The 282666-nt window shown below is 53.6% G+C and overlaps 10 protein-coding genes and 11 pseudogenes across 15 annotated transcripts; all 21 read right to left on the reverse strand.

Moving 5' to 3' along the window:
- Positions 1-882: 882 nt before the first annotated feature.
- On the reverse strand, positions 883-230918 carry LOC106488064 (protocadherin gamma-C5). 5 transcript variants are annotated; one of them, XM_067304642.1, is made up of 4 exons: positions 228385-230918; positions 26128-26186; positions 10220-10308; positions 883-3719 (listed from the first exon to the last, which is right to left on the reverse strand). In XM_067304642.1, exons 1-4 carry the CDS (start codon positions 230812-230814, stop codon positions 3493-3495), a joined length of 2805 nt encoding a protein of 934 aa, XP_067160743.1. In that variant the 5' UTR covers positions 230815-230918; the 3' UTR covers positions 883-3492. The 5 variants fall into 5 exon arrangements, with proteins under 5 accessions (XP_067160743.1, XP_067160741.1, XP_067160744.1 ...); XM_067304640.1 differs by lacking the exon at positions 228385-230918 and adding an exon at positions 59998-62670; XM_067304643.1 differs by lacking the exon at positions 228385-230918 and adding an exon at positions 55299-57834.
- LOC136993363 (protocadherin gamma-A3 pseudogene) lies at positions 66076-68684 on the reverse strand (annotated as a pseudogene).
- On the reverse strand, positions 71671-75047 carry LOC136993364 (protocadherin gamma-B5 pseudogene; annotated as a pseudogene).
- On the reverse strand, positions 80820-83433 carry LOC106487720 (protocadherin gamma-A3 pseudogene; annotated as a pseudogene).
- LOC136993365 (protocadherin gamma-B5 pseudogene) lies at positions 86431-89926 on the reverse strand (annotated as a pseudogene).
- On the reverse strand, positions 99734-102354 carry LOC136993366 (protocadherin gamma-A12 pseudogene; annotated as a pseudogene).
- Positions 103583-107480, reverse strand: LOC106499865 (protocadherin beta-15-like). The gene has a single exon (XM_013961521.2). The coding sequence runs from the start codon at positions 107377-107379 to the stop codon at positions 104854-104856; it is 2526 nt and encodes an 841-aa protein (XP_013816975.2). The 5' UTR covers positions 107380-107480; the 3' UTR covers positions 103583-104853.
- Positions 116753-119281, reverse strand: LOC136993367 (protocadherin gamma-A12 pseudogene; annotated as a pseudogene).
- Positions 127570-130203, reverse strand: LOC136993368 (protocadherin gamma-B5 pseudogene; annotated as a pseudogene).
- On the reverse strand, positions 139425-147184 carry LOC136993369 (uncharacterized). Its single transcript, XM_067305040.1, has 4 exons — positions 144554-147184; positions 144089-144139; positions 143001-143196; positions 139425-142115 (listed from the first exon to the last, which is right to left on the reverse strand). The coding sequence occupies exons 1-4, from the start codon at positions 147076-147078 to the stop codon at positions 139425-139427; spliced, it is 5463 nt and encodes a 1820-aa protein (XP_067161141.1). The 5' UTR covers positions 147079-147184.
- Positions 153393-155936, reverse strand: LOC136993370 (protocadherin gamma-A12 pseudogene; annotated as a pseudogene).
- LOC136993332 (protocadherin beta-4-like) lies at positions 158034-161153 on the reverse strand. Its single transcript, XM_067304636.1, has one exon. It carries the CDS (start codon positions 161045-161047, stop codon positions 158522-158524), a length of 2526 nt encoding a protein of 841 aa, XP_067160737.1. The 5' UTR covers positions 161048-161153; the 3' UTR covers positions 158034-158521.
- On the reverse strand, positions 168168-170711 carry LOC136993371 (protocadherin gamma-A12 pseudogene; annotated as a pseudogene).
- On the reverse strand, positions 172496-175926 carry LOC136993328 (protocadherin beta-4-like). The gene has a single exon (XM_067304605.1). It carries the CDS (start codon positions 175818-175820, stop codon positions 173295-173297), a length of 2526 nt encoding a protein of 841 aa, XP_067160706.1. The 5' UTR covers positions 175821-175926; the 3' UTR covers positions 172496-173294.
- LOC136993372 (protocadherin gamma-A12 pseudogene) lies at positions 185426-187978 on the reverse strand (annotated as a pseudogene).
- Positions 190084-193201, reverse strand: LOC136993356 (protocadherin beta-4-like). Its single transcript, XM_067304941.1, has one exon. The coding sequence runs from the start codon at positions 193096-193098 to the stop codon at positions 190573-190575; it is 2526 nt and encodes an 841-aa protein (XP_067161042.1). The 5' UTR covers positions 193099-193201; the 3' UTR covers positions 190084-190572.
- LOC136993373 (protocadherin gamma-A3-like) lies at positions 193455-204850 on the reverse strand. The gene is made up of 3 exons (XM_067305041.1): positions 202421-204850; positions 193677-194187; positions 193455-193540 (listed from the first exon to the last, which is right to left on the reverse strand). Exons 1-3 carry the CDS (start codon positions 204848-204850, stop codon positions 193455-193457), a joined length of 3027 nt encoding a protein of 1008 aa, XP_067161142.1.
- Positions 206187-210087, reverse strand: LOC136993330 (protocadherin beta-4-like). Its single transcript, XM_067304622.1, has one exon. It carries the CDS (start codon positions 209982-209984, stop codon positions 207459-207461), a length of 2526 nt encoding a protein of 841 aa, XP_067160723.1. The 5' UTR covers positions 209985-210087; the 3' UTR covers positions 206187-207458.
- On the reverse strand, positions 210341-221736 carry LOC136993374 (protocadherin gamma-A3-like). Its single transcript, XM_067305045.1, has 3 exons — positions 219307-221736; positions 210563-211073; positions 210341-210426 (listed from the first exon to the last, which is right to left on the reverse strand). Exons 1-3 carry the CDS (start codon positions 221734-221736, stop codon positions 210341-210343), a joined length of 3027 nt encoding a protein of 1008 aa, XP_067161146.1.
- Positions 223862-226966, reverse strand: LOC136993333 (protocadherin beta-4-like; annotated as a pseudogene).
- A 974-nt stretch (positions 230919-231892) lies between the features above and the next one.
- Positions 231893-239623, reverse strand: LOC106487093 (protocadherin beta-15-like). Of its 2 annotated transcripts, none has more exons than XM_013945781.2 (2): positions 237088-239623; positions 231893-233166 (listed from the first exon to the last, which is right to left on the reverse strand). In XM_013945781.2, the coding sequence occupies exons 1-2, from the start codon at positions 239518-239520 to the stop codon at positions 233047-233049; spliced, it is 2553 nt and encodes an 850-aa protein (XP_013801235.2). In that variant the 5' UTR covers positions 239521-239623; the 3' UTR covers positions 231893-233046. The 2 variants fall into 2 exon arrangements, with proteins under 2 accessions (XP_013801235.2, XP_067160769.1); XM_067304668.1 differs by lacking the exon at positions 231893-233166 and adding an exon at positions 236149-236240.
- Between the last annotated feature and the right edge of the window lie 43043 nt (positions 239624-282666).

Below are 282666 nucleotides of genomic sequence, written 5' to 3' on the forward strand. Positions count from 1 at the left end.
TGCTCGGCATCGGCCATGAATTATTGACGGGGTCGTACCCGCCTGTCAGAGCCTCACACCGTGGCCCCCCACCCGGTCACTGCCTCGGCCCCCGCGGCCCGGGCCTCACGGGGGCTTGGCTGAGCGAGGAGACCCCACACTCGCCCCGGCCTCGGCCCCCATTTGCCTCACACGGCCCTTTGGGCGTCTTGGGGTAACTGCTCACCCCCAAAGACGCCACCTTTCCCCTGTGGCGGCTGCCCCTCTGGAAGTGGGGCACCGGGCCAGGCTGGGCACCGGGAGAAGCGTGGTGAGACCCACGGCTGGTCCACGTGCTCCCGAAAGCAGGCTGAGACAGCCTCTTTCGGGATGACTCAGACGAGGGAAAACAAACCAGTGCGACATTTCCAACCCAGCACGGTCAGGGCAGAGCCTGGGCAGGGGGTACCAGATCCCCGTGGGTGCTGGGGGGAGACCAGATCCCCGCGGGTGCTGGGAAAGGGGGCCGTAGCATCCTGCACCAGTCTCACGGATGCCGTGGCCTCCTCTGTGGGCTGTGATGGGGTCTCCAGGAGGGCTGCCCTGCCCTGCCCCAAACCTGCCAGACAGGAGCACGGTGCAGCCCGTGGCCATGCCACCCTCACCCCAAAGCCCTGGGGGACCCGAGGACAAGGGGGCCCCGAGAGCATCCGTGCTGGTGGAGTGTGGCTGGTGCAGAGACAGCGATCCCGGCTCCACCGTGTGTGGCATGCTCGCGTCCTGGAGCACCGGGCCGGGATCGCTGTCTGGGGGCTGAAGTGCACACAGCTCCCTTCTGCCGGCAGCCTCTCCGCGTGCAGAATCAGAGAAAGCGGGACAGGTCATTTCTCACTCCCTCTCCCTTTCTCACAGGAACAAATACCATTTATTCAGAAGAAACCATTTTATTATTTTTTTTTCCCAAAGAAAAAAGCAATATAAATATTAGAGTATAAAACTTGCGTGTAACACATTGACATTGGTCTATATGGGTATAAGAAGGATATAAGCATATATATAATATATAAGTATAATTCAATATTAGACACATTGAAAGGGCAAACGTGTTTCATTTCACGTACACTCGGAGCACAGACCACATGGAAAGAAGGTACAGAGAAATTGAAAATACTGGTGTCCACAAGTTAGTTACCGGGATAAAAATAACACGCCACTAAATACACAACACTCACTACTCTACCTCAGATTGCAGAATAAAAAGAAATATAAACACTACGATTCATCTACAGTATTTCTAGAAGGGCCACGTAATAACTACATGAGATTGTGTAAGCCTTACTAATCATGTAAACTGTTTCTAGTGCAGCCACCACAGGAGGTGACTGGGATCAGTACAAAAATCATACGCAGACAAGTTCCTCCCATCGGCCGGTCCTGCTTCTCTGGGCATAGGGAGAGAGCAATCGGGGCCCGGCACCCCGCGGAGCGCTGCGGGCGGCTGGGCTGCGTCGCCGGCTGCGCCGACAGCTTACCCCAAGCCGAGCAGAGGAGGCTGGATCTGCTCAGGTGAGCTATGTGTTAGCGATTAAAAGAAAAAAAAAATAAAAAACAACAAAAAAAACCCCTCCAAACCAACCTCCCCCAGAAAATCAAGCCGACCCTGGCATGGCTACCTCGTCCCCACTCCATACCCCCTCTCCTTTGCCCGCTCACTGCAAAAATGCCCCATGTCTGCCTTCCCAGGTCCCAGTCCACTACTCTGATTTGGGAGGTTGGCCTGGTGCAAGGGCTGTATGCTTGGGGCAGCAGCCCTGGCAGCCGGCGAGGCACGCGGGAGGATTTGAGGCCGGGCTGACTTGGTGCTGAGGGCACAAGGCACCTTCTCTTTGCTGCATTTATACCAGCGGGAGAAGGGGCAGAGATGTGAAGGGCTCATAGTGCAGAAATCCTATTCCTGATCCTTCTGCTCCATCTGTGTGGTGGAAACCCCAAAGCCAGCGGTAACAGCAACAACAAACTGTCCAGGCTGCAGGTCCAACCTGGGTTGAGTCCCAGCTACTTACCTGGGTGCAGTGTGGTCACACACAACACCCCAGTGTGCCAGAATCCTCCCTCTGAGTCTCCGACTGACCTGGGCCATCTCCAGGCTCGCTGGCTTTGCAGTCAACACCACACACTCATTTCCAGTTCTCGGGTCCCTTACCCAGGTCTGGTCATCAGGTGCCACCAAACCAACCGTCACTTACTCAGCAGCCAATTCTGAAGGCCCAGGAACCAAGGCTGTTCACTGGCAACTCTGCAGATCTCGTCAACGCCCCATTTGGGAGCAGCGGCTCTCCCGACTCTCCCCATCTCGTATTACTGAACCCTATTCCTAGATAGACACTGCTCGGCCTGCACTTAGACTTGTTTATCTGCCGGTGTATTTATACCATGCTGCATAGGCATGCGATGACTTCTCTAGGTCCGTGGAGTTAACTGCTCTACTGTAGATGTGAAGTGAGTAATTTGCATGCAGACTGATGTGCAGAAATGTGAAGCATTGTCTCCATTCCCTACAAGCAGATTGGAGCTTATTCCAATAGCACAAGTCCTTGGTAAGGGCTTGGCTATGTCATTGCTTGAAGGAGCTGCAGCTCCTATCTCGCAGCAGGGCACTAAGACTTTCTTAACTTTAATTCCAGAAAAACATTTACTGTACATATAAATATTTACTGCAAAGAACGGATGAGATGTGTCTGTTCTTTAGAGACCTCTAGAATCATTAGGACAACTTTTGTACACCTCAGCGGAGAGTGGCACACTCTTCCACTGCAGTTAGATTGAATTTCCTGTCTCTCAGACATCGTGACTTTCTGTCTCATATTTCAGGCCATCACTGGTTGCACTTAAAAAAAATAAATGTTTAGGATGCAGCTTTACCATATTCCCTTTGACTCATGCAATATAAACACTTACTTTTTTTAGGATAACAGGTAAACAGGAACTGAAGCACTCCCTACCAACTTCTTAGCAAGAAATCCATAAGTAACTCAGGGTGAATTTTACTAATGGAAAGATAAACAGCAAAATCTTGAACATGGGCTCTAACCTAGGAACTTTCTTTCTCCTTCCAAAAATGATCAAAGGTCTATAAATTTAAAAAAAAATCCATGTTAAAATTATTTACACTGGACGAAGCCAAGCACAAGCCTTGTGCCTTTCTTGGACTACCTGGGAGCAAATTGAATCCAAAGACATGGTTAAAAGACCTTCCACCCTTGCATATTCTATTACCCGAGGGATTGTATAAAATATTTGCTAGTATTAACAGGGCACTTGTTTTTGTTAGGTTTTGTTTCCAGATTGATTTTCATCATGAGATCTAACAGTAGCGAGACCCTACTCCTAGCTCTGATGATGATACACATTCGTGGTTTTTCTTACTTTAGCATCACAAGATTCACATTCATCCTCCATCCTAGGCTGTGATTTGGGGGGGTGCTGGAGCGGTCTGCCCTGTCGATCTAAGCTGCAGATGGTCTCCTGTCAACTCTACTTCTTCTCCTTCTTCCCCGACTTCTTCTTGTTCCCGCCGGAAGAGCCTGCGTTCTTGGCGTCCCGTTTACCTGAGGAGTTGGAGAGCGTGGCGGTGCTGCCCGGGATGTACACGTTCTGCCGGTAGTCGGGGACGTGCTGCAGGGTGAACTGGGGGCCGTACCGGGCGCTCAGGCCCATGGTGCCCGTTCCTCCGCCCAGAGTCGAGTTCCCATCAGCAGCTTCTGCGGGTGCCACGGGAGAGAAGCAGACAAAACGGGGGGGGGGGGGGGGGGGGTCGTTAATGTTGCCGAGAGTTGGGGAACATCGCAAAGCCCATCCCAAGCCCGAACCTGCTGCGCGGAGGGTCCCAGCGAGCCAGGGACGCTCCGAAAGGCTCTCTCAGGCAGAGGGCATTTAATCCAGACCTCCTCAGTGCCATCAACCTCCATCACAAACTCCCTTTAGCCTTCATCACTAACACTCCCCCCCCCCCCATACTGTAGGAGGATGAGGGCCAGATAAGAAGATAGGGACAGGCCCACGAGTCTAATGGAAAGGGAGACGCTCAATGTGGGAGCTGCCAGGAAGCACAACGTGGGGGTCTTTTGCAGGAGAAAGCCGTGCTGCAGGAGGGGTAGCGTCCTGCCCCCCCCATCGGACAGCCTGCGAGAGGTGGGATGGCCGGCACAGGGTTGAGAAGCAGCAGGGGGGCTGCCGGGCACCGCCACCTCCCCAGCAGCACGTTGCGCAGGAGAATGGGAGAAGCCCATGAGTGGTTTCGGTCCTGCTTCCTCTTCTCCTCCCTCCCAAAACCTCCCACAGGAAAGGCCGGGCAGGTCGGCTGTCACGACTGAATCTATCGGCAGGGCACATCGCCCGTGCGTGCCAAGTCTAAGAAAGGGTCTCTTCAGGACACACCGGTTTTGTAAGGTGGCTGTCACGTTTGTGCTCAGGAGCACAGCCCAATCTGCAGCAGAAATCCCTTCCTTTCTTCTGCAGCAGAAGTCCCCCTCTCCCCCTCCGGCCAGCAGCTTGTTACAAACATACTGTACAGTTATAACGATTAGTTATGCATTAAGGGAAATCCATAATTGGGCCCTGCAGGTTTTTTTCCCTGCATTTAAAGCCCTGGCCATAGCATTTCTAAAGACAGGTTTATTTAAGGAGCAGAACACATGGCACGACAAAGAAAAATCGCTGTCATGCAGTACCACAAAATGGCTCTAGGAAGCTGAGCATAAAGCAACCAGTGCTGAAGTGTGTATGATAGTCCAGATCTGGGAGCAGGCCACAGAGGGGGAGGGGGAGGCAAATGCATTCCTGTCATGCTGCAAAAACCCAGCACAGAGAGAGCAACCGTGGAGGCAGGGAGGGATGCAGAACCCGCCTGTGATGCTGTCACACTGATGTAAGGTAGGAACCAGGCTGCAAAATGGAAATAGGGGAGATGCACAGAGGCAGGGGAGAAATAAGGACGGGGAGAAGTCAGGGAATGAGCAGCATTGCTTCTAAGAGCAGCTGCACAATCCACTCCAACACGACTAGCTGTGCACAGCCCGCGATTTGATTCCTACACAGTCCTGCCTAGAAATGACTTGCTAAAATCCTGCCTTTGCATTCGATACTATGGATCTGAGCTGGAGAGATCCTGCAGCTTTTCTCATGACGGGACTTTTAACTGCTCCGCGTAAATGGCTGGGGACATGAGCTCCTAGGAGGCTGGGAGAAACCCCACAAGTTCTCCCCAGACCTCCAGGCATGGTACCTCCAACGAGGTGCCCACACCGAACCAAGAGGGCTTTAGGTTATATCACCCTAACAATAGGTTTGGCTGAGTTTTCACAGTGAAAGGAGGATGAAGTGCCTGAAGGGCCCAAAGCAGAGTCCAGAACTGCTGCTCCCTCCTTTCGCAGTCAGAAAGACTGCAGGAATAAAGAAAAACAATAAGCATAAATTGTGGTCCGGTCACGTCCTGTTTCTCCTCTCACTAGCTCAGATCTGTACATGCCTCCTTTTCGCCTTTGCTTTCGCCTGAGCCAGAAGGCTGGGACAAACAGAAAGGAATCCAAACAGAAACCTGGGACACACTTATTTACTAGTTCCCTGAAATATTTCAGTGTATATATACACCCTTAAAGGCATTGGAAATATTAAGCAACTGCAATTTGAAAAGTTACAGCTGCTGTATTACAGTAGACAGGAAAACACACAGCGAGTCTTAAAACAGGCATAATATTATGCATTAAGGACTAAGGAAGCTCATGAAGATACACAAATGCAGCAAAATATACTGTGGGGAAATGTCATTTTGCTTTCTGGTATGAAAGCACCAGATTTCACAGGCAGGAGACTTTTCTGTCGTCCCTTTTGACAGATTCACAGAATTGGCACGGCTTTTAGGAGCTTCTTCGGGAGCAGGCATGGGAGATCAGGTGGAGAGGATGTGCATATACATTTAATTATATTTGTCACTAATCCTCTGTGCTAACTCTTTATTCCAGGGTTTTACTATTCACCCCCTGGGTTGTGTTTAGTTATCTTCTTCTTTCTTCTTGTTTTAAAAGGTACTTGGAGATTTGTAATTGTTCACCTCATCAACAGCTAATTTCGTTAACGACCAACTCAATTACGCACCCCTCAGGGTGTTATGGACCGGGATGTGATCACTGGAGATGTGTTATCAGGCCAGACTGCAGTCAGGGACCAACTTGCAGGCGGATTATTGCCTCTGGCAGTGGGGGAGAATTTTGTCTGGGCTCAGCCGCTGCTGGATTTTAGCTGGAAACAGCCTAGTTGGGGGTTTCACGTGTTTGGGCACATTTTAGTGTGCTCTCACTCCTGCGTGCCATTGCCCCACCATCCCATTTCTCTCCAGGTCATCTTGGCTGTTCAGGGGCTTCATGGAGCGAGGGCCTGGGGGCTCAGCAGCATCCACGACAGCTTTCCCCTATGAAATAACTTGCGGAGGCAGCACAGTTTCCAAAGGGGGAAAAAAAACTGTCAAGTTCCCAGCCTGTCAGTTGGTCCAGCCCAAGAGTTAACAGTGAGCAGAAGGCTGTTTCTAGGTAACATTGACATTAAGGCTGAAAAGAAGAGAGAACAGGGACAATGGAGATTTATAAATCGGCACTGAGCTGCTTTTGCCAAGCAGGGCACTACAGCTCTTCTTGCTGTAAAGGTTGTGCTCAGCCTTTATCAACAGCCAACTGTTATCCTAAATAGTCCTGAAGCTCCTGCAGTCAAATGGTGAAGGGGAAAACAAGAATTTGCACTTAGGCAAAAATAACCGAGTGTCTCCATTTCCCTCATAAACTGAGCTCGCCTCTGGAAGGGACAATGAGATTTAGGGAGTCAGGCCCGGAGCACTTGCTGGTGCAGCTGCTGGTGGGGCTTTCACAGGAACCAAATATAGAGTGTCTGCCTGAGCCTGCAGGCTGAAATGCTGGGAAGGCCCTGCTCAGGCTGCCTTTCTGTCTGCAGGAGAAGCAGTGTGCTGTCTTGCTGGCTGCCTCATGGCGCCCATATAAATAAATTTGTGCTAAGAGACAAACTATTTTAAAGGAGATTTCCCAGGACAGGATGCCTCATAAGCCTAGCCTTTAGTGTCTGGTTTCCTAAAGCATCTGTACTCCTTGGTTTGTCTTAGCTGTCTCTGCCTTTTCAGACTGCTAAAATCACTAGCTTTTCAAACTGTTGGCAGTTCCCAGGCCTTTGAAAGTGGGAGTGTAAATGGCAGCCTCCCAGATGGACCTCAAGGCTCAATCCATAGGGATGTGGCACAGGTCCTCGTGGCAACCCCCTCTCCTCTCTTAACACCCCCCACCCCAAAGCCCTGGATGCTCAGCACAGGAATGCATTTCTGAAAAGACTCTGTCAAAACAGCACTTTCTCTATCCCTGCTGTTAGATCAGCTGGTTTACAGCTTTCCCCCGTGTAAGAGTGCATGCAAGTAGAAGGCAGAAGGCCATTTGCCCAAAATGTCGGACTGCAGATGCTCGCAGGGAGAAAGCATGGGCCAAGCAGGGAACGAGGCCTCCCAGGCCTTCGAGGGCAGAGGATCCAGAAGGATTGTGGGAATGAAGGCAGAAGCCCTACAACAGGGCTGCAGCCCTGTGAGGTCAACTAACTCCTAACCCAGCTTGCCCTGGCAGTCCGACCTGGGGGAGCCCACAGGTCTTGGTCCAGTCCCTGCAGCTGCTCTCTGGCTTAGACCCAACTTAGCTGCTCTCTGTCTTGGAAGGGGATGAAGGAGTACTGGCAACTGCTTTAATCCTCAGAAAGACTGGATTGACCGGGCCTGCCATAGCCAAACAAGCTCATTGCTCTGTCTCTTGTTCCAGTAAAGGATAAAACAGTGGCACAGGGCCAAGGATGCAGATGGGACAGCACCATCCCCGATGCAAACAGGACAGCGCTATCCCCTTCTGAAGCTCACAGAGCAAAGCAGCGTCAGGGGAGCTTCTACCTCCCAGACAGTCTCTGTTCAGCACAGACCTGAGCCCACACTTTACCTGAGCCCAGAGCTTTACACTGAGCACTAACTGGGTGGCTGAAGTGGGTGATATGCCTGCTCTGTGCAGAGAGGAGCCTATGCTGAGAAGACGTGGCGTAAGCGAATGACATACGGTGCTTTCACCTGTGTAATGGGAAGGTTTTGCATCTCCAAAGCTCAAACAGAGCTCAGTAGACAACAACAGGAGGCAATGGTCATTGAAATAGCCAGCAAACATTACGCAAGGATGGATAAGTACAAAGCTTAACAGCCAATTAGAGCTGCAACATTTGCCCCTGATCAAAGCCTGCCCCCATCAGCACTATTAGCCTAATGAATGAGGGCGGCATGCGAGGAACTGAGTGTGGGGGGGGAAGACTGATGAAAACACAGTTACTGTGGAAAAAGTATTTGGGGGCTCCTTGCTGCACTGGAGATGGACTCCTGTGCTGTGTCCACACTCTGGCCCCATCCATCTCCCCTCAGCCAAGTACCAAAGTGGGCAGGAAAATAAATAACTGCACTGAGCCAGCCTCTCTCTGGGGCTACACCAGAGAAAGCAAGTTGCTTTGATCTAGTAGATGGAGCTGATTTAACTTAGCCCCCCGGGCAGACAGAACCGTGGGAGAGGTTAGGATTGTTTGAGACTTGTGGATTGGGGGAGACTTGCCAGAATAGGGCCCAGGGCAAAGCGGAAGTCAGTGCCTAACCTAGAAGGAACCCGCTCAGCTTTCAGATCCTGGGGAACTGCTCAAATGGCAGTCAGCAAAACAGTTTTATTTGTGAGCAAGGAAACTGGATCTGGAGGCCCTGAGTGATGATAACCATATGGGCCCCTTGAGGCTATTTTTCCACGGTCATTTTTCAGAACAGAGACACATTTTCACGTTGTTTCTTTTCCTTGAGTGTAAACAACTCTCATACCCAAGACCTTCATCCCTTCACCCTGCCGCAGCAACTGCGTCCCTGGGCTGCCTGGTGTCTGCAGAGAGCCTTGCAGAGAGGCAAAGTTCAGCTGAAGCAGCTTTCCAAGAAAGCAACACCATATGAATCCCTCCTCCCCCAGATTCCTTCTCTCCCAAGAGCTCAGAGGAAACATCCTAAGCATTTTACACAGGGTTTTATGGCTGCACTGTTGTTTCTATTTTTAAATCAAGGGGGAAAGACTTGGTGGTAATTATAAATAAAGGCTTTATGAAAACCAGCTTTATCCTGAGCACTGCGTAGAGTGATAATTGCACTTCTTTTATATAAAGCCATGGAGATTGCAGGCTCACAGAAACACCCCTCTAAGTCCACCACTTTCACACAACACAGCCATTAATCAGAAAAACCAACCAAGCATCAAAACAGTACCAGATCAAATCCCAACAACTGCAAATACAAAGAACCAGCAACAGGATGTAGGGCAGAGTCTTGCTCAGTCCTTAGCCCACCAGAGCCCAATGCTAGCAGTGAGCAGCCAGAACAACCCCCAGACGCAGGGACACATGCTGGTGGGGACCATCTTCCTACCTATGTCTCCAGACACAAGGCCCGATGGTGGTGGTCTTTTTCTTAAGACCTGCAGGTCTTTTCTAAAAACATCTCTTCTGCTCCCGACACAGGATATTCTCTTCTCATCGTGAGAAGAAAAACCTGTTACTCTACAACAGCCTCAAGCTTTTGTCTGAGTATATGGTTCTGGCCACCTGTAAATATAGGACCCCAGAGTAAGCGGGCCTGGACTGACTCAGGCCACCATTTACTGCATTTCTGATACCACTTACCCAGGCCCTATCTCTAGCCAGAAGCAAATCTTTTAAGCTTTTGACCTCCTTGCCTTATGCTAAGTTCCACCATAGCAGATGTTTCATTTACTGTGACCTTCTGGAACCAAATAACTTACAACACATCTCAAGACCAGCTTTTTCATTCAACACAATCCTGTCATGAGCCAGATAACATTCTCTCTAGTACATAGATAACACAGTTTGGGTGGAAGAGATACCCCTGTCTACAGCATGCCTGATGCTGATGACTATCTTGCATCTCCTCTGCCTGAGTCCTTTCTGAATCCTCTCTTCTGCAGGATGACAGAGAGAGCAGTGTTTTTCAGGCAGCGTCTCTTTAAGTACTTCAGAAGCTATCTCAGCCCCTCCAGTTAACCCAAACACATCAATAACACAAGCATCATATCTAATGGCATGCGCCTGAGTTGTCTGTATAAAAGCAAATGATGCAGTTTTCCCATACGTAATGGAGACTGACCGTTTGCTGAAGCCAGGATCATGGCTTGAAGCATTTCCGTGTCAAACTGGTTGTTCGGCCAAGCTCCACCTTCCTCTCCATTCTGAGAGCTAAGGGAAAAGAAAAGAAACAGCAAGTTACTACAGCTCAGTAAAAAGAGGGGGGTTGTTAGAAAGCATGAAAAGGACTTGCCAGTGCAGTTGTTACACAACCTGAGAGCAGCCCCGTCACACAACTTTGGGCGCGTCTGCTGAGCTGGGCAGTGCTGATGGAGAGGCTATGTATGGACTTCAAAGCACTCTGCTAAGGAACACCCTAGAAACAAAATACTTTCTGAGGTCTCCATCCTTTTCCAGGCTTTTGAAGAATAATCACCAATAAAAAAAAGTAGCTGGGAACTCAGTGACACTTCCAGAAATGCCTACCTAACTCCTGCTGATTTCAGAGAGTCAGGCACCTAAGCAGTTCAAAATCCCAGCAGGTGCCTTCCCCCCATCACTTAAATACCACAAAAATGCTAGTCCTAAAGTCCCAGAGACACACATCCCTGTACAATCAGGCCCTCTTCCTTTTGAAGACCACGTGAGGTGGAGGCCCTTTCAGATTATTTCAGGCTAAAACTCCATTCAACAGCTTCATTTGTGAGAATGAAAGTGAGAAAATCTTACGGACTCATGAGATTTGGCATCAGCAGGGAGCCAGCTGTCTAGCACTGAAGGGAGTCCAAGAGCAGCCACCAGCTCTGCAGAACATGGAGCAAGCAGTTCTGGGGAGGCTGGAGCAGTGGGGAGGAGAGGGAAAGGAGGAGAGAGACCAGCTTGGTTCCTTGGGGAAGGCTGATGGGTGGATTGTTAGCACAACAGTCCAGCAGATCAGCTTGGAAAATCTCTGGGGATGCTACCAGGCTTCAGTTATGGAGGAGTTTTTGTTGACCAAGGTTAAGCCTGTGCACAGTCTAACAAGCTCTGCATTCATGTTTATCAGATCCCTGGCAACTGTGTTCATCCACCAGTCACTTGTGGTCAGTCTTTCCCTTTGCAGAGGGTCAGGGATGTGTTCTCAGAAACCCATGTACCCTCTCTACTTCCAGTCCTCTCCCTGCTCCTGCTGTTGTCACAGTGGGACAGCAGCACAAGCCCTGCCCACTATGAAGGCTTCATTAACCTGGGCTCTGCCCAGATGTGTACAAGTCAAGGTTTGTGCGGAGGCAATGGCTGATCAGCAGACAACTCAAAAACTCACCAGCTTTCAGGGCCCCATGGGCCTCCTCTGCTCTGACCCTGCAGCAGCATGTGAGTGACACACAAACTGTCTTGGGAGCTGGATTGGGACCACAGGTCTTCCCTCTCCCAGCCAAGTGCTCTGACCACTATGCAACTCTTGCCAGGTTTTGAGAAGCAAGGCTCTGCATCCTCGGCTGTGCATTAGCTCACTTCAACAGGTGTGGTGAGGGCTGCTGCCACTTTTGTGGCCAGGAACTCTCAAGACGTGAGAAGTCATTCAAGTTGGAGAATGCTGAGCCTGTTTCCTAGGCAAGCATTCAAACCACCAGGCTGCAGGCCAAGGAGGTGGCCTCCTCCGCCAGTGCTGCGCCTTGGAGGGGAAGCTGCGGTCAAAGCACTCACATCCAAGAGGAGGTGTCCAGACCTAAAGCCCTGTTCATATATGTTCAAGCAGTGGAGATCTCCCCAGCTCTGGGACCTCCTGTTAGCTGCTCTGTGTCCAGGTGCTCAGCAAGTGCCCCAGCCACCTCATACAGTGCTGCCAGTGCTGATGCCTACTCAGCATCACGCACTGTGCAGCAGATGGGCACCTCACCACCAGTGTGAGCATCACACTGCCTGAGTCCTCCTCCCAGATGCGGCCACTCCGGCTTTAAGACACAACACAGGTCAAGTATGCCCATTTTGAAAACAGGACATTGAGATACAGACAGACCCGCATGCAGATCCTTGAAGGCTGTGTCTACCCAGGTGACCTTGTAGCACATCCAGCTCCTGTGTCTAGGTCACTGACCCAGTTGTGTCAAAGCTTTGTAATGAGGGAAGTCCTGAATGCACAACAGCTTTCCCCTTCTTCCCTGTACAAATATCCTGTACACACAGGAAGAAAAAGCCCAGATGCACAGGACAGATAAGAGTCCCAGTGACCTCTGATCAGGATCAAAAATGGTCCTGCTTGGTCATATGGCTCAGGATAGACCCACTGAAAGGTATGTATGCACACAACTCCCTTTAAAACACAAGGGGACTTGGGCTTAAGGGAAACATGGACTTGGATATTTCTGGGTACTTCAGTGAGCGATGGAAATGCTTTTGAAAATCTGGTCTTGAGCAACTCGCCTAAAGATATGCAGGACCATGTGCCAGGACCACATGACCATCCTTCCCTTCCCCCTTCTGTATTGCCTTTCTGATATACCCCTGGCCAGGGCCATATTACTGTTCTCACTCTACTGTTTTATCTGTTGAGGTCACAAACAATTACTTATTTAGCAAAGGTTGCCCTGGCAGGACACTGCCAACAATACTGCTTCTGAAGTATCTGCCATCTGCTGCAACCTGGGGCATCCCAAAAATTATTTATATCTATCATCTACATGGTATGCTGGCACAGTTTCAAGAAGGCCAGAAGTGAGTTTTGCCCGCCTCTCAAATTGATTTCAGTGTTTGCTTGCATTCTGGTTTCAGTGAGACGCCTCAAACAAGATTAAAACTCCATTGTACTCGGTGTTATGCCAACAAGCAGTATGTAGCAATCTTTGTCTCAGAGAACAGACAGTCCAAGCAGTCAGAACAAGGGGGGAGAGCTTCAGGGATGGAGTGACCTATTCAATGTCACAGGCAGGGCTGGGAATAGAGCCCCAGGCTAGATCCAATAAAGGGCTTTACGCACCTAAACGCCAGTCCAAACCACAACCCATTCAGCCACCACTTAACCCCAGCAGTTCCTCCCTCACCAACTGTCTCCCTGGCTGACAACTGCATTTCCCAGCTCTTTCGGTGCTGCAAGAAGCTGCCCAGAAATGCCCAGTTTGGGCAACTCCACATCTGCTTCTCACTGAGGAACCCAGTCTGGTCTGGTTCTCAGGGACCCCAGCATAGTGATGACATCCAGGGAGGGGATGGGGGAGAGAAGGCACAAGAAAGGCCAAAGTTAATTTGGCCGGGGGGGAGGGGGTTAGTTGTAATAGTCCAGTGTTTGAATCTATGTTCGACTCCTTCTTTGGTAAGAAAGTACAGGCTCTGTTTGAGGCATCTCATTTTCCACTTCCCAGAAGATTGTTTCATTGCCTTTCACTCCTCCTTCATGCAACAGGCTACACTGGACAGAAGCCCCTTCTACCTCCTGTTAAAGCTGTGCCTCTGCGCAGTAGGACAGAGGGAATGCATGGAAGAAAAGCATCACCCTGTGACCAGGGCATTCATCCCAGAGGCAGGATCAGGGCGCCCAAATTCACAGAGATCCCTGACCACTTCTTTCCAAAGTAAACACCTCCATCTCCTTCCCAATGAACCTTGTCTTCTCGGCTGCACACGGGCATGGATGGAGAGAGTTGTCATCCTACAGCAACCACCAAGCATCAGACTTGCCCAGGATTTGGTTGGAAGGATATTCTGATGAGGAGGGAGGAGGGTGAAGAAAGGACATGGCTGTCAGTCCCTGCAGGCTGGGATGGGTGTTGAGGCTCTGTGTCTTCAGCAAGACATAGCTCAACCACTCTAGTGCAAGACACAAGACAAGCAGTAGTACCATTCTACTAAAAAGGGAATGTGTGGGTCTTGTTCAGGTTTTAACCTGTTGTTTTAAAAGTGCATGCCCCCAGGGAAGGACAACTGTGCCTCATGGGAGTGCAGAGGGAGGTTCATCCCTGAGCCAGGTAGCAGGCTGGGGAGAGAGGCAGGATTTCAGACCCTTTTCCTAGCTTCTGTTCTTAGATGAAGAGTGAACACATGGCCCTGGGTTCTCCTCCGGGTATCAGGTGCATGAATGCGGTGTGCTTAACCTGGCCCTGCCTTATGGCTATATCCCCAGTGACTGTGAGACAGCCAAAGCCCTACAACTCCTTAATGCCCTATAGGATAACAGAATCACAGACTAATTCAGATGGAAAGGGACCTGAAGCACTCTACCTGATGCAAGTAGGAAGGTATCTGCTCCAGCCTGCCTCCTCCCGCCCTCAAACACACTCAAAGCAGGGCTAACCTTTCAGTTAGATCCAACTTCATGTTAGATGCTCAGGGCCTTGAGCGGTTGGATTTTTGCTGTTTCCAAGCCAGAGATTTCTCTGATCTCTCTGGACCCCTGTCCCAGTGTTTGGCCGCCCTCAAGGTGAAAAATGTATCCTAATATCTACTCAGAATTTGTCACATTGCATCTCATGCCCACTGCCCCTCATCCTTTCACTGTGCACCTCTGCACAGGGTCTGTGTCTGCCTTGTCTGTAATCTTCCCTTAGGCGGCAGAAGACAGCAATTGCACTCTTCTCTTAGCTCTCACTTCTCTAAGCTGAAGAAACCCAGCTGTCTCAGCCTCTCCTCATCAGTCACATGCTCCAGACCTTTGATCATTTTGGTGGCTCCCGTATATCCATGTCCTTGTTGCACTGGGGAGCCCAAGACTGGACACAGTGCTCCAAATATGATCCCACAAGTGCTGAATAGAGGGGAACTGTCACTTCTCTTGACTTGCTGGCTACTCTCTTGCCAATAAAACCCAGTATACAGTTGGTCTCCATCACAGCAAGGGTGCACTGCTAGCTTATACTCAACTTGCTGTCCATCAGGACCCCAGGCCATTCTCTGCAAGCCTACTGCACCCAGTATTCCCAAGCAGTCTCCCATCCAAGTACTAATTGGGCCTGACTGTATTGAGCTTCAGAGATCAGACAACAGCTGTGTGCCCAGGGTGGTGTGGCCTGATGGCAGTCACCCCGTGCAGGAGAGGTCCAAGCGCCTCTCTGATGACAGATGACGCTATGGCCCACCAAGGAAGAAGCCCAGCCCAGTCAGTCTCCCTGCTGATGACATGACATTGCTGCATGGTCTATCTGGGGGAACTGGTCTGCACAGCAGATGGACACACAGCCAAGCTCAGCTCTCTTTCCTCACTCCAACAGTTGCCCCAAAGTTCAGCTCAGCCCTGCCGGGGTGTGGCTTGTGCCCATGCACCATGGAAGGTCAGTGGGCTTGGCCTCTGGTGCAGGTTTGTGCTCATGCTCAGTATACAACACAGGTATGCTCTGCATCTCTTGACTCCTGGCTCTAGCTCTTTGTAATACTCTCTCTTCAAAGGAGTGTAGATAAACTGGCACTTCAGGCCTGAAACAGTGTCCCTGCCGCACATGATGTCACACAGAAAAGCTATTTTAGAAATGCCTTAGAGTTGCAAAAAATGGCATTGAGCTCATTTCTATATGCAGGAAATTCAAGTGCCTCAATTACTTGCAGTGTAATCATACAGAATTCAGAGGCACAGAAAACATAAGTGTGGTAATCTAAAAATGCCCTAAAATAAGTACTTACACCTAAAAAAGGCACACATCTGATGACCAGATCTGGCTGTCTTCCATGGCTATAGGACAGAGTTGTGAATTGCTGATTTACAATTCTACAACTAAAATCCCGCCTTTCCACACTGATTAAAACCACTTCTCCTACCTGCCTACAACAGAGAGACCTTAAAGCACTTCCCCTTACAGGATTGCTCACTGCTCATCCTGAGCCTTAAGTAATTCTGTGGGGAAGATGCCCAAAACTTAGAAAGGCTGGTTCCTATGGAAATGACTCCAGGAACTCACAGTTTTTAACACAAATGACATTTACTCAATAGGCTTTTTTAAAAAACCCATCCTCCACAGGACAGATTTTTTTCTGTTAAATTCTATTCCTCAGTTCAGAAGCACAGAAAATAGCTGCTTTTTTATTCAGGGACATTTGCAATGCAGTTAGGACTGGAGAAAAAGAAACAATTCCAAAATCTACATTTGAGACAAAGAGGCAAGTCTTTCTGTGCCAGATCCCCCAGGAATACAGTGTCTGAGGTGGATCAGGGCGTGATGGACACAGGCCTGCGGGCAGGGCATAGGGAGTGCACCGCGGCAGCGTGGGCAGCAGGCAGGTGCACAAAATCACATGCTCTTCATCCCGAGGGGAGCCATACGGACAGAGGCAGGTATATCCAGGGCAAATGCCACAAAGGCCTTCATTAAACTTAACCAAATTGGAGGCATGGAAGTTCGGAAATACCAAAATGAAAGGTTTTCTGGGCAGCCTTGATATAGCTCCACTATGCATCACATTACAATACTGCCTAATTACACAGAAGCCTATAGGTTTTCCACAAGCATCTGCCAAGCAGTGCCCAGGGTGGCCACGTGTCCTTTGCTGACCAGCTATTTTGTGTTACCCCACCTGGCCAATGCATTGTCCCTATTTAAACTCCACTTTGAGTACAGAATTATTCATTTCCTTATGGGGTTTCTATGGAGCTTGTTACTATGGCATCCAAATGCCTCACAAACATTTATTTGCACAGCTGCCCAGTGAATTTCTGAAAAATTGTTTTCCTCGTTCTGCAGATGGAAACCTGGCTTTGGGAGCAGCGCCACAAGAAACTGAAGAAGCTGAATGCCACAGATAAGCGATTTCAGAGCCCCCAGGGTTAGCGAGGCCGCTGCCCAGCGGGAGCACAGCCCCCAGTGCCCAGCGCTGCCTTCCACCCCACCTTGCTGGCTGCTCCCAGGCTTCCCCACGCCGCAGAGACATGTCTGGGGTTCATCCCAGCCCTTCCGCCTTTCACTCCTGCTTGCTCCTCAGCTTCGGCACCTTCTCCCACTCCCCCTTCTGCTCCCTCAGCATCCCCCCCGGGGGAAGGACCCTGCTCTTCCATCGCTGCCTGGCGCCCAGGGCCAGGCTGCATCCTCAAGCCCCTTCCTCCAGCCTCATTCCCCGACGGTCCCTGATGCTCCCAGGCTGTTTCCCTCAGCCCAGCCCCCCCTTGCAATGCTCTTTCCAGTCTCCTTTCCGAGCTTCCTCCAGTCCCTTCCCCCACTACTCCATCCAAGCAATCTCCCACACGCCAACCCAGCCAGAGGCAGCAACAGAAGTAAAAATCTCAGCCCGAGTGTTTTCAGCTTGGCAAAGTGACAAGCAACAGGAAAAGGATCTGTCAGGGACAGCGCAGAGCCTCAGCCGCTCTTAAGGTGTGCTGGAGACACCACTGCGGCTGCTCTCCGAGCCCCAAGGCGAGGGAAGAGCATCCCCTGGCCCCACAGCCCACCCCAGCCCTCACCGTTCCCCTCAGCAGCCCACATGCCCCAGGCCTGCTGCCCACCAGCCCCTGCCCTTCCTCTCCCACCTCCCAGAGTCTCCGAAAAAACAGAACCAACACAGAAACTGCCAGAATTTCCTTTCTTCTCCCTTAACAGAGGATGCTGCCTGCCCTTCCCCCCCTGCTCCCTTCCCCCTCCCCGGCTCTGCACATTCCCTGCTTCTTCTGTAATGCAATTACATCGGTTGGAGACAGCCTGGATAAGGCACGGCTTTAAGATCATGACTTTGCAAAGATGGGCCCGAGCATTTTAGTAGGTGGAGGGGAAGATTTGCAGCCTCACAAAGCAACTGCTAGGAATCAGCCCCGAGAGCTGCTGAGATGCTGCTCTGCGAGCTGGAGGCAGAACGGAGGGCCACGATGGCGCTGCACTTAGCAGCAGCCGGCTGGTAAGGGGAACTCGGGGTAACCACCCCAAAGGAGAAGTTCCAGCACTTATGAATGAGCTGTGTCGAGCAGCATAAACAAGAACTGAGAACAGCCTTTTTGCATGACCCATCCTGTCGCCACACATGCCACAAACATGACAGGAAAGCTATTTTGAGAAATTCTTTGGAACTATTATTGTGTCTGTTTGTTGGATCCCTGTGCCTCTACAGCCAACCATGGCAAGTGCTCAGCTGCGCAGGAAACAGATGGAAGGAGAAAAATTAAACTAATACATGTAGCACCTGCTAAATTACCTAAAATAGTGTTTATATACATAAACCCATGATGATGAAACTCCTGATATCTTGGGGACCTTCCAGAATGAGAAACACATCCCTTTGCTAGAATATTTCCCATTTTCCTTAACTGTCTCTCCATCATTCTTTGTCCAGCCTGGCAGGATCCGGATGTCTCAGACTTCAAGGACCATGACAAATATAGATAAAAGTGTAGCAAAATACTGGCCCAGAATGGTCCCTCATTCTGGGGAGAGGAAGGAAACATCTAGTTGGAGAGGGCTGCATAGTCTAAAAAGAAACCCAAACACAGCTTCTTCTGAGATTTGGGTTGTTAATAAACCAATGGGAAAGCCCTGGGGGGCAGGAGAGTTCGCAGGAGTCACTCACAGCGCTGGTGGAAAGTTGTGCTGTCTCACAGCTGTGGAAGGGAGGGTAGAACTAGGACAGACCATTACAAAAGTTTCAATTTCAAGACCCAGGAACTGGCTTTTATTCCAGCAGGCCAGGGCTCAGGCGCTGAGGGAGAGGAGAAAGGAGAGCAGTTACCTAGGGACAGCTCCCGCTCCCAGCATCAGAGCAGCTCCCACGGGATCTCTCCCTGCCTGTACTAGTCCCAGCCCCCCACCAGCACGCTCAGAAATTGCAACACCAGACTACAGCACACACCAGGGCAAGGCCAGGCTCTGAGCCGCCTGGTAATGCTTTAAGGCAGCTTTTAAGCTGTGGCATTCAATAGGAAACCAGCTGCAGCTGAAGCTCGGAGCCTCTAAGTGCTCAGTCTTGTTTCAAGACCCACCAAGCTCCCGCCAGAGCAATGCTGCAGGTTGCAAATGCAAATGTCCAGCCCTTGCTGGGTTTGTGTGGTTCCCTCAGAGGTGTGTGCCGAGCAAAAGACTCACATGGGCTGGGGGCCGGGGTGTGCTGCCTCATCTGGCATGTCCCTCACAAAGACAACCTCAAATTTTCCCCCAAATGCACTCCTCTCTCAGGCGCCTGAGGACCTGGAACAAGCCGGTGCTGTGTGCTCTGCAGCCCCAGGAGTTTTAACAGGAAATGAAAGCCCTCTCTTAGAAGTCTAGCACACTTCCTAGCACAACTCCTCCTTCACCGAGGTGTCCCTGTGTGCCACAGTCTGCATTTCAACCTTAGGAGAGCACTGCTGTTTCTGAAAAGCAATGACACCAAAGGTATTTCCACAGTGTGCCGCGATTTTTCAGGCAGCCCACATCTCTCCTCAACCCCTGACCTTGCTGGGCTCCTGCTCACACCTTTGCTGGGCCCCGGGATGGCTCTGTGGCTGCATTCAAAGGCACTGCTCTCCTCACTGTCCAGGGCAAGTGGGTGCACAGCAGGTGCCTGCAGGTAGCTCTGGAGAGAGGCGCTCACATCATGCAAACAGCAGACCACAGGGAAAGACCAAAGGCACTTTACTTCCCTGGCCTGTCACTTGAGCCTGCATGTTCCCCGAGACAAGTTAAGCAGCTGAAAGCAGCACTATGCTCTACGTGTTCCAGGAGTCACCAGAGAATCACTTAATATACAAGTGTCTGCACAGACAGATGCAAAACAGCCAGAAGAACCTGTGAATTTGGACCTAAGACCATTGCAGCTCTTTTCATTCACCTACAAAACACGTGAAGCCTCATGTTCAGAAGCAAATTTCACTGTTGTAACATAGCTGTTGGCTTCAACCTCTGTGCATTTGAGATGAAAAGCTAGGAATTAGAATCTATTTCCTAAATTACCAAGGGTGGCAGTTATTTCTGCCACTCCTGCTGCCCCTCTGAATGAAGGGCTGAGGATGGGAAGTTTGCACCTCCAATCAGGTAGTGCAGAAGTGCCAGGAGTTTTTCCCAGGGCCTCCCAACCTTCAGCAGAAACCGCGACATCACCAACTGCGCTGCATTCCTAGGCCTGATTATTTACATGCTCTCCAGGTGATACCGTTCTGTTTTGAAGACCGTTGCACAACAAGGCCCTTATTTGTGTATCTTAAAAATGCAATCTCTGCATACAATCACAAAGAAACATAAACTACCTTCTTCATTCTTCTTCAGCCTGGTTCCCCCATGCTGTCTGTCTGACCATTCATTTACTCCTGCCTAGTTTAAATCAGATCTGATGGCCACATAGAAGTTTCTGATATACTGTGCCTCTACCACTTCCATGAAAATCAGCAAAGACAGGCCCTAATTGCTGTCTTCTGCTAGGGAAAGGCTTAGTTATCCATTGTGCTTGCCCTGCTAGCTAGCCTGTCAATGTCCATCATCAGGTGGCCACTCAGCACGTGGGTGGCTGGAAATTGTGATAACCACTTGTTCTGCTGCTATGGGGGACAGCTGGGGATGTTGTGGAGGAAGATGGTGGTTCTTTGGAAGGGTTTAGGGAAAGCAGGAGGCTGGAGACATGATGGGGAACAAAGATAATGTCAGAAGAGGAGCATGGGGAGAACCTCACCGTACTGTGGGGAGGGGAAGACGCTGGAGGGAGGCAACAACGGGTATTGTGGAGGGAGACTTGGGAGGCATGAAAAGGTGCTGGAGGAGCCGTGGTGGGGTGTGAGAGGGATGGAGGAATAGCATCCACAATGATCCAGCTCAACCACTGCAGCGTGCTGCCTACAGCTGGGGGAGGGAGGGGAAGGCAGCGTTCACACTTTGCTAACTTCTACAGGCTCCGGGGCTTGACCTGCAGCTCCATCCCACCCCGAGCAAACCGCAAGCACTTCCCCTTCTGCAGTACAGGCGGCTCCCTGCAGCGGAGAGCCCGCGGGTCCCACAACCATGCGTGAAGGGAGTTTTCACGTTTTCGATGAATGAGTGAATGAAAGTTAAAAACTAAGAGTATTTATGCTGACATCCACCCCCATCCACATGCTCATGTACTTTAGTACTTGCCACTGTATTGACCATAACTATGTAAACTTGCAACATAAATTCCTTTAGGGTTACAATACTTGCAGACCGCTCCCCACCCATGACTGTTCAGTCAGCAAATATTTTTCTGCTTTAGGAAGGACTTACGAATGTTGGAGCCTGTGTGCATATCTGTTTGTTTCTGGGCTGTGTATCTGCCTCCGCTGTGTAAATGCATGAACGTGTGCGTGTCACTGTGTGTGCGTCTGTCCTCCAGCTTCAGCTTGTGCGTGCTTTGGGAAGTCCCACCCAAATACATAGGACGTTCACAGGGCAGCCTACGTGCTGCATATAAAAGTTTCCTTAGCGGGAGCGTGTCCCTGGCACACTGGGGTGATGGAGTCACATGGGAGCTCCTGATCCTCCCAAATACATGCCAGAAGCCCCTAAAGTTACACCAGGTCTTTGGGCATACCTGAATCCTGTACATCCTGCAGACACCGGGAAACCCAAGAATGCTTCAGGGAGCTTTAAGGAATATTCCTGGAAAGTCTTTTTTCATCAGTCCCTGAGCAAAGTCTGATTCATTTAGTAATGACTGTCCAATTCTTGGCACCCAGGAGTGAAAAAAGGAACTAAGAAAGGAAAAACCCTCCTTTCCTTTACAGCTTTCCTATCACCACAGTTGCAGTATGTCCCCAGTCCAATCCCTTCTGTCCTCTGCACAGGCCAGGGGGACGGTCACCCAGTGTCCGAAAGGGCAGCTGTGATGCCGTTTAACGGGTGAATGAAGCGAACATCGCTGTTGACTATGTTTAGCCTGGGAGGGCTCAGAGCAGCATTTAAAGCCATTAGCGCAGGGACGAGATTGAGGATTAGAGCAAAAACTGAGGGGGGTGAAGGGAACGACAACCTACTCGATATCTTGTCTGCATACTTCACTCCTCCCTCCCCCGTGTGACCTGGGACCCCCATACAGTCTCCCGCTTCCTTTTGAGTCCCCTCACCCCAGTGTCCCCAGTTCCTCCTGTCTGGGATCTCCTCCTCCAGCCTACCCATATGGCCTGAGATTGTCCCCACCCCCCCACTTGAGGTACCCAGGACATACTGTCCCTTCCCAACCTAGATGCCTCATCCTCCCACGCTCACCTGTAAGCCACCTGGACCCTTCCCTGCTCCTTCAAGTAGAAAATCCTGACTTGAGCCCAGTGCTTTGCTGAATAAACTAGCAAGCAAAGATCAAAACAAAGAACTGGTTGTCGAGCAAATAACATGAATGTGCAGGGCACAAGCCAGTTCTCTGTTCCTTTGGTGAAAGATAAGCAAGATGGGTCCCTTGCCTCAGTACCAGTCCCTGAGTTCTCCTCCCCTCGAGCCACCCACCCCAGGAAATCCCACACTGGCAATCCCACAGGGACACATCCTGCAATGCCGCTAGACTGTAGGTCTGTGCCACTTTGGACAATTCATCACTGTAGTCTCCACTACAGCCAGCAATGTGATACGTTTGTGAATTGAATTTGCTGCTAATTAGCATTCTGTATTCATTTACATCTGCCCAGAAACTGCAAGGGTGCATTAAAAAATAAAAAAAAAGCAAAATACAAACATTATTAAACTAATCAATTTGTCCTCCTGTTTCTCCCAAACAAGATTAATTGAGAATCACTCTACTAATTTACAGGTCTAACTCTCTACCATGCTTTCTAGGGATATTGTCTAAAGTTTCCTGACAGCTCTCCTGTGTTTCAGATCATGAAAGAACAAATTATCTTCATTGTCTGATAAAAGTGATAACAGTGCTCTGAATGCAGTGATGTATAAGATCAAGAGATAGTCCCCGCCTTTTTGAACTTACACTGAGCTTTGGCTGGTTCCAGGTACTCAGAGATGTGTGGGATTTTTCTCTACGAGCAGGTCTACGCTATGAAAAGACAGGATTGTTCTCTCTTCCACTTCACATTAAAATATTAAAAGACAAATGACAACATTGGTTTTAGCCTGCTTCCTGGTTTAGGGTCAGTGCCAGACTCCCTGCAGGATCCATTCAATCTGCTAGCCTAAGCTGCCTTGTCTTTATTGCTATTTAATTTGCACTAGGCAAATTCAGTTAAGAGCACATCCCTTTTTTCAGTTTAGAGCTGGCTCTCCAAGCCCCAAGCAGAGCCCTGGAGTTCACAGTGCTGCAAAGGCTTATTTTCAGTAGAAGACACAGTCCATACATGAACTAACATTAGAGAGAGTAACAGTAAGAGGGCTCAGGCAGTTTCCCTTGCGCCCTCCTTAATATCTGTATTAGCAGCTGGGGTCTGAGAGATTCACACACCAGACGTCAAAAATGCCAGTAAGAGCATGGGAACAGCACAACAGGGAGCAAACTGCTCTCCAAGATTTGCCTGACTTGCTTGATCACCAGAGAGGTGTCAGGGCTAGTCATTGACCATATGATAATACTTTCTATTGACATCTTTTTAAATTTTAATACCAGTTTAGAATAAAAGTATCTTCCTTGATTTAATGTAAAACAGGATAAAAGGAAATTACATGAAATTCAGTGAGAGTTGTTTCATTGCAAACATGAAATCTGCACATAGGCAGGTGGTGAAAACCAGCATGAGTTAAAAATCCTCTGAGTTATTTCAGCACAAATCTGTATTCGGACAAAGCCTCTCTCCAAGCCCTGGAGGCCAATCTGGGCAGGCTGTGCTATGGAAACCTCTGCCAGAACTGGCACTGATATGAGCCTGGGGTGGCTGTTTCAAGGACTACACTGGACACCTGATCACCCAGTTCACAGATCATCTAGCACACTGAGGACAAACCTACAACACGTGCACCAGAATCAGCATGAGGTGCTATTTCGGCTGCCCTGAACTGAGTCTGAGGCTGCCTTCCTGCTTTTCCCCTCTCTTCCCATACCAAGTGCTGCTACTCCCACTTAGGAACTGGAAAGGGACTGGAGGCTGTGAAGAGCTACAGCCAGTAGCTGGGGGACTGGCGTGAGGGCCACTGGCCCATGGCCTGAGGAAAGGTCCCTGTCACTGAGCTATGTAGGTCAGGACTGCATTAACGCTGTGCCTTGAAGCGCTCCAGCGTGATGCTAGAACAGAGAGCAATAGAGCTGCTCTGATGGGGCTCGTTTACTCACTTCTCGTAGCAAAACTATTGCAGTGGCTCTTGCGCACTTCCGTATAATAGGGCTTTCCAGCTAATTGTCATTTGAACTAGAGCGTAAATGTTTAGAAATATTTTTCTTGATTAAAAAGTTGTCTCCAAGCCCCAAGCCCCAATTCAACAGAGGTCAGGGAAAACTGTTCCAGTGATATCCTTGTTGTTAAAGTCTATGCCCAGCTGCTACTTGGAATACTCTTAGCTGTATATCAAACCCTTGCTCCTATTTTAGCTTTGTCAAGTAGGAGAGCCTAGTAACAAGGTTCGATTGCTGTGACAGTATTTACAACTTGGCTACAGCAGTCTCTTGACTTTCTTTCTGTTAAGCTAAATTATTGAGCCAGATCAAGGGAAGGATTCAGACAGCAAACAGTTAGCTGTTGTGAACAGTTAACTGCAGGCTCCGACACTGGAATCCAGAACCCTGGGATCCCCATACGGTGTAGTCAAAACCTACGAGGGAGCTGGCCAACAGGAACTGTGAAGCACAGAGATGTGAGCTCCTCTCTTATCTGCAGAGATAAGATGCCTGACCCAGCCAGCCAAGGAAGCACAGCATCAGAACTTACTCCTATTTCTTCCAGCCAGGTGTTACAATCTTTTCACATATAAATTATCCTGAAGCCCTTTCTCCAGTCACCTCATACACAACAGCCTAGTGGTTAGGGTATTTACACAGGAAGGTGTACTCCTTATGTAACTCCTTTCTTATCCTTATGGTGCTCAACAAAGTTCATTCTCAGAAGAGGATCTCCTCCCTCTGCCTATGAACTAGGAAGGGAGATGGGAGAGGTGAAGGGCACCTGCTCAACATTTTCTGTCATGCTTTTGCGCTGTGCAGCAAGGAAAGCAAACTTTGTTGAACCAGAGGCAAGAGAGAGAGCAGTCGAGAGATGGGTACTCAGTCAGGAGGCAGGCCCCCTGCTCTACTTCCAGGGCTTCTTATCGTTTTGACAATTACATGCACATCAGCAAAAACTCAGACATAGTTTTGAGAGCAAGACCAGACCTTGGGAGACCTCTGCCCTGTGAGTTTCCTCACCCACTAGATCTAATTTCTTCTTCCTTAGTGACCCTCTGCTCAGCTGCCCCGCTCCAGTGTGAAGGGTGTGGAGGGGTCCTCATCTGAATGAACCACCCTGTGTTGGTTATGGCATTTCCCAAGGAATGTGAGAATGGGTCCAAAATCCCAAACAAATGGAACTGGATCCCAGTCTCCCAACAGTAATTCTATCAGCCAGACTAGCTCATAGGAGAAAACATGTACGCTTGCATTTTGAAGGAACATGGTCCTGCTGAGATGAGCTAGATGTGGCTAAGACACATTTTTCTAGCCGGAGCTTTGAGGACCTGGGGCCCATCTGCACAACTTCTGGCTGTCTGAGGCATTTACACAGGAGTTTGGCATTAGCTGCTCAAGCCAGAGCAGGCAACACAATTAACAACACAGAGCTTAAGGATCTGTGGCTGGTAAAGGGACTCACATAGTGATTTCAGTAGCCCCTGAGCAGGGGGAGGAATCATGATTTTGGACTCAGAATCTGCCCAAATCTTGTCTAGATGCTCAATATCTGCTTTAGATAACAAGTCATTCTCTATGAAGCATGTTTTCCAGTCCTTTATATATCTCACAACTTCATCTGGAGCTTGCTCCAGTTCCTGAGCATCCCCTTGAACTGTAGACACCAAAACCAGACACACTATTCCAAACAGCTGTCACACCAGTGTCAAACAGAGCTAACACAGAAACACCACAATTTCTGATTCTTCAACTGGACAGTTCTACCAAAAAAAGGGAAAATCCATCCTCAGAGCAGCCAGCTGAGGACCTGCCAGCACTACAACCAGCACGGAAAGGAGTGAAACCTGCACTGGACACATGCATGGAAAGAAATGCACTCACCCACTAGTTCCAGGTCTCTGGGTCTGAGAGAAGCGCCAATCTGTGTTAGGTTGAACTTGCTGCAAAGAAAATAGAAAAGTTTTAATGTTTCTATTCTTTTGTTTGAAATCAAAGCAAACTGATCCTGGATTATTTCAGTCTGCAATATCAGAGTATTCTTTCCAAGCAAAGCAAATCAATTAGAACAAAAAAAAACCCAAACACTAAACCCACCCCTCTTTTCTGAGTATTTTTGAACCAGTGAGAATACTAAAAAGCATGACAAAAACTATTCAGAGAATAATCTTCCAAAGCAGCTCAGGAAAGCAGGCTGTGAAAGAAATGAAGCATGAAACAAACTGATAAGGGCATCAGTTTAGCAGGAGAAATGGTACCAAAGTAATGAGCTTGGAGAAGCGTAAGGGTGATGGTGGTGGCAGAGCTAATTGATACTGGGAAAGATGCTTTTAATGCCAGAAGGTGAAATGATAACAGACCTTCCTAATCTGTCCTTCTTCTGTCCTTAAAAAGGCCTGCCTGAGATCTTGATTTCACACATTGTGTTTGAATGACTTTTCCTAGATGCTGTGGCCTTGGAGCACTGCAATATTTTTCTGTCCACAGAGAAAAGAATGAACTTCCGACAACAAAAAAAAGCATTATTTGTTCAGGGGACACAATAAACGTCAGACACAGCAGCATACTTTGTAACTTCATTAGTAGGCCTTGTATTGCTTTCTGTCCATGTTATTTTACCATCAGACAATGGACATTTTGTAAGTAAGGAAGGACACGAAACAGGGCTGTGTGTTACTTGTTTAAATCATGCCTTTGTGAAGAGCACTAAATAGCAGAACCGTTTTCTGTCTGAAAGACGCGTACTTCCTAAAATCATAATCTTCTTAATTAACTCCAGAGTGATAACATGCTACCTGGAAAGGATAACATTTCTCTCAGTTACCTTAGGAATGAGCAGTTCACAATCTATACAGTGTAACAGAAATTTTATAGGATTATTCTGCATGTACATGCAATTACCAGGGAAAATTGAATACGGATACAGTTGACCTAGATTTTTATTTAATAGATGTGATTTTACTAATGTCACCACAGCTTTGATGATTCTGGTAAAGGAATACATTAGAATAAATTACTGACTTCCCTAAAATAGAGGCCCCACTGTTACCCATGTTGCATGCAAATTAAGTTGTTTAAATACTTGTCCTCTAGATTTCAGATACGCACATTTTCTGCACACACACTGACACACAATCCCCCACTAAATAAGCCCTTCCCAATATATTTTTTGAATTCCTATTGTAATTACCACTTTCAAATTTAGGGCAGGCATTTACTGACACAAAATGTCTTTACAGCTATATCCCAAAGTTATAAAAGGTACAGCTAAATGCAGTCACCTACATCCATATTTAAACATACAAATAAAAGTGGCTGAAGTTTCTGAAGCACGCTGCTGCCTAGGTCTCTTCAAGTTCGAGGTCACATAAGGTCATTGGGACCTCTGAGAAAAACGTCACTAGTTCTGGTGATGAACTATGAATTCAAGCCCCTTGCTTTAAACTACCAAGTTTGAAAATGATCCCTTGCCAGGGCACAATCAGCAGTTAACATTTCAGAGTCAAGAAATGAGAAATTTCTACAACACACCTCTAAAACAGAGCAAGATAAGCACGAATAAACTTTGCTTTACGGATAACTTCCTCCTATGTCTAGTTTCATATGACATGCAGAATAAAAGGGTTAAACAGAATCAAGAAGTTAAATACCCAAAAAAATCATCATACTGACCATGCTAAGAATCCCTTTAAAAAGAAAAGAGCACCGAGAAGGCCAAAAGAAAATTCTGCAGTTTTAGCCCAGCTGCTACAAGTACACAGTCTTTCATTTTACAGTGACTTTCACCCCCTTGCCATCACTCCATCATGCAGAGCCAAAACTTTCACCGGCCACCTCCTGGGCAGGTGAAGGTAACATACATTCCCTGAGGCCACCTTATTTAGCTGAAGGACAGACAGAGAACAGCAAAGTAACCTGGATAGTACGGATCATTGCCCTTAGCAAACAAGACAGTAAAAACCACCCATCTCTTACCCCATCACACGGACTCGCTAAGGTGCTGGTCGCCTGCTCATAGGCAGCCATGCTTTCCGCGGTACTAGAATGGCTGAAAGGTTTTACAAAGAGGAAATCACTTTGATCAGACATGGGAGAGAAACAAGATGTGTACTGCTGTGCCTGGGACGTCAGGCCCGCTCCTCCCACATCCAGGTACTTGATGAAGCCATCTGGCTTCAGCTGCCCACGGAAATGGGAGGTGGGCTTGCGGCCTGTCCCTCGGCAGCAGCCCATGAGGGTCCAGCTGGAGCCAGAGCCAGCTTTGAGACACCTGGCACCCACGACAGCAAACATCACACAAGACACTAAGGAAATGGACACAAGGGAGATGATGAGGTAAAGAGTTAGGTTGGTATCCTTGGGAGAAGATTTGGGGAGGTCCATAGACTTGGCAAAATCCTGCACGCTGTTCTCCTCCAGAGAGATGACTATGGCCACAGAGGCTGAAAGGGATGGCGTCCCATTGTCCCTCACTTCAACCACCAGCCTATAGGGAGCTTCTGACTCCCGAAGGGTCTGTGTGACCCTTATCTCTCCAGAGCGGTGCTCTACATGGAAAGGCAAAGTTTCAGCAGTTCCCTCCAGCTGGTAGGAAAGCCAGGCATTATGGCCACTATCAGCATCCACAGCTACAATTTTGGTGACCAAATAGCCAGGTTCTGCCATGGCTGGGACAGTTTGGTGGAAGGCAGAGCCCTTGGGAACAGATGGGTAGACAATGGTTGGGGCATTGTCATTCTGGTCCAGGACAAACACATGGACCACAGCAGTGCTGCTCAGAGTGGGAGACCCAGCATCTTTCACCTCCACAGGCACCTGGAACACCTTGTCCTGCTCGTAATCCAAAGCCTGGATAGTGTAGATGGTGCCATTATCCTGGTCTATTTGGAAATAAGTTGAGATAGGTAAATCTTGCATCCCGTTCTCCAGGATGGAGTAAGACAGCTTGGCATTGCTTCCCTCATCAGGGTCAGATGCTGACACTGAAAAGACAAAGGCCCCAGGGAGGGAGTTTTCTTGAATGTGAGCTGTGTAGGAAGGGCTGGAGAAGCTTGGTGCATTATCATTCACATCAGCAATTTGGAGGAAAATTGTTTTTTGCGTGGCCCTCTGTGGGGACCCTGAATCTGTAGCCCTTACAGTGATGTTGTATCCACTGGACTTCTCCCGATCAAGGGGACCGTCTGTGACCAGTGAGAAGTGTTCTTTGAAAGATGACACAAGTTTAAATGGGAGATTTTTTGCTATCTGCAAGTGGACCTGACCATTGTCACCAGAATCGCTGTCCTTCACACCAATGAGGGCAATCACAGTTCCCGGGGTTGCGTCCTCCTGCACTGGGCTGGAGAGAGAGGTCAGCACAATCTCTGGGCTGTTATCGTTGATATCGATTAATTCCACTCGCAGGTGACAGTGTCCCTCCATGGCTGGCGATCCCTTGTCTCTGGCTCGAACTGCAATCTCGTAAGCGCTGGATTCCTCATAGTCCAGTGGGGCTTTGGTTCTGATCTCCCCTGTCTGAGGATCTAAGGTGAACAGCCTGGTGAATTTCCCAGGTGCGTTATTGCTTGTTTTGAAAGAATACTCCACTTCCCCATTGGGGCCTTCATCCAAATCAGTGACATTCAGCTTGGTGACCAGAGTGCCCACTGGCACATTCTCCTCCAGATGCACTTTGGATATGGGTGGGTCGCAGACAGGGGGGTTGTCATTTGCATCCAGGACATGGATGGTGACCTTGGCAGTGCCAGATTTCACTGGATTCCCTCCATCCAGGGCTGTCAGGGTTAAATGATGGACAGCCGCTTTCTCTCTATCCAGTGCTTTCTCGAGTACAATCTCAGGCATTTTAACACCATCTCCTCTCACGTTGATACTCAGGGCAAAATGCTCACTGGGGCTGAGCTCATAGGTGGCGATGGAGTTGGAGCCCATATCTGGGTCTTCTGCTACCTCCAGGGGTAGCCGAGTCCCGGGGTTGGCTACTTCGGTGATCTCCAAAGCCACTTCCTGCTTGGGGAACTGCGGCGCGTTGTCATTCACGTCGAGGATGTCCACCTCGACCCGGTGGAGCTGGAGGGGATTCTCCATGACGAGCTGGAGGTGCAGGGAGCACGTGGGGCTCTGGCCGCACAGCTCCTCCCGGTCCAGCCTGCTGTCGAGGAGCAGCACCCCCGCCGCCAGGTCCACCTGGAAGTGCCGCTGCTCATCCTCGCTCACCAGCCGCAGGTTGCGGGCGGCCAGGCTCCGCACCTCCACCCCCAGGTCCTTGGCCACGTCGCCCACGAAGGAGCCCGGCTCGCGGTCCTCGGGCACGGAGTAGCGGAGCTGGGCGCTGCTGGGGGGCGGCAGGGAGGAGAGGGCTCCGAGCAGCAGCAGGAGCTGCCATTGCAAACTCCGTTTCCCGTGCATGCCGCGCCGGGTGTGCGATCGGAGCGGCGGGCGGAAGCGGCTACGAGCAGCCTCCCCCTCCTCCCCGCCCTCCTCCCCCCCGCTCCCGGTCCCGGCCCCGGGAGCCTCCGCCGCGCAGCACCGCGCAGCACCGCGCAGCACCGCGCCGCGCCGGAGCCCCCGCGCCCCGCGCCGGTCCGAGCGGGCTGCGCCGGGAGGAAGCCGCCCGGAGCCGGGCGGGCAGGGAGGCAGAGGGGGGTGCGGACACGATCGCAGCCCCGCCGGCGGAGCGGTTCCCCGGCAGACAGAGGCGCACAAAGTCGGCGAGCGGAGGGGACGAACCGAGTGACAGTTTTACGTCTCCCAACAGCGGGGGAGCCCCCTCCCCCTCCTCCTCCTCCTCCTCCTTCTCCTCCTCCTCCTCCTGCTCTCCCTCCTCCACCGCCTTCCCCAAAATACGCACGGCGTAGCCCCCCCGCCGCAGCCGCCGCCTCTCCGCCCCCGCAGCGCCGGGAGGGCGTCGGGGACTCCCCGGCAACGGGAACCCCCTCCCGCCCCCTGCGCTCCCGCTCCGCCACCGGGCAGGTGCCGGAGAGCGGGGACGGGCGGGGACTCCCTCCCCAAACCCGTCTGCGGGGACCGGATCCCGGATCCCGGGGGCGCCAAGCCCCTTCGGCGATCGGGCTGGAATCAGGCTGGGAGAGAGCGGCTGCACGCTCCCGAGCTCACCTCGCTGCACAAGCTGGGATCCAGCAGGTTTGCACCGGCCGGACCCACGGAAGGTTTCACGAACATGAATTCGCTGATGTCAGAGACTGGCGAAAAGCAGGAGCGGTAGCGCGGGGCGGGGGGCGCCGTGGCCATCACCTGGACGCCCATCACCGTGTCCCCTTGCTTGGGCTGGTAACGTGAGTGCCCGAACATGTGGCTGGAGGGGGAGCGAAGCGTGTCCACGCTCTCCACACAGCAGCCCCGGGCAGGGGGTGCAGAGCCCCGCCGGAGATACCGCACAACCAGCGCTGCCAGTCCCACCAGGGAGACAGTGGAGATGAGGACTAGGGAAACGATCAGATAAAGTGTAATTGTGGGTAAGCCTCCGCTGTCTGTGGCCTGAGCCTCAGAGCCCTGCAAGGCCTCTGGGCCCTTCTCCTCCACCAGCACCACGAGTGTGACGGCTGTGGAGAGTGGGGGTTCTCCGCTGTCCCGGACCACCACCAGCAGTTCATGCGCAGAGGCATCATTCTCCTGCAGGGCCCGCACGATCCGGATCTCCCCAGAGCGCAGGGCCACACTGAAGAGCCCTGGGTCTGTGGCTTCCACGAGGTGGTAGGAGAGCCAGGCATTGCGCCCTGAGTCAGCATCCATTGCCACCACTTTGGTGATGAGAGCAGGGGGGTAAGTGGAGGGTGGAATTCGGAACTGGGCAGCAGAGTCCTCCCCGGCCCTGGGGAAATGCACCTGCGGAGCATTGTCATTCTGGTCCGCTATGAAGACGTGAACCAGCGTCCTGTTCCTCAGGGCCGGAGAGCCACCATCAGAAACCTCCACATGGAACTGGAAATAAGTGGTTTGCTCATAGTCAAAGGGGAGTTTGGCTGAGACCTGTCCACTTGTGGGATGGATGGAGAGATAGCGGGCTGGATCCAGACCTGGATCTGTCCCACCAACTCGCAGGATGGAGTAGGAGAGGCGTGAGTTCTGCTCCGAGTCAGGGTCAACGGCAGAGACAGTAACCAGCACACTGCCCACTGGATTGTTTTCTGCCACCAGCACTTCATAGGATGCTTGCTCAAACTGCGGCGGGTTGTCATTGACATCTGCCAGGGCAACTGGCAAGATGGTGTGGTGGGAGAGTGGGGGACTCCCCAGATCCGAGGCAGAGATGGTGACATTGTAGAAAGCAATGTGCTCCCGGTCCAGATAGGTGCTGGTTAGCAGCGAGTATTGATGCTCAAAGTCCTTACGCAGCTGGAAGGGAAGATCTGGGGACACATGACACTGAACCTTGCCCTGCTCCCCAGAGTCCTTGTCTCTGACGTGTATCACAGCCACCACTGTGCCCGGGGGAGCGTCTTCACTCAGGGAGCTGGAGAAGGAGGTGACAATGACCTCGGGGGCATTGTCGTTCACATCAATGATTTCCACAACCACACTGCAGTGTTCCTCCATTGTGGGTGATCCCATGTCCTTGGCCTCCACTTCTATTTCATACACCGTTGCCTCCTCAAAGTCCAGCTTGCCCTGGACGCGGATCTCCCCAGTTTGCTCATCGATAGCAAAGATCTGGCACAAGGCAGCCGAGTTGTGGCTGCTGAGGGAGTAGCGGATGTCTCCGTTGGGTCCTTCATCCACATCGGTGGCATTTAACTTCACTACGAGGGTGCCCAGTGGGGAGTTCTCCACCAAGCGGGCTCCATACGACGGTCTGTCAAAGACCGGGTGATTGTCGTTAGCATCCAGGACCTGAATAGTGATGAGCATCTTGCTGGAGCGGGGGGGAGACCCCCCATCCTCAGCAGTCAGGACCAGCTGGTGGACAGCTCTAAGCTCCCGGTCCAGGGCCCTCTCCAGCACCAGCTCAGGGAACTTCCCGCCACCTGTCCGTGCCTTCACGTTGAGGTTGAAGTTCTCGTTGGCACTCAGGTGGTAGGTCTGCAAGGTGTTGGTGCCCACATCGGGGTCCTGGGCGGGCTGGATGGGGAAGCGGGCACCCAGCGATGCCAGCTCATAGATGCGCAAGGAGACCTCGGCACTGGGGAACTCGGGAGGGTTGTCATTGATATCCAGGATCTCCACCTCGATGCGGTAAAACTCCACTGGGTTCTCGATGGCAAGTTTCAAGTGGAGAAAGCAGCGGGGGTTCTGCCCGCAGAGCTGCTCCCGGTCTATGCGCTCGCTGACCATTATAACCCCAGTGTTCACATTGACAGAGAAGTACTGGGAATCCGAATCGGACAGTACCTGCAGATTAGCTGCCGCCAGTTTCGCCACATCCGTGCCCAGGTCCTTAGCAATATTGCCCACGAAGGCGCCCCGGGTGAGCTCCTCCGGGATGGTGTACCGGATCTGGGCAGAGGAGCTGTGCAAGAACAAACAGAAAGAAAAGACACGCGGCAGTCCCAGGGACCAGCCCGCCTTTCCTGCCCTCAGCATCCTTGCCAGGTCGGCAGCCGCGGCTCCGGAGCGATGCCCTCCGCCGAGGCCCCGCGGGGGCGAGCTGTGGGCCGGCGGCCGCCCGCGCTCCGGGGCCGCTGGTCAGCGCTTCCCTCTCCCATTCATTGTTTGGGGTGGATGCGGCTCCGGCGGGGGGGCCCGCCAGCCTCCTCGCCATTGGCTCCGAGTGCCGCCGCGCTCCTCCAATCGCCGGCCTCCTTCCCAGGACAGCAACACGGGCACCAATCGTGGCGCGCGAGGCGCCGCCGCGGCGCGAACCTGCGGCGCTTCACCTAGCGACGGCGGGGGCGGCCGGCGCCCCGCGCCCCGCCGGCCCCGCGCGCGCCGGGCCGCCCGCCCGGGCGCTGCCGCTGCCGAACAGAGACGCCGCGTGCCGCCGGCGCTGCCCCCGCACCCCCGCCCGTGTCCCCCTGTGTGTCCCCGTGCCGGAGCGGTCCTCGGGGAAGTCCCGGTGCGGCGCCCCGCCGAGCCCCCGGGGCGCGGCACCACCGTCCCCTTCCCCTAGCGACAAGCCCTCGCAGGCTCTCACCTGGCTGGGGTCTTGCAGGGTACCGGTAGCGGAGAGGAAAGCATCGGTTTCCCTCGCTAGGGTCCCGGGGGCCGGGCAAGGCCGCATGAAGGTGAAATCGCTCCGGTCGGAGCCGGGAGAGAAGCAGGTGCGGTAGCACTGGGTCTGGGAGTCGGTGGGCCGCAGGGTGACCTCCATGTATTTGAGGGTGCCGTCGGAGCTCAGCTGGAGCTTCGGGCTGGAGTGCTTGAAGAAATCCCGGGACGGCGACTCGCTGAGCCAGCAGCAGCACGGCGAGCCGGCGGCGCGGCCTCTGCGCCGGAGGCAGCGGGCGGCGAGGACGGTGAAGGTGGCGAGCGCCACGGTGCTCACGGCCGCCAGCGCGATGATGAGGTAGAGGGTCAGATCCGGCTTCTCCTTGGCTCCAGCCAGGAAATCCCGAGGCTTGTAGCTCTCCTCCGCAGCTGCCTCCTCCAGGACCACAGCAATGGTGACGGTGGTGGAGAGCGGCGGGTCCCCGTTGTCCTGCACCAGGACGAGGACCTGCTGCGCCGCCACGTCGGTGTCGCGGAGGGCGCGCGTCGTCCGCACCTCCCCGGTGTACGGCGCCACGCGGAACAAGGAGGGGTCGGTGGACTGCGGCAGCAGGCGGTACGAGAGCCAGGCGTTGTGCCCGGCGTCCGCGTCCACCGCCGTCACCTTGGTGACCAGGTAGCCCGGCGGGGCGGACAGCGGGACCCTCTGGGGCGCCGGGACGTCGCTGCCGCCGGCGGGGTGCAGCACGGCGGGGGGGTGGTCGTTCTGGTCCAGCACGAAGACGTAGACGGTAACGTTGGCGCGGAGCGGGGGGGACCCCGAGTCCCGCACGGCCACGGTGACCGGCAGGACCTGCACCAGCTCGAAGTCGAAGGTGCGCTGGGCGTAGAGGTCGCCGTTGTCGGGGTCGATGTGGACGAAGGAAGAGGTGGGGGCGCCCTGCGTGTGGCCGCCCTCTATGGAGTAAACGAGCCGGGAATTGTCCCCGTCGTCGGGATCCGAGGCGGAGACGGTGCACAGCAAGGAGCCTGGCGGGCTGTTCTCCGGAAGGAAGGCGTCGTAGGAGGGCTGGGAGAAGCGCGGCGGGTTGTCGTTCACATCGGAGATGTTGAGGAGCAGCGCGAGCCTCGTGGTGAGGGCGGGGGAGCCGCCGTCCCGGGCGATCAGCTCCACCGCGTACTGCGGGGTGGTTTCTCGGTCCAAGCTCTCCCGGGTGACCAGCGAGTAGTGGTTCTGAAGGGATCGGATGGCGAAAGGCACGTTGGGCGAAATCTCCAAGCTCACGTCCCCGTTGGCCCCCGAGTCTCGGTCCCGCACGTTAAAGAGCCCCACGACGGTCTCCGGTGGGGTGTCTTCCGGCACCGGGTTGAGCAGGGAGGTGAGAAGCACCTCTGGGGGATTGTCGTTGGCGTCCTCCACTTCCACCTGGAGCACGCAGTGGCCCTCCATCTCTGGCACGCCGCCGTCGCGGGCTCGCGCGTGGATCTCATAGAAAGGCGATTCCTCGAAGTCCAGGGTCCCGCTCACCCGCACCTCACCGCTGCGGGGATCCAGGGCGAAGAGCCTCCGGACCGCGTCGGGGGTGTGCACCCCGAAGGAGTACTGCGTCTCCCCGTTGGGACCCTCGTCGGGGTCTGACGCGTTGAGCCGGAGGAGCAGAGCCCCTGCGGGCGTGTTTTCCGGCACTCTCACCTTGTACACGGCGCGGTCGAAGGCGGGCGCGTTGTCGTTGCTGTCCAGGACCAGGACCGTTATTTGCGCCGTGCCCGAGCGGGCCGGGCTGCCCCCGTCCACGGCCGTCAGCACCAGCTGCAGTTCCGGCTGCTCCTCCCGGTCCAGGGCGCGCTCCAGCACCAGCTCCGGGAAGAGTTTGCCGTCCTTCAGCTGCTTGACATCCAGGGAGAAGTGGGAGTTGGGACTCAGCCGGTAGGAGCCCACGGCGTTGGTGCCCACGTCGGGGTCCTGCGCGCTCTCCAGGGGGAAGCGCGCAGCCATGGTGGCGGACTCGGAGATGCGCAGGGTGCGGTGGGCGGTGGGGAAGCTCGGGGAGTTGTCGTTCAGGTCCAGGATCTCCACTTCGAGGCGGAAGAGCTCCAGAGGGTTCTCTGTCACCACCTGCACCGACAGCACGCAGCTGGCAGCAGCTCCGCACAGGCGCTCCCGGTCCAGCTGCTCGCTCACCACCAGCGCGCCGCTGTCCAGGCGCACGGCGAAGTAGCGCAGGCTCTCCTCCGAGCCCAGGCGCAGCCTGCGACCCGACAGCTCCTCCACCTTCAAGCCTAGGTCCTGGGCCACGTTCCCCACCACGGTCCCCACCTCCGACTCCTCAACCACCGAGTAGCGGATCTGCCCGGAGACCCAGCCCCAGCCGCACAGCGAAAACAAACTCAGTACTTGCCATTTCCAAGCGGGTCGCTGGAGGCTGACACACTCCATGTCCGCACGCGTTTGGCCTGGGTCCCGGCCCAGGGCGCAGCAGGCAGCGCGGAGCTGCTAAAAATCCCCGGGTCTCTCTTCCACGGCTCGGGAAACAGCTCCGGGGCTTTGGCAGGCTGCGGCTCCGGTTGTCAGCCTCCGAGCGGAGGGGGTGGGCTGGGGGAGGGGAGCTGAATCACAGCCCGGCGCCGGGGGAGCAGATCCCCCCGCCTCAGATCAGCTCCCGATTGGCGGAGCGCTCCGGCCCCGCTCGGCCAATGGCGGGCTCCCGCGAGCTGCGGGGAGCGGGGGCTCGAACCCGCGTCAGCGGGGCCGCCACCCCCGGACTTGCGCTCCGCCACTCTGAGTCACTTGCTCCGGCAGCTCGGTTTAGCAGCTCGTTCCCCCGTTCTCAGGGAAACTGCACGTCCTGGAAGCCGTCTAGGTACAAGCCCTCCCTGTGCGCTCCCGCTCCCACGGTGGTGGCTTCAGATCGCACCCGCAGACAAAGGGCAGCTGTAATGAATGCGGGCCAAAGGACTTCTCATGCCCCAAGAAAAGGTGCTTGTTAAAGCCCCGAGGCGCCAGGGACGCTTCTCCCCCCCCCCGCAGCTAATGCTTTGCCCGTTCCGCCGATGCCCGCACTCTAGGATCATCCTATAACGAGGCATCTCTGCCACCTGCTACCTGCGGCCAAGAGCAGCCCCCATCGAGAGACAGGGCTGTCCCCACCGGCCCCGCGTGGTGTGGGAGGTGGCACGAGGTGGGACGGCAGGGATCGGCGAGTTCTTCAGAGCAGCAGGGCAACTATTCACTGTACACATCTGGCTGGTTGCCCCCTCCTTATCCCGGAACAAGGAATGGGTAAACCTTCACAGTGCCCAGGTTGCTGCAAATACATGGAATCAGCCAACAACCCCTCTAGATCATCACTAGATCACAACGTTAGATCAGGACATCAGACTGAGACAGAGGCCCAAGCCTCTCACCTGGCAGAAGCATGTATCGAAATCCTGCCACAGAGACGGCTTTTCAGCCTAGAGAGCTTCCCACAGGCAAAAGTTGGGGCCTTGGCCTCTCTACTGGGTAGCAGAGCAGTAAATCACTCATGCCCTCTCCCCCCCCCCCCCCGGCCTAGAAGATAGCGGCAAGCCCCAGCTCAGTTCAGATCCCTGCAGAGGCCTTGCAGGGTCATGCCCTGAACAGTCCTGCCCTCAGAGCGCTCAGGGCAACATGACCTCCCCTGAGCGCCTGAAGACCCTGAGGGGTCAGGAGTCCGCGGCGGTGCAGCACGTGGGGAAGCTAGCTCCTCCCGGGGTCCATGCCTGTCCTCACCACCCTGGCACCCGAGGTGTCTCGGGGGAACAGCTGAGAGAGGCTGGGGGCTCACGCGCCTGCCAGCGTGGGATCCTGCCAGGGACACAGTCATTCTGGTCGAGGATGGAGACGGCATCTGGGGTCGGGGACCATCTGCCCACCGTGAAGAGCAAGATATGCTGCCCTCGAGGGACCTTCGGCCTCAGGTCAGCCTCCCTCCTCTCCGCCGCCCCTCCTCGCCCGTATGGGGCGGGGCCTCTCTGCTGCCAATCAGAGAGAGACTGAGCTTCACTCACCAAGAAAGCTTTTGATTGGCGAAAAGGGGGCCCAACTCCCGCCTACTGCCCGCTCCGGAGGAGGGGAGAAGGAACTCTTAAAGGGACAGCGCAGGAAAACGCTGGAAGAGTGGCTTCCCCTGCGTCCAGAGACTGACACACGATCTTGGACGTACTCATGCCCGAAGGTGCCACTAGCAGGAAGCTATCGCCGTAACTGCGATTCTGGGATGCGGAAGAGCCCAGGTAGAGGTGGGACTTTCCCCCACCGCCCTGAGGGCTCCAGTGCCCATCCCAGACCGGGTCCCCAGACGGCGGAGCTGGATAACCGGAGGGGGGAGGGCAGACATCGCCACCAGCGACACGGGGCGCTACTCCCGTGGGAACAGTTTTGAACCAGGTGCGCCTCAGCAGAAGCCTCCTGTGAAGACTACAAGGTCCAGAGGATCCAGTCACAGTGTCCCAAGGTGGCTCGGTCACTGAGGGGCTGGGGCGGGCACCGGACTCTTGCTCGGGTCCGCCAAGGCCCGGGACGGGGATGATGGCAAGCCGGGGCGGGGGTGCGGCGGCCTGGTGTCCGGGAGGGAGAAGGAGATATTCCCGTTCTGGAGAGCGAGAGCTCGCCCTGCAAAGAGGCTCCGACGCAGCCTGCTGAAGGGAACCGAGGGATCACGGGAGATCCTGCAGGGTACCAGCGATCAAGCAGTCGCTCTCTGAAGGGGGGATTTTGGTACAAGGCAGTGCCGGGGACCGAATCGCGGCCTGGACACGCCGCCTGCCCTGCACAGGGCCAGCACGGAGGCTGGGGACCGACAGGCAGTGTCATCCCCGTCGCACTGGTGTCGGGAGCTGGTTGTGGAGGTGCCCCTTAAGGCGAAGAGAGCCATTTGCGGGCTTGGCGCGATCCACGAATCATCTTTCATCACGAAGACCGAAAATCTGTGCCCCAGAGCCGGCACAGCCGGCTTCTCCCGGCCGGTGCCTTTCTGGCGTGGTGCTGGGGGGGGGGGGGGGAAGGATGGGTTGTCGCCTGCCCGTTATCAGCAGCTTTCAGACCCACCTGGGACCCACCCATCTCCATTCTCAAAGCATTTACTGTCCCCTCCAAGAGGCTCCCTGCCGGTACCCCTGGGAGGGACGGGACGGGACATCCCTGTCCCCATATGTAACGCCACCGGCACAGGAGAAGGACATTTGCTCTAGCAACCGCTGCAGCCCGTTCCCTGCCACAGATCTGAAGTGCTGAGTCGCAAGAGCGACGGAGGCGGGGAACGCGGGGGGGGGGGGCATAAAATATTCCGGGAGGTTTCTGCCTCCGCCCACGATTCGGCCGCTCCAGGCAGGCGGCACATGCAGCCCCACGCCGCCCACGGCTCCCGCTGCGCCTCGCTTCCTTCCGCTCCGAGGAATCGGTCATTTCTACACGGGGCCTCCCCCGAGGGCAAGCATTACCGGCACGGTCCGCCTTGGAAACCTTCCGGATCTTCCCCTTCCGCCGGATCTACCGCCCGATCTCACCCCTGAGGATCGAAGCGTTCCCATAATTGAACGCTCTCAAATTAAGCTGCAAAATTCGCACCGGGGAAGAAGCACAGAAGCAGCCTGCCATGCTCAAATGTTTTCCGACTGCGGTTTATTCAGTCGGGCTATTCAGCATTACTCAGCATACTACAGACCGTTTAGGGTGTTAAAGCAACGACCGGGGGAGCGCTCACCGCCCTGCCCGCAGCCACAGCCCACCTCCGCCGGGTGCTTGCGGGCGGACGCGGCAGCCTGCGGTGACACCGGGCACCCTCAGAGACAAGAGCCTCCTCGCACAGCTCACACGGAAATAAAACCGGAGCAACCAGGAGTCCGACGCGAAGGGAGACACAGGCGGGAGGAACTGCTCTGCTCTGCCTGTCAAACGGAGGGACCGGCGTCGTCCTTCGGCCTCGCGTGTTAACCACACCGTGGGACGGGACGCCCCGGTCCTCTGCCGGCAACCGGCAGCTCCCACGGCCCGGCGGCGCGGGGAGGGCCGGGACCCGGCCCGGCTCCCCCCACCACCTCCCCCGGCCCGCACCCGAGCGCGGTGCCGAAGAAGGGCTGTGCGCCCGCCCCCTCGATACCGGCTCTCGCGTCTCGTTTCCCGAAGGGAAGGAAACACCGTTAGCACCGTTAGCGAAGATTTACAAGCGTTTGTAAGCTAATCTCAGCCGCCTCCGCCGGTTACTCACTCCAGCCAAACCCAAAACTTCCTGCGAAAGACACGTGTTCCCTAAACCGAGTAAATACACCCGTTTGATCCCGCTTCCCATGTGCAAATTCCATCGGCTCTCGAGACGGCTCATTTGACGTTGAAGAGTTGTTCAGCTACCGCTAACCACTCTTCAGAGACCCTGCGCGACTCCGTATTCCCCCCTGAGCCCGATCCGCCACCATGCGCGTACGGCACAAACGAGCCATGGCTCGGCCCGGCCCGGCACCGGTGAGTGCCGAGGAAGGCGGCTACGTTACCTCGGCGGGCGTGGGGAGCCGGCTGGCGGTGCCCACGATCGGGTGGTACAGTCCCGGCTCGCCATTCCTCATGGTATTCTGGCGGCTCCCCAGGGGGCTGGAAGTGAAGGGCTTTTTGCACAGGAGATCGCTCTGGCGAGAGTCTGTGGTGAGATAAACCTGGTGGTAGAAGCTGGGTGGTGTGAAGCCACCCCGCACAGCATCGATGTGGTGGAAAGGCCCCGGCGTCCTGTACAGGGTGCTCCTGGAGCTGTTGAACAGCTCCTTCGACTGCCTCCACTTGTAGCACTTGAAAATGCCCACCGACACGATGGTGATGAAGAAAGCCGCCGAGACCAAAATCACGGCCAGGATGAGATAGAAAGTCACGTGCCTCCTGGGGTCGTGGGCAGGCGCCACATCGGTGAGGTCAATAAGCGCCTCTTTGACCGTCTCGGCCACGGAGATGGAGACGGTGACGCTGGCGGACAGTGCGGGGTCCCCATGGTCCTTCAGCAGGATGACCAGCGTGTGTCGGGGTGCCTCGTCCTCGTGGAGCTGGCGGGCTGTGAAGACCTCCCCGCTGTGCAGCCCGACCGAGAAGAGGCTGGGGTCGGTGGCCTGCAGCAGGGTGTAGGAGATCCAGGCATTGTACCCCGCGTCTGCGTCCACCGACACCACTTTGGTGACCATGTGCCCGGCGGGAGTGCCTGGCGCCACCACGTCGCCATAGGAGGAGGTGGCGTTGGGGCGCGGATAAAGCACGGCTGGGGCGTTGTCGTTGAGGTCGGTGACAAACACACCGATCGATAGGTTGGTGGACAAGGGCGGAGAGCCACCGTCCTGGACCTGCACCGTCATGCTGAACTCCACCTGGTCCTCGTGGTCCAGGGAGGCGAGCAGGTAGAGGGTGCCATTCTCTCGGTTGATGGAGAAGAGGCGGCCCACGGCGGGGTCGCCCTGCAGGAGGACATAGGAGAGACGGGAGTTGGGCCCCAGGTCCGGGTCCGTGGCGCTTATGTTTAGGATAGGGATGCCAGCCGCGTTGTTCTCCGGCACATACACGTCGTAGGAGTCCTGGAGAGACTTGGGTGCATTGTCGTTGATGTCCGACACCTGCACCAGGAGGTGTTTTACCGCAGACAAGATCGGCGAGCCCGAGTCCCTGGCCGTGATGGTGATGTTATACTCCGACGCTTCTTCACGGTCCAGAGCGTCTTTGGTTTTCAACGTGTAGTAGTTTTTGAGGGAGGAGCTGAGCGTGAATGGGATCCCGGGGGAAATAAAGCAGTTCACCAGACCGTTGTCTCCGGAGTCCCGGTCCGTTACACTCAGCAGAGCTACGACTGTTCCCGGGGTGGCATCCTCGGGCACGGGGCTGTACACAGAGGTCACTGTCACCTCCGGAGCATTGTCGTTCACATCCACGACTTCCACCAGCACTTTGCAATGAGCCACGCCGGGAACGACGCCCTTGTCTTTAGCCTGTAAGTAAATCTCGTACAGCTTCTTTTCCTCGTAGTTCAGCTGCCCCTTGACCCTCAGCTCTCCCGTGGCCGAGTCCAATGCGAAGAGCTCTCGCACCTTTGCCGCCGTGTGGCTGCTGAAGGAGTAGACGATGTCTCCGTTGGGCCCATCATCCAGATCGTAAGCGCTGATCCTGGCCACCAGGGCGCCGCTGGGCGTGTTCTCCCTCACGCTCGCCTTGTAGGTGGAGTGGTTGAAGACCGGGGCGTTATCGTTGGCGTCCACAACGTCAATGTGGATCTGCACGCTGGCCGACCGCGGCGGGCTGCCTCCATCCAGAGCGGTCAGGACCAAGTGCAGTTCCCGCTGCTCCTCCCTATCCAGCTCCTTCTCTAGCACCAGCTCCGCATACTTGCTGCCATCCCCCCTCGTCTGCACATCCAGCACAAAATGCCGGTTGGCGCTCAGCTGGTAAGTCTGCAAAGAGTTAATTCCCACATCGGGGTCTTGCGCGCTCTCTAGCGGGAAGCGCACCCCGGGAGCCACTGACTCGCTGATTTCCAGCCTCACTTGGTTGCTCGGAAAAACTGGGTCGTTGTCATTGATGTCCTGGATCTCTACGGAGCCGCTATACAGTTCCAGTGGGTTCTCCACCACGATCTCAAAGCTCAAGGAGCAGGGAGACACAGCGCCGCAGAGCTCCTCCCGGTCTATCCGCTCGCTCACCAGCAGCGCGCCGCTCTTCAGATCCACCCTGAAGTACTTCTTGCTGCCGCCGGACACCACCCGGAGCCGGCGATCCGGCAGCCGCCCGAGATCCAGCGCCAGGTCAGCTACCACGTTTCCCACCGCGGAGCCTCTCCGCGCCTCCTCGGGAATCGCATAGCGGATCGCGGCGGAAACCCAGTCGGAAACGCCGAACAAAACCAAGAAACTCAGTACCTGCCCCGTCGTCACTCCGCGGCTCCTTGCAGCAACGCCTTTCATCGCACAGGACGGCAGCTCTTCCCGCCCGCGCCTCTGCGGTTTGCCCCCCCACACTAGAAATCCTCAGCTCGCCCCTTCATGCCGCTCCCCAGAGCGCCCCGGGAACCGGCCGTGCGGCGGGGAGACGGGCATTGCTTTGCAGCACAGCAGTGACTCACTCCCGGGCTCTCTCTGAGGCTGTCTCTGCCTCATCCCGGCTCCGAGCGGGGACGGGCCGCCAGATCCCCGGCTCCATCACTGGCCGACAGCGGCACATAGAGTCCCGGCCAATAACTGCACGGAGCGCGCTCGGAGAGCCCCGCCGTGGGAACCAGCCGGTCGCGGAGCACGGCAGGGAGCGGCGCACCGATCGACCCGAAGGTACCGGCGCTCAAGCCCACGGCCCGTGCCTCTAGACGGCAGGTCGGCTGAAACCCCAGCCCTGAGAGCAAAGCTCCCAGGTGATCTGCTGACCCGGCGCGGACAGAATGGAGAGCACCTCCCTGCGAGGAACCAAGCTAATAAGCCAGTATAGATCTGCCACGCGGACTGCGTGGGAGGGCAGAAATGTTGTAGGGGTTAGCGGAGAAGATGGTGCAAAAAGAAAACCGAGCGACCAGAAAAGAGAGGGGTCCCCCGGAAAAAAGAAAACCTCGTTGGAGAAAGGCAGCAGGAGCAAGAAAAGGAGGTGGAGCGGGCGGGACGTGGCCGATGGGGGCAGTGCACGGCGGGGCTTCGGAACACAGCCTTGGCACAACGCGCTATGCCGTCTCCGGGTGTCAGGATCCTGAAGGGACCCAGGTCCTCCCGGGTGCTATTTCAGCCTTTCCTAACATCTCACAGGGTCGCGATGGCGTATGTCTGTGTGCAGCCAGGCAATGTCGCCAACTGAGCGACACCGATTTCGCGCTGCTGAGTGACAATCAGCTATTTTGCCCACAGCAGACAATTATCCCGGAGGGCAGCTCCTGCTGTAGTGTCCCTAGGGAGCATCTCACCTCCTACTCCCAGTCATCACCACTTTCCCAGAGAAGATCTTCCTACGACAAATCGTTGAAAGAGTGATACAAAAGCCACGTGTGTGGGACACGCGGCCGGGCGGGGCAGAAGCAGGTAGGGGTACTCTCTCCCTCTCCGGGCTCCTGGGGTCTAATTCTTGGTCTCTCTCTCCTGCTCTCGCCGTCTCCCAGTTTGGTTCCCGATGCCTATTTCCCTGACCCAGACACAACGAAATCATAGCCTGGGACCTGCTGGCATCACTGGGTGTGGGAGCTGGGGCACACCGGCACATGGAAAAGCTCATCCCGCTCCTGCGCCCCGGGATCACGGCACCGGGCGCGCCTGGGCGAGAAACAGCCAACTCCAGAGCTGCCTGTCGTACGTTTCGGGTTGTTGCTGTCAAAAACAAGTTGTGATACAGCGCTTTTCCAACGTTACAAACGCACAAAGGAATGAAACTACTGCAATTTCGGAGTTTAGTGTCTGTCATCCACGAAACGATGCAAAATTGTAATCGTGGAAAGGGAAGGGGACAAGGAAACCTGACACGGGAACGCCAAGAGCTCTGCCATAATCATAAGTTTAATAACGAACGAAAGGGGTTGGCTAGGAAAGAAAACTGACTCGAAATCAGCACCTAGGTGTTCGCTCGTTTATCTAAGACAGAGGAGCGTGTTCTGCAGAATTTCGCTGGAAATATTGCAGCTGATTATCTGTTATCCCGCATCTTGTCACAACTGACAGCATCGTAGAACGGCTGCAAATCACCCTTATCAATGTGAGATACACAGCACAGGCAAAGCAATAGGGAACTCGATCCTGGACACACGGCGTGTTCTCCTACACAGTCCTGCTAACTGCCGTGAACACATGGGATAGACTCAGAAGCAGAATATTTCAGCGCTTATATAAAGTCAACAATATAACACAGATCGGTGCAGTCTTTCATCTCTACTTGTTCAAAGATTTCCTTTCATACCTAATAATCAATGGTGAAAATTAAATCATATCAACGGTACTTACTACTAGTACATTCTTATCACCAGTCCATAGAATTTGAAAAAGTGTATGCTTCAAAGCGTTAAAATGCAACATTAGTAATCTTAAAAAAAAAAAAAAAAAGTTCTGGAGGAATTTAAAAACTCACAAGAAAAGTGCGTGAAAAAATATGTTAATATCCACCACAGCTCTACTGTGCCCGTAAGGACTAACACTTATGTCAATCTATCCATTCTGGACCTTCTTTATAACAAACCGTATCTGCAGACTCACCATCATGAAATGAAGTTTCTTTCTCATAAACCTCTACGCAACAAAATTCCAGTTAGTTTTCTCTCTTACATATGATCTCAGAAGACAATCCACAGTTCCCTTCGAGCTACAGTTCAAAAAACTTCAAGCCTCTTCACTTATTTACTCTGAAACGAGATCTGAAATTTTTGACTTTTTTTTCCAGCCCCTGGTACTTTCTTAATACGCTTGTCTCTTTCCTGAATTCTATTTACAGAACCATTTATCTTCCTAACATGTATATCGAAATTCTTAAGTATCTCTTAATATGAGTACACATACGACAATTACTCGTCTACATAATACTCGCAGGAGCAGTAAGATAGCCAAAAGTGGAGTACTGAGTACAACGCAAGGATTTCTCCACTCAGTAAAGGCACAGAAGATTAAACATTCCCATCTCTTATATTTCGAATGACCTGGGGACATCATCCCCCATTCGCTTATATGGGAAGCCAGAAAATTCAAGGCGATACCTCTCAGAGGTCCTGAAAACACCATTTGGACGGACAAGAGGAAAAGAAGAGGAAATATGTGGTAGCTAAGAGTAAGGGCGCCATCAGTTTATACACTGGGATTCCTTCAAACACGAGTTCAAGAGAAGTCACAGGCAGAGTCACTCACTCTTACAGTATTCGTAGACCCACCATGGCTCCAGAGGAGTCAGTCTCAGCAGCAACCGGTGGACCCAAGCCACCTTCCCGCTCAGCTCCAAGCTCTAAGCGACAGTCAGGCACCAGCTCCGGCTCCCCGGTGAAAGGAAGACGGAAGGAGAATGTTAAATCACTGGTGTGCACGACGGGGACAGGACATGAAGAAAATCAAGCCGGAAGGGAAAACGGACGAAAGGACCACAGAGTCGCAGCCCTCACTAAGTGAACAGACCGGGGTAAATCTTAAATCTACTTCACTAAGCTGTCTGAGACACGAAATGAAGGAATCACTGGAACAAGATGAAAGGTCTGTCTCAGTTTCGGACCCTCGAGAGCCTTTTCCCATCGCTCCCCTCAATGCTCACACGATCACCCGCCGGTAAAACTCACCCCCGTAGTAACTCGTTCACTGGCGACAGAAACGTTACCAACACAACCGCGAGCGTCACATGTCGGTTCTAAAGGGCAGTTCGCGGAAGTTTATCCGCGAAAGTTCGCGGATAAGATAGGCAGTCTAAAGGAAAAGATTCAAGACAATCTCTCCGAGCTATTCAGCCGTGAGCTGGGAGGCGATGTCGAATGACCGCCATTCCCAGGTGGAGTAAGAGTGGAAAAGAGAAGGGCTGCACAAGCTCACTGGCGAGGCCGAGGACGGTATATCTCACCTGTGCTGAGCTGTCTGGGCTCAGACCTTCCTTTCCGGACTGACTCCTTGAGACGGGGTCCTCCAGTAGGAGACGGTCCGTCAGTGCTGCCGCCCCTGGTCTAAGAAACGTAAAGTCTTTCTGGACCGACTCAGAGGCCGAAGAAACTTCGTAGGAATAGGGCAAAGGCAGCGTGCTGCTACAGTAGGTGTAAGGTGCTTTGGAGCCCAGGCTGGAATACAGTTCCTTGTCGGAGGTTATGAAGACGGGAGGGCTCCTCGGCCTTCGGCATTTAAAAAACAAAATCATAATGACTGTAAAAACGAATAACAAGGAAACCACAGCGAGCGCCACTACGAGAATGATATTTAAATCAGACGTCAACTCGGATTCAGCGTGTCTGTCGCTCAGCGCCGGCAGCGCCTCCTGCAAGCTCTCGGCCAGCACCACGTGCAGCGTGGCCGTGGCCGACAGCGCCGGCTGCCCGTGGTCCTTCACCGCCACCACCAGGCGCTGCCTCGCCGCGTCGCGCTCCGACACGGCCCGCGCCGTGCGCACCTCGCCGCTGTGCAGCCCCAGCCCGAACAGCGCCGGCTCCGTCGCCTGCACCAGCTCGTACGACAGCCACGCGTTGCGCCCCGAGTCCGCGTCCACCGCCACCACCTTGGCCACCAGGTAGCCGGCCTCGGCCGACCGCGGCACCACCTCGAACGGGCCCGCGACCGGGCTCCCCGCCGCCGCCGACGACGACGAGGACGCCGGCGCCGGCCACAGCACCTGCGGCGCGTTGTCGTTGAGGTCCACCACGAAGACGCGCACCGTCGCCGTCGAGCTCCGCGCCGGCGACCCGCCGTCCTGCGCCCTCACCTCCACGGCGAACTCGCGGCACTGCTCGTAGTCGAAGGAGCGCTGCGCGTACAGCGCGCCGCTCCGCGCCTCCACCGACACGTAGGGCGCCGCCGCCGCCGCCTCGCCCGCGCTGCCGCCCACCAGCCAGTAGCTCACGCGCCCGTTGGCGCCCGCGTCCGCGTCCCGCGCGCGCACGCGCAGCACCGCCGCGCCCGCCGCGTTGTTCTCCGCCACGTAGGCGCTGTAGGCGGCTTCCTCGAACACCGGCGCGTTGTCGTTCACGTCCGACACGGCCAGCGCCAGCGCCGCGCGGCTGCAGAGCGCCGGGCTGCCCCGGTCGCTGGCGAGCACCGTCACGTTGTGCTCGGCCGCCCGCTCCCTGTCCAGCGCGCTCGCCGTCACCACCTTGTAGGAGCTGCCCGACGACGCCACGATCGCGAACGGCGACTCGCCCTCCAGCTCGCACCGCACCTTCCCGTTGTCGCCAGAGTCCCGGTCTCGCACCTTGAGGAGCGCCACGACGGTGCCGGGCGGCGAGTCCTCGGGCACCGGGCTCGACACCGACAACGTCGTGATCTCGGGCGCGTTGTCGTTCACGTCCAGCACCTCCACCTCCACTTTGCAGTGCGCCACCAGCCCACCGCCGTCCCTCGCCTCCACCAGCAGCGTGTAGCCCCGCGTGTCTTCGAAGTCCAGCGCCTCCTTCAGCGTGATCATCCCGGTCTCTGCGTTCAGACCGAATTGCCGAAGGACCTTGGCTGGCACTTTGTCGAAGCTGTAGGTGATGTGGGCGTTGGTGCCGTCGTCGCCGTCGGAGGCGGAGACATGCAGCACGGAGGAGCCCGGCGGCGCGTCCTCGCGCAGTCTCGCCCGGTACCGGTCCTGCGCGAACACGGGCGCGTTGTCGTTGGCGTCGGTGACGTTAACCCAGAGCTGGGCGGTGCCGGTGCGAGGCGGCTCGCCGCCATCCACCGCCGTCAGGACCAGGTGCAGGCTCTGCTCGCTCTCGCGGTCCAGCGCGCGGCGCAGCACCAGCTCCGCGAACTTGCTGCCGTCCTGGCTCTCCTTCACTTCCACCGCGAAGTAGGCGTTGGCCTCCAGCTCGTAGCCCTGCAGGGAATTCCGGCCCACGTCCGCATCCACGGCATTTCCCAAGTGAAACCGGGCGCCGGGAGAAGTTAACTCATTGATCTCGAAGTGGATGTTCTCTTGCAGGAAGACCGGCGAGTTGTCGTTGATGTCCTGGATGGCCACGTCGACGTGGAAAACGTTGAGCGGGTTCTGCACCACCGCCTCGAAGCTGACCGAGCAGGACGCAGAGTCGCCGCACATCTCCTCCCGGTCCAGCCTCTCGCTCACGTACAGGTGCCCGTTCTCCGCGCTCACGGCGAAGTAGTGCTTCTCCGAGCTGATCCGCAGCTGCCGTGCCGGCAGCTCTGCCGGGCTGAGCCCCAGGTCCCGCGCCAGCGGCCCCACCACGGAGCCGCTGCCCGTTTCCTCGGCAATCGCGTAGCGCAGCCGCTCCGGCGCCGCCCGGCAGCCCGACGACAGCAGCCAAGCGCACAGCAGCACTGCCCCGGCTCCCATCGAGCTTTGCCTTTCGCTGTGCCGGCTTTCCATTTTCAGCAGTCCGCGCTGCGCTCCGTCCTCCCGCCCCTTCCCTTCCTTCCGTGCCCGTCCGGCACTCGCGGGCACCGCAGCGCGGGGCGGCGATCCCGGGGCCGCCTCGGCCGCTGCTGATCTCCGCCAATCTGCTTCGTGCTCTCCTTTCTCTCCGCGGAGAGTCCTGCACCCCGCCTGCGCTGTCTACTCGCAAAATGTCCTCTAGCAAGGTAAGAATTGCAGGGGAGACGAGAATCGTCTTGTCCACCGCTCGCTGCCTCTCCCGCCGGCCGCTCGGTCGTTCTCGCCCTCCCAGCGGGTGTTTCTGCCTGTGCCGGTCCCCGCCCGCCCGGCGCTGTGCGAGCGAGCAGCCGCCGCGCGGGAGGCTGCGGCGGCTCCGGCTCCGGCTCCGGCTCCGGCTGCGGCTCTGGCTGCGGCTCTGGCTGCGGCTGCGGCGCAGCATCGGGCAACAGCGGCACCCGGAGTCCCCACGCCGCCACTGCAGCGGCGACGGGTGTGCGGCGCCCCCGTCACTGCCCCATCCAGCCGCATCCAGCAGTGGGGCCTGAAACGGCGCCGTCAGCTACCCGGGAGCGCAACGGAGAGGCGCTGCTTTGTGGATATGAGATTCACCTTTGGCTTTCCCGAGTTTTCTCATCCACTGGGAAAGGGAGGTCAAACGACTTTGGTAAAGAAAAGGAGTCTGGGTGGGGAATGTGCAAGGGAGCAGTGAAGGAGCGCACAGGGTGTGTACACCGGGGCACAAACGAGTACAATAAGTTCAGGAAGGTACATGGTACAGCGTATATTGATTACCTCTGATATCTTTTGAGAGCATCCGCTAGTGCTGGGGGCTAACTTCCCCAGCTCTTTTATTTTTAGGAGATCTGACGAGCCACAGTAGCAAAGTATTTCAGAAGATGAGCTACTGTGGAAAGGAAGCAGCGAATCCACCATGTACAACAGTTTATCTGAGGCGAGTCTTGGTTATACTCTATTATTTTATACACCTTTGGGAGTGACAGAGGCTCAGTGCTTTGGGAGAACACGGCAAGCTATTACTGTCTAGAACAGCAGTATCAGTATATGCTGCCAGTTTCATGAACTATGGAGATCACAAGTTCTAGTTTTAGAACAGTGAACACATCCCTTTTAAATCCTCCTTTTAGAAATGTTTCTCTTGGTGAACGGGATAAGCAAATAAACATAAGAGCATAGATGAGAAGCAAAAATAGACCCGTGTATTTCCTACTCCCAGGGTGCTCCAATTGCCAATGTGTTATTCCATGAATTGTAAAGAGGAACAATTATCTACTGCTCTGTGGTAGCGGCTGACTTAGGTGCTTGCAGCCCACTAAAACCAACATTCCAGGTACAAATTCAAGTAAGGTAAAGGACTAGTAGAAACAAAAATAAGGAAACTCCCACAAAAGAAAGCTCAGTAAAGCTTTGAAGAAAGGCAAAAACTTGAGAAAGGACTAGTTTAAAGATGACAGAACAACAGCAACATACATTTTGCAGCAAGAAAGCACAGAACATTCCAGGAGTGGGGTGGACTGAAGAATGGAAAATAAAACATTATTGAATACAACACCAACAGAAAAGAGCTTAATCATCCATAGTACACATTATTATGACAGCACTACCTGTATGGTAAGCTAACGATCATGAGAGGAAAAACAAGATGTCTTGCACTGCAGACACGGCCTAAGGGCTCCTGGTCCCAATATCTATACTGAACGTGATGGGGAAAGTAATTGCCTTCTTGACAAGATCATTACAGCATTCAGTGAGTTCTCACTACTTCCACTTTTGCCCCTGATGTCATCCCAAAAAAGTTGCCTACCAGTGCTATTAGGTTCCAGAGTACACACGGCATTCAAACATTATTGGTCACATGAACACTGTAAAGCTGGAGGCATGCAGAGGATGCCAGCGTGACAGCATTCCCACAGAGAGGCAAGTGTTCAGAAGACTTCAGACCGTCAATCACAACCCCTCACCACCCTTCGCCAAAAAAAAAAAAAAGAAAAAAAAGAAAAAGAAAAAGAAAAGGTCTCAGAAACGGTATCTCTTGAAGGCCTGAAGAAAATGGGAGAGATGCACTGCAATTCTCCTGCTCTTTCTCAGTGTTGGCCACTTCCGGGAACGGGGACAGCCATCGCTCGATTCCCACCCTACAAAACCGAGAAGAGATGAAAAACTGGAACATGCATCTTCCATAAACAACAGGTGTATATATATATATATATATATGGGGTTTTTTTTAGAGCACAGTTCTAAGCTGGGGCAGTGTTCACTGAACTGCATGGCCTCCGACCTGAGAGGTCCAATGAGATTCAGCCCCAAAGGTTTCAGTTCCCCTGAGAAATAACAAGGCATTCTGTCCTCTCGGAATGACATCAAGGACTCCACATGCCACTGGGAACCATGCTCCAGCTTGCTCGCTCACACTTCGCCCAGACTTCCAAGGCCTAAGGATAGGCTGCCGCCTATAAACATACAGTTGTTTATCTCCACTCACAAGCCGGTAGAGTACCTTGGGAAGAGCACAACGGTGATCCCCTACTCAGGTCAAGTGGTGCCTCTCTCGTATGCACATACATTTCACACCTCGAAACTTAGCAAGCAGTCATGCCGCTCTTCCAGCCTCTTACTCCATCCACAGCTTGGAGCTCAGTGTTCTCCCAAAGCAGGGAAGTCCAGCAGGCAACCAGCAATATGCAGGCACACCTAGGAACGGTCTCCCGAAGGAGGTAGCAGCACCTCTGATTTGGAAAACGCACACTGCATTCTGATACATCACCTTCACCCTTCTGTCACTACCCACCCATTAACATCTAACCTGACGAACATGCTGACACAACAACAAGTGGAAGACACACCCAACACAGCGAAAGGCCCAGGTGGCTCTGCTTCCCTCCACGCCACGCCTGAACCTCTCACTTCTCTTCCACGCAGTGATGCGATGGGGATTTATCACAGTGCTTTAGAGCCACCACAAGACTGTGCTATCTCCGTGCTCAGCTCCCTCCCTCCTGCAGCTGATGGCTCTTCTCTGTGGATCCCAGACACAGCCAGGAAATTCATTGTCCCCACAAAGGATCCTCCTGCCTCATTTCCCCACCACCGAGGCAAGAGCGATGGGCAGGCTCAGAACACGCCACAAGTGTCACTGCTTTTCCTAGCTCCTTCCCCGCATGATGGTGGTCCTCAGCACCTAGAAGCAAAGTCAAATCAATACAGCCCCTTGTTTCCCTCCTTAGCCAAGGCCACATCTGGCTGCAACAGGGACACATGCACCCTGGCGTGCATGTCCTTAGTTACAAGGAAAAATGATTTCACACTGTTGTGCTTGAGACCCTGTTGCCTTGGGGAGCTTCTAGGCAAAAGTCCTGTTACCCAGCCTTATCCAGCCTTAGGATATCATGTTCAGCTGAAATTATTTCTGCCTGCAACTGTGACCTTCCTTCTGCTATTGGAGAAGGCCTGGTTCCAGTCCTGGGCTATGCAGGATGGCACACCGAGAGGCAGGCCATGTGTCTGCAGGCCTCTAAGAGAGCAGAACAGCCCAGAAGTAGCTGGTATTTGCCAGAAGCACTCTGCACCAGACTATACCACGTTAGTGTGTGGCCAGCTTGAAAGAGGGGCATCAGAGGTGACACGCGTGTGCAGTAACGACAGACTCTTTATCACAAAGCAGTAGCTCAGACCTCTCTGTCATTTTGGATTATTAATGTTACTGAAACCTCCAACCGACTCCTTTGAGGCAATCATTTCACGGGTGTAATTTACAGCTGTTTTGCCACAACTCTGCCTAAAAAGGCACCCGCAGAGCATCTGGAAAGTCAGTGAGCCCTCAAGTTGCAAGCTAGGCCCTAAATCCTTACTTTGGGCTATATAAAGAGGGGTCTGTTTTCACAAGTTGTCATCAGTGTGCATGGATCTTTGTACCATACGGCCCTCCTGTGCCTAGGAAGCCAGAAGTGTGAATGTCTTCTTGTAGATCTCCTCCAGAATCTAAGTCTCATGGGGGCTAGAACAGCGTATATGAGAGATTCTGGTTTAGCTTCTCTGCTTCATCTGCCTCACATGTAAGAATTCAGTCTTCAGATGGTTGCGAGCTTGTCTGGGGAGTTCAGCGTTTGCTGCAAAACAATGCTGACAGGTTCAAAAGCAAAAGCCCACTCTGTAAATGTGAACTAGGAAGACATGTAGCAAACCAAGCTTGCAGGTGGCCCAGGCCTGGGGAACCTACATGCAGCTGTGATGACACTCTCCATCATGGTGTTAAAAGGCCATACAGGTGGGAAAATGAGTTTCACACAGGAATTAGGAGGCATTGGAGTCAAGCAGCACCTTTGTATATACGAAGTTATTGCCTGAAGACACATTCATCAGAGCATTGTCACCACCTTCAAGGACAGGCATAACAGAGTCTTAGCATACCTGCCGCAGGCGTTGGCACAAGGCAACGAAATCAAAATATTGCCTAGCCAGCTGCACTGCTGACCCACATTTCCCGCACTTTCTCACTCAGCCTCCCACCCTCAGTGCACTGCCTGACAACCCTTTACTTGCAACACGGATAATATCTGACCTTAGGCCGTATATAGGCCATAGGTGAGAGCATGGCGTTCAGTGACATACTAAGCAAACATGTGTTCATCACAGCCTGTTTTCAGCTGAAAACATTAAAGGTATCTATGGAAACTGCTCCTCCACTCGTACATTTACAGCAGATATCATCTTTAAACCATTATCACACACTTTGAGGCCTAGCGGCTAGAATTTGAAGCCTACTGAAATGAAGGAATCATAGCATGATTTTTAGTTTATGTCACTTGCAAGAGGTATATAATAAAGGTATCTAGTAAGTAACAGCTACTGAGGAGGCTCCTCACAAAGCTCACAGCATAGACCACAGCCACATTTCCTCAGTCACACAACAATAAATAAGACTGGATGAAACTGCAGCTGTGGATGGAATATAACAACTAAGACCAACGTTTCCACCCATCTTCTATTCACTTAGAATTAGAATTCAGACAACTTTTCAGCCAGCCCTATGGCTACACAAACAGAATTCTTCAGCCTGAATAAACATAGTACAACAAAGGTCCAAGTGATGACCCAGCAACGCGGCCTCATATAGGCTCTTTTTGAACTTATATCTCTCTGAAGACAAGGCGACATTTGGCTGCAACAGGGACACATGCGCCCTGGCGTGCACCTCGTCGGAAGCCTGCGTGCTCATCAGCAAAGAAACCTCCTACTCTCTGGGAACAAAGGCTCACCTCGTTCTGCCACGAAGGGACAGAAAGTCTCTCTGTGAACACGCTCTTCCTCCTCACCAAGGTCTTCCTCACCAGCAAATGCTCACACTCTACTTCAGACCGACTAAGACACCCAGCAGGGTCACCTACCCGTAGGCAGCACATCTTTACACAGAATCTCGCGCTGCCTAAATGCTTGTGATTCCATTACGCGCCTACTGATTACATCCGTTTGAAAGAGTTAGTAGCAGATGAAAAGGGCGTGTTGTAAGAGGAGGGTGATAACATCAGCGACCGACTGACAGGCTTTCTACAAATTGCAAAGAACAAGCCGATCACGAAGAAAATACATCAAAAAAAAAAAAGAAAAGAGTTTACGTTTCTGACAGTTGCGCACCACCTGTAGAGCTGCAAAAGCAAATTATAGCGGCAAGAAGATTCAAATACCCAGCCCGAGGAGCAGGCAATTCAAAACAAAAGCACGCACACACATCCCACACTCCATGCCAACCCTAACGCTGCCACAGTAATGCAGCGGTCAGCTCGCAGGAACAAGAGAGAAACACCGATATATTGGGTGCGTGCATCTTTGCCTGATTGGCCTCTACTCAGAGCTAGGGCTGTGTAGGGGTAACACAGAGCACGGCCGGAGAAGCGCGCAGCAGCAGCACAGCGAAGCTTAAAAGGAGCGTAAGGGTCTCGCTGGATGGACTCACCAGCAGGGCGTCTCCGCTGTCGCCGCGGGCGCTCGAGGGCTCTTCGGGCAGCAGCGGCGCGCCTTTGTCGGGCGGCGGCGCGGCCGGCAGCGTGTCGGAGCAGCTGCCGGCCGGACAGCGGAGCTGGCTCTTGCGCGAGTCGGCCGTGAGCGAGACGTCGTGCGAGTAGGAGTGCAGGAAGGCGCGGACGCCGTCGATGCCCACGAAGTGCGAGGCCGGGACGGCGCGCAAGGCGCCGCTGCCCGCGGCCAGCAGCCGGGAGCGGCGCCAGCGGCGCAGGCGCAGCGCCAGCAGCGCCAGCAGGAAGGCGAGGAAGAGGCAGCACACGGCCGCCACGGCCACCACGAGCCAGCGCGTGAGGCTGCCGCCGGGCTCGCCCGGCGCCGCCGCGCCGCCCAGGTCCGCCAGCAGCTCGGCCACGCTCTCGGCCAGCACCACGGTCAGCGTGGCCGTGGCCGACAGCGCCGGCTGCCCGTGGTCCTTCACCACCACCAGCAGGCTCTGCCGCAGCGCGTCGCGCGCCAGCGGCAACCGCGCCGTGCGCACCTCGCCGCTGTGCAGCCCCACGCGGAAGAGCCCCGGCTCCGTGGCCTTGGCCAGCTCGTAGGACAGCCAGGCGTTCTGCCCCGAGTCCGCGTCCACCGCCACCACCTTGGCCACCAGCGCGCCGGGCTCCGCCGAGCGCGGCGCCAGCTCCACGCCCGTCCAGCCCGCGCCCGGCGCCGCCGGCGGGTACAGCACCTGCGGCGCGTTGTCGTTCTCGTCCACGATGAAGAGCCGCACCGACACGTTGCTGCTCAGCGCCGGCGCGCCGCCGTCCTCCGCCCGCACCCACAGCCCCACCTCGCGCACCTCCTCGTAGTCGAAGGAGCGCAGCGCGTACAGCGCGCCCGTCTCCGCGTGCACCGACACGTACGACGAGAGCGGCGCGCCCCGCACCTGCGCCTCGCACAGCCGGTACCGCACGCGCGCGTTCTGCCCCCAGTCCGCGTCCGCCGCGCGCACCGTCAGCACCAGCGCGCCCTTGGCGTTGTTCTCGGGCAGCCAGGCGCTGTAGCGCGCCTCCGCGAACACCGGCGCGTTGTCGTTCACGTCCAGCACCCGCAGCGGCAGCACCGCGCTGCTCCACAGCGCCGGCGACCCGCCGTCCGTCGCCCGCACCGTCACGTTGTACTCCGGCACCTCCTCGCGGTCCAGCTGCCTCGCCGTCACCACGCTGTAGTAGCTGCCCAGCGAGCTCCGCAGCCGGAACGGCAGACCCGCGCCCAGCGAGCACCTCACCTCCCCGTTCGCTCCCGAGTCCCTGTCCTGCACGTGCAGCAGGGCCACCACCGTCCCGGCGGGAGAGTCCTCCGACACCGCGCTCAGCAGCGACCGCACGGAGATCTCGGGCGCGTTGTCGTTCACGTCGGTCACAGCGATCACGACTTTCGCCGTGTCGAAAAGGCCCCCGCCATCCTTTGCCTGCACCCCCAGCTCGTACGAGTCGCCTTCCTCGAAGTCCAGGCTCCTCACCAGGGTGATCGCTCCCGTTTCCGTGTCCAGCTGGAATATTTCCGATGCAATGTCCGTGCTTTTCTTCAGTGAGTACTTCACCTCTCCGTTGAGCCCGGCGTCGGCATCGGTGGCTCTGACGGTGAGCAGGGTGGAGCCCACGGGCACGTCCTCCCGCACGCGCACCGTGTACAGCGCCTGGCTGAACACCGGCGCGTTGTCGTTCGCGTCCAGCACGACCACGCGGATCCGCGCCGTGCCCGTCCGCGCCGGCTCCCCGCCGTCCAGCGCCCTCAGCACCAGCTCGTGAAACGCGCCTTCCTCCCGGTCCAGCGCCTTCGCCAGCACCAGCTCGGGGTGTTTCTCCCCATCGGGTCCCGTTTGCACATCCAGACCGAAGTGCTCGTCGCCGCTCAGCTCGTAGCGCTGCAGGGAATTGCTCCCGCTGTCCGGGTCATGAGCCTCAGCCAGGGGAAACCGCGACCCCGGCGCTGTTGTCTCGCTCATTTTCTCCTCCAGCTGCACTTCCTTGAAAACGGGCGCGTTGTCGTTAATGTCTCTGACTTCCACTTCGATTGCATAAACCTTCATTTCGCCCTCCACTATCACCTCACAGCGCAGCACGCATTTCTCCACCAGCCGGCAGACCTGCTCTCTGTCTATCCGTTCCGCCGTCACTAAATGCCCGGTCTTCTCATGCAGAGCAAAATATTGCCTCCTACCTTCGGAAACGACATGGGCGCCGCGGTGGCGGAGCGCCGCCAGCTCCAGCCCCAGGTCCTTGGCCACGTCGCCCACGAAGGAGCCCTTCTGCAGCTCCTCGGGCACCGAGTAGCGCAGCTGCCCCCACGCCAGCTCCCACGCCGCCACCAAGGCGCACCACAGCAGCGCTCGCCCTCTCCGGCCCCAGCGTCTTGGCGCCCCGCTCATTGCCCTGCCGACCGGGACGCGCCGCCGCCGCCGCTCCGCTCCCCCGCCTGCACCGTGCGGCGCGGGTCCGGCACGGCCGGCGCCGAGGCGAGAGCTCAGCGGCGCCGACTCCTGCCGGGAGGGTCCTGCCTCCTGCCTTGCGGCTCAGGCCGGATCTCTCCCCGAGCCGTGTTACGGCGGGCGGGGCGGCTGCATCTCACCGCGCTCCGCTCCCGCCTGGTGAACAGCGGCGCCCGCAGCCTCGGCCGGCAATTGCAGGACTGCAAAGAGAAGTTTTTGACTCACATATCAGACTGACCAAGAAAACACAACAGTTTGGCTTTTTTCTTCTTCTTCTTCTTCATAAGCGATTCTCTTTTTGCTTGTACACCGCGTCAAAAAAAACAACGGTGTTTTTTTCCATCATGTGATAAGCCTTTACCTAAGTACACACTACACAGCCTTAGCCTGGGGTTTCTTTGTCTCCGTGTGTCCGTATTTCCAGCTGACCGTTGTTCTGACCGTCAGTCCTACTGCCCAGCTGGGCGTCCAGACACGCTTGGCTTGTGTGGGGCATTTCAAAAAGCTGCTTTCATTGACGCTTCAGGTTTTCCTGAATGCTCACCTAGTGACACAGGACTAGCGCCCGTCTCCCCAAGGAGAAACAGGGCTACGTTGAGTGCTTGCTGCCCGCTACGGCAAGAAGCGCTTCTGCCCAGTGGTCGGCACCTTGCGACGCACTACGTTTCACCTCCAACATCAGGGAGACGTGGAGGGAGGAAGGAAGGAGCTTTCTCCCTTTGCCTTCAGCGACGCCGTGATGCATTCTAGTATTCTCCGGCCCAGCACTCGGGCTCTTCAGAAAGACAATACAGGGTCTGCAGGAGTTCCACTGGAAGCCCACATGTTTGCTACCCAGCGACTCTGACAAGCCACTGCCCTCTGTCAGAAGGGGGAGTGGGTTAGCCTCCCTGGAATGGCCACAAAAGAGGACAGCTTCACACAGTGAAGAAAACCAGTGACAGTGTCAAAAAAGCATCTTCGAGGAAGAAAAAAAGGAAATAAAGACCCCCCATCCGAACAGCAGAATGAGCCACGCGACTGATTCGGGGAATGCATTCAACCATCCGATTATACTGCCTTTTTTTTTTCTCTTATCTGACCCACGGTTTTCGCGCAGAGCACAGCCCTCCCCCCCACTCCATTTTTCCTGTTCCGTATGCTCTGGTACCCCCATCACACTTCCATCCCCACCCAGACCCGCATTTCCAGCTCTTTCAGCAGTCTGCAGAAATGAGGAATACGAGGCCCAAAGCGCAATTCAGCCTAGAACAAAATAACGGGTAATCCCTCGTCCCAAACAACGGTGGCACCTACAGGAGGAAATCCCGCTCATTCTTCCACCCGATTCTACTATAGCCTTACAAACCCAAGGTGGGAGGGAAAAGACCAACGACCTCACTCCCAGGCACACGGTTCTGCCCCTCACGCAGCCACTCTGCTCTAAAGCGGCCGCTTCGACAAGAACACCCCAAAACCACAACACATGACAGCGCTCATCCTGCCGAGGCGAGGCCGCTGAAGAAAGCAGGAGACGAAAACGAGCAGGAGATGAGGGCTCAAAGGGACGTATCAGAGCACTCATCCCGAATCACGCAGGGCAATCAGGCCCGGCCAAAGCGACGGTCCCACGAGTGCTATCGTTTGCGGAGCAGCCTTCCTCCAGAACCTGGCAGGGCAGGCAGCGACTTGGGGATCAGGCGTCGCACACCCACACGCCGCACACACAGGCCGCCCCTCCCGCCCACCCTCTCCACACCCCACGCATTCAGCGGCGTGAGCACACCCGGCCTCGATGCGCTCACCACGCGGGGAAAATGAGGAAACAAAACAACCCGCCTCGTCCTCAGATGTCACTCACATTCGCCCACTCCCCACAAGCAGAATCAGGAGACCTCAGAATACATACAGTGGGGGTCCGCATTCACCGTTACTGACGCATACCGCTTCAAACAGCACTACTCTCCCGGCCACGACCTCCCAAGTGAGCCCACGCGCGTGTACGCTGATGACCCCACGGGCGCCGTGTTTCAGTTCCTGCTCTTAGTCACGAAACAAGGGCTCATCCCTTCTCATTACAGCACACAAGTGCAAACGACAGAAGCCCCCGCCGCCACCCGGTGCCGCGCGCACACACACGCGCGCACACACACGCACACGCACACGCACACGCACAAAGAGATTTGGTGAGAAGAGAAGGAAGGGTGCGAGAAGACGGCTGGGTCGGCTTACAGACCTGCACTGCGTCGGGGTCCGGCGGCGGCTCCGCCGGGGCACGGCTGCTGCTCGGCGTCAGCATCCCGGGCGGGTCCCCGCTGAGAAGATCCTCGACGGCCCGGCTGGCGAGCGGGGCCGGCAGCAAAGCGCACTCCGCCACGGCGCGGCCCGGGGCCACGCACAGGTTGTAGGAGTAGGGCAAGGTGCCCTCGCAGAAGTCGGCCGGGAAGGCGGCGCCGGCCACGGAGAGCCGCTCGGCGCCCAGGCAGCGCAGCACGGCGGGCGGCCCGGCGCGGCGCACCCGCGCCGCCACGGCCAGCGCCACGCTCAGCACGAACAAGGCGGAGAGCAGCGCCAGCGCCAGCACCAGGTAGAACTGCAAATCCGCCGGCGACTCGCCGCCCGCCGCCCGCTCGCTCAGCGCCGGCAGCGCCTCCTGCAAGCTCTCGGCCAGCACCACGTGCAGCGTGGCCGTGGCCGACAGCGCCGGCTGCCCGTGGTCCTTCACCGCCACCACCAGGCGCTGCCTCGCCGCGTCGCGCTCCGACACGGCCCGCGCCGTGCGCACCTCGCCGCTGTGCAGCCCCAGCCCGAACAGCGCCGGCTCCGTCGCCTGCACCAGCTCGTACGACAGCCACGCGTTGCGCCCCGAGTCCGCGTCCACCGCCACCACCTTGGCCACCAGGTAGCCGGCCTCGGCCGACCGCGGCACCACCTCGAACGGGCCCGCGACCGGGCTCCCCGCCGCCGCCGACGACGACGAGGACGCCGGCGCCGGCCACAGCACCTGCGGCGCGTTGTCGTTGAGGTCCACCACGAAGACGCGCACCGTCGCCGTCGAGCTCCGCGCCGGCGACCCGCCGTCCTGCGCCCTCACCTCCACGGCGAACTCGCGGCACTGCTCGTAGTCGAAGGAGCGCTGCGCGTACAGCGCGCCGCTCCGCGCCTCCACCGACACGTAGGGCGCCGCCGCCGCCGCCTCGCCCGCGCTGCCGCCCACCAGCCAGTAGCTCACGCGCCCGTTGGCGCCCGCGTCCGCGTCCCGCGCGCGCACGCGCAGCACCGCCGCGCCCGCCGCGTTGTTCTCCGCCACGTAGGCGCTGTAGGCGGCTTCCTCGAACACCGGCGCGTTGTCGTTCACGTCCGACACGGCCAGCGCCAGCGCCGCGCGGCTGCAGAGCGCCGGGCTGCCCCGGTCGCTGGCGAGCACCGTCACGTTGTGCTCGGCCGCCCGCTCCCTGTCCAGCGCGCTCGCCGTCACCACCTTGTAGGAGCTGCCCGACGACGCCACGATCGCGAACGGCGACTCGCCCTCCAGCTCGCACCGCACCTTCCCGTTGTCGCCAGAGTCCCGGTCTCGCACCTTGAGGAGCGCCACGACGGTGCCGGGCGGCGAGTCCTCGGGCACCGGGCTCGACACCGACAACGTCGTGATCTCGGGCGCGTTGTCGTTCTCGTCTGTGATCTCTACGTGCACCTTGCAGTGACCGCGGAGCCCGCCGCCGTCCCTCGCTTCCACTCCGAACGTGTACTCATGCCTCTCCTCGAAATCCAGAGTCCCTTCATTTCGGATGGCGCCGCTGTCGCTGTCTATGCTGAAGACAGCGCGGACAGCCTCCGGCACGTTGCTGAAGCCGTACGACACTCGGCCGTTGGAGCCCGCGTCCGCATCCGTGGCTCGCACCTGCAGCACCAGCGACCCCGCCGGCAGGTTCTCCCGCACTCGCGCCTCGTAGGCGCTTTTGCTGAACACGGGCGCGTTGTCATTGAGGTCTGTCACGCTGATGCGAAGCTGCACAGTCCCCGACCTCGCTGGAGCCCCGCCGTCCACCGCCGTCAGCACCATCTGAAAGGAGCTCTGCTTCTCGCGATCCAAAGCTGCTTCTAGCACCAGCTCGGGCTGCCGGCTTCCATCCGGGCTCTCCGTCACTGCCAGGGAGAAGGACGGGTTTTGAGTGAGCTGGTAGCTGAGCAGCGAGTTGCTTCCTACATCCGGATCTTGCGCCATCTCCAGCGGAAATCGCGCACCCGGAACAGTCCATTCACCGATCTCCAGATCGAGAGCAGCCTTGCTGAAGACCGGCGAGTTGTCGTTGATGTCCTGGATGGCCACGTCGACGTGGAAAACGTTGAGCGGGTTCTGCACCACCGCCTCGAAGCTGACCGAGCAGGACGCAGAGTCGCCGCACATCTCCTCCCGGTCCAGCCTCTCGCTCACGTACAGGTGCCCGTTCTCCGCGCTCACGGCGAAGTAGTGCTTCTCCGAGCTGATCCGCAGCTGCCGTGCCGGCAGCTCTGCCGGGCTGAGCCCCAGGTCCCGCGCCAGCGGCCCCACCACGGAGCCGCTGCCCGTTTCCTCGGCAATCGCGTAGCGCAGCCGCTCCGGCGCCGCCCGGCAGCCCGACGACAGCAGCCAAGCGCACAGCAGCACTGCCCCGGCTCCCATCGAGCTTTGCCTTTCGCTGTGCCGGCTTTCCATTTTCAGCAGTCCGCGCTGCGCTCCGTCCTCCCGCCCCTTCCGTTCCTTCCGTGCCCGTCCGGCACTCGCGGGCACCGCAGCGCGGGGCGGCGATCCCGGGGCCGCCTCGGCCGCTGCTGATCTCCGCCAATCTGCTTCGTGCTCTCCTTTCTCTCCGCGGAGAGTCCTGCACCCCGCCTGCGCTGTCTACTCGCAAAATGTCCTCTAGCAAGGTAAGAATTGCAGGGGAGACGAGAATCGTCTTGTCCACCGCTCGCCGCCTCTCCCGCCGGCCGCTCGGTCGTTCTCGCCCTCCCAGCGGGTGTTTCTGCCTGTGCCGGTCCCCGCCCGCCCGGCGCTGTGCGAGCGAGCAGCCGCCGCGCGGGAGGCTGCGGCGGCTCCGGCTCCGGCTGCGGCTCTGGCTGCGGCTCTGGCTGCGGCTGCGGCGCAGCATCGGGCAACAGCGGCACCCGGAGTCCCCGCGCCGCCACTGCAGCTCGCCCGCAGCAGCCCAGGGCCCCGCGAAAGCTCCATGCTGCGGCCGCGCTCTCCCCAAGGGAGCTCATCATCCAAGAGCTGCTCCGTAGCAGCCTCCAGGCGTTACCGTGTGCCAGCCCGTGCTGTCACAGACCGTGGCCTCGGGGAAGCCATCAGTCGTCTTCTCTGGGATCGGCTTCGGTAAGTCAGAGCTGCGGTTTCTGTCGTTTGCACCGAAGGTGGTATCGTGGGAAGGTGATGCAAGAATGCTCAAGGGCTTTCTCAATGTTTGCACCCTCCCTAAAGTGGTAGAACCGTCACTCCATTCCCACAGCCTGCACAGACTGTAACTGATGCAAAGCTAGAGCACATCTCCTCCGTAAAGTAACTCGCTTTCAAGGCTGAGACCTAATCTACAGTCTGTCAGCCTGCAGGGAGTGTCTGATGCCCTGAAGGGATTCACCATCAAAGCATTTAACTTCCCCTAGTAGATGTCCTGCCATAATGATGACAACGGCTCTCTAACCTGCCGTGCTCTAGTGAGGCTTCTAGCCCTTCGCCCATACTTGTCTGGCCTACGAATAGGCTGTAATCTGCAAACAAATGATACTGAGTCTCCATTTAAGAGAGAGCAGAACATATTTTGTATGAGCACCAGGGTGGTTCCCCACATTTGACAAAGAGGCAAAGAGGGAAACAGTTCTTATTCCATCCACAACCGGAACTCCCTTGTCACGGATCAAGGGTATTCCAGCAAGCAGAGAACAGCTCTCAGGAAGGCCTAGGAAAGGCCTCTGGCTTCAGCAAGTCCTACTTCCAATTTCGCAAACGCACACCGCTTTCTGATACACCAAATTCACTCTTCTGTCACTCCTGGCTGAGGAACATGTCTTATGCAGACCATGCAGTCATAAGGACTCGCAGGTGGCTTTCTCGGCACAGCCATAGACACACGTGACTCCATTCTCATCTCTTCCACACCTCAGCCTCTCCATTCTCCTCAGTGCAGTGACCCCAAATGGCATTTCTCACAATGCTTTGCAGCCGTTGAGTTTAGGCACAGGCCCCACTGTACTTGTTCCTGTTTCCCACCCCATCGCTACATTATTGTGGTCATGAGCACGTGGACCTACTGATAAAGCACACTGGTGATCTCAGTTTCTGGCAACGCCAGCCCTGACCATTCCCCAAGGACGTACGAAGACTCACACTTTGCAGCCTCAGAGCCCTGCACCCACCTGAGAAACTCAACCTTCTGCCATATTTACCCATCAAGAAACCTCACATTCCCTGGAATCCATTTGTCGCCTTCTTTTTTCATGACACACCATAATGTGCATACCACAGTCCCTGTCATCTGATAGGATCACCTCTTGAAGTGTGCAAGCTATGTATCTAAGGAGTATAACACTCCTCTGAGGACCTACAGTATTTGGGATACAGGGTATTCCATTAGGGAAGTACCTCTTCTAAATAATTACCAGTTATGGGAAAAGCTGGACTGGAAGCTAAAGATCATCTGAAGAATAGCAAGATGTCACGCACTACTAACATGGCCTTTGCACTCCTGCTCCCAATATCTGTATTAAACATGCCAGTAAAAGTAATTGCCCTAATGATTCATACACTTTTTGTCACATCAGCACTGTAAAGCTGGAGGCATGCAAAGGATGCCAGCAGACTTCACTCACATGGGACCTTCAACCAAAAAGAATAACCAAAAAACAAACAGAAAAAAAAAAGCAAAAGCACCACAAGCCACATCTGCTGGAGTCCTGAGGAAAATGGAGTCCTGAGGAAAATGGGAGAGACATGAATGGCAGTTCTTCAGGGCTTTCTCAGAGTTGGCAACCTCTGGGAAGGGGGAGAGCCATCACTTGAGTCCTACCTACAAAGGCTTGTAGAGATGCAAAAGAAGAATAAACATCTTCCATAAACAAGAGTTTGGGTTTTTTAGAGCACAGTTCTAGGCTGGGGCAGTGTTCACTGAACTGCATGGCCTCCGACCTCACACTACAAGGCCTAGCTTTAGATCATGACAACAGACAACGCTAGAATTTGAAGCATACTGAAATGAAGGAATCACAGCATGATTTTTAGTTTATGTCACTTGCAGGAGGTATATAATAAAGGTATCTAGTAAGTAACAGCTACTGAGGAGGCTCCTCACAAAGCTCACAGCATAGACCACAGCCACATTTCCTCAGTCACACAACAATAAATAAGACTGGATGAAACTGCAGCTGTGGATGGAATATAACAACTAAGACCAACGTTTCCACCCATCTTCTATTCACTTAGAATTAGAATTCAGACAACTTTTCAGCCAGCCCTATGCCTACACAGACAGAATTCTTCAGCCTGACTAAACACAGTGCAAGAAAGGTGCAAGTGATGACCCAGCAACGCAGCCTCATATAGGCTCTTTTTGAACTTATACCTCTCCGAAGACAAGGCGACATTTGGCTGCAACAGGGACACATGCGCCCTGGCATGCACCTCGTCGGAAGCCTGCGTGCTCATCAGCAAAGAAACCTCCTACTCTCTGGGAACAAAGGCTCGCCTCGTTCTGCCACGAAGGGACAGAAAGTCTCTCTGTGAACACGCTCTTCCTCCTCACCAAGGTCTTCCTCACCAGCAAATGCTCACACTCTACTTCAGACCGACTAAGACACCCAGCAGGGTCACCTGCCCGTAGGCAGCACATCTTTACACAGAATCTCGCGCTGCCTGAATGCTTGTGATGCCATTACGCGGCTACTGATTACATCCGTTTGAAAGAGTTAGTAGCAGATGAAAAGGGCGTGTTGTAAGAGGAGGGTGATAACATCAGTGACCGACTGACAGGCTTTCTACAAATTGCAAAGAACAAGCCGATCATGCAGAAAATACATTAAAAAATAAAAATAAAAGAGTTTACGTTTCTGACAGTTCCGCACCATCTGTAGCGCTGCAAAAGCAAATTATAGCGGCAATCGGCTTCGAATACCCTGCCCGAGGAGCAGGCAATCCAAAACAAAAGCACGCACACACATCCCACGCTCCATGCCAGCCCTAACGCTGCCACAGTAATGCAGCGGTCAGCTCGCAGGAACAAGAGAGAAACACCGATATATTGGGTGCGTGCATCTTTGCCTGATTGGCCTCTACTCAGAGCTAGGGCTATGTAGGGGTAACACAGAGCACGGCCGGAGAAGCGCGCAGCAGCAGCACAGCGAAGCTTAAAAGGAGCGTAAGGGTCTCGCTGGAGGGACTCACCAGCAGGGCGTCTCCGCTGTCGCCGCGGGCGCTCGAGGGCTCTTCGGGCAGCAGCGGCGCGCCTTTGTCGGGCGGCGGCGCGGCCGGCAGCGTGTCGGAGCAGCTGCCGGCCGGACAGCGGAGCTGGCTCTTGCGCGAGTCGGCCGTGAGCGAGACGTCGTGCGAGTAGGAGTGCAGGAAGGCGCGGACGCCGTCGATGCCCACGAAGTGCGAGGCCGGGACGGCGCGCAAGGCGCCGCTGCCCGCGGCCAGCAGCCGGGAGCGGCGCCAGCGGCGCAGGCGCAGCGCCAGCAGCGCCAGCAGGAAGGCGAGGAAGAGGCAGCACACGGCCGCCACGGCCACCACGAGCCAGCGCGTGAGGCTGCCGCCGGGCTCGCCCGGCGCCGCCGCGCCGCCCAGGTCCGCCAGCAGCTCGGCCACGCTCTCGGCCAGCACCACGGTCAGCGTGGCCGTGGCCGACAGCGCCGGCTGCCCGTGGTCCTTCACCACCACCAGCAGGCTCTGCCGCAGCGCGTCGCGCGCCAGCGGCAACCGCGCCGTGCGCACCTCGCCGCTGTGCAGCCCCACGCGGAAGAGCCCCGGCTCCGTGGCCTTGGCCAGCTCGTAGGACAGCCAGGCGTTCTGCCCCGAGTCCGCGTCCACCGCCACCACCTTGGCCACCAGCGCGCCGGGCTCCGCCGAGCGCGGCGCCAGCTCCACGCCCGTCCAGCCCGCGCCCGGCGCCGCCGGCGGGTACAGCACCTGCGGCGCGTTGTCGTTCTCGTCCACGATGAAGAGCCGCACCGACACGTTGCTGCTCAGCGCCGGCGCGCCGCCGTCCTCCGCCCGCACCCACAGCCCCACCTCGCGCACCTCCTCGTAGTCGAAGGAGCGCAGCGCGTACAGCGCGCCCGTCTCCGCGTGCACCGACACGTACGACGAGAGCGGCGCGCCCCGCACCTGCCCCTCGCACAGCCGGTACCGCACGCGCGCGTTCTGCCCCCAGTCCGCGTCCGCCGCGCGCACCGTCAGCACCAGCGCGCCCTTGGCGTTGTTCTCGGGCAGCCAGGCGCTGTAGCGCGCCTCCGCGAACACCGGCGCGTTGTCGTTCACGTCCAGCACCCGCAGCGGCAGCACCGCGCTGCTCCACAGCGCCGGCGACCCGCCGTCCGTCGCCCGCACCGTCACGTTGTACTCCGGCACCTCCTCGCGGTCCAGCTGCCTCGCCGTCACCACGCTGTAGTAGTTCTCAAAGGACTTCTCCAGACGGAACGGGAGCGTGTCTGGGAGCGACAGCCTGACCTCCCCGCCGACTCCTGAATCTTCATCTTTCACATTGATAAAAGCGATAACAGTCCCCGGGGGGCTGTCCTCGGGCACGGAGCTCACGACCGACGTCACCGTGATTAGAGGCGCGTTGTCATTGACGTCGATGACGCTCACCAGGACTTTCGCCCTGGCCGAGAGGTCCCCGCCGTCCTTCGCCTGCACCTCCAGCTCGTACAGAGCCGCTTCCTCGTAGTCCAGCCTCCCCGCCGCCGCGACGTCCCCGGTGTGGGCGTCCACCTGGAAGATGCGCGACGCTCCGCCGGGAGTCCTGCGCAACGAGTAGGTCAGCTCCGCATTGGTGCCCTCGTCCGCATCCGTGGCGTTCACGGTGAGCAGCCGCGACCCCACGGGCACGTCCTCCCGCACGCGCACCGTGTACAGCGCCTGGCTGAACACCGGCGCGTTGTCGTTCGCGTCCAGCACGACCACGCGGATCCGCGCCGTGCCCGTCCGCGCCGGCTCCCCGCCGTCCAGCGCCCTCAGCACCAGCTCGTGAAACGCGCCTTCCTCCCGGTCCAGCGCCTTCGCCAGCACCAGCTCCGCGTACTTCGAGCCATCCGGTCCCGTTTGCACATCCAGACCGAAGTGCTCGTCGCCGCTCAGCTCGTAGCGCTGCAGGGCATTCAGCCCCACGTCCGCATCTTGCGCTTCTTCCAGCGAGAACCGCGTTCCCACAGCTGCTGTTTCACTGATTCGAAACTGCAGTTTATCTTGCTGGAACGTGGGAGCATTGTCATTCAGGTCGGTGATTTCTATCTCCACGGTGAAAAGTTTGGCCTGATTCTGTATGAGAATCTGCGAATGGATCAGGCATGTCTCCACGCGCCCGCAGAGCTGCTCTCTGTCTATCCGTTCCGCCGTCACTAAATGCCCGGTCTTGTCATGCAGAGCAAAATATTGCCTCCTACCTTCGGAAAGTACGCGGGCGCCGCGGTGGCGGAGCGCCGCCAGCTCCAGACCCAGGTCCTTGGCCACGTCGCCCACGAAGGAGCCCTTCTGCAGCTCCTCGGGCACCGAGTAGCGCAGCTGCCCCCACGCCAGCTCCCACGCCGCCACCAAGGCGCACCACAGCAGCGCTCGCCCTCGCCCTCGCCGGCCCCAGCGCCTCCCTGTGTCCGCTCGCATCTCCGCCACGGCCCCGCCGCCACCGGAATCCCCCGCCGGCTCCTCCGCGCCGCTGGCGCTCCGGCACGGCGCTCCGGTCCGCTCTCGCCGCCCCGGCCCGCTCTCGCCGCCCCTCCGCCTCGCTGCAGCGCGGCTCCGCACCGCACCGCCCGCTCCGAGCCCGCCCGGCCGCCGAGCCAGCGAGCCAGCGAGCGAGCCCGGCGCTGCGGCGGGCGGGGCTGGCTGCAGCGCTCCGCTCCCTCCTCTCCTCCTTGGTGAGCAGCGGCGCCCGCAGCCTCCGCCGAGAACTGCAGCCACAATTTTCACCCCAGCCTCCCGCTCGTTGCATTTTCCACGACTCTCCCGCACTACAGGGGCGGAAAAAATCATGCTTGAGAACTTCGGCTTCGCACAAGGGGAATAGCGTCTGCATCTGCAGTTCCCCTCTTCGGAAACTGTGATTTCTTTTCCGCAAGCTGATCATACAAGAAAGGAGGCAAAGGGTTCCCTTGCGGGTGTTCTAGCCATCTTTTCCACCGCACAGCACACACACACACACTCAAAAAATTGCTTCGGGAAATTTCGTAAAGTAGATTACACTTCATATTACGGACAGTAAATATCATGGGCTCATCCTCCAAATCTTCTAAGCGCGCACTCTCCACCTCGAATCGCGCAGCTCTTTGCAGTAGCCGTGCGAACGATTTCCTGCCCCGCCATCAATTTTCTGAACAGCAATGGACCCCTGAGGTCTGACTGACTGCCTTCGGATTCATTTTGTACCTCCAAAGAATTATCTTCTCGGTGTAGGCATCTTACGGTACTAGGCAAAGGCATTTGTGAAAACCACCTGCACTCAGCCCATCCCCTCAGCAGCATCCAGGAGCCTTTCCTCCCTGCAACGGAGCACCTGGACCCTGAACAACAGGAATGCAGGTAATCGCCGTTTCCAATGCGTCATTCCTTCACTGAGGTAAATCGGGGCCCCTTAAAGCTGTAGGATAGGCACGAATCCATCCATATCCTGCAGAAAACAAGGATAGGTGCAGGCGCAAGTCGACACCGTTCGCAAGGCTACGGCCAAGCACTAAACACCAGCAGAATGAGGTGCTAAGGAGTTTCTGACAGGGACAAGAAGCCAAAAGGAGGAGTTAAAAAAGCAAGCAGAAGGAACCAGAGCCCCTGGGCGGACCGTGATTAGCAGCGAATGGTGTCCTGCTCCAACGACTAATCACCACAAAGTGAGAAACTGTCGCCACGAGGGCACAGTTGCCAAGCAAGAAAAGACCCCTACGTTTAAAGGAACCAGCAGCACCTTTAACGAAGACGGTTGTTACAGAAGGCAGCTGGCACCGTGGACTTCACGTTAGGCAGCGGGTAAAAACTGCCATGGACGAACAGGTGAGACCTGAGTAAGATAAACGGAACCCTGAGTAATCGGGAAAGAACCGGTAGCATTCACCTCGGTGAGGCTAGAGCGAGGCTCAAGGAGCACAAAGGAAGCCCTCCGAGACAGGCGAGCACCTTCTCACCTGACTGGAATACAACGAGTCCCTTCGACTTCCAGACCCAGACTAACAGCAAAACGGAACAGTGTGGAAGCTCACGGAAATCCTCGTAGGAGGAGGAGGAGCAGCAGCAGGAGGAGGAGGAGGAGGAGGAGGAGGGAAAAGCATTACTCCGTGAGACAGAACTAGATGATATCTCACGAGCTGCGGGACTGAGTCAGGACTGGCTACGTAAATACCCATGACAAACGATATCGCAAGCGACCTTTCTGGAACTAATGTCTACGACAGTTTATGAAAGCACAAGGATCCCCGATCGCCTCCCGCGACCGTCTGTGTTTTCCCACAAACGACCTCAGGGAAAGCTGCCAAGGCACTTACTGCTCGTGGTAGGATTTCACTCATGAATGCACCTCGAAAGGCACCGCTCCCTCCTATTTCAACATTCAGAGATAACCTGGCGGGGAAAAAAAGGCACATGGCTTTTAAGACACCTCTCCTCCTGCCGAGGCGAGGCCGCTGAAGACAGCAGGAGATGAGGACGGGGGCTCAAAGGGACACCTCAGAGCACAACTTTCAAAGTACGAGCATAAAAAATCAGATTAAGAACGTCAACAAAAGTGATAAATTTCAGCTATTTTCCTGCCATTATTAAAGCAAAACTAGAAGACGATAAAGGACATTCCGAGATTCTTACAGTAAAACTGAATGCTTTTTAACGAATGTTGATCGTGAAAGAACCCCTCACCCTCCCCCCCAAAAAAACAACACACAAAACCCCAAACAAAATACACAACATAACAGGTGCACTGTGACATTAAAATTACAAGTTATTGATTCAATAAATATCTCGGGGATTACGGATTATGGAGGTGTCTAAAAAATCCTTGCTAAAGAAAAAAATAAAAGGCGTAAAGAACAGTTCACATTAAAAAAAAAAAACGGTTCTCGAATGGACCTCTCTCTCTTGTGAATGGAAAAAGGTATTAATTCAAACTTTCAAGTAAAAAAGGCAGTGTTTGAATGTTCCCATTTATGAAACAACATACAAAGACACACACCCCCCAGCATCATTAGCGGGTTATCAAACTTTCAAAAGCGTGTCCCGCAACTTTCAAAGCACGAGCATAAAAGATCAGTAATGTTACTGCTCTGTCAAGTGCAGCGATCGCATCCCTCCCAGAAACGAGTAGTAGATTTTTGCAGAGCCTCATTTTGCAACACATCGAGGCACTCCGATTTTTAAAATACGTACAATCGCGCACCTCAGCAATGCAAAACCTCGCTTAAAACCCGCAAGAACTCGGAGAAAGGAAAGCAGCAAAGAGTAAGCGAATCACGCGCTATATCATGAACTGAAAATGTCGTCAGAAGGGACCGTTCCCACCAAAACAAATGTTCCTAGCAAAACACGGCAGTGTGACATCCTCGCGCAAGTCGGAGGAGGCAAAAGCAGTGCTGAGTGAGGAGGAGTCAACACAGTATTTCATGAGCTCCAAGACTGTCGTCACTGGTATGTCAATAACCACGTCAAGCCATATTGCAAGTGACGAATCCGGTCCTAGTGTCTGCGACAGCTTTAGGGAATGAGAAGTCTTCCCGAGCAGCTCCCTGGGCTATCCCTGTGTTCCTGAAAAGGAAATCAGAGACGCCTACGAGAGTCATCTCTCCTGCTGCCGAGGCGAGGCCGCTGAAGACAGCAGGAGATGAGGACGGGGCCTCAAAGGGACACGTCAGAGCACTCATCCCGAATCACGCAGGGCAGTCAGGCCCGGCCAAAGCGACGGTCCCACGAGTGCTATCGTTTGCGGAGCAGCCTTCCTCCAGAACCTGGCAGGGCAGGCAGCGACTTGGGGATCAGGCGTCGCACACCCACACGCCGCACACACAGGCCGCCCCTCCCGCCCACCCTCTCCACACCCCACGCATTCAGCGGCGTGAGCACACCCGGCCTCGATGCGCTCACCACGCGGGGAAAATGAGGAAACAAAACAACCCGCCTCGTCCTCAGATGTCACTCACATTCGCCCACTCCCCACAAGCAGAATCAGGAGACCTCAGAATACATACAGTGGGGGTCCGCATTCACCGTTACTGACGCATACCGCTTCAAACAGCACTACTCTCCCGGCCACGACCTCCCAAGTGAGCCCACGCGCGTGTACGCTGATGACCCCACGGGCGCCGTGTTTCAGTTCCTGCTCTTAGTCACGAAACAAGGGCTCATCCCTTCGCATTACAGCACACAAGTGCAAACGACAGAAGCCCCCGCCGCCACCCGGTGCCGCGCGCACACACACGCGCGCACACACACGCACACGCACACGCACACGCACAAAGAGATTTGGTGAGAAGAGAAGGAAGGGTGCGAGAAGACGGCTGGGTCGGCTTACAGACCTGCACTGCGTCGGGGTCCGGCGGCGGCTCCGCCGGGGCACGGCTGCTGCTCGGCGTCAGCATCCCGGGCGGGTCCCCGCTGAGAAGATCCTCGACGGCCCGGCTGGCGAGCGGGGCCGGCAGCAAAGCGCACTCCGCCACGGCGCGGCCCGGGGCCACGCACAGGTTGTAGGAGTAGGGCAAGGTGCCCTCGCAGAAGTCGGCCGGGAAGGCGGCGCCGGCCACGGAGAGCCGCTCGGCGCCCAGGCAGCGCAGCACGGCGGGCGGCCCGGCGCGGCGCACCCGCGCCGCCACGGCCAGCGCCACGCTCAGCACGAACAAGGCGGAGAGCAGCGCCAGCGCCAGCACCAGGTAGAACTGCAAATCCGCCGGCGACTCGCCGCCCGCCGCCCGCTCGCTCAGCGCCGGCAGCGCCTCCTGCAAGCTCTCGGCCAGCACCACGGTCAGCGTGGCCGTGGCCGACAGCGCCGGCTGCCCGTGGTCCTTCACCGCCACCACCAGGCGCTGCCTCGCCGCGTCGCGCTCCGACACGGCCCGCGCCGTGCGCACCTCGCCGCTGTGCAGCCCCAGCCCGAACAGCGCCGGCTCCGTCGCCTGCACCAGCTCGTACGACAGCCACGCGTTGCGCCCCGAGTCCGCGTCCACCGCCACCACCTTGGCCACCAGGTAGCCGGCCTCGGCCGACCGCGGCACCACCTCGAACGGGCCCGCGACCGGGCTCCCCGCCGCCGACGACGACGACGAGGACGCCGGCGCCGGCCACAGCACCTGCGGCGCGTTGTCGTTGAGGTCCACCACGAAGACGCGCACCGTCGCCGTCGAGCTCCGCGCCGGCGACCCGCCGTCCTGCGCCCTCACCTCCACGGCGAACTCGCGGCACTGCTCGTAGTCGAAGGAGCGCTGCGCGTACAGCGCGCCGCTCCGCGCCTCCACCGACACGTAGGGCGCCGCCGCCGCCGCCTCGCCCGCGCTGCCGCCCACCAGCCAGTAGCTCACGCGCCCGTTGGCGCCCGCGTCCGCGTCCCGCGCGCGCACGCGCAGCACCGCCGCGCCCGCCGCGTTGTTCTCCGCCACGTAGGCGCTGTAGGCGGCTTCCTCGAACACCGGCGCGTTGTCGTTCACGTCCGACACGGCCAGCGCCAGCGCCGCGCGGCTGCAGAGCGCCGGGCTGCCCCGGTCGCTGGCGAGCACCGTCACGTTGTGCTCGGCCGCCCGCTCCCTGTCCAGCGCGCTCGCCGTCACCACCTTGTAGGAGCTGCCCGACGACGCCACGATCGCGAACGGCGACTCGCCCTCCAGCTCGCACCGCACCTTCCCGTTGTCGCCAGAGTCCGCGTCGTGCACGTTCACGACGGCCACGACGGTGCCGGGCGGCGAGTCCTCGGGCACCGGGCTCGACACCGACAACGTCGTGATCTCGGGCGCGTTGTCGTTCTCGTCTGTGAGCTCTACGTGCACCTTGCAGTGACCGCGGAGCCCGCCGCCGTCCCTCGCTTCCACTCCGAACGTGTACTCATGCCTCTCCTCGAAATCCAGAGTCCCTTCATTTCGGATGGCGCCGCTGTCGCTGTCTATGCTGAAGACAGCGCGGACAGCCTCCGGCACGTTGCTGAAGGCGTACGACACTCGGCCGTTGGAGCCCGTGTCCGCATCCGTGGCTCGCACCTGCAGCACCAGCGACCCCGCCGGCAGGTTCTCCCGCACTCGCGCCTCGTAGGCGCTTTTGCTGAACACGGGCGCGTTGTCATTGGCGTCTGTCACGCTGATGCGAAGCTGCACAGTCCCCGACCTCGCTGGAGCCCCGCCGTCCACCGCCGTCAGCACCATCTGAAAGGAGCTCTGCTTCTCGCGATCCAAAGCTGCTTCTAGCACCAGCTCGGGCTGCCGGCTTCCATCCGGGCTCTCCGCCACTGCCAGCGAGAAGGACGGGTTTTGAGTGAGCTGGTAGCTGAGCAGCGAGTTGCTTCCCACATCCGGATCTTGCGCCATCTCCAGCGGAAATCGCGCACCAGGAACAGTCCATTCCGGGATCTCCAGATCGAGAGCAGCCTTGCTGAAGACCGGCGAGTTGTCGTTGATGTCCTGGATGGCCACGTCGACGTGGAAAACGTTGAGCGGGTTCTGCACCACCGCCTCGAAGCTGACCGAGCAGGACGCAGAGTCGCCGCACATCTCCTCCCGGTCCAGCCTCTCGCTCACGTACAGGTGCCCGTTCTCCGCGCTCACGGCGAAGTATTTCAGCTGCCTTTTAGCCGCCGAGACCAGGCGCAGCTGCCGTGCCGGCAGCTCTGCCGGGCTGAGCCCCAGGTCCCGCGCCAGCGGCCCCACCACGGAGCCGCTGCCCGTTTCCTCGGCAATCGCGTAGCGCAGCCGCTCCGGCGCCGCCCGGCAGCACACCGGCAGCAGCACGGCCAGCAGCGCGACGTGCCTGGCTGCAGCCCGGCGCTGCGCTGCCTGCCTCGCTCCCATCCCCGCCGCTCGCCGCCTTCGCTGCGCCTCGCCTCCCGTCCTCCGGCGCTTCCTCGCTCTGCAGATCCCCCGCAGCTGGCTCGCAGATCAACCGGCGCGGCGAGAGCCAGCCGCCTCTGCTCCACTCTGTTCTGCTCTCCCGTGCTCTGCTCTGCCGTGCTCTGCTCTGCTCCGCTCTGCTCTCCCGACTCCGAGGCGGGCGCTGTGCGAGCGAGCAGCCGCCCCGCGGGAGGCTGCGGCAGCTCCGGCTCCGGCTCCGGCTCTGGCTGCGGCTGCGGCGCAGCATCGGGCAACAGCGGCACCCGGAGTCCCCGCGCCGCCACTGCAGCTCGCCAGCAGCAGCCCAGGGCCCCGCGAAAGCTCCATGCTGCGGCCGCGCTCTCCCCAAGGGAGCTCATCATCCAAGAGCTGCTCCGTAGCAGCCTCCAGGCGTTACCGTGTGCCAGCCCGTGCTGTCACAGACCGTGGCCTCGGGGAAGCGATCAGTCGTCTTCTCTGGGATCGGCTTCGGTAAGTCAGAGCTGCGGTTTCAGCTGTTGGCGCCAAAGGTGGTATCGTGATAAAGATATGCTGTAGATATATTTGGTTTGGGCGGGGATGAGGAAAGCCGCCTATCAGCGGCATAGCGAAAGCCATCCCCTTCGACCTTATTTATCCAGCACAGCATGCATCGCACAAACATGTGCACGCCCGCGTCTTGCTGGAATCGGCATTTCCTGTAAGGTTCACACGCCGCTCTTTGATTCAGGGGCATAGCCAGGTGCTGCTTTAGCACCTCGGCCTCGAGAGTTTCGTGTCTGGAAAGCGATGCAAAACTGGAACACATCTCCTCTGTAAGGTAACTCGCTTTCAAGGCCGAGCCCTAATCTACAGTCTGTCAGCCTGCAGGGAGTGTCTGATGCCCTGAAGGGATTCACCATCAAAGCATTTAACTTCCCCTAGTAGATGTCCTGCCATAATGATGACAACGGTTCTCTAACCTGCCGTGCTCTAGTGAGGCTTCTAGCACTTCGCCCATACTTGTCTGGCCTACGAATAGGCTGTAATCTGCAAACAAATGATACTGTGTCTCCATTTAAGAGAGAGCAGAACATATTTTGTATGAGGACCAGGGTGGTTCCCCACATTTGACAAAGAGGCGTCTGTTTGGAATAGAGACCCGTTTTAGAGCTGAAAGCTCCAACCCCTGGGAAACAGTTCTTACAACCGGAACTCCCTTGTCCCGGGCCAAGGGTATTCCAGCAAGCAGTGAACAGCTCTCAGGAAGGCCTAGGAAAGGCCTCTGGCTTCAGCAAGTCCTACTTCCAATTTTGCAAACACACACTGCTTTCTGATACACCAAATTCACTCTTCTGTCACTCCTGGCTGAGGAACACGTCTTATGCAGACCATGCAGTCATAAGGACTCGCAGGTGGCCTTCTCGGCACAGCCATAGACACACGTGACTCCATTCTCATCTCTTCCACACCTCAGCCTCTCCGTTCTCCTCAATGCAGTGACCCCAAATGGCATTTCTCGCAATGCTTTGCAGCCATCGAGTTTAGGCACAGGCCCCACTGTACTTGTTCCTGTTTCCCACCCCATCGCTACATTATTGTGGTCATGAGCACGTGGACCTACTGATAAAGCACACTGGTGATCTCAGTTTCTGGCAACGCCAGCCCTGACCGTTCCTCAAGGACATAAGAAGCCTCACACTTTGCAGCCTCAGAGCCCTGCACAAACACAGTCCTGTTTACCACGTGGAAGCCACATGGCTTTTACCCATCAAGAAACCTCACATTCCCTGGAATCCATGTGTTGCCTTCTTTTTTCAGGACACACCATACTATGCATACCACACTCCTTCCCGTGTGGTAGGATCACCTCTGGAAGCATGCAAGCTCTCTACATATATTTCTAAAGAGCATAACATGCCTTCGACCATAAGTAAGACTTAGGGTATATGGGCTATAGGGTATAAAATAGCTGTGTGAGTTCTTACTACTTCCACCTTCCACCCAGATTTCATACCAAACAAGTAGCCTACCACTGCTCTCAGGTTCCTGAGTACATACTGCATTCATACATTGTTGGTCACGTCAACACAGTAAAGCTGGAGGCATGCAGAAGATGCCAGCGTGACAGCATTCCCACAGAGAGGCAGGCGTTCAGAAGCCTTCACTGACATGGAACCTCCCATCAAAAAAACAAAACCAAGAAACCACAAAAGCCCTACAGACAGTATCTGTTGCAGGCCTGAGGAGAATGGGAGAGACGTGCGTGACAGTTCTCTAGGCCCTTCTCAAGTGCTGGCAATCTCCAGGAACAGGGACAGCCATCACTCGTTTCCCACCCTACAAAGGCTAGAAGAGATGGAAAACTGGACCATGCATCTTCCATGAACAACAGCTTTCTTTCTTTCTTTCTTTATGTATTTAGAATACAGTTCTAAGCGGGGGCAGCGCTCACTGAACTGCATTGCCTCTGACTTCACGGGTCCACTGAGACAGTGCTTTCGACTTGACACAAGAGCTTTCAGTTCCCCAAAGAACTAAGAAGGCATTCTGTCCTCTCGTAACGACATCGAGGGCTCCACACGCCACTGGGAACCATGCTCCAGCTTGCTTTCTCACACTTTGCCCAGACTTCCAAGGCCTAAGGATAGGCTGCCGCCTATAAACATACAGTTGTTTATCTCCACTCACAAGCCGGCAGAGTACCTTGGGAAGAGCACAACGGTGATCCCCTACTCAGGTCAAGTGGTGCCTCTCTCGTATGCACATACATTTCACACCTCGAAACTTAGCAAGCAGTCATGTCGCTCTTCCAGCCTCTTACTCCATCCACAGCTTGGAGCTCAGTGTTCTCCCAAAGCAGGGAAGTCCAGCAGGCAACCAGCAATACGCAGGCACACCTAGGAACAAACCCAGGCGGCTCTACTTTCCTCCATGCCTTGTGTTTCCTCAGCACGCCTGAACCTCTCACTTCTCTTCCACGCAGTGATGCAATGGGGATTTACCACAGTGCTTTAGAGCCACCACAAGACTACGCTATCTCCATGCTCAGCTCCCTCCCTCCTGCAGCTGATGGCTCTTCTCTGTGGATCCCAGACACAGCCAGGAAATTCGTTGTCCCCACAAAGGATCCTCCTGCCTTGTTTCCCCACCGTCGAGGCAAGAGCGATGGGCAGGCTCAGAACACGCCACAAGTGTCACTGCTTTTCCTAGCGCCTTCCCCACATGATGGTGGTCCTCAGCACCTAGAAACAAAGTCAAATCAATGCAGTCCCTTGTTTTCCCCTTTTGCACTTCTATTTCCGGGAAGCCACACCAATTTGGTAAAGCCCTGTGCTTAGTTACAAGGAAAAGGAAAAACGATTTCACACTGTTGTGCTTGAGACCCTGTTGCCTTGGGGAGCTTCTAGGCAAAAGTCCTGTTACCCAGCCTTATCCAGCCTTAGGATATCATGTTCAGCTGAAATTATTTCTGCCTGCAACTGTGACCTTCCTTCTGCTATTGGAGAAGGCCTGGTTCCAGTCCTGGGCTATGCAGGATGGCACACCGAGAGGCAGGCCATGTGTCTGCAGGCCTCTAAGAGAGCAGAACAGCCCAGAAGTAGCTGGTATTTGCCAGAAGCACTCTGCACCAGACTATACCACGTTAGTGTGTGGCCAGCTTGAAAGAGGGGCATCAGAGGTGACACGCATGTGCAGTAACGACAGACTCTTTATCACAAAGCAGTAGCTCAGACCTCCCTGTCATTTTGGATTATTAATGTTTCTGAAACCTCCAACCGACTCCTTTGAGGCAATTATTTCACGGGTGTAATTTACAGCTGTTTTGCCACAACTCTGCCTAAAAAGGCACCCGCAGAGCATCTGGAAAGTCAGTGAGCCCTCAAGTTGCAAGCTAGGCCCTAAATCCTTACTTTGGGCTATATAAAGAGGGGTCTGTTTTCACAAGTTGTCATCAGTGTGCATGGATCTTTGTACCATATGGCCCTCCTGTGCCTAGGAAGCCAGAAGTGTGAAAGTCTTCTTGCAGATCTCCTCCGGAATCTAAGTCTCATGGGGGCTAGCACAGCGTATATGAGAGATTCTGGTTTAGCTTCTCTGCTTCATCTGCCTCACATGTAAGAATTCAGTCTTCAGATGGTTGCGAGCTTGTCTGGGGAGTTCAGCGTTTGCTGCAAAACAATGCTGACAGGTTCAAAAGCAAAAGCCCACTCTGTAAATGTGAACTAGGAAGACATGTAGCAAACCAAGCTTGCAGGTGGCCCAGGCCTGGGAAACCTACATGCAGCTGTGATGACACTCTCCATCATGGTGTTAAAAGGCCATACAGGTGGGAAAATGAGTTTCACACAGGAATTAGGAGGCATTGGAGTCAAGCAGCACCTTTGTATATACGGAGTTATTGCCTGAAGACACCTTCATCAGAGCATTGTCACCACCTTCAAGGACAGGCATAACAGAGTCTTAGCATAACTGCCACGGGCGTTGGCACAAGGCATGAAATCAAAATATTGCCTAGCCAACTGCACTGCTGACCCACATATCCCGCACTTTCTCACCCAGCCTCCCACCCTCAGTGCACTGCCTGACAACCCTTTACTTGCAAGACAGATAATGTCTGACCTTAGGCCGTATATAGGCCATAGGTGAGAGCATTGCGTGCAGTGACATACTAAGCAAACATGTGTTCATCAGAGTCTGTTTTCAGCTGAAAATATTAAAGGTATCTGTGGAAACTCCTCCTCCACCCGTACATTTACAGCAGATATCATCTTTAAACCATTATCACACACTTCGAGGCTTAGAGGGTAGAATTTGAAGCCTACTGAAATGAAGGAATCACAGCATGATTTTTAGTTTATGTCACTTGCAAGAGGTATATAATAAAGGTATCTAGTAAGTAACAGCTACTGAGGAGGCTCCTCACAAAGCTCACAGCATAGACCACAGCCACATTTCCTCAGTCACACAACAATAAATAAGACTGGATGAAACTGCAGCTGTGGATGGAATATAACAACTAAGACCAACGTTTCCACCCATCTCCTATTCACTTAGAATTAGAATTCAGACAACTCTTCAACCAGCCCTATGGCTACACAGACAGAATTCTTCAGCCTGACTAAACATAGTGCAACAAAGGTGCAAGCGATGACCCAGCAACGCGGCCTCATATAGGCTCTTTTTGAACTTATATCTCTCCAAAGACAAGGCCACATTTGGCTGCAACAGGGACACATGCGCCCTGGCGTGCGCCAAGCACCTCGGAGCCTGCGTGCTCATCAGCAAAGAAACCTCCTACTCTCTGGGAACAAAGGCTCACCTCGTTCTGCCACGAAGGGACAGAAAGTCTCTCTGTGAACACGCTCTTCCTCATCACCAAGGTCTTCCTCACCAGCAAATGCTCACACTCTACTTCAGACCGACTAAGACACCCAGCAGGGTCACCTACCCGTAGGCAGCACATCTTTACACAGAATCTCGCGCTGCCTAAATGCTTGTGATTCCATTACCCGCCTACTGATTACATCCGTTTGAAAGAGTTAGTAGCAGATGAAAAGGGCGTGTTGTAAGAGGAGGGTGATAACATCAGCGATCAAAAAATAAAAATAAAAGATTTTACGTTTCTGACAGTTCCGCACCATCTGTAGCGCTGCAAAAGCAAATTACAGCGGCAATAAGATTCGAATACCCTGCCCAAGGAGCAGGCAATTCAAAACAAAAGCACGCACACACATCCCACGCTCCATGCCAGCCCTAACGCTGCCACAGTAATGCAGCGGTCAGCTCGCAGGAACAAGAGAGAAACACCGATATATTGGGTGCACGCATCTTTGCCTGATTGGCCTCTACTCAGAGCTAGGGCTATGTAGGGGTAACACAGAGCACGGCCGGAAAAGCGCGCAGCAGCAGCACAGCGAAGCTTAAAAGGAGCGTAAGGGTCTCGCTGGAGGGACTCACCAGCAGGGCGTCTCCGCTGTCGCCGCGGGCGCTCGAGGGCTCTTCGGGCAGCAGCGGCGCGCCTTTGTCGGGCGGCGGCGCGGCCGGCAGCGTGTCGGAGCAGCTGCCGGCCGGACAGCGGAGCTGGCTCTTGCGCGAGTCGGCCGTGAGCGAGACGTCGTGCGAGTAGGAGTGCAGGAAGGCGCGGACGCCGTCGATGCCCACGAAGTGCGAGGCCGGGACGGCGCGCAAGGCGCCGCTGCCCGCGGCCAGCAGCCGGGAGCGGCGCCAGCGGCGCAGGCGCAGCGCCAGCAGCGCCAGCAGGAAGGCGAGGAAGAGGCAGCACACGGCCGCCACGGCCACCACGAGCCAGCGCGTGAGGCTGCCGCCGGGCTCGCCCGGCGCCGCCGCGCCGCCCAGGTCCGCCAGCAGCTCGGCCACGCTCTCGGCCAGCACCACGGTCAGCGTGGCCGTGGCCGACAGCGCCGGCTGCCCGTGGTCCTTCACCACCACCAGCAGGCTCTGCCGCAGCGCGTCGCGCGCCAGCGGCAACCGCGCCGTGCGCACCTCGCCGCTGTGCAGCCCCACGCGGAAGAGCCCCGGCTCCGTGGCCTTGGCCAGCTCGTAGGACAGCCAGGCGTTCTGCCCCGAGTCCGCGTCCACCGCCACCACCTTGGCCACCAGCGCGCCGGGCTCCGCCGAGCGCGGCGCCAGCTCCACGCCCGTCCAGCCCGCGCCCGGCGCCGCCGGCGGGTACAGCACCTGCGGCGCGTTGTCGTTCTCGTCCACGATGAAGAGCCGCACCGACACGTTGCTGCTCAGCGCCGGCGCGCCGCCGTCCTCCGCCCGCACCCACAGCCCCACCTCGCGCACCTCCTCGTAGTCGAAGGAGCGCAGCGCGTACAGCGCGCCCGTCTCCGCGTGCACCGACACGTACGACGAGAGCGGCGCGCCCCGCACCTGCGCCTCGCACAGCCGGTACCGCACGCGCGCGTTCTGCCCCCAGTCCGCGTCCGCCGCGCGCACCGTCAGCACCAGCGCGCCCTTGGCGTTGTTCTCGGGCAGCCAGGCGCTGTAGCGCGCCTCCGCGAACACCGGCGCGTTGTCGTTCACGTCCAGCACCCGCAGCGGCAGCACCGCGCTGCTCCACAGCGCCGGCGACCCGCCGTCCGTCGCCCGCACCGTCACGTTGTACTCCGGCACCTCCTCGCGGTCCAGCTGCCTCGCCGTCACCACGCTGTAGTAGTCCTCAAAGGACTTCTCCAGGCGGAACGGGAGCGTGTCTGGGAGGGAGCACGTTACTTGTCCATTCTTACCGCTGTCTCGGTCTTTTATATTCAAGAGGGCGATTACGGTACCAGGAGGGCAATCCTCGAGCACGGAACTAATGAAAGACGTCATCGTAATTTCCGGAGAGTTGTCATTTACATCGAGAAGCTTTAAATGCACTTTGGCACGATCAGACAGTCCTCGTCCATCCCGTGCTTCTATTTCCATTTCATATGATTCTGACTCCTCAAAATCCAGATCTCCTAATAGTGTTACTTCCCCAGTTTCCGAGTCCAAGTGGAATATCTGGGAAATCTTTGCTGGCATATTTCGGAAGGAATACGTTATCTTTGAGTTTATTCCTTCGTCATTGTCCGAGGCGTTTACCGTGAGCAACCTGGAGCCCACACGAGTATTTTCCAAAACACTCACTTCGTAGGCTGATTTTGAAAAAGTTGGAGCGTTGTCGTTTGCATCCTCAACAATAACTCTGATTCGTGCAGTTCCCGATCGGACAGGATCTCCGCCATCAGTGGCTTTGAGGACCAGTTCATGAACTGCTTGTTTCTCGCGATCCAACGCTTTTTCTATAACCAACTCAACGTATATCATACCGCGCTCCCTGGTTTGTGCATCCAGAGAGAAGTGCTCATCACCACTGATTTTATAATCCTGCAGAGAATTAGACCCGAGATCTGGATCTTGCGCCTCCAGTAGAGAGAAACGTGTTCCGACGGGTGTGTTCTCACCGACTTTTAATTCCTGCTCCGCAGTCTGGAAAGTCGGGGCATTATCGTTTATGTCTGTTATTTCAACTTCGACTGCAAATATCTTCATAGTATTTTCTACAAAAATCTGGGAATGTAGTAGACATTTCTGCCTTTTACTGCAAATCTCCTCGCGGTCTATTCTGCCAGAGACATACAAATGACCGGTCTTTGTGTTCAAAGCAAAATATTGCGCCTTACCTTCTTGCATAACCCGCACGCCGCGGTGGCGGAGCGCCGCCAGCTCCAGCCCCAGGTCCTTGGCCACGTCGCCCACGAAGGAGCCCTTCTGCAGCTCCTCGGGCACCGAGTAGCGCAGCTGCCCCCACGCCAGCTCCCACGCCGCCACCAAGGCGCACCACAGCAGCGCTCGCCCTCGCCCTCGCCGGCCCCAGCGCCTCCCTGTGTCCGCTCGCATCTCCGCCACGGCCCCGCCGCCACCGGAATCCCCCGCCGGCTCCTCCGCGCCGCTGGCGCTCCGGCACGGCGCTCCGGTCCGCTCTCGCCGCCCCGGCCCGCTCTCGCCGCCCCTCCGCCTCGCTGCAGCGCGGCTCCGCACCGCACCGCCCGCTCCGAGCCCGCCCGGCCGCCGAGCCAGCGAGCCAGCGAGCGAGCCCGGCGCTGCGGCGGGCGGGGCTGGCTGCAGCGCTCCGCTCCCTCCTCTCCTCCTTGGTGAGCAGCGGCGCCCGCAGCCTCCGCCGAGAACTGCAGCCACAATTTTCACCCCAGCCTCCCGCTCGTTGCATTTTCCACGACTCTCCCGCACTACAGGGGCGGAAAAAATCATGCTTGAGAACTTCGGCTTCGCACAAGGGGAATAGCGTCTGCATCTGCAGTTCCCCTCTTCGGAAACTGTGATTTCTTTTCCGCAAGCTGATCATACAAGAAAGGAGGCAAAGGGTTCCCTTGCGGGTGTTCTAGCCATCTTTTCCACCGCACAGCACACACACACACACTCAAAAAATTGCTTCGGGAAATTTCGTAAAGTAGATTACACTTCATATTACGGACAGTAAATATCATGGGCTCATCCTCCAAATCTTCTAAGCGCGCACTCTCCACCTCGAATCGCGCAGCTCTTTGCAGTAGCCGTGCGAACGATTTCCTGCCCCGCCATCAATTTTCTGAACAGCAATGGACCCCTGAGGTCTGACTGACTGCCTTCGGATTCATTTTGTACCTCCAAAGAATTATCTTCTCGGTGTAGGCATCTTACGGTACTAGGCAAAGGCATTTGTGAAAACCACCTGCACTCAGCCCATCCCCTCAGCAGCATCCAGGAGCCTTTCCTCCCTGCAACGGAGCACCTGGACCCTGAACAACAGGAATGCAGGTAATCGCCGTTTCCAATGCGTCATTCCTTCACTGAGGTAAATCGGGGCCCCTTAAAGCTGTAGGATAGGCACGAATCCATCCATATCCTGCAGAAAACAAGGATAGGTGCAGGCGCAAGTCGACACCGTTCGCAAGGCTACGGCCAAGCACTAAACACCAGCAGAATGAGGTGCTAAGGAGTTTCTGACAGGGACAAGAAGCCAAAAGGAGGAGTTAAAAAAGCAAGCAGAAGGAACCAGAGCCCCTGGGCGGACCGTGATTAGCAGCGAATGGTGTCCTGCTCCAACGACTAATCACCACAAAGTGAGAAACTGTCGCCACGAGGGCACAGTTGCCAAGCAAGAAAAGACCCCTACGTTTAAAGGAACCAGCAGCACCTTTAACGAAGACGGTTGTTACAGAAGGCAGCTGGCACCGTGGACTTCACGTTAGGCAGCGGGTAAAAACTGCCATGGACGAACAGGTGAGACCTGAGTAAGATAAACGGAACCCTGAGTAATCGGGAAAGAACCGGTAGCATTCACCTCGGTGAGGCTAGAGCGAGGCTCAAGGAGCACAAAGGAAGCCCTCCGAGACAGGCGAGCACCTTCTCACCTGACTGGAATACAACGAGTCCCTTCGACTTCCAGACCCAGACTAACAGCAAAACGGAACAGTGTGGAAGCTCACGGAAATCCTCGTAGGAGGAGGAGGAGGAGCAGCAGGAGGAGGAGCAGGAGGAGGAGCAGGAGGAGGAGGAGGAGGGAAAAGCATTACTCCGTGAGACAGAACTAGATGATATCTCACGAGCTGCGGGACTGAGTCAGGACTGGCTACGTAAATACCCATGACAAACGATATCGCAAGCGACCTTTCTGGAACTAATGTCTACGACAGTTTATGAAAGCACAAGGATCCCCGATCGCCTCCCGCGACCGTCTGTGTTTTCCCACAAACGACCTCAGGGAAAGCTGCCAAGGCACTTACTGCTCGTGGTAGGATTTCACTCATGAATGCACCTCGAAAGGCACCGCTCCCTCCTATTTCAACATTCAGAGATAACCTGGCGGGGAAAAAAAGGCACATGGCTTTTAAGACACCTCTCCTCCTGCCGAGGCGAGGCCGCTGAAGACAGCAGGAGATGAGGACGGGGGCTCAAAGGGACACCTCAGAGCACAACTTTCAAAGTACGAGCATAAAAAATCAGATTAAGAACGTCAACAAAAGTGATAAATTTCAGCTATTTTCCTGCCATTATTAAAGCAAAACTAGAAGACGATAAAGGACATTCCGAGATTCTTACAGTAAAACTGAATGCTTTTTAACGAATGTTGATCGTGAAAGAACCCCTCACCCTCCCCCCCAAAAAAACAACACACAAAACCCAAAACAAAATACACAACATAACAGGTGCACTGTGACATTAAAATTACAAGTTATTGATTCAATAAATATCTCGGGGATTACGGATTATGGAGGTGTCTAAAAAATCCTTGCTAAAGAAAAAAATAAAAGGCGTAAAGAACAGTTCACATTAAAAAAAAAAAAACGGTTCTCGAATGGACCTCTCTCTCTTGTGAATGGAAAAAGGTATTAATTCAAACTTTCAAGTAAAAAAGGCAGTGTTTGAATGTTCCCATTTATGAAACAACATACAAAGACACACACACCCCAGCATCATTAGCGGGTTATCAAACTTTCAAAAGCGTGTCCCGCAACTTTCAAAGCACGAGCATAAAAGATCAGTAATGTTACTGCTCTGTCAAGTGCAGCGATCGCATCCCTCCCAGAAACGAGTAGTAGATTTTTGCAGAGCCTCATTTTGCAACACATCGAGGCACTCCGATTTTTAAAATACGTACAATCGCGCACCTCAGCAATGCAAAACCTCGCTTAAAACCCGCAAGAACTCGGAGAAAGGAAAGCAGCAAAGAGTAAGCGAATCACGCGCTATATCATGAACTGAAAATGTCGTCAGAAGGGACCGTTCCCACCAAAACAAATGTTCCTAGCAAAACACGGCAGTGTGACATCCTCGCGCAAGTCGGAGGAGGCAAAAGCAGTGCTGAGTGAGGAGGAGTCAACACAGTATTTCATGAGCTCCAAGACTGTCGTCACTGGTATGTCAATAACCACGTCAAGCCATATTGCAAGTGACGAATCCGGTCCTAGTGTCTGCGACAGCTTTAGGGAATGAGAAGTCTTCCCGAGCAGCTCCCTGGGCTATCCCTGTGTTCCTGAAAAGGAAATCAGAGACGCCTACGAGAGTCATCTCTCCTGCTGCCGAGGCGAGGCCGCTGAAGACAGCAGGAGATGAGGACGGGGCCTCAAAGGGACACGTCAGAGCACTCATCCCGAATCACGCAGGGCAGTCAGGCCCGGACAAAGCGACGGTCCCACGAGTGCTATCGTTTGCGGAGCAGCCTTCCTCCAGAACCTGGCAGGGCAGGCAGCGACTTGGGGATCAGGCGTCGCACACCCACACGCCGCACACACAGGCCGCCCCTCCCGCCCACCCTCTCCACACCCCACGCATTCAGCGGCGTGAGCACACCCGGCCTCGATGCGCTCACCACGCGGGGAAAATGAGGAAACAAAACAACCCGCCTCGTCCTCAGATGTCACTCACATTCGCCCACTCCCCACAAGCAGAATCAGGAGACCTCAGAATACATACAGTGGGGGTCCGCATTCACCGTTACTGACGCATACCGCTTCAAACAGCACTACTCTCCCGGCCACGACCTCCCAAGTGAGCCCACGCGCGTGTACGCTGATGACCCCACGGGCGCCGTGTTTCAGTTCCTGCTCTTAGTCACGAAACAAGGGCTCATCCCTTCTCATTACAGCACACAAGTGCAAACGACAGAAGCCCCCGCCGCCACCCGGTGCCGCGCGCACACACACGCGCGCACACACACGCACACGCACACGCACACGCACAAAGAGATTTGGTGAGAAGAGAAGGAAGGGTGCGAGAAGACGGCTGGGTCGGCTTACAGACCTGCACTGCGTCGGGGTCCGGCGGCGGCTCCGCCGGGGCACGGCTGCTGCTCGGCGTCAGCATCCCGGGCGGGTCCCCGCTGAGAAGATCCTCGACGGCCCGGCTGGCGAGCGGGGCCGGCAGCAAAGCGCACTCCGCCACGGCGCGGCCCGGGGCCACGCACAGGTTGTAGGAGTAGGGCAAGGTGCCCTCGCAGAAGTCGGCCGGGAAGGCGGCGCCGGCCACGGAGAGCCGCTCGGCGCCCAGGCAGCGCAGCACGGCGGGCGGCCCGGCGCGGCGCACCCGCGCCGCCACGGCCAGTGCCACGCTCAGCACGAACAAGGCGGAGAGCAGCGCCAGCGCCAGCACCAGGTAGAACTGCAAATCCGCCGGCGACTCGCCGCCCGCCGCCCGCTCGCTCAGCGCCGGCAGCGCCTCCTGCAAGCTCTCGGCCAGCACCACGTGCAGCGTGGCCGTGGCCGACAGCGCCGGCTGCCCGTGGTCCTTCACCGCCACCACCAGGCGCTGCCTCGCCGCGTCGCGCTCCGACACGGCCCGCGCCGTGCGCACCTCGCCGCTGTGCAGCCCCAGCCCGAACAGCGCCGGCTCCGTCGCCTGCACCAGCTCGTACGACAGCCACGCGTTGCGCCCCGAGTCCGCGTCCACCGCCACCACCTTGGCCACCAGGTAGCCGGCCTCGGCCGACCGCGGCACCACCTCGAACGGGCCCGCGACCGGGCTCCCCGCCGCCGCCGACGACGACGAGGACGCCGGCGCCGGCCACAGCACCTGCGGCGCGTTGTCGTTGAGGTCCACCACGAAGACGCGCACCGTCGCCGTCGAGCTCCGCGCCGGCGACCCGCCGTCCTGCGCCCTCACCTCCACGGCGAACTCGCGGCACTGCTCGTAGTCGAAGGAGCGCTGCGCGTACAGCGCGCCGCTCCGCGCCTCCACCGACACGTAGGGCGCCGCCGCCGCCGCCTCGCCCGCGCTGCCGCCCACCAGCCAGTAGCTCACGCGCCCGTTGGCGCCCGCGTCCGCGTCCCGCGCGCGCACGCGCAGCACCGCCGCGCCCGCCGCGTTGTTCTCCGCCACGTAGGCGCTGTAGGCGGCTTCCTCGAACACCGGCGCGTTGTCGTTCACGTCCGACACGGCCAGCGCCAGCGCCGCGCGGCTGCAGAGCGCCGGGCTGCCCCGGTCGCTGGCGAGCACCGTCACGTTGTGCTCGGCCGCCCGCTCCCTGTCCAGCGCGCTCGCCGTCACCACCTTGTAGGAGCTGCCCGACGACGCCACGATCGCGAACGGCGACTCGCCCTCCAGCTCGCACCGCACCTTCCCGTTGTCGCCAGAGTCCGCGTCGTGCACGTTCACGACGGCCACGACGGTGCCGGGCGGCGAGTCCTCGGGCACCGGGCTCGACACCGACAACGTCGTGATCTCGGGCGCGTTGTCGTTCTCGTCTGTGAGCTCTACGTGCACCTTGCAGTGACCGCGGAGCCCGCCGCCGTCCCTCGCTTCCACTCCGAACGTGTACTCATGCCTCTCCTCGAAATCCAGAGTCCCTTCATTTCGGATGGCGCCGCTGTCGCTGTCTATGCTGAAGACAGCGCGGACAGCCTCCGGCACGTTGCTGAAGGCGTACGACACTCGGCCGTTGGAGCCCGCGTCCGCATCCGTGGCTCGCACCTGCAGCACCAGCGACCCCGCCGGCAGGTTCTCCCGCACTCGCGCCTCGTAGGCGCTTTTGCTGAACACGGGCGCGTTGTCATTGAGGTCTGTCACGCTGATGCGAAGCTGCACAGTCCCCGACCTCGCTGGAGCCCCGCCGTCCACCGCCGTCAGCACCATCTGAAAGGAGCTCTGCTTCTCGCGATCCAAAGCTGCTTCTAGCACCAGCTCGGGCTGCCGGCTTCCATCCGGGCTCTCCGCCACTGCCAGCGAGAAGGACGGGTTTTGAGTGAGCTGGTAGCTGAGCAGCGAGTTGCTTCCCACATCCGGATCTTGCGCCATCTCCAGCGGAAATCGCGCACCCGGAACAGTCCATTCCGGGATCTCCAGATCGAGAGCAGCCTTGCTGAAGACCGGCGAGTTGTCGTTGATGTCCTGGATGGCCACGTCGACGTGGAAAACGTTGAGCGGGTTCTGCACCACCGCCTCGAAGCTGACCGAGCAGGACGCAGAGTCGCCGCACATCTCCTCCCGGTCCAGCCTCTCGCTCACGTACAGGTGCCCGTTCTCCGCGCTCACGGCGAAGTATTTCAGCTGCCGTTTAGCCGCCGAGACCAGGCGCAGCTGCCGTGCCGGCAGCTCTGCCGGGCTGAGCCCCAGGTCCCGCGCCAGCGGCCCCACCACGGAGCCGCTGCCCGTTTCCTCGGCAATCGCGTAGCGCAGCCGCTCCGGCGCCGCCCGGCAGCACACCGGCAGCAGCACGGCCAGCAGCGCGACGTGCCTGGCTGCAGCCCGGCGCTGCGCTGCCTGCCTCGCTCCCATCCCCGCCGCTCGCCGCCTTCGCTGCGCCTCGCCTCCCGTCCTCCGGCGCTTCCTCGCTCTGCAGATCCCCCGCAGCTGGCTCGCAGATCAACCGGCGCGGCGAGAGCCAGCCGCCTCTGCTCCACTCTGTTCTGCTCTCCCGTGCTCTGCTCTGCCGTGCTCTGCTCTGCTCCGCTCTGCTCTCCCGACTCCGAGGCGGGCGCTGTGCGAGCGAGCAGCCGCCCCGCGGGAGGCTGCGGCAGCTCCGGCTCCGGCTCCGGCTCTGGCTGCGGCTGCGGCGCAGCATCGGGCAACAGCGGCACCCGGAGTCCCCGCGCCGCCACTGCAGCTCGCCAGCAGCAGCCCAGGGCCCCGCGAAAGCTCCATGCTGCGGCCGCGCTCTCCCCAAGGGAGCTCATCATCCAAGAGCTGCTCCGTAGCAGCCTCCAGGCGTTACCGTGTGCCAGCCCGTGCTGTCACAGACCGTGGCCTCGGGGAAGCGATCAGTCGTCTTCTCTGGGATCGGCTTCGGTAAGTCAGAGCTGCGGTTTCAGCTGTTGGCGCCAAAGGTGGTATCGTGATAAAGATATGCTGTAGATATATTTGGTTTGGGCGGGGATGAGGAAAGCCGCCTATCAGCGGCATAGCGAAAGCCATCCCCTTCGACCTTATTTATCCAGCACAGCATGCATCGCACAAACATGTGCACGCCCGCGTCTTGCTGGAATCGGCATTTCCTGTAAGGTTCACACGCTGCTCTTTGATTCAGGGGCATAGCCAGGTGCTCCTTTAGCACCTCGGCCTCGAGAGTTCCGTGTCTGAAAGCGTTGCAAAACTGGAACACATCTCCTCTGTAAGGTAACTCGCTTTCAAGGCCGAGCCCTAATCTACAGTCTGTCAGCCTGCAGGGAGTGTCTGATGCCCTGAAGGGATTCACCATCAAAGCATTTAACTTCCCCTAGTAGGTGTCCTGCCATAATGATGACAACGGTTCTCTAACCTGCCGTGCTCTAGTGAGGCTTCTAGCACTTCGCCCATACTTGTCTGGCCTACGAATAGGCTGTAATCTGCAAACAAATGATACTGTGTCTCCATTTAAGAGAGAGCAGAACATATTTTGTATGAGGACCAGGGTGGTTCCCCACATTTGACAAAGAGGCGTCTGTTTGGAATAGAGACCCGTTTTAGAGCTGAAAGCTCCAACCCCTGGGAAACAGTTCTTACAACCGGAACTCCCTTGTCCCGGGCCAAGGGTATTCCAGCAAGCAGTGAACAGCTCTCAGGAAGGCCTAGGAAAGGCCTCTGGCTTCAGCAAGTCCTACTTCCAATTTTGCAAACACACACTGCTTTCTGATACACCAAATTCACTCTTCTGTCACTCCTGGCTGAGGAACACGTCTTATGCAGACCATGCAGTCATAAGGACTCGCAGGTGGCCTTCTCGGCACAGCCATAGACACACGTGACTCCATTCTCATCTCTTCCACACCTCAGCCTCTCCGTTCTCCTCAATGCAGTGACCCCAAATGGCATTTCTCGCAATGCTTTGCAGCCATCGAGTTTAGGCACAGGCCCCACTGTACTTGTTCCTGTTTCCCACCCCATCGCTACATTATTGTGGTCATGAGCACGTGGACCTACTGATAAAGCACACTGGTGATCTCAGTTTCTGGCAACGCCAGCCCTGACCGTTCCTCAAGGACATAAGAAGCCTCACACTTTGCAGCCTCAGAGCCCTGCACAAACACAGTCCTGTTTACCACGTGGAAGCCACATGGCTTTTACCCATCAAGAAACCTCACATTCCCTGGAATCCATGTGTTGCCTTCTTTTTTCAGGACACACCATACTATGCATACCACACTCCTTCCCGTGTGGTAGGATCACCTCTGGAAGCATGCAAGCTCTCTACATATATTTCTAAAGAGCATAACATGCCTTCGACCATAAGTAAGACTTAGGGTATATGGGCTATAGGGTATAAAATAGCTGTGTGAGTTCTTACTACTTCCACCTTCCACCCAGATTTCATACCAAACAAGTAGCCTACCACTGCTCTCAGGTTCCTGAGTACATACTGCATTCATACATTGTTGGTCACGTCAACACAGTAAAGCTGGAGGCATGCAGAAGATGCCAGCGTGACAGCATTCCCACAGAGAGGCAGGCGTTCAGAAGCCTTCACTGACATGGAACCTCCCATCAAAAAAACAAAACCAAGAAACCACAAAAGCCCTACAGACAGTATCTGTTGCAGGCCTGAGGAGAATGGGAGAGACGTGCGTGACAGTTCTCTAGGCCCTTCTCAAGTGCTGGCAATCTCCAGGAACAGGGACAGCCATCACTCGTTTCCCACCCTACAAAGGCTAGAAGAGATGGAAAACTGGACCATGCATCTTCCATGAACAACAGCTTTCTTTCTTTCTTTCTTTATGTATTTAGAATACAGTTCTAAGCGGGGGCAGCGCTCACTGAACTGCATTGCCTCTGACTTCACGGGTCCACTGAGACAGTGCTTTCGACTTGACACAAGAGCTTTCAGTTCCCCAAAGAACTAAGAAGGCATTCTGTCCTCTCGTAACGACATCGAGGGCTCCACACGCCACTGGGAACCATGCTCCAGCTTGCTTTCTCACACTTTGCCCAGACTTCCAAGGCCTAAGGATAGGCTGCCGCCTATAAACATACAGTTGTTTATCTCCACTCACAAGCCGGCAGAGTACCTTGGGAAGAGCACAACGGTGATCCCCTACTCAGGTCAAGTGGTGCCTCTCTCGTATGCACATACATTTCACACCTCGAAACTTAGCAAGCAGTCATGTCGCTCTTCCAGCCTCTTACTCCATCCACAGCTTGGAGCTCAGTGTTCTCCCAAAGCAGGGAAGTCCAGCAGGCAACCAGCAATACGCAGGCACACCTAGGAACAAACCCAGGCGGCTCTACTTCCCTCCATGGCACGCCTGAACCTCTCACTTCTCTTCCACGCAGTGATGCAATGGGGATTTACCACAGTGCTTTAGAGCCACCACAAGACTACGCTATCTCCATGCTCAGCTCCCTCCCTCCTGCAGCTGATGGCTCTTCTCTGTGGATCCCAGACACAGCCAGGAAATTCATTGTCCCCACAAAGGATCCTCCTGCCTTGTTTCCCCACCATCGAGGCAAGAGCGATGGGCAGGCTCAGAACACGCCACAAGTGTCACTGCTTTTCCTAGCGCCTTCCCCACATGATGGTGGTCCTCAGCACCTAGAAACAAAGTCAAATCAATGCAGTCCCTTGTTTTCCCCTTTTGCACTTCTATTTCCGGGAAGCCACACCAATTTGGTAAAGCCCTGTGCTTAGTTACAAGGAAAATGATTTCACACTGTTGTGCTTGAGACCCTGTTGCCTTGGGGAGCTTCTAGGCAAAAGTCCTGTTACCCAGCCTTATCCAGCCTTAGGATATCATGTTCAGCTGAAATTATTTCTGCCTGCAACTGTGACCTTCCTTCTGCCATTGGAGAAGGCCTGGTTCCAGTCCTGGGCTATGCAGGATGGCACACCGAGAGGCAGGCCATGTGTCTGCAGGCCTCTAAGAGAGCAGAACAGCCCAGAAGTAGCTGGTATTTGCCAGAAGCACTCTGCACCAGACTATACCGTGTTAGTGTGAGGCCAGCTTGAAAGAGGGGCATCAGAGGTGACACGCGTGTGCAGTAACGACAGACTCTTTATCACAAAGCAGTAGCTCAGACCTCTCTGTCATTTTGGATTATTAATGTTACTGAAACCTCCAACAATAAATAAGACTGGCCTGGTTCCAGCCCTGGGCTGGAATGCAGGATGGCACACGGAGAGGCAGGCTGTGCGTCTGTAAGTCCTCTAAGAGCTGAAAACAGCCCAGAAGTAGCTGGTATTTGCCAGAAGCGCTCTACACCTCATCGTACTATGTTAGCACATTGCCAGCTGGAAAGTGGGCTATCAGAGGTGCCAGTGGGGTTGCAACTGTTCCCAGCGAGCTCAGCATTTCCCTGATGTCATTTGCAGTTGCTTTGCCACAACTCTGCCTTAAAAACTCACTCCGCAGGCACCTGGAAGTCAGGGAGGCCTCAAGTTGCATGCTAGGCCCTAAATTCTTACTATGGTCTATAGAGGAGGGAGCGGGGGAGGCGGGAGGTTCATTTTCAGAAATTTTCATCAGCTCCCATGAATTCTGGTGCTACGTGGCCTGCTCCTCTCCCATGCATATGAAGCCATAAGTGTGAATGTCTTATTGGAGGCCTCTGAATCTCCGTGTTACAAGAGATTATGAGAGATTCTGGTTGAGCTTCTGTGCTTCATCTTCCTCTGCCATAAAATTGTGTCTTCAGGTGCTTGTGAGCTTGTCTAGGGAATTAAGTGTTTGCTGCAAAACAACCCCAACAGGTCCAAAAGCAAAAGCCCACTCCGCAAGCGTGAAATAAGAAGACAAAGCTTGAAGCTCAAGGCTAGGAAATCTTTTTTTCTTTCCAAAAAAAATAGAAAAGGAAAAGAAATTGAAACATACAGAAATGATGGAACCATAGGTTACTATTTTAGACTACGTCACTTGTAGTAAGCACATAATAACGGGATCGAATAAGTAACAAATATTAAAGGAGGCTCCTCACAAAGCTCACAACAGGGACCATAGCCACAGCTCCTCACTGTACTTCGGACAATAACAAACGAAATTGCATAGAATGACAACTGTGTGCCAAATATACCAAGACCAACGGAACTGTTACACTACAGCCAACTCTTTCACCTGCCCTGTGTCTACACAAACTTAGGTCTTCCACTTGCCTACAAACGCACCTGGCAACAAGAAATGAAAGCGTGGAACCAGCAGCATGGCCATTTTGAAGCCCAGACTGACCAAATGAACTGCAGTAACCAGGCGTACTATCCAAAGTAACCTAACCTAAAGTAACCAAAAAAACCCCAAAGACATACATTCATCTCCACTTTTAACAAGACAGCATTAAAATGTGCTCGTTTTACACATCCCCTGTGTCCCCCAGTAGACAATCACACACAATCCGCCCGACTCTCATCTCAAACCCTTCACAGCTTGTGTGGTTGTCTTTGGCCCTCATACGTTGTAAATGAGTATCATCAGATGACCAACCGGACAAACCATTTCTTCATGACATGCATCAGGATCACAACATCGACCTAAAGCTGTCATCTCTTCCCAAAAGCTAACATGCACAGGAATAGCTGAATTATAAACAAAAGGCAGTAAAATGAGTTACAGCCTGGCACATTCTTCCAATACCTAGCCCAAGCTAAAGGCAATGCAAAACAGAAGTACGCACACGTATCCCACGCTCCATGCCGACTCTAGCACTGCCGAAATAATTCAGCAGGTAGCTCGCAGGAACAAGTGAATGTGCACACATTATATTCGTGAGTAACGCAACCTAATTAGCCACTACTTACAGGTAAAACAACAAATAATGCTGATTGAGAAAACCGGGCACTAAAGGTAACACACATGATAGCACGCCAATATAACCGAACTGCTTATTAAACTTGCTCCTTTTCTGTCTCTCTGTACCTGGCTGGCAGAGAAGAGGGAAGGCCAAAAGAGAGTAGGTGCTTTGCCCTGAGCACAGCCTGACGCTGACGTGGATTCTGTCCATAAAGCGGTTGGGGTGGACTTTCTTGAAATCTCTGCAGCTCGAGGACCACCATAACAAGGATCTCACATTGTTTGGTTTTAGCACACTGCCTGTGTGCTGCAAGTACTCCTGCCTGCAACTGTGGCCTTCCTTCTGGCATTTGAGAAGGCCTGGTTGCAGCCGTGGGCAATACAGGACGGCACACCGAGGTGCAAGCTGTTGCCAGAAGCACTCTAGAGCAGGCCATCCATGTTAGGGTGTGTCCAGCTGCAAAGAGGGGTATCAGAGGTGCCAGGAGTGTGCAATAGTGCTTGTTTAGCTCCCGCTAACCATCTGGAGTAAGCAACGGGTGGGGGTGTATGCAAGTGTTCTCCCCGAGTTCCTTCTCACAAAGCAGGAGCTCAGATTTCTCAGTCCTTTTTGGGTATTAATGTACACAGCCACAGCCTGCAGGTGACCCCAGTGAGGCAAGTGCTCCACTACTGTCATTTATGGCTTCTCTGCCCCAAGTCTGCCTTGAAAATTCACCCCCAGAGCCCCTGGAAGTCAGTGAGGCCTCAACTTGCAAGCTAGGCCCTCAATTCTTACTCTGGCCTATACACAAGGGTAGAGCCCTTGCCCTCATTTCCAGAGACTTGCAGGAGCTCCTGCTCATTTTGTGCTGAGCGGCCTGCTCATCTCCTGTGCCTCTGAAGCCGTAAGTGTAAATCTCCGTGTGTTACGAGAGAGAATGAGAGATTCTGGTTTAGCTTCTCTGCTTTCCCTCAGCAATACAATTCTGTCTTCAGGAGACTTCCAGCAGACAAAGCTTGAAGACAGCTCAAGGCTAGGAACACCTAAATGCAACTGTGGTGAAACTCTCCATTGCAGTGTTACAAGGCCATACAGGTGGGAAAACAAGATTTCCCACAGGAATTGCTAGGCATTCTAGCCACGCAGCACTTCTAGAGATAGACAGTTCTTGCTTGAAGACACAATCCTCAGAGGACTGTCACCACCTTCAAGGACAGGAATAACAGGGTCTTAGCCGAACTGGCACAGGCCTTGGCGCAAAGCGTTTACTCAAAGCATTCCCAGCTAAGTGCACTGCTGACCCGCCTACCTTCCCCTTCCTAATCCAGCCTCTCACCCTCCTTGCGCTGCCTGCATATGCTTTAGTTGGCACAGAGCTATCTGACTTTTGGCCCAACCTATGCCACAAGCAACAGCATTGCATTCAGAGACGTATTAAATGTATAACATATATATAAATATATGTATAACAAAGCCATGCTTTTCATAGCTTTAAACATTAAAGGCAGGGATGCTAATTGCTCCTCCTGTCATGCCTTTCTAACAGATGCCATCTTTCACCCACTATCAGGCACACTGAGGCCTAGCTTTAGGTCATGACAACAAACATGGCCAGCATTTGAAACATCCACAAACAAAGGAATCATAGCATAATAATTTAGATTGCAGCACTCCCAGCAGGTCTATAGTATCTGGTAGATGACAAAGAAGCAGGAGGCCTCCCCCAGAGCTCCCGGTAGAGATGACAGCCTATTTGGGGAGCAAGTTTATTTAGACAGAAGGAACTGAGATTGCATGATGCCACAACTGTTTGCTTGATGTAGGAAGTAAGACAGAAGGGGAATGCAGCAAACCACATACCCTGTGTCCTTCAGCAGTCCCTCAGACAGAGCCCCTTGCCTCAAACCCTTCATAGCTTATATGGTTGTCTTCGACTCTCACAATTTTCAAATGCACATCACCCAAACTCCAGCTGCACTAACCATTACCAGCTGCACATACAGACCATTTCTCTTGATGAGGCACCAGGATCGCAGCGTGCACATATACACACAAGGGAGGTACATCTGTACGCTCACCACACCAGTAAGACAAAACACACATGTTCTAAAGCATATGCATGATGTAAGGCTGAAGTAAAAGACGTGCGGGCTTACAGCAAAGACTGGGTTGCCGGACTATTGCCTTAAAGACACTGTTCAAGAGCCTCCTTTAAGGAAGGACACGTGCTATTGCCAAGATATGCGACTCTTCTCCTAACATAACATTGGCAGCTATTCCCCCAGCAAAAATATTATTGAACACAACAGCACACACACATCTCCTACATGCCACACAAACTCTAACCCTGCGGAAAAAAAAAAAAAACAAACAAATGAACAGGACCTGTTTCAGCTGAGCAAGAGACATTGACAAACAATGCATCAGTACCCAAAGCTGTGCCTCCAACTACAAAGAAACCCGCCTACAGATAGGAAAGCCCAGCACTAGAGAAGTCTAGAGCAGCAACGCAGTCAAGCTTAAAACCAGCGTAATGGTCTTGCTGGAGGGACTCACCAGGAGGGTGTCTCCGCTGGCGCTGCAGGCGCTTGAGGGCTCTTCTGAGCAGTAGCTCAGATCTCTCTCTGATGACAAGTTGTCATCAGTGTGCATGGATCTTTGTACCATATGGCCCTCCTGTGCCTAGGAAGCCAGAAGTGTGAATGTCTTCTTGCAGATCTCCTCCGGAATCTAAGTCTCATGGGGGCTAGAACAGCGTATATGAGAGATTCTGGTTTAGCTTCTCTGCTTCATCTGCCTCACATGTAAGAATTCAGTCTTCAGATGGTTGCGAGCTTGTCTGGGGAGTTCAGCGTTTGCTGCAAAACAATGCTGACAGGTGCAAAAGCAAAAGCCCACTCTGTAAATGTGAACGAGGAAGACATGTAGCAAACCAAGCTTGCAGGTGGCCCAGGCCTGGGAAACCTACATGCAGCTGTGATGACACTCTCCATCATGGTGTTAAAAGGCCATACAGGTGGGAAAACGAGTTTCACACAGGAATTAGGAGGCATTGGAGTCCAGCAGCACCTTTGTATATACGGAGTTATTGCCTGAAGACACATTCATCAGAGCGTTGTCACCACCTTCAAGGACAGGCATAACAGAGTCTTAGCATAACTGCCATGGGCGTTGGCACAAGGCACGATATCAAAATATTGCCTGGCCAAATGAACTGCTGACCCACATATCCCGCACTTTCTCACCCAGCCTCCCACCCTCAGTGCACTGCCTGACAACCCTTTACTTGCAGCGCAGATAATATCTGACCCTAGGCCGTATATAGGCCATAGGTGAGAGCATTGCGTGCAGTGACATAATAGCAAACATGTTCATCAGAGCCTGTTTTCAGCTGAAAACATTAAAGGTATCTATGGAAACTGCTCCTCCACTCATACATTTACAGCAGATATCATCTTTAAACCATTATCACACACTTCGAGGTCTAGCTTGAGATCATGACAACAAACAAGGCTAGAATTTGAAGCCTACTGAAATGAAGGAATCATAGCATGATTTTTAGTTTATGTCACTTGTAGGAGGTATATAATAAAGGTATCTAGTAAGTAACAGCTATTGAGGAGGCTCCTCACAAAGCTCACAGCATAGACCATAGCCACATTTCCTCAGTCACACTTAACAATAAATAAGACTGGATGAAACCACAGCTGTGGATGGAAAATAACAACTAAGACGAAGGTTTCCACCCATCTTCTATTCACTTAAAATTAGAATTCAGACAACTTTTCAGCCAGCCCTATGTCTACACAGACAGAATTCTTCAGCCTGACTAAACATAGTGCAACAAAGGTGCAAGCGATGACCCAGCAACGCGGCCTCATATAGGCTCTTTTTGAACTTGTATCTCTCCGAAGACAAGGCGACATTTGGCTGCAACAGGGACACATGCGCCCTGGCGTGCACCAAGCACCTCGGAAGCCTGCGTGCTCATCAGCAAAGAAACCTCCTACTCTCTGGGAACAAAGGCTCACCTCGTTCTGCCACGAAGGGACAGAAAGTCTCTCTGTGAACACGCTCTTCCTCATCACCAAGGTCTTCCTCACCAGCAAATGCTCACACTCTACTTCAGACCGACTAAGACACCCAGCAGGGTCACCTACCCGTAGGCAGCACATCTTTACACAGGATCTCACGCTGCCTAAATGCTTGTGATTCCATTACCCGCCTACTGATTACATCCGTTTGAAAGAGTTAGTAGCAGAGGAAAAGGGCGTGTTCTAATGGGAGAGTGATAACATCAGCGACCGATTGACAGGCTTTCTACAAATTGCAAAGAACAAGCCGATCACGAAGAAAATACCTTTAAAAAAAAGAGTTTACGTTTCTGACAGTTCCGCACCCTCTGTAGCGCTGCAAAAGCAAATTACAGCGGCAATAAGATTCGAATACCCTGCCCAAGGAGCAGGCAATTCAAAACAAAAGCACGCACACACATCCCACGCTCCATGCCAGCCCTAACGCTGCCACAGTAATGCAGCGGTCAGCTCGCAGGAACAAGAGAGAAACACCGATATATTGGGTGCACGCATCTTTGCCTGATTGGCCTCTACTTAGAGCTAGGGCTATGTAGGGGTAACACAGAGCACGGCCGGAGAAGCGCGCAGCAGCAGCACAGCGAAGCTTAAAAGGAGCGTAAGGGTCTCGCTGGAGGGACTCACCAGCAGGGCGTCTCCGCTGTCGCCGCGGGCGCTCGAGGGCTCTTCGGGCAGCAGCGGCGCGCCTTTGTCGGGCGGCGGCGCGGCCGGCAGCGTGTCGGAGCAGCTGCCGGCCGGACAGCGGAGCTGGCTCTTGCGCGAGTCGGCCGTGAGCGAGACGTCGTGCGAGTAGGAGTGCAGGAAGGCGCGGACGCCGTCGATGCCCACGAAGTGCGAGGCCGGGACGGCGCGCAAGGCGCCGCTGCCCGCGGCCAGCAGCCGGGAGCGGCGCCAGCGGCGCAGGCGCAGCGCCAGCAGCGCCAGCAGGAAGGCGAGGAAGAGGCAGCACACGGCCGCCACGGCCACCACGAGCCAGCGCGTGAGGCTGCCGCCGGGCTCGCCCGGCGCCGCCGCGCCGCCCAGGTCCGCCAGCAGCTCGGCCACGCTCTCGGCCAGCACCACGGTCAGCGTGGCCGTGGCCGACAGCGCCGGCTGCCCGTGGTCCTTCACCACCACCAGCAGGCTCTGCCGCAGCGCGTCGCGCGCCAGCGGCAACCGCGCCGTGCGCACCTCGCCGCTGTGCAGCCCCACGCGGAAGAGCCCCGGCTCCGTGGCCTTGGCCAGCTCGTAGGACAGCCAGGCGTTCTGCCCCGAGTCCGCGTCCACCGCCACCACCTTGGCCACCAGCGCGCCGGGCTCCGCCGAGCGCGGCGCCAGCTCCACGCCCGTCCAGCCCGCGCCCGGCGCCGCCGGCGGGTACAGCACCTGCGGCGCGTTGTCGTTCTCGTCCACGATGAAGAGCCGCACCGACACGTTGCTGCTCAGCGCCGGCGCGCCGCCGTCCTCCGCCCGCACCCACAGCCCCACCTCGCGCACCTCCTCGTAGTCGAAGGAGCGCAGCACGTACAGCGCGCCCGTCTCCGCGTGCACCGACACGTACGACGAGAGCGGCGCGCCCCGCACCTGCCCCTCGCACAGCCGGTACCGCACGCGCGCGTTCTGCCCCCAGTCCGCGTCCGCCGCGCGCACCGTCAGCACCAGCGCGCCCTTGGCGTTGTTCTCGGGCAGCCAGGCGCTGTAGCGCGCCTCCGCGAACACCGGCGCGTTGTCGTTCACGTCCAGCACCCGCAGCGGCAGCACCGCGCTGCTCCACAGCGCCGGCGACCCGCCGTCCGTCGCCCGCACCGTCACGTTGTACTCCGGCACCTCCTCGCGGTCCAGCTGCCTCGCCGTCACCACGCTGTAGTAGCTGCCCAGCGAGCTCCGCAGCCGGAACGGCAGACCCGCGCCCAGCGAGCACCTCACCTCCCCGTTCGCGCCCGAGTCCCGGTCCTGCACGTGCAGCAGGGCCACCACCGTCCCGGCGGGAGAGTCCTCCGACACCGCGCTCAGAGACGACGTGACTGTTATTTCGGGTGCGTTGTCGTTCATGTCAGTCACCGCGATCACGACTTTCGCCGTGTCGGAAAGGTCCCCACCGTCGTGTGCCTGCACCCCCAGCTCGTACGAGCTGCCTTCCTCGAAGTCCAGGCTCCTCACCAGGGTGATCGCTCCCGTTTCCGTGACCAGCTGGAATATTTGCGATGCTTTCACTGAAATCTTCTGAAATGAATATTTCACCTCTCCGTTGAGCCCGGCGTCGGCATCGGTGGCTCTGACGGTGAGCAGGGTGGAGCCCACGGGCACGTCCTCCGGCACGCGCACCGTGTACAGCGCCTGGCTGAACACCGGCGCGTTGTCGTTCGCGTCTAGCACGACCACGCGGATCCGCGCCGTGCCCGTCCGCGCCGGCTCCCCGCCGTCCAGCGCCCTCAGCACCAGCTCGTGAAACGCGCCTTCCTCCCGGTCCAGCGCCTTCGCCAGCACCAGCTCGGGACGCTTCTCCCCACCGGGGCGCGTCTGGACGGCCAGCGAGAAGTGCTCGTCGCCGCTCAGCTCGTAGCGCTGCAGGGAATTGCTCCCGCTGTCCGGGTCATGAGCCTCAGCCAGGGGAAACCGCGACCCCGGTGCTGTTATCTCGCTCACTTTCAGTTGCGTTTCTGCCTCTGGGAAGCTGGGCGCGTTGTCGTTAATGTCTCTGACCTCCACTTCGATTGCATAAACCTTCATTTCGCCCTCCACTATCACCTCACAGCGCAGCACGCACTCATCCGCGGCGTCGCAGACCTGCTCTCTGTCTATCCGTTCCGCCGCCACTAAGTGCCCGGTCTTCTCATGCAGAGCAAAATATTGCCTCCTACCTTTGTCTGCGATGCGGGCGCCGCGATGGCGGAGCGCCGCTAGCTCCAGCCCCAGGTCCTTGGCCACGTCGCCCACGAAGGAGCCCTTCTGCAGCTCCTCGGGCACCGAGTAGCGCAGCTGCCCCCACGCCAGCTCCCACGCCGCCACCAAGGCGCACCACAGCAGCGCTCGCCCTCGCCGGCACCAGCGCCTCTCTCGCGCCCACATTTCAAAGCTCGGGCCGCCGCTTTCGCCCTGCTGCTCCCGGCCGAGCCTCCCCTCCCCTCGCAATAGCAGAACCAGGCTCCTTCCGCGCCGCGCTCTCTTCTGCGCCGACCTTGCAGTCCGCCGGCTCCTCTCTCTCGGGCTCGCTTCTGTTCTCGCGCTCTCTGGCTGCCGATCGGCCCATCGTGAGCAAACAGCGACACTCACAGCCTCAAAGAATCACTGCAGCGCTCTGGCGCCGGCAAACGTCATCCCTACTCACAGCTCCACTCCTTCTCAGCCGCATATGCGAATGCCCGCTCACACTATGCTTGATAACATTGCACCGAGACGCAAGACCACATCTGCACGCTTCAGGCATGTATTCACCCCATCATACACCGCAGGCTAGCATCAGATTCCAACGAACTTCTAGGAACATTCAAAGACTTGAGCAACGCTGGAGAAATGGCATGGTAGGGCTTTCCCATGATGGGAAAGGCTTTTAGGAGCAACAGGAACCTGCACAGGACAAGCTGCAAAAACAGCGTGGCCGTTTCGAGGGGAGGGGCGGGGGGGGGAAATGCAAGCGTTGCTTTCTGTAACCATCCTCTATATTATAACACAGGACTACTATAAGGCACACGACTACAGGAAACGGCTGCCGGACTTCATCGGGTGGTAACCATAGTAAAACACGGGACACACAAGTTCCGAGCAGCCGGGAACTCTCCTCAGCCTCAGGACTTGCACACGCCTTTTCATCGGGGCCTCCCCACTCTCTCCCGGGGTGACCCCCCCCTCCCCCGACGCTTTTCAACACCCAATGCCCAACTCGTGGCGCTCCCAAGAACACCTTCCCCAAGGAACCCCTGTGTCTCTGTGCTGCCCCCTCCTCTCAACCTCCCGGCACCTTAACGTCAGGCACGTTTCTAAAGAGCACCCGTCTGGACCTCTGCAGGTAACGTCCTACCGTTGCCATTCTAGTTACAGCCGTCTTCGGAGCCCACGCGCTCACACGGCTCCTTCGCTCCAGCACGCCGTGAAGCACAAGCGGGGCTCTGGAGCCGCACCTCGCTGACTTGCAGGCGCCTTTGCATGCCCAGGGCCACTGCTGCTGTAGGCGCCGATAGCCCGCGACGGTCATTGAACTCGGCCTTTCGCAGCCACTTTCCCCAGGGGTAAAGAAAAATGCTCAGCGTTATCTCGCCCTCTCCCCCGCCCCCGCCCCCAGACAAACCTTCACACTGCTGAAAGCCTTTGGGTGCTTTACAGAAGGTGGAACGAACGAGATATGTGTCCAAAGCTGCCTCCGCAGCCGACGTGTATTTCATTGCAGCAATGGCATGCGAGTGCTTTTATTCTTTTTATTGCTTTGTTTTTCCAGAGAACGCTTACAATTTTCCACTTGGTGACTGCAATTCCATACAACGCGACGGTTTCCGAATACTCACTGCTCGGCAGCCTTCGTTCAAGCAGTGCGTTCCTACATCGCGAGTGACAACTCTTAGTTCAAAGCATGCGACAAACACTGTTAAGAGGCAGTTAGCATACGACAAGGAAAATCGGGGGGAAAAAAGGAGAATGCAAATGCTCTAACGAGGAATACCACATCGGCACCCACTTCGAAGGCCCTTTCGCACTTCACATCAGTTCTAGCTTCAGGGCAAGCCCTTCGAAGAGACACGGGCAATTTCTTTACAACCATCCGCTCAGATTGAATACCTGCGCACGATTTGGTATAGTTGCAGTCTACCCCGGCAACGTTCCTTCTCCTATATGTCCGAGGCGAACTCAAGCACATTCCCTCTCTTCCTCCCTCCCCGCCCACAACCACCATTCCCCTCGGGAAGTTGGGTCTTCTGTACTCGGACAAAACCACCTTTATCGACTGCTGAGTTGGAAGAGCGCGAAGCAAAACGGATGGATGTAAGGACTTCGATGAGTCATCCCGCAGCGCCGTTGTATTACGTGCTGATACACAACAGGGCTACCGCTATACACCATCAAAGCAATTGTTCAGAAGATCAAACACACTCCCCAGAAAGAGAGGTCCAGGGCCCGCGGAAGGCAGAGAGCAGAGCTTGCACCACATTGCACCAAAGTACCCGTTACTTCAGGCTCTTTAGTAGCCGGAGGGGGGGGGGCGGGTTTACAGCGCAGGCTTCAGCAAACGCCTGGTTTGTCTTTTCAACCTCGAGACCGTGCTGCAGCACAGAAGTGCGGTTAGAACTGCTGCTTTATTTCCTTACAACGAGTGAGACAAGGGCTTAACAGGACGCTCCGCAGCTAACTCTGCTCCGCAAACGCTTCAGAAACGGCTACAGAGGAAAGGAAGAAAAACAAACAAAAAAACCCCGAACCAATGAGGAAGCCAAACTTTTTTTTTCTTTTTCCTTTTTTTGTTGCTGATGTTGGTGGTGGTGGCAGCAAACCGTTGTAGTGGCTCGGGATACGAGGGAAATTGGTGACGCTAATTGCGCCTGCAGGTTTCCTCTGGGAGGAACATTGCCGCGTCTCTTAGCCCGGGTCCCTCCCCACTCAGGGTCTGCCAAGTGCTGAACACCCTGTTCCACGCCGTCTTAGGAGGGAAGCGTCAAGCCGCTGACTATGCTCACGTAGCACTAGTCAAAGGCAAGCTTGCCGAACGGTGCCGCAGGCAGCGTCCCGTGGCTCTGCGGTCGCGGTTGCTCCGCGCGGGGGAGGCCGCTGGGGAAATCCTCTTCCCCGGCAGCGCCCCCGCCCGTGCCGCAGCGCTGCGGCGGCAGGCTGGCGAGGACCGGCTTCAGGAACTTGAACTCGCTGCTGCCCGAGCCCGTCGTGAGGCTCACCTCGTAGCAGTAGGCGTGCGGCAGAGTGCCCGTGCCGGCTGCGTGGGCCACGCCGCTCTGGAAGTCGCCGGGGCCGTAAAGCACGGTGCCCTCTTTCAGCGCCTTTCTCTTGCACACCTTGCAAGCGACGAAGGCTGCGGCCGAAGCGAGGAAGAGGAGCGAGACGAGGGCCAGGGAAACGATTAAATAAAGCGTCAGGGAGCCGCCCTCGTCCTGCGGGGCCAGGCCGCTGCGCGGCATGTGCGCGTCCGAGAAGCCGTCGAGCAGGAGCGCCCCCAGCACCGCGGTGGCGGACAGCGGCGGCCGCCCGTTGTCCCGCACCAGGACCACCAGCTTCTGCTTCACGGCGTCTCTCTCGCTCACCGGCCTCCTCAGCCGCACCTCCCCGGTTTGGGCCCCCACGGCGAACAGCCCGGGCTCCGTCGCCTTGAGCAGGTGGTAGGAAAGCCACGAATTCTGCCCCGAGTCCGCGTCGACGGCCACCACTTTGGTGACGAGGTAGCCCGCCTCGGCCGACGTGGGCACCAGCTCGCTGGACGGCGGCGAGCTGTCCTGCGCGGGGTGCAGCACCACGGGCGCGTTGTCGTTTTCGTCCACCACGACGATGCGCACCGTGACGTTGGCGCTGAGGGACGGCGAGCCCGAGTCGGCGGCGCTCACCACGACCTCCAGCTGCCTCACCTGCTCGTAGTCCAGCGGCCGCAGCACAAACACCTTCCCGTTCTCGGAGTTCACGGAGACGTAGGAGCGCGGCGCCCGCTCGGCGGGGCGCGCCGGCGCCAGGGAATAGCTCACCTTCGAGTTGGGCCCCACGTCCTCGTCCGCGGCGCGCACGGCCCCCACGAGCGCGGCCGGCTCGTTGTTCTCACGCACGTACATGGTGTACGACGTCTGGTTGAACACGGGCGCGTTGTCATTGACGTCGGAGATGTCCACCGTGAAGGTCTGCGTGGTCGTGAGAGGCGGGGACCCCGCGTCGGCCGCCGTGACGGCGAGGACGTACTGCGCCCTCTCCTCCCGGTCCAGGGCGCTCGCTGTCACCAGCTCGTAGTAGTTCTTATAGGCAGGCCTCAGCGAGAAAGAGGGCTGGTCCTCGAGCGAACAGACGACCTTCCCGTTGTCCCCGGCGTCCCGGTCCTTAACGACAAAGAGGCCGACCACCGTCCCGGGCAAGGCGCTCTCGGCCAGGGGGCTGCTGAAGGAACTCACCACCAGCTCCGGCGCGTTGTCGTTCACGTCCACCACCTCCACCACCACCTTGCACAGCGCGGAGAGACCCCCGCCGTCGCTGGCGCGCACGCTCAGCTCGTGTTTCTCCGCCGCTTCGAAGTCCAGGCGCTGGGTGACACGAATTTCACCACTCACCGGGTCGATCTTGAACGCCGAGTGGCTGTGCCCCACCGCTTGACCGAACGAGTAGCGTATCTCCCCGTTAGCTCCCACATCCGCATCGGTTGCGACCACTCGCAGAACCACCGAGTCCTCCGCGGCGTTTTCCAAAACCTGTCCATCGTACACCTCCTGCGTGAAGACAGGAGCGTTGTCATTTGCGTCCAGGACAACGATGCGGATCTGGGCCGTCCCGCTCCGGGGCGGAGAGCCTCCGTCCGTGGCAATGAGATTGAAAGCAACCTCCGGTTGCTCCTCTCTGTCCAGCGGCTTTTCCAAGACTAATTCGACGGATTTGCCGCCTCTACTCTGACTCCGGAAAGAGACGCTGAAATACTCGTTCTCGGGAGCGATGCTGTAAGCCTGCAGGCTGTTGCTGCCAACATCTAGGTCCCGAGCCCCCTCCAGAGGGAAACGGGACCCCGGCTCGCTCGTTTCCGGGATCTTAAAAGTCACTTGTTCCTCCGGGAAAACTGGCGAGTGGTCATTGATATCCTCTACGGCCACCTCGATCCGAAAGAACTGCAGAGGGTTGCCCAGCAGCAACTCAAAGGCGACCGTGCACGTGACGGACTGGCCGCAGATCTCCTCCCGATCGATCCTCTCCCTAACTGCCAGGCGGCCGGTGCTGCGGTCTAACCGAAAATACTGCCGGCTGCCGTCCGAAAGAAGCCGGGCGTCGCGAGCCCGGAGCTGCGCCACGTCCAGCCCCACGTCCTTCGCGACATGAGCCACCAGGGAGCCGCTCTCCCTCTCCTCGGCGACGGAGTAGCGAATGGGCTCGGAGCGAACGTGCGGCACGGAGAGCAAAACACAGAGACAAAGCACTTGCCTTGCAGACGCCATGTCGGGCCCGGCGGACACCCTCCGTCTGCCGCCTCGCCTGCCCGGTCCTCCGCGGAAATGCCCGCACGGAAACGCGGCAGCCATGCGGGCGGGCGCCCCTGCTCGCCCAGTCCGCTACGCGGCCCGGAGGGCGGCCCAGGAGGCCCGGACGCCGCTCGCACGGAGGACCGCTCGCCGCCGCGCTCGCCGCCCCTCTCGCCGCCGCCGCCGCCGCCGCCGCCGCCGCCTCCCCGCGCCGCAGCGCCGCTGCAGCGCCGCCTTGGCCAACAGCACCACCCTGCGGCCCGCGGCCGGAACTGCTCCCGCCGGGCCGCGGCCGAGCGCTCGCCTCCCCCGCGCCGCCGCCAGAGCCCGGCCGCCGCTGGCACCAGCCGCTCGCCAGGGGCGCCGCCGGGAAGCCGGGGCAGGGCGGCCGCGGCCGGGCCGCGGCGGTGCCGAGGGGGAAATCAACGGGGGGCGCACAGTGCCTTGGCAGAGTCCCTGCTCCTGCGCCCGGCACACGGTGGGGGCTTCTCCGCACAGAAGGGTCGAACTCCGAGCGGAAAAGAAAGAGAAGAGAAGGGAGAGGGAGAAGGGAGAAGGGAGAAAGGAGAAGGGAGAAGGAAAAGAAAAGGGAAATGGAGAAGGAAAATGAGAACAAAAAACGCGGACAGCCTCCGGCACGTTGCTGAAGGCGTACGACACTCGGCCGTTGGAGCCCGCGTCCGCATCCGTGGCTCGCACCTGCAGCACCAGCGACCCCGCCGGCAGGTTCTCCCGCACTCGCGCCTCGTAGGCGCTTTTGCTGAACACGGGCGCGTTGTCATTGGCGTCTGTCACGCTGATGCGAAGCTGCACAGTCCCCGACCTCGCTGGAGCCCCGCCGTCCACCGCCGTCAGCACCATCTGAAAGGAGCTCTGCTTCTCGCGATCCAAAGCTGCTGCTAACACCAGCTCGGGCTGCCTCTTGCCGCTTGGCGTCTCCGTCACTGCCAGCGAGAAGGACGGGTTTTGAGTGAGCTGGTAGCTGAGCAGCAAGTTGCTTCCCACATCCGGATCTTGCGCCATCTCCAGCGGAAATCGCGCACCAGGAAGGATCAGTTCACCGATCTCCAGATCGAGAGCAGCCTTGCTGAAGACCGGCGAGTTGTCGTTGATGTCCTGGATGGCCACGTCGACGTGGAAATCGTTGAGCGGGCTCTGCACCACCAGTGCTTCTCCGAGCTGATCCGCAGCTGCCGTGCCGGCAGCTCTGCCGGGCTGAGCCCCAGGTCCCGCGCCAGCGGCCCCACCACGGAGCCGCTGCCCGTTTCCTCGGCAATCGCGTAGCGCAGCCGCTCCGGCGCCGCCCGGCAGCCCGACGACAGCAGCCAAGCGCACAGCAGCACTGCCCCGGCTCCCATCGAGCTTTGCCTTCCGCTGTGCCGGCTTTCCATTTTCAGCAGTCCGCCCTGCGCTCCGTCCTCCCGCCCCTTCCCTTCCTTCCGTGCCCGTCCGGCACTCGCGGGCACCGCAGCGCGGGGCGGCGATCCCGGGGCCGCCTCGGCCGCTGCTGATCTCCGCCAATCTGCTTCGTGCTCTCCTTTCTCTCCGCGGAGAGTCCTGCACCCCGCCTGCGCTGTCTACTCGCAAAATGTCCTCTAGCAAGGTAAGAACTGCAGGGGAGACGAGAATCGTCTTGTCGACCGCTCGCCGCCTCTCCCGCCGGCCGCTCGGTCGTTCTCGCCCTCCCAGCGGGTGTTTCTGCCTGTGCCGGTCCCCGCCCGCCCGGCGCTGTGCGAGCGAGCAGCCGCCGCGCGGGAGGCTGCGGCGGTTCCGGCGGCGGCGGCGCTTCGAAATATGTGTGACAGTGTGATGAATGAGATCCCTCATGCGCAGGATGGAACATACGCCCAGTCTGGAAAGGAGAGCGGTCAAAGTAGTTTTGCGCTTCTCTTTGAGGTAAGCCCCATGAATTTTGGCAAAGCCCTGTGCTTAGTTGCAAGGAAAAGAGAGAAGCGGGAAGAAGTCTTGGCAGAGCAGACTATTGCTCTTTCTCATTCTCAGGGTCTGCTCCATCGTTTTATGGCAGGCCTGCGAATGCTTTCCAGCTTGTCTGAGTCTCACCGCTTTGCTCATGTGTGTGCCAGGGGGTTGTTCTGCATTTTGTTTATGAAGACAAAAGAGCAAATAGTGTTTGCTTGAGAATTATGGACCCTGAAGGTAGTAGCAGAAGTAGCAGAAGAGAGTAGGTGCTTTGCCCTGAGCACAGCCTGACATTCTGTCCATAAAGCGGTTGGGGTGGGCCTAAATCCGTTGGGGTGGGCTTGCTTGAAATCTCTGCAGCTCGAGGTCCACCATAATAACGATCTCACACCGTTCAGCTTGAGACTCTGTGTGCTTTTGGGGAGCTTCCAAGCAGAAGTCCTTTTATCTGGCCAGCCCATCTATCCCGCTATGATGCTTTGATAGTAACAACTGAGACGATAACATAATAATAATAATAATAAAAAGTTTACTCCCTCACGCAAGCTCTTGGGTTAGTAACATCCATTAAAATAATGCGATTACTAATTTAGAAAGGAAAATTCAAGATCATTGATTACTAATTTAGAAGAGATAACTCAAAATCATCGATTACTAATTTAGAAAGGATAACCCGAAACCGTCAGTTACTGCGCTAGTAATTGGAAGCACTGCTTATCCCTACTTGAAAGCTCTCTTGTTCACTCTCTTAGTTAGAGGACTCTCAGCCTCGAGGAGTTACCTTAACCCAGTGTCCCAGGAAAAGGGGAGGGGGGAATACTCATCATCCAGCCAGAGAGGATGGTCAGGTCACGTTCCCGTCCCTGCTCAAACTCTCGTAGCTGCCCAGTCTCTTTTTATACAGCTGGGGCTCTGGGCAAACACTGCTTTTGCTGACCTTTGCGAGTCCTGTAATCACAGGACTGTTTGTCTGCTTGGAAGGACCCTGCTAGCGAAGCAAGACCACAACACCTCCGTATCTCTTCTCCCCTCCCTGCGGGTCCATGCAGACTCCTTGGCCTTGTCAGGCGGCAGAGTTCTTTAGTCCTGTTAGCTCTTCTAGTCTGCAGCCCTGAGCATATCAGTCCTTGCGCATATCAGTAGGCAGACTTCTTCAGGCCTGTTAACTCTTTACTCGCTCGTCACCATCTTAGGCAATCATGTTCAGCTGAAAGTATTCCTGCCTGCAGCTGTGGCCTTCCTTCTGCCATTTGAGAAGGCCTGGTTCCAGCCCTGGGCTGGAATGCAGGATGGCACACGGAGAGGCAGGCTGTGCGTCTGTAAGTCCTCTAAGAGCTGAAAACAGCCCAGAAGTAGCTGGTATTTGCCAGAAGCACTCTACACCTCATCGTACTATGTTGGCACATTGCCAGCTGGAAAGTGGGCTATCAGAGGTGTCAGTGGGGTTGCAACTGTTCCCAGCGAGCTCAGCATTTCCATGATGTCATTTGCAGTTGCTTTGCCACAACTCTGCCTTAAAAACTCACTCCGCAGGCACCTGGAAGTCAGGGAGGCCTCAAGTTGCATGCTAGGCCCTAAATTCTTACTATGGTCTATAGAGGAGGGAGCGGGGGAGGTGGGTGGTTCGTTTTCAGAAATTTTCATCAGCTCCCATGAATTCTGGTGCTACGTGGCCTGCTCCTCTCCCATGCATATGAAGCCATAAGTGTGAAAGTCTTATTGGAGGCCTCTGAATCTCCGTGTTACAAGAGATTATGAGAGATTCTGGTTGAGCTTCTGTGCTTCATCTTCCTCTGCCATAAAATTGTGTCTTCAGGTGCTCGTGAGCTTGTCTAGGGAATTAAGTGTTTGCTGCAGAACAACCCCAACAGGTCCAAAAGCAAAAGCCCACTCCACAAGCGTGAAATAAGAAGACAAAGCTTGAAGCTCAAGGCTAGGAAAAGCCTTTTTTCTTTCCAAAAAAAAAAGGAAAGGAAAAGAAATTGAAACATACAGAAATGATGGAACCATAGGTTACTATTTTAGACTACGTCACTTGTAGTAAGCACATAATAACGGGATCGAATAAGTAACAAATATTAAAGGAGGCTCCTCACAAAGCTCACAACAGAGACCATAGCCACAGCTCCTCACTGTACTTCGGACAATAACAAACGAAATTGCATAGAATGACAACTGTGTGCCAAATATACCAACTAAGACCAACGGAACTGTTACACTACAGCCAACTCTTTCACCTGCCCTGTGTCTACACAAACTTAGGTCTTCCACTTGCCTACAAACGCACCTGGCAACAAGAAATGAAAGCGTGGAACCAGCAGCATGGCCATTTTGAAGCCCAGACTGACCAAATGAACTGCAGTAACCAGGCGTACTATCCAAAGTAACCTAACCTAAAGTAACCAAAAAAAACCCAAAGACATACATTCATCTCCACTTTTAATAAGACAGCATTAAAATGTGCTCGTTTTACACATCCCCTGTGTCCCCCAGTAGACAATCACACACAATCCGCCCGACTCTCATCTCAAACCCTTCACAGCTTGTGTGGTTGTCTTTGGCCCTCATACGTTGTAAATGAGTATCATCAGATGACCAACCGGACAAACCATTTCTTCATGACATGCATCAGGATCACAACATCGACCTAAAGCTGTCATCTCTTCCCAAAAGCTAACATGCACAGGAATAGCTGAATTATAAACAAAAGGCAGTAAAATGAGTTACAGCCTGGCACATTCTTCCAATACCTAGCCCAAGCTAAAGGCAATGCAAAACAGAAGTACGCACACGTATCCCACGCTCCATGCCGACTCTAGCACTGCCGAAATAATTCAGCAGGTAGCTCGCAGGAACAAGTGAATGTGCACACATTATATTCGTGAGTAACGCAACCTAATTAGCCACTACTTACAGGTAAAACAACAAATAATGCTGATTGAGAAAACCGGGCACTAAAGGTAACACACATGATAGCACGCCAATATAACCGAACTGCTTATTAAACTTGCTCCTTTTCTGTCTCTCTGTACCTGGCTGGCAGAGAAGAGGGAAGGCCAAAAGAGAGTAGGTGCTTTGCCCTGAGCACAGCCTGACGCTGACGTGGATTCTGTCCATAAAGCGGTTGGGGTGGACTTTCTTGAAATCTCTGCAGCTCGAGGACCACCATAACAAGGATCTCACATTGTTTGGTTTTAGCACACTGCCTGTGTGCTGCAAGTACTCCTGCCTGCAACTGTGGCCTTCCTTCTGGCATTTGAGAAGGCCTGGTTGCAGCCGTGGGCAATACAGGACGGCACACCGAGGTGCAAGCTGTTGCCAGAAGCACTCTAGAGCAGGCCATCCATGTTAGGGTGTGTCCAGCTGCAAAGAGGGGTATCAGAGGTGCCAGGAGTGTGCAATAGTGCTTGTTTAGCTCCCGCTAACCATCTGGAGTAAGCAACGGGTGGGGGTGTATGCAAGTGTTCTCCCCGAGTTCCTTCTCACAAAGCAGGAGCTCAGATTTCTCAGTCCTTTTTGGGTATTAATGTACACAGCCACAGCCTGCAGGTGACCCCAGTGAGGCAAGTGCTCCACTACTGTCATTTATGGCTTCTCTGCCCCAAGTCTGCCTTGAAAATTCACCCCCAGAGCCCCTGGAAGTCAGTGAGGCCTCAACTTGCAAGCTAGGCCCTCAATTCTTACTCTGGCCTATACACAAGGGTAGAGCCCTTGCCCTCATTTCCAGAGACTTGCAGGAGCTCCTGCTCATTTTGTGCTGAGCGGCCTGCTCATCTCCTGTGCCTCTGAAGCCGTAAGTGTAAATCTCCGTGTGTTACGAGAGAGAATGAGAGATTCTGGTTTAGCTTCTCTGCTTTCCCTCAGCAATACAATTCTGTCTTCAGGAGACTTCCAGCAGACAAAGCTTGAAGACAGCTCAAGGCTAGGAACACCTAAATGCAACTGTGGTGAAACTCTCCATTGCAGTGTTACAAGGCCATACAGGTGGGAAAACAAGATTTCCCACAGGAATTGCTAGGCATTCTAGCCACGCAGCACTTCTAGAGATAGACAGTTCTTGCTTGAAGACACAATCCTCAGAGGACTGTCACCACCTTCAAGGACAGGAATAACAGGGTCTTAGCCGAACTGGCACAGGCCTTGGCGCAAAGCGTTTACTCAAAGCATTCCCAGCTAAGTGCACTGCTGACCCGCCTACCTTCCCCTTCCTAATCCAGCCTCTCACCCTCCTTGCGCTGCCTGCATATGCTTTAGTTGGCACAGAGCTATCTGACTTTTGGCCCAACCTATGCCACAAGCAACAGCATTGCATTCAGAGACGTATTAAATGTATAACATATATATAAATATATGTATAACAAAGCCATGCTTTTCATAGCTTTAAACATTAAAGGCAGGGATGCTAATTGCTCCTCCTGTCATGCCTTTCTAACAGATGCCATCTTTCACCCACTATCAGGCACACTGAGGCCTAGCTTTAGGTCATGACAACAAACATGGCCAGCATTTGAAACATCCACAAACAAAGGAATCATAGCATAATAATTTAGATTGCAGCACTCCCAGCAGGTCTATAGTATCTGGTAGATGACAAAGAAGCAGGAGGCCTCCCCCAGAGCTCCCGGTAGAGATGACAGCCTATTTGGGGAGCAAGTTTATTTAGACAGAAGGAACTGAGATTGCATGATGCCACAACTGTTTGCTTGATGTAGGAAGTAAGACAGAAGGGGAATGCAGCAAACCACATACCCTGTGTCCTTCAGCAGTCCCTCAGACAGAGCCCCTTGCCTCAAACCCTTCATAGCTTATATGGTTGTCTTCGACTCTCACAATTTTCAAATGCACATCACCCAAACTCCAGCTGCACTAACCATTACCAGCTGCACATACAGACCATTTCTCTTGATGAGGCACCAGGATCGCAGCGTGCACATATACACACAAGGGAGGTACATCTGTACGCTCACCACACCAGTAAGACAAAACACACATGTTCTAAAGCATATGCATGATGTAAGGCTGAAGTAAAAGACGTGCGGGCTTACAGCAAAGACTGGGTTGCCGGACTATTGCCTTAAAGACACTGTTCAAGAGCCTCCTTTAAGGAAGGACACGTGCTATTGCCAAGATATGCGACTCTTCTCCTAACATAACATTGGCAGCTATTCCCCCAGCAAAAATATTATTGAACACAACAGCACGCACACATCTCCTACATGCCACACAAACTCTAACCCTGCGGAAAAAAAAAAAAAAAACAAACAAATGAACAGGACCTGTTTCAGCTGAGCAAGAGACATTGACAAACAATGCATCAGTACCCAAAGCTGTGCCTCCAACTACAAAGAAACCCGCCTACAGATAGGAAAGCCCAGCACTAGAGAAGTCTAGAGCAGCAACGCAGTCAAGCTTAAAACCAGCGTAATGGTCTTGCTGGAGGGACTCACCAGGAGGGTGTCTCCGCTGGCGCTGCAGGCGCTTGAGGGCTCTTCTGAGCAGTAGCTCAGATCTCTCTCTGATGACAAGTTGTCATCAGTGTGCATGGATCTTTGTACCATATGGCCCTCCTGTGCCTAGGAAGCCAGAAGTGTGAATGTCTTCTTGCAGATCTCCTCCGGAATCTAAGTCTCATGGGGGCTAGAACAGCGTATATGAGAGATTCTGGTTTAGCTTCTCTGCTTCATCTGCCTCACATGTAAGAATTCAGTCTTCAGATGGTTGCGAGCTTGTCTGGGGAGTTCAGCGTTTGCTGCAAAACAATGCTGACAGGTGCAAAAGCAAAAGCCCACTCTGTAAATGTGAACGAGGAAGACATGTAGCAAACCAAGCTTGCAGGTGGCCCAGGCCTGGGAAACCTACATGCAGCTGTGATGACACTCTCCATCATGGTGTTAAAAGGCCATACAGGTGGGAAAACGAGTTTCACACAGGAATTAGGAGGCATTGGAGTCCAGCAGCACCTTTGTATATACGGAGTTATTGCCTGAAGACACATTCATCAGAGCGTTGTCACCACCTTCAAGGACAGGCATAACAGAGTCTTAGCATAACTGCCATGGGCGTTGGCACAAGGCACGATATCAAAATATTGCCTGGCCAAATGAACTGCTGACCCACATATCCCGCACTTTCTCACCCAGCCTCCCACCCTCAGTGCACTGCCTGACAACCCTTTACTTGCAGCGCAGATAATATCTGACCCTAGGCCGTATATAGGCCATAGGTGAGAGCATTGCGTGCAGTGACATAATAGCAAACATGTTCATCAGAGCCTGTTTTCAGCTGAAAACATTAAAGGTATCTATGGAAACTGCTCCTCCACTCGTACATTTACAGCAGATATCATCTTTAAACCATTATCACACACTTCGAGGTCTAGCTTGAGATCATGACAACAAACAAGGCTAGAATTTGAAGCCTACTGAAATGAAGGAATCATAGCATGATTTTTAGTTTATGTCACTTGTAGGAGGTATATAATAAAGGTATCTAGTAAGTAACAGCTATTGAGGAGGCTCCCCACAAAGCTCACAGCATAGACCATAGCCACATTTCCTCAGTCACACTTAACAATAAATAAGACTGGATGAAACCACAGCTGTGGATGGAAAATAACAACTAAGACGAAGGTTTCCACCCATCTTCTATTCACTTAAAATTAGAATTCAGACAACTTTTCAGCCAGCCCTATGTCTACACAGACAGAATTCTTCAGCCTGACTAAACATAGTGCAACAAAGGTGCAAGCGATGACCCAGCAACGCGGCCTCATATAGGCTCTTTTTGAACTTGTATCTCTCCGAAGACAAGGCGACATTTGGCTGCAACAGGGACACATGCGCCCTGGCGTGCACCAAGCACCTCGGAAGCCTGCGTGCTCATCAGCAAAGAAACCTCCTACTCTCTGGGAACAAAGGCTCACCTCGTTCTGCCACGAAGGGACAGAAAGTCTCTCTGTGAACACGCTCTTCCTCATCACCAAGGTCTTCCTCACCAGCAAATGCTCACACTCTACTTCAGACCGACTAAGACACCCAGCAGGGTCACCTACCCGTAGGCAGCACATCTTTACACAGGATCTCACGCTGCCTAAATGCTTGTGATTCCATTACCCGCCTACTGATTACATCCGTTTGAAAGAGTTAGTAGCAGAGGAAAAGGGCGTGTTCTAATGGGAGAGTGATAACATCAGCGACCGATTGACAGGCTTTCTACAAATTGCAAAGAACAAGCCGATCACGAAGAAAATACCTTTAAAAAAAAGAGTTTACGTTTCTGACAGTTCCGCACCCTCTGTAGCGCTGCAAAAGCAAATTACAGCGGCAATAAGATTCGAATACCCTGCCCAAGGAGCAGGCAATTCAAAACAAAAGCACGCACACACATCCCACGCTCCATGCCAGCCCTAACGCTGCCACAGTAATGCAGCGGTCAGCTCGCAGGAACAAGAGAGAAACACCGATATATTGGGTGCACGCATCTTTGCCTGATTGGCCTCTACTTAGAGCTAGGGCTATGTAGGGGTAACACAGAGCACGGCCGGAGAAGCGCGCAGCAGCAGCACAGCGAAGCTTAAAAGGAGCGTAAGGGTCTCGCTGGAGGGACTCACCAGCAGGGCGTCTCCGCTGTCGCCGCGGGCGCTCGAGGGCTCTTCGGGCAGCAGCGGCGCGCCTTTGTCGGGCGGCGGCGCGGCCGGCAGCGTGTCGGAGCAGCTGCCGGCCGGACAGCGGAGCTGGCTCTTGCGCGAGTCGGCCGTGAGCGAGACGTCGTGCGAGTAGGAGTGCAGGAAGGCGCGGACGCCGTCGATGCCCACGAAGTGCGAGGCCGGGACGGCGCGCAAGGCGCCGCTGCCCGCGGCCAGCAGCCGGGAGCGGCGCCAGCGGCGCAGGCGCAGCGCCAGCAGCGCCAGCAGGAAGGCGAGGAAGAGGCAGCACACGGCCGCCACGGCCACCACGAGCCAGCGCGTGAGGCTGCCGCCGGGCTCGCCCGGCGCCGCCGCGCCGCCCAGGTCCGCCAGCAGCTCGGCCACGCTCTCGGCCAGCACCACGGTCAGCGTGGCCGTGGCCGACAGCGCCGGCTGCCCGTGGTCCTTCACCACCACCAGCAGGCTCTGCCGCAGCGCGTCGCGCGCCAGCGGCAACCGCGCCGTGCGCACCTCGCCGCTGTGCAGCCCCACGCGGAAGAGCCCCGGCTCCGTGGCCTTGGCCAGCTCGTAGGACAGCCAGGCGTTCTGCCCCGAGTCCGCGTCCACCGCCACCACCTTGGCCACCAGCGCGCCGGGCTCCGCCGAGCGCGGCGCCAGCTCCACGCCCGTCCAGCCCGCGCCCGGCGCCGCCGGCGGGTACAGCACCTGCGGCGCGTTGTCGTTCTCGTCCACGATGAAGAGCCGCACCGACACGTTGCTGCTCAGCGCCGGCGCGCCGCCGTCCTCCGCCCGCACCCACAGCCCCACCTCGCGCACCTCCTCGTAGTCGAAGGAGCGCAGCGCGTACAGCGCGCCCGTCTCCGCGTGCACCGACACGTACGACGAGAGCGGCGCGCCCCGCACCTGCCCCTCGCACAGCCGGTACCGCACGCGCGCGTTCTGCCCCCAGTCCGCGTCCGCCGCGCGCACCGTCAGCACCAGCGCGCCCTTGGCGTTGTTCTCGGGCAGCCAGGCGCTGTAGCGCGCCTCCGCGAACACCGGCGCGTTGTCGTTCACGTCCAGCACCCGCAGCGGCAGCACCGCGCTGCTCCACAGCGCCGGCGACCCGCCGTCCGTCGCCCGCACCGTCACGTTGTACTCCGGCACCTCCTCGCGGTCCAGCTGCCTCGCCGTCACCACGCTGTAGTAGCTGCCCAGCGAGCTCCGCAGCCGGAACGGCAGACCCGCGCCCAGCGAGCACCTCACCTCCCCGTTCGCCCCCGAGTCCCGGTCCTGCACGTGCAGCAGGGCCACCACCGTCCCGGCGGGAGAGTCCTCCGACACCGCGCTCAGAGACGACGTGACTGTTATTTCGGGTGCGTTGTCGTTCACGTCGGTCACAGCGATCACGACTTTCGCCGTGTCGGAAAGGTCCCCGCCGTCCTTCGCCTGCACCCCCAGTTCGTGTGAGGATATTTCTTCGAAGTCCAATTCATGCATGAGAGATATTTCTCCTGTCTCAGGGTCCAGCTGGAAAATTTCCCATGCCATTTCGGAAATCTTCTGAAATGAATATTTCACCTCTCCGTTGAGCCCGGCGTCGGCATCGGTGGCTCTGACGGTGAGCAGGGCGGAGCCCACGGGCACGTCCTCTGGCACGCGCACCGTGTACAGCGCCTGGCTGAACACCGGCGCGTTGTCGTTCGCGTCCAGCACGACCACGCGGATCCGCGCCGTGCCCGTCCGCGCCGGCTCCCCGCCGTCCAGCGCCCTCAGCACCAGCTCGTGAAACGCGCCTTCCTCCCGGTCCAGCGCCTTCGCCAGCACCAGCTCGGGGCGCTTCTCCCCACCGGGGCGCGTCTGGACGGCCAGCGAGAAGTGCTCGTCGCCGCTCAGCTCGTAGCGCTGCAGGGAATTGCTCCCGCTGTCCGGGTCATGAGCCTCAGCCAGGGGAAACCGCGACCCCGGTGCTGTTATCTCGCTCACTTTCAGTTGCGTTTCTGCCTCTGGGAAGCTGGGCGCGTTGTCGTTAATGTCTCTGACCTCCACTTCGATTGCATAAACCTTCATTTCGCCCTCCACTATCAATTCACAGCGCAGCACGCATTTCTCCACCAGCCGCCCGCAGAGCTGCTCTCTGTCTATCCGTTCCGCCGTCACTAAGTGCCCGGTCTTCTCATGCAGAGCAAAATATTGCCTCCTACCTTTGTCTGCGATGCGGGCGCCGCGGTGACGGAGCTCCGCCAGCTCCAGCCCCAGGTCCTTGGCCACGTCGCCCACGAAGGAGCCCTTCTGCAGCTCCTCGGGCACCGAGTAGCGCAGCTGCCCCCACGCCAGCTCCCACGCCGCCACCAAGGCGCACCACAGCAGCGCTCGCCCTCGCCCTCGCCGGCACCAGCGCCTCTCTCGCGCCAACATTTCAAAGCTCGGGCCGCCGCTTTCGCCCTGCTGCTCCCGGCCGAGCCTCCCCTCCCCTCGCAATAGCAGAACCAGGCTCCTTCCGCGCCGCGCTCTCTTCTGCGCCGACCTTGCAGTCCGCCGGCTCCTCTCTCTCGGGCTCGCTTCTGTTCTCGCGCTCTCTGGCTGCCGATCGGCCCATCGTGAGCAAACAGCGACACTCACAGCCTCAAAGAATCACTGCAGCGCTCTGGCGCCGGCAAACGTCATCCCTACTCACAGCTCCACTCCTTCTCAGCCGCATATGCGAATGCCCGCTCACACTATGCTTGATAACATTGCACCGAGACGCAAGACCACATCTGCACGCTTCAGGCATGTATTCACCCCATCATACACCGCAGGCTAGCATCAGATTCCAACGAACTTCTAGGAACATTCAAAGACTTGAGCAACGCTGGAGAAATGGCATGGTAGGGCTTTCCCATGATGGGAAAGGCTTTTAGGAGCAACAGGAACCTGCACAGGACAAGCTGCAAAAACAGCGTGGCCGTTTCGAGGGGAGGGGCGGGGGGGAAATGCAAGCGTTGCTTTCTGTAACCATCCTCTATATTATAACACAGGACTACTATAAGGCACACGACTACAGGAAACGGCTGCCGGACTTCATCGCGTGGTAACCATAGTAAAACGTATTTAAGTATTTGTCAACTGCAACACACGGGACACACAAGTTCCGAGCAGCCGGGAACTCTCCTCAGCCTCAGGACTTGCACACGCTTTTTCATCGGGGCCTCCCCACTCTCTCCCGGGGTGACCCCCCCCCCTCCCCCGACGCTTTTCAACACCCAATGCCCAACTCGTGGCGCTCCCAAGAACACCTTCCCCAAGGAACCCCTGTGTCTCTGTGCTGCCCCCTCCTCTCAACCTCCCGGCACCTTCAACGTCAGGCACGTTTCTAAAGAGCACCCGTCTGGACCTCTGCAGGTAACGTCCTACCGTTGCCATTCTAGTTACAGCCGTCTTCGGAGCCCACGCGCTCACACGGCTCCTTCGCTCCAGCACGCCGCGAAGCACAAGCGGAGCTCTGGAGCCGCACCTCGCTGACTTGCAGGCGCCTTTGCATGCCCAGGGCCACTGCTGCTGTAGGCGCCGATAGCCCGCGACGGTCATTGAACTCGGATATACACCATCAAAGAAATACACAGCTTGGGCACGGATATACAGCATCAAAGCAATTGTTCAGAAGATCAAACACACTCCCCAGAAAGAGAGGTCCAGGGCCCGCGGAAGGCAGAGAGCAGAGCTTGCACCACATTGCACCAAAGTACCCGTTACTTCAGGCTCTTTAGTAGCCGGGAGGCGGGTTACAGCGCAGACTTCAGCAAACGCGTGATTTGTCTTTTCAACCTCGAGACCGTGCTGCAGCACAGAATTGTGCTCCACAACGTCCGTCGCCCGCACCGTCACGTTGTACTCCGGCACCTCCCGCGGTCCAGCTCTCTCGCTGTCACCACGCTGTAGTAGTCCTCAAAGGACGGAAAGGGAGCGTGTCTGGGAGGGACAGCCCGACCTCCCCGATCTCTCCAGAGTCTATGTCCCGTACTTTGAAGACTGCGATGACTGTTCCTTCCGGGGAGTCTTCCGCGACTGAGACAATTAGAGACGTGGGGGCGACTTCTGCAGGGTTATCGTTTACATCCGTGAGCTTCAACAAAACCTTGGCGCGACTAGACAACCTTCTACCATCGCGAGCTTGCACTTCTATTTCAAATTTCTCGCAGTCTTAAGTCCGGGTACCCTTTCGCTGATATTTCCCCTATTTTATCGTCAAGTGCAAAACATTTAATGCCTTTCCCGACATTTTTCTGAAAGAGTACATTACCTCTGAGTTTATCCCATCATCCAGGTCTATAGCCTGCACAGTAGCTAACACAGAGCTTATAGGCACGTTCTCGAACACTTCTACTTCATAAACAGCTTTGATAAAGACAGGCGCGCTGTCGTTTGCATCCTCAACAATTACCCTGATTCGTGCAGTTCCCGATCGCTGAAGATCCCCTCAGTCAGTGTCTGTGAGGATGAGATCATGAATATCCTTTTCTTCTCTGTCCAGCATTTTTTCTAGCACGAGTTCAGCGAATACTGTGCCATCAGATCCTCATTCCACATCCAGACTGAAATGCTCATCGCCGCTGTGGGTGGAGCTCTGGATAGCAGCGATTCCCACATCCGGGGCTTGTGCTTCCGGCAGAAGAAACCGCGACCCGGCGAATATTGTTTCACTCATTTTTAACTCTAATTCCGCAACCTGGAAGCTCGGCACGTTGTCATTAATATCGCTGATTTCAGCTAGAACCGCGTAAACTTTCACTTGCTCCTGGACAAAGAATTCCATTTTTAAGAGGCACTTAGGAATCCGACCACATTTTTTCTCTCTGTCCACCCTTTCGCTGACGTATAAATTACCATTCTGCAAACTGAGAGCAAAATGTTGGACTCTGCCTTCCTGCATAATCCGCACGCCGCGGTGGCGGAGCGCCGCCAGCTCCAGCCCCAGGTCCTTGGCCACGTCGCCCACGAAGGAGCCCTTCTGCAGCTCCTCGGGCACCGAGTAGCGCAGCTGCCCCCACGCCAGCTCCCACGCCGCCACCAAGGCGCACCACAGCAGCGCTCCGCTCCCTCCTCTCCTCCTTGGTGAGCAGCGGCGCCCGCAGCCTCCGCCGAGAACTGCAGCCACAATTTTCACCCCAGCCTCCCGCTCGCTGCGTTTTCCACCACTATCCCGCACTATAGGGGCGGAAAAAAAGTTATGCTTGAGAAAACATATTTAGCGTATAGAGAATATTTTCTGCATTCGTTCCTCCCAAGCTGTTATCTTCTCTGGAGCATATGACATAAACCTTTCTTTTCCTGAAGGTGACCATCCAAGAAAGAAGGCTGACTTGCGTGTGTAACTTTTACTGCATGGCAAAAATAAAATGCTTCCCACGATTTATGTAAAGTAAAATTATATATTATATTACTACCTTTAAATATTATCTATCCCTTATCATTAGTCCAAAAGCAGAATCTGCACGACAGATCGCAGAGTTATTTCTTATAGCAGCGCTTAAATTCTTTTTCCTCAGTTTTCCAGCGACGAATGGTCACCTAAAACCGAATCGATTGTGAAATGACAGCTTCATTTTATCACTCTGTAGGGCTGGGGGGTTTTTTTTTTGGGGGGTGGGGGGGATGTAGACCTCTTCCACTATAAACGGAGACATTTGTGCAGACCACCTCCACTCATCCCTCCTCCTGAGCAACCCCCAGCAGCCACTCCTCTCTGGAACAGAACACATGGACCCTGAGTAACGGAGATCCAGACTCAGACGTCAAGGGCAGAAGAAACACGTCCAGCTGCCGTCCTTTACAACGGATTTGCCACTGCGCAATGTTTTGCTCAAGACGTAAATTCTTCTCCTTTCCAGTGTCTCAGCAGCTTACCCCATCAGAGGCGGAAAAGGACCACACAAGCAACGACTCGCCAGAGATAACCCTTTCGTCTAAGTGTTTGTCTTCACATCTCCCCTCTCGAGGGAGAGCTGACAACGGCAGCACACACTGAAGTTCAGAGAGTTGGCCATTTGCGGACGCTTGCCAAGATAAGAGGTGTTTCAAGGGGAGCAAAAGAGATCAGCTTCCACCTCCCTCCCTAAGCACAACTGCGACCAGCTGCTGCAGACTGCAACATATCGAGGGAACGAAACCGTTCCCATGGCTTCACTTCAAACGGGAAAGGAAACCTTTCACACACATCTGAAAGCATCCCTGGGAGCCCAGTTCCGAAAGGAAACATTTCACCCCTTCGAGCGTACAGCGAGAAGCAAGGAGCGCCAATGAGCTCCTCTGATACGGGTGGATACCTTCTTGCAAGTCAAGACAGCCTGATACGGGAACGCTACCAATCGCATTAATTTCCGAAATCCCGACTAATGGTAAATCCTAACAAGGAAGATCCTCCCTAAAACGGAGGTCGCAGGAAGGAAAGTAGTATGGAGGAAATTAATTACGTGATATTTCGTGAACTGATAGGCTGTCCTAGTTGGGTGCCTCAGTACCCGTCTCAATCAATATAGGAAGCAATATCTGTATTACAAATTTCCACCGTCCTTATCAGTTGAGCAGTCTACACTGATCAGTTGAGGTATAAATGCATTACTGGAAACTAAAAGGAGGAACTTCTGAAAACATTTACAGCTATTAACCTACGAGAAATATATTGTTACTGCGTTCATTCAGTTAAAGGGGGCCATTCCTTTCCAGGAAAACCCATAACAGAAAAAAGTTACATGTGCTGTACTTAGAGTCAGAGGAATACGCAGGCTTACAGACCTGAATTGCACTGATAGCAGATGATTGCTCTCCCGGCAGAGGCTTCGATGTCCGAGACAAGCGCTTCAGAGGACACCTCCACCTACTCGATCCTTTTGTTGTTCGTTGCCTTAGCCTTTGTAATTGCTAATTCCTTCCATCAGCGGTCTTTCTTATCTCCAAAACCTGCCTTTCACTTTTGTTTTCACCCACACATCGGAGGCTGCTGTGAATTTTATTTCATCTCTCCCCCTTTTCCGACCATTTTTATAACCTTACTAAGCGGGGCATGCGCCGCACGTCGCCTCACCGATGCGACTGCGAGGGACTGGGTATAACGCGCGGCGAAAACAAGGGACGATGCGAGTAGCAAGCGGGGTCGAGGGGTGTCTCACTGAAGCTGAGCCTGAGGAAGGGGAGGAAAGGTGTTTCCCCAAGTGTTTATTTTCCCCAGGTGGCTTCCAACCGGCCCCCCCCCTTTTTTTTTTCTCAATACCCGAACCAGTGATTAAAAACTGGTGTTAATTGGTAACAGATTAAGTAAAATTCCTCGAGCCAAGACTGTTTTGCTCGCGAAAGCGGATATGTGGTCTTTGTGGCTGTTGTCATATACACTATTAGCTTTTACCAGTGTGACTCCCTAGTATCTTTAAACGTAGCAAAAGAGTCGGTAGCATAACAGAAAGAAAAGGTTGTAGACTTGTAAATTTAAGTAGACCGGTAATTTAATATCCAATTTTTAATACATTAACTGACGTAAATAAGAGCCCATAGATCCTGTAGGGTACAGGCGAATCCATCGGTATAGGACAGAAAAGGGACAGATGCGGTCTGAAATTCAATTCAAAAGGTTGCTCTCAAACAGTAAACACAAACAGAATGAACTACTAGAGGGTTGTTTAGAGGAAATAACAAGCGAATTGGATATGCCAATAGAAGGAGGCTTCTGTGTGAAAAGTGATTAATAACGTGTACTGCTAAGGAGACTAATCACAAGACAGTGAGAAATAGTCTTCCTGAAGGTACAATTAGAAGGCAGGAAAGACCGTTAAATTAGAGAAACTAACAGCATCTTTACTTAAACATGATGTTAAGGGCGCGGGGCGGGGGGGGATAGCCATGCGGTTTGCAAATTATGAGGCAAATAAAAACCGTCATGAAAGAAACAGATCTGTCCTGAGTCAGCTGAATGGGACTCTGGGTAAACTCGAAAGAAGTGGTTCCATCAGCGGAGGATATGTCTACTTTTCCAGTAACCACATTTAAATGCTGTATTCTGTGTTTCCAAAAGTTAACCTTGTAACTCCTGACTGAAGTCATTTGTTCAAATCTTGTCTTTAAACAAAAAGAAAGAAGAAAAGTACTTAAGGAAATCCAGACCTAAATGTATCCTCTCCTCTTTTAAAGTAGGAAGTTTATTTGATTGTTATAAAGAAGAGAGGAAACTAACATATGACAAACACTGATGGGGGGTTGGTAAGCAGTTGTTTAAGAATAATATAGAATAAAACAAGGAAACCGAAATGCTTCTGAGCATACCCGTAGCATCACCAGAACTTGAGGGAGACATTCCAGCATGTATAACTATGACAACTCTTAATGAGATAATTTCGGGGTTTTCTGGTTTTCTCTTGCTAGAACAGAAGTAACCCATTCCGCCCGTATCGATATTAATAGCTACATGTTGCTAAACTTTGCTTTTCCTATAATGCGATGTTCTTTTATCATATCTGTATGTAGGAGAACGAGAAGACACAGCCCTTCCCTGCAAACATACTTCCATATATGAAGACACTGGACAGAGAAAAACAAGAAATTAAAATCGATCCAATCAAAAGATGTCTCCATCTCCAAACAAGCGGAAGTCCGTTTCTCTTGGTAAAGATGGAAACACCATCTTTTTTAATAGTAAATCATAATTAGCAAATCACTCGTATACGCGTGATGTCCTGCTGACTAGCCAGAATCCTGGGTGCTCACCCTTTATATATATGCGTACACATACATAACACAGGCAGACACATTTAAAGACACCTTCCTGTTTCTCCTCTTTTTGTCCTTGCATAGACCTTCCAAAGTACAATAAGACTTCATGAGGGAGAATTTTCAGTACCCCTGCAAGCTACTCCAATATTAGCGAGCCAACGCAATAGTACACATATTGCTCGCTTAGACACTACCTTTCAGGGGGGAAAAATAAAACGCAGTCAAAAAGGCCGGCTTCACCGACAGGCTGCGACACAAAAGAAGCCACCTCGAGTGACGAGGAAATTAATTCCCCTGGCAAATAACGACTCCCCCGAGGAGAAACGAAACTGCACAAGCAATCAAAAAAAAAAAAAAAAAAAAAAAAGGAAAATCCGTTGAAGGGGCCGAAGATACGACAACAAGCTAAGGGGATTTTTTTTTTGGACTCATTTGTTGGAAAAATCGGTCATAAGAAGCCAAGATGTCTCGTTAGACAAAGACATTAAAGTAGGAAATAAAAGAAAAAGTATAATTAATCCATAACAAATGCTATTAATCCAACGTCAGATCAAACAAAGATAGCATTCATTTAAAAATAATCCTTTCGTTTTCTGCTTTCCTGCACCACTACAAAAATACAAAGTCTATAACCTTAAAATAGCATATCTCCCTTTCCTATCCCCTAATTACTATTGGAACGTAAAAGTATTCAATGAAACCACACGTTCCGCTCAGACAGACTAGAAAGATTCATACACGGTGAAAGTATCTTTACGTTTGCCACAGTACCACGCTATCTCTAACAATTAAATTTATTACGTACCCATTACAGACCGTAGGAGAAATAGCATCATTACCATCGGCTATACAACAACGTCTCCCTTTACCTGCACCTGCATATAAAAGACACAGCGACGACCAGCAAAAGTGACGGAGCACTACCACCATGGATGGAAAAAGCCTTAAGAAACAGCCGAACAAAGAACGCAGAGAAATCATGTCCGTACAGAAACAACGTGTCCCCCCACTCCCCAGTTCCACTGTTTCCGCACCAAAAGCTGGACGGTTAGACGGCGACACTCATTTCTTGCTTCAGAAGGGAAGTTAGGCTCTTGCCAACCCCGGAGGCACTCTTTTGTCGCCCCATTCACGGACACGCGCTCACATTTCATTTGGAGATACATTACCGAAACAACATAAAACATTTCTTTCGTGTTCAACACGATCAATCACGTGCAAATACATCTTTTTGGGGAAAAAGAGATCATTAAAAAAAAACAAAACCCACCCTCTTCGGCACAAAATGTTAATCACATTTTCCCAGTCCCCAAGTGCAGAATCACTAGACCTCATCATAGACAATGAGGAACCACATTCACAGGTACTAACGTACGCTATATTATACGGGACAAATAGCATGGCCAGAACCTTTCAACTGAGCCTAAACGTGTCATTTCTGATGACCCGAAGAGCACCTTTGTTCACTTCCTCCTTTTAGGCAAAGAGGGAAAAGTATTATCTCCTCCTTTCATAAAAGGGGGATTCTATTTTCCCATTACAACAGACAAATAGAAAATAAAGAAAAAAATGGTCTGAAGTCAAACAAAGATTGAGAGGTTTGAGACGCTTACAGACCTACAGTGCATCGGGGTCCGATGGCGGGTCTACCGCCGGTCTCTCATTAAAATCCCGCTATAATTTGGAGGAGGGAAAAGCAGTGTTGCCTGAAGTATGACTTACATGATATTTCACGAGCTGCAAGACTGCCGTGACTGGGTATGCAAACACCCATGTCATTCAGTGTGGCAACGGACATCTACGTAACTAATTTCTAAGATAGCTTATAAAATGACAAGTATCCCCCATCAGCTCCCTGCGGCATTCTCCTCGGTATATTTCCGAAAAAGTTATCCAAAGAACCCTACGAAAGCACTTGCTGCTCTTAAAAAGAAGGCCTTATAGTATTGCTTCATTCATTCATTCATTCATTCATTCACTTCAACAGGCACCCCTCTTTCGGATTCAATATTCAAATATAACCGTGGAGAAGCATGAATGTTGCTAAAGATTAACAAAACCATAAATGAACGAATACAGGTGGTAAGAAGAGAAGGAAGGGTGCGAGAAGACGGCTGGGTCGGCTTACAGACCTGCACTGCGTCGGGGTCCGGCGGCGGCTCCGCCGGGGCACGGCTGCTGCTCGGCGTCAGCATCCCGGGCGGGTCCCCGCTGAGAAGATCCTCGACGGCCCGGCTGGCGAGCGGGGCCGGCAGCAAAGCGCACTCCGCCACGGCGCGGCCCGGGGCCACGCACAGGTTGTAGGAGTAGGGCAAGGTGCCCTCGCAGAAGTCGGCCGGGAAGGCGGCGCCGGCCACGGAGAGCCGCTCGGCGCCCAGGCAGCGCAGCACGGCGGGCGGCCCGGCGCGGCGCACCCGCGCCGCCACGGCCAGCGCCACGCTCAGCACGAACAAGGCGGAGAGCAGCGCCAGCGCCAGCACCAGGTAGAACTGCAAATCCGCCGGCGACTCGCCGCCCGCCGCCCGCTCGCTCAGCGCCGGCAGCGCCTCCTGCAAGCTCTCGGCCAGCACCACGTGCAGCGTGGCCGTGGCCGACAGCGCCGGCTGCCCGTGGTCCTTCACCGCCACCACCAGGCGCTGCCTCGCCGCGTCGCGCTCCGACACGGCCCGCGCCGTGCGCACCTCGCCGCTGTGCAGCCCCAGCCCGAACAGCGCCGGCTCCGTCGCCTGCACCAGCTCGTACGATAGCCACGCGTTGCGCCCCGAGTCCGCGTCCACCGCCACCACCTTGGCCACCAGGTAGCCGGCCTCGGCCGACCGCGGCACCACCTCGAACGGGCCCGCGACCGGGCTCCCCGCCGCCGCCGACGACGACGAGGACGCCGGCGCCGGCCACAGCACCTGCGGCGCGTTGTCGTTGAGGTCCACCACGAAGACGCGCACCGTCGCCGTCGAGCTCCGCGCCGGCGACCCGCCGTCCTGCGCCCTCACCTCCACGGCGAACTCGCGGCACTGCTCGTAGTCGAAGGAGCGCTGCGCGTACAGCGCGCCGCTCCGCGCCTCCACCGACACGTAGGGCGCCGCCGCCGCCGCCTCGCCCGCGCTGCCGCCCACCAGCCAGTAGCTCACGCGCCCGTTGGCGCCCGCGTCCGCGTCCCGCGCGCGCACGCGCAGCACCGCCGCGCCCGCCGCGTTGTTCTCCGCCACGTAGGCGCTGTAGGCGGCTTCCTCGAACACCGGCGCGTTGTCGTTCACGTCCGACACGGCCAGCGCCAGCGCCGCGCGGCTGCAGAGCGCCGGGCTGCCCCGGTCGCTGGCGAGCACCGTCACGTTGTGCTCGGCCGCCCGCTCCCTGTCCAGCGCGCTCGCCGTCACCACCTTGTAGGAGCTGCCCGACGACGCCACGATCGCGAACGGCGACTCGCCCTCCAGCTCGCACCGCACCTTCCCGTTGTCGCCAGAGTCCGCGTCGTGCACGTTCACGACGGCCACGACGGTGCCGGGCGGCGAGTCCTCGGGCACCGGGCTCGACACCGACAACGTCGTGATCTCGGGCGCGTTGTCGTTCTCGTCTGTGATCTCTACGTGTACCTGGCAGTGGCCGCGGAGCCCGCCGCCGTCCCTCGCTTCCACTCCGAACGTGTACTCATGCCTCTCCTCGAAATCCAGAGTCCCTTCATTTCGGATGGCGCCGCTGTCGCTGTCTATGCTGAAGACAGCGCGGACAGCCTCCGGCACGTTGCTGAAGGCGTACGACACTCGGCCGTTGGAGCCCGCGTCCGCATCCGTGGCTCGCACTTGCAGCACCAGAGACCCCGCCGGCAGGTTCTCCCGCACTCGCGCCTCGTAGGCGCTTTTGCTGAACACGGGCGCGTTGTCATTGGCGTCTGTCACGCTGATGCGAAGCTGCACAGTCCCCGACCTCGCTGGAGCCCCGCCGTCCACCGCCGTCAGCACCATCTGAAAGGAGCTCTGCTTCTCGCGATCCAAAGCTGCTGCTAACACCAGCTCGGGCTGCCTCTTGCCGCTTGGCGTCTCCGCCACTGCCAGCGAGAAGGACGGGTTTTGAGTGAGCTGGTAGCTGAGCAGCGAGTTGCTTCCTACATCCGGATCTTGCGCCATCTCCAGCGGAAATCGCGCACCCGGAACAGTCCATTCACCGATCTCCAGATCGAGAGCAGCCTTGCTGAAGACCGGCGAGTTGTCGTTGATGTCCTGGATGGCCACGTCGACGTGGAAAACGTTGAGCGGGTTCTGCACCACCGCCTCGAAGCTGACCGAGCAGGACGCAGAGTCGCCGCACATCTCCTCCCGGTCCAGCCTCTCGCTCACGTACAGGTGCCCGTTCTCCGCGCTCACGGCGAAGTATTTCAGCTGCCGTTTAGCCGCCGAGACCAGGCGCAGCTGCCGTGCCGGCAGCTCTGCCGGGCTGAGCCCCAGGTCCCGCGCCAGCGGCCCCACCACGGAGCCGCTGCCCGTTTCCTCGGCAATCGCGTAGCGCAGCCGCTCCGGCGCCGCCCGGCAGCACACCGGCAGCAGCACGGCCAGCAGCGCGACGTGCCTGGCTGCAGCCCGGCGCTGCGCTGCCTGCCTCGCTCCCATCCCCGCCGCTCGCCGCCTTCGCTGCGCCTCTCCTCCCGTCCTCCGGCGCTGTGCTGCTCTGCAGATCCCCCGCAGCTGGCTCGCAGATCAACCGGCGCGGCGAGAGCCAGCCGCCTCTGCTCCACTCTGCTCCGCTCTGCTCTCCCGTGCTCTGCTCCGCTCTGCTCTCCCGACTCCGAGGCGGGCGCTGTGCGAGCGAGCAGCCGCCCCGCGAGAGGCTGCGGCAGCTCCGGCTCCGGCTCCGGCTCCGGCTCCGGCTCTGGCTCTGGCTCTGGCTGCGGCGCAGCATCGGGCAACAGCGGCACCCGGAGTCCCCGCGCCGCCACTGCAGCTCGCCCGCAGCAGCCCAGGGCCCCGCGAAAGCTCCATGCTGCGGCCGCGCTCTCCCTAAGGGAGCTCATCATCCAAGAGCTGCTCCGTAGCAGCCTCCAGGCGTTACCGTGTGCCAGCCCGTGCTGTCACAGACCGTGGCCTCGGGGAAGCGATCAGTCGTCTTCTCTGGGATCGGCTTCGGTAAGTCAGAGCTGCGGTTTCAGCTGTTGGCGCCAAAGGTGGTATCGTGATAAAGATATGCTGTAGATATATTTGGTTTGGGCGGGGATGAGGAAAGCCGCCTATCAGCGGCATAGCGAAAGCCATCCCCTTCGACCTTATTTATCCAGCACAGCATGCATCGCACAAACATGTGCACGCCCGCGTCCTGCTGGAATCGGCATTTCCTGCAAGGTTCACACGCCGCTCTTTGATTCAGGGGCATAGCCAGGTGCTCCTTTAGCACCTCGGCCTCGAGAGTTCCGTGTCTGAAAGCGTTGCAAAACTGGAACACATCTCCTCTGTAAGGTAACTCGCTTTCAAGGCCGAGCCCTAATCTACAGTCTGTCAGCCTGCAGGGAGTGTCTGATGCCCTGAAGGGATTCACCATCAAAGCATTTAGCTTCCCCTAGTAGGTGTCCTGCCATAATGATGACAACGGTTCTCTAACCTGCCGTGCTCTAGTGAGGCTTGTAGCACTTCGCCCATACTTGTCTGGCCTACGAATAGGCTGTAATCTGCAAACAAATGATACTGTGTCTCCATTTAAGAGAGAGCAGAACATATTTTGTATGAGCACCAGGGTGGTTCCCCACATTTGACAAAGAGGCGTCTGTTTGGAATAGAGACCCGTTTTAGAGCTGAAAGCTCCAACCCCTGGGAAACAGTTCTTACAACCGGAACTCCCTTGTCCCGGGCCAAGGGTATTCCAGCAAGCAGCGAACAGCTCTCAGGAAGGCCTAGGAAAGGCCTCTGGCTTCAGCAAGTCCTACTTCCAATTTTGCAAACACACACTGCTTTCTGATACACCAAATTCACTCTTCTGTCACTCCTGGCTGAGGAACACGTCTTATGCAGACCATGCAGTCATAAGGACTCGCAGGTGGCTTTCTCGGCACAGCCATAGACACACGTGACTCCATTCTCATCTCTTCCACACCTCAGCCTCTCCATTCTCCTCAGCGCAGTGACCCCAAATGGCATTTCTCGCAATGCTTTGCAGCCGTTGAGTTTAGGCACAGACCCCACTGTGCTTGTTCCTGTTTCCCACCCCATCACTACATTATTGTGGTCATGAGCACGTGGACCTACTGATAAAGCACACTGGTGATCTCAGTTTCTGGCAACGCCAGCCCTGACTGTTCCCCAAGGATGTATGAAGCCTCACACTTTGCAGCCTCAGAGCCCTGCACAAATGCAGTCCTGTTTACCACGTGGAAGCCGCATGGCTTTTACCCGTCAAGAAACCTCACATTCCCTGGAATCCATGTGTCGCCTTCTTTTTTCACGACACACCATACTATGCATACCACACTCCTTGCCATGTGGTAGCATCACCTCTGGAAGCGTGCAAGCTCTCTACATATATTTATAAAGAGCATAACATGCCTTTGACCATAAGTAAGACTTATGGTATATGGGCTATAGGGTATTTTGTTAGGGAAGTACCTCTTCCAAATAATTACCAGCCACAGGAAAAGCTGTACTGCAAGCTAAAGGTCGTGAGAGGAATAACAAGACATTACGCACTACAAACGTGGCCTAAGCGCTCCTGGTATAAAATAGCTGTGTGAGTTCTCACTACTTCCACCTTCCACCCAGATCTCATACCAAACAACTAGCCTACCACTGCTCTCAGGTTCCTGAGTACATACTGCATTCATACATTGTTGGTCACATCAACACAGTAAAGCTGGAGGCATGCAGAAGATGCCAGCGTGACAGCATTCCCACAGAGAGGCAGGCGTTCAGAAGCCTTCACTGACATGGGACCTCCCATCAAAAAAACAAAACCAAGAAACCACAAAAGCCCTACAGACAGTATCTGTTGCAGGCCTGAGGAGAATGGGAGAGACGTGCGTGACAGTTCTCTAGGCCCTTCTCAAGTGCTGGCAAACTCCAGGAACAGGGACAGCCATCACTCGTTTCCCACCCTACAAAGGCTAGAAGAGATGGAAAACTGAACCATGCATCTTCCATGAACAACAGCTTTCTTTCTTTCTTTCTTTATGTATTTAGAATACAGTTCTAAGCGGGGGCAGCGCTCACTGAACTGCATTGCCTCTGACTTCACGGGTCCACTGAGACAGTGCTTTCGACTTGACACAAGAGCTTTCAGTTCCCCAAAGAACTAAGAAGGCATTCTGTCCTCCTCTTAATGACATCGAGGGCTCCACACGCCACTGGGAACCATGCTCCAGCTTGCTTTCTCACACTTTGCCCAGACTTCCAAGGCCTAAGGATAGGCTGCCGCCTATAAACATACAGTTGTTTATCTCCGCTCACAAGCCGGCAGAGTACCTTGGGAAGAGCACAACGGTGATCCCCTACTCAGGTCACGTGGTGCCTCTCTCGTATGCACATACATTTCACACCTTGAAACTTAGCAAGCAGTCATGTCGCTCTTCCAGCCTCTTACTCCATCCACAGCTTGGAGCTCAGTGTTCTCCCAAAGCAGGGAAATCCAGCGGGCAACCAGCAATACACAGGCACACCTAGGAACGAACCCAGGCTTCTCTACTTCCCTCCATGGCATGCCTGAACCTCTCACTTCTCTTCCACGCAGTGATGCGATGGGGATTTATCACAGTGCTTTAGAGCCACCAGAAGACTGTGCTATCTCCGTGCTCAGCTCCCTCCCTCCTGCAGCTGATGGCTCTTCTCTGTGGATCCCAGACACAGCCAGGAAATTCGTTGTCCCCACAAAGGATCCTCCTGCCTCGTTTCCCCACCATCGAGGCAAGAGCGATGGGCAGGCTCAGAACACGCCACAAGTGTCACTGCTTTTCCTATCGACTTCCCCGCATGATAGTGGTCCTCAGCACCTAGAAACAAAGTCAAATCAATGCAGTCCCTTGTTTTCCCCTTTTGCACTTCTATTTCCAGTAAGCCACACCAATTTTGTAAAGGCCTGTGCTTAGTTACAAGGAAAAGGAAAAATGATTTCACACTGTTGTGTTTGAGACCCTGTTGCCTTGGGGAGCTTCTAGGCAAAAGTCCTGTTACCCAGCCTTATCCAGCCTTAGGATATCATGTTCAGCTGAAATTATTTCTGCCTGCAACTGTGACCTTCCTTATTGCATAGAATGACAACTGTGTGCCAAATATACCAACTAAGACCAACGGAACTGTTACACTACAGCCAACTCTTTCACCTGCCCTGTGTCTACAAAAACTTAGGTCTTCCACTTGCCTAAAAATGCACCTGGCAACAAGAAATGAAAGTGCAGAACCAGCAGCATGGCCATTTTGAAGCCCAGACTGACCAAAGGAACCGCAGTAACCAGGCGTACTACCCAAAGTAACCTAACCTAAAGTAACCAAAAAAACCCTCAAGACATACATTCATCTCCACTTTTAACAAGACAGCATTAAAATGTGCTTGTTTTACACATCTCCTGTGTCCCCCAGTAGACAATCACACACAATCCGCCTGACTCTCATCTCAAACCCTTCACAGCTTGTGTGGTTGTCTTTGGCCCTCATACGTTGTAAATGAGTATCATCAGATGACCAGCTGGACAAACCATTTCTCCATGACATGCATCATGATCACAGCATTGACCTATGGAGACATTCATCTGCCCAACTTGTTATTAGGAGGAAACATGAAGGTTCTAAAGTATGTAAACGATGTGCAGCTAGGGTGAAAAGCTAGGTCATCGAAGTCTCTACTTAAAGACAGTCTCCTCCTTCCAAAGCGCGTCTCCTTAGGAAGGTGCAAGATCTGCTACTAGCAAAAGTTGTCATCTCTTCCCAAAAGCTAACATGCACAGGAATAGCTGAATCATAAACAAAAGGCAGTAAAATGAGTTACAGCCTGGCACATTCTTCCAATACCTAGCCCAAGCTAAAGGCAATGCAAAACAGAAGTACGCACACGTATCCCACGCTCCATGCCGACTCTAACACTGCCGAAATAATTCAGCAGGTAGCTCGCAGGAACACGTGAATGTGCACACATTATATTCGTGAGTAACACAACCTAATTAGCCACTACTTACAGGTAAAACAACAAATAATGCTGAACACTGGGCACTAAAGGTAACACACACGATAGCACGCCAGTATAACTGAACTGCTCATTAAACTTGCTCCTTTTCTGTCTCTCTGTACCTGGCTGGCAGAGAAGAGAGAAGTCCAAAAGAGAGTAGGTGCTTTGCCCTGAGCACAGCCTGACACTGACTTGGGTTCTGTCCATAAAGCGGTTGGGGTGGACTTTCTTGAAATCTCTGCAGCTCGAGGACCACCATAACAAGGATCTCACATTGTTTGGTTTTAGCACACTGCCTGTGTGCTGCAAGTACTCCTGCCTGCAACTGTGGCCTTCCTTCTGGCATTTGAGAAGGCCTGGTTGCAGCCGTGGGCAATACAGGACGGCACACCGAGGTGCAAGCTGTTGCCAGAAGCACTCTAGAGCAGGCCATCCATGTCAGTGTGTGTCCAGCTGCAAAGAGGGGTATCAGAGGTGCCGGGGGTGTGCAATAGTGCTTGTTTACTTCCTGCTAACCATCTGGAGTAAGCAACGGGTGGGGGTGTATGCAAGTGTTCTCCCCGAGTTCCTTCTCACAAAGCAGGAGCTCAGATTTCTCAGTCCTTTTTGGGTATTAATGTACACAGCCACAGCCTGCAGGTGACCCCAGTGAGGCAAGTGCTCCACTACTGTCATTTATGGCTTCTCTGCCCCAAGTCTGCCTTGAAAATTCACCCCCAGAGCCCCTGGAAGTCAGTGAGGCCTCAACTTGCAAGCTAGGCCCTCAATTCTTACTCTGGCCTATACACAAGGGTAGAGCCCTTGCCCTCATTTCCAGAGACTTGCAGGAGCTCCTGCTCATTTTGTGCTGAGCGGCCTGCTCATCTCCTGTGCCTCTGAAGCCATAAGTGTAAATCTCCGTGTGTTATGAGAGAGAATGAGAGATTCTGGTTTAGCTTCTCTGCTTTCCCTCAGCAATACAATTCTGTCTTCAGGTGCTTGTGAGCTTGTCTAGGGAATTAAAGTGTTCACTGACAAACAACCCCAACTGCTTCAAAAGCAAAAGCCCACTCCATAAAGTTGAATGAGGAAGACTTCCAGCAAACAGAGCTTGAAGATGGCTCAAGGCTAGGAACACCTAAATGCAACTGTGGTGAAACTCTCCATTGCAGTGTTAGAAGGCCATATGGGTGGGAAAACAAGATTTGCCACAGGACTTGTTAGGCATTCTAGCCACGCAGCACTTCTAGAGATAGACAGTTCTTGCTTGAAGACACAATCCTCAAAGGACTGTCACCACCTTTAAGGACAGGAATAACAGGGTCTTAGCCGAACTGGCACAGGCCTTGGCGCAAAGCCTTTAATCAAAGCATTCCCAGCTAAGTGCACTGCTGACCCGCCTACCTTCCTCTCCCTAATCCAGCCTCTCACCCTCCTTGCACTGCCTGCACACACTTCAGTTGGCACAGAGCCATCTGACTTTTGGCCCTACCTATGCCACAAGCAACCGCATTGCATTCAGAGACATATTAAATAAATATATATGTATAACAAAGCCATGCTTTTCATAGCTTTAAACATTAAAGGCAGGGATGCTAATTGCTCCTCCTGTCATGCCTTTCTAACAGATGCCATCTTTCACCCATTATCAGGCACACTGAGGCCTAGCTTTAGGTCATGACAACAAACATGGCCAGCATTTGAAACATCCACAAACAAAGGAATCATAGCATAATAATTTAGATTGCAGCACTCCCAGCAGGTCTATAGTATCTGGTAGATGACAAAGAAGCAGGAGGCCTCCCCCAGAGCTCCCGGTAGAGATGACAGCCCATTTTGGGAGCAATTTTTTTTAGACAGAAGGAACTGAGATTGCATGATGCCACAACTATTTGCTTGATGTAGTAAGTAAGACAGAAGGGAAATGCAGCAAACCACATGCAGCAAACCACATACCCTGTGTCCTTCAGCAGTCCCTCAGACAGAATCCCTTGCCTCAAACCTTTCATAGCTTATATGGTTGTCTTTGACTCTCACAGTTTTCAAATGCACATCACCCAAACTCCAGCTGCACTAACCATTACCAGCTGCACATACACACCATTTCTCTCGATGAGGCACCAGGATCGCAGCGTGCACATATACACACAAGGGAGGTACATCTGTACGCTCACCACACCAGTAAGACAAAACACACATGTTCTAAAGCATATGCATGATGTAAGGCTGAAGTAAAAGACGTGCGGGCTTACAGCAAAGACTAGGTCGCCAGACTATTGCCTTAAAGACACTGTTCAAGATCCTCCTTTAAGGAAGGACACGTGCTATTGCCAAGATATGCGACTCTTCTCCTAACATAACGTTGGCAGCTATTCCCCAAGAAAAAATATTATTGAACACAACAGCACGCACACATCTCCTACATGCCACACAAACTCTAACCCTGCGGAAAAACAAACAAACAAACAAATGAACAGGACCTGTTTCAGCTGAGCAAGAGACATTGACAAACAATGCATCAGTACCCAAAGCTGTGCCTCCAACTACAAAGAAACCCGCCTACAGATAGGAAAGCCCAGCACTAGAGAAGTCTAGAGCAGCAACGCAGTCAAGCTTAAAACCAGCGTAATGGTCTTGCTGGAGGGACTCACCAGGAGGGTGTCTCCGCTGGCGCTGCAGGCGCTTGAGGGCTCTTCTGAGCAGTAGCTCAGATCTCTCTCTGATGACAAGTTGTCATCAGTGTGCATGGATCTTTGTACCATATGGCCCTCCTGTGCCTAGGAAGCCAGAAGTGTGAATGTCTTCTTGCAGATCTCCTCCGGAATCTAAGTCTCATGGGGGCTAGCACAGCGTATATGAGAGATTCTGGTTTAGCTTCTCTGCTTCATCTGCCTCACATGTAAGAATTCAGTCTTCAGATGGTTGCGAGCTTGTCTGGGGAGTTCAGCGTTTGCTGCAAAACAATGCTGACAGGTGCAAAAGCAAAAGCCCACTCTGTAAATGTGAACGAGGAAGACATGTAACAAACCAAGCTTGCAGGTGGCCCAGGCCTGGGAAACCTACATGCAGCTGTGATGACACTCTCCATCATGGTGTTAAAAGGCCATACAGGTGGGAAAATGAGTTTCACACAGGAATTAGGAGGCATTGGAGTCCAGCAGCACCTTTGTATATACGGAGTTATTGCCTGAAGACACATTCATCAGAGCATTGTCACCACCTTCAAGGACAGGCATAACAGAGTCTTAGCATAACTGCCATGGGCGTTGGCACAAGGCACGATATCAAAATATTGCCTGGCCAAATGAACTGCTGACCCACATATCCCGCACTTTCTCACCCAGCCTCCCACCCTCAGTGCACTGCCTGACAACCCTTTACTTGCAATGCAGATAATATCTGACCCTAGGCCGTATATAGGCCATAGGTGAGAGCATTGTGTGCAGTGACATAATAGCAAACATGTTCATCAGAGCCTGTTTTCAGCTGAAAACATTAAAGGTATCTATGGAAACTGCTCCTCCACTCGTACATTTACAGCAGATATCATCTTTAAACCATTATCACACACTTCGAGGTCTAGCTTGAGATCATGACAACAAATAAGGCTAGAATTTGAAGCCTACTGAAATGCAGGAATCATAGCATGATTTTTAGTTTATGTCACTTGCAGGAGGTATATAATAAAGGTATCTAGTAAGTAACAGCTACTGAGGAGGCTCCTCACAAAGCTCACAGCATAGACCATAGCCACATTTCCTCAGTCACACTTAACAATAAATAAGACTGGATGAAACCGCAGCTGTGGATGGAAAATAAAAACTAAGACCAACATTTCCACCCATCTTCTATTCACTTAAAATTAGAATTCAGACAACTTTTCAGCCAGCCCTATGGCTACACAGACAGAATTCTTCAGCCTGACTAAACATAGTGCAACAAAGGTGCAAGCGATGACCCAGCAATGCAGCCTCATATAGGCTCTTTTTGAACTTATATCTCTCCGAAGACAAGGCGACATTTGGCTGCAACAGGGACACATGCGCCCTGGCGTGCACCAAGCACCTCGGAAGCCTGCGTGCTCATCAGCAAAGAAACCTCCTACTCTCTGGGAACAAAGGCTCACCTCGTTCTGCCACGAAGGGACAGAAAGTCTCTCTGTGAACACGCTCTTCCTCCTCACCAAGGTCTTCCTCACCAGCAAATGCTCACACTCTACTTCAGACCGACTGAGACACCCAGCAGGGTCACCGACCCGTAGGCAGCACATCTTTACACAGAATCTCGCGCTGCCTAAATGCTTGTGATTCCATTACCCGCCTACTGATTACATCCGTTTGAAATAGTTAATATCAGAGGAAACGGGCGTGTTGTAAGAGGAGTGTGATAACATCAGCGACCGATTGGCAGGCTTTCTACAAATTGCAAAGAACAAGCCGATCACGAAGAAAATACCTTTAAAAAAAAGAGTTTACGTTTCTGACAGTTCCGCACCATCTGTAGCGCTGCAAAAGCAAATTATAGCGGCAATCGGCTTCGAAAACCCTGCCCAAGGAGCAGGCAATTCAAAACAAAAGCACGCACACACATCCCACGCTCCATGCCAACCCTAACGCTGCCACAGTAATGCAGCGGTCAGCTCGCAGGAACAAGAGAGAAACACCGATATATTGGGTGCACGCATCTTTGCCTGATTGGCCTCTACTTAGAGCTAGGGCTATGTAGGGGTAACACAGAGCACGGCCGGAGAAGCGCGCAGCAGCAGCACAGCGAAGCTTAAAAGGAGCGTAAGGGTCTCGCTGGAGGGACTCACCAGCAGGGCGTCTCCGCTGTCGCCGCGGGCGCTCGAGGGCTCTTCGGGCAGCAGCGGCGCGCCTTTGTCGGGCGGCGGCGCGGCCGGCAGCGTGTCGGAGCAGCTGCCGGCCGGACAGCGGAGCTGGCTCTTGCGCGAGTCGGCCGTGAGCGAGACGTCGTGCGAGTAGGAGTGCAGGAAGGCGCGGACGCCGTCGATGCCCACGAAGTGCGAGGCCGGGACGGCGCGCAAGGCGCCGCTGCCCGCGGCCAGCAGCCGGGAGCGGCGCCAGCGGCGCAGGCGCAGCGCCAGCAGCGCCAGCAGGAAGGCGAGGAAGAGGCAGCACACGGCCGCCACGGCCACCACGAGCCAGCGCGTGAGGCTGCCGCCGGGCTCGCCCGGCGCCGCCGCGCCGCCCAGGTCCGCCAGCAGCTCGGCCACGCTCTCGGCCAGCACCACGGTCAGCGTGGCCGTGGCCGACAGCGCCGGCTGCCCGTGGTCCTTCACCACCACCAGCAGGCTCTGCCGCAGCGCGTCGCGCGCCAGCGGCAACCGCGCCGTGCGCACCTCGCCGCTGTGCAGCCCCACGCGGAAGAGCCCCGGCTCCGTGGCCTTGGCCAGCTCGTAGGACAGCCAGGCGTTCTGCCCCGAGTCCGCGTCCACCGCCACCACCTTGGCCACCAGCGCGCCGGGCTCCGCCGAGCGCGGCGCCAGCTCCACGCCCGTCCAGCCCGCGCCCGGCGCCGCCGGCGGGTACAGCACCTGCGGCGCGTTGTCGTTCTCGTCCACGATGAAGAGCCGCACCGACACGTTGCTGCTCAGCGCCGGCGCGCCGCCGTCCTCCGCCCGCACCCACAGCCCCACCTCGCGCACCTCCTCGTAGTCGAAGGAGCGCAGCGCGTACAGCGCGCCCGTCTCCGCGTGCACCGACACGTACGACGAGAGCGGCGCGCCCCGCACCTGCCCCTCGCACAGCCGGTACCGCACGCGCGCGTTCTGCCCCCAGTCCGCGTCCGCCGCGCGCACCGTCAGCACCAGCGCGCCCTTGGCGTTGTTCTCGGGCAGCCAGGCGCTGTAGCGCGCCTCCGCGAACACCGGCGCGTTGTCGTTCACGTCCAGCACCCGCAGCGGCAGCACCGCGCTGCTCCACAGCGCCGGCGACCCGCCGTCCGTCGCCCGCACCGTCACGTTGTACTCCGGCACCTCCTCGCGGTCCAGCTGCCTCGCCGTCACCACGCTGTAGTAGCTGCCCAGCGAGCTCCGCAGCCGGAACGGCAGACCCGCGCCCAGCGAGCACCTCACCTCCCCGTTCGCCCCCGAGTCCCGGTCCTGCACGTGCAGCAGGGCCACCACCGTCCCGGCGGGAGAGTCCTCCGACACCGCGCTCAGAGACGACGTGACTGTTATTTCGGGTGCGTTGTCGTTCACGTCAGTCACCGCGATCACGACTTTCGCCGTGTCGGAAAGGCCCCCGCCATCCTTCGCCTGCACCTCCAGCTCGTACGAGCTGCCTTCCTCGAAGTCCAGCCTTCTCAACAGAGCGATCGCTCCCGTTTCCGTGTCCAGCTGGAATATTTGCGATGCTTTCACTGAAATCTTCTGAAATGAATATTTCACCTCTCCGTTGAGCCCGGCGTCGGCATCGGTGGCTCTGACGGTGAGCAGGGCGGAGCCCACGGGCACGTCCTCCGGCACGCGCACCGTGTACAGCGCCTGGCTGAACACCGGCGCGTTGTCGTTCGCGTCCAGCACGACCACGCGGATCCGCGCCGTGCCCGTCCGCGCCGGCTCCCCGCCGTCCAGCGCCCTCAGCACCAGCTCGTGAAACGCGCCTTCCTCCCGGTCCAGCGCCTTCGCCAGCACCAGCTCGGGACGCTTCTCCCCACCGGGGCGCGTCTGGACGGCCAGCGAGAAGTGCTCGTCGCCGCTCAGCTCGTAGCGCTGCAGGGAATTGCTCCCGCTGTCCGGGTCATGAGCCTCAGCCAGGGGAAACCGCGACCCCGGCGCTGTTGTCTCGCTCATTTTCTCCTCCAGCTGCAATTCCTTGAAAACGGGCGCGTTGTCGTTAATGTCTCTGACCTCCACTTCGATTGCATAAACCTTCATTTCGCCCTCCACTATCACCTCACAGCGCAGCACGCACTCATCCGCGGCTTCGCAGAGCTGCTCTCTGTCTATCCGTTCCGCCGTCACTAAGTGCCCGGTCTTCTCATGCAGAGCAAAATATTGCCTCCTACCTTTGTCTGCGATGCGGGCGCCGCGGTGGCGGAGCGCCGCCAGCTCCAGACCCAGGTCCTTGGCCACGTCGCCCACGAAGGAGCCCTTCTGCAGCTCCTCGGGCACCGAGTAGCGCAGCTGCCCCCACGCCAGCTCCCACGCCGCCACCAAGGCGCACCACAGCAGCGCTCGCCCTCGCCCTCGCCGGCACCAGCGCCTCTCTCGCGCCAACATTTCAAAGCTCGGGCCGCCGCTTTCGCCCTGCTGCTCCCGGCCGAGCCTCCCCTCCACTCGCAACAGCAGAACCAGGCTCCTTCCGCGCCGCGCTCTCTCCTGCGCCGACCTTGCAGTCCGCCGGCTCCTCTCTCTCGGGCTCGCTTCTGTTCTCGCGCTCTCTGGCTGCCGATCGGCCCATCGTGAGCAAACAGCGACACTCACAGCCTCAAAGAATCACTGCAGCGCTCTGGCGCCGGCAAACGTCATCCCTACTCACAGCTCCACTCCTTCTCAGCCGCATATGCGAATGCCCGCTCACACTATGCTTGATAACATTGCACCGAGACGCAAGACCACATCTTCACGCTTCAGGCATGTATTCACCCCATCATACACCGCAGGCTAGCATCAGATTCCAACGAACTTCTAGCAACATTCAAAGACTTGAGCAACGCTGGAGAAATGGCATGGTAGGGCTTTCCCATGATGGGAAAGGCTTTTAGGAGCAACAGGAACCTGCACAGGACAAACTGCAAAAACAGCGTGGCCGTTTCGAGGGGAGGGGCGGGGGGGGGGAAATGCAAGCGTTGCTTTCTGTAACCATCCTCTATATTATAACACAGGACTACTATGAGGCACACGACTACAGGAAACGGCTGCCGGACTTCATCGGGTGGTAACCATAGTAAAACACGGGACACACAAGTTCCGAGCAGCCGGGAACTCTCCTCAGCCTCAGGACTTGCACACGCCTTTTCATCGGGGCCTCCCCACTCTCTCCCGGGGTGACCCCCCCCTCCCCCGACGCTTTTCAACACCCAATGCCCAACTCGTGGCGCTCCCAAGAACACCTTCCCCAAGGAACCCCTGTGTCTCTGTGCTGCCCCCTCCTCTCAACCTCCCGGCACCTTAACGTCAGGCACGTTTCTAAAGAGCACCCGTCTGGACCTCTGCAGGTAACGTCCTACCGTTGCCATTCTAGTTACAGCCGTCTTCGGAGCCCACGCGCTCACACGGCTCCTTCGCTCCAGCACGCCGTGAAGCACAAGCGGGGCTCTGGAGCCGCACCTCGCTGACTTGCAGGCGCCTTTGCATGCCCAGGGCCACTGCTGCTGTAGGCGCCGATAGCCCGCGACGGTCATTGAACTCGGCCTTTCGCAGCCACTTTCCCCAGGGGTAAAGAAAAATGCTCAGCGTTATCTCGCCCTCTCCCCCGCCCCCGCCCCCAGACAAACCTTCACACTGCTGAAAGCCTTTGGGTGCTCTACAGAGGGTGGAACGAACGAGATATGTGTCCAAAGCTGCCTCCGCAGCCGACGTGTATTTCATTGCAGCAATGACATGCGAGTGCTTTTTTTCTTTTTATTGCTTTGTTTTTCCAGAGAACGCTTACAATTTTCCACTTGGTGACTGCAATTCCATACAACGCGACGGTTTCCGAATACTCACTGCTCGGCAGCCTTCGTTCAAGCAGTGCATTCCTACATCGCGAGTGACAACTCTTAGTTCAAAGCATGCGACAAACACTGTTAAGAGGCAGTTAGCATACGACAAGGAAAATCGGGGGGGAAAAAGGAGAATGCAAATGCTCTAACGAGGAATACCACATCGGCACCCACTTCGAAGGCCCTTTCGCACTTCACATCAGTTCTAGCTTCAGGGCAAGCCCTTCGAAGCGACACGTGCAATTTCTTTACAACCATCCGCTCAGATTGAATACCTGCGCACGATTTGGTATAGTTGCAGTCTACCCCGGCAACGTTCCTTCTCCTATATGTCCGAGGCGAACTCAAGGACATTCCCTCTCTTCCTCCCTCCCCGCCCACAACCACCATTCCCCTCGGGAAGTTGGGTCTTCTGTACTCGGACAAAACCACCTTTATCGACTGCTGAGTTGGAAGAGCGTGAAGCAAAACGGATGGATGTAAGGACTTCGATGAGTCATCCCGCAGCGCCGTTGTATTACGTGCTGATACACAACAGGGCTACCGCTATACACCATCAAAGCAATTGTTCAGAAGATCAAACACACTCCCCAGAAAGAGAGGTCCCGGGCCCGCGGAAGGCAGAGAGCAGAGCTTGCACCACATTGCACCAAAGTACCCGTTACTTCAGGCTCTTTAGTAGCCGGGGCGGGGGGGGGGGGGCGGGTTTACAGCGCAGGCTTCAGCAAACGCCTGGTTTGTCTTTTCAACCTCGAGACCGTGCTGCAGCACAGAAGTGCGGTTAGAACTGCTGCTTTATTTCCTTACAACGAGTGAGACAAGGGCTTAACAGGACGCTCCGCAGCTAACTCTGCTCCGCAAGCGCTTCAGAAACGGCTACAGAGGAAAGGAAGAAAAACAAAAAAACCCCGAACCAATGAGGAAGCCAAACTTTTTTTTTCTTTTTCCTTTTTTTGTTGCTGATGTTGGTGGTGGTGGCAGCAAACCGTTGTAGTGGCTCGGGATACGAGGGAAATTGCTGACGCTAATTGCGTCTGTAAGCTTCCTCTGGGAGGAACATTGCCGCGTCTCTTAGCCCGGGTCCCTCCCCACTCAGGGTCTGCCAAGTGCTGAACACCCTGTTCCACGCCGTCTTAGGAGGGAAGCGTCAAGCCGCTGACTGTGCTCACGTAGCACTAGTCAAAGGCAAGCTTGCCGAACGGTGCCGCAGGCAGCGTCCCGTGGCTCTGCGGTCGCGGTTGCTCCGCGGGGGGGAGGCCGCTGGGGAAATCCTCTTCCCCGGCAGCGCCCCCGCCCGTGCCGCAGCGCTGCGGCGGCAGGCTGGCGAGGACCGGCTTCAGGAACTTGAACTCGCTGCTGCCCGAGCCCGTCGTGAGGCTCACCTCGTAGCAGTAGGCGTGCGGCAGAGTGCCCGTGCCGGCTGCGTGGGCCACGCCGCTCTGGAAGTCGCCGGGGCCGTAAAGCACGGTGCCCTCTTTCAGCGCCTTTCTCTTGCACACCTTGCAAGCGACGAAGGCTGCGGCCGAAGCGAGGAAGAGGAGCGAGACGAGGGCCAGGGAAACGATTAAATAAAGCGTCAGGGAGCCGCCCTCGTCCTCCGGGGCCAGGCCGCTGCGCGGCATGTGCGCGTCCGAGAAGCCGTCGAGCAGGAGCGCCCCCAGCACCGCGGTGGCGGACAGCGGCGGCCGCCCGTTGTCCCGCACCAGGACCACCAGCTTCTGCTTCACGGCGTCTCTCTCGCTCACCGGCCTCCTCAGCCGCACCTCCCCGGTTTGGGCCCCCACGGCGAACAGCCCGGGCTCCGTCGCCTTGAGCAGGTGGTAGGAAAGCCACGAATTCTGCCCCGAGTCCGCGTCGACGGCCACCACTTTGGTGACGAGGTAGCCCGCCTCGGCCGACGTGGGCACCAGCTCGCTGGACGGCGGCGAGCTGTCCTGCGCGGGGTGCAGCACCACGGGCGCGTTGTCGTTTTCGTCCACCACGACGATGCGCACCGTGACGTTGGCGCTGAGGGGCGGCGAGCCCGAGTCGGCGGCGCTCACCACGACCTCCAGCTGCCTCACCTGCTCGTAGTCCAGCGGCCGCAGCACAAACACCTTCCCGTTCTCGGAGTTCACGGAGACGTAGGAGCGCGGCGCCCGCTCGGCGGGGCGCGCCGGCGCCAGGGAATAGCTCACCTTCGAGTTGGGCCCCACGTCCTCGTCCGCGGCGCGCACGGCCCCCACGAGCGCGGCCGGCTCGTTGTTCTCACGCACGTACATGGTGTACGACGTCTGGTTGAACACGGGCGCGTTGTCATTGACGTCGGAGATGTCCACCGTGAAGGTCTGCGTGGTCGTGAGAGGCGGGGACCCCGCGTCGGCCGCCGTGACGGCGAGGACGTACTGCGCCCTCTCCTCCCGGTCCAGGGCGCTCGCTGTCACCAGCTCGTAGTAGTTCTTATAGGCAGGCCTCAGCGAGAAAGAGGGCTGGTCCTCGAGCGAACAGACGACCTTCCCGTTGTCCCCGGCGTCCCGGTCCTTAACGACAAAGAGGCCGACCACCGTCCCGGGCAAGGCGCTCTCGGCCAGGGGGCTGCTGAAGGAACTCACCACCAGCTCCGGCGCGTTGTCGTTCACGTCCACCACCTCCACCACCACCTTGCACAGCGCGGAGAGACCCCCGCCGTCGCTGGCGCGCACGCTCAGCTCGTGTTTCTCCGCCGCTTCGAAGTCCAGGCGCTGGGTGACACGAATTTCACCACTCACCGGGTCGATCTTGAACGCCGAGTGGCTGTGCCCCACCGCTTGACCGAACGAGTAGCGTATCTCCCCGTTAGCTCCCACATCCGCATCGGTTGCGACCACTCGCAGAACCACCGAGTCCTCCGCGGCATTTTCCAAAACTTGTCCTTTGTACAGCTCCTGCGTGAAGACAGGAGCGTTGTCATTTATGTCCAGGACAACGATGCGGATCTGGGCTGTCCCGCTCCGGGGCGGAGAGCCTCCGTCCGTGGCAATGAGATTGAAAGCAACCTCCGGTTGCTCCTCTCTGTCCAGCGGCTTTTCCAAGACTAATTCGACGGACTTGCCAACTTCACTGCGACTCTGGAAAGAGACGCTGAAATACTCGTTCTCGGGAGCGATGCTGTAAGCCTGCAGGCTGTTGCTGCCAACATCTAGGTCCCGAGCCCCCTCCAGAGGGAAACGGGACCCCGGCTCGCTCATTTCCACAATCTTAAAAGTCACTTGTTCCTCCGGGAAAACTGGCGAGTGGTCATTGATATCCTCTACGGCCACCTCGATCCGAAAGAACTGCAGAGGGTTGCCCAGCAGCAACTCAAAGGCGACCGTGCACGTGACGGACTGGCCGCAGATCTCCTCCCGATCGATCCTCTCCCTAACTGCCAGGCGGCCGGTGCTGCGGTCTAACCGAAAATACTGCCGGCTGCCGTCCGAAAGAAGCCGGGCGTCGCGAGCCCGGAGCTGCGCCACGTCCAGCCCCACGTCCTTCGCGACATGAGCCACCAGGGAGCCGCTCTCCCCCTCCTCGGCGACGGAGTAGCGAATGGGCTCGGAGCGAACGTGCGGCACGGAGAGCAAAACACAGAGACAAAGCACTTGCCTTGCAGACGCCATGTCGGGCCCGGCGGACACCCTCCCTCTGCCGCCTCGCCTGCCCGGTCCTCCGCGGAAATGCCCGCACGGAAACGCGGCAGCCATGCGGGCGGGCGCCCCTGCTCGCCCAGTCCGCTACGCGGCCCGGAGGGCGGCCCAGGAGGCCCGGACGCCGCTCGCACGGAGGACCGCTCGCCGCCGCGCTCGCCGCCCCTCTCGCCGCCGCCGCCGCCGCCGCCGCCGCCGCCTCCCCGCGCCGCAGCGCCGCTGCAGCGCCGCCTTGGCCAACAGCACCACCCTGCGGCCCGCGGCCGGAACTGCTCCCGCCGGGCCGCGGCCGAGCGCTCGCCTCCCCCGCGCCGCCGCCAGAGCCCGGCCGCCGCTGGCACCAGCCGCTCGCCAGGGGCGCCGCCGGGAAGCCGGGGCAGGGCGGCCGCGGCCGGGCCGCGGCGGTGCCGAGGGGAAAATCAACGGGGGGCGCACAGTGCCTTGGCAGAGTCCCTGCTCCTGCGCCCGGCACACGGTGGGGGCTTCTCCGCACAGAAGGGTCGAACTCCGAGCGGAAAAGAAAGAGAAGAGAAGGGAGAGGGAGAAGGGAGAAGGGAGAAGGGAGAAGGAAAAAAAAAGGGAAATGGAGAAGGAAAATGAGAACAAAAAACGCGGACAGCCTCCGGCACGTTGCTGAAGGCGTACGACACTCGGCCGTTGGAGCCCGCGTCCGCATCCGTGCCTCGCACCTGCAGCACCAGCGACCCCGCCGGCAGGTTCTCCCGCACTCGCGCCTCGTAGGCGCTTTTGCTGAACACGGGCGCGTTGTCATTGGCGTCTGCCACGCTGATGCGAAGCTGCACAGTCCCCGACCTCGCTGGAGCCCCGCCGTCCACCGCCGTCAGCACCATCTGAAAGGAGCTCTGCTTCTCGCGATCCAAAGCTGCTGCTAACACCAGCTCGGGCTGCCTCTTGCCGCTTGGCGTCTCCGTCGCTGCCAGCGAGAAGGACGGGTTTTGAGTGAGCTGGTAGCTGAGCAGCAAGTTGCTTCCCACATCCGGATCTTGTGCCATCTCCAGCGGAAATCGCGCACCAGGAAGGATCAGTTCACCGATCTCCAGATCGAGAGCAGCCTTGCTGAAGACCGGCGAGTTGTCCTTAATGTCCTGGACGTCGACGTGGAAATCGTTGAGCGGGCTCTGCACCACCAGTGCTTCTCCGAGCTGATCCGCAGCTGCCGTGCCGGCAGCTCTGCCGGGCTGAGCCGCAGGTCCCGCGCCAGCGGCCCCACCACGGAGCCGCTGCCCGTTTCCTCGGCAATCGCGTAGCGCAGCCGCTCCGGCGCCGCCCGGCAGCCCGACGACAGCAGCCAAGCGCACAGCAGCACTGCCCCGGCTCCCATCGAGCTTTGCCTTCCGCTGTGCCGGCTTTCCATTTTCAGCAGTCCGCGCTGCGCTCCGTCCTCCCGCCCCTTCCCTTCCTTCCGTGCCCGTCCGGCACTCGCGGGCACCGCAGCGCGGGGCGGCGATCCCGGGGCCGCCTCGGCCGCTGCTGATCTCCGCCAATCTGCTTCGTGCTCTCCTTTCTCTCCGCGGAGAGTCTTGCACCGCGCCTGCGCTGTCTACTCGCAAAATGTCCTCTAGCAAGGTAAGAACTGCAGGGGAGACGAGAATCGTCTTGTCGACCGCTCGCCGCCTCTCCCGCCGGCGCTCGGTCGTTCTCGCCCTCCCAGCGGGTGTTTCTGCCTGTGCCGGTCCCCGCCCGCCCAGCACTGGGCGAAAATTCAAGATAATTGATTACTAATTTAGAAGAGATAACTCAAAATCATCGATTACTAATTTAGAAAGGATAACTCGAAACCGTCAGTTACTGCGCTAGTAATTGGAAGCACTGCTTATCCCTACTTGAAAGCTCTGTTGTTCACTCTCTTAGTCAGAGGACTCTCAACCTCGAGGAGTTATCTTAACCCAGTGTCCCAGGAAAAGGGGAGGGGGGGAATACTCATGGTCCAGCCAGAGAGGATGGTTGGGTCACGTTCCCGTCCCTGCTCAAACTCTCGTAGCTGCCAAGTCTCTTTTTATACAGCTGGGGCTCTGGGCAAACACTGCTTTTGCTGACCTTTTTGAGTTCTGTAATCACAGGACTGTTTGTCTGCTTGGAAGGACCCTGCTAGCGAAGCAAGACCACAACACCTCCGTATCGCTTCTCCCCTCCCTGCGGGTCCATGCAGACTCCTTGGCCTTGTCAGGCGGCAGAGTTCTTTAGTCCTGTTAGCTCTTCTAATCTGCAGCCTTGAGCATATCAGTCCTTGCGCATATCAGTAGGCAGACTTCTTCAGGCCTGTTAACTCTTCACTCGCTCGTCACCATCTTAGGCAATCATGTTCAGCTGAAAGTATTCCTGCCTGCAGCTGTGGCCTTCCTTCTGCCATTTGAGAAGGCCTGGTTCCAGCCCTGGGCTGGAATGCAGGATGGCACACCGAGAAGCAGGCTGTGCGTCTGTAAGTCCTCTAAGAGCTAAGAACAGCCCAGAAGTAGCTGGTATTTGCCAGAAGCACTCTACACCTCATCGTACTATGTTGGCACATTGCCAGCTGGAAAGTGGGCTATCAGAGGTGCCAGTGGGGTTGCAACTGTTCCCAGCGAGCTCAGCATTTCCCTGATGTCATTTGCAGTTGCTTTGCCACAACTCTGCCTTAAAAACTCACTCCACAGGCACCTGGAAGTCAGGGAGGCCTCAAGTTGCATGCTAGGCCCTAAATTCTTACTATGGTCTATAGAGGAGGGAGCGGGGGAGGCGGGAGGTTCGTTTTCAGAAATTTTCATCAGCTCCCATGAATTCTGGTGCTACGTGGCCTGCTCCTCTCCTATGCATATGAAGCCATAAGTGTGAAAGTCTTATTGGAGGCCTCTGAATCTCCGTGTTACAAGAGATTATGAGAGATTCTGGTTGAGCTTCTGTGCTTCATCTTCCTCTGCCATAAAATTGTGTCTTCAGGTGCTCGTGAGCTTGTCTAGGGAATTAAGTGTTTGCTGCAGAACAACCCCAACAGGTCCAAAAGCAAAAGCCCACTCCACAAGCGTGAAATAAGAAGACAAAGCTTGAAGCTCAAGGCTAGGAAAAGCTTTTTTTCTTTCCAAAAAAAAAAAAGGAAAGGAAAAGAAATTGAAACATACAGAAATGATGGAACCATAGGTTACTATTTTAGACTACGTCACTTGTAGTAAGCACATAATAACGGGATCGAATAAGTAACAAATATTAAAGGAGGCTCCTCACAAAGCTCACAACAGGGACCATAGCCACAGCTCCTCAATGTACTTCGGACAATAACAAACGAAATTGCATAGAATGACAACTGTGTGCCAAATATACCAACTAAGACCAACGGAACTGTTACACTACAGCCAACTCTTTCACCTGCCCTGTGTCTACACAAACTTAGGTCTTCCACTTGCCTACAAATGCACCTGGCAACAAGAAATGAAAGTGTGGAACCAGCAGCATGGCTATTTTGAAGCCCAGACTGACCAAATGAACTGCAGTAACCAGGCGTACTACCCAAAGTAACCTAACCTAAAGTAACCAAAAAAACCCTCAAGACATACATTCATCTCCACTTTTAATAAGACAGCATTAAAATGTGCTTGTTTTACACATCTCCTGTGTCCCCCAGTAGACAATCACACACAATACGCCCGACTCTCATCTCAAACCCTTCACAGCTTGTGTGGTTGTCTTTGACTCTCACAATTTTCAAATGCACATCACCCAAACTCCAGCTGCACTAACCATTACCAGCTGCACATACACACCATTTCTCTCGATGAGGCACCAGGATCGCAGCGTGCACATATACACACAAGGGAGGTACATCTGTACGCTCACCACACCAGTAAGACAAAACACACATGTTCTAAAGCATATGCATGATGTAAGGCTGAAGTAAAAGACGTGCGGGCTTACAGCAAAGACTAGGTCGCCAGACTATTGCCTTAAAGACACTGTTCAAGATCCTCCTTTAAGGAAGGACACGTGCTATTGCCAAGATATGCGACTCTTCTCCTAACATAACATTGGCAGCTATTCCCCAAGAAAAAATATTATTGAACACAACAGCATGCACACATCTCCTACATGCCACACAAACTCTAACCCTGCGGAAAAACAAACAAACAAACAAATGAACAGGACCTGTTTCAGCTGAGCAAGAGACATTGACAAACAATGCATCAGTACCCAAAGCTGTGCCTCCAACTACAAAGAAACCCGCCTACAGATAGGAAAGCCCAGCACTAGAGAAGTCTAGAGCAGCAACGCAGTCAAGCTTAAAACCAGCGTAATGGTCTTGCTGGAGGGACTCACCAGGAGGGTGTCTCCGCTGGCGCTGCAGGCGCTTGAGGGCTCTTCTGAGCAGTAGCTCAGATCTCTCTCTGATGACAAGTTGTCATCAGTGTGCATGGATCTTTGTACCATATGGCCCTCCTGTGCCTAGGAAGCCAGAAGTGTGAATGTCTTCTTGCAGATCTCCTCCGGAATCTAAGTCTCATGGGGGCTAGCACAGCGTATATGAGAGATTCTGGTTTAGCTTCTCTGCTTCATCTGCCTCACATGTAAGAATTCAGTCTTCAGATGGTTGCGAGCTTGTCTGGGGAGTTCAGCGTTTGCTGCAAAACAATGCTGACAGGTGCAAAAGCAAAAGCCCACTCTGTAAATGTGAACGAGGAAGACATGTAACAAACCAAGCTTGCAGGTGGCCCAGGCCTGGGAAACCTACATGCAGCTGTGATGACACTCTCCATCATGGTGTTAAAAGGCCATACAGGTGGGAAAATGAGTTTCACACAGGAATTAGGAGGCATTGGAGTCCAGCAGCACCTTTGTATATACGGAGTTATTGCCTGAAGACACATTCATCAGAGCATTGTCACCACCTTCAAGGACAGGCATAACAGAGTCTTAGCATAACTGCCATGGGCGTTGGCACAAGGCACGATATCAAAATATTGCCTGGCCAAATGAACTGCTGACCCACATATCCCGCACTTTCTCACCCAGCCTCCCACCCTCAGTGCACTGCCTGACAACCCTTTACTTGCAATGCAGATAATATCTGACCCTAGGCCGTATATAGGCCATAGGTGAGAGCATTGTGTGCAGTGACATAATAGCAAACATGTTCATCAGAGCCTGTTTTCAGCTGAAAACATTAAAGGTATCTATGGAAACTGCTCCTCCACTCGTACATTTACAGCAGATATCATCTTTAAACCATTATCACACACTTCGAGGTCTAGCTTGAGATCATGACAACAAATAAGGCTAGAATTTGAAGCCTACTGAAATGAAGGAATCATAGCATGATTTTTAGTTTATGTCACTTGCAGGAGGTATATAATAAATGTATCTAGTAAGTAACAGCTACTGAGGAGGCTCCTCACAAAGCTCACAGCATAGACCATAGCCACATTTCCTCAGTCACACTTAACAATAAATAAGACTGGATGAAACCACAGCTGTGGATGGAAAATAAAAAGTAAGACCAACGTTTCCACCCATCTCCTATTCACTTAGAATTAGAATTCAGACAACTTTTCAGCCAGCCCTATGGCTACACAGACAGAATTCTTCAGCCTGACTAAACATAGTGCAACAAAGGTGCAAGCGATGACCCAGCAACGCGGTCTCATATAGGCTCTTTTTGAACTTATATCTCTCCGAAGACAAGGCGACATTTGGCTGCAACAGGGACACATGCGCCCTGGCGTGCACCAAGCACCTCGGAAGCCTGCGTGCTCATCAGCAAAGAAACCTCCTACTCTCTGGGAACAAAGGCTCACCTCGTTCTGCCACGAAGGGACAGAAAGTCTCTCTGTGAACACGCTCTTCCTCCTCACCAAGGTCTTCCTCACCAGCAAATGCTCACACTCTACTTCAGACCGACTGAGACACCCAGCAGGGTCACCGACCCGTAGGCAGCACATCTTTACACAGAATCTCGCGCTGCCTAAATGCTTGTGATTCCATTACCCGCCTACTGATTACATCCGTTTGAAATAGTTAATATCAGAGGAAACGGGCGTGTTGTAAGAGGAGTGTGATAACATCAGCGACCGATTGGCAGGCTTTCTACAAATTGCAAAGAACAAGCCGATCACGAAGAAAATACCTTTAAAAAAAAGAGTTTACGTTTCTGACAGTTCCGCACCATCTGTAGCGCTGCAAAAGCAAATTATAGCGGCAATCGGCTTCGAAAACCCTGCCCAAGGAGCAGGCAATTCAAAACAAAAGCACGCACACACATCCCACGCTCCATGCCAACCCTAACGCTGCCACAGTAATGCAGCGGTCAGCTCGCAGGAACAAGAGAGAAACACCGATATATTGGGTGCACGCATCTTTGCCTGATTGGCCTCTACTTAGAGCTAGGGCTATGTAGGGGTAACACAGAGCACGGCCGGAGAAGCGCGCAGCAGCAGCACAGCGAAGCTTAAAAGGAGCGTAAGGGTCTCGCTGGAGGGACTCACCAGCAGGGCGTCTCCGCTGTCGCCGCGGGCGCTCGAGGGCTCTTCGGGCAGCAGCGGCGCGCCTTTGTCGGGCGGCGGCGCGGCCGGCAGCGTGTCGGAGCAGCTGCCGGCCGGACAGCGGAGCTGGCTCTTGCGCGAGTCGGCCGTGAGCGAGACGTCGTGCGAGTAGGAGTGCAGGAAGGCGCGGACGCCGTCGATGCCCACGAAGTGCGAGGCCGGGACGGCGCGCAAGGCGCCGCTGCCCGCGGCCAGCAGCCGGGAGCGGCGCCAGCGGCGCAGGCGCAGCGCCAGCAGCGCCAGCAGGAAGGCGAGGAAGAGGCAGCACACGGCCGCCACGGCCACCACGAGCCAGCGCGTGAGGCTGCCGCCGGGCTCGCCCGGCGCCGCCGCGCCGCCCAGGTCCGCCAGCAGCTCGGCCACGCTCTCGGCCAGCACCACGGTCAGCGTGGCCGTGGCCGACAGCGCCGGCTGCCCGTGGTCCTTCACCACCACCAGCAGGCTCTGCCGCAGCGCGTCGCGCGCCAGCGGCAACCGCGCCGTGCGCACCTCGCCGCTGTGCAGCCCCACGCGGAAGAGCCCCGGCTCCGTGGCCTTGGCCAGCTCGTAGGACAGCCAGGCGTTCTGCCCCGAGTCCGCGTCCACCGCCACCACCTTGGCCACCAGCGCGCCGGGCTCCGCCGAGCGCGGCGCCAGCTCCACGCCCGTCCAGCCCGCGCCCGGCGCCGCCGGCGGGTACAGCACCTGCGGCGCGTTGTCGTTCTCGTCCACGATGAAGAGCCGCACCGACACGTTGCTGCTCAGCGCCGGCGCGCCGCCGTCCTCCGCCCGCACCCACAGCCCCACCTCGCGCACCTCCTCGTAGTCGAAGGAGCGCAGCGCGTACAGCGCGCCCGTCTCCGCGTGCACCGACACGTACGACGAGAGCGGCGCGCCCCGCACCTGCCCCTCGCACAGCCGGTACCGCACGCGCGCGTTCTGCCCCCAGTCCGCGTCCGCCGCGCGCACCGTCAGCACCAGCGCGCCCTTGGCGTTGTTCTCGGGCAGCCAGGCGCTGTAGCGCGCCTCCGCGAACACCGGCGCGTTGTCGTTCACGTCCAGCACCCGCAGCGGCAGCACCGCGCTGCTCCACAGCGCCGGCGACCCGCCGTCCGTCGCCCGCACCGTCACGTTGTACTCCGGCACCTCCTCGCGGTCCAGCTGCCTCGCCGTCACCACGCTGTAGTAGCTGCCCAGCGAGCTCCGCAGCCGGAACGGCAGACCCGCGCCCAGCGAGCACCTCACCTCCCCGTTCGCCCCCGAGTCCCTGTCCTGCACGTGCAGCAGGGCCACCACCGTCCCGGCGGGAGAGTCCTCCGACACCGCGCTCAGCAGCGACCGCACGGAGATCTCGGGCGCGTTGTCGTTCACGTCGGTCACAGCGATCACGACTTTCGCTGTGTCGAAAAGGCCCCCGCCGTCGTGTGCCTGCACCTCCAGTTCATGTGAGGAAATTTCTTCGAAGTCCAATTCATGCATGAGAGATATTTCTCCTGTCTCAGGGTCCAGCTGGAAAACCTCCGACGCCATGCTGGAAACTTTCTGAAAACTGTATTTCACCTCTCCGTTGAGCCCGGCGTCGGCATCGGTGGCTCTGACGGTGAGCAGGGCAGAGCCCACGGGCACGTCCTCCGGCACGCGCACCGTGTACAGCGCCTGGCTGAACACCGGCGCGTTGTCGTTCGCGTCCAGCACGACCACGCGGATCCGCGCCGTGCCCGTCCGCGCCGGCTCCCCGCCGTCCAGCGCCCTCAGCACCAGCTCGTGAAACGCGCCTTCCTCCCGGTCCAGCGCCTTCGCCAGCACCAGCTCGGGGCGCTTCTCCCCACCGGGGCGCGTCTGGACGGCCAACGAGAAGTGCTCGTCGCCGCTCAGCTCGTAGCGCTGCAGGGAATTGCTCCCGCTGTCCGGGTCATGAGCCTCAGCCAGGGGAAACCGCGACCCCGGTGCTGTTATCTCGCTCACTTTCAGTTGCGTTTCTGCCTCTGGGAAGCTGGGCGCGTTGTCGTTAATGTCTCTGACCTCCACTTCGATTGCATAAACCTTCATTTCGCCCTCCACTATCACCTCACAGCGCAGCACGCACTCATCCGCGGCTTCGCAGAGCTGCTCTCTGTCTATCCGTTCCGCCGCCACTAAATGCCCGGTCTTCTCATGCAGAGCAAAATATTGCCTCCTACCTTCGGAAACGACATGGGCGCCGCGGTGGCGGAGCGCCGCCAGCTCCAGACCCAGGTCCTTGGCCACGTCGCCCACGAAGGAGCCCTTCTGCAGCTCCTCGGGCACCGAGTAGCGCAGCTGCCCCCACGCCAGCTCCCACGCCGCCACCAAGGCGCACCACAGCAGCGCTCGCCCTCGCCCTCGCCGGCACCAGCGCCTCTCTCGCGCCAACATTTCAAAGCTCGGGCCGCCGCTTTCGCCCTGCTGCTCCCGGCCGAGCCTCCCCTCCACTCGCAACAGCAGAACCAGGCTCCTTCCGCGCCGCGCTCTCTCCTGCGCCGACCTTGCAGTCCGCCGGCTCCTCTCTCTCGGGCTCGCTTCTGTTCTCGCGCTCTCTGGCTGCCGATCGGCCCATCGTGAGCAAACAGCGACACTCACAGCCTCAAAGAATCACTGCAGCGCTCTGGCGCCGGCAAACGTCATCCCTACTCACAGCTCCACTCCTTCTCAGCCGCATATGCGAATGCCCGCTCACACTATGCTTGATAACATTGCACCGAGACGCAAGACCACATCTTCACGCTTCAGGCATGTATTCACCCCATCATACACCGCAGGCTAGCATCAGATTCCAACGAACTTCTAGCAACATTCAAAGACTTGAGCAACGCTGGAGAAATGGCATGGTAGGGCTTTCCCATGATGGGAAAGGCTTTTAGGAGCAACAGGAACCTGCACAGGACAAACTGCAAAAACAGCGTGGCCGTTTCGAGGGGGGGCGGGGGGGGGAAATGCAAGCGTTGCTTTCTGTAACCATCCTCTATATTATAACACAGGACTACTATAAGGCACACGACTACAGGAAACGGCTGCCGGACTTCATCGGGTGGTAACCATAGTAAAACACGGGACACACAAGTTCCGAGCAGCCGGGAACTCTCCTCAGCCTCAGGACTTGCACACGCCTTTTCATCGGGGCCTCCCCACTCTCTCCCGGGGTGACCCCCCCCTCCCCTGACGCTTTTCAACACCCAATGCCCAACTCGTGGCGCTCCCAAGAGCATCTTCCCCAAGGAACCCCTGTGTCTCTGTGCTGCCCCCTCCTCTCAACCCCCCGGCACCTTCAACGTCAGGCACGTTTCTAAAGAGCACCCGTCTGGACCTCTGCAGGTAACGTCCTACCGTTGCCGTTCTAGTTACAGCCGTCTTCGGAGCCCACGCGCTCACACGGCTCCTTCGCTCCAGCACGCCGCGAAGCACAAGCGGGGCTCTGGAGCCGCACCTCGCTGACTTGCAGGCGCCTTTGCATGCCCAGGGCCACTGCTGCTGTAGGCGCCGATAGCCCGCGACGGTCATTGAACTCGGCCTTTCGCAGCCACTTTCCCCAGGGGTAAAGAAAAATGCTCAGCGTTATCTCGCCCTCTCCCCCGCCCCCGCCCCCAGACAAACCTTCACACTGCTGAAAGCCTTTGGGTGCTCTACAGAGGGTGGAACGAACGAGATATGTGTCCAAAGCTGCCTCCGCAGCCGACGTGTATTTCATTGCAGCAATGGCATGCGAGTGCTTTTATTCTTTTTATTGCTTTGTTTTTCCAGAGAACGCTTACAATTTTCCACTTGGTGACTGCAATTCCATACAACGCGACGGTTTCCGAATACTCACTGCTCGGCAGCCTTCGTTCAAGCAGTGCGTTCCTACATCGCGAGTGACAACTCTTAGTTCAAAGCATGCGACAAACACTGTTAAGAGGCAGTTAGCATACGACAAGGAAAATCGGGGGGGAAAAAGGAGAATGCAAATGCTCTAACGAGGAATACCACATCGGCACCCACTTCGAAGGCCCTTGCGCACTTCACATCAGTTCTAGCTTCAGGGCAAGCCCTTCGAAGAGACACGTGCAATTTCATTACAACCATCCGCTCAGACTGAATACCTGCGCACGATTTGGTATAGTTGCAGTCTACCCCGGCATCGCTCATCCTGCTATATGTCCGAAGTGACCTCCAGGATATTCCCTCCCTCCCTCCCTCCCCGCCTACAACCACCATTCCCCTCGGGAAGTTGGGTCTTCTGTACTCGGACAAAACCACCTTTATCGACTGCTGAGTTGGAAGAGCGCGAAGCAAAACGGATGGATGTAAGGACTTCGATGAGTCATCCCGCAGCGCCGTTGTATTACGTGCTGATACACAACAGGGCTACCGCTATACACCATCAAAGCAATTGTTCAGAAGATCAAACACACTCCCCAGAAAGAGAGGTCCCGGGCCCGCGGAAGGCAGAGAGCAGAGCTTGCACCACATTGCACCAAAGTACCCGTTACTTCAGGCTCTTTAGTAGCCGGGGCGGGGGGGGGGGGGGGGCGGGTTTACAGCGCAGGCTTCAGCAAACGCCTGGTTTGTCTTTTCAACCTCGAGACCGTGCTGCAGCACAGAAGTGCGGTTAGAACTGCTGCTTTATTTCCTTACAACGAGTGAGACAAGGGCTTAACAGGACGCTCCGCAGCTAACTCTGCTCCGCAAGCGCTTCAGAAACGGCTACAGAGGAAAGGAAGAAAAACAAAAAAACCCCGAACCAATGAGGAAGCCAAACTTTTTTTTTCTTTTTCCTTTTTTTGTTGCTGATGTTGGTGGTGGTGGCAGCAAACCGTTGTAGTGGCTCGGGATACGAGGGAAATTGCTGACGCTAATTGCGTCTGTAAGCTTCCTCTGGGAGGAACATTGCCGCGTCTCTTAGCCCGGGTCCCTCCCCACTCAGGGTCTGCCAAGTGCTGAACACCCTGTTCCACGCCGTCTTAGGAGGGAAGCGTCAAGCCGCTGACTGTGCTCACGTAGCACTAGTCAAAGGCAAGCTTGCCGAACGGTGCCGCAGGCAGCGTCCCGTGGCTCTGCGGTCGCGGTTGCTCCGCGGGGGGGAGGCCGCTGGGGAAATCCTCTTCCCCGGCAGCGCCCCCGCCCGTGCCGCAGCGCTGCGGCGGCAGGCTGGCGAGGACCGGCTTCAGGAACTTGAACTCGCTGCTGCCCGAGCCCGTCGTGAGGCTCACCTCGTAGCAGTAGGCGTGCGGCAGAGTGCCCGTGCCGGCTGCGTGGGCCACGCCGCTCTGGAAGTCGCCGGGGCCGTAAAGCACGGTGCCCTCTTTCAGCGCCTTTCTCTTGCACACCTTGCAAGCGACGAAGGCTGCGGCCGAAGCGAGGAAGAGGAGCGAGACGAGGGCCAGGGAAACGATTAAATAAAGCGTCAGGGAGCCGCCCTCGTCCTGCGGGGCCAGGCCGCTGCGCGGCATGTGCGCGTCCGAGAAGCCGTCGAGCAGGAGCGCCCCCAGCACCGCGGTGGCGGACAGCGGCGGCCGCCCGTTGTCCCGCACCAGGACCACCAGCTTCTGCTTCACGGCGTCTCTCTCGCTCACCGGCCTCCTCAGCCGCACCTCCCCGGTTTGGGCCCCCACGGCGAACAGCCCGGGCTCCGTCGCCTTGAGCAGGTGGTAGGAAAGCCACGAATTCTGCCCCGAGTCCGCGTCGACGGCCACCACTTTGGTGACGAGGTAGCCCGCCTCGGCCGACGTGGGCACCAGCTCGCTGGACGGCGGCGAGCTGTCCTGCGCGGGGTGCAGCACCACGGGCGCGTTGTCGTTTTCGTCCACCACGACGATGCGCACCGTGACGTTGGCGCTGAGGGACGGCGAGCCCGAGTCGGCGGCGCTCACCACGACCTCCAGCTGCCTCACCTGCTCGTAGTCCAGCGGCCGCAGCACAAACACCTTCCCGTTCTCGGAGTTCACGGAGACGTAGGAGCGCGGCGCCCGCTCGGCGGGGCGCGCCGGCGCCAGGGAATAGCTCACCTTCGAGTTGGGCCCCACGTCCTCGTCCGCGGCGCGCACGGCCCCCACGAGCGCGGCCGGCTCGTTGTTCTCACGCACGTACATGGTGTACGACGTCTGGTTGAACACGGGCGCGTTGTCATTGACGTCGGAGATGTCCACCGTGAAGGTCTGCGTGGTCGTGAGAGGCGGGGACCCCGCGTCGGCCGCCGTGACGGCGAGGACGTACTGCGCCCTCTCCTCCCGGTCCAGGGCGCTCGCTGTCACCAGCTCGTAGTAGTTCTTATAGGCAGGCCTCAGCGAGAAAGAGGGCTGGTCCTCGAGCGAACAGACGACCTTCCCGTTGTCCCCGGCGTCCCGGTCCTTAACGACAAAGAGGCCGACCACCGTCCCGGGCAAGGCGCTCTCGGCCAGGGGGCTGCTGAAGGAACTCACCACCAGCTCCGGCGCGTTGTCGTTCACGTCCACCACCTCCACCACCACCTTGCACAGCGCGGAGAGACCCCCGCCGTCGCTGGCGCGCACGCTCAGCTCGTGTTTCTCCGCCGCTTCGAAGTCCAGGCGCTGGGTGACACGAATTTCACCACTCACCGGGTCGATCTTGAACGCCGAGTGGCTGTGCCCCACCGCTTGACCGAACGAGTAGCGTATCTCCCCGTTAGCTCCCACATCCGCATCGGTTGCGACCACTCGCAGAACCACCGAGTCCTCCGCGGCGTTTTCCAAAACCTGTCCTCTGTACCGTTCCTGCGTGAAGACAGGAGCGTTGTCATTTATGTCCAGGACAACGATGCGGATCTGGGCCGTCCCGCTCCGGGGCGGAGAGCCTCCGTCCGTGGCAATGAGACTGAAAGCAACCTCCGGTTGCTCCTCTCTGTCCAGCGGCTTTTCCAAGACTAATTCAACAGAATTGTCGCCTTCACTGCGACTCTGGAAAGAGACGCTGAAATACTCGTTCTCGGGAGCGATGCTGTAAGCCTGCAGGCTGTTGCTGCCAACATCTAGGTCCCGAGCCCCCTCCAGAGGGAAACGGGACCCCGGCTCGCTCATTTCCACAATCTTAAAAGTCACTTGTTCCTCCGGGAAAACTGGCGAGTGGTCATTGATATCCTCTACGGCCACCTCGATCCGAAAGAACTGCAGAGGGTTGCCCAGCAGCAACTCAAAGGCGACCGTGCACGTGACGGACTGGCCGCAGATCTCCTCCCGATCGATCCTCTCCCTAACTGCCAGGCGGCCGGTGCTGCGGTCTAACCGAAAATACTGCCGGCTGCCGTCCGAAAGAAGCCGGGCGTCGCGAGCCCGGAGCTGCGCCACGTCCAGCCCCACGTCCTTCGCGACATGAGCCACCAGGGAGCCGCTCTCCCCCTCCTCGGCGACGGAGTAGCGAATGGGCTCGGAGCGAACGTGCGGCACGGAGAGCAAAACACAGAGACAAAGCACTTGCCTTGCAGACGCCATGTCGGGCCCGGCGGACACCCTCCCTCTGCCGCCTCGCCTGCCCGGTCCTCCGCGGAAATGCCCGCACGGAAACGCGGCAGCCATGCGGGCGGGCGCCCCTGCTCGCCCAGTCCGCTACGCGGCCCGGAGGGCGGCCCAGGAGGCCCGGACGCCGCTCGCACGGAGGACCGCTCGCCGCCGCGCTCGCCGCCCCTCTCGCCGCCGCCGCCGCCGCCGCCGCCGCCGCCTCCCCGCGCCGCAGCGCCGCTGCAGCGCCGCCTTGGCCAACAGCACCACCCTGCGGCCCGCGGCCGGAACTGCTCCCGCCGGGCCGCGGCCGAGCGCTCGCCTCCCCCGCGCCGCCGCCAGAGCCCGGCCGCCGCCGGCACCAGCCGCTCGCCAGGGGCGCCGCCGGGAAGCCGGGGCAGGGCGGCCGCGGCCGGGCCGCGGCGGTGCCGAGGGGAAAATCAACGGGGGGCGCACAGTGCCTTGGCAGAGTCCCTGCTCCTGCGCCCGGCACACGGTGGGGGCTTCTCCGCACAGAAGGGTCGAACTCCGAGCGGAAAAGAAAGAGAAGAGAAGGGAGAGGGAGAAGGGAGAAGGGAGAAGGGAGAAGGAAAAGAAAAGGGAAATGGAGAAGGAAAATGAGAACAAAAAACGCGGACAGCCTCCGGCACGTTGCTGAAGGCGTACGACACTCGGCCGTTGGAGCCCGCGTCCGCATCCGTGCCTCGCACCTGCAGCACCAGCGACCCCGCCGGCAGGTTCTCCCGCACTCGCGCCTCGTAGGCGCTTTTGCTGAACACGGGCGCGTTGTCATTGGCGTCTGCCACGCTGATGCGAAGCTGCACAGTCCCCGACCTCGCTGGAGCCCCGCCGTCCACCGCCGTCAGCACCATCTGAAAGGAGCTCTGCTTCTCGCGATCCAAAGCTGCTGCTAACACCAGCTCGGGCTGCCTCTTGCCGCTTGGCGTCTCCGTCGCTGCCAGCGAGAAGGACGGGTTTTGAGTGAGCTGGTAGCTGAGCAGCAAGTTGCTTCCCACATCCGGATCTTGTGCCATCTCCAGCGGAAATCGCGCACCAGGAAGGATCAGTTCACCGATCTCCAGATCGAGAGCAGCCTTGCTGAAGACCGGCGAGTTGTCCTTAATGTCCTGGACGTCGACGTGGAAATCGTTGAGCGGGCTCTGCACCACCAGTGCTTCTCCGAGCTGATCCGCAGCTGCCGTGCCGGCAGCTCTGCCGGGCTGAGCCGCAGGTCCCGCGCCAGCGGCCCCACCACGGAGCCGCTGCCCGTTTCCTCGGCAATCGCGTAGCGCAGCCGCTCCGGCGCTGCCCGGCAGCCCGACGACAGCAGCCAAGCGCACAGCAGCACTGCCCCGGCTCCCATCGAGCTTTGCCTTCCGCTGTGCCGGCTTTCCATTTTCAGCAGTCCGCGCTGCGCTCCGTCCTCCCGCCCCTTCCCTTCCTTCCGTGCCCGTCCGGCACTCGCGGGCACCGCAGCGCGGGGCGGCGATCCCGGGGCCGCCTCGGCCGCTGCTGATCTCCGCCAATCTGCTTCGTGCTCTCCTTTCTCTCCGCGGAGAGTCCTGCACCCCGCCTGCGCTGTCTACTCGCAAAATGTCCTCTAGCAAGGTAAGAACTGCAGGGGAGACGAGAATCGTCTTGTCGACCGCTCGCCGCCTCTCCCGCCGGCGCTCGGTCGTTCTCGCCCTCCCAGCGGGTATTTCTGCCTGTGCCGGTCCCCGCCCGCCCGGCGCTGTGCGAGCGAGCAGCCGCCCCGCGGGAGGCTGCGGCGGTTCCGGCGGCGGCGGCGGCGGCGGCGGCGCTTCGAAATATGTGTGACAGTGTGATGAATGAGATCCCTCATGCGCAGGATGGAACATACGCCCAGTCTGGAAAGGAGAGCGGTCAAAGTAGTTTTGCGCTTCTCTTTCAGGTAAGCCCCATGAATTTTGGCAAAGCCCTGTGCTTAGTTGCAAGGAAAAGAGAGAAGCGGGAAGAAGTCTTGGCAGAGCAGACTATTGCTCTTTCTCATTCTCAGGGTCTGCTCCATCGTTTTATGGCAGGCCTGCGAATGCTTTCCAGCTTGTCTGAGTCTCACCGCTTTGCTCATGTGTGTGCCAGGGGGTTGTTCTGCATTTTGTTTATGAAGACAAAAGAGCAAATAGTGTTTGCTTGAGAATTATGGACCCTGAAGGTAGTAGCAGAAGTAGCAGAAGAGAGTAGGTGCTTTGCCCTGAGCACAGCCTGACGTTCTGTCCATAAAGCGGTTGGGGTGGGCCTAAATCCGTTGGGGTGGGCTTGCTTGAAATCTCTGCAGCTCGAGGTCCACCATAATAACGATCTCACACCGTTCAGCTTGAGACTCTGTGTGCTTTTGGGGAGCTTCCAAGCAGAAGTCCTTTTATCTGGCCAGCCCATCTATCCCGCTATGATGCTTTGATAGTAACAACTGAGACGATAACATAATAATAATAATAATAATAAAAAGTTTACTCCCTCACGCAAGCTCTTGGGTTAGTAACATCCATTAAAATAATGCGATTACTAATTTAGAAAGGAAAATTCAAGATCATTGATTACTAATTTAGAAGAGATAACTCAAAATCATCGATTACTAATTTAGAAAGGATAACCCGAAACCGTCAGTTACTGCGCTAGTAATTGGAAGCACTGCTTATCCCTACTTGAAAGCTCTGTTGTTCACTCTCTTAGTCAGAGGACTCTCAACCTCGAGGAGTTATCTTAACCCAGTGTCCCAGGAAAAGGGGAGGGGGGGAATACTCATGGTCCAGCCAGAGAGGATGGTTGGGTCACGTTCCCATCCCTGCTCAAACTCTCGTAGCTGCCAAGTCTCTTTTTATACAGCTGGGGCTCTGGGCAAACACTGCTTTTGCTGACCTTTTTGAGTTCTGTAATCACAGGACTGTTTGTCTGCTTGGAAGGACCCTGCTAGCGAAGCAAGACCACAACACCTCCGTATCGCTTCTCCCCTCCCTGCGGGTCCATGCAGACTCCTTGGCCTTGTCAGGCGGCAGAGTTCTTTAGTCCTGTTAGCTCTTCTAATCTGCAGCCTTGAGCATATCAGTCCTTGCGCATATCAGTAGGCAGACTTCTTCAGGCCTGTTAACTCTTCACTCGCTCGTCACCATCTTAGGCAATCATGTTCAGCTGAAAGTATTCCTGCCTGCAGCTGTGGCCTTCCTTCTGCCATTTGAGAAGGCCTGGTTCCAGCCCTGGGCTGGAATGCAGGATGGCACACCGAGAGGCAGGCTGTGCGTCTGTAAGTCCTCTAAGAGCTAAGAACAGCCCAGAAGTAGCTGGTATTTGCCAGAAGCACTCTACACCTCATCGTACTATGTTGGCACATTGCCAGCTGGAAAGTGGGCTATCAGAGGTGCCAGTGGGGTTGCAACTGTTCCCAGCGAGCTCAGCATTTCCCTGATGTCATTTGCAGTTGCTTTGCCACAACTCTGCCTTAAAAACTCACTCCACAGGCACCTGGAAGTCAGGGAGGCCTCAAGTTGCATGCTAGGCCCTAAATTCTTACTATGGTCTATAGAGGAGGGAGCGGGGGAGGCGGGAGGTTCGTTTTCAGAAATTTTCATCAGCTCCCATGAATTCTGGTGCTACGTGGCCTGCTCCTCTCCTATGCATATGAAGCCATAAGTGTGAAAGTCTTATTGGAGGCCTCTGAATCTCCGTGTTACAAGAGATTATGAGAGATTCTGGTTGAGCTTCTGTGCTTCATCTTCCTCTGCCATAAAATTGTGTCTTCAGGTGCTCGTGAGCTTGTCTAGGGAATTAAGTGTTTGCTGCAAAACAACCCCAACAGGTCCAAAAGCAAAAGCCCACTCCACAAGCGTGAAATAAGAAGACAAAGCTTGAAGCTCAAGGCTAGGAAAAGCTTTTTTTCTTTCCAAAAAAAAAAAAGGAAAGGAAAAGAAATTGAAACATACAGAAATGATGGAACCATAGGTTACTATTTTAGACTACGTCACTTGTAGTAAGCACATAATAACGGGATCGAATAAGTAACAAATATTAAAGGAGGCTCCTCACAAAGCTCACAACAGGGACCATAGCCACAGCTCCTCAATGTACTTCGGACAATAACAAACGAAATTGCATAGAATGACAACTGTGTGCCAAATATACCAACTAAGACCAACGGAACTGTTACACTACAGCCAACTCTTTCACCTGCCCTGTGTCTACACAAACTTAGGTCTTCCACTTGCCTACAAATGCACCTGGCAACAAGAAATGAAAGTGTGGAACCAGCAGCATGGCTATTTTGAAGCCCAGACTGACCAAATGAACTGCAGTAACCAGGCGTACTACCCAAAGTAACCTAACCTAAAGTAACCAAAAAAACCCTCAAGACATACATTCATCTCCACTTTTAATAAGACAGCATTAAAATGTGCTTGTTTTACACATCTCCTGTGTCCCCCAGTAGACAATCACACACAATACGCCCGACTCTCATCTCAAACCCTTCACAGCTTGTGTGGTTGTCTTTGACTCTCACAATTTTCAAATGCACATCACCCAAACTCCAGCTGCACTAACCATTACCAGCTGCACATACACACCATTTCTCTCGATGAGGCACCAGGATCGCAGCGTGCACATATACACACAAGGGAGGTACATCTGTACGCTCACCACACCAGTAAGACAAAACACACATGTTCTAAAGCATATGCATGATGTAAGGCTGAAGTAAAAGACGTGCGGGCTTACAGCAAAGACTAGGTCGCCAGACTATTGCCTTAAAGACACTGTTCAAGATCCTCCTTTAAGGAAGGACACGTGCTATTGCCAAGATATGCGACTCTTCTCCTAACATAACATTGGCAGCTATTCCCCAAGAAAAAATATTATTGAACACAACAGCATGCACACATCTCCTACATGCCACACAAACTCTAACCCTGCGGAAAAACAAACAAACAAACAAATGAACAGGACCTGTTTCAGCTGAGCAAGAGACATTGACAAACAATGCATCAGTACCCAAAGCTGTGCCTCCAACTACAAAGAAACCCGCCTACAGATAGGAAAGCCCAGCACTAGAGAAGTCTAGAGCAGCAACGCAGTCAAGCTTAAAACCAGCGTAATGGTCTTGCTGGAGGGACTCACCAGGAGGGTGTCTCCGCTGGCGCTGCAGGCGCTTGAGGGCTCTTCTGAGCAGTAGCTCAGATCTCTCTCTGATGACAAGTTGTCATCAGTGTGCATGGATCTTTGTACCATATGGCCCTCCTGTGCCTAGGAAGCCAGAAGTGTGAATGTCTTCTTGCAGATCTCCTCCGGAATCTAAGTCTCATGGGGGCTAGCACAGCGTATATGAGAGATTCTGGTTTAGCTTCTCTGCTTCATCTGCCTCACATGTAAGAATTCAGTCTTCAGATGGTTGCGAGCTTGTCTGGGGAGTTCAGCGTTTGCTGCAAAACAATGCTGACAGGTGCAAAAGCAAAAGCCCACTCTGTAAATGTGAACTAGGAAGACTTGTAGCAAACCAAGCTTGCAGGTGGCCCAGGCCTGGGAAACCTACATGCAGCTGTGATGACACTCTCCATCATGGTGTTAAAAGGCCATACAGGTGGGAAAATGAGTTTCACACAGGAATTAGGAGGCATTGGAGTCCAGCAGCACCTTTGTATATACGGAGTTATTGCCTGAAGACACATTCATCAGAGCATTGTCACCACCTTCAAGGACAGGCATAACAGAGTCTTAGCATAACTGCCATGGGCGTTGGCACAAGGCACGATATCAAAATATTGCCTGGCCAAATGAACTGCTGACCCACATATCCCGCACTTTCTCACCCAGCCTCCCACCCTCAGTGCACTGCCTGACAACCCTTTACTTGCAATGCAGATAATATCTGACCCTAGGCCGTATATAGGCCATAGGTGAGAGCATTGTGTGCAGTGACATAATAGCAAACATGTTCATCAGAGCCTGTTTTCAGCTGAAAACATTAAAGGTATCTATGGAAACTGCTCCTCCACTCGTACATTTACAGCAGATATCATCTTTAAACCATTATCACACACTTCGAGGTCTAGCTTGAGATCATGACAACAAATAAGGCTAGAATTTGAAGCCTACTGAAATGCAGGAATCATAGCATGATTTTTAGTTTATGTCACTTGCAGGAGGTATATAATAAATGTATCTAGTAAGTAACAGCTACTGAGGAGGCTCCTCACAAAGCTCACAGCATAGACCATAGCCACATTTCCTCAGTCACACTTAACAATAAATAAGACTGGATGAAACCACAGCTGTGGATGGAAAATAAAAAGTAAGACCAACGTTTCCACCCATCTTCTATTCACTTAAAATTAGAATTCAGACAACTTTTCAGCCAGCCCTATGTCTACACAGACAGAATTCTTCAGCCTGACTAAACATAGTGCAACAAAGGTGCAAGCGATGACCCAGCAATGCAGCCTCATATAGGCTCTTTTTGAACTTATATCTCTCCGAAGACAAGGCCACATTTGGCTGCAACAGGGACACATGTGCCCTGGCGTGCACCAAGCACCTCGGAAGCCTGCGTGCTCACCAGCAAAGAAACCTCCTACTCTCTGGGAACAAAGGCTCACCTCGTTCTGCCACGAAGGGACAGGAAGTCTCTCTGTGAACACGCTCTTCCTCCTCACCAAGGTCTTCCTCACCAGCAAATGCTCACACTCTACTTCAGACCGACTAAAACACCCAGCAGGGTCAACTACCCGTAGGCAGCACATCTTTACACAGAATCTCGCGCTGCCTAAATGCTTGTGATTCCATTACCCGCCTACTGATTACATCCGTTTGAAAGACTTAGTAGCAGATGAAAAGGGCGTGTTGTAAGAGGAGGGTGATAACATCAGCGACCGATTGACAGGCTTTCTACAAATTGCAAAGAACAAGCCGATCACGAAGAAAATACATCAAAAAATAAAAATAAAAGAGTTTACGTTTCTGACAGTTCCGCACCCTCTGTAGCGCTGCAAAAGCAAATTATAGCGGCAAGAAGATTCGAATACCCTGCCCGAGGAGCAGGCAATTCGAAACAAAAGCACGCACACACATCCCACGCTCCATGCCAACCCTAACGCTGCCACAGTAATGCAGCGGTCAGCTCGCAGGAACAAGAGAGAAACACCGATATATTGGGTGCACGCATCTTTGCCTGATTGGCCTCTACTTAGAGCTAGGGCTATGTAGGGGTAACACAGAGCACGGCCGGAGAAGCGCGCAGCAGCAGCACAGCGAAGCTTAAAAGGAGCGTAAGGGTCTCGCTGGAGGGACTCACCAGCAGGGCGTCTCCGCTGTCGCCGCGGGCGCTCGAGGGCTCTTCGGGCAGCAGCGGCGCGCCTTTGTCGGGCGGCGGCGCGGCCGGCAGCGTGTCGGAGCAGCTGCCGGCCGGACAGCGGAGCTGGCTCTTGCGCGAGTCGGCCGTGAGCGAGACGTCGTGCGAGTAGGAGTGCAGGAAGGCGCGGACGCCGTCGATGCCCACGAAGTGCGAGGCCGGGACGGCGCGCAAGGCGCCGCTGCCCGCGGCCAGCAGCCGGGAGCGGCGCCAGCGGCGCAGGCGCAGCGCCAGCAGCGCCAGCAGGAAGGCGAGGAAGAGGCAGCACACGGCCGCCACGGCCACCACGAGCCAGCGCGTGAGGCTGCCGCCGGGCTCGCCCGGCGCCGCCGCGCCGCCCAGGTCCGCCAGCAGCTCGGCCACGCTCTCGGCCAGCACCACGGTCAGCGTGGCCGTGGCCGACAGCGCCGGCTGCCCGTGGTCCTTCACCACCACCAGCAGGCTCTGCCGCAGCGCGTCGCGCGCCAGCGGCAACCGCGCCGTGCGCACCTCGCCGCTGTGCAGCCCCACGCGGAAGAGCCCCGGCTCCGTGGCCTTGGCCAGCTCGTAGGACAGCCAGGCGTTCTGCCCCGAGTCCGCGTCCACCGCCACCACCTTGGCCACCAGCGCGCCGGGCTCCGCCGAGCGCGGCGCCAGCTCCACGCCCGTCCAGCCCGCGCCCGGCGCCGCCGGCGGGTACAGCACCTGCGGCGCGTTGTCGTTCTCGTCCACGATGAAGAGCCGCACCGACACGTTGCTGCTCAGCGCCGGCGCGCCGCCGTCCTCCGCCCGCACCCACAGCCCCACCTCGCGCACCTCCTCGTAGTCGAAGGAGCGCAGCGCGTACAGCGCGCCCGTCTCCGCGTGCACCGACACGTACGACGAGAGCGGCGCGCCCCGCACCTGCCCCTCGCACAGCCGGTACCGCACGCGCGCGTTCTGCCCCCAGTCCGCGTCCGCCGCGCGCACCGTCAGCACCAGCGCGCCCTTGGCGTTGTTCTCGGGCAGCCAGGCGCTGTAGCGCGCCTCCGCGAACACCGGCGCGTTGTCGTTCACGTCCAGCACCCGCAGCGGCAGCACCGCGCTGCTCCACAGCGCCGGCGACCCGCCGTCCGTCGCCCGCACCGTCACGTTGTACTCCGGCACCTCCTCGCGGTCCAGCTGCCTCGCCGTCACCACGCTGTAGTAGCTGCCCAGCGAGCTCCGCAGCCGGAACGGCAGACCCGCGCCCAGCGAGCACCTCACCTCCCCGTTCGCCCCCGAGTCCCTGTCCTGCACGTGCAGCAGGGCCACCACCGTCCCGGCGGGAGAGTCCTCCGACACCGCGCTCAGCAGCGACCGCACGGAGATCTCGGGCGCGTTGTCGTTCACGTCGGTCACAGCGATCACGACTTTCGCTGTGTCGAAAAGGCCCCCGCCGTCGTGTGCCTGCACCTCCAGTTCATGTGAGGAAATTTCTTCGAAGTCCAATTCATGCATGAGAGATATTTCTCCTGTCTCAGGGTCCAGCTGGAAAACCTCCGACGCCATGCTGGAAACTTTCTGAAAACTGTATTTCACCTCTCCGTTGAGCCCGGCGTCGGCATCGGTGGCTCTGACGGTGAGCAGGGCAGAGCCCACGGGCACGTCCTCCGGCACGCGCACCGTGTACAGCGCCTGGCTGAACACCGGCGCGTTGTCGTTCGCGTCCAGCACGACCACGCGGATCCGCGCCGTGCCCGTCCGCGCCGGCTCCCCGCCGTCCAGCGCCCTCAGCACCAGCTCGTGAAACGCGCCTTCCTCCCGGTCCAGCGCCTTCGCCAGCACCAGCTCGGGGCGCTTCTCCCCACCGGGGCGCGTCTGGACGGCCAACGAGAAGTGCTCGTCGCCGCTCAGCTCGTAGCGCTGCAGGGAATTGCTCCCGCTGTCCGGGTCATGAGCCTCAGCCAGGGGAAACCGCGACCCCGGTGCTGTTATCTCGCTCACTTTCAGTTGCGTTTCTGCCTCTGGGAAGCTGGGCGCGTTGTCGTTAATGTCTCTGACCTCCACTTCGATTGCATAAACCTTCATTTCGCCCTCCACTATCACCTCACAGCGCAGCACGCACTCATCCGCGGCTTCGCAGAGCTGCTCTCTGTCTATCCGTTCCGCCGCCACTAAATGCCCGGTCTTCTCATGCAGAGCAAAATATTGCCTCCTACCTTCGGAAACGACATGGGCGCCGCGGTGGCGGAGCGCCGCCAGCTCCAGACCCAGGTCCTTGGCCACGTCGCCCACGAAGGAGCCCTTCTGCAGCTCCTCGGGCACCGAGTAGCGCAGCTGCCCCCACGCCAGCTCCCACGCCGCCACCAAGGCGCACCACAGCAGCGCTCGCCCTCGCCCTCGCCGGCACCAGCGCCTCTCTCGCGCCAACATTTCAAAGCTCGGGCCGCCGCTTTCGCCCTGCTGCTCCCGGCCGAGCCTCCCCTCCACTCGCAACAGCAGAACCAGGCTCCTTCCGCGCCGCGCTCTCTTCTGCGCCGACCTTGCAGTCCGCCGGCTCCTCTCTCTCGGGCTCGCTTCTGTTCTCGCGCTCTCTGGCTGCCGATCGGCCCATCGTGAGCAAACAGCGACACTCACAGCCTCAAAGAATCACTGCAGCGCTCTGGCGCCGGCAAACGTCATCCCTACTCACAGCTCCACTCCTTCTCAGCCGCATATGCGAATGCCCGCTCACACTATGCTTGATAACATTGCACCGAGACGCAAGACCACATCTTCACGCTTCAGGCATGTATTCACCCCATCATACACCGCAGGCTAGCATCAGATTCCAACGAACTTCTAGCAACATTCAAAGACTTGAGCAACGCTGGAGAAATGGCATGGTAGGGCTTTCCCATGATGGGAAAGGCTTTTAGGAGCAACAGGAACCTGCACAGGACAAACTGCAAAAACAGCGTGGCCGTTTCGAGGGGGGGCGGGGGGGGGAAATGCAAGCGTTGCTTTCTGTAACCATCCTCTATATTATAACACAGGACTACTATAAGGCACACGACTACAGGAAACGGCTGCCGGACTTCATCGGGTGGTAACCATAGTAAAACACGGGACACACAAGTTCCGAGCAGCCGGGAACTCTCCTCAGCCTCAGGACTTGCACACGCCTTTTCATCGGGGCCTCCCCACTCTCTCCCGGGGTGACCCCCCCCTCCCCTGACGCTTTTCAACACCCAATGCCCAACTCGTGGCGCTCCCAAGAGCATCTTCCCCAAGGAACCCCTGTGTCTCTGTGCTGCCCCCTCCTCTCAACCCCCCGGCACCTTCAACGTCAGGCACGTTTCTAAAGAGCACCCGTCTGGACCTCTGCAGGTAACGTCCTACCGTTGCCGTTCTAGTTACAGCCGTCTTCGGAGCCCACGCGCTCACACGGCTCCTTCGCTCCAGCACGCCGCGAAGCACAAGCGGGGCTCTGGAGCCGCACCTCGCTGACTTGCAGGCGCCTTTGCATGCCCAGGGCCACTGCTGCTGTAGGCGCCGATAGCCCGCGACGGTCATTGAACTCGGCCTTTCGCAGCCACTTTCCCCAGGGGTAAAGAAAAATGCTCAGCGTTATCTCGCCCTCTCCCCCGCCCCCGCCCCCAGACAAACCTTCACACTGCTGAAAGCCTTTGGGTGCTCTACAGAGGGTGGAACGAACGAGATATGTGTCCAAAGCTGCCTCCGCAGCCGACGTGTATTTCATTGCAGCAATGGCATGCGAGTGCTTTTATTCTTTTTATTGCTTTGTTTTTCCAGAGAACGCTTACAATTTTCCACTTGGTGACTGCAATTCCATACAACGCGACGGTTTCCGAATACTCACTGCTCGGCAGCCTTCGTTCAAGCAGTGCGTTCCTACATCGCGAGTGACAACTCTTAGTTCAAAGCATGCGACAAACACTGTTAAGAGGCAGTTAGCATACGACAAGGAAAATCGGGGGGGAAAAAGGAGAATGCAAATGCTCTAACGAGGAATACCACATCGGCACCCACTTCGAAGGCCCTTGCGCACTTCACATCAGTTCTAGCTTCAGGGCAAGCCCTTCGAAGAGACACGTGCAATTTCATTACAACCATCCGCTCAGACTGAATACCTGCGCACGATTTGGTATAGTTGCAGTCTACCCCGGCATCGCTCATCCTGCTATATGTCCGAAGTGACCTCCAGGATATTCCCTCCCTCCCTCCCTCCCCGCCTACAACCACCATTCCCCTCGGGAAGTTGGGTCTTCTGTACTCGGACAAAACCACCTTTATCGACTGCTGAGTTGGAAGAGCGCGAAGCAAAACGGATGGATGTAAGGACTTCGATGAGTCATCCCGCAGCGCCGTTGTATTACGTGCTGATACACAACAGGGCTACCGCTATACACCATCAAAGCAATTGTTCAGAAGATCAAACACACTCCCCAGAAAGAGAGGTCCCGGGCCCGCGGAAGGCAGAGAGCAGAGCTTGCACCACATTGCACCAAAGTACCCGTTACTTCAGGCTCTTTAGTAGCCGGGGCGGGGGGGGGGGGGGCGGGTTTACAGCGCAGGCTTCAGCAAACGCCTGGTTTGTCTTTTCAACCTCGAGACCGTGCTGCAGCACAGAAGTGCGGTTAGAACTGCTGCTTTATTTCCTTACAACGAGTGAGACAAGGGCTTAACAGGACGCTCCGCAGCTAACTCTGCTCCGCAAGCGCTTCAGAAACGGCTACAGAGGAAAGGAAGAAAAACAAAAAAACCCCGAACCAATGAGGAAGCCAAACTTTTTTTTTCTTTTTCCTTTTTTTGTTGCTGATGTTGGTGGTGGTGGCAGCAAACCGTTGTAGTGGCTCGGGATACGAGGGAAATTGCTGACGCTAATTGCGTCTGTAAGCTTCCTCTGGGAGGAACATTGCCGCGTCTCTTAGCCCGGGTCCCTCCCCACTCAGGGTCTGCCAAGTGCTGAACACCCTGTTCCACGCCGTCTTAGGAGGGAAGCGTCAAGCCGCTGACTGTGCTCACGTAGCACTAGTCAAAGGCAAGCTTGCCGAACGGTGCCGCAGGCAGCGTCCCGTGGCTCTGCGGTCGCGGTTGCTCCGCGGGGGGGAGGCCGCTGGGGAAATCCTCTTCCCCGGCAGCGCCCCCGCCCGTGCCGCAGCGCTGCGGCGGCAGGCTGGCGAGGACCGGCTTCAGGAACTTGAACTCGCTGCTGCCCGAGCCCGTCGTGAGGCTCACCTCGTAGCAGTAGGCGTGCGGCAGAGTGCCCGTGCCGGCTGCGTGGGCCACGCCGCTCTGGAAGTCGCCGGGGCCGTAAAGCACGGTGCCCTCTTTCAGCGCCTTTCTCTTGCACACCTTGCAAGCGACGAAGGCTGCGGCCGAAGCGAGGAAGAGGAGCGAGACGAGGGCCAGGGAAACGATTAAATAAAGCGTCAGGGAGCCGCCCTCGTCCTGCGGGGCCAGGCCGCTGCGCGGCATGTGCGCGTCCGAGAAGCCGTCGAGCAGGAGCGCCCCCAGCACCGCGGTGGCGGACAGCGGCGGCCGCCCGTTGTCCCGCACCAGGACCACCAGCTTCTGCTTCACGGCGTCTCTCTCGCTCACCGGCCTCCTCAGCCGCACCTCCCCGGTTTGGGCCCCCACGGCGAACAGCCCGGGCTCCGTCGCCTTGAGCAGGTGGTAGGAAAGCCACGAATTCTGCCCCGAGTCCGCGTCGACGGCCACCACTTTGGTGACGAGGTAGCCCGCCTCGGCCGACGTGGGCACCAGCTCGCTGGACGGCGGCGAGCTGTCCTGCGCGGGGTGCAGCACCACGGGCGCGTTGTCGTTTTCGTCCACCACGACGATGCGCACCGTGACGTTGGCGCTGAGGGACGGCGAGCCCGAGTCGGCGGCGCTCACCACGACCTCCAGCTGCCTCACCTGCTCGTAGTCCAGCGGCCGCAGCACAAACACCTTCCCGTTCTCGGAGTTCACGGAGACGTAGGAGCGCGGCGCCCGCTCGGCGGGGCGCGCCGGCGCCAGGGAATAGCTCACCTTCGAGTTGGGCCCCACGTCCTCGTCCGCGGCGCGCACGGCCCCCACGAGCGCGGCCGGCTCGTTGTTCTCACGCACGTACATGGTGTACGACGTCTGGTTGAACACGGGCGCGTTGTCATTGACGTCGGAGATGTCCACCGTGAAGGTCTGCGTGGTCGTGAGAGGCGGGGACCCCGCGTCGGCCGCCGTGACGGCGAGGACGTACTGCGCCCTCTCCTCCCGGTCCAGGGCGCTCGCTGTCACCAGCTCGTAGTAGTTCTTATAGGCAGGCCTCAGCGAGAAAGAGGGCTGGTCCTCGAGCGAACAGACGACCTTCCCGTTGTCCCCGGCGTCCCGGTCCTTAACGACAAAGAGGCCGACCACCGTCCCGGGCAAGGCGCTCTCGGCCAGGGGGCTGCTGAAGGAACTCACCACCAGCTCCGGCGCGTTGTCGTTCACGTCCACCACCTCCACCACCACCTTGCACAGCGCGGAGAGACCCCCGCCGTCGCTGGCGCGCACGCTCAGCTCGTGTTTCTCCGCCGCTTCGAAGTCCAGGCGCTGGGTGACACGAATTTCACCACTCACCGGGTCGATCTTGAACGCCGAGTGGCTGTGCCCCACCGCTTGACCGAACGAGTAGCGTATCTCCCCGTTAGCTCCCACATCCGCATCGGTTGCGACCACTCGCAGAACCACCGAGTCCTCCGCGGCGTTTTCCAAAACCTGTCCTCTGTACCGTTCCTGCGTGAAGACAGGAGCGTTGTCATTTATGTCCAGGACAACGATGCGGATCTGGGCCGTCCCGCTCCGGGGCGGAGAGCCTCCGTCCGTGGCAATGAGACTGAAAGCAACCTCCGGTTGCTCCTCTCTGTCCAGCGGCTTTTCCAAGACTAATTCAACAGAATTGTCGCCTTCACTGCGACTCTGGAAAGAGACGCTGAAATACTCGTTCTCGGGAGCGATGCTGTAAGCCTGCAGGCTGTTGCTGCCAACATCTAGGTCCCGAGCCCCCTCCAGAGGGAAACGGGACCCCGGCTCGCTCATTTCCACAATCTTAAAAGTCACTTGTTCCTCCGGGAAAACTGGCGAGTGGTCATTGATATCCTCTACGGCCACCTCGATCCGAAAGAACTGCAGAGGGTTGCCCAGCAGCAACTCAAAGGCGACCGTGCACGTGACGGACTGGCCGCAGATCTCCTCCCGATCGATCCTCTCCCTAACTGCCAGGCGGCCGGTGCTGCGGTCTAACCGAAAATACTGCCGGCTGCCGTCCGAAAGAAGCCGGGCGTCGCGAGCCCGGAGCTGCGCCACGTCCAGCCCCACGTCCTTCGCGACATGAGCCACCAGGGAGCCGCTCTCCCCCTCCTCGGCGACGGAGTAGCGAATGGGCTCGGAGCGAACGTGCGGCACGGAGAGCAAAACACAGAGACAAAGCACTTGCCTTGCAGACGCCATGTCGGGCCCGGCGGACACCCTCCCTCTGCCGCCTCGCCTGCCCGGTCCTCCGCGGAAATGCCCGCACGGAAACGCGGCAGCCATGCGGGCGGGCGCCCCTGCTCGCCCAGTCCGCTACGCGGCCCGGAGGGCGGCCCAGGAGGCCCGGACGCCGCTCGCACGGAGGACCGCTCGCCGCCGCGCTCGCCGCCCCTCTCGCCGCCGCCGCCGCCGCCGCCGCCGCCGCCTCCCCGCGCCGCAGCGCCGCTGCAGCGCCGCCTTGGCCAACAGCACCACCCTGCGGCCCGCGGCCGGAACTGCTCCCGCCGGGCCGCGGCCGAGCGCTCGCCTCCCCCGCGCCGCCGCCAGAGCCCGGCCGCCGCTGGCACCAGCCGCTCGCCAGGGGCGCCGCCGGGAAGCCGGGGCAGGGCGGCCGCGGCCGGGCCGCGGCGGTGCCGAGGGGAAAATCAACGGGGGGCGCACAGTGCCTTGGCAGAGTCCCTGCTCCTGCGCCCGGCACACGGTGGGGGCTTCTCCGCACAGAAGGGTCGAACTCCGAGCGGAAAAGAAAGAGAAGAGAAGGGAGAGGGAGAAGGGAGAAGGGAGAAGGGAGAAGGAAAAGAAAAGGGAAATGGAGAAGGAAAATGAGAACAAAAAACGCGGACAGCCTCCGGCACGTTGCTGAAGGCGTACGACACTCGGCCGTTGGAGCCCGCGTCCGCATCCGTGCCTCGCACCTGCAGCACCAGCGACCCCGCCGGCAGCTTCTCCCGCACTCGCGCCTCGTAGGCGCTTTTGCTGAACACGGGCGCGTTGTCATTGGCGTCTGCCACGCTGATGCGAAGCTGCACAGTCCCCGACCTCGCTGGAGCCCCGCCGTCCACCGCCGTCAGCACCATCTGAAAGGAGCTCTGCTTCTCGCGATCCAAAGCTGCTGCTAACACCAGCTCGGGCTGCCTCTTGCCGCTTGGCGTCTCCGTCGCTGCCAGCGAGAAGGACGGGTTTTGAGTGAGCTGGTAGCTGAGCAGCAAGTTGCTTCCCACATCCGGATCTTGTGCCATCTCCAGCGGAAATCGCGCACCAGGAAGGATCAGTTCACCGATCTCCAGATCGAGAGCAGCCTTGCTGAAGACCGGCGAGTTGTCCTTAATGTCCTGGACGTCAACGTGGAAATCGTTGAGCGGGCTCTGCACCACCAGTGCTTCTCCGAGCTGATCCGCAGCTGCCGTGCCGGCAGCTCTGCCGGGCTGAGCCGCAGGTCCCGCGCCAGCGGCCCCACCACGGAGCCGCTGCCCGTTTCCTCGGCAATCGCGTAGCGCAGCCGCTCCGGCGCTGCCCGGCAGCCCGACGACAGCAGCCAAGCGCACAGCAGCACTGCCCCGGCTCCCATCGAGCTTTGCCTTCCGCTGTGCCGGCTTTCCATTTTCAGCAGTCCGCGCTGCGCTCCGTCCTCCCGCCCCTTCCCTTCCTTCCGTGCCCGTCCGGCACTCGCGGGCACCGCAGCGCGGGGCGGCGATCCCGGGGCCGCCTCGGCCGCTGCTGATCTCCGCCAATCTGCTTCGTGCTCTCCTTTCTCTCCGCGGAGAGTCCTGCACCCCGCCTGCGCTGTCTACTCGCAAAATGTCCTCTAGCAAGGTAAGAACTGCAGGGGAGACGAGAATCGTCTTGTCGACCGCTCGCCGCCTCTCCCGCCGGCGCTCGGTCGTTCTCGCCCTCCCAGCGGGTATTTCTGCCTGTGCCGGTCCCCGCCCGCCCGGCGCTGTGCGAGCGAGCAGCCGCCCCGCGGGAGGCTGCGGCGGTTCCGGCGGCGGCGGCGGCGGCGGCGGCGCTTCGAAATATGTGTGACAGTGTGATGAATGAGATCCCTCATGCGCAGGATGGAACATACGCCCAGTCTGGAAAGGAGAGCGGTCAAAGTAGTTTTGCGCTTCTCTTTGAGGTAAGCCCCATGAATTTTGGCAAAGCCCTGTGCTTAGTTGCAAGGAAAAGAGAGAAGCGGGAAGAAGTCTTGGCAGAGCAGACTATTGCTCTTTCTCATTCTCAGGGTCTGCTCCATCGTTTTATGGCAGGCCTGCGAATGCTTTCCAGCTTGTCTGAGTCTCACCGCTTTGCTCATGTGTGTGCCAGGGGGTTGTTCTGCATTTTGTTTATGAAGACAAAAGAGCAAATAGTGTTTGCTTGAGAATTATGGACCCTGAAGGTAGTAGCAGAAGTAGCAGAAGAGAGTAGGTGCTTTGCCCTGAGCACAGCCTGACGTTCTGTCCATAAAGCGGTTGGGGTGGGCCTAAATCCGTTGGGGTGGGCTTGCTTGAAATCTCTGCAGCTCGAGGTCCACCATAATAACGATCTCACACCGTTCAGCTTGAGACTCTGTGTGCTTTTGGGGAGCTTCCAAGCAGAAGTCCTTTTATCTGGCCAGCCCATCTATCCCGCTATGATGCTTTGATAGTAACAACTGAGACGATAACATAATAATAATAATAATAATAAAAAGTTTACTCCCTCACGCAAGCTCTTGGGTTAGTAACATCCATTAAAATAATGCGATTACTAATTTAGAAAGGAAAATTCAAGATCATTGATTACTAATTTAGAAGAGATAACTCAAAATCATCGATTACTAATTTAGAAAGGATAACCCGAAACCGTCAGTTACTGCGCTAGTAATTGGAAGCACTGCTTATCCCTACTTGAAAGCTCTCTTGTTCACTCTCTTAGTTAGAGGACTCTCAACCTCGAGGAGTTACCTTAACCCAGTGTCCCAGGAAAAGGGGAGGGGGGAATACTCATGGTCCAGCCAGAGAGGATGGTCAGGTCACGTTCCCATCCCTGCTCAAACTCTCGTAGCTGCCCAGTCTCTTTTTATACAGCTGGGGCTCTGGGCAAACACTGCTTTTGCTGACAATTGTGAGTCCTGTAATCACAGGACTGTTTGTCTGCTTGGAAGGACCCTGCTAGCGAAGCAAGACCACAACACCTCCGTATCGCTTCTCCCCTCCCTGCGGGTCCATGCAGACTCCTTGGCCTTGTCAGGCGGCAGAGTTCTTTAGTCCTGTTAGCTCTTCTAGTCTGCAGCCCTGAGCATATCAGTCCTTGCGCATATCAGTAGGCAGACTTCTTCAGGCCTGTTAACTCTTCACTCGCTCGTCACCATCTTAGGCGATCATGTTCAGCTGAAAGTATTCCTGCCTGCAGCTGTGGCCTTCCTTCTGCCATTTGAGAAGGCCTGGTTCCAGCCCTGGGCTGGAATGCAGGATGGCACACCGAGAGGCAGGCTGTGCGTCTGTAAGTCCTCTAAGAGCTAAGAACAGCCCAGAAGTAGCTGGTATTTGCCAGAAGCACTCTACACCTCATCGTACTATGTTGGCACATTGCCAGCTGGAAAGTGGGCTATCAGAGGTGCCAGTGGGGTTGCAACTGTTCCCAGCGAGCTCAGCATTTCCCTGATGTCATTTGCAGTTGCTTTGCCACAACTCTGCCTTAAAAACTCACTCCACAGGCACCTGGAAGTCAGGGAGGCCTCAAGTTGCATGCTAGGCCCTAAATTCTTACTATGGTCTATAGAGGAGGGAGCGGGGGAGGCGGGAGGTTCATTTTCAGAAATTTTCTTCAGCTCCCATGAATTCTGGTGCTACGTGGCCTGCTCCTCTCCCATGCATATGAAGCCATAAGTGTGAAAGTCTTATTGGAGGCCTCTGAATCTCCGTGTTACAAGAGATTATGAGAGATTCTGGTTGAGCTTCTGTGCTTCATCTTCCTCTGCCATAAAATTGTGTCTTCAGGTGCTTGTGAGCTTGTCTAGGGAATTAAGTGTTTGCTGCAAAACAACCCCAACAGATCCAAAAGCAAAAGCCCACTCCGCAAGCGTGAAATAAGAAGACAAAGCTTGAAGCTCAAGGCTAGGAAATCTTTTTTTCTTTCCAAAAAAAATAGAAAAGGAAAAGAAATTGAAACATACAGAAATGATGGAACCATAGGTTACTATTTTAGACTACGTCACTTGTAGTAAGCACATAATAACGGGATCGAATAAGTAACAAATATTAAAGGAGGCTCCTCACAAAGCTCACAACAGAGACCATAGCCACAGCTCCTCACTGTACTTCGGACAATAACAAACGAAATTGCATAGAATGACAACTGTGTGCCAAATATACCAACTAAGACCAATGGAACTGTTACACTACAGCCAACTCTTTCACCTGCCCTGTGTCTACACAAACTTAGTTCTTCCACTTGCCTACAAATGCACCTGGCAACAAGAAATGAAAGTGCGGAACCAGCAGCATGGCCATTTTGAAGCCCAGACTGACCAAAGGAACCGCAGTAACCAGGCGTACTACCCAAAGTAACCTAACCTAAAGTAACCAAAAAAAAACCCGAAGACATACATTCATCTCCACTTTTAACAAGACAGCAATAAAATGCACTCATTTTGCACATCTCCTGTGTCCCCCAGTAGACAATCACACACAATCCGCCCGACTCTCATCTCAAACCCTTCACAACTTGTGTGGTTGTCTTTGGCCCTCATACGTTGTAAATGAGTATCATCAAATGACCAACCGGACAAACCATTTCTTCATGACATGCATCAGGATCACAACATCGACCTAAAGTTGTCATCTCTTCCCAAAAGCTAACATGCACAGGAATAGCTGAATTATAAACAAAAGGCAGTAAAATGAGTTACAACCTGGCACATTCTTCCAATACCTAGCCCAAGCTAAAGGCAATGCAAAACAGAAGTACGCACACGTATCCCACGCTCCATGCCGACTCTAACACTGCCAAAATAATTCAGCAGGTAGCTCGCAGGAACACGTGAATGTGCACACATTATATTCGTGAGTAACACAACCTAATTAGCCACTACTTACAGGTAAAACAACAAATAATGCTGAACACTGGGCGCTAAAGGTAACACACACGATAGCACGCCAGTATAACTGAACTGCTTATTAAACTTGCTCCTTTTCTGTCTCTCTGTACCTGGCTGGCAGAGAAGAGGGAAGGCCAAAAGAGAGTAGCTGCTTTGCCCTGAGCACAGCCTGACACTGACGTGGGTTCTGTCCATAAAGCGGTTGGGGTGGACTTTCTTGAAATCTCTGCAGCTCGAGGACCACCATAACAAGGATCTCACATTGTTTGGTTTTAGCACACTGCCTGTGTGCTGCAAGTACTCCTGCCTGCAACTGTGGCCTTCCTTCTGGCATTTGAGAAGGCCTGGTTGCAGCCGTGGGCAATACAGGACGGCACACCGAGGTGCAAGCTGTTGCCAGAAGCACTCTAGAGCAGGCCATCCATGTCAGTGTGTGTCCAGCTGCAAAGAGGGGTATCAGAGGTGCCGGGAGTGTGCAATAGTGCTTGTTTACTTCCTGCTAACCATCTGGAGTAAGCAACGGGTGGGGGTGTATGCAAGTGTTCTCCCCGAGTTCCTTCTCACAAAGCAGGAGCTCAGATTTCTCAGTCCTTTTGGGGTATTAATGCACACAGCCACTGCCTGCAGGTGACCCCAGTGAGGCAAGTGCTCCACTACTGTCATTTATGGCTGCTCTGCCCCAAGTCTGCCTTGAAAATTCACCCCCAGAGCCCCTGGAAGTCAGTGAGGCCTCAACTTGCAGGCTAGGCCCTCAATTCTTACTCTGGCCTATACACAAGGGTAGAGCCCTTGCCCTCGTTTCCAGTGACTTGCAGGAGCTCCCGCGCATTTTGTGCTGAGCGGCCTGCTCATCTCCTGTGCCTCTGAAGCCGTAAGTGTAAATCTCCGTGTGTTACGAGAGAGAATGAGAGATTCTGGTTTAGCTTCTCTGCTTTCCCTCAGCAATACAATTCTGTCTTCAGGTGCATGTGAGCTTGTCTAGGGAATTAAAGTGTTCACTGACAAACAACCCCAACTGCTTCAAAAGCAAAAGCCCGCTCCATAAAGTTGAACAAGGAAGACTTCCAGCAAACAGAGCTTGAAGATGGCTCAAGGCTAGGAACACCTAAATGCAACTGTGGTGAAACTCTCCATCGCAGTGTTAGAAGGCCATATGGGTGGGAAAACAAGATTTGCCACAGGACTTGTTAGGCATTCTAGCCACACAGCACTTCTAGAGATAGACAGTTCTTGCTTAAAGACACAATCCTCAGAGGACTGTCACCACCTTTAAGGACAGGAATAACAGGGTCTTAGCCGATTGGCACAGGCCTTGGCGCAAAGCCTTTAATCAAAGCATTCCCAGCTAAGTGCACTGCTGACCCACCTACCTTCCTCTCCCTAATCCAGCCTCTCACCCTCCTTGCGCTGCCTGCATACGCTTTAGTTGCCACAGAGCTATCTGACTTCTGACCTGACCTATGCCACAAGCAACAGCATTGCATTCAGAGACGTATTAAATAAGTATATATGTATAACAAAGCCATGCTCTTCATGGCTTTAAACATTAAAGGTAGGGATGCTAATTGCTCCTCCTGTCATGCCTTTCTAACAGATGCAATCTTTCACCCATTATCAGGCACACTGAGGCCTAGCTTTAGGTCATGACAACAAACATGGCCAGCATTTGAAACATCCACAAACAAAGGAATCATAGCATAATAATTTAGATTGCAGCACTCCCAGCAGGTCTATAGTATCTGGTAGATGACAAAGAAGCAGGAGGCCTCCCCCAGAGCTCCCGGTAGAGATGACAGCCCATTTGGGGAGCAAGTTTATTCAGGCAGTAGGAACTGAGATTGCATGATGCCGCAACTGTTTGCTTGATGTAGGAAGTAAGACAAAAGGGGAATGCAGCAAACCACACACCCTGTGTCCTTCAGCAGTCCCTCAGACAGAGCCCCTTGCCTCAAACCCTTCATAGCTTATATCATTGTCTTTGACTCTCACAATTTTCAAATGCATATCATGCAAACTTCAGCTGCACTAACCATTACCAGCTGCACATACACACCATTTCTCTTGATGAGGCACCAGGATCGCAGCATGCACATATACACACAAGGGAGGTACATCTCTATGCTCACCACACCAGTATGACAAAACACACTTAAACGATGTAAGGCTGAAGTAAAAGATGTGCAGGCTTACAGCAAAGACTGGGTCGCCAGACTATCGCCTTAAAGACACTGTTCAAGAGCCTCCTTTAAGGAAGGACACGTGCTATTGCCAAGATATGCGACTCTTCTCCTAACATAACATTGGCAGCTATTCCCCAAGAAAAAATATTACTGAACACAACAGCACGCACACATCTCCTACATTCCACACAAACTTTAACACTGCACTCGAAAACACTCCAAAACAAAACAAAAAATTAGGATTTGCTTCACCTCAGCAAGAAAATTTGAAAAACAATGTTTTGGTACCCAAAGCTATGTCTCCAACTACAAAGAAACCCGCCTACATATAGGAAAGCCCAGCACTAGAGAAGTCTAGAGCAGCAACGCAGTCAAGCTTAAAATCAATGTAACGGCCTTGCTGGAGGGACTCACCAGGAGGGTGTCTCCGCTGTCGCTGCAGGTGCTTGAGGGCTCTTCTGAGCAGTAGCTCATATCTCTCTGTCCAACCAACTCCTTTGAGGCAATTATTTCACGGGTGTAATTTACAGCTGTTTTGCCACAACTCTGCCTAAAAAGGCACCCACAGAGCATCTGGAAAGTCAGTGAGCCCTCAAGTTGCAAGCTAGGCCCTAAATTCTTACTCTGGGCTACATAAAGAGGGGTCTGTTTTCACAAGTTGTCATCAGTGTGCATGGATCTTTGTACCATATGGCCCTCCTGTGCCTAGGAAGCCAGAAGTGTGAAAGTCTTCTTGCAGATCTCCTCCGGAATCTAAGTCTCATGGGGGCTAGCACAGCGTATATGAGAGATTCTGGTTTAGCTTCTCTGCTTCATCTGCCTCACATGTAAGAATTCAGTCTTCAGATGGTTGCGAGCTTGTCTGGGGAGTTCAGCGTTTGCTGCAAAACAATGCTGACAGGTTCAAAAGCAAAAGCCCACTCTGTAAATGTGAACTAGGAAGACTTGTAGCAAACCAAGCTTGCAGGTGGCCCAGGCCTGGGAAACCTACATGCAGCTGTGATGACACTCTCCATCATGGTGTGAAAAGGCCATACAGGTGGGAAAATGAGTTTCACACAGGAATTAGGAGGCATTGGAGTCAAGCAGCACCTTTGTATATATGGAGTTATTGCCTGAAGACACATTCATCAGAGCATTGTCACCACCTTCAAGGACAGGCATAACAGAGTCTTAGCATACCTGCCACAGGCTTTGGCACAAGGCATGAAATCAAAATATTGGCTGGCCAACTGCACTGCTGACCCACATATCCCACACTTTCTCACCCAGCCTCCCACCCTCAGTGCACTGCCTGACAACCCTTTACTTGCAATGCAGATTATATCTGACCTTAGGCCGTATATAGGCCATAGGTGAGAGCATGGCATTCAGTGACATACTAAGCAAACGTGTTCATCAGAGCCTGTTTTCAGCTGAAAACATTAAAGGTACCTGTGGAAACTGCCCCTCCACCCGTACATTTACAGCAGATATCATCTTTAAACCATTATCAGACACTTCGAGGCCTAGCTTTAGATCATGACAACAAACAAGGCTAGAATTTGAAGCCTACTGAAATGAAGGAATCATAGCATGATTTTTAGTTTATGTCGCTTGAAGGAGGTATATAATAAAGGTATCTAGTAAGTAACAGCTACTGAGGAGGCTCCCCACAAAGCTCACAGCATAGACCATAGCCACATTTCCTCAGTCACACTTAACAATAAATAAGACTGGATGAAACCACAGCTGTGGATGGAATATAACAACTAAGACCAACGTTTCCACCCATCTCCTATTCACTTAGAATTAGAATTCAGACAACTTTTCAACCAGCCCTATGTCTACACAGACAGAATTCTTCAGCCTGACTAAACATAGTACAACAAAGGTGCAAGCGATGACCCAGCAATGCAGCCTCATATAGGCTCTTTTTGAACTTATATCTCTCCGAAGACAAGGCCACATTTGGCTGCAACAGGGACACATGTGCCCTGGCGTGCACCAAGCACCTCGGAAGCCTGCGTGCTCACCAGCAAAGAAACCTCCTACTCTCTGGGAACAAAGGCTCACCTCGTTCTGCCACGAAGGGACAGAAAGTCTCTCTGTGAACACGCTCTTCCTCCTCACCAAGGTCTTCCTCACCAGCAAATGCTCACACTCTACTTCAGACCGACTAAAACACCCAGCAGGGTCAACTACCCGTAGGCAGCACATCTTTACACAGAATCTCGCGCTGCCTAAATGCTTGTGATTCCATTACCCGCCTACTGATTACATCCGTTTGAAAGACTTAGTAGCAGATGAAAAGGGCGTGTTGTAAGAGGAGGGTGATAACATCAGCGACCGATTGACAGGCTTTCTACAAATTGCAAAGAACAAGCCGATCACGAAGAAAATACATCAAAAAAAAAAAATAAAAGAGTTTACGTTTCTGACAGTTCCGCACCCTCTGTAGCGCTGCAAAAGCAAATTATAGCGGCAATAAGATTCGAATACCCTGCCCGAGGAGCAGGCAATTCGAAACAAAAGCACGCACACACATCCCACGCTCCATGCCAACCCTAACGCTGCCACAGTAATGCAGCGGTCAGCTCGCAGGAACAAGAGAGAAACACCGATATATTGGGTGCACGCATCTTTGCCTGATTGGCCTCTACTCAGAGCTAGGGCTGTGTAGGGGTAACACAGAGCACGGCCGGAGAAGCGCGCAGCAGCAGCACAGCGAAGCTTAAAAGGAGCGTAAGGGTCTCGCTGGAGGGACTCACCAGCAGGGCGTCTCCGCTGTCGCCGCGGGCGCTCGAGGGCTCTTCGGGCAGCAGCGGCGCGCCTTTGTCGGGCGGCGGCGCGGCCGGCAGCGTGTCGGAGCAGCTGCCGGCCGGACAGCGGAGCTGGCTCTTGCGCGAGTCGGCCGTGAGCGAGACGTCGTGCGAGTAGGAGTGCAGGAAGGCGCGGACGCCGTCGATGCCCACGAAGTGCGAGGCCGGGACGGCGCGCAAGGCGCCGCTGCCCGCGGCCAGCAGCCGGGAGCGGCGCCAGCGGCGCAGGCGCAGCGCCAGCAGCGCCAGCAGGAAGGCGAGGAAGAGGCAGCACACGGCCGCCACGGCCACCACGAGCCAGCGCGTGAGGCTGCCGCCGGGCTCGCCCGGCGCCGCCGCGCCGCCCAGGTCCGCCAGCAGCTCGGCCACGCTCTCGGCCAGCACCACGGTCAGCGTGGCCGTGGCCGACAGCGCCGGCTGCCCGTGGTCCTTCACCACCACCAGCAGGCTCTGCCGCAGCGCGTCGCGCGCCAGCGGCAACCGCGCCGTGCGCACCTCGCCGCTGTGCAGCCCCACGCGGAAGAGCCCCGGCTCCGTGGCCTTGGCCAGCTCGTAGGACAGCCAGGCGTTCTGCCCCGAGTCCGCGTCCACCGCCACCACCTTGGCCACCAGCGCGCCGGGCTCCGCCGAGCGCGGCGCCAGCTCCACGCCCGTCCAGCCCGCGCCCGGCGCCGCCGGCGGGTACAGCACCTGCGGCGCGTTGTCGTTCTCGTCCACGATGAAGAGCCGCACCGACACGTTGCTGCTCAGCGCCGGCGCGCCGCCGTCCTCCGCCCGCACCCACAGCCCCACCTCGCGCACCTCCTCGTAGTCGAAGGAGCGCAGCGCGTACAGCGCGCCCGTCTCCGCGTGCACCGACACGTACGACGAGAGCGGCGCGCCCCGCACCTGCCCCTCGCACAGCCGGTACCGCACGCGCGCGTTCTGCCCCCAGTCCGCGTCCGCCGCGCGCACCGTCAGCACCAGCGCGCCCTTGGCGTTGTTCTCGGGCAGCCAGGCGCTGTAGCGCGCCTCCGCGAACACCGGCGCGTTGTCGTTCACGTCCAGCACCCGCAGCGGCAGCACCGCGCTGCTCCACAGCGCCGGCGACCCGCCGTCCGTCGCCCGCACCGTCACGTTGTACTCCGGCACCTCCTCGCGGTCCAGCTGCCTCGCCGTCACCACGCTGTAGTAGCTGCCCAGCGAGCTCCGCAGCCGGAACGGCAGACCCGCGCCCAGCGAGCACCTCACCTCCCCGTTCGCCCCCGAGTCCCTGTCCTGCACGTGCAGCAGGGCCACCACCGTCCCGGCGGGAGAGTCCTCCGACACCGCGCTCAGCGACGACGTGATTGTTACTTCGGGTGCGTTGTCGTTCACGTCGGTCACAGCGATCACGACTTTCGCCGTGTCGGAAAGGTCCCCGCCGTCCTTCGCCTGCACCCCCAGTTCGTGTGAGGAAATTTCTTCGAAGTCCAATTCATGCATGAGAGATATTTCTCCTGTCTCAGGGTCCAGCTGGAAAATTTCCCATGCCATTTCGGAAATCTTCTGAAATGAATATTTCACCTCTCCGTTGAGCCCGGCGTCGGCATCGGTGGCTCTGACGGTGAGCAGGGCGGAGCCCACGGGCACGTCCTCCGGCACGCGCACCGTGTACAGCGCCTGGCTGAACACCGGCGCGTTGTCGTTCGCGTCCAGCACGACCACGCGGATCCGCGCCGTGCCCGTCCGCGCCGGCTCCCCGCCGTCCAGCGCCCTCAGCACCAGCTCGTGAAACGCGCCTTCCTCCCGGTCCAGCGCCTTCGCCAGCACCAGCTCGGGACGCTTCTCCCCACCGGGGCCCGACTGGACGGCCAGCGAGAAGTGCTCGTCGCCGCTCAGCTCGTAGCGCTGCAGGGAATTGCTCCCGCTGTCCGGATCATGAGCCTCAGCCAGGGGAAACCGCGACCCCGGCGCTGTTGTCTCGCTCACTTTCAGTTGCGTTTCTGCCTCTGGGAAGCTGGGCGCGTTGTCGTTAATGTCTCTGACCTCCACTTCGATTGCATAAACCTTCATTTCGCCCTCCACTATCACCTCACAGCGCAGCACGCATTTCTCCACCAGCCGCCCGCAGAGCTGCTCTCTGTCTATCCGTTCCGCCGTCACTAAGTGCCCGGTCTTCTCATGCAGAGCAAAATATTGCCTCCTACCTTTGTCTACGATGCGGGCGCCGCGGTGGCGGAGCGCCGCCAGCTCCAGACCCAGGTCCTTGGCCACGTCGCCCACGAAGGAGCCCTTCTGCAGCTCCTCGGGCACCGAGTAGCGCAGCTGCCCCCACGCCAGCTCCCACGCCGCCACCAAGGCGCACCACAGCAGCGCTCGCCCTCGCCCTCGCCGGCACCAGCGCCTCTCTCGCGCCAACATTTCAAAGCTCGGGCCGCCGCTTTCGCCCTGCTGCTCCCGGCCGAGCCTCCCCTCCACTCGCAACAGCAGAACCAGGCTCCTTCCGCGCCGCGCTCTCTTCTGCGCCGACCTTGCAGTCCGCCGGCTCCTCTCTCTCGGGCTCGCTTCTGTTCTCGCGCTCTCTGGCTGCCGATCGGCCCATCGTGAGCAAACAGCGACACTCACAGCCTCAAAGAATCACTGCAGCGCTCTGGCGCCGGCAAACGTCATCCCTACTCACAGCTCCACTCCTTCTCAGCCGCATATGCGAATGCCCGCTCACACTATGCTTGATAACATTGCACCGAGACGCAAGACCACATCTTCACGCTTCAGGCATGTATTCACCCCATCATACACCGCAGGCTAGCATCAGATTCCAACGAACTTCTAGCAACATTCAAAGACTTGAGCAACGCTGGAGAAATGGCATGGTAGGGCTTTCCCATGATGGGAAAGGCTTTTAGGAGCAACAGGAACCTGCACAGGACAAGCTGCAAAAACAGCGTGGCCGTTTCAAGGGGGGGCGGGGGGGGGGGAAATGCAAGCGTTGCTTTCTGTAACCATCCTCTATATTATAACACAGGACTACTATAAGGCACACGACTACAGGAAACGGCTGCCGGACTTCATCGGGTGGTAACCATAGTAAAACACGGGACACACAAGTTCCGAGCAGCCGGGAACTCTCCTCAGCCTCAGGACTTGCACACGCTTTTTCTTGGGGCCTCCCCACTCTCTCCCGGGGTGACCCCCCCCCTCCCCCGACGCTTTTCAACACCCAATGCCCAACTCGTGGCGCTCCCAAGAACACCTTCCCCAAGGAACCCCTGTGTCTCTGTGCTGCCCCCTCCTCTCAACCCCCCGGCACCTTCAGCGTCAGGCACGTTTCTAAAGAGCACCCGTCTGGACCTCTGCAGGTAACGTCCTACCGTTGCCGTTCTAGTTACAGCCGTCTTCGGAGCCCACGCGCTCACACGGCTCCTTCGCTCCAGCACGCCGCGAAGCACAAGCGGGGCTCTGGAGCCGCACCTCGCTGACTTGCAGGCGCCTTTGCATGCCCAGGGCCACTGCTGCTGTAGGCGCCGATAGCCCGCGACGGTCATTGAACTCGGCCTTTCGCAGCCACTTTCCCCAGGGGTAAAGAAAAATGCTCAGTGTTATCTCGCCCTCTCCCCCGCCCCCGCCCCCTCCCCCAGACAAACCTTCACACTGCTGAAAGCCTTTGGGTGCTTTACAGAGGGTGGAACGAACGAGATATGTGTCCAAAACTGCCTCCGCAGCCGACGTGTATTTCATTGCAGCAATGGCATGCGAGTGCTTTTTTTCTTTTTATTGCTTTGTTTTTCCAGAGAACGCTTACAATTTTCCACTTGGTGACTGCAATTCCATACAACGCGACGGTTTCCGAATACTCACTGCTCGGCAGCCTTCGTTCAAGCAGTGCATTCCTACATCGCGAGTGACAACTCTTAGTTCAAAGCATGCGACAAACACTGTTAAGAGGCAGTTAGCATACGACAAGGAAAATCGGGGGGGAAAAAGGAGAATGCAAATGCTCTAACGAGGAATACCACATCGGCACCCACTTCGAAGGCCCTTTCGCACTTCACATCAGTTCTAGCTTCAGGGCAAGCCCTTCGAAGCGACACGTGCAATTTCTTTACAACCATCCGCTCAGATTGAATACCTGCGCACGATTTGGTATAGTTGCAGTCTACCCCGGCAACGTTCCTTCTCCTGTATGTCCGAGGCGAACTCAAGGACATTCCCTCTCTTCCTCCCTCCCCGCCCACAACCACCATTCCCCTCGGGAAGTTGGGTCTTCTGTACTCGGACAAAACCACCTTTATCGACTGCTGAGTTGGAAGAGCGCGAAGCAAAACGGATGGATGTAAGGACTTCGATGAGTCATCCCGCAGCGCCGTTGTATTACGTGCTGATACACAACAGGGCTACCGCTATACACCATCAAAGCAATTGTTCAGAAGATCAAACACACTCCCCAGAAAGAGAGGTCCCGGGCCCGCGGAAGGCAGAGAGCAGAGCTTGCACCACATTGCACCAAAGTACCCGTTACTTCAGGCTCTTTAGTAGCCGGGGCGGGGGGGGGGGGGGGGGCGGGTTTACAGCGCAGGCTTCAGCAAACGCCTGGTTTGTCTTTTCAACCTCGAGACCGTGCTGCAGCACAGAAGTGCGGTTAGAACTGCTGCTTTATTTCCTTACAACGAGTGAGACAAGGGCTTAACAGGACGCTCCGCAGCTAACTCTGCTCCGCAAACGCTTCAGAAACGGCTACAGAGGAAAGGAAGAAAAACAAAAAAACCCCGAACCAATGAGGAAGCCAAACTTTTTTTTTCTTTTTCCTTTTTTTGTTGCTGATGTTGGTGGTGGTGGCAGCAAACCGTTGTAGTGGCTCGGGATACGAGGGAAATTGCTGACGCTAATTGCGTCTGTAAGCTTCCTCTGGGAGGAACATTGCCGCGTCTCTTAGCCCGGGTCCCTCCCCACTCAGGGTCTGCCAAGTGCTGAACACCCTGTTCCACGCCGTCTTAGGAGGGAAGCGTCAAGCCGCTGACTGTGCTCACGTAGCACTAGTCAAAGGCAAGCTTGCCGAACGGTGCCGCAGGCAGCGTCCCGTGGCTCTGCGGTCGCGGTTGCTCCGCGGGGGGGAGGCCGCTGGGGAAATCCTCTTCCCCGGCAGCGCCCCCGCCCGTGCCGCAGCGCTGCGGCGGCAGGCTGGCGAGGACCGGCTTCAGGAACTTGAACTCGCTGCTGCCCGAGCCCGTCGTGAGGCTCACCTCGTAGCAGTAGGCGTGCGGCAGAGTGCCCGTGCCGGCTGCGTGGGCCACGCCGCTCTGGAAGTCGCCGGGGCCGTAAAGCACGGTGCCCTCTTTCAGCGCCTTTCTCTTGCACACCTTGCAAGCGACGAAGGCTGCGGCCGAAGCGAGGAAGAGGAGCGAGACGAGGGCCAGGGAAACGATTAAATAAAGCGTCAGGGAGCCGCCCTCGTCCTCCGGGGCCAGGCCGCTGCGCGGCATGTGCGCGTCCGAGAAGCCGTCGAGCAGGAGCGCGCCCAGCACCGCGGTGGCGGACAGCGGCGGCCGCCCGTTGTCCCGCACCAGGACCACCAGCTTCTGCTTCACGGCGTCTCTCTCGCTCACCGGCCTCCTCAGCCGCACCTCCCCGGTTTGGGCCCCCACGGCGAACAGCCCGGGCTCCGTCGCCTTGAGCAGGTGGTAGGAAAGCCACGAATTCTGCCCCGAGTCCGCGTCGACGGCCACCACTTTGGTGACGAGGTAGCCCGCCTCGGCCGACGTGGGCACCAGCTCGCTGGACGGCGGCGAGCTGTCCTGCGCGGGGTGCAGCACCACGGGCGCGTTGTCGTTTTCGTCCACCACGACGATGCGCACCGTGACGTTGGCGCTGAGGGGCGGCGAGCCCGAGTCGGCGGCGCTCACCACGACCTCCAGCTGCCTCACCTGCTCGTAGTCCAGCGGCCGCAGCACAAACACCTTCCCGTTCTCGGAGTTCACGGAGACGTAGGAGCGCGGCGCCCGCTCGGCGGGGCGCGCCGGCGCCAGGGAATAGCTCACCTTCGAGTTGGGCCCCACGTCCTCGTCCGCGGCGCTCACGGCCCCCACGAGCGCGGCCGGCTCGTTGTTCTCACGCACGTACATGGTGTACGACGTCTGGTTGAACACGGGCGCGTTGTCATTGACGTCGGAGATGTCCACCGTGAAGGTCTGCGTGGTCGTGAGAGGCGGGGACCCCGCGTCGGCCGCCGTGACGGCGAGGACGTACTGCGCCCTCTCCTCCCGGTCCAGGGCGCTCGCTGTCACCAGCTCGTAGTAGTTCTTATAGGCAGGCCTCAGCGAGAAAGAGGGCTGGTCCTCGAGCGAACAGACGACCTTCCCGTTGTCCCCGGCGTCCCGGTCCTTAACGACAAAGAGGCCGACCACCGTCCCGGGCAAGGCGCTCTCGGCCAGGGGGCTGCTGAAGGAACTCACCACCAGCTCCGGCGCGTTGTCGTTCACGTCCACCAACTCCACCACCACCTTGCACAGCGCGGAGAGACCCCCGCCGTCGCTGGCGCGCACGCTCAGCTCGTGTTTCTCCGCCGCTTCGAAGTCCAGGCGCTGGGTGACACGAATTTCACCACTCACCGGGTCGATCTTGAACGCCGAGTGGCTGTGCCCCACCGCTTGACCGAACGAGTAGCGTATCTCCCCGTTAGCTCCCACATCCGCATCGGTTGCGACCACTCGCAGAACCACCGAGTCCTCCGCGGCGTTTTCCAAAACCTGTCCTCTGTACCGTTCCTGCGTGAAGACAGGAGCGTTGTCATTTATGTCCAGGACAACGATGCGGATCTGGGCCGTCCCGCTCCGGGGCGGAGAGCCTCCGTCCGTGGCAATGAGACTGAAAGCAACCTCCGGTTGCTCCTCTCTGTCCAGCGGCTTTTCCAAGACTAATTCAACAGAATTGTCGCCTTCACTGCGACTCTGGAAAGAGACGCTGAAATACTCGTTCTCGGGAGCGATGCTGTAAGCCTGCAGGCTGTTGCTGCCAACATCTAGGTCCCGAGCCCCCTCCAGAGGGAAACGGGACCCCGGCTCGCTCGTTTCCGGGATCTTAAAAGTCACTTGTTCCTCCGGGAAAACTGGCGAGTGGTCATTGATATCCTCTACGGCCACCTCGATCCGAAAGAACTGCAGAGGGTTGCCCAGCAGCAACTCAAAGGCGACCGTGCACGTGACGGACTGGCCGCAGATCTCCTCCCGATCGATCCTCTCCCTAACTGCCAGGCGGCCGGTGCTGCGGTCTAACCGAAAATACTGCCGGCTGCCGTCCGAAAGAAGCCGGGCGTCGCGAGCCCGGAGCTGCGCCACGTCCAGCCCCACGTCCTTCGCGACATGAGCCACCAGGGAGCCGCTCTCCCCCTCCTCGGCGACGGAGTAGCGAATGGGCTCGGAGCGAACGTGCGGCACGGAGAGCAAAACACAGAGACAAAGCACTTGCCTTGCAGACGCCATGTCGGGCCCGGCGGACACCCTCCCTCTGCCGCCTCGCCTGCCCGGTCCTCCGCGGAAATGCCCGCACGGAAACGCGGCAGCCATGCGGGCGGGCGCCCCTGCTCGCCCAGTCCGCTACGCGGCCCGGAGGGCGGCCCAGGAGGCCCGGACGCCGCTCGCACGGAGGACCGCTCGCCGCCGCGCTCGCCGCCCCTCTCGCCGCCGCCGCCGCCGCCGCCGCCTCCCCGCGCCGCAGCGCCGCTGCAGCGCCGCCTTGGCCAACAGCACCACCCTGCGGCCCGCGGCCGGAACTGCTCCCGCCGGGCCGCGGCCGAGCGCTCGCCTCCCCCGCGCCGCCGCCAGAGCCCGGCCGCCGCCGGCACCAGCCGCTCGCCAGGGGCGCCGCCGGGAAGCCGGGGCAGGGCGGCCGCGGCCGGGCCGCGGCGGTGCCGAGGGGAAAATCAACGGGGGGCGCACAGTGCCTTGGCAGAGTCCCTGCTCCTGCGCCCGGCACACGGTGGGGGCTTCTCCGCACAGAAGGGTCGAACTCCGAGCGGAAAAGAAAGAGAAGAGAAGGGAGAGGGAGAAGGGAGAAGGGAGAAAGGAGAAGGGAGAAGGAAAAGAAAAGGGAAATGGAGAAGGAAAATGAGAACAAAAAACGCGGACAGCCTCCGGCACGTTGCTGAAGGCGTACGACACTCGGCCGTTGGAGCCCGCGTCCGCATCCGTGCCTCGCACCTGCAGCACCAGCGACCCCGCCGGCAGCTTCTCCCGCACTCGCGCCTCGTAGGCGCTTTTGCTGAACACGGGCGCGTTGTCATTGGCGTCTGCCACGCTGATGCGAAGCTGCACAGTCCCCGACCTCGCTGGAGCCCCGCCGTCCACCGCCGTCAGCACCATCTGAAAGGAGCTCTGCTTCTCGCGATCCAAAGCTGCTGCTAACACCAGCTCGGGCTGCCTCTTGCCGCTTGGCGTCTCCGTCACTGCCAGCGAGAAGGACGGGTTTTGAGTGAGCTGGTAGCTGAGCAGCAAGTTGCTTCCCACATCCGGATCTTGCGCCATCTCCAGCGGAAATCGCGCACCAGGAAGGATCAGTTCACCGATCTCCAGATCGAGAGCAGCCTTGCTGAAGACCGGCGAGTTGTCGTTGATGTCCTGGATGGCCACGTCGACGTGGAAATCGTTGAGCGGGCTCTGCACCACCAGTGCTTCTCCGAGCTGATCCGCAGCTGCCGTGCCGGCAGCTCTGCCGGGCTGAGCCCCAGGTCCCGCGCCAGCGGCCCCACCACGGAGCCGCTGCCCGTTTCCTCGGCAATCGCGTAGCGCAGCCGCTCCGGCGCCGCCCGGCAGCCCGACGACAGCAGCCAAGCGCACAGCAGCACTGCCCCGGCTCCCATCGAGCTTTGCCTTCCGCTGTGCCGGCTTTCCATTTTCAGCAGTCCGCGCTGCGCTCCGTCCTCCCGCCCCTTCCCTTCCTTCCGTGCCCGTCCGGCACTCGCGGGCACCGCAGCGCGGGGCGGCGATCCCGGGGCCGCCTCGGCCGCTGCTGATCTCCGCCAATCTGCTTCGTGCTCTCCTTTCTCTCCGCGGAGAGTCCTGCACCCCGCCTGCGCTGTCTACTCGCAAAATGTCCTCTAGCAAGGTAAGAACTGCAGGGGAGACGAGAATCGTCTTGTCGACCGCTCGCCGCCTCTCCCGCCGGCCGCTCGGTCGTTCTCGCCCTCCCAGCGGGTGTTTCTGCCTGTGCCGGTCCCCGCCCGCCCGGCGCTGTGCGAGCGAGCAGCCGCCCCGCGGGAGGCTGCGGCGGTTCCGGCGGCGGCGGCGGCGGCGGCGCTTCGAAATATGTGTGACAGTGTGATGAATGAGATCCCTCATGCGCAGGATGGAACATACGCCCAGTCTGGAAAGGAGAGCGGTCAAAGTAGTTTTGCGCTTCTCTTTGAGGTAAGCCCCATGAATTTTGGCAAAGCCCTGTGCTTAGTTGCAAGGAAAAGAGAGAAGCGGGAAGAAGTCTTGGCAGAGCAGACTATTGCTCTTTCTCATTCTCAGGGTCTGCTCCATCGTTTTATGGCAGGCCTGCGAATGCTTTCCAGCTTGTCTGAGTCTCACCACTTTGCTCATGTGTGTGCCAGGGGGTTGTTCTGCATTTTGTTTATGAAGACAAAAGAGCAAATAGTGTTTGCTTGAGAATTATGGACCCTGAAGGTAGTAGCAGAAGTAGCAGAAGAGAGTAGGTGCTTTGCCCTGAGCACAGCCTGACGTTCTGTCCATAAAGCGGTTGGGGTGGGCCTAAATCCGTTGGGGTGGGCTTGCTTGAAATCTCTGCAGCTCGAGGTCCACCATAATAACGATCTCACACCGTTCAGCTTGAGACTCTGTGTGCTTTTGGGGAGCTTCCAAGCAGAAGTCCTTTTATCTGGCCAGCCCATCTATCCCGCTATGATGCTTTGATAGTAACAACTGAGACGATAACATAATAATAATAATAATAATAAAAAGTTTACTCCCTCACGCAAGCTCTTGGGTTAGTAACATCCATTAAAATAATGCGATTACTAATTTAGAAAGGAAAATTCAAGATCATTGATTACTAATTTAGAAGAGATAACTCAAAATCATCGATTACTAATTTAGAAAGGATAACCCGAAACCGTCAGTTACTGCGCTAGTAATTGGAAGCACTGCTTATCCCTACTTGAAAGCTCTCTTGTTCACTCTCTTAGTTAGAGGACTCTCAACCTCGAGGAGTTACCTTAACCCAGTGTCCCAGGAAAAGGGGAGGGGGGAATACTCATGGTCCAGCCAGAGAGGATGGTCAGGTCACGTTCCCATCCCTGCTCAAACTCTCGTAGCTGCCCAGTCTCTTTTTATACAGCTGGGGCTCTGGGCAAACACTGCTTTTGCTGACAATTGTGAGTCCTGTAATCACAGGACTGTTTGTCTGCTTGGAAGGACCCTGCTAGCGAAGCAAGACCACAACACCTCCGTATCGCTTCTCCCCTCCCTGCGGGTCCATGCAGACTCCTTGGCCTTGTCAGGCGGCAGAGTTCTTTAGTCCTGTTAGCTCTTCTAGTCTGCAGCCCTGAGCATATCAGTCCTTGCGCATATCAGTAGGCAGACTTCTTCAGGCCTGTTAACTCTTCACTCGCTCGTCACCATCTTAGGCGATCATGTTCAGCTGAAAGTATTCCTGCCTGCAGCTGTGGCCTTCCTTCTGCCATTTGAGAAGGCCTGGTTCCAGCCCTGGGCTGGAATGCAGGATGGCACACCGAGAGGCAGGCTGTGCGTCTGTAAGTCCTCTAAGAGCTAAGAACAGCCCAGAAGTAGCTGGTATTTGCCAGAAGCACTCTACACCTCATCGTACTATGTTGGCACATTGCCAGCTGGAAAGTGGGCTATCAGAGGTGCCAGTGGGGTTGCAACTGTTCCCAGCGAGCTCAGCATTTCCCTGATGTCATTTGCAGTTGCTTTGCCACAACTCTGCCTTAAAAACTCACTCCACAGGCACCTGGAAGTCAGGGAGGCCTCAAGTTGCATGCTAGGCCCTAAATTCTTACTATGGTCTATAGAGGAGGGAGCGGGGGAGGCGGGAGGTTCATTTTCAGAAATTTTCTTCAGCTCCCATGAATTCTGGTGCTACGTGGCCTGCTCCTCTCCCATGCATATGAAGCCATAAGTGTGAAAGTCTTATTGGAGGCCTCTGAATCTCCGTGTTACAAGAGATTATGAGAGATTCTGGTTGAGCTTCTGTGCTTCATCTTCCTCTGCCATAAAATTGTGTCTTCAGGTGCTTGTGAGCTTGTCTAGGGAATTAAGTGTTTGCTGCAAAACAACCCCAACAGATCCAAAAGCAAAAGCCCACTCCGCAAGCGTGAAATAAGAAGACAAAGCTTGAAGCTCAAGGCTAGGAAATCTTTTTTTCTTTCCAAAAAAAATAGAAAAGGAAAAGAAATTGAAACATACAGAAATGATGGAACCATAGGTTACTATTTTAGACTACGTCACTTGTAGTAAGCACATAATAACGGGATCGAATAAGTAACAAATATTAAAGGAGGCTCCTCACAAAGCTCACAACAGAGACCATAGCCACAGCTCCTCACTGTACTTCGGACAATAACAAACGAAATTGCATAGAATGACAACTGTGTGCCAAATATACCAACTAAGACCAATGGAACTGTTACACTACAGCCAACTCTTTCACCTGCCCTGTGTCTACACAAACTTAGTTCTTCCACTTGCCTACAAATGCACCTGGCAACAAGAAATGAAAGTGCGGAACCAGCAGCATGGCCATTTTGAAGCCCAGACTGACCAAAGGAACCGCAGTAACCAGGCGTACTACCCAAAGTAACCTAACCTAAAGTAACCAAAAAAAAACCCGAAGACATACATTCATCTCCACTTTTAACAAGACAGCAATAAAATGCACTCATTTTGCACATCTCCTGTGTCCCCCAGTAGACAATCACACACAATCCGCCCGACTCTCATCTCAAACCCTTCACAACTTGTGTGGTTGTCTTTGGCCCTCATACGTTGTAAATGAGTATCATCAAATGACCAACCGGACAAACCATTTCTTCATGACATGCATCAGGATCACAACATCGACCTAAAGTTGTCATCTCTTCCCAAAAGCTAACATGCACAGGAATAGCTGAATTATAAACAAAAGGCAGTAAAATGAGTTACAACCTGGCACATTCTTCCAATACCTAGCCCAAGCTAAAGGCAATGCAAAACAGAAGTACGCACACGTATCCCACGCTCCATGCCGACTCTAACACTGCCAAAATAATTCAGCAGGTAGCTCGCAGGAACACGTGAATGTGCACACATTATATTCGTGAGTAACACAACCTAATTAGCCACTACTTACAGGTAAAACAACAAATAATGCTGAACACTGGGCGCTAAAGGTAACACACACGATAGCACGCCAGTATAACTGAACTGCTTATTAAACTTGCTCCTTTTCTGTCTCTCTGTACCTGGCTGGCAGAGAAGAGGGAAGGCCAAAAGAGAGTAGCTGCTTTGCCCTGAGCACAGCCTGACACTGACGTGGGTTCTGTCCATAAAGCGGTTGGGGTGGACTTTCTTGAAATCTCTGCAGCTCGAGGACCACCATAACAAGGATCTCACATTGTTTGGTTTTAGCACACTGCCTGTGTGCTGCAAGTACTCCTGCCTGCAACTGTGGCCTTCCTTCTGGCATTTGAGAAGGCCTGGTTGCAGCCGTGGGCAATACAGGACGGCACACCGAGGTGCAAGCTGTTGCCAGAAGCACTCTAGAGCAGGCCATCCATGTCAGTGTGTGTCCAGCTGCAAAGAGGGGTATCAGAGGTGCCGGGAGTGTGCAATAGTGCTTGTTTACTTCCTGCTAACCATCTGGAGTAAGCAACGGGTGGGGGTGTATGCAAGTGTTCTCCCCGAGTTCCTTCTCACAAAGCAGGAGCTCAGATTTCTCAGTCCTTTTGGGGTATTAATGCACACAGCCACTGCCTGCAGGTGACCCCAGTGAGGCAAGTGCTCCACTACTGTCATTTATGGCTGCTCTGCCCCAAGTCTGCCTTGAAAATTCACCCCCAGAGCCCCTGGAAGTCAGTGAGGCCTCAACTTGCAGGCTAGGCCCTCAATTCTTACTCTGGCCTATACACAAGGGTAGAGCCCTTGCCCTCGTTTCCAGTGACTTGCAGGAGCTCCCGCGCATTTTGTGCTGAGCGGCCTGCTCATCTCCTGTGCCTCTGAAGCCGTAAGTGTAAATCTCCGTGTGTTACGAGAGAGAATGAGAGATTCTGGTTTAGCTTCTCTGCTTTCCCTCAGCAATACAATTCTGTCTTCAGGTGCATGTGAGCTTGTCTAGGGAATTAAAGTGTTCACTGACAAACAACCCCAACTGCTTCAAAAGCAAAAGCCCGCTCCATAAAGTTGAACAAGGAAGACTTCCAGCAAACAGAGCTTGAAGATGGCTCAAGGCTAGGAACACCTAAATGCAACTGTGGTGAAACTCTCCATCGCAGTGTTAGAAGGCCATATGGGTGGGAAAACAAGATTTGCCACAGGACTTGTTAGGCATTCTAGCCACACAGCACTTCTAGAGATAGACAGTTCTTGCTTAAAGACACAATCCTCAGAGGACTGTCACCACCTTTAAGGACAGGAATAACAGGGTCTTAGCCGATTGGCACAGGCCTTGGCGCAAAGCCTTTAATCAAAGCATTCCCAGCTAAGTGCACTGCTGACCCACCTACCTTCCTCTCCCTAATCCAGCCTCTCACCCTCCTTGCGCTGCCTGCATACGCTTTAGTTGCCACAGAGCTATCTGACTTCTGACCTGACCTATGCCACAAGCAACAGCATTGCATTCAGAGACGTATTAAATAAGTATATATGTATAACAAAGCCATGCTCTTCATGGCTTTAAACATTAAAGGTAGGGATGCTAATTGCTCCTCCTGTCATGCCTTTCTAACAGATGCAATCTTTCACCCATTATCAGGCACACTGAGGCCTAGCTTTAGGTCATGACAACAAACATGGCCAGCATTTGAAACATCCACAAACAAAGGAATCATAGCATAATAATTTAGATTGCAGCACTCCCAGCAGGTCTATAGTATCTGGTAGATGACAAAGAAGCAGGAGGCCTCCCCCAGAGCTCCCGGTAGAGATGACAGCCCATTTGGGGAGCAAGTTTATTCAGGCAGTAGGAACTGAGATTGCATGATGCCGCAACTGTTTGCTTGATGTAGGAAGTAAGACAAAAGGGGAATGCAGCAAACCACACACCCTGTGTCCTTCAGCAGTCCCTCAGACAGAGCCCCTTGCCTCAAACCCTTCATAGCTTATATCATTGTCTTTGACTCTCACAATTTTCAAATGCATATCATGCAAACTTCAGCTGCACTAACCATTACCAGCTGCACATACACACCATTTCTCTTGATGAGGCACCAGGATCGCAGCATGCACATATACACACAAGGGAGGTACATCTCTATGCTCACCACACCAGTATGACAAAACACACTTAAACGATGTAAGGCTGAAGTAAAAGATGTGCAGGCTTACAGCAAAGACTGGGTCGCCAGACTATCGCCTTAAAGACACTGTTCAAGAGCCTCCTTTAAGGAAGGACACGTGCTATTGCCAAGATATGCGACTCTTCTCCTAACATAACATTGGCAGCTATTCCCCAAGAAAAAATATTACTGAACACAACAGCACGCACACATCTCCTACATTCCACACAAACTTTAACACTGCACTCGAAAACACTCCAAAACAAAACAAAAAATTAGGATTTGCTTCACCTCAGCAAGAAAATTTGAAAAACAATGTTTTGGTACCCAAAGCTATGTCTCCAACTACAAAGAAACCCGCCTACATATAGGAAAGCCCAGCACTAGAGAAGTCTAGAGCAGCAACGCAGTCAAGCTTAAAATCAATGTAACGGCCTTGCTGGAGGGACTCACCAGGAGGGTGTCTCCGCTGTCGCTGCAGGTGCTTGAGGGCTCTTCTGAGCAGTAGCTCATATCTCTCTGTCCAACCAACTCCTTTGAGGCAATTATTTCACGGGTGTAATTTACAGCTGTTTTGCCACAACTCTGCCTAAAAAGGCACCCACAGAGCATCTGGAAAGTCAGTGAGCCCTCAAGTTGCAAGCTAGGCCCTAAATTCTTACTCTGGGCTACATAAAGAGGGGTCTGTTTTCACAAGTTGTCATCAGTGTGCATGGATCTTTGTACCATATGGCCCTCCTGTGCCTAGGAAGCCAGAAGTGTGAATGTCTTCTTGTAGATCTTCTCCGGAATCTAAGTCTCATGGGGGCTAGAACAGCGTATATGAGAGATTCTGGTTTAGCTTCTCTGCTTCATCTGCCTCACATGTAAGAATTCAGTCTTCAGATGGTTGCGACTTTGTCTGGGGAGTTTGTCTGCTGACCCACATATCCCGCACTTTCTCACCCAGCCTCCCACCCTCAGTGCACTGCCTGACAACCCTTTACTTGCAACGCAGATAATATCTGACCTTAGGCCGTATATAGGCCATAGGTGAGAGCATGGCATTCAGTCACATACTAAGCAAACATGTGTTCATCAGAGCCTGTTTTCAGCTGAAAACATTAAAGGTACCTGTGGAAACTGCCCCTCCACTCGAACATTTACAGCAGATATCATCTTTAAACCATTATCAGACACTTTGAGGCCTAGCGGCTAGAATTTGAAGCCTACTGAAATGAAGGAATCATAGCATGATTTTTAGTTTATGTCGCTTGAAGGAGGTATATAATAAAGGTATCTAGTAAGTAACAGCTACTGAGGAGGCTCCCCACAAAGCTCACAGCATAGACCATAGCCACATTTCCTCAGTCACACTTAACAATAAATAAGACTGGATGAAACCGCAGCTGTGGATGGAATATAACAACTAAGACGAAGGTTTCCACCCATCTTCTATTCACTTAAAATTAGAATTCAGACAACTTTTCAGCCAGCCCTATGTCTACACAGACAGAATTCTTCAGCCTAACTAAACATAGTGCAACAACGGTGCAAGTGATGACCCAGCAACGCGGCCTCATATAGGCTCTTTCTGAACTTATATCTCTCCGAAGACAAGGCGACATTTGGCTGCAACAGGGACACATGCGCCCTGGCGTGCACCAAGCACCTCGGAAGCCTGCGTGCTCACCAGCAAAGAAACCTCCTACTCTCTGGGAACAAAGGCTCACCTCGTTCTGCCACGGAGGGACAGAAAGTCTCTCTGTGAACACGCTCTTCCTCATCACCAAGGTCTTCCTCACCAGCAAATGCTCACACTCTACTTCAGACCGACTAAGACACCCAGCAGGGTCACCTACCCGTAGGCAGCACATCTTTACACAGGATCTCACGCTGCCTAAATGCTTGTGATTCCATTACCCGCCTACTGATTACATCCGTTTGAAAGAGTTAGTAGCAGAGGAAAAGGGCGTGTTCTAATGGGAGAGTGATAACATCAGTGACCGATTGACAGGCTTTCTACAAATTGCAAAGAACAAGCCGATCACGAAGAAAATACCTTTAAAAAAAAGAGTTTACGTTTCTGACAGTTCCGCACCCTCTGTAGCGCTGCAAAAGCAAATTATAGCGGCAAGAAGATTCGAATACCCAGCCCGAGGAGCAGGCAATTCGAAACAAAAGCACGCACACACATCCCACGCTCCATGCCAACCCTAACGCTGCCACAGTAATGCAGCGGTCAGCTCGCAGGAACAAGAGAGAAACACCGATATATTGGGTGCACGCATCTTTGCCTGATTGGCCTCTACTCAGAGCTAGGGCTGTGTAGGGGTAACACAGAGCACGGCCGGAGAAGCGCGCAGCAGCAGCACAGCGAAGCTTAAAAGGAGCGTAAGGGTCTCGCTGGAGGGACTCACCAGCAGGGCGTCTCCGCTGTCGCCGCGGGCGGTCGAGGGCTCTTCGGGCAGCAGCGGCGCGCCTTTGTCGGGCGGCGGCGCGGCCGGCAGCGTGTCGGAGCAGCTGCCGGCCGGACAGCGGAGCTGGCTCTTGCGCGAGTCGGCCGTGAGCGAGACGTCGTGCGAGTAGGAGTGCAGGAAGGCGCGGACGCCGTCGATGCCCACGAAGTGCGAGGCCGGGACGGCGCGCAAGGCGCCGCTGCCCGCGGCCAGCAGCCGGGAGCGGCGCCAGCGGCGCAGGCGCAGCGCCAGCAGCGCCAGCAGGAAGGCGAGGAAGAGGCAGCACACGGCCGCCACGGCCACCACGAGCCAGCGCGTGAGGCTGCCGCCGGGCTCGCCCGGCGCCGCCGCGCCGCCCAGGTCCGCCAGCAGCTCGGCCACGCTCTCGGCCAGCACCACGGTCAGCGTGGCCGTGGCCGACAGCGCCGGCTGCCCGTGGTCCTTCACCACCACCAGCAGGCTCTGCCGCAGCGCGTCGCGCGCCAGCGGCAACCGCGCCGTGCGCACCTCGCCGCTGTGCAGCCCCACGCGGAAGAGCCCCGGCTCCGTGGCCTTGGCCAGCTCGTAGGACAGCCAGGCGTTCTGCCCCGAGTCCGCGTCCACCGCCACCACCTTGGCCACCAGCGCGCCGGGCTCCGCCGAGCGCGGCGCCAGCTCCACGCCCGTCCAGCCCGCGCCCGGCGCCGCCGGCGGGTACAGCACCTGCGGCGCGTTGTCGTTCTCGTCCACGATGAAGAGCCGCACCGACACGTTGCTGCTCAGCGCCGGCGCGCCGCCGTCCTCCGCCCGCACCCACAGCCCCACCTCGCGCACCTCCTCGTAGTCGAAGGAGCGCAGCGCGTACAGCGCGCCCGTCTCCGCGTGCACCGACACGTACGACGAGAGCGGCGCGCCCCGCACCTGCGCCTCGCACAGCCGGTACCGCACGCGCGCGTTCTGCCCCCAGTCCGCGTCCGCCGCGCGCACCGTCAGCACCAGCGCGCCCTTGGCGTTGTTCTCGGGCAGCCAGGCGCTGTAGCGCGCCTCCGCGAACACCGGCGCGTTGTCGTTCACGTCCAGCACCCGCAGCGGCAGCACCGCGCTGCTCCACAGCGCCGGCGACCCGCCGTCCGTCGCCCGCACCGTCACGTTGTACTCCGGCACCTCCTCGCGGTCCAGCTCCCCGTCGGTTACCAGGCTATAGTAATTATCAAAAGTCCTCTCCAGCCGGAACGGCAGGCTCTTAACGATGCTGCACCTCACCTCCCCGTTCGCCCCCGAGTCCCGGTCCTGCACGTTGAAAATAGCAATGACTGTCCCCAGCGGCGCATCTTCCGGGATCGGACTGAACACCGACGTAATGACAATCTCTGGGACGTGGTTGTTCACATCAGCGACCGTGATGAGAACTTTGCTGTGGGACGAGAGTCCACCCGCGTCTCGGGCTTGCACGTCCAGTTCATAAAAGGCCTTTCCCTCGAAATCCAGCCTTTCTGTGACCGTAATTTCCCCACTGTCTGGGTCCAGATGAAAAGTCCTTTCGAACTTCTCCGGGACTTTATGGAACGAGTACCTTACCTCAGCGTTTTGCCCCTCGTCCCTGTCAGTCGCTGTCACCCGCAGCACCTGACTTCCCACGGCCACATCTTCTCTCACGGTCACCTCATACACGGGCTGAGTAAATGCCGGAGCGTTATCGTTTCCATCTAACACGATGACATGGATTCCTGTTGATCCCGATTTCACTGGGCTCCCACCGTCAGTGGCTGTCAGGATCAAGTTATGAACTGCCTGCTCTTCCCGATCCAAAGATTTCTGCAGTATTAGTACCGGATATTTCACACCATCAGCTCCGGTTCTTACGTTCAGGGTGAAATAGCTGCTATGGCTACACTCGTAATTTTGCAACGAGTTCAGTCCGACGTCGGCGTCTTCAGCTTTCTCTAAAGGGAAATGCGTGCCTGGCGCTGTCTGCTCACTGATTTCTAAGACATTGTTTCTTTCCGGGAAAACGGGCGAGTTATCGTTAATGTCCTGGATTTCTACCTCCCCTCTGTAGAGCTTCACTGGACTCTTTACAAGAATCTCAACATTTAGGACACATTTCGCAACCCCGGAGCAGATCTCCTCTCTGTCCACACGCTCATTGACAGATAAATGGCCGTTTTCCAAGTTCAAAGTAAAATATTGCCTCCTACCTTTGTCTACGATGCGGGCGCCGCGGTGGCGGAGCGCCGCCAGCTCCAGCCCCAGGTCCTTGGCCACGTCGCCCACGAAGGAGCCCTTCTGCAGCTCCTCGGGCACCGAGTAGCGCAGCTGCCCCCACGCCAGCTCCCACGCCGCCACCAAGGCGCACCACAGCAGCGCTCGCCCTCGCCCTCGCCGGCACCAGAGCCTCTCTCGCGCCCACATTTCAAAGCTCAGGCCGCCGCTTTCGCCCTGCTGCTCCCGGCCGAGCCTCCCCTCCACTCGCAACAGCAGAACCAGGCTCCTTCCGCGCCGCGCTCTCTTCTGCGCCGACCTTGCAGTCCGCCGGCTCCTCTCTCTCGGGCTCGCTTCTGTTCTCGCGCTCTCTGGCTGCCGATCGGCCCATCGTGAGCAAACAGCGACACTCACAGCCTCAAAGAATCACTGCAGCGCTCTGGCGCCGGCAAACGTCATCCCTACTCACAGCTCCACTCCTTCTCAGCCGCATATGCGAATGCCCGCTCACACTATGCTTGATAACATTGCACCGAGACGCAAGACCACATCTTCACGCTTCAGGCATGTATTCACCCCATCATACACCGCAGGCTAGCATCAGATTCCAACGAACTTCTAGCAACATTCAAAGACTTGAGCAACGCTGGAGAAATGGCATGGTAGGGCTTTCCCATGATGGGAAAGGCTTTTAGGAGCAACAGGAACCTGCACAGGACAAGCTGCAAAAACAGCGTGGCCGTTTCAAGGGGGGGCGGGGGGGGGGGAAATGCAAGCGTTGCTTTCTGTAACCATCCTCTATATTATAACACAGGACTACTATAAGGCACACGACTACAGGAAACGGCTGCCGGACTTCATCGGGTGGTAACCATAGTAAAACACGGGACACACAAGTTCCGAGCAGCCGGGAACTCTCCTCAGCCTCAGGACTTGCACACGCTTTTTCTTGGGGCCTCCCCACTCTCTCCCGGGGTGACCCCCCCCCTCCCCCGACGCTTTTCAACACCCAATGCCCAACTCGTGGCGCTCCCAAGAACACCTTCCCCAAGGAACCCCTGTGTCTCTGTGCTGCCCCCTCCTCTCAACCCCCCGGCACCTTCAGCGTCAGGCACGTTTCTAAAGAGCACCCGTCTGGACCTCTGCAGGTAACGTCCTACCGTTGCCGTTCTAGTTACAGCCGTCTTCGGAGCCCACGCGCTCACACGGCTCCTTCGCTCCAGCACGCCGCGAAGCACAAGCGGGGCTCTGGAGCCGCACCTCGCTGACTTGCAGGCGCCTTTGCATGCCCAGGGCCACTGCTGCTGTAGGCGCCGATAGCCCGCGACGGTCATTGAACTCGGCCTTTCGCAGCCACTTTCCCCAGGGGTAAAGAAAAATGCTCAGTGTTATCTCGCCCTCTCCCCCGCCCCCGCCCCCTCCCCCAGACAAACCTTCACACTGCTGAAAGCCTTTGGGTGCTTTACAGAGGGTGGAACGAACGAGATATGTGTCCAAAACTGCCTCCGCAGCCGACGTGTATTTCATTGCAGCAATGGCATGCGAGTGCTTTTTTTCTTTTTATTGCTTTGTTTTTCCAGAGAACGCTTACAATTTTCCACTTGGTGACTGCAATTCCATACAACGCGACGGTTTCCGAATACTCACTGCTCGCCAGCCTTCGTTCAAGCAGTGCATTCCTACATCGCGAGTGACAACTCTTAGTTCAAAGCATGCGACAAACACTGTTAAGAGGCAGTTAGCATACGACAAGGAAAATCGGGGGGGAAAAAGGAGAATGCAAATGCTCTAACGAGGAATACCACATCGGCACCCACTTCGAAGGCCCTTTCGCACTTCACATCAGTTCTAGCTTCAGGGCAAGCCCTTCGAAGCGACACGTGCAATTTCTTTACAACCATCCGCTCAGATTGAATACCTGCGCACGATTTGGTATAGTTGCAGTCTACCCCGGCAACGTTCCTTCTCCTGTATGTCCGAGGCGAACTCAAGGACATTCCCTCTCTTCCTCCCTCCCCGCCCACAACCACCATTCCCCTCGGGAAGTTGGGTCTTCTGTACTCGGACAAAACCACCTTTATCGACTGCTGAGTTGGAAGAGCGCGAAGCAAAACGGATGGATGTAAGGACTTCGATGAGTCATCCCGCAGCGCCGTTGTATTACGTGCTGATACACAACAGGGCTACCGCTATACACCATCAAAGCAATTGTTCAGAAGATCAAACACACTCCCCAGAAAGAGAGGTCCCGGGCCCGCGGAAGGCAGAGAGCAGAGCTTGCACCACATTGCACCAAAGTACCCGTTACTTCAGGCTCTTTAGTAGCCGGGGCGGGGGGGGGGGGGCGGGTTTACAGCGCAGGCTTCAGCAAACGCCTGGTTTGTCTTTTCAACCTCGAGACCGTGCTGCAGCACAGAAGTGCGGTTAGAACTGCTGCTTTATTTCCTTACAACGAGTGAGACAAGGGCTTAACAGGACGCTCCGCAGCTAACTCTGCTCCGCAAACGCTTCAGAAACGGCTACAGAGGAAAGGAAGAAAAACAAAAAAACCCCGAACCAATGAGGAAGCCAAACTTTTTTTTTCTTTTTCCTTTTTTTGTTGCTGATGTTGGTGGTGGTGGCAGCAAACCGTTGTAGTGGCTCGGGATACGAGGGAAATTGCTGACGCTAATTGCGTCTGTAAGCTTCCTCTGGGAGGAACATTGCCGCGTCTCTTAGCCCGGGTCCCTCCCCACTCAGGGTCTGCCAAGTGCTGAACACCCTGTTCCACGCCGTCTTAGGAGGGAAGCGTCAAGCCGCTGACTGTGCTCACGTAGCACTAGTCAAAGGCAAGCTTGCCGAACGGTGCCGCAGGCAGCGTCCCGTGGCTCTGCGGTCGCGGTTGCTCCGCGGGGGGGAGGCCGCTGGGGAAATCCTCTTCCCCGGCAGCGCCCCCGCCCGTGCCGCAGCGCTGCGGCGGCAGGCTGGCGAGGACCGGCTTCAGGAACTTGAACTCGCTGCTGCCCGAGCCCGTCGTGAGGCTCACCTCGTAGCAGTAGGCGTGCGGCAGAGTGCCCGTGCCGGCTGCGTGGGCCACGCCGCTCTGGAAGTCGCCGGGGCCGTAAAGCACGGTGCCCTCTTTCAGCGCCTTTCTCTTGCACACCTTGCAAGCGACGAAGGCTGCGGCCGAAGCGAGGAAGAGGAGCGAGACGAGGGCCAGGGAAACGATTAAATAAAGCGTCAGGGAGCCGCCCTCGTCCTCCGGGGCCAGGCCGCTGCGCGGCATGTGCGCGTCCGAGAAGCCGTCGAGCAGGAGCGCGCCCAGCACCGCGGTGGCGGACAGCGGCGGCCGCCCGTTGTCCCGCACCAGGACCACCAGCTTCTGCTTCACGGCGTCTCTCTCGCTCACCGGCCTCCTCAGCCGCACCTCCCCGGTTTGGGCCCCCACGGCGAACAGCCCGGGCTCCGTCGCCTTGAGCAGGTGGTAGGAAAGCCACGAATTCTGCCCCGAGTCCGCGTCGACGGCCACCACTTTGGTGACGAGGTAGCCCGCCTCGGCCGACGTGGGCACCAGCTCGCTGGACGGCGGCGAGCTGTCCTGCGCGGGGTGCAGCACCACGGGCGCGTTGTCGTTTTCGTCCACCACGACGATGCGCACCGTGACGTTGGCGCTGAGGGGCGGCGAGCCCGAGTCGGCGGCGCTCACCACGACCTCCAGCTGCCTCACCTGCTCGTAGTCCAGCGGCCGCAGCACAAACACCTTCCCGTTCTCGGAGTTCACGGAGACGTAGGAGCGCGGCGCCCGCTCGGCGGGGCGCGCCGGCGCCAGGGAATAGCTCACCTTCGAGTTGGGCCCCACGTCCTCGTCCGCGGCGCGCACGGCCCCCACGAGCGCGGCCGGCTCGTTGTTCTCACGCACGTACATGGTGTACGACGTCTGGTTGAACACGGGCGCGTTGTCATTGACGTCGGAGATGTCCACCGTGAAGGTCTGCGTGGTCGTGAGAGGCGGGGACCCCGCGTCGGCCGCCGTGACGGCGAGGACGTACTGCGCCCTCTCCTCCCGGTCCAGGGCGCTCGCTGTCACCAGCTCGTAGTAGTTCTTATAGGCAGGCCTCAGCGAGAAAGAGGGCTGGTCCTCGAGCGAACAGACGACCTTCCCGTTGTCCCCGGCGTCCCGGTCCTTAACGACAAAGAGGCCGACCACCGTCCCGGGCAAGGCGCTCTCGGCCAGGGGGCTGCTGAAGGAACTCACCACCAGCTCCGGCGCGTTGTCGTTCACGTCCACCACCTCCACCACCACCTTGCACAGCGCGGAGAGACCCCCGCCGTCGCTGGCGCGCACGCTCAGCTCGTGTTTCTCCGCCGCTTCGAAGTCCAGGCGCTGGGTGACACGAATTTCACCACTCACCGGGTCGATCTTGAACGCCGAGTGGCTGTGCCCCACCGCTTGACCGAACGAGTAGCGTATCTCCCCGTTAGCTCCCACATCCGCATCGGTTGCGACCACTCGCAGAACCACCGAGTCCTCCGCGGCGTTTTCCAAAACCTGTCCATCGTACACCTCCTGCGTGAAGACAGGAGCGTTGTCATTTATGTCCAGGACAACGATGCGGATCTGGGCCGTCCCGCTCCGGGGCGGAGAGCCTCCGTCCGTGGCAATGAGATTGAAAGCAATCTCCGGTTGCTCCTCTCTGTCCAGCGGCTTTTCCAAGACTAATTCGACGGATTTGCCGCCTCTACTCTGACTCCGGAAAGAGACGCTGAAATACTCGTTCTCGGGAGCGATGCTGTAAGCCTGCAGGCTGTTGCTGCCAACATCTAGGTCCCGAGCCCCCTCCAGAGGGAAACGGGACCCCGGCTCGCTCATTTCCACAATCTTAAAAGTCACTTGTTCCTCCGGGAAAACTGGCGAGTGGTCATTGATATCCTCTACGGCCACCTCGATCCGAAAGAACTGCAGAGGGTTGCCCAGCACCAACTCAAAGGCGACCGTGCACGTGACGGACTGGCCGCAGATCTCCTCCCGATCGATCCTCTCCCTAACTGCCAGGCGGCCGGTGCTGCGGTCTAACCGAAAATACTGCCGGCTGCCGTCCGAAAGAAGCCGGGCGTCGCGAGCCCGGAGCTGCGCCACGTCCAGCCCCACGTCCTTCGCGACATGAGCCACCAGGGAGCCGCTCTCCCCCTCCTCGGCGACGGAGTAGCGAATGGGCTCGGAGCGAACGTGCGGCACGGAGAGCAAAACACAGAGACAAAGCACTTGCCTTGCAGACGCCATGTCGGGCCCGGCGGACACCCTCCCTCTGCCGCCTCGCCTGCCCGGTCCTCCGCGGAAATGCCCGCACGGAAACGCGGCAGCCATGCGGGCGGGCGCCCCTGCTCGCCCAGTCCGCTACGCGGCCCGGAGGGCGGCCCAGGAGGCCCGGACGCCGCTCGCACGGAGGACCGCTCGCCGCCGCGCTCGCCGCCCCTCTCGCCGCCGCCGCCGCCGCCGCCGCCTCCCCGCGCCGCAGCGCCGCTGCAGCGCCGCCTTGGCCAACAGCACCACCCTGCGGCCCGCGGCCGGAACTGCTCCCGCCGGGCCGCGGCCGAGCGCTCGCCTCCCCCGCGCCGCCGCCAGAGCCCGGCCGCCGCCGGCACCAGCCGCTCGCCAGGGGCGCCGCCGGGAAGCCGGGGCAGGGCGGCCGCGGCCGGGCCGCGGCGGTGCCGAGGGGAAAATCAACGGGGGGCGCACAGTGCCTTGGCAGAGTCCCTGCTCCTGCGCCCGGCACACGGTGGGGGCTTCTCCGCACAGAAGGGTCGAACTCCGAGCGGAAAAGAAAGAGAAGAGAAGGGAGAGGGAGAAGGGAGAAGGGAGAAAGGAGAAGGGAGAAGGAAAAGAAAAGGGAAATGGAGAAGGAAAATGAGAACAAAAAACGCGGACAGCCTCCGGCACGTTGCTGAAGGCGTACGACACTCGGCCGTTGGAGCCCGCGTCCGCATCCGTGCCTCGCACCTGCAGCACCAGCGACCCCGCCGGCAGCTTCTCCCGCACTCGCGCCTCGTAGGCGCTTTTGCTGAACACGGGCGCGTTGTCATTGGCGTCTGCCACGCTGATGCGAAGCTGCACAGTCCCCGACCTCGCTGGAGCCCCGCCGTCCACCGCCGTCAGCACCATCTGAAAGGAGCTCTGCTTCTCGCGATCCAAAGCTGCTGCTAACACCAGCTCGGGCTGCCTCTTGCCGCTTGGCGTCTCCGTCACTGCCAGCGAGAAGGACGGGTTTTGAGTGAGCTGGTAGCTGAGCAGCAAGTTGCTTCCCACATCCGGATCTTGCGCCATCTCCAGCGGAAATCGCGCACCAGGAAGGATCAGTTCACCGATCTCCAGATCGAGAGCAGCCTTGCTGAAGACCGGCGAGTTGTCGTTGATGTCCTGGATGGCCACGTCGACGTGGAAATCGTTGAGCGGGCTCTGCACCACCAGTGCTTCTCCGAGCTGATCCGCAGCTGCCGTGCCGGCAGCTCTGCCGGGCTGAGCCCCAGGTCCCGCGCCAGCGGCCCCACCACGGAGCCGCTGCCCGTTTCCTCGGCAATCGCGTAGCGCAGCCGCTCCGGCGCCGCCCGGCAGCCCGACGACAGCAGCCAAGCGCACAGCAGCACTGCCCCGGCTCCCATCGAGCTTTGCCTTCCGCTGTGCCGGCTTTCCATTTTCAGCAGTCCGCGCTGCGCTCCGTCCTCCCGCCCCTTCCCTTCCTTCCGTGCCCGTCCGGCACTCGCGGGCACCGCAGCGCGGGGCGGCGATCCCGGGGCCGCCTCGGCCGCTGCTGATCTCCGCCAATCTGCTTCGTGCTCTCCTTTCTCTCCGCGGAGAGTCCTGCACCCCGCCTGCGCTGTCTACTCGCAAAATGTCCTCTAGCAAGGTAAGAACTGCAGGGGAGACGAGAATCGTCTTGTCGACCGCTCGCCGCCTCTCCCGCCGGCCGCTCGGTCGTTCTCGCCCTCCCAGCGGGTGTTTCTGCCTGTGCCGGTCCCCGCCCGCCCGGCGCTGTGCGAGCGAGCAGCCGCCCCGCGGGAGGCTGCGGCGGTTCCGGCGGCGGCGGCGGCGGCGGCGCTTCGAAATATGTGTGACAGTGTGATGAATGAGATCCCTCATGCGCAGGATGGAACATACGCCCAGTCTGGAAAGGAGAGCGGTCAAAGTAGTTTTGCGCTTCTCTTTGAGGTAAGCCCCATGAATTTTGGCAAAGCCCTGTGCTTAGTTGCAAGGAAAAGAGAGAAGCGGGAAGAAGTCTTGGCAGAGCAGACTATTGCTCTTTCTCATTCTCAGGGTCTGCTCCATCGTTTTATGGCAGGCCTGCGAATGCTTTCCAGCTTGTCTGAGTCTCACCACTTTGCTCATGTGTGTGCCAGGGGGTTGTTCTGCATTTTGTTTATGAAGACAAAAGAGCAAATAGTGTTTGCTTGAGAATTATGGACCCTGAAGGTAGTAGCAGAAGTAGCAGAAGAGAGTAGGTGCTTTGCCCTGAGCACAGCCTGACGTTCTGTCCATAAAGCGGTTGGGGTGGGCCTAAATCCGTTGGGGTGGGCTTGCTTGAAATCTCTGCAGCTCGAGGTCCACCATAATAACGATCTCACACCGTTCAGCTTGAGACTCTGTGTGCTTTTGGGGAGCTTCCAAGCAGAAGTCCTTTTATCTGGCCAGCCCATCTATCCCGCTATGATGCTTTGATAGTAACAACTGAGACGATAACATAATAATAATAATAATAATAAAAAGTTTACTCCCTCACGCAAGCTCTTGGGTTAGTAACATCCATTAAAATAATGCGATTACTAATTTAGAAAGGAAAATTCAAGATCATTGATTACTAATTTAGAAGAGATAACTCAAAATCATCGATTACTAATTTAGAAAGGATAACCCGAAACCGTCAGTTACTGCGCTAGTAATTGGAAGCACTGCTTATCCCTACTTGAAAGCTCTCTTGTTCACTCTCTTAGTTAGAGGACTCTCAACCTCGAGGAGTTACCTTAACCCAGTGTCCCAGGAAAAGGGGAGGGGGGAATACTCATGGTCCAGCCAGAGAGGATGGTCAGGTCACGTTCCCATCCCTGCTCAAACTCTCGTAGCTGCCCAGTCTCTTTTTATACAGCTGGGGCTCTGGGCAAACACTGCTTTTGCTGACAATTGTGAGTCCTGTAATCACAGGACTGTTTGTCTGCTTGGAAGGACCCTGCTAGCGAAGCAAGACCACAACACCTCCGTATCGCTTCTCCCCTCCCTGCGGGTCCATGCAGACTCCTTGGCCTTGTCAGGCGGCAGAGTTCTTTAGTCCTGTTAGCTCTTCTAGTCTGCAGCCCTGAGCATATCAGTCCTTGCGCATATCAGTAGGCAGACTTCTTCAGGCCTGTTAACTCTTCACTCGCTCGTCACCATCTTAGGCGATCATGTTCAGCTGAAAGTATTCCTGCCTGCAGCTGTGGCCTTCCTTCTGCCATTTGAGAAGGCCTGGTTCCAGCCCTGGGCTGGAATGCAGGATGGCACACCGAGAGGCAGGCTGTGCGTCTGTAAGTCCTCTAAGAGCTAAGAACAGCCCAGAAGTAGCTGGTATTTGCCAGAAGCACTCTACACCTCATCGTACTATGTTGGCACATTGCCAGCTGGAAAGTGGGCTATCAGAGGTGCCAGTGGGGTTGCAACTGTTCCCAGCGAGCTCAGCATTTCCCTGATGTCATTTGCAGTTGCTTTGCCACAACTCTGCCTTAAAAACTCACTCCACAGGCACCTGGAAGTCAGGGAGGCCTCAAGTTGCATGCTAGGCCCTAAATTCTTACTATGGTCTATAGAGGAGGGAGCGGGGGAGGCGGGAGGTTCATTTTCAGAAATTTTCTTCAGCTCCCATGAATTCTGGTGCTACGTGGCCTGCTCCTCTCCCATGCATATGAAGCCATAAGTGTGAAAGTCTTATTGGAGGCCTCTGAATCTCCGTGTTACAAGAGATTATGAGAGATTCTGGTTGAGCTTCTGTGCTTCATCTTCCTCTGCCATAAAATTGTGTCTTCAGGTGCTTGTGAGCTTGTCTAGGGAATTAAGTGTTTGCTGCAAAACAACCCCAACAGATCCAAAAGCAAAAGCCCACTCCGCAAGCGTGAAATAAGAAGACAAAGCTTGAAGCTCAAGGCTAGGAAATCTTTTTTTCTTTCCAAAAAAAATAGAAAAGGAAAAGAAATTGAAACATACAGAAATGATGGAACCATAGGTTACTATTTTAGACTACGTCACTTGTAGTAAGCACATAATAACGGGATCGAATAAGTAACAAATATTAAAGGAGGCTCCTCACAAAGCTCACAACAGAGACCATAGCCACAGCTCCTCACTGTACTTCGGACAATAACAAACGAAATTGCATAGAATGACAACTGTGTGCCAAATATACCAACTAAGACCAATGGAACTGTTACACTACAGCCAACTCTTTCACCTGCCCTGTGTCTACACAAACTTAGTTCTTCCACTTGCCTACAAATGCACCTGGCAACAAGAAATGAAAGTGCGGAACCAGCAGCATGGCCATTTTGAAGCCCAGACTGACCAAAGGAACCGCAGTAACCAGGCGTACTACCCAAAGTAACCTAACCTAAAGTAACCAAAAAAAAACCCGAAGACATACATTCATCTCCACTTTTAACAAGACAGCAATAAAATGCACTCATTTTGCACATCTCCTGTGTCCCCCAGTAGACAATCACACACAATCCGCCCGACTCTCATCTCAAACCCTTCACAACTTGTGTGGTTGTCTTTGGCCCTCATACGTTGTAAATGAGTATCATCAAATGACCAACCGGACAAACCATTTCTTCATGACATGCATCAGGATCACAACATCGACCTAAAGTTGTCATCTCTTCCCAAAAGCTAACATGCACAGGAATAGCTGAATTATAAACAAAAGGCAGTAAAATGAGTTACAACCTGGCACATTCTTCCAATACCTAGCCCAAGCTAAAGGCAATGCAAAACAGAAGTACGCACACGTATCCCACGCTCCATGCCGACTCTAACACTGCCAAAATAATTCAGCAGGTAGCTCGCAGGAACACGTGAATGTGCACACATTATATTCGTGAGTAACACAACCTAATTAGCCACTACTTACAGGTAAAACAACAAATAATGCTGAACACTGGGCGCTAAAGGTAACACACACGATAGCACGCCAGTATAACTGAACTGCTTATTAAACTTGCTCCTTTTCTGTCTCTCTGTACCTGGCTGGCAGAGAAGAGGGAAGGCCAAAAGAGAGTAGCTGCTTTGCCCTGAGCACAGCCTGACACTGACGTGGGTTCTGTCCATAAAGCGGTTGGGGTGGACTTTCTTGAAATCTCTGCAGCTCGAGGACCACCATAACAAGGATCTCACATTGTTTGGTTTTAGCACACTGCCTGTGTGCTGCAAGTACTCCTGCCTGCAACTGTGGCCTTCCTTCTGGCATTTGAGAAGGCCTGGTTGCAGCCGTGGGCAATACAGGACGGCACACCGAGGTGCAAGCTGTTGCCAGAAGCACTCTAGAGCAGGCCATCCATGTCAGTGTGTGTCCAGCTGCAAAGAGGGGTATCAGAGGTGCCGGGAGTGTGCAATAGTGCTTGTTTACTTCCTGCTAACCATCTGGAGTAAGCAACGGGTGGGGGTGTATGCAAGTGTTCTCCCCGAGTTCCTTCTCACAAAGCAGGAGCTCAGATTTCTCAGTCCTTTTGGGGTATTAATGCACACAGCCACTGCCTGCAGGTGACCCCAGTGAGGCAAGTGCTCCACTACTGTCATTTATGGCTGCTCTGCCCCAAGTCTGCCTTGAAAATTCACCCCCAGAGCCCCTGGAAGTCAGTGAGGCCTCAACTTGCAGGCTAGGCCCTCAATTCTTACTCTGGCCTATACACAAGGGTAGAGCCCTTGCCCTCGTTTCCAGTGACTTGCAGGAGCTCCCGCGCATTTTGTGCTGAGCGGCCTGCTCATCTCCTGTGCCTCTGAAGCCGTAAGTGTAAATCTCCGTGTGTTACGAGAGAGAATGAGAGATTCTGGTTTAGCTTCTCTGCTTTCCCTCAGCAATACAATTCTGTCTTCAGGTGCATGTGAGCTTGTCTAGGGAATTAAAGTGTTCACTGACAAACAACCCCAACTGCTTCAAAAGCAAAAGCCCGCTCCATAAAGTTGAACAAGGAAGACTTCCAGCAAACAGAGCTTGAAGATGGCTCAAGGCTAGGAACACCTAAATGCAACTGTGGTGAAACTCTCCATCGCAGTGTTAGAAGGCCATATGGGTGGGAAAACAAGATTTGCCACAGGACTTGTTAGGCATTCTAGCCACACAGCACTTCTAGAGATAGACAGTTCTTGCTTAAAGACACAATCCTCAGAGGACTGTCACCACCTTTAAGGACAGGAATAACAGGGTCTTAGCCGATTGGCACAGGCCTTGGCGCAAAGCCTTTAATCAAAGCATTCCCAGCTAAGTGCACTGCTGACCCACCTACCTTCCTCTCCCTAATCCAGCCTCTCACCCTCCTTGCGCTGCCTGCATACGCTTTAGTTGCCACAGAGCTATCTGACTTCTGACCTGACCTATGCCACAAGCAACAGCATTGCATTCAGAGACGTATTAAATAAGTATATATGTATAACAAAGCCATGCTCTTCATGGCTTTAAACATTAAAGGTAGGGATGCTAATTGCTCCTCCTGTCATGCCTTTCTAACAGATGCAATCTTTCACCCATTATCAGGCACACTGAGGCCTAGCTTTAGGTCATGACAACAAACATGGCCAGCATTTGAAACATCCACAAACAAAGGAATCATAGCATAATAATTTAGATTGCAGCACTCCCAGCAGGTCTATAGTATCTGGTAGATGACAAAGAAGCAGGAGGCCTCCCCCAGAGCTCCCGGTAGAGATGACAGCCCATTTGGGGAGCAAGTTTATTCAGGCAGTAGGAACTGAGATTGCATGATGCCGCAACTGTTTGCTTGATGTAGGAAGTAAGACAAAAGGGGAATGCAGCAAACCACACACCCTGTGTCCTTCAGCAGTCCCTCAGACAGAGCCCCTTGCCTCAAACCCTTCATAGCTTATATCATTGTCTTTGACTCTCACAATTTTCAAATGCATATCATGCAAACTTCAGCTGCACTAACCATTACCAGCTGCACATACACACCATTTCTCTTGATGAGGCACCAGGATCGCAGCATGCACATATACACACAAGGGAGGTACATCTCTATGCTCACCACACCAGTATGACAAAACACACTTAAACGATGTAAGGCTGAAGTAAAAGATGTGCAGGCTTACAGCAAAGACTGGGTCGCCAGACTATCGCCTTAAAGACACTGTTCAAGAGCCTCCTTTAAGGAAGGACACGTGCTATTGCCAAGATATGCGACTCTTCTCCTAACATAACATTGGCAGCTATTCCCCAAGAAAAAATATTACTGAACACAACAGCACGCACACATCTCCTACATTCCACACAAACTTTAACACTGCACTCGAAAACACTCCAAAACAAAACAAAAAATTAGGATTTGCTTCACCTCAGCAAGAAAATTTGAAAAACAATGTTTTGGTACCCAAAGCTATGTCTCCAACTACAAAGAAACCCGCCTACATATAGGAAAGCCCAGCACTAGAGAAGTCTAGAGCAGCAACGCAGTCAAGCTTAAAATCAATGTAACGGCCTTGCTGGAGGGACTCACCAGGAGGGTGTCTCCGCTGTCGCTGCAGGTGCTTGAGGGCTCTTCTGAGCAGTAGCTCATATCTCTCTGTCCAACCAACTCCTTTGAGGCAATTATTTCACGGGTGTAATTTACAGCTGTTTTGCCACAACTCTGCCTAAAAAGGCACCCACAGAGCATCTGGAAAGTCAGTGAGCCCTCAAGTTGCAAGCTAGGCCCTAAATTCTTACTCTGGGCTACATAAAGAGGGGTCTGTTTTCACAAGTTGTCATCAGTGTGCATGGATCTTTGTACCATATGGCCCTCCTGTGCCTAGGAAGCCAGAAGTGTGAATGTCTTCTTGTAGATCTTCTCCGGAATCTAAGTCTCATGGGGGCTAGAACAGCGTATATGAGAGATTCTGGTTTAGCTTCTCTGCTTCATCTGCCTCACATGTAAGAATTCAGTCTTCAGATGGTTGCGACTTTGTCTGGGGAGTTTGTCTGCTGACCCACATATCCCGCACTTTCTCACCCAGCCTCCCACCCTCAGTGCACTGCCTGACAACCCTTTACTTGCAACGCAGATAATATCTGACCTTAGGCCGTATATAGGCCATAGGTGAGAGCATGGCATTCAGTCACATACTAAGCAAACATGTGTTCATCAGAGCCTGTTTTCAGCTGAAAACATTAAAGGTACCTGTGGAAACTGCCCCTCCACTCGAACATTTACAGCAGATATCATCTTTAAACCATTATCAGACACTTTGAGGCCTAGCGGCTAGAATTTGAAGCCTACTGAAATGAAGGAATCATAGCATGATTTTTAGTTTATGTCGCTTGAAGGAGGTATATAATAAAGGTATCTAGTAAGTAACAGCTACTGAGGAGGCTCCCCACAAAGCTCACAGCATAGACCATAGCCACATTTCCTCAGTCACACTTAACAATAAATAAGACTGGATGAAACCGCAGCTGTGGATGGAATATAACAACTAAGACGAAGGTTTCCACCCATCTTCTATTCACTTAAAATTAGAATTCAGACAACTTTTCAGCCAGCCCTATGTCTACACAGACAGAATTCTTCAGCCTAACTAAACATAGTGCAACAACGGTGCAAGTGATGACCCAGCAACGCGGCCTCATATAGGCTCTTTCTGAACTTATATCTCTCCGAAGACAAGGCGACATTTGGCTGCAACAGGGACACATGCGCCCTGGCGTGCACCAAGCACCTCGGAAGCCTGCGTGCTCACCAGCAAAGAAACCTCCTACTCTCTGGGAACAAAGGCTCACCTCGTTCTGCCACGGAGGGACAGAAAGTCTCTCTGTGAACACGCTCTTCCTCATCACCAAGGTCTTCCTCACCAGCAAATGCTCACACTCTACTTCAGACCGACTAAGACACCCAGCAGGGTCACCTACCCGTAGGCAGCACATCTTTACACAGGATCTCACGCTGCCTAAATGCTTGTGATTCCATTACCCGCCTACTGATTACATCCGTTTGAAAGAGTTAGTAGCAGAGGAAAAGGGCGTGTTCTAATGGGAGAGTGATAACATCAGTGACCGATTGACAGGCTTTCTACAAATTGCAAAGAACAAGCCGATCACGAAGAAAATACCTTTAAAAAAAAGAGTTTACGTTTCTGACAGTTCCGCACCCTCTGTAGCGCTGCAAAAGCAAATTATAGCGGCAAGAAGATTCGAATACCCAGCCCGAGGAGCAGGCAATTCGAAACAAAAGCACGCACACACATCCCACGCTCCATGCCAACCCTAACGCTGCCACAGTAATGCAGCGGTCAGCTCGCAGGAACAAGAGAGAAACACCGATATATTGGGTGCACGCATCTTTGCCTGATTGGCCTCTACTCAGAGCTAGGGCTGTGTAGGGGTAACACAGAGCACGGCCGGAGAAGCGCGCAGCAGCAGCACAGCGAAGCTTAAAAGGAGCGTAAGGGTCTCGCTGGAGGGACTCACCAGCAGGGCGTCTCCGCTGTCGCCGCGGGCGGTCGAGGGCTCTTCGGGCAGCAGCGGCGCGCCTTTGTCGGGCGGCGGCGCGGCCGGCAGCGTGTCGGAGCAGCTGCCGGCCGGACAGCGGAGCTGGCTCTTGCGCGAGTCGGCCGTGAGCGAGACGTCGTGCGAGTAGGAGTGCAGGAAGGCGCGGACGCCGTCGATGCCCACGAAGTGCGAGGCCGGGACGGCGCGCAAGGCGCCGCTGCCCGCGGCCAGCAGCCGGGAGCGGCGCCAGCGGCGCAGGCGCAGCGCCAGCAGCGCCAGCAGGAAGGCGAGGAAGAGGCAGCACACGGCCGCCACGGCCACCACGAGCCAGCGCGTGAGGCTGCCGCCGGGCTCGCCCGGCGCCGCCGCGCCGCCCAGGTCCGCCAGCAGCTCGGCCACGCTCTCGGCCAGCACCACGGTCAGCGTGGCCGTGGCCGACAGCGCCGGCTGCCCGTGGTCCTTCACCACCACCAGCAGGCTCTGCCGCAGCGCGTCGCGCGCCAGCGGCAACCGCGCCGTGCGCACCTCGCCGCTGTGCAGCCCCACGCGGAAGAGCCCCGGCTCCGTGGCCTTGGCCAGCTCGTAGGACAGCCAGGCGTTCTGCCCCGAGTCCGCGTCCACCGCCACCACCTTGGCCACCAGCGCGCCGGGCTCCGCCGAGCGCGGCGCCAGCTCCACGCCCGTCCAGCCCGCGCCCGGCGCCGCCGGCGGGTACAGCACCTGCGGCGCGTTGTCGTTCTCGTCCACGATGAAGAGCCGCACCGACACGTTGCTGCTCAGCGCCGGCGCGCCGCCGTCCTCCGCCCGCACCCACAGCCCCACCTCGCGCACCTCCTCGTAGTCGAAGGAGCGCAGCGCGTACAGCGCGCCCGTCTCCGCGTGCACCGACACGTACGACGAGAGCGGCGCGCCCCGCACCTGCGCCTCGCACAGCCGGTACCGCACGCGCGCGTTCTGCCCCCAGTCCGCGTCCGCCGCGCGCACCGTCAGCACCAGCGCGCCCTTGGCGTTGTTCTCGGGCAGCCAGGCGCTGTAGCGCGCCTCCGCGAACACCGGCGCGTTGTCGTTCACGTCCAGCACCCGCAGCGGCAGCACCGCGCTGCTCCACAGCGCCGGCGACCCGGCGTCCGTCGCCCGCACCGTCACGTTGTACTCCGGCACCTCCTCGCGGTCCAGCTCCCCGTCGGTTACCAGGCTATAGTAATTATCAAAAGTCCTCTCCAGCCGGAACGGCAGGCTCTTAACGATGCTGCACCTCACCTCCCCGTTCGCCCCCGAGTCCCGGTCCTGCACGTTGAAAATAGCAATGACTGTCCCCAGCGGCGCATCTTCCGGGATCGGACTGAACACCGACGTAATGACAATCTCTGGGACGTGGTTGTTCACATCAGCGACCGTGATGAGAACTTTGCTGTGGGACGAGAGTCCACCCGCGTCTCGGGCTTGCACGTCCAGTTCATAAAAGGCCTTTCCCTCGAAATCCAGCCTTTCTGTGACCGTAATTTCCCCACTGTCTGGGTCCAGATGAAAAGTCCTTTCGAACTTCTCCGGGACTTTATGGAACGAGTACCTTACCTCAGCGTTTTGCCCCTCGTCCCTGTCAGTCGCTGTCACCCGCAGCACCTGACTTCCCACGGCCACATCTTCTCTCACGGTCACCTCATACACGGGCTGAGTAAATGCCGGAGCGTTATCGTTTCCATCTAACACGATGACATGGATTCCTGTTGATCCCGATTTCACTGGGCTCCCACCGTCAGTGGCTGTCAGGATCAAGTTATGAACTGCCTGCTCTTCCCGATCCAAAGATTTCTGCAGTATTAGTACCGGATATTTCACACCATCAGCTCCGGTTCTTACGTTCAGGGTGAAATAGCTGCTATGGCTACACTCGTAATTTTGCAACGAGTTCAGTCCGACGTCGGCGTCTTCAGCTTTCTCTAAAGGGAAATGCGTGCCTGGCGCTGTCTGCTCACTGATTTCTAAGACATTGTTTCTTTCCGGGAAAACGGGCGAGTTATCGTTAATGTCCTGGATTTCTACCTCCCCTCTGTAGAGCTTCACTGGACTCTTTACAAGAATCTCAACATTTAGGACACATTTCGCAACCCCGGAGCAGATCTCCTCTCTGTCCACACGCTCATTGACAGATAAATGGCCGTTTTCCAAGTTCAAAGTAAAATATTGCCTCCTACCTTTGTCTACGATGCGGGCGCCGCGGTGGCGGAGCGCCGCCAGCTCCAGCCCCAGGTCCTTGGCCACGTCGCCCACGAAGGAGCCCTTCTGCAGCTCCTCGGGCACCGAGTAGCGCAGCTGCCCCCACGCCAGCTCCCACGCCGCCACCAAGGCGCACCACAGCAGCGCTCGCCCTCGCCCTCGCCGGCACCAGAGCCTCTCTCGCGCCCACATTTCAAAGCTCAGGCCGCCGCTTTCGCCCTGCTGCTCCCGGCCGAGCCTCCCCTCCACTCGCAACAGCAGAACCAGGCTCCTTCCGCGCCGCGCTCTCTTCTGCGCCGACCTTGCAGTCCGCCGGCTCCTCTCTCTCGGGCTCGCTTCTGTTCTCGCGCTCTCTGGCTGCCGATCGGCCCATCGTGAGCAAACAGCGACACTCACAGCCTCAAAGAATCACTGCAGCGCTCTGGCGCCGGCAAACGTCATCCCTACTCACAGCTCCACTCCTTCTCAGCCGCATATGCGAATGCCCGCTCACACTATGCTTGATAACATTGCACCGAGACGCAAGACCACATCTTCACGCTTCAGGCATGTATTCACCCCATCATACACCGCAGGCTAGCATCAGATTCCAACGAACTTCTAGCAACATTCAAAGACTTGAGCAACGCTGGAGAAATGGCATGGTAGGGCTTTCCCATGATGGGAAAGGCTTTTAGGAGCAACAGGAACCTGCACAGGACAAGCTGCAAAAACAGCGTGGCCGTTTCAAGGGGGGGCGGGGGGGGGGAAATGCAAGCGTTGCTTTCTGTAACCATCCTCTATATTATAACACAGGACTACTATAAGGCACACGACTACAGGAAACGGCTGCCGGACTTCATCGGGTGGTAACCATAGTAAAACACGGGACACACAAGTTCCGAGCAGCCGGGAACTCTCCTCAGCCTCAGGACTTGCACACGCTTTTTCTTGGGGCCTCCCCACTCTCTCCCGGGGTGACCCCCCCCCTCCCCCGACGCTTTTCAACACCCAATGCCCAACTCGTGGCGCTCCCAAGAACACCTTCCCCAAGGAACCCCTGTGTCTCTGTGCTGCCCCCTCCTCTCAACCCCCCGGCACCTTCAGCGTCAGGCACGTTTCTAAAGAGCACCCGTCTGGACCTCTGCAGGTAACGTCCTACCGTTGCCGTTCTAGTTACAGCCGTCTTCGGAGCCCACGCGCTCACACGGCTCCTTCGCTCCAGCACGCCGCGAAGCACAAGCGGGGCTCTGGAGCCGCACCTCGCTGACTTGCAGGCGCCTTTGCATGCCCAGGGCCACTGCTGCTGTAGGCGCCGATAGCCCGCGACGGTCATTGAACTCGGCCTTTCGCAGCCACTTTCCCCAGGGGTAAAGAAAAATGCTCAGTGTTATCTCGCCCTCTCCCCCGCCCCCGCCCCCTCCCCCAGACAAACCTTCACACTGCTGAAAGCCTTTGGGTGCTTTACAGAGGGTGGAACGAACGAGATATGTGTCCAAAACTGCCTCCGCAGCCGACGTGTATTTCATTGCAGCAATGGCATGCGAGTGCTTTTTTTCTTTTTATTGCTTTGTTTTTCCAGAGAACGCTTACAATTTTCCACTTGGTGACTGCAATTCCATACAACGCGACGGTTTCCGAATACTCACTGCTCGGCAGCCTTCGTTCAAGCAGTGCATTCCTACATCGCGAGTGACAACTCTTAGTTCAAAGCATGCGACAAACACTGTTAAGAGGCAGTTAGCATACGACAAGGAAAATCGGGGGGGAAAAAGGAGAATGCAAATGCTCTAACGAGGAATACCACATCGGCACCCACTTCGAAGGCCCTTTCGCACTTCACATCAGTTCTAGCTTCAGGGCAAGCCCTTCGAAGCGACACGTGCAATTTCTTTACAACCATCCGCTCAGATTGAATACCTGCGCACGATTTGGTATAGTTGCAGTCTACCCCGGCAACGTTCCTTCTCCTGTATGTCCGAGGCGAACTCAAGGACATTCCCTCTCTTCCTCCCTCCCCGCCCACAACCACCATTCCCCTCGGGAAGTTGGGTCTTCTGTACTCGGACAAAACCACCTTTATCGACTGCTGAGTTGGAAGAGCGCGAAGCAAAACGGATGGATGTAAGGACTTCGATGAGTCATCCCGCAGCGCCGTTGTATTACGTGCTGATACACAACAGGGCTACCGCTATACACCATCAAAGCAATTGTTCAGAAGATCAAACACACTCCCCAGAAAGAGAGGTCCAGGGCCCGCGGAAGGCAGAGAGCAGAGCTTGCACCACATTGCACCAAAGTACCCGTTACTTCAGGCTCTTTAGTAGCCGGAGGGGGGGGGGCGGGTTTACAGTGCAGGCTTCAGCAAACGCCTGGTTTGTCTTTTCAACCTCGAGACCGTGCTGCAGCACAGAAGTGCGGTTAGAACTGCTGCTTTATTTCCTTACAACGAGTGAGACAAGGGCTTAACAGGACGCTCCGCAGCTAACTCTGCTCCGCAAACGCTTCAGAAACGGCTACAGAGGAAAGGAAGAAAAACAAAAAAACCCCGAACCAATGAGGAAGCCAAACTTTTTTTTTCTTTTTCCTTTTTTTGTTGCTGATGTTGGTGGTGGTGGCAGCAAACCGTTGTAGTGGCTCGGGATACGAGGGAAATTGCTGACGCTAATTGCGTCTGTAAGCTTCCTCTGGGAGGAACATTGCCGCGTCTCTTAGCCCGGGTCCCTCCCCACTCAGGGTCTGCCAAGTGCTGAACACCCTGTTCCACGCCGTCTTAGGAGGGAAGCGTCAAGCCGCTGACTGTGCTCACGTAGCACTAGTCAAAGGCAAGCTTGCCGAACGGTGCCGCAGGCAGCGTCCCGTGGCTCTGCGGTCGCGGTTGCTCCGCGGGGGGGAGGCCGCTGGGGAAATCCTCTTCCCCGGCAGCGCCCCCGCCCGTGCCGCAGCGCTGCGGCGGCAGGCTGGCGAGGACCGGCTTCAGGAACTTGAACTCGCTGCTGCCCGAGCCCGTCGTGAGGCTCACCTCGTAGCAGTAGGCGTGCGGCAGAGTGCCCGTGCCGGCTGCGTGGGCCACGCCGCTCTGGAAGTCGCCGGGGCCGTAAAGCACGGTGCCCTCTTTCAGCGCCTTTCTCTTGCACACCTTGCAAGCGACGAAGGCTGCGGCCGAAGCGAGGAAGAGGAGCGAGACGAGGGCCAGGGAAACGATTAAATAAAGCGTCAGGGAGCCGCCCTCGTCCTCCGGGGCCAGGCCGCTGCGCGGCATGTGCGCGTCCGAGAAGCCGTCGAGCAGGAGCGCCCCCAGCACCGCGGTGGCGGACAGCGGCGGCCGCCCGTTGTCCCGCACCAGGACCACCAGCTTCTGCTTCACGGCGTCTCTCTCGCTCACCGGCCTCCTCAGCCGCACCTCCCCGGTTTGGGCCCCCACGGCGAACAGCCCGGGCTCCGTCGCCTTGAGCAGGTGGTAGGAAAGCCACGAATTCTGCCCCGAGTCCGCGTCGACGGCCACCACTTTGGTGACGAGGTAGCCCGCCTCGGCCGACGTGGGCACCAGCTCGCTGGACGGCGGCGAGCTGTCCTGCGCGGGGTGCAGCACCACGGGCGCGTTGTCGTTTTCGTCCACCACGACGATGCGCACCGTGACGTTGGCGCTGAGGGGCGGCGAGCCCGAGTCGGCGGCGCTCACCACGACCTCCAGCTGCCTCACCTGCTCGTAGTCCAGCGGCCGCAGCACAAACACCTTCCCGTTCTCGGAGTTCACGGAGACGTAGGAGCGCGGCGCCCGCTCGGCGGGGCGCGCCGGCGCCAGGGAATAGCTCACCTTCGAGTTGGGCCCCACGTCCTCGTCCGCGGCGCGCACGGCCCCCACGAGCGCGGCCGGCTCGTTGTTCTCACGCACGTACATGGTGTACGACGTCTGGTTGAACACGGGCGCGTTGTCATTGACGTCGGAGATGTCCACCGTGAAGGTCTGCGTGGTCGTGAGAGGCGGGGACCCCGCGTCGGCCGCCGTGACGGCGAGGACGTACTGCGCCCTCTCCTCCCGGTCCAGGGCGCTCGCTGTCACCAGCTCGTAGTAGTTCTTATAGGCAGGCCTCAGCGAGAAAGAGGGCTGGTCCTCGAGCGAACAGACGACCTTCCCGTTGTCCCCGGCGTCCCGGTCCTTAACGACAAAGAGGCCGACCACCGTCCCGGGCAAGGCGCTCTCGGCCAGGGGGCTGCTGAAGGAACTCACCACCAGCTCCGGCGCGTTGTCGTTCACGTCCACCACCTCCACCACCACCTTGCACAGCGCGGAGAGACCCCCGCCGTCGCTGGCGCGCACGCTCAGCTCGTGTTTCTCCGCCGCTTCGAAGTCCAGGCGCTGGGTGACACGAATTTCACCACTCACCGGGTCGATCTTGAACGCCGAGTGGCTGTGCCCCACCGCTTGACCGAACGAGTAGCGTATCTCCCCGTTAGCTCCCACATCCGCATCGGTTGCGACCACTCGCAGAACCACCGAGTCCTCCGCGGCGTTTTCCAAAACCTGTCCATCGTACACCTCCTGCGTGAAGACAGGAGCGTTGTCATTTATGTCCAGGACAACGATGCGGATCTGGGCCGTCCCGCTCCGGGGCGGAGAGCCTCCGTCCGTGGCAATGAGATTGAAAGCAACCTCCGGTTGCTCCTCTCTGTCCAGCGGCTTTTCCAAGACTAATTCGACGGATTTGCCGCCTCTACTCTGACTCCGGAAAGAGACGCTGAAATACTCGTTCTCGGGAGTGATGCTGTAAGCCTGCAGGCTGTTGCTGCCAACATCTAGGTCCCGAGCCCCCTCCAGAGGGAAACGGGACCCCGGCTCGCTCATTTCCACAATCTTAAAAGTCACTTGTTCCTCCGGGAAAACTGGCGAGTGGTCATTGATATCCTCTACGGCCACCTCGATCCGAAAGAACTGCAGAGGGTTGCCCAGCACCAACTCAAAGGCGACCGTGCACGTGACGGACTGGCCGCAGATCTCCTCCCGATCGATCCTCTCCCTAACTGCCAGGCGGCCGGTGCTGCGGTCTAACCGAAAATACTGCCGGCTGCCGTCGAAAGAAGCCGGGCGTCGCGAGCCCGGAGCTGCGCCACGTCCAGCCCCACGTCCTTCGCGACATGAGCCACCAGGGAGCCGCTCTCCCCCTCCTCGGCGACGGAGTAGCGAATGGGCTCGGAGCGAACGTGCGGCACGGAGAGCAAAACACAGAGACAAAGCACTTGCCTTGCAGACGCCATGTCGGGCCCGGCGGACACCCTCCCTCTGCCGCCTCGCCTGCCCGGTCCTCCGCGGAAATGCCCGCACGGAAACGCGGCAGCCATGCGGGCGGGCGCCCCTGCTCGCCCAGTCCGCTACGCGGCCCGGAGGGCGGCCCAGGAGGCCCGGACGCCGCTCGCACGGAGGACCGCTCGCCGCCGCGCTCGCCGCCCCTCTCGCCGCCGCCGCCGCCGCCGCCGCCTCCCCGCGCCGCAGCGCCGCTGCAGCGCCGCCTTGGCCAACAGCACCACCCTGCGGCCCGCGGCCGGAACTGCACCCGCCGGGCCGCGGCCGAGCGCTCGCCTCCCCCGCGCCGCCGGAAGCACAAATGTAGTCGGTGACGCACACCGGAGCGCCGGCTCCCAAGTACTATGCGGCTAGTCAGCCGTACGCGCAAATCAAGACTGGCATCATTAGGCACAGCAGGTGGGTGGAGAGAGATCCAGCTTACTTCGCTCCGCGGGGACTCATGCTGTCACTTAACGGATCCAGAACCATTACAGGAAAACTACACTGCAATATTTTCCCTTTTCGAGGTGATAACTCTTATACGCACATCCATCTGGATGCACAAGATTTCACTGATGTTTTCTTCTTTTTTTCTTCGTGGATAGCAAAAGAGAGGAAATAAAGAGGAAAAAAGGGGAAAGGGAAAGGGAAAGCGAGAGGGAAAAAAGAAAACAGGAAAACGGGTAAGAAAAAAGGAAATAGAAAGGGTAAGGGAAATGAAAGGGAAAGGGAAAGGGAAATGGGAAAAGAAAGGGAAGATGAAAGGAAAAACGAAAGAAAAGAAAGTCCAGCGGCAGAGAGGGGAACTACCCTCCCTTTCAACCTGTCCGAGAGAACCATTGCACCGGAGGAGACTTACAACCCGCTTCCTGGGATTGTAAACAAAGCGCACGAACACAGAGATTACTGTTCAATTAGCTATTTATACCAAATGCCTCAACAACGCCAGCTAACTGCATTGCATCTTTTACTGCTCTGGACTGCAGAGATTACTCTGAATGTGCTTTCCCCATTTTACACTGAGTAATCAAAACAGTGGCTTTCTGGAAAAAAAAAATCGAAAAGGCAAAGGCATCTTTGCAGTGTTAAAACGTGACTGGCAAAGGCACTCCTCGCATTTCCACCCGAAAAAACTAGCAAGGGCTCTTCCCCTGATGGGACTACTCAGACTTTTCATCTTCACTGCGAACTCAGCTAAAGCCCTCGCACTTTCCCCGTTGGTCTCGTGGCGTTTCAGTGTCTACAATCCTTTGCCGAACCGCAGTTTCCCCGAAGTAGAGACTGTAGCTCCATCACCGAAAACATTAGGGTGAAGGTCAATGCGGAATACTTTTGCTTTAGTGTCACGGGAGCTCGTAAGGTATACGAAGCAGGGAAATAAACTGCACAGAGCTAACGTCCAACAGGCAATATATATTACAGCACTGCACGAACTAAATCTAGTCGCTAATCTCGCACTGACGATAAGAAACCAAGGACGGTTCCAGGAAGGCTTACTAGTGAACGCGCCCCCATTATGTTATTCTAATATGCATGCGGGGAGGGGGAAACTAAACATACGGAGAGGCTGTTCTCACCTGATTAACTTCCCTTTCAAAAGTCGGTTGTGAGCGAGACAGAAGTTCCTCGTCCTTGCCCGCCTCCGCCTCAGCGCAGCTTTGCGGAAGAGGCGGATTCGGGAGGACGGGTCTCAGGAACTTGAACCCGCTGTTCCCCGAGCCGGTGGTCAAGCACACTTCATAGCGGTAACCCCGCGACAGAGTCCCCGTGCCGGCCACGTCCACAAAACTGCTGGAGAACTCGCCATCAGCGTAACAGTGGGCAGAGGGAGGTGAACGCCCTCCCCGTAGTCGACCCTTGCAGAGCTTCGCACCAGAAAACGCGATGACGGATAAGAGGAAAAGAGAGGAGACGGAGCACAAGGAAGCGATGAGGTAGGTGGCTAGCAGGTTCTCCTCCTCCTCCTCCTCCGCCCTGCCCGCAGGAGCATGGGAAAGCTGCAAGAAGGCGTCGGAAAAGCCCTCCACCAGGGCGAGGCTGAGGGTGACGGTCGAGGAGCGCGGCGGCTGCCCGCTGTCTCTCACAAGCACGACGAGTCTCTGCCTGGCCGCGTCCCGCTCCGACACGGCCCGCGCCGTGCGCACCTCGCCGTTGTGCAGCCCCACGCGGAAGAGCCCCGGCTCCGTGGCCTTGGCCAGCTCGTAGGACAGCCAGGCGTTCTGCCCCGAGTCCGCGTCCACCGCCACCACCTTGGCCACCAGGTAGCCCGCCCGCGCCCGGCGCGGCACCAGCTCGCCCGCCGCCGCGCTGCTGTTGGGCAGCGGGTGCAGCACGACGGGCGCGTTGTCGTTCTCGTCCCGCACCTCCACGCGCACCACTGCCTCGGCGCTGAGCGGCGGCGAGCCGCCGTCGACGGCGCGCACGGCCACCTGGAAGGCGCGCACCTCCTCGTAGTCCAGCGGGCGCAGCGCCCGCATGGCCCCACTCTCCGCGTCCACCGACACGAAGGAGGGCGCGCCGGGCGCGGGCGGCACCAGCGCGTAGCTCACGCGGGCGTTTTTCCCCGCGTCGGCGTCTGTCGCGCTCACGCGGCCCAGACTCGTTCCCGCGGGCTCGTTCTCGCGCAGCGCCATGGTGTAGGAGGCCTGGGTGAAGGTGGGCGCGTTGTCATTCACGTCCGAGAGCCGCACGAGTAGCGGCTGCGCCGCGGAGAGCGCGGGGGCCCCCGCGTCGCGGGCCCGCACCATAATGTTGTACTCGGCCTCGCGCTCCCGGTCCAGCGCCTCCGCCGTCACTAGCGCGTACGAGTCTGCCGCCAGCGCCGCGATGCTGAAAGGCAGTTCTCCCAGCAGCTCGCAGCTCGTCCTGCCATTGTCCCCCGAGTCCCGGTCCCGCACGCTGAACAGGGCCACCACGGTCCGCGGCGGGGCTGCTTCCGAGAGGGGGTTGGTGAGGGAAGTGAGGGTCACCTCCGGGGCGTTGTCGTTCACATCGAGGACCTCCACCAGAACCTTGCAGTGCGCGGACAGGCCCCCTCCATCCGTGGCCTGGACATCTATCTCGTAAGTCTTTGTTTCTTCATAATCCACTGGCTTTTTGAGTCGGATCTCCCCTGTTTTTGGATTTATTTTAAAAGTCTGGTGATTCTCCTCTGAATTTTGAACGATGGAGTACGCTATTTCCCCGTTCATTCCTGCGTCTAAATCGCTAGCAGACACCGCCACCACTAAGGTGTCTTCGGCGCTATTTTCAAGCATTCGGACTTTATACAGACTCCTGGTGAATGCTGGGATGTTGTCGTTTACATCCAGAACTTGCACGCGGATCAAGGCTCTACCAGAACGCGGTGGAGACCCACCATCCACAGCCATGAAGCTGAAAGTGACTTCTGCCTGCTCCTCCCTGTCCAGGGTTCGGTCCAGCACCAGCTCGGCGTAGCGCCTGCCGTCACTCCGCCTCCGTGTGGAGATATGGAAATAGTCGTTCGAGCTGATGTTGTAATGCTGGAGACTGTTATTCCCCACATCTGGATCCTGAGCACTTTCCAGCAAAAATCGAGCTCCCGGCATTGCACTTTCCGGGATCTTTAAAATCATCTCCTTATTTAAGAACACGGGAGCATGATCGTTTATATCGGTGACGCTTACCTCGGCCCGGAAGGACTGCAGTGGACTCTCTAGCAGCACCTCGAATCGCACCAGGCAAGGCTCACTCTGCCCGCACAGCGCCTCTCGATCCATCTTTTCATGCACCACCAAATCCCCAGTGTGCTGGTTCAGCTGTAAATATTGCTCATCTCCTTCAGGTACAAGCCGGGCCTGTCGAGCCGATAACTCCTCACCCGTGAGTCCCAAATCCTTCGCGATATTCGCCACAAAGAAGCCTCTCTCCGCCTCTTCAGGCACAGAGTACCGGGCGGTTTCTGCGCTCATCCCCGACACGCAGAGGAGCAGGATCAGGGGCACCGTTCGCCCTGGGAGTGGTTCCTCGCTCTTTCGCAGCTCCATTTTTGCCTAGCTGAAGCGCTCTCCTCCCCCTGTGAGCTGGGTAGGAGCTATCGATGCGTCTCCGCCCGTCTGCCAGGCAGGGGTCTCAGCCTGGCCCCCCCCGAGCAGAGCAGCTCCAGGACGGTGCAGCCCCGCGAACCGCCCCGCCTGGCCGAGCCCCGCGGCGGCGGCGGCGGCGGCGGCCGGGAGCTGCGCGGCGCCTCCGCGCCTTCGCGGTCAGCAGCGGCACCAGGCGGCCGACGCGCCGAAGGACGGGGATATTTTCTGAGTGCAAAGCCGAGAAAACAGACTGCTCGATTCCTCTGCTCAAAGTTCACAGCGTATAGATTTAACTGCCTACACACCTCTGTTAAACATTTGGACACTGATGAATATTATACCTTATAACTACACGTGCATCACTTAGGTTACTCAATGAATTTCATGGGGATGAAATTGACCCCTCCCCAAAAAAAGAAATAGCCCCCCCGACTCTATTCTTTTTTTTTTCTTCCTACTCACACAATAGCTTTTGCGAAGCTAAACTTCTGAGTTGAGAGGAGGATTCCTGCCATCCGCAGTGGTGTCAGCAGCTCGAAATCTTGCAGACGTCTGTGATCCGTGGATGATGGGATGAAGACGCTGGTGATATCAGAGGTGATGGAAAGGGAGCGGGCTGGGAGGCTGTACCAGACAGGCTCTTTCCTTCCGTTAAAATCAGCGGAGACGTGGGGAGTCACCTGGGCAGGCAGCACAAGGTGCTGAGTCCTCCCTGAAGGCTGTTTAACTAAAAAAAATGTGTATCGTTATAGCTACCCAGCACCCAAAGCGAGCTAGTCCATGAACCATGGCAATGATGGCTACGGAGTTCCTGATCATAATTCTTGGGAGGATTTCTACAATGGACCAAGATTGTTACGCCGATTCACGACCCCTGAAGCCGAGGTCCCTCGTGAAAAGGGGCCTCGGGGTGGCATCTCTTGCATCCCGGGTCTCAGTGGAGGACTCTCATGGCTCAGACAAATCCCCTGCTTCCTGCTGTGACTCCTGAGCACAGCCTTCTTGATAGTGCCCTGATTTCCCCTGCACAAAATCCACTCCCAAATACTCTGGTTTATTCCTGCAATACTGCTCTTGGGGTGGCTATTTCCTCGGCAATGGCTGTGACAGGTGACCTCTGAGGCACTTCAGAGAAGCTCGTTAGAGCCCCTTGACTCCCAGCACAGCTCTTACCTCCCGTACCTGAGAGCCGCGGAGCGCCCTCCCGCTGAGCTGAGAACTAGCCGTTAGACATCACTGCTTTAACACCACACTCGTGGACCGGAAGCTTCGCTGCAGCGAACAGCAACAAACACAGACTGAAACAAAACACTCACCCGAGGGAGTTCCAGCAAGTAGGTTTTATTGTTTTTTCATCAGACATTTGACTCTTAAAAACATGTGAGCAACAGGAAGTATCACATGACTTCATATTTCAGTACAGAGTAATGAAAGCAAAAGAAGACAGAAAGTTTCTGGACTCACTGGATTTTACAGTGTCTTATCTTTATTATAAAAGTTTTAACCTATTTTGCTATAAAACCACTAATACTACTTCTAATTCTCTACCACCTTACACTCAACTATCCTGGAATGCTCTATAACTGTTCAATTTTATATTATGAAAAAAAAGGGGGGGGAAATACAGTCCTCAACATCCACTTTTTACAGTATGGAGAATCTGTAAACTCTTAGTCTAATATGCAAAGTGTGTTAAAGTCAGTCATTTCTATTGTAATCAACTTCTGCTTGTTATTAAAGAGTTTCTTTGCATGCATAACTTCATGTTGTTTAATAAGTGTTTGGTGTGGCATTGAGCAGACTGTCGAAAATTAAGACATTATTACAGAGCCCTCTCCATAAGGAAAAAAAAAATACAGAAAAGATGATGAAGGAAAAATTACTCTTGAAGATCTGCTTCTGGTTTTCATATATCCCTTAATATTCAGAAGCAGCAGCACTCCCACGATCGTGCATCAAGACTCGGTGTAATCAACATGCAACACAGTCCTCCTCCATCCATATCACTGTTGCAGAATACCTATGTGAACAAAGTACTGCATAAGAGGAAAGTGTCCTTGCTCTCTCGCAGAGGAGACTTGTACCTTCTTGATGTATATATATACTTTTTTGGTGCATGTTTTGTCTCTTTGTTCTCATTTTTCCGTAAGAGCATTAAATGGTGAGGACAGACATGCTTGTCCTTGTCCTCATCTACTGATGGGTGAGCCAAGGATTTTGATCAGGAATGCCATTTGCCCCTATCACCTTGTTAGCAGCACAACCTGCTTCCACAGGCCTGGGACCCATGTCTTCGGAGAGGGAAGCTCTGCCCTGCAAAGAACAGAATGAAGGGCTGTCATTTGAAGGCTGAGGGTAAGTAAATGTCAGCGAGAAGTGCACTGGTTTCCAGACATGCCTTATACCGTTGGTACTCTTCTCTACACAGAGACAAAAAGGAAGGTGGACAGGGGAGTCTTTTTGACCCTAAAAGGGCAAAGCTAACGCCTGAACACATTATCCTCATTACGGACATCCCAAGGCACCACTGAAAACCATTTATGAGTCCGGGGGGAAGAAAGGGGGGCACTCTCTCATGGGAAGATCCTAAAATAAAATCACTTTCATACAAAAAGAAAATATATTTTAATGTTGATGTCTCGAGGTGAGTCCCTGTTTCCCCTGAGGAGATTGCGACTACAGTTATGAGAACCTGCAGTGATGCGGGTGGAAGATTTCCCTGCCTCAGTGGTTATTAAACAGGGAGATGCTGTGGGGTGACCATGAGAGAGTATACGGGGGTCTTCATTGTCATAGCTGTTTATTGTGTGGACTCTCATGTAATGCAGGAGGTAGCTGGATCCCCGAAAACTCTAAAATCTGAGTTAAAAGGGAACATAGACTCAATGCTAGAATGAGGAGAGATGGAGGAGTCACAGGAGCTGTTATAACTACCATCTTTAGTCTCCCCGTGCTTTTTAAACAGCCAACAGATTAAAGAGAACCTCAGACATGACCCGTTTTAGTCTCCTACTTTGCATCACACCTGGAAGACCTTAAGTCCCTTCAACTGCGTAATTGCCACAAACACTGGGCTATGCAGCCCAGAGGGAGGAGGAATGTTGCAAGAGGGAGAGGCCTCATCTGATGTCCATTAGCTTTCTCTGTGCCCTTCCAAAGCCCTTCGCTCCCTTGCAGCAGCTATATCTTAGGCCCACTGACAGCTGTTGGCTGATTAGTATTGGCTATGAAATGACCATCCATTGGGTTGGATGTGGGGTACTTTGTTTTGGAAGATGTGACTATCCTACTGGCAGGAAACCAAAATGTGATAGATTGGCCCAAGGAAATTAATAGCCCCTACTAATACCTTGCTCCCTAGAGCAAAGCAAAACCGTAATCATTCTTTTTTATGTAACACAACAGAATTTAATGACCAGTGTTATTTAATTTATTCAGGACTTGCGCAACATACAAATACTTGAAGACATTTTAGAGTAAATGTTGGCTTAAATAGTTTTAACATACTATCAAAAGTACAAATCTGTGCTTCAATGAACCATCAGGAAATCCCACAATGAGAACATTTTAAGTATTTGCTGGGGCTAAAACAAGTATTTTTCTTAGAGACGCTGACAACAGCTGCAGGATCCGACCTTTGCTTTCAGGTGGTGGATATTTTTATGGACCGTTTTCTTGTTGCCGCTGGTATCAGGAGGTTTTGGAGATAAAAGAGCAAGGTGTTCGCTGTAAAGGATTTGGGGTCCCTGCAGTAGGACCTTACAACCTCCTTTACTATTCTAAAAGTCCTGTGCGCAACACAAGAATCTCTCTCATCTCAGATTTCACAACAGGTGCCACAGAGCTGAGCTGGGCTGTGTTACTCCTCGACTTCTCTCAGTATCTCTCCCTTCTCTCCCTGGTTCTTCCTCAGTTTCCTCTTCCTTGGTGGCTTACAGCTGCTTTTGGGCTGCATCTCCCCAGTCTCTTGCTTCCTGTCCACTGCTTGTCATCATTCCAGCCACTGCAACCTCCACTGGAGCAAAGGGACATCCACAGCATTTGTGGGAAGGATATAAGGGCCAGGAGTGACAAATGACAGCCCTTGGACCGAGGAAGAGGATGTCTAAGGTTGAATGCATGGAATTGAAAGCATTCACATGTCAGATTCAAGGCACAGTTTGTAGGCAGGGGGATCAGATACCTCTTTTTTTGCTCTTCTGTCCTTGGACTTTTTTTAATCCGCAAAGAGGCATCAACTACACAAGCTGCAGCTTGTTCAAACTATCCTCAGGAACATCCATCAAAGAAAGAAGAGACAAGCTCAAATTCCTGACTGTTTTTCAGATTCTACCGAGCCCACAGAGAAGTGTCTAAATGGCAGGCATGTCCAGCAAATTACTTGGCAGCTCCGATTTGTTTTTCCTTAGCTAGCCATTAATTTTTCTCGCTGGATCTGACACAACTCAAAGAGACGAGAATAGCAGTTTGCAGAGTCTCCTTAAGAGAACAACTGGGAGAGGAGAGAGTACGAGAGTGTACTCACCTGAACCAAATGGAAATGGGAAGGAACAGCAATAACAGAAAACTCCTAGAAATGAAAAATCTTTGTGCAATGCAATGGCACTCCCGATGAGTGAGGCAGAAAGCATTTATTTCTCCTAAGGACTCTCTCTTTTGTGCCTTCAAGGGTAATACGATGCTGAAGGTGGGTGCTCTGCTACCGTCAGAGAAAAGGAAAGATTGTGGGAGCCCAGACAGCGAAACTGCCCCGTGCCCAAGACCAGCGACAAGGGAACTTCATAGCAGCGCTATGGACAGGGTTGCTGGTGCTTTTCATTGAGCTCCCGAGTGAGTCAGGAAGGGAGAGGAATGGTGCGTTGCAAAGCCCAGACTTCCACATCTGGCTGGCCAATATTGTTAATATAGATTACAAAAATACAAAGGATATTAATGGCAGAGGTCCGCTCCGTGGCCTTCAGCAACTTTTAGGGCGCCCTAGCTTTCTGCTGTTAAAATTATCTGTTCTCCTTTGTTCGTTTGCGGGCACTGGTAATGAGCAGCAGGAGTCAGATTTCTGGGGTTTTTTTGATTTTGTTGCTGGCAATAAGGTGCCTCTTGGCTGGGAGCACAAGAAGGGACCCCGAGCAGCTTTTTGTCACAACTTTTAAGCGATAGTAAGTTGTTACATATTCAATACTTTAGTTTACATAACCAACCAGATCTAGCCACGATTCTTAGTTCTACCAATCCCCTTGCCGTGTTACAGTACGAGATAGTTCCGTGTCAGCCTTAAATGGTCCATCTTATAATGGATCATTAGCTCATTTTGCACCTCTTCTGGTGTTACCTTTGAACAACTTTTGTACTGCTGGCTGGATTAAACGGGTTGCTTCGCAGTTCTTCAACTTTATACGAAAAACAGGGATAAGGCAAGGTCAGATAGGATGTTCTGCTTGCAGGGCGCGAGACCTTGCATATTTTTTTTCTGCAAAACTAGGGTATAGGGGAAATTCCCTTAACACTTCCCCACATCGCTTCCACCACCAGCACCCTGGTGACCGGGTATCCGCCAGCGCCGAGAACCGCCCCAGCTCCTAATAGTTGTTCGGGGGACGCTATCAATGACAGGGCAGCCCGTCGTACCCTTGTTCACTCAGGACAGGGCCACCACCGTCCCAGGGCGGCCGTCTCTTCAGGAGCAGTGTCATTCCCGCCCTGGATCACTATGGACTCTTTGCAGTGCACGGACAGATACTCCACCCACCCGCTTCGTCCGTCCGTGGCTCACATATCCATCCCGCGGGTCCTCATCTTCTCATGATCTAGCAGCCCACCTTTCGGATGACACCGGAGACTTTATCTAACGCGAATAATCAGAGGATCTTCTGGGCACCTGCAGTGGCACCGTGATCCGAATCACTTGTTTCCACTTTAGTGACAAAGGTCCTGGGGAAGCTGTTTTCCATTTACATTCTGCTTTATACCCCGACAGAGCGGATGCAGAGAAGGGCAGTTAGCCAGCACTTGGAGTGCAGCTGGGCCGTGCCGGATCCCCACGGGAAGCCCCCACCAGCACCTGTGAGACCATCTCCAGCCTGTCCTCCCTCTCCAGTGGCTCCTGCAGCACCACCACCGCCACTTTGCTAGTCCCCGCTGTCCCGCACCTACACCCAACGGTGACACCCCCGCCCCCGCTTCACTTTGCTCCACCCACCCTCCTCCCTGCAGTCCCGGCCCGCGCAGGTCCCTCACCTGTGCTGCCCAGTCACCTTCTTCCCCGAGGTTGGCCACGTCTTGCGAACACACCGAGCTCCGCTGATCTCCCGGGCCGGGGGGCAGCCCGGCGGGGAAACAAGGGAAGAGGGGCCTGAGGAACCGGAACTCGCTGTTGACAGTCCCGGCAGCGAAGCAGACGTCGTACACGTAGCTGCGGGGCAGGGAGCCGGAGGTGCCTTCCCCGGCAATCTTCGGGAAAGCGGGCCCGGTCTCCGCCTCCCTCCCGCTGGCCCGCCGCACCTTCACAACCACGATGGCCATCACGGTGACCAGGAACAGTGCCGACACGGAGGACAAGCAGATGATGAGGTACAGCGTCAGCGGCGTGTCGGGATCGGCGGCGGGCGCCTCCTCGCTGACCCGCAGGTGGGCTTCGGAAAAGCCCTCCACCAGGACGAGGCTGAGGGTGACAGTGGAGGAGCGCGGCGGCTGCCCGCTGTCTCTCACAAGCACGACGAGTCTCTGCCTGGCCGCGTCCCGCTCCGACACGGCCCGCGCCGTGCGCACCTCGCCGTTGTGCAGCCCCACGCGGAAGAGCCCCGGCTCCGTGGCCTTGGCCAGCTCGTAGGACAGCCAGGCGTTCTGCCCCGAGTCCGCGTCCACCGCCACCACCTTGGCCACCAGGTAGCCCGCCCGCGCCCGGCGCGGCACCAGCTCGCCCGCCGCCGCGCTGCTGTTGGGCAGCGGGTGCAGCACGACGGGCGCGTTGTCGTTCTCGTCCCGCACCTCCACGCGCACCACTGCCTCGGCGCTGAGCGGCGGCGAGCCGCCATCGACGGCGCGCACGGCCACCTGGAAGGCGCGCACCTCCTCGTAGTCCAGCGGGCGGAGCATGTAAAGTTCCCCGTTCTCGGAGTTGACCGACACATTGGGCTTCTCCTTCCCCTGCTCCCGCACCAGCGCGTAGCTCACGCGGGCGTTTCTCCCCGCGTCGGCGTCCGTCGCGTTCACGCTGCCGATTCGGAGCATGGGGCCGTTGTTCTCCTTCACTGACATCGTGTAAACCGCCTGCGTGAACTCCGGGGGGTTGTCGTTCACATCGGATATCTGCACGAAGATGCTTTCCTGAGAACTCAGCCGCGGCGTGCCCCAGTCCATGGCTGTGATGGTGATGTTGTACTCCGCCGTCCTCTCCCTGTCCAGAGCCGCGTCTGTCCGCAGCTCATAGTAGTTATCGAAAGTGGGTGTGAGACTGAAGGGCAAGTCCCCGTCGATCGCACACTCCGTCCTCCCATTGTCCCCGGAGTCTCGGTCCCGCACTCTGAACAGGGCCACCACGGTCCGGGGCGGGGCGTCCTCGGGAATGGAGGCGGAGATGGAGGTGAGAGCTATCTCCGGGACGTTGTCATTCACGTCCAGGACCTCCACGTGCACTTTGCAATGCGCAGACAGCCCCCCGCCGTCGGTGCCTCTCACCACCATCTCGTGGCTTTTTGCTTCCTCGAAGTCCAGGTTGCCCGAGATCCATATCTCGCCGGTGGCAGCGTTCAGCTGGAATAGCTGGCGGGACCGCTCCGACGTCTGGGTGAAGGCATACCGCACTTTGCCGTTGGACCCTTCATCGGGATCTTCGGCCGCGACTCTGACCACCAGCTGCTCCGGCGGGCTGTTCTCGGCCAGGCGTACCTCGTAGACCTCCCGACCGAAGACAGGGATGTTGTCATTGGCATCCAGCACCACGATCCGGACCTGAGCCGTGCCCGACCTGGGCGGCGAGCCCCCGTCGGTGGCGGTGAGAAGCAAATTCACCTCTGGCTGGTCTTCGCGATCCAGCTGCCGCTGTAGTACAAGCTCTGCGTATTTTCCCCTATCCTTCCCGATCCCGAGATCCAGGGAAAAATGCGAGTTGGGCCCGAGGCTGTAGTTCTGCAGGCCGTTACTCCCCACGTCCTTGTCCCGGGCACTTTCCAGAGGGAAACGAGAACCGGGGGATATCGTTTCCAGAATCTCTAAAACCATCTCTTTCTCCGGGAATACGGGGGAGTTGTCGTTCACATCAAGAACCTCCACCTCGCCTCGTATCAGTTGCAATGGATTTTCAAAGAATATCTTAAAGAAGAGTGTGCAGATATCGCTCTGTGGACAGATCTCCTCTCTGTCTAGTGTTTCCTTTACCGTCAGGACTCCCGTGTTTTGATTCAGCCGGAAATACTGCTCGTTCCCCTCGGACACAACGCGGGCCTTGCGAGCAGCGAGCTGACTAAGAGAAACCCCCAGGTCCTTTGCAACATTGGCAACAAAGGAGTCCTTCTCCATTTCCTCTGCCAGGGTATAGCGGAGGGTTTCAGAGCCGGTCTGACACACGCATACACAGAGAATAAACAAGCTCACTTGCCTTTTGATGCCTCCGCTCGCCATCACTTTCCAGGAAAACCATCCTTTCGGGGCATCCTCCGTGGTTCCCGGCATTTTTACACAGCGTCCAAGGCAGAGCGGTGTTTGCCGGGAATCCTGTGGCGAGATGCTGTTTCTGAAACCCCCCGAGCCTCCCTCACTCTGCGCCCCGCTGCCCTTCCCGAGCAGCTCAATCGGCTTTTCTGTCTCCCTGTGTCTGCCTGCCGCTGCCTGAAAAACTGGTGTGGGCAGAGAAACCTTCCGGTGCGTGGCCAACAGCGCCACCCAGCGTCGCAAGGGGGAATAGGTCCTCTGCCTTTCGCATTCGGGGGGAGTGCTGATATTTTGAGTTTGCTGCTTAAATCTGCACTCTTCGTGCCGAACCGAACCGGTGCAAAGTAAACACTCGTCTTTGTTTGGAAGCAGGATTACTCCTTGCATACAGGAATTTGCTCTAGGTATCACCTCCTGTCTCACAATGGGGAGCTCTTCATAAATAGCTTTTGATTTCCCTTTGTGTTGTGAAGAATTGCAAGATCTATCACTTCCACAGTATGTATTACTGTATTTTCCGTTTCTGCTCCTCTAGTGAATCACCATAAACCAGTCAGCAAGTGGGGAGGGCCAGAGGAGCTCTGCCATTGAACAGAAGAGCTAGTGCCGGGGAATTTATAGAGAAAAGTCCCTCAAGCAAATGCTTATGGCAGGAGCTCACCAGCACACTAGAATCATAATACTGATCCAAAATACATCATCCTAATGCAGTTTTCCCCACATCGCGTATCACACCTCACTCAAAGGATGTATGACTCTTACACTTTTCTGTTTAATGTCTCCCAAGCATTAAGACCTGAACAAGCATCTCTGTGAGCTGACAAAAACACTCTCCCGTGCTACCTGCTTATCTATCCCGTTCTTCCACCGATTCTGAGGTGTGTCATTGTACGACACAGCGCTCGTACGTTGGTGAAAAATGTTCCCATTCCTAGTCAAAAATCAAAATGTTGCAACCTACTTTCATATTTTGGAGAGATACAGTCCTTTCTGCTCTGATATTCACCACACGGGCTTAGAAACATCTTAAAGGACGATGTACTCAAAGATCACACCTGGACTCAGGTATCTGTGTAAGGATACTTAACGGCTGTGTAAGGATACAACAGCTATTTAACATAAAGGCAAGACAATAAACAGGAGAGGTCATAAATTAAACACCCAGATACACAAACCCTAGCGAGAAGGAGCTAACGGGGACAATGACAAAGATCAGACCTCTTAAGATACTGATCGATGGGCCATTAAAGGAACCACTCAAGTGTAACCTCAAAGAGATTCAACCGGAAGCTTTGTAAGTGACACGAAGGGGGGGGGGGGATTATCGTGGATTATCAGGACGGGTCTCATAGGAAAGAGTAAACTGATTATGGGATGTTTGAGGGGGACTGAGTTAATCTGAAAAATTTATCAAGGAATGATCAGAAGGAGGATCAAATTTGGGTAATAGTAGGGGCCAACAGTTATGGGGGAGGAACAAACGGGAAAATGGGGGGGAGAAGAGTAAAAGGGGCTGATCGCGTCTGAGCAAGGGCTTAATGCGCTTGACCCAAGATCCGGGTCAGAGACTGGATAAGGACCCTAGGGTTTGATTGCCAGTCCTGAGGATGAGGTTACCTCCCGACGGCTCCTCCGCATCCAGCACCGAGTTCTGGCTGCCTCCCCCGTGCAAATGCACGCCCAATGTACAGGGGATATGCACAGCTGCTTCCGAAGCCAGTCTTCCTCTTACAGAATAAAACATATGTAGCAGGAAACAAAATACGACTAGCTCTATATATTTTTGGTTCATCGATTTTAATACAGGTTTTAATACATCAGGAACCACGCTATTTTTAATATATGAAGTATACTAACCCCTTCGGTTTTGACACCTTTCCTTTATTTTTCTAGATATTATTTTTCTTCTTTTAGTTTGCTAAAAGGGCAGACCCCGTCAAACTATATTCACCACGTGAAGTCTGAGAAACTCGGATTCTCTGATGCCTTTGTAAATTTTTACAGAAACTTCATTACTGAATCAGTGTGAGAAAGAATGACAAGGTTGACTTTAGGATTACCCAGAATTTTAGATACTAGATAACTTTGCCCAGATGCGACTTTTTTGTGATTTCTTCCTTATGTCCCTTTGACTTCAAAGCGTGATAGGCTCTAAAGGCTAAATTACATCAAAGGCCAGGTCAGTTCTTCTTTTCTTCCTTTCTTCCTTCTCCTTTCTGACTAAAGATATCTAAGTCGGAATGTGTTCGACTCTCGAGTTTCTATCATCAACAGCAACACGACAGAAGCTTGATGTAAAAGCAATCCCAAGCCCAGTACATCAGTAGCTGCATTGAGAGTGCGGCTCCTCTCCTCATTCATGTGCTGCAAAATCAACTAACACCTGAAATCCTTTCACTTTGCACCCTCACCAGTGCTTCTGCTCTGCTTTTGGCCTCTTAGAGAGAGTAAGGTGCCCTTGCTTGACTGTAACCTGGTCTCTTGGTACCACTTTGGGGGCTCTCAGCTCGCCACTGCAGCCCTGGCAATGTGTGGTACGAGGCAGGGAACAGACAGCTTGAGAAGAGTCTCTGCGGACACTTACCATCTCTGTAGTAACCAGGTAACATGTTCCCCTCATTTCGGACGGGAGATGCTGTCCTTCAGCCGACTCGGTGTAGAAGGGCGTAACAGGAACAGTGACCCTAACAATGGCACTCCTAGCAATAACAAAAGCTCGGCACATTAGAAGGTGTTGCTCTTAGACTGAAGCTCATATTCTTTCCCATTTTAGAGTGAAATGAAGTGAGTCACTTCCTGTGCATCACTGGATAGCTAATGCTGATGTTTTCCACTGGGTTGCAAAAATAAAATTGACATGTCCTAAAGGAAAAACAAAAAGTACCTGTACTGACAGGCCAAGGCATACTGTCTTTTTACGTAACCTAGGAACTACAGCCAAATCTGTTTTAATGTTGCCAGAGAATTCACTTATCTCCTTCACTACACGGTGATGTTTTGGATTTCCTCGATTTTTTGATTGAGTTATGATTTATTTAACCTAAGAAAGAAATCTTAAATGACTGAACACCCGTTCTCCTCCTTACCCATAGATTTACATCTTGACCCTAAAAAAGAGCTACAGCTCAGTTCCTGTTATGTCTCCGTACTTCAGAACACGGAGATCCTAAAAAAAAAAAAAAAAAAAAAAAAAGATTTTGCAAGACCTTCTACTCCCATTTCTGCAGCCTGAGCAATTCCAGTTTTCCAAATTCTCTTCTTGCTCTTCTGGTTGGGAATTCCGATCCGCTGAGTGAAATCTCAGCAGCCACAGTCCGTCTTCTTTTCCCAGACTCCCCCCGCCGGATAAAGACGCCTTCCCATCCCTGAAGCGATCAGTCCAATTGTTGTTAAAACGTCGCTTTTGATCGTCCTCTTCGGCCACACGCTGCAAATAGCTTGTCTTGGGAGGTGCAATAGCCTTCATAGCAGAAGCACAGACGCTTTCCTGCGTCATTGTGGATTTCCATGCCCAAGAAGAAAGAGGGAGCAATATTACTGCTCCTTGTTTTCACAATCAGTTCCCAGGGCGGGTTTCTTCTCTCGCCTCTAACACTCAGACAGCACTTGAATTCCCAGCACCCTGGCGGAATTGCTGCCTTGAGCACTCAGCTGGATGCAGACGTGAGGAAAGCTGCCAGAATTGTTCCCCATCTTCTGGGTCTGCATTTTCACTGTAAATACAGCTGGTACGTGTCCCATTTGTGATCCAGTTTTGGAGAGACAAACCAGCCCCCCTCCCGACTCCCATTCGGTCCAGCTAATCCACATCACTCTGTCAAATGTAAACGTTTGTTTCTCCCGGTATTAACTCGGTGCTTACCAACCAACGGGCTCTGCCTGAGCCATCACAGAGCTTCGGCGGAATTCTCACACATTCCCCAGGAGCAGAGAGTCGCATCAGCGGGCTAGGGACAGAGCCTGGACGAGTTTCTCCCTACTCCACATCCCCAGTTGTGCATTGTGCTCTTGCATTTCCAGACGGTTCTCGATGAGGCTATATCCAGCACATCCCTTGGAAAGGCTTTGAACTAGGGCGTATTCCGGTCCAATCAGATTATTTCAGCTGGGCTCTCAGCTAATACCAGTAATACAACATCTGACTGGTTCTCACTGGTCCCTCACTGCTTGTGAATTCCCTGCCCAGCAGCAGCCATAAACGCACAGCGCTGGCCAACAGCGGCACTGAGCGTCCGGAACACGAACTACACACGCGCGTCTACACCTAGGTCTTTCAGGGCGGATTTCTTTCGTTATGTTTTGGCTATTTCCAGAGCGAATGATGAAATATCTTTCCCACCTGAAGTATTTAGCAAATAGACGCACTTTCTTGTCACTTATTGAGACATTTGATCTGACATGAACAATACACGCTAATGTGAAAGATCTAGAAGTTGTCCTATATAAACCTTCTGTTAAACATGCCTAATGAAGACATTGGCAAACGTAGCAACGTTGTGCAGAACATGTTCCAGAAATAAGAAAGATATTATAAACATTATAAAGCACAGACTGATTGCACCAGGCTCAGAGATCTGGATATTTTCTTTTTTATAAGGAGACCTCTAACTCTTGAATGCTCTCTCCTAAAATAACCTGAATTTAAGAACCAGTTCAGTGTTAATATTAGCACATTTCCTCCTACATAACTGTACCCCCTTTCTACTAACACCCGTTTACGAGGTTCCATGCTCTAAAATCTCCCCTGCATACCTTACAACTTTGCAGAATAAAAGAAAATTCAGTTTTACATGCTCTGAGATTATATACCTTCTCAGTGACATTCTGGTAGATGCTATCTCCAGTCACTGAGGGTTACACTGGCCAAAAGACACCAGGCAGACATCTAAACAGATCTTTTCCCTCCTACGTCTTCTGGAGGCAAGAAACAATAGCTGTCTTCTCTCTAACCATGACAATCTCATTTGAAAACAAGCCCTTCTCAGCTTCAACATTTAGCTTCAAAAGGTATTCATACTAGTAAATCAAGTAATTATTCTCATCTTCCTAAACTTTGTGCTCAGTGGGATCCAGTTTTTCCATCTTCAACTTCACTTCCAGTTCAAACATGCTGTAGGGAGATTTATTCAGAAATTCCTAGAACAGTGTATTCTCATACCCTGATGCTTCAAATGGCCCACAATTAGTATTTTAGTCTCTAATTCTCTGTCCACATATTTTGTGGGGAAAATGCCATCTATTGAGCTTTATGACTCCCTTTTCAGTTTCCTGCACTGATTGTTCCAGTTAACTAGGAGGAAATACATATCAAAAAGTCACATGAAGAACCTACAAGCAGCCCAAGGATATTAAGTAATTCAAGCCCACTGTATCAACAGTCTTGGCTTTCCACATGCTTTTCATGAAGCAACAGACAGAGGAAAATAAGATGATTTTAAGTGGCATTTGGATAGGTTTGAAAAAGAGAATTCAGGGACAGAAAGGCAGTACAGACATCACTGGAACAAGGGCAAGACCCTTCCAGATTTTGGACAAATATTTCTGCAATTTGCTATCTGAAGAAGGTGAGTTGAAGTGATTGAAGGAAAATAGCCAAGTGATATAGTAAGGAAAGAAGAGAAAGACAGACCTTATGCTGTTCTGGTCATGGAAATAAGACTTTTTTTTCTTTAATGGATGGACCAGTAAGGGAATATAGGATTTGGGAAGAGGTCGTTTTGGGAAAGGCTAATTTTGAAGTGCTGGGTGAGGAGAGAAATGGGGCATGGACTGAGAAGCAGATTTGCAAGTGAAAGAGAAAAAGGGAGAGCAGGAGGAGGGAGCAGCAGTTATAGAAGGGAAAAATCCTATTCAAGAGAGACCAAGAGAAGACAGGCATCAGCCTGTTGGTTTGACAGGACTGATCAAGAAGGGTAAAGACAGAGGAATACATCTAGTATCTGTTTTGAAAGCAACCTGTGAGGACCCTGTCAGTATACAGCCTGTAAGTAAAGAATCAAATGGGCATCAGCAAAGGAAAAATGAGGTCCAATCAGCCAGAGTAAAAGCGATATGGGGACTTACAGAGAAAAGCAGGAAAAGGAGTGGATGAAGTTTTAATTGAAAACATGGGAATAAGTCAGAAAGGACCTGAAGTGTACAGAAAGAAGGAAGAATCAAAACAACTAGGCAGAGGAGGAAGGAAGATGAAGACAGGCTGAGACACAGTCCTTCTGGTTTGTGTCTGTCTTCAGGTTCTCAGTGTTGGACTCAGGGTCTAGGAATCCTTCTTTTCCATCTTTCTCACTCAGAGTCTCTCCCCTCTTGGGGAGCAGGAAAATTAGAAAATGTAGCAGCAAATCAAGGGGATCCCAGTCAGTCTGACAGGATGAAGTGCCTGGAAAAAGGCAGACAACTGTGCTCTACCTTTTCAGTGTCCTGATGCCCATCTTCAAGCCAGTTTCCCAGATCCTGTAACCCTTGGATTTAATTCTCAGTAGGTATGAAAACATTGATAAGGTGGAAACACCTGGTCCAGTGCTACCTAAATGGGAGTTCAGTGGAGAGGTGATTCAAGCACAACCTCATGAACAGCTTGATCACTGCCCAGGAGGAAAACAGAGCTTCTGAACTGAGGTTCTCTGGGAAGACAGAGAGATCAAGGGTGCCAGGAGCTGTCACAATTGTTCAAGTCACAGGTGAACATGGAGATGGATCAGCGTTAAGGGATTATCCCCACTTCTCTTTGTCTAGTGCCTCTGAAGATACAATGACCAATCCAACAACTCACAACCACTAAGGAGCCAGCACTGTTCCAACTAAATGATAAGGACAGTCTGACCCCAACACAACAGAAATCTTGTCTATGCTCTACAGAAGCAGCAGAGAGTTCCCACATTGGGAAGATGCTGGGAAAACAAAGGTTTTTCATGACGTTTAGCTTTTCATCTGCTTCTCTGCCCTCAGCTATAGGTCTCAGTATCTTTTTGACAGCTTCCAAAATGGACCTCAGAAGAAGACACAGAAAGACATCCTGATTGATTTCCCCACTCCATGTCAGCATCTCCAACCTTCTTGCCTCTGCCCACCTCTCCCTATTGCTCCCAAATCTGACTGTGAAGGACAAGAGCAGTACATGTCTTCTGAACAGGAACTTTCACATTTAGAAGATGCAATTGTGTGGTTTTCTTCTCTCACCTTGAAAGCAAGAGCATAAATGCCGGCTTCCAAAGTGTCTTTAGTGTTTCCTCCAGAATCACCTTCTGGAAAATCTCTCATGTTAAATACACTATTTCCAGCATCAGAAATACGGAGGGGGAAGTCTCAGGTTACAGTTCTAGCAGCAACTGCAGACCAGGCACCCTCCTGCATCACAGGATAACCCTTGTGTCTCAGACGCAACTAAACCATTTCCAGCAAAGCAGGATGACCAGTGGACTTCCTGTCACATCTTTGACACAAAATAATGAGGTGCAGGCTCTGATTATCCTGAGATATCCTGGTTTCTTCACCATCTTGTTTAATACCTGTTGTATCTTTGCAAAGGTGAATTGTGCAAAGCCATATTCATTTTGGAGGATGTTTTGACATGCTCTGCATTGCTAACCAATGGTACATGTGGATACTCAGCGAAGGAAAGGAGCCTTCCAAGACAGGAAATATCTGTCCTATGAGGAGAAATACAGAAAGGCTTTATTCACCTTTTAGTCAACAAACACTTACTCACCCCAATATCACATTTGCTCATGGAGTGAACAAACAATGTCAATGAAAAACTGAACATCAACTTAATGATCTATGCATACCCACAATTATTAGTGAAAAATCATAAAGCAAACAGATATGAAAGCAATTTATTTAACAGGTGCTGATAAAAGTACATCAAGGCTTTACAAAGGCTTTACACTTTACAAAAATCTTATACCTGGGTAGGTACAGTGTTCCTCTTATGTTAAGATTCTTCCACCTGAACATTTTCTCTTTTTGTATTAAAAGTACTGGACCACAGCAGCGATGGGGAGGACTCACTAATGAAAAGCAGCCAGGAGTCCACGACCACTCTCACATTTAAAAATAATATCTGAACAAGAGCAGCCAAAAAGGTGATGAGGCCTGAACACAGCTAACCCTAGGGCTCAACGAAATGCAGTTTAGGTTCCACCAGCAAGTCCGACCCCCGTCCTGCCCTGGGCTGGCTGGACCAGCGCGGCTCAGCCCAGAGGAGAGCGGACCAGAGGTAGCGGGGGCTGGATTTGATGGCCCCGTCCCTGGCTCGGCTCGGCTGGCAGAGGATATTCCGCTGCAAATCCCGCTTCGTGCCAGTGGAGGGCGGCCGTCACCGGGGAAAAACCGAGCCGCGAATTTGCAAGTCACGGAAAGGAGCGGCAGAAAACGGCTTGCAGACAACCGGGCTCTGCCAGCTCCCCGGTTCCGGCTAGGGCAGGATGCAGAGTCCCCGGGGGGAGGCAGGTCCCTTTATTTTTCATCGGCCAGGTAAGAGACCGGTTGCCCTTCTCCCACTGAGCCAGAAGTTGCTATTGGCATCCTTATCCACAGGAGCCGGCTCCCGTTATACTGCGCAGTGCCCACGGAAAAAAGAGAGCACACTCAGATCTAGGGAAACAAGCTCAGACCGAGAGAGTTTTAGACTCAGAGCAGGAGACTGGAGAGAAACGGGAATTAAAAGGTCACTAGTGATGCACTGAGACTTTGAGAGGGGGACCCACAGCAGTCCGGACCGGGCTGTATTTGGCAGGGGATGTGGGTCATGAAACAGTCATGGGAATCATTTCATCCCGTGGAAACCCTAAGGCTGGCTTCCTGCCCCTGCCACGGATTAAAAAATGAAACTAATGTAGTATTGAGCAGTGTGCTGGTCCCCCCCCCCAGCACTGGGACTGCAAGGCCCCTGGGGATGCGGTTTCCCAGCAGTCAGCTTAAAGCCTGGGAATCAGAGCTTGTCATAGGAAAGATCAGGGCTGAATAAACTCTTGCTTCTTTCCATATTAAGCCAGTGTATCTGATGAGGAAAATATTTATATCATTTTAAATGTGTCTAAAGTAATGTGTGAATATTCATTACCACATGTTTGTCTTCTGTTCTAGTCTTTACAGAAAACAGAGAAAAGGGATACAGAAACATGTTTAAGCAAAATAGTTCTCCATTGGAAATACACATGTATTCATAACCACACACCTCAATTTAAAGTGAAATTCACTGATTCATCCATGTCTGATTTATCCATTTTAAAGAAAACATACCTTGACAAGTTTAAACCAAGTTTTTAAAATGAGATTAGTGATATGAAGGGATTCCATATCAAGATGTTTCAGCCAAAGCACAGTGAGTTAGGCTGGTTTTAAGAAGCAAGCATGTCTTGTATCACTGAAAATATCCCATTTATAACCTTAAGGCATATGCAAAACAATCTTTGTTTCATTTTTTCTTCTCATTAAAAATGTTTTGTGCTAAATAAATAAATAACCCAAGCCTACACTTTCCCGTACAGTTTCAGTTCTGCTCAGAATCAGTTTATTGTTTCACTTTGCTCAGGTGGCACAGTTTTAGTTTTTTAGTTTAGCAAATATGAGAACTATTAGGCAAGGATATGAAACATAAATGTGTAGTGTGTTCTGTACTATGTTAGAGGAGAGGAAAATGAATTTGCATACTCCAAATTAGGCAGGTACATAATACTTCCACTGTTGAAGAGAATTACATCTATAGAAAATGTGTGCCTTGTTCGGCCTCATCAGTAATCCTTTATGTAGTCAGGACTAAGGCCCATATGAGGAAAGGCTGCTTAAACTATGTCTTAATTGGAAATAAAGAGCCCATTTCTAAAAGTGCAATCCCAAAAGTCCTGCTCAGCATCTCCTGAACTTGGAGATACTTACATTGCTGAAAAGCTTTAGCTTTTTACCTTTAGAGTTTTGTGAGCCCACAAAATTCTACTTCTGCCGTGTACAGATGTGTCCTGGCAATAATAAGCAACCTAGCTCTTCCTTTATGCGCTCAGCCGGGATCCAGAAGTTTGTGGTTCTATGCCTATCTTCCAAAAGGGGCTGGGACCCCTTGGCTTTTAAAGGGCAGATGTTATGCAGAACCTATGCAAAATGCAGTGCTGCTATGCAAAATGCAGTGTTTTGTTTTAAAAACCTAAAAAGAACAGAATATTGCACGATCCCCTTGTTTTTCTCTAATACCGTCCTATTTTTAAGATGCCTAACAGGGTTCAAACTCACCCCTTGACTGTCTATCAGGTTACAGGAACTCTAGCATGGGGTTGGAGGAGTTCTTAACCTTACTGTCAAAACAGGCATTACATTCTTTAGCAGATGGCAGTTCACAACTAAATATTTGCTTGCTCATTTAATCACTTTCATCTATCTTGTTTGATTGATTGATGTATTGATTTAGGTAGCTAAGAAAAGAAATTATCTAAAAATGCCAGTACAACAGTCATGGGTGACACTGGGAGAGGCTTAAGAATTAATATAGGCTGCCTGTGTGAATAAGGAATGTCCTGTGGCTTAAATTTTTTAGTCCCAAACTCAAGTCCAAATCTGTATACTTGAATATATGAAAAAAACCAGCTCTATGCCCTGTTTACAGTCATCTGCCATTCTGAGGATAAAACCAAAGTTTCAGATACCATGACAGGAACAGATATATGTTTATTACACCGATGCTCAGTAGATGGAGTATGAGTTACTTTTACTAGTGCTACACGCTAAATGCTAAACAAATAGATTCCTAGTTATCCAGTCTTCATTTATCAACACTTCCCACTAAACACATATAACAAAAATACAGCAGAAAAACTATTTGGCAAAACCTTTAAGTTGAACAGGATAAACCTGTGCTGAGATTCCTGCTTTGTGCACAACCTTCACTTATTTGTGCACATGACTAAAGAGCAAAACATCAGACATATCAGGATAGGTGCTGAACTATAGAAATAATAGAGTTCCAGCATCACTAGGATACAGCAAAATAATTCTTTAGGACAGTGTTGCTTAAAGATGAATGACAAAACAAACAAACAAGCAAATATGTAATAGTCATTTAATTTACATAGCATCCAGACTTGCCTACTGGTGTCCCTTTGAGAATCTAAGATTCTTAGTTCATTCGCTCTCCTTCTTACCTCACTGAAAGCTCATACATGAGCAACGACCCCATCACAAAGGTCGTAAGTAAGGTCCTTAAAGAAACCCTAAAGGAAAGATTGATCATGTAATGCATCCTTTTGCAACATGTTCTAGACATTGTCTAGAAGATATGTACATGTCTTCTGTCAATGTTTTTTTTTTTTTGTCTAACTTCTGAGTTTACTAAATCTTTAAAGAAAGCTTTGCTTTGTACTTAGAAGTGGATTAGGAGGTAAAATGAAATGTTGTCTAGCAAAGAAAAGACAGGTACAAATGCCAGACAGACAACAAGCAGAATGTCCTCAAGAGAAATAATAAATATAAGAGAAACAATAAATATAAAAGAGATTGTCAGAACCATGTTATCTTAGCTGAATCAATCAAAAACCTAAAGCATCCCCTGGGAATAAACTGTTGTGAGCTAACTGCAAATGGTGAAGCCAGAAAACCTTCTTCACCACATACAAAACAAAACAAAACAAAACAAAGCAAGCTGGTATAACTACCAAGTCACCAGAATATTTAGAATAAAATGACTTGATAAGAAAGGTCAAATAATTTTCCTAAAAAAGCCAAAGTACTACTCTGATGAAAGCTCTTCATGCATCATTTGAAGTTTCACATCAAATTGCAAAAAATAAGAAACCCCTTCCTACCGTAGAGACATTTTCAATTGCCTTTGAAGTAAAAATGTGTGAGATTATACAGTGAAGAATAAGATCAATCTTGGAAAGTCATTCTTCTGTCAGATAATAAAATAGTGCAAGACACTGAGGACATTTCAGAGGTCTACAGATACTGGTTTCTTGGCCTGTGGAAACAAAAGCCAAAGACAAGTTTGAAGCTTTCTGGATCAATAAACATTGTAAACTTCCCTATTATTGTTTATATGTGCTATAGCACATATAGGACAATAAACCCATTCAGAAGATTTTTTTCATGTACTTTTACAGGAAAACTGGAAATTACATTTTTTATGAGGTAGTAATCTCCTAAATTCTTTGGCTTTTTAGCTTCTTAGGACTTGTTTTGTCTGTTTTTATTTCTTAGTACTTTTGTTGTCTGGATGAATGGAGAAGAAGTTATGACAGAAGACAGGAAAACCTTTGAAAGAAAATTAAGGGAAACCACTGTGCATTTCCACTGCCTTATATGTAGCTATCTCTTTTCCAGAAAAAAAAAAAAAAAAAAAAGAAGATAGAAATTCAGAGATTTTTTTTTGAGTGGTATCCTGAACAAGGCCTCTAAAAGTATTCCTCTGCAAGGGTACATGATTCCACTGTGATCCTGCTGTTCTTCCACAACATTTGCACTGCCTGTTGAGGGGAAAAACATTTAATGAAACATTTAACCAAATTACATGATAGTCTACAGCTTGACTCCTAACATTTTAATCAATTAGCTGAACCTTTCTGAAGGCACTAATTTTGGCAAATTTTGCAGACATTTAATAAATGTAGTCACCTGATCCATTGTTTCCAAAACTGTCATAGAAGTATATGGCAGTTTTAACTTGATATTTCAGTGGTTACTCCAAAAATGATTATCACTCTTTGGAGAGCTATGTATGAAAATGATAATATAGCCATATCAGCAAAGATTATAGGCTTCCCAGCAAAAGAACCCATCTTGTGGTTCCTTCACTTGTTGCTACATGAAATATTTATATATAATTTTTAAATATTTATTTGGTGGTTGTGTCACTGCTGAGGACCCTCTTGCCCTTGCCTCTACTCCTCTTGTCCTGCCAGTGCCTTGAAGATGTTCTGGCTATTCTGTCATGGATCACCCACAGTCCCAACAGAGACCCAGAAAAAAATTTACCGTTGCTCTGCTCTTGCCTGTCTCCCAGTGCTGGCAAGTCCACCATTACAGGTATTACATGATTGCAGCATCAGAACTAGATTTCTAAAAGGGATTCCTGTGTACAAAGCATGTCAGAAGGCTGGGCTGGCGTGGTTCTTGCCACTCTGCCGAGAGGGTCCCATGCCAGTGGCCATTCCAGATGGTGCTGCTAGGCACAGGTCATTGAAAAGGCAGGACGGGACAGCTGGTGGAAGCTGTGAGATCCAGTCACCTTTGAAATGGCTCCTCCAACATGTCAGCTTGGGCACTCCAAGACAGTGATCTGGATCTTGAAGGCACTGATGAGGGCACATTTACAGGACAGAGTGAACACACTGAGTGACATTCAGGTGCTTAAATATAGTTGCCTAGTGCTATCTAAGATGCCATATGGCACATATCTTCATAGTGTGTGTGTATATATATATATATATATATATATATAGTGTGTATATGTGCATATTATTAAGATGCCTGGCCTTGTTTGTCCTCACATAGGTCCTGTGTTGTCTTCCAGTCCTTTGTGGATATGCCAATCACTGCTGCATATGGCACAGACTACAAATTAGCAGGCAATGGAGTCTGACCTGTTGTATCTAAACTGTAATTAATGTGCCAGGGCACAATGGCAAAAATGTAGCAAAACAAAAGTCACAAGCAAGTGCAAGTAAAGGTCATTAACCAGCTGGGGGCAAAAGGCACATACAAACCAAAAAACCCGCCAATTCCTACTGCAGTATACATTTTTCATTATTTTCTTCTAGATACTGCTCTCATTATGCGGCAACAGCTTAAATCTCATCATGTGACTAATGAGGAGAGTGCAGCTTAATGGAAAATAGGCTATGTTAAAGAGATTTTATATCGTTCTCTGACAAGATTACAAATATGAATGATAACAGAGTCTATACTGTTGATATGATATAATCAGACTTTTGTAACACTTTTGGCTTTATGCCTCTAACATCCAGATAAAAAAATTGGAAAAAAACAGCAGCATGGAAAATCAGAATGGCACCTACTGAATCGAATTAAATCTGCCTGATAGTCTCACTGCAATTAGTACAGATGTATCAAATAATTGCTCTGTGACAACTAAAAGGGAATCTGTATACAACGCAGGTCAGGAGGCTGGGCTGGCCTATACAGATTTTTTTCTTGCACCTTTTCTATATAATCTTTTTTAAAAATGATATTAGGATATAATGACAGTGTAAAAACATACATTTATTCATTGTTTAGATGATATAAATATTGGGATGGTGATAAACAAGAAAGAGAGCCAATGATCAGTTAATGGATCTGTGGATTGCTTGGTATGGCAGACACAATCAAACAAAGCACTTTTTAATACAATAAAACACAGTATCATGCCTGCAGGAGAAAAGAATCATATGGAGGAATAGGAAAGAGTATTCCGTAAAGCACTGGCTCTCAACAGATAGAGGATTTCTCTAGGCAGTTTCTTGAACACCACTGTGAAGGCTAAAATGATGCATGGATTATTACAGAAGAACATTGAATAGAAGTATAGCAGTTCCTTGATATAAGCTATTGGAACACTGCCTCCATATGTGCACTTCAAAAACATTAATAGTTCAGAGAGGAACAGTGAGAATGATAATTGGTGTAGAGAACAAGACACAGCACGAAAAATCTCCATTCTCTAGCTTAACAAAGGGAAAGAATATAGGTGATATGATCAGACTCTGATGAAAAGATATCTATTAGAGGGCTGTTTAATCTAGCAAGTGCTTCTGACATGTCCTTGTTACCATCTGGAAGTTTAAAGAAATTAGGGAATATGGCACAATTTATAACAGCAAGAGGACACAGCCAAGACGCATGGTATGTTGCCTCTCATTTGACACTTTCGAGTCAATAGTAGAGGCCTTTCTAAACATAGGTTGCAATTCTGTCACAAGTGGTCTTGCTGTGGGAATCAGTGGATAAGAATATGTGATGTGTGTCATGCACTGAGCAGATTAGATGATCACAAAATTCCTCCTGCATCTGTGAGAATTAACCATTTGTACCTAACTTGCTTCTGGTTATATACCATGTTTTCGATATTTTACCTCCCCATATTTGCTTCCCAAATCCCAAGTAACTATTAGCTTTCAAAATTATCTATTTTTTTTTAATTAACATTCAAATCCCCTGGTATTACATTCAAAAAAGAAATATAATGGACTGAATTCAGTTTCTATTCTCCTTTGTGCCGCTAATAGAGTTAAACAGAGCTAGAGAGTTTTGCAAAAATTACTGAAATGACAAAGTGAAAACAAAGATCATACTTTAGACCTTTGGAAACAAACACAACTTTCTCTCCTTCTGCTTGAGACATATGTGAGCCTCAGGTGTTGCTTTCTGTGACTCCATCTCTCACAGAATTCTTTCAAATGACAGGATCACCTCTGGGAAAGCCGCGCTGTGGTCCCACAGAGACTGCATACATGCGTTAGTAGGATTTTTCCTGCCTTTTGTTATTTTGGAAACATCACTTTTCAGTTCCAATTATCTTCTGAAAAGTCGATATCCTCCTGATCCCCTAGCTATATTTCATTTTGATAATTTTTCTCCTCTGAAAGCTGTAGAGCCAACCCTGCTCTGTCTATTCTGTCTCAGACATACCAACAGAATAGTTAATTGAGATACACCTGCACGGCCAGATGCTGGCCTTAGTAACAGCTTTGCTCAGCTAGCTCCTTTATATTCTGAAATGATGGGCCTTCAGAAGATAAACATCAATGATGTGGTATGTTATATAGCATCTTTCTCATTCAAACTCAGCCTGGCTCTGATCAGAAATGGTGTTTTCTGTCAATAGAAATCATAATTCTTTTTGGTTGTATTAGGAACATGTTTGGTCTGTGTTCAGTCAGACAGTAAACATTGGATTTTTAAATCCTGCAATTACACCATTGTTTTTTAAGCAAAATGTGAGTTGAACACACCTTAACTGGGATAGGACAGCTTTTGACATGTCCTTGTTGCTACATCTCCTGCCCCATTGAACACTGGGCCCACATTTTCCTTAGCTTTCCTTTTGCTGTCAGTGTACTTCTAGAGGCCTTCTTGACGTCCTTTATATTCTTCAGTTCGACTTTGACTCAACTTTGTCTGCCCTAACTCTACCCCTGCACACTCAAGCCTGGTCTCTATATTCCTTCTGAGTAGCACGTCTGCACTTACACACTCTCCGTCTTGCCTTTTGCATTTGAGCACAGCCCGGAATGCCCTTCTCATCCATGCTGGCTTCTGCCTTGCTTCTGCCGTGCTTGCTTGACTTCCTGCACATTGGAATGGTCTGTTCTTGTGCTATGAGGAGGTTGTCCTTGAAGATCAACGGGCTTTCCTGAGTCTTTTGCTCTCCACAGCAGTCTCCCATGAGATTCTGCCAAGACAATTCCTTAAGCAGTTGAAATCTGATTTCCTGAAGTCCAGTGTTATAATTCTACTATTTGTTTTACTCCCAAGCTGCAATTTGTTGCTGTTCCCCCTATAATATCATGTGCCCCTTTTAAGAAGGATTTGGTTCCATCATCTTTGTAACTGACCTTCAAGTAGCTTCTTATAGAGCATAAATGGGTTCCTTCAATTTAACCAAGTTGTTTTCTTTCAGTTCAAGCAATAAAAACTTGTGCTTTTGACGACAGCTATCTGATTTCTTGGTTTGTTGGTGGCCCATGATGGGTTTATTACAGCAGTGATACAGTCTGGACGTGATAAAATTAGGAAACAGTATGGGGAAATCCTCTGTGGGAAAGAACTTGCCCCACATTTTGCACTAAGCACAGATACAAAGGCAGTTTGTATTGGCTTAAAGTGAGCATGCGACAATAGCACCTGCCTGTACCAACAAGAGATGTTTGTAACAGGTCGCTGATAAATCCCTGGGCCTGCCTCTTCTTCTCTTACCATCTCAGTATTCAGTATGCTTGGTTTGCTAGGTAGAGGTGGACAGATGTGCTCAAATGCCCAGCCCCCTCGAATAACCTTGTCACTTCCCCACTTATCTTTACAGTGTTTCTTGCAGCCAACGTGTGCTGTGCTCTGTAGTAAGGGTGAGCAGAGCTATGCTAGGCTGACCTCTGGAGCTGGCTTGCCTGGGGATATTTTCTGCTCTGCTTCTCATCTGCTGACTCACATGAAACTATTAGTGGTTCCAAACTGCTCCTATGTTTCTCGCAGGCTTCTTCTACAAAGTCGCAAACAATCCTGACATTCACTGTGAGCCATCAGAATGGCTCTTCCCTAGTTCTCTTTTTCAGTTCTGAGGAATGACAACTTTCCTTACCAATAAATCTCCAGTCCTGGTAACCAACCCATCATGCCACACGACAGGCTTAGGTCATCTCTGATGGCAATATTTCTTGCAGCATCATCCAAGCAGAACCTGTATAGGCATGTCTTCAGTCTAGGGAAAGAGCCAGAGTATGTTTCCCAGAGGAAAACTCTTTTCCCAAATGAATGTTCTGGGTATTCCTTTGCGTGTCCAATGAAATTAGGAAGCATAAGGCACCGTAGAGTATATGGAAGATTCTAATCTTTTCATATATAACAGACTTGGAAGTGCTTCACAGCTCCTGGGACAGACAACCAGATGCCCTATACATGCCTTCATGCTGGAGTGTAGTATATTCAGCTGCAACAAGGGAAATCTAGCAGAGGAGTTATGTGGAGGTGCTCTAATCTGGTTAAGTGGGGCCAAAAGAAGAGAGGACCAGAAGTCTTTTCACTCCCCCTTCTCACTGTGAATCTAGGTGTAGTCTGTGGCACAGAGTGCCTCTGAGTGCTGTGTAACTGAAAGCTAGTTTCATATTTCTGCTCTTTTAAATTTCATTTGTTTGTAATTTCCCAGTAATCCTTGATTCATACCCTTGAGCTCCTTGATCACCCCATATCTCTTGTCTTAAGACATCTTTTTTTTCTGGGGAACAGTCACAGATTTTATATAAGGTCACTTTTATATAGAAAATACTCAAAATTCTGTGGGCTTTAGTTTCCTAAAAATGCAGGAACCTATATCAAGCCAGTACTTGTATCCTATTCTCCTACCTATCACAGTCCCCGTTCCCAGATACTTTATAAAGTGCAAAAAAGCTCATAAGGATACTCTTTGAATGAACGAAGTTTCTTCTTGGTTTCAGAAGCTGGTTCTCCATTTTTTCTTTATAAATTGTCATCCTAGTTGCCAGTGGAGCTAAAGGAACCTACCTACTTCGTCGGTAGTACAAATGCCTAGCCCTCATTCTCAGTTTCCATAAGATAATAATAACAATAATAGTATGCTATAGAACTACAGAGAGCATAAAACTTGGGTGAAGCTTCAACCTCCACAGCTATTTTTGGACTATACTACATGAGTCTTTCCAGTTCTCATAGTTTTCAATTTGCTTCGATGAACATTTCAGGGAAGTTTCTTTCATAGTTCTTTTTTTCCTCTAATATGAATTTCTTTCATCCACAAAACTGTGGAACATTGATTCTCTGTCTTTTGCTAGGCCTGATCTCATATAATATTACAGTGCCAAACAGTAGTGACAATTAGAAGCTCAACACTGATATACAGTATATTTTGCTGCCATCACAGGACTTTCTTTCCACTTGACAACACTCTTACTGGGGGGGTCTCTGCTTAACAGTGACCTAAATTCACTCAGTATAAAATCAGAGTTCCATATTTCATCATCTACTCCCATTCTCGTAATAAGCCCAGGAATCCTTTGTGATTACATGTGGATTAATTTATAATGGAACAATTTAGAGAGACATACAAATCATCCCCATATAAACAAACACTGGATACAGAATATCTCAGTATCATAGAAGAGAGGTGCGGAGCAGAAGATTCTAAGAAATGTGACTAGGATGTGGTTAAAATAGGCTGGGATATAGGGTGGTAATGAAAGAGATTAACTTTTTGTTCTTTGAAAGACTATACACATCACAAATGCAGGAATCCTGCCAACAGGAACAGGAGAAATGATTTAATGTGTTACCTGTGTGAGCTGAAGTATTTTATTATCTCAGTTTTCTCAAGGGCAGTGTTTACAGCTGTAACTGCCACAAACTAGACAAGAGGTATTATTCTGTTTGTAAAGTCATCATTTGTATTCCTGTTTTATTCTGGTTTTGTAGGTTAAAGCAATAAGGTCCCTTTAGAAGTAAGTAGGACATCTTCTGTCACCAGATATTACTCCTTGTTTCCTTTGACAATGACTGCATTAATTTATGTCCCCCAAAGTCCTTAGCATCCTTTGTTTCTGAGACTTGTGTCACATGTCCTGATATTTGGCTTTCACCTCTATTGTCTTTCACTTTAATGACAGCCAAGTTTGGGAAAACTTCTGGAAGATTTTTCATAGCAAAGTACTTGGATGCAAAAGAAACTGATGGAAAAGAAAAAGCAATCTCTATAGGAAAAAAAAAATTGTCAAGACACAACTTTTTAAGCCAGAACTGTTTGGATTGCTTTTAATAGGTCAGTAATGCAGAAGAGTTTTGGTGTTTGATATCTCATAATTACTTACCCACTGGGCACCTTGTTCACTTACGTTGCCAGAAGAGCTATGAAACATCACTCTTTGGTTTTCTCATTCCTTCCCTTATTCAGTCTCTTGCTTACCAAAAGAACAGGTACCCTGGATGTTAACTCTGGCCTTTATTCCAATATGGGTCTGTAGAGCTGCTTGACCTGCACAATGCACATCTTTATTTTACACACAGAAAAACCTGGAGAGCAGATGAGGGACAGCAGGGTAAAGGCAGAAAACCTCTGCACACCACAAGAGCACAAAAACCGTAGTTCAAAAATGTAAATAGAGTCCCATGAGCAAACTTTGGACAGGAAGAGCAGTTCTTGCTGGTGAATGATGCTGTTAATGTCTCCATTGGGATTAGACATGACAGAAGCAGAGGAGAGCCTACCTTCAATTTGGATAGAACAAAGTGAGGACGTTTCAAATCTTCTGATTTGTTTGTGGCATCCTAAAACAAGTTCAGATGCATGAGACTTTTTTGTTTGTAGTTTAAAAAAAGAAAAAAGAAAGCATGTGTTTTATCCAGCAGACTGAGCAGACTGCATGCTGGATTAAAGACAGAGAAACTACCACGGAGTTCATCTTACAGAAAGGGGGAACTTTATATACAAAATAAATATCAGATTTATTTTTTCCTATTGAATGTTGTTCCCTTCCCTTCTGCATTTTTCTTTCAGCCCTTCACTCTTCCAAAGCTCTCTCTATTTTCCTTCTTTCTCCTTATCTCCATTTTTTCTCTCTCTGTGCTCTTTTTCTCACATTCTTTCCTAAGTGGGGCACCAGCTCACCATTCTGATATTCAACACCAACAAACTCAGAATAATGAAGTAGGTCTGAAGTTAAGCTACATGAGCATGTCAGTCCCTTATAAGCACAAGGTAAATCTGCAGCTGGCATCTGAAAGGCACTGGGTGTTTTTTCAAGATGCATTATGTCTCTGCATAAAACTAACCCCCTGGCACATCCTTTGCAATAACAAATTATGCCAATTGAACAGAATTAACACCTATGTTAAAAAACACCAGCTGTAGTACTGGCTTTCCCTTTGTTCCTTAGAGATCAAGATTCACCCACAGGTCTACTCCTTAGAGAAGACAACTAAATTTATAAGTAAAGTAATAACCTGTCTTAAGGGAAGAATGTGGTGAAAAAAAGAACAGTAGAGAAGGCACAAGAAGCAGCTTGCAGGAGATAATGAATTTCTGCAAAATATGGAATATATGCTCAGAGACAATCCAGTGCATTGTGAGAAATTCAGATAGCAAGTTCTGAGTAATGACAAAATCTGAAAGAAATGAGAAAAATAATGACATTGAGCAAATTTTGAGGGACATGCCCAAGGACCAGGTTGTATATATATATATATATATATATATATATATATATATTCTCTGCTGTAGTTGCAGTGTAGTGATAAAGCACAGTGAGAGAAGGGACATAATAATTCATCTTCTTTCTTTGCTGGGTATTCCCAGAGGATGGAGCTGAGGAGCTTTTCCTCAACTCTGAGAAGACCCAGTTTACTTCCTAGCACAAATTAGAAATGTTTCAAAGATCTTGTGGTGTCTGATAGCTGGTAGAAGTTTTCAAGGGACCTGAATATAAATTTGGGATTGGCTGAGTGCAGCAATATCCTAGTTTTACCTTTAGTATTCCTTTTACATTCTCCCTAATAGTAGTAACTGGAAGCCTCTACCAGCTTCATACTTTAGAGAGATTTCCCCATGGCAGTTGTTTCCATTTGCTCACCACAGATCAGTAAAACAGACACTTTTCCAGTCCCTCCTTCAAATTCTGGGCGAGGTTTTCTCGTAGGTCATCTCATACTAGAATTTTTCACTTGCTGAATGATCTTCATTGTTGATGATCTACCAACCACTAACAAAGACAGAAAATTCTTAGATTTCTTTATTTAACATGTATCATCTGTCACTGATACCACTGATCACAAGGTAAAGTTGACCTGTTCGGACACTTGGACAGGAGAGGTGGAGCATCATAGCTCCCTCCTTTATTTCAGGAGAAACTGAACAACAGCAGTTCATAAATACTTGTTAGTTTTGATGACTTCTTCAAAGGGATCTCCACAGAGTTTTTTTCTGCCTCTTCAGTTCTATTGTAATGCCATTTTTTTCCTTTTAGGCTGAGATAACAATACTTGATCTGTTCTTTCAGGAGGAACCTACTCTCTCCAGGTACCAGCCCTCCATCAGGTCTATTAATGCCAAATCCACTAACTTCTCTGGATTCCAGAGGATTCTTGAGGTCCTTTACTCATTATGTTCTTCTCTGAGCCTGAACAGAATGCAGCTGACATTTGTGTACTGCACTGGATGGTGATGGGGAGCAAAGAGAGCACCGCAGCCCTTTTAAGTTACCAGTAAAACCATATTTGATGAACTCTATGCTAACTTTGTGTTTATCCCACCTCTGCATTCTCTCATTATGCAAGAATATGAAAGGTCTCCAAGAAGGACGGTTCCCAAAGAGTTTTTCTGACTAAATCAAGAAAAATCACAAGAAACTGGTAAAAGGAGTAGGTGGGATCTGTAATAAAAGAGCTTCTATTCCCAAATCAAGTTTTATAGTGAGCTTGGTTTAAATATTCAGGGACAGCCCATGCTCCAAGACATCATCCATATCTTTCTTGTACCAGGAAGTCTCACATGCCTGTCCCAATAGTCATGAGTGAAACTTGGCAGTCTGTAAGGAGAGCCTCTCCAAAGCAGTCATCTTCCAAATCCCTGATTACACAAGTTCCTTTTTTTGCTGTGTTAAACTCCTGACATTTCAGAGACTGTGTCACCATTACAGAACAGCCTCAGAGAATCTATTAACCTGAGTTAATTGTATGTAAAGATGTAAAGTCCCAGGAAGAGAACTGAAAGAGAGAGACTGAAGACATCAGAGTTTTGGATGCATATATAGAAAAGAGCATCTCAGGCAGAAACCCTGTTTCAGAAATCCACAGTGCAATTCACAAGCAGGATATCAGGCAAGAAGAGCATCTCTCAGGAGACTCTTCCTTGACTAAGGTTTTTGAAGTCATTTATTGTGCTAAAAGTTACTTTGAGATCTGACAACACAAGAGCAGAGGGAAGCATATGATCACTAAAGATAGATGAACTTGAAGATCTCAGATTTCCCAAATATTGCTAATTATTACTTGGAATACTAGCTTAGAAAAATGGTCATATTTTTGTTTGTGTTTGTAGCTATCTAGCAAGATACAGTTTTAGTCTAAGAATAGGCTTTCTGGGTAAATTCTTCTACTGTAAAATTCCCACTGTTCCTGCTACTTCTGCTAATAATTATGGGTTTGTAAAGTCCAAAGGAAATGAAAATTCATGAATCATTTCTCCTTGTAAGGTAAAATTCATGTAATTTTTGTTATTTCCTATTTAAATAACATTCTTATTTATCTTGCCAGCTCAGTAAATGTTGATCACATGAAGGATTTCTGAAATACCCTCAAAAGTAACACTCAGTCTGGACTGTTATCTTGGTTTTAGCTGAATTGTCTTGGGAGAAGATGTAAAGTAAAAGACAACATACTCTGCATCAGCTATGTACTTTGGTATTTTCCTGTATCATCACTTGCTGCTTTATTCATATATTTCTTTATACCATAGACTATAATTTGCAAAGACAACAAGTTCAAATACACGTGCTGTATCTCTTTCTTTTCAGTACAATGAACTTCAAATAAGCTTCCTATTTTCTAAACAGCAGACATGAAGCTTTTGTAATATGTTTAATTAACTGCAGTTCCTAGGTCCACATGTAATTCTGACTGATTTATATTTTCCTCTGGTTTTATAATATCCGTTTTATTAGAAACTGATGGCCACATCACACAGGGTAGCTCAAATGTGAGGTTTTCATAAACTTAGCCAATCCAAAGAAATATTATCAACTGATAAAAGGCTTGAAGGAAATTAAATGTGAGGAAAGAGAGTTAAATATGTATAGCTTATGGAGAAGAAGATGAGGGGGTGAGATATGAGTCTACAAAAATCAGAAGTGTGCCAACAATGAAGACAGAAATCTTAGCAGAGGCACAGGGTTACAAAACTAAGCATGTACACAAAATGGCTTAGGGAAGAGGCAAGCAGTATGTTGAGGAACTGCTGGGGTTTATTTTCATATAGATCTCTGCAAGTCCAAACATAATCTCCATATAAAGGAATATTCTAAAATTGGTTATAGCAGATTTTTGTGAATATTCTGGAGTAACACTGAGAAAAAATAGAGAACATGAAAGAGAATGAGCAATATTTTCAGCCTACTTAATCATTTCTCTTTTAATTTCTTTTTCCCAACTGTAAACCATATTAGAGAAATTTTAAGTTTACAGGGAAGTGCCCAAAATTTAAGAGGCAGTGTTGTAATTACTAAAACAAATTAGTATTCCAAATACAGGAATTCCAGGTTTAACCTCAACTTTAAACTCATCTAGATGTAGAAAGAGAAGGGAAGATATGAGTAAGAAATATGAAGTGTTTCATCTCTGCCCTGTAGTTACACCTTGTACTGTACATATCACTTGTTAAATAATCATCATAAGGTGAAGGAAGATTGTGTCACCAGCTATTTTGATCATCAGCAGGTATACAATGTTTTTGAACTGGCTTGTTTTTGCCCAGACTACATACTTCTTTACTAAAAGCCCATAGCCTGCTGTTCAGAAGTAATGAAGTTATCAGCCATCAGTTAATACCTGACAACAGTATTTCAGCTACATGAGGAACAAGAAGACCCATGGGAACTACTAATAAACATATAATCATTAAAGTAAGTCACTTTTCCCAGGAACAGATGCTATTACTTTAGAAAAGAAAACCTGCTGAAGGCAACAGGACACTTGCCTTATATCATACTTTAAAAAAAAAAAAAAAAGTATTTGAAGATTAAGCAACTGTGCAAAATGAGAAAGCCTCCATCCCAGAATCCTGAGGCAAGTGCCAGAAGAACTGGGACAATATTAGCATATACATTCAGTACCCTTCTGGAAGCAAGGGGATGTTTAGAAAGATTCTAATGTAACACCTGTCTTTTATACTAAGGAAAATATAAGAAGCAGAAAAACACAGGTCTAAGACTGGAAGGGTAACGGAGGATGCCATTAAGCTGAGATGAAGTAGGCCAGCTGGACTGTTATGATTTAATTAAGAAGAGTTTGGCTCAGTGGAATTCACATATGGGGGATTATTCTTAGCAAATCTGACAGAATTTTTCACAATTAGAACAAATATCATAGAGGGAAACTGTGGACATAAAAATGATTTGACACAGAACTGCATACTGTTAAATTAGAAAGTTAATGATTAGGGTATATGCAGCATGAAAAGCTTGAAAAAGGAAAAAAACCCTGGCTTTTAAATGAAATATATGAAATCAAAAGATAACGTTTAGAACAGATTTATTTGGCTCAGCTTCATCAAATTAACTGTACCTGCCTAGCCCCAATATCTTTTGGTCAGCTAATGGCTGAGGAAGACTACAGCTATTTCACTCAGTTAAATTGACTTCCCATGTTTTGCTGGCTCATTTACCTAAATGTGCCTAAACCGTACATTACCTAAATGTGACCAATGCTTTCCTTGGTTCTGGTCTTGTCTTTTCCCCTTTGGAACTAACTGTCCACCTATTTTATTGGAAAGCATTTTCCCCATTATTCACAGAATCACAGAATGCTTGAGGTTGGAAGGGACCTCTGAGATCATCTAGTCCAACCACCCTGCTCAAAGCAGGGTCAGCTACAGCAGGTTCCTCAGGCACTTGGCCAGTTGGGTTTTGAATATATGGGTTTTGATTCCACAACCTCTCTGGGCAACCTGTTCCAGTTCTCGATCACTCTTGCAGTAAAAAAAGTTTTTTTTCTTATATTTAAACTGAATTTCCTGTATTTCAATTTGCGCCCATTGTTTCGCACTCTGTCACTAGACACCACTGAGGGGAGCCTGGTTCCATCTCCTTTGCTGCCTACCATTAGGTATTTATTCACATGGATGAGATTTTCCTGGAGCCTTCTCTTCTCCAGGCTGAACAATCCCATCTCTCTCAGACTCTTTTCATATGTCAGATGCTCCAATCCCTTAATCACCTTTGTGCCCCTTTGCTGAACTCACTCTAGTAGGTCCATGTTTCTCTTGTACTGGGGAACCCAGAAATGGACACAGCACTTGAACTGTGGTCTCAGCAGTGCTGAGTAGAGGGGAATAATCACCTCCCTCAACCTGCTGGCAACACTCTTCCTAAGGCAGCCCAGGATACTGTTGGTCTTCCTTGCTGCAAGGGCATATTGTTGGCTCATGTTCAACCTGCTGTCCACCAGGATTCCCAGGTCCTTCTCTGCAAAGCTACTTTTCAGTTTGTCAGCTGCAGTCTGTAACAGTGCATGGGGTTATTCTTCCCCAGCTGCAGAACTTTGCATTTCCCTTTGTTGAACTTCATGAGATTCCTGTCAGCCCATTTTTCCAGCCTGTCAAAGTTCCTCTGAAGAACAGCACAACCATCTGGTGTATCTGATGCTCCTTCCTGTTTTTTATCATCTGCAAACTTGATGAGGGTGCACTCTGTCCCATTGTGCAGATCATTAATGAAGCTTTTATAGAGTATTTGCCCCAATATTAACCCCTGGGGTACAGTCCTAGTGACTGGTCTCCAGCTGGGTATCATGCTGCTGATCACAACCCTTTAAGACCAGCAGTTCAGCCAGTTTTCAATCCATCTCACTAACTACTAACTAACTACTAACTACTACTAATTACTTATCTGAGCCATATTTCTTCAATTCATCTACGAGGGTGTTATGGGAGACTGTTGAAAGCCTTACTAAAGTCAAGATAAACAACCTCTATTGCTCTCCCCTCATCCACTGAGCTAGTCTTCTCATTATAGAAGCTATCAGGTTGGTCAAGTATAATTTTCCCTTCATAAATCCATGCTGGCTACTGCCAGTCACCTTGTCTTTCATAACTGGTTTTCAAGAGGATTATTTGCTCCATCAGCTTCCCAGGGATTGAAGTGAGGTTGACCAACCTGTAGTTCCCCAGATCCTCCTGCTTACTCTTCTTGAAGATAGTAGTGATATTTACTTTCTCTCAGCCCTCAGGAACCACCCCCAATTGCCACAACCTTTCAAAGATAATTAAGAGTGGCTTTGCAGTGACATCAGCCAACTCCCTCAACAATTATGGGTGCATCCCATCAGGGCCCATGGACTTGGGTATGTCCATATTGCTTAAATGTTATTTAACCTGATGCTCTTCCACTGAGGGTAAATCTTGATTGCTCCAGACTTTCCCTTTAGTCTCAGGGACCTGGGATTCCTGAAGGCTGGCTTTACCAGTAAAGGCTGGGACAAAGAAGGCATTGAGGACCCCAGACTTTTCCATGTCCTTTATCACCAAGGCCCCTGCCACATTCAGCAGCAGGCCCATGTTTTCCCTAGCCTTCCTCTTGCTGCTGATGCACTTGTAGAAGCCTTCCTAGATGTCCTTCACACACCTCACCAGATTCAATTCCAGGTGGGCTTTGGCTTTTCTAAATCCACCCCTACACACTCAGACATTGTCTCTATATTCCTCCTGAATCACTTGTCCCTGCTTCCACCTCTTGTACACTTCCTTTTTATGTTTGAGTTTAGTCAGGAGTTCCTTGCTCATCCATGCAGGCCTTCTACCAGCTTTACTCGAATTCTGCTCATTGAGATGGACCATTCTTGAGCTGGGAGAAGGTGCCCCTTGAATATCAGCCAGGTCTCCTGAACTCCTCTTCTCTCCAGGACTGTCTGCCATAGGATTCTTCTATGCAGGTCCCTTAACAGGCCAAATTCTGCTCTCCTGAAGTTGTGATCCTTTTTGCCTAGTTCCTTCACTGTAGCATCCAGAACTCCAACATTTCATGGTCCCTACAGCTAAGGCTGCCCCCAACCTTCACATTCCCAAGCAGATCTTTCTTGTTTGTATCAGGTTCAGTAGAACACCTCCTCTCCTCAACTCCTCAGCTCCTCAATCATCTGTGTTCAGCAGTTAGCATCAATGCACTCCAGAAACCTCCCAGATTGCTTCTGCCCTGCTGTGATGTCCTTCCAGCAAATATCAAGGTGGTTAAAGTCTCCCATGAGAACTCAGAGAGCTTGAATGTTCCCTTTTCTGGCCATTGTTTCTTACGATGTGGCCAGTTATGCTTGTAGTAACTGTCCCAGCTGGGAGGTGGGGGACAGTGGTGGAAAGGATGAAGACAAACAATGATGCATTACTACAGTAAGAATATACTAGTAGGCACTGTTTCTTCAATAAAACCCCAGAAAACAAAAAGACTTTCTGTGGTTTTATCTTTTCAGTTCTGTTCCATGTCATAGACAGGAAATGAATCAGTGTCTACCCTACCTACCCCTTCTATTTAGTTTTTAGTGTGGTTAATATGTCAGGGCTTAACAGGAGGGAACACACTCCATGCTTAGCTGAATGCAAGGACTGTAATTATGACTTTAAAAGACTGCTGATCTTCTCATACAACGCTTTGGTAGCTTATGTCAGCTCTGAATTTTGTGCTACCAGGAAGTAGTTCTAGTGGAACCACAGGTCATTGCTTGTTAAAAAACATCTTCAGTGAATGCTCCTCAGCTCTAAAACTCACCTCCCCACTTGGCTTGAAAGAGACTAAGTTTGGTGACTTTTGCCCCAAAACTGTACTTTAGCCAACATTGTCAAGTTGTTTGTGTAGGTCCAAAATGCATTTCTAGATAAGAGTTTAAGGTTGAAAGAACATAGGCAGTCACTCTAGATAACATCAACCAAATAACAAAGAAGGCGCAAGTTAAAGAATTCATCATTTATTTTACCAACAACATGTTTACAGCGAAGTAATTTGTTACAATGGTCATTTTAAAAGAGCCTGATATTTTGGAGGAAATTAAATGCAGACTTTGACTGTTATCTGTTCTGAAGATCAGAGCTGGGGCCACACATACTGATTCTCTGTAATAACATTCTGAGTTCAGTCTGCAGAATCTCAGGGCTTTCAATTTGGCAGCAAGAAAGCAAAACATCCATCTCTTGTCAGGCTGATATTGCAGTCATTTCATAGACAGAAAGGAGGACTATAGATTCCTCCCTAAGAAAATGTAATAACAACATACATACTTAGAGCAATGCTTGGAAAGTTTAATCCTCTAGTTTCACATGCACTGTAAAATATTTTAAAAGTCGCGTGCTAGTGTGGTATTTATCTGTATGCATGTAGGGTATACATGTGTGAAAGCTGAATTGCATCATACAGCCACTGTCAATATTCTGGCTCAGGGTAAAAGATGCATAAATTCACTTTCAGAAGTGATTTGTGAATGGAAGGAGGAAGCCAGAGAAGCAGTACCTCTATACCACTAATGCATCCAGTTGATTAGTACTTACACTGACTATTTAGGTAAATACAAGTATAGCTATTGCTCAATAGACCTGAAGAGGGGATCGTGCAGTACTGAGTAAAGGTCAACAAGCAAAAACCACAGCTGCCTGATGTTGAGGGCACCAAACTGGACATATTTTCCTGTATGGCTACTATGGACCATGCATTACCCACACCATCTTGGGGACCAGCCAGCTACAGCTTTCTAACTGTACTGGCTCACCAAACCTGAGCTCCAGGCTCTGAAAAGAACTGCAGATTGGGAAGGGGATGTGTTGGACCTGGGATGTGACTAGAAAGTAGGTGTTTTTTTTCCCCCCAGGTCTAATGTCTAAAGAAAGCTTCACATCACATTTGGGCAGCATAGTATCTCTGTGTTCTACTGGTAATTCAGAATCTCTGAGCAATTTGTAAACCTGCTGCACTCAGTATCTCACTGTACCATATGCTGCTTCAGGAACTTCCTGGAGCAGGGATTCAGCCCAGCTGGCACTGGAATAGTTTTGCCAAGCTAGGACAGGGCTTCCCTGGGGCTCCACTGTAGAGTCTTGCCTTAAGCTTCTCTCTAGGATTGTCAAATGGGTCTGCGTGGCCCATCCCAAAGCTGTACCTTTCATTCTGTATTCAGAAGTGTTCAGTTCCTTGAACTCTCACCACCAAGGTCCTCCTTGTTACTGCTCTTCTTGCCACCTGTGTTGTAACATATGGTCTAGAGTCAAAGTGCAGATGTGAAAAAAGATATGGTCTCTGACCACACCATCTCTGCTTGAATATCCTTTCTTTTTCCTTGACTTTCATCTACTTCATACCCCTCATACAGTTCTCCACCACAGCCTGTGCCCGGAAAAATGGTGGGCAAAACCTCCCATTTGTCCAAAATGTCTCTATAGCTTGGTTCAACACCCGAAACATTTATAAAGCAACTTCCTTCTCCTTTTTTTAAAGGAACCTGTCTGCCTTTGTATACTGTTATGTGACTAAAAAGCATTGACCTTTCTTATAGGTGATTGGTTATTGCATACAGAGACAGAGTTTATGTTGATTGGTGCTCCATAAAGCAGGTAAGGACTACCTAAAGGTAGGCTTCAGTGAGTTCAAATTAAGATCCAGCTCATAGCTCTTAAATATAAATAAATCACAGTGAAGTATCAAAATGAAGGCAGGCATAGGCTCCTTTGAAGAAGAACAAAATGCCCTTGAGCAACAAAATTATGCACAGTGAAGGAAGTGTCAGCAGAACAGACTGATTCACACATAAGAGACATTGTGAGCTGTGCAATAAAAGGTGTTTATTGTGCACTGGCACATGCAGTCACATGGGCACCAGTGAGCCTGACTTACCCCATGGCATTGTCACCCTTGATTACAAGGATCTTAAAATGACAATCACTGTACAGGGAAAACCCAGATGCTCTGACATAGAAAGATAACACATAAAAGGAGGGACTTTTGTCATGGAAAGTGATCATCCAATAAATTATTTTCGGTCCTTCCCACAGAAGTACAACTCCTAATACTATCTTTTGCCGATAATGATCCTGAATTAGTTCTTAATATTGACAATTAGCAGACAAAAAAGGGAAATTAATGCAGCTTCTCAGAGGGTTAAACTCCTTAAAAACTCTCTGGCTTAGCAAACCATTTCTGAAAATGACTATGCAAGTTTAAGCTTGCACTGTGCATAATACATCCCAATCTCCATATTGCTACTATGGAGACTGTTTTTTTTTCCCCAAGAGAAAATAAAAAGGAGTCCATCTATTCTCTTATTGCTCTCTTTCCCTTCACCCGGTTGTCCACCCTCTGCCATCCTTGCCTTCAGCCTCCTATTACACAGAGTTCCTTCCCTCTGTTATAGCACTGAGATCTCTTGGCCTGTTTTCTCTGTTCCCTGTAGGCATTTAGCCCTTTCTTGCAAAAGAGTTCATCCCACATACAAGAGTCAGGGACTATTCCCCAAACATTTCCGCTGCTTTTATTCTTGTGATGTTTAGTGATTCTGCAAAGAGTCCTAGTACCATGGTCTTCCTTCTTTCCAAGTTGTCTCCTTCAAGCCTGATCTGTTCCTGACCAGACAGAACTGCACCTCTTCTCAAATTTACTTCCCAATCTACTGTATGCCTCCACTAACTGGTGGCAATTTGCTTTCCCTTTGATGTGTTTTGTTAATCCACGGTCTGCTGCAGTGATCTTTTTCTTCGGTGTTTCCCAAATCATTTCCTGTGGTGGTGTAAAGCATTGACCATGGCAGTTTACCAGTTTAAGGTGGTGTTGCACTTACAGCAGCCAAAAGCTCCTGGGGAAGTGGTAGCATGAGGACTTGTACTGGCAATCAGACTCTGAATTATTGCAGCTCTCCTCCACTGCATGCTTACCTGCCTGATTCTCCTGAGCTCCAGCCAGATTGATCAGCAATCACTCTTTAATGCATCATGAGAAAAGAAGTCTCCCAGCATCAGAAGTCTACCTGCCTTTTTTCCGGCTCTCACATTGCTACCTGAACAAGTTGTATTCTCCTGCTGCCCCTTTGCAGAGGGGCAACTACCAACAACCACATCCATCCCTGTCTTTTTTTGTGCCTATTGGTTCCATATCATGGGGCAGTGACTCCTAGTACAGTCTTCATTCTGCCAGTTGTCTTCTCCCTTTACCCAGAGTAAATCGCAGTGCTGTCGTCTCTTGCTCCATGGAATGATCAGCTATCAACCTTTTTCAAAAAAGGATTACGTAGAAATCCACACTACTTATACACTCAAATCTCACATTGAGGGGATCCAAACTAAAGCAAGAAGTTTTAAAAGGAGAAAGACTAAAATCAGAACACTGATTTCAACAGCAAAACAAGACTCTGCATAACATTTAATGTGAACTTATTCATAACCCATCAATATCTGCTGAGCCACAGAAATTGGGGTGCTTGGAGAAGGTCAAAAACAGCAAATGAGTCATCTTGGTGGAATTTCTTATTCTGTCTTGTAGTGTCACCTGAAAGAGACAGAAAAGAATCTTCTGACTAGAGAGTTTCCAGGAGCAGATCTCTGATAACCTAAAGGCAAGATTCCTGTCAAGAATAGATATTCCCACAGTGTAGACAGTCACCTCTGAGCTAGTTGTCTGGGCTGTCTTTATGGTCAAACAGAAATAGGCCTCTCAAGGGTCACCTCATCTCATTCAGAGATGGGACAAACCGCTAGAATTTCAGAAGAGTTTGTTTCCCTCCACTGAATATGAAGGATACTCAAAGATTAGATCAGATGCAGATATCCATGCTGCAGACTTTGCAGATTAGGTGAGATGAGTCCCACTCATAGCTTTCTGAATCCCACCCACCCATTTCTCTTTTGTCCTTTGTAACATGGAATACATGCTTGCATATTATGCTTTTATTCTTTAGTTACCGAGAATAAAATTTCTTGCAAGGCCCCTTACCATGTTGCAACTGAGTACATCTATATTAGCTAGGGAATTAGAGATCACTGTGATAAGAACGTTTAGAGGACAGATAAGTCAGGGCAGCTTTAAACTTGGACAACCCACCCACTTGACTGGTCTGATATTCATTAACATTTCATATTGCCGATGATAGTTCCTACTCATTATTAATAATTATCACTGCATATGTGAAGCAGTTCATTTAACAATCCTATCCTAAATTAGCAGCAGGTGTACAATACCAAGAAAAAAATGCCATATAATTAGGGCCAGTTGCCCTGTCCTTGATGCTCTCAGTCCCCAAGATGAAGGAATCAGATCTGAGAACTCTTTAACAGTGGAATTTGGAGGAAAAGCAGGCAAGTAGTTTCTCCACCATCCTCCAAATTTAATATCTTCTCTTTTTTATAAGATGTTTCAGTCTTTAGAGAGTTCATAGCTTTCAACTTCTGCACTGAAGGATGCTGGATAGTGTTACTTTCACAGGCTGCTGCAGGTACCTTGGCCTGATGCTTGGCTATTTTTTGTTTGTTTTGTTTTTAAATCTTGAATAGCTGCTTCTATTTCTTTGTCCCATCTCTCCAAGTTCTGCTTCTTTACTGACCAGTAGCTGACCACCAGCAAGTTCTTCATAATTCTGGGGCCCCTGTTTCAACATGTGACCCTATTTTCCAAGTCTTCACTGCTATCCCATATTTAAGTTGTTTATGTAAAATGAAAGACACCTAGTTCAAGCTCCAGTTCACACAGCAAATGCTTGTAACAAGCTGATAACAAGGCCTAACAGGCAAGGACTGGAGTCTGGCACAGTTATCACAAGGCACAGTTTGCATAAAGCCTGAAGCCTGTTTATAGCAATGGCAATACTATTTTTACTAGGACACTGGGTAGCAAAAAAACTTAAGCATTTTTTACTAGTTATGCAGGATTAGCGTTCAAGTTCAAACCAATCTAATTAATTATATTCTGCTTATTGAGCTCCTACTACCATGGGTACAAAAGGTCTCTGATTTGGCTACAGCTACATTCAGGCCTCAGATATTTTAAATGCTTCATCTTCTCTAGAAAAGGCTACCTGTATTTTGGACAGGGCACTTGAGACAAGTGCTCATTACACTAAAAAATAGGAGCTTCATTCAAAATTTAAGTGACTCCATATTTCAGACAGCTGTTTGAATTAGTCGTTTACTGTTTTCATTTTTCAGTGAGACTCATACGTTTGCATTTTTATGGGCATAACAACTCTAGGGATGATCAAAAAACACTACAGAAAAGAAAAAAGGAAGAGACTAATCTGAAAAGTTTGAGAACCACTAACTGGGAATACTGGAGGTTTCAGTAGGATAACTTCACATCTATAATTTTTACTTTAAGAACAATTTGCAGCAAAAGGGACTAAGCAAGAAAGACTAAAAGTTAACACATATTAAAATAGTGGATTTTCTTTTGAATGAGTGTTCAGAAATAGCGAGATTTCTTACCTGGAGCTGGTCAGAGAAAACAGCTCAAGAAGCAGTATTCACAATCTAGACCAATGTCCAGCTACAAAGAGTCTCATGTCAGATATATCCTTCTAAAATTTTTGTAAGGAGAGAAAACAACTGGCATCTTGAATGAAACAACTTCTGCATAACGAAGACTATCCCCAACATCAAATACTACATGACATTTTTTTCTGTAGTACAAACTTATTGCTCCCTTGGCAGCCATTTCCTGATTCCGGTGCAACATCAGATTTTCTTCATCTCATGATTTCATGTCATTCCTCAGCACTTCTCAGATGTGCTCTTTCAAAACAACTTTTCTTAAATTCAGAACTTATTATCACTATCTTGGAATTAAGTGACTTTTTTTAAAAGCATCCAAAGCCATCTGGAAAAGTTTAATCTTCTGTCTATCTTCCCCTTCTCTCATTTCCAGTATTTCTGTCAGAGTGACAATGATCAGCACAGCCTTGCCTGTAACCAACTAACCTCAGACAAAATGTTAGCAATTGGAGATATTTCTTGCATCACTTCAGACATTCAAGTAGGTGTTTACATGAGCTAAAATAATCCTTCACTCCCCCTTCCCCTGAAGGGAGAAAAGAAAAATGACCTTGATCTTTCAAGGAGAAAAATGAACATCTCCAAATGATAATTCACATCTTCCAAAAGATTAATTGCCCTCCAGCAATGCTGATCTCTGTTGACTATAGAGGCAGCCTGGTCAAGCAGCCTTTAACAAATAAAGAAGTGGCTTTGCATAAATATTTCACTTTGAGATAGCTACAGTTAGGAACAAGGAATCTAGGCCTTCATGAAGTGACACTTCTGTAGTTACCTATAGGAACAACCAGATTGTTTTTAATTACTTGCCATATGTATCTAATATCTGGTCCCTTGTGAGGCATAGATACTATCAGATTTTGAAGTAACAATCAGTTTGAGATCTACACAGAAACAAAATTCCCTGTTCTTTTTTGAAACAGTCATTACCAGTGAGTACAACTGTTTGATAGCTTGATTATTCTTAGAAATAAAGTTTGTTTCATTTCCTCTTTCATCTCAGACTCTTGTATGATATCTGGGAGAGGGAGCAAGCTATTGTCTCTCTTTTATGGGCTGAATCAGACTGGATTTTTTCCTAGTCTAGCAGAAGCTCTTTAACTAATTGATATCAAGTCAAAGCATATGTTGCTTAGCTGTTTATCCCATTGCCTTTACAGTTATCCTACAAGCCCATGTACTTTTCAATCTGATGGGTCCTCTCTGAAGTATTTCACCCAGATTTTAGGAGAATAGGCAAGGCTAAACCACTCATTGCCTTTAAATCTAAGGTTGTTATGGGTTTATATGAAAGGTCCTTCTTCTTTCAAATTCTGTCTGTCTTCACTGCTAAAAAAAACAAAAAACACCCAAAAAACCCACACTGCAAATGCAAAAATACTTACTTCTCCGCTGTTGTGGTCAAGAGCTTCCTCCTGCAAAAAAACAACGGTAAAGATGGAAATATACTTTCACCTCACTCATTTTAGTACAGTAGGAAATGCACAGCCTATTCAGGACTAAGTTTGCAAGCCAAGGTCTTAGAGCAGCTGAGGCTCTATCCATCTGAAACATCCCTGAAGTCATGGCTTTCTCCAACACTGCCAGTCTGGAATGATAGCTAAGAGGCTGATTATTAAGGGATAACTTTTATTTTCTTCCTTCTCTCTTTTCTTTTTTTTTTTCTCTTTTTAAGAGGAAACTATTATCTTATGAACTTATCTATGTTAAGAGAAGCAACTTAAGTAATGCAATGCATTTATTTACCAGAAAAAGGTGTGGGGGAGGAAGGAACTATTTAAACATCTTCCTATTATTTAATACTGTAGCAACCCCAACATTTAGTATTAAAGTAGGAGCTTAACATTATAGCAAAGCAATTATTGAGACAGATTTACATGCACATAGGTTTACTCACAGTCCACAGCTGACAGCACACATGAACTTAACAGCAGAAGTCATCATTGGGCAAAAATAAATTAAAAAAATGGGGAGAAGAGGGCAGAAAGAGGAGGAAAGTAGAACTCTCCCCAACAGTCAAAAAAAAACCCTCTCTAATGCAGCAGAGTCCTCTAGTTTTCCCACACTAACAAAATGGTTTCATTAGGCCCCACTCAAGTCTCCCCATTGGCTGCTCTCCCTCATTAGGCTAATAGTGTTGATTGGAGCGGCTTTGATCAGGTGCAGCTGTTGCAGCACTAACTGGCTGTTAAGCTTTGTGCTGTGCATCACTGGGTGATGTTTATTGGTTGTTTAAGTGCCATTGTCTCCTATTGTTATCTACTGAGCTCTGTGTTTGCTAGTACAAAGTTTCAGACTAAAGCTACAAAGTGAGGGGTGGCAAAGGAAGGACAATTCACCCTTCAGTGGCCATCACTTCCCACTGCAAAACTCAGCACATTAGACCTAATGACCTTTCCACAGCACACCAGTGCAAGACCCTGAGGATCACAGCACTGCCCCAGAGCGTGGGGGTGGCAGTGAAAGTTGCAGGACTGTAAGAGAAAGGCAGACTTCAGGGATACAAGGGAGAGGCTTCAGACCTGCAAATGGGAGGAAGTTCTCATTATATAGGTGAAGGCACCGTGACTAAATCTTTGGTATCTTTGTCTATTTGAAGGACATCAATATTTGAAGTTCAGTCCCTTCTATTAGCGGAGCTACAATTAAATATTTTGTGACTGAGGCAGTCTTCCTCATTAGAACATGTCAGACACATTCAATTATGTTTCTATTTTTTTAAGTGTTAGAAATAGATCTTCATAAGCTTGAAAAGTAATTCTCCCAGGATTTAAGAATCTAATAAAGGAACTTCAAGTTCATAGGCAAAAACATACTGCTATCCTGCACAGAAATATTAGAATTTGATCTGTTAGGTTCTTAGATTTGGAGTCTCCAAACAGCTATTAGTAGGTGTTCTCCTCCCTCTTTCTGTGACCAAATTACTTTCCTACAGGCTTGTTAAAGACATTTTTTTCTGCTTTCTTTATGCTCAAAATTTTGACTGCACATGGAATAACCTTTTCCCTACTCTTTTGCCTAGGCTATGTATTAAAAGAAGCTCAGGTGCCTTTTAAATGCCAAAATCATTTGTAAAATAATGTATTATCCTTTAAAAATAACATGAATGAGAAGTGTGGTAGAAAAATCATCAAGGGATCAAATTTTAAAGTCACAAAATATGGACACTAGGTTAGTAAGAAACAGAAGATTTCTTACCTGGATCAAAACAATAAGCCCAGCTGAGCAGTTCTTTTGTTTCGAACAGTATTCAATTTCCAGATTCACTGTTTTGGACAAAAGAACATTTTCATTAAAAGTATGTAAAATGAGGGTTTTCACTGTTTAGTCTGGGATCTCCCACAGAAAACACCCAGGCAACATATGTTCAGTGGGATTACTAAATGTTTTCTGAAAGTGCTGGATCTATTTCTTAAGCAAGTGGCTACCTAAAATTGTCAGTTACTGACCATTTCTCTAACAATAGTACACCTGTGCAGCCGCACTTGCACTCACACATACATGTGATAAGCTCTGATGTGGTCATTGCCCACAGCAGAAATGCAAAAAGAACAGATGCTTAATTATTAATGTTGCTCAGGTGGAAAAGAAATAGTGCCTGCTAATGCCTCATGTCTAACTGTGTCTTTTCTTAGCCTCATTCATAGTGAGTCATAGTAATCTACTATCAAAAAAAAAAGAAAAAAGAAAAAAGAAAAATATAGTGCTATGAAGACATTGGCCTTGCTGGACATATCTGAGGAAGAAGTCCATCTACGTGACTGTGGCAGAAAATGTCTTCCACTGCCTGAGGAGAACAATGTACATAATGCACAGTTTTCAAAACGTGTCAGCAAATGTAAATGCAAACTTTGCAAAAAGAAATGCAAACGTCCCTATAACTTCTATGGTGGCACATTGCATTTCATTACAGTTAAAAGCTAGAGGCTGATGAAAGAACTTGTGCTGTTTCCCCATTGCATTATCAAAGTTTCTGTTTTATTCCTGCTATTTCATACTTGTCCTTGTCATACAGAAGATGACAGACACAAGCATGTCCATATTTTGAAGGGGTTGTCCTAAGTCACCAGCCAGACAGAGAAATGTGAATTGCCACATCTCGAAGAGCTGAAAATGTTGAAATGGAACGTTTGTATTTCAAACATCAATATTTTTAACTATTTCATTTCTGATCAAGTTTGCAGCAAAGCTCAATAATTCACAACTTCCTCCCACATCTTTTCATGTGTCAAAAGCTCCAATTCTTCTCTCGTCATTGCCCAAAGCAAACAACTTCTGTCTTGACACTTTCTATGAGGCTATTTTCTGTGAATAGGAAAATCAAGGCTCTTGAGAAAAAAAGTAGTGTCATGCATGTAATGTAATATTAAAGCAAACAATTCAGAGGAACTGTACTGATTATGTGAGCAATTTGAAAATGAAGCCACTGCAGAATTTCTTGCTTTTTTTGCACCAGGGACTGGAAAATCCAGATACTTGAAAGCAGGATTTATGATTCAATTTGCTGCAGCATGTGCAAGGCCTTGACAATTGGATTTGTGACATTTCCCTACATCCACCAAACTGCATTTGGCAGAGGCTTGATATTGAGTACCACACTTCACTGAGTGAAACACTTCATTAGAATTCTAGCTTCAGTGCACCCCACGGTTAATAAAGTGTATCTATTTATGAGATAAGATTTAAGCACTGTGAAGCCATGTGAGTTTCATTCTACAGAACCTTGAAGGGGATGAGAAATGACTAGATATATATCTGTCAAAAAATAGAACAGTTTTGGACATGTTTCTAATGTTTTTCGTTAACTATTATTATTTTATTAAAGTATTGGCCCAGAACATTCATCGGAAATTTTTGTTCTACTATGTTAAGCATACGATAAATCCCTGCTGTGACGAGACTACAGTCAATACAGATAAAACATACAAAGAGCAACAAATGAGCATTAATATCTCTCTCTTTCAAAGTTTGGTTCACAGTTTGGAAACTGAGGCAAAAGATTCTTGTCTAGTTCTCAGCACAGCTAATGACAAAAATTGTCATTTCAAACAGGCCAATTGCTTGCTTAAAATGCACAAGAATATCAGTGCAGAACACCACTGAAGTCTGCATTATAGCATCATGAAGGATATGGCATAGTGCATCTGTTTACATGTCTTTACATTTCTGCATGCATAAATCAACTTGGAGCTGGTGGTAGGTGAGATCAATAACTTCATTCTAGAATAATAAAAGAATTGGCTCAAGGCCCTTCAGAGGTTGATAATTTTATCACCTCCTGGAACACTGCAGAAAGACCAGTGAAAGAGAGTGAAAGACAAATGGCATGAACTAGAAAATTATAGGGCAAAGAGCCTGAAATTTGTGCCAGGCAAAATCAAGGGAAGAGTGATACAGTGTGCAAATAGTAAAGATTAAAATTTTGATTTTATGTAAAAGAGGTCTTGTCACATAAATGCAATGCAAATTTTTTTAATGATCATCACTCCGATTTATAAAGGAAACTGTGCTAACAAAAGACACATCAGTTTGTGTGTCTTAGTTTTATGCAACACTGATCATATATAATAAAGCTGTAAATTATCTACTACTAAATGTCTTACAACAGATATAATGAGGCGAGTAACTGTAAATAGAAAATTTTCATTCAAAAAGATGTTTTGCTGGGAGTCTCAAGGGGATTGTTTCTTCACCAAGTGCTGCTAAATTAATAATCTGGAAGAAAATACAACAACAACAACAGAAAAACAACTTGTAGATGACATATTATTTGAACAGAAAATGAGATAGCCATGCCAGTTATACAGGCTGACCTGAATTGGTTAGGAAGGTGGGAAACAACTGAAACACATATCCTTCACCACCACCAAAGACATCACCTTACATGATCAGAAATGTAGGTCATGTGTCTGCCTACAGGAATCATATCCGTAACAGCCATCATGTTAAAAAGGGCTCTGGGCTAGTTAGCTAATCAGTTCCATAGGATGCTTAGGCTCAGTATGTCAGCTAGAATTGTCCCTAGATATATAAGTGCTGGTCATGAATGCCAGGGAAGGATCAGGACAGCTAGTAGATGGGTTTGGGGGAAGTTTACTTTCTCTGTCTTTGTCAGTCCTTGGTCTATTTGCCTTTTCAAACTACTAAAAAGTTGTCAACTATCAGTTGCCAAAAAGGAAGGTAAATGGCTTTTCAAAACATTTAAAATAGTTTTCTGAAATTGAGCTTGAGCTGGGTGGGTGGGTAGGAGAGCAAAGAAAAGCAGACATGGTAAGTCTAGGTAGAAAGAGTTTGTACAGTCTCTCTGTTTTGAAGGTGCATCCAGACATGGACGCAAATTCAGTCTTGCTCATTTTACCCAATTCAACATTTTAAAACGAGTTGTTGGAGGCAGCTATGGGAGCTGAACTAAGACAGGAGGAGACAGTGCATGGTTTTCACCACCAAATCCTCTGTTTGACATCACATAGGAAACACAGAAAGAAATAATCTCCCACGTGCTTTTATAAGAGGACATAGGACTTGTGGCTGAGTTGCCTTTTCAGAGGAGAGAACTGGCAGCCCTAACCTTGTCCAGCTGCCCACTGGTGCAGATAGACGTCTGCAGAGATATGAAGAGACCTGGGGATGGAGGGGGAGAGAAAAGCAGAAAACCTGCAGACTCAGCGCAGGCTCAAGCATATCACTACCTGCCATGTGAGTGAGTGAGCATTAGGGTGTCTGGCTTGCTTGCCACCATAATCCCATCATTGATTGGCAGCACATCTGGTTTTCGTAGCCAGCCCAATGACTTTACACAGAGCAGGTACCAGCAGCCCAAAGCCCACAGGCATCCACAGGCAATGATATAGATATGACGAGCAAGGTCAGAGAGCCTGGACAAGAGCCTTGCATCCCTCCATGTTAAAGTGGAGCAAGACTTAACAGGACACAGAGCCTTTCTAGCATTTACCTTGCAGAGTGTGTAGCAGGCTTGCAAGTGTTTATTGCACTGCATACTATTTGGGCTGCGCATGGTTATATTTGCAGTTTGCCTGTGACCTGTTTATTATTTCATGTAACTGTAGACACTGTGGCACCAAGCAGTTCATGGTGAACTCACTTGCTGCAGGGGTTTTACTTCACAGGCTAATCAATGCAGAGCTAACTGCACCATCAACATTGATCAGGTTGTGAAGGCTTTGTCATTATAGTAACTGCAATATCCTGTTACCTGCAGTTTGATTTACTTAAGAGTATGTTTTGCATCAGGCTGTGTGTACACTAATGAACGCCTGCACCTACATAACTTGACTTGGCATGTTCACAGGGGGAGCCCAGCAGTGCACAAAAGGCACTCAGCAAAGATACCCGATAGGAATTTTAATTCTGCTTAGGTACAAACAACTGGAGCGATATAACTCACAGGTCAGCAGTTCCTGCCATCAGCCAAACAGTATATTTGACAGCTTTGTGGATGACACAGGCTGTTCGTTTTGAAAGCTTGCTTGACCCAGGGGGGCCATTAGCAAAATCTATAAGCAGAGCAGTCTCTCCCTCTGACAGAAAGTAAGTGCATTTAGCGCACTGAGTTGACCTGTTACATGTTGAGTCTCTGGTATCTTCTAATGTTGCAGAAGGATTCACCCACACAGTACCTGCATGCTTCCTTGCTAATAAATGTTTGAGACCCCTGATTTTCTCCCCTTCGCCCTGCTTGCACTGTTGGTCAGAATCTGACCCTATGTGGCCAGCAGAGACCTTCCACTGTGTGTATGAGGGGAGCTCTCAGATAAAACAGAACTGGTTTCATCATTTTTATGTCATTTCCTCCCTAAGAACAGAGAAAGATATTTGCTCCTGCCAATTCTCAGTGCATAAACCCTTCAGGGTAAGATACAGCTTATCTTCTGTATTGTATTTATATTGTGACTGCAATGAAGTAGGTTAACAAGAGACGGTTACATGTGGCTTTGGAAAGATCAAGGTAACTTTTGTGATGCTTGGTGATAGCCTAAATTCAGTCATGTAGGGAACTTTCTGAGTCTACAAGCAGCTGGTCTAATGAGATTTACAAACCCTGGGGGTTAGGCAATCTTCTTTTTTTTGACTCACCCATCATGAGCATTCTTGATCACTTTCTCAAATGTCAGTGTCTAAATACTGCCTAATCCCCTCTAAGAAGATGACCAAAATTTAATGTTTGCAAACTTGCCCCTTATCTAGCATGCACTAGATCCTGCACCTCAGGTGATTTCCATACTGTGAGGCAGGGGCTTGAGAGCAAGTTCAGCAATTCTGAGCCCCCTCATCCTGTCACCATGAGGCCACACAGCCAGCTGAAGCTGCCCGCAGCTGGGGTTCACAGTGTCTGGGAAGAGTCAGGCCTGGTCTAAGCAGGGTCTGAGCCCAATTTCCCAGCCCACAATAGTGAGATCTTAGATCCTCACTGAGCTTAAATCTGTTTTCACTGTTGATGATGGAGAGGAAGGTAGACATCAGCCTGTAATGACTTTGACAGTGTAGATAATCCTGGAGGGTTGGTGCATTTTGCCTTCAGGTTTATTTCCCAGTATGGCAGCTGTCATCTGAAAGGCCACAAGCCCTAGTCTACAGAAATGATTCAATTCTTAGCTCCTCTCAGCACCTGGGTGGAGGGGACACAGGTAGAGAGACTTTAGCTTGGATTCTTTAGACACTGAAGGAAAGAAATTCTTGAAAGGAGGGAGTGATTCATCTGCTCCTAAAGCAGGACTATAATGCACTGGAGGCTTAATTATGGCATAGAATTATGTCTGAACACATTTTTAGTCTATTCTTCCCTCACATTTTTCCCACTGAGACTGGACTGAGTGGAATTAGAGTCCCAGCAAAGGAGAAGGATTTATTGTAACAGGAAAACTCTTACAGGATTGAAGTATGGGGTGGCTGTGATTGATTTGTTGTAGTAACTGCTGTCTTGTCATGTTTTCTGTGCAGCACCTTTCCTATAATTAATGGGCAAGAACTTTCTAATTCACTCCTCAACTGCTCAAGTGGTGCCAAGCTTCCATAAAGCATCACCAAAGGATTTTTCTAGCAGCAAGAACTCAGCTGAAACATGGTCTCCAGGGCCAGCTCTAACATTATCCCATCTCAGTGTTAAAGCCTAAAATCAGGTATAGTGCCCTGTCACTGATGCAATACTCATTGAAGAGCTCACAGAGCAGCTTTTTGGGCACTCACATTCAGTATAAGACTCAGGTGGTGTTCATGGTCTTGCATTGCTGTGT

The sequence above is a fragment of the Apteryx mantelli genome, chromosome 14 (genome assembly GCF_036417845.1).
Source record: "Apteryx mantelli isolate bAptMan1 chromosome 14, bAptMan1.hap1, whole genome shotgun sequence".
Lineage (NCBI taxonomy): Eukaryota > Metazoa > Chordata > Aves > Apterygiformes > Apterygidae > Apteryx > Apteryx mantelli.

Bases quoted from the DNA above. Each gene is read 5' to 3' on its own strand.
- LOC136993328 (XM_067304605.1), bottom strand. From the start codon at position 175,820: ATGGCTGCCGCGTTTCCGTGCGGGCATTTCCGCGGAGGACCGGGCAGG.
- LOC136993330 (XM_067304622.1), bottom strand. From the start codon at position 209,984: ATGGCTGCCGCGTTTCCGTGCGGGCATTTCCGCGGAGGACCGGGCAGG.
- LOC136993332 (XM_067304636.1), bottom strand. From the start codon at position 161,047: ATGGCTGCCGCGTTTCCGTGCGGGCATTTCCGCGGAGGACCGGGCAGG.
- LOC106499865 (XM_013961521.2), bottom strand. From the start codon at position 107,379: ATGGCTGCCGCGTTTCCGTGCGGGCATTTCCGCGGAGGACCGGGCAGG.
- LOC136993369 (XM_067305040.1), bottom strand. From the start codon at position 147,078: ATGGCTGCCGCGTTTCCGTGCGGGCATTTCCGCGGAGGACCGGGCAGG. The intron at 143,197-144,088 runs GTAAACCCGCCC...CACCCTCTGTAG, and splicing joins CGTTTGCTGAAGCCTGCGCT to AGCACCCAAAGGCTTTCAGC. The intron at 142,116-143,000 runs GTGCGGCTCCAG...GCCGATCGGCAG, and splicing joins GGCGCCTGCAAGTCAGCGAG to CCAGAGAGCGCGAGAACAGA.
- LOC136993374 (XM_067305045.1), bottom strand. From the start codon at position 221,736: ATGTGGGCGCGAGAGAGGCTCTGGTGCCGGCGAGGGCGAGGGCGAGCG. The intron at 211,074-219,306 runs GTGAGTCCCTCC...CTGGTGGTGCAG, and splicing joins ACAGCGGAGACGCCCTGCTG to AGCCCGCTCAACGATTTCCA. The intron at 210,427-210,562 runs GCAACGTGCCGG...TTCCGCTCGGAG, and splicing joins CCGAGTGTCGTACGCCTTCA to TTCGACCCTTCTGTGCGGAG.
- LOC136993373 (XM_067305041.1), bottom strand. From the start codon at position 204,850: ATGTGGGCGCGAGAGAGGCTCTGGTGCCGGCGAGGGCGAGGGCGAGCG. The intron at 194,188-202,420 runs GTGAGTCCCTCC...CTGGTGGTGCAG, and splicing joins ACAGCGGAGACGCCCTGCTG to AGCCCGCTCAACGATTTCCA. The intron at 193,541-193,676 runs GCAACGTGCCGG...TTCCGCTCGGAG, and splicing joins CCGAGTGTCGTACGCCTTCA to TTCGACCCTTCTGTGCGGAG.
- LOC106488064 (XM_067304640.1), bottom strand. From the start codon at position 62,457: ATGGAAAGCCGGCACAGCGAAAGGCAAAGCTCGATGGGAGCCGGGGCA. The intron at 26,187-59,997 runs GTCTGTAAGCCG...TTTTCTTTGCAG, and splicing joins CGGACCCCGACGCAGTGCAG to CAAGTTCAACCTAACACAGA. The intron at 10,309-26,127 runs GTGAGTGCATTT...CTTTTCCCTTAG, and splicing joins CAGAGACCTGGAACTAGTGG to CTCTCAGAATGGAGAGGAAG.
- LOC136993356 (XM_067304941.1), bottom strand. From the start codon at position 193,098: ATGGCTGCCGCGTTTCCGTGCGGGCATTTCCGCGGAGGACCGGGCAGG.
- LOC106487093 (XM_013945781.2), bottom strand. From the start codon at position 239,520: ATGCCGGGAACCACGGAGGATGCCCCGAAAGGATGGTTTTCCTGGAAA. The intron at 233,167-237,087 runs GTGAGGGACCTG...TGTTCTTTGCAG, and splicing joins AAGGTGACTGGGCAGCACAG to GGCAGAGCTTCCCTCTCCGA.